We start from the raw sequence: 210,031 nt of genomic DNA, 5'->3' as shown, positions 1-210,031 counted from the left end.
CTTAAGTTTGTTTGAAATTGTAACACTTTTTCTTCTTCAAGATGACTAATTTGCAAGACTTTCCAAATGAATTTCTCCTGTTTGTGAAGCTGAAATGCCAACAGATCCACACAAATTACCAGAATGTTTCACAATTCCTCTTGAAATACCTGTCAGAAAAGTTCTTTTGAAGGAGCACATGGTGGCATTTTTTCCTTGCCATAAACAAAATACATCCATATGAAGAGTCTGAGGTGTTAAAGATGAAAACTTGCAGGAAAGCGGTAACATTTGGGAGAAAAGGAAGACCATCCGAAGATTCAGAACAAGCAGATTACTATCTTGACGTTCCCTGAAATCGAGTACCATTTTCTTCATCATTTGCAAAGTTTGGCCATTGGAAAAGGCAGACTGGGAAGCAGATGTGGGGTCCTGTACTTGTCTGGTTGTTTGACCTGCGTAAAGCAGCAATCTCTTTGTGTACTTTTTTTGTTCCATATGTGGATCAAATAATATAAAAATTCTGTGTAAATGAAAGCACCAAATATATGAGCTATTTTTATATCAAAAGTAATCTAAGAAAAAAATCACTCTGTCTGTGAAATGGTCACTGTGACCTCTGATTGCCAGTCCCCTTTTCTTTCAAGTCCTTTATCAAAGCCAACAGATAGTAAAAAAAAAAAAAAGCTGAGCTGGATTCTTAAGCTTTTTGTATTGTCTCTACTGGTGGTGGGTAGGAAATGGACTGGCACTAGACAAATAAGTGTATCAACTGGAACTGTTTCAAACACCAGCAATTTTAGGTTTTAGGAGAAAAGACAGGTCTCATTCAATGACCTGGATCAGGCAGCACGGTGCGGATTCGGTTGCCAAGGCCTGATCTGGTCTTCACATGGGAGAAGGGTTACTTTTCAGAAGGATGGGGAGTATATTAGATAAATACTATTCATAATAGAGTATTAAAATTTTTTTTAATGAATTCTATGTGCCAAACTTTTAAAATTCCTTCAATCTTGACAATCACTCTCATGAGGAAGGTATAAAAAATTTTTATTGACGTATAGTTGATATACAGTATTATATTGGTTTCAAGTGTGTAACAGTGATTTGACAGTTATCTACACTAAATGCTCACCTTAGGGTAGTTACTGCCAACACAGAAAGGTATTACAGTGTTTTTGACTATGTTCTCTATGTGTACTTCATCCCCATGACTAATTTATATTATGATTGAGATTTTGCACCTCTTTTTCCTCTCACCTATTTCATCTGCCTGCCCAAACCCCTCTTGGATGGTAACTGAAAAGTGGCTAGTGGTTACCATGGAAGGGAGGTGTATTTTTAATTCTTCAGGGGTGAAAATGAGACCAAGAGAAAAACAAGTAATTGGCCAAAGATCCCATGCTTTCTAAGTGGCAGACCTGTGATTCGAACCCAATTATACTTCCTATAGGCAGAACTGTGCACTACAGCAAGAAACAAATAATAGGAGAAAGGCAAACTGATATACAATGGAGTGATCTGTATGTACAATAAGAAAAGCTCTTCTACTATACTGCAGGTATAAAAGGCAACTTTAGTATTAGAGTGTGACTTGGTTACAAACAACAGTAGCAACCACCAAAAACAGAAAGACCCACAGAATCACGAGAGAAAGCCCCAAATAGGTGTGCATTGGAATATAAACACATCTATAAAGGGATTCATATCAAAGCATTAACAGCAATTATTTCTGAAGAGGGGAGACAGATGCTGGAGACAGAAAAGCAGGTTATGTCATTTCATCCCTTAAAATTTACACAGGAACTGGGTAATTTTAACATATGTAGTATAAAGAAATAACCTGATGGGGGGAGAAAGGAAAAGCAAAATGTCTAGATGCCAAAAATTAAATACAAAAAGTGATTCTTGGTTCTAGATCATTGCTGTATCTTCATTTTGTTATTTGAAAATAGAATTGCTTCAAATTTCTTCCCAACTGAGAGTGTAGCCCATGTTTTTCTCCTGAGTGTGGATAAGTCCATTTTTTTTAGAATGTATGTATATTGATACATGTGCATGCCCCCATAAGTCCTATGTGATCTTTAAAAATTATTTTAATTACAAACTATGGCAAGTATGCAAAAATCTGGAGAAAGTCAAGTACTTGTTTTTAAGCTATTGACTAAATAACTCCAAACACAAATTGATGCCTTTTGCCAACCTCTCCAATCTAAGCTTCATTTCTTGGTTCCCACCAGCAAACCTGTATATTTTTTCTATATAGGCAGCCATAATATACGGTATTATTTTGCATTTTATATTTCATATAACTGTTACATAAAATAACACACAGAAACACACACACTGGTCCCTAACTTGTTTTTCTTGCTCATTGTGAGATGCAAGACTCTTAATTTGTTCCTTTTGACTATTGTCCAGAACTCTCTCATATGAACATACTCCCAGTGTTGAGTGTTGGTTAGGACTTCTTTCTGCTGCTATACATGAGACTGCCATGGACATTTTTTGATCATGTCTTCTTATGTACCTGCAAAAGTACTGCTTTTAGGTAACGTAGTAAGAGATCTTTAATTTTGCTAGATATTGCAAATTTGATAGTTGTTTCAGCATATTTTCCCACCAACAATAAGAGTTCCTATGACTTCGTCATTTTTGACAACACTTGCTATTGTGAAACTCACTTGTTTGCTAATTTGATGGGTGTTATGTGGTACTCTGTTGTGTTTTAAACCTGTATTTCCTTGATTTTGGTGAAAGGTATTTCTTCCCTATGTCTGTTGGCCTTTCAGAAATATCTTTTTAATTCTTTCAGTATGGACCTATTTCTATGGGGCAGTGAACTTTTATACTTTGTTTTTATAGATTAACCTTTATATATATTAAAAACATCTTCTTGTGGCTGATTTTTTTCATTTTTAACTGTACTTAATATATATGAAAGTTTTAAGTTTTAATATATTCAAACTTGTGACTTTTGTGACTGTGCTGCTGTCTTTTTAAAATAATTTTTCTCATGCTGAGGTTTGAAAATGTTGAATATATTCATCTAAGTTTTAAAATATTACTTTAAAAATTATCTTGATTCAACTCATATATATTTATGATTTGAGGCAGGGACTCAAATTTTTTCCAAATGGATAATCAAACACAATTTTTCAAAGTTACTCCTTTCCTTACTGATTTATAACATAGCACAAGTTACCATATATGAGGGTCTCTTCAAGTGTGAAACAGCCACACATTTTTTCCATTGTTTTATTTACATCTTTGAAAATTATTTTTTCAAAGTATCATTGATATACAATCTTATGAAGGTTTCACATAAACAACATTGTGGTTTCAACATCCACCCATATTATCAAGTCCTTACCCCCCCTACTGTGGTCACTATCAGTCTAGTAAGATGCTATAGAGTTATTACTTGTTTTCCCCATGAGGTACTGCTGTCCCCATGACCTACCTATATTTTGATTGCTAATTATAATGTCCCTTAATCCCCTTCTCACTCCCTCCCCTCCCTTCCTCCCCCACCCCCTTTCCTTTGGTAACCGCTAGTCCCTTCTTAGTGTGAGTCTGTTTTGTTCCTTCAGTTTTGCTTTGTTGTTATACTCCACAAATGAGGGAAATCATTTGGTACTTGGCTTTCTCCACCTGCCTTATCTCACTGAGCAAAGTACCCTCTAGCTCCATCCATGTTGTTGCAAATGGTAGGATTTGTTTTCTTCTTATGGCTGAACAATATTCCATTGTGTATATGTACCACCTCTTCTTTATCCAATCATCTACTGATGGACACTTAGGTTGCTTCCATATCTAGTCTATTGTAAATTGTGCTGTGATAAACATAGGGGAGCATATGTGTTTTTGAATCAGGGTTCTCGTTTTCTTTGGGTAAATTCCTAGGAGTGGAATTCTTGAGTCAAATGGTATTTCTATTTTTAGTTTTTTGAGGAACCCCCATATTGCTTTCCACAATGGTTGAACTAGTTTACATTCCCACCAGCAGTGTAGGAGGGCTCCCTTTTCTCTGCATCCTCACCAGCATTTGTCTCTTGCCTGTTGGATGTTGGCCATCCAACTGGTGTGAGGTGATCTCTCATTGTGGTTTTAATTTGCATTTCCCTCCTGATGATTAGTGATGTGGAGCATCTTTTCATGTGCCTGTTGGCCATTTGAATTTCTTCTTTGGAGAAGTGTCTGTTCAGATCCTCTGCCCATTTTTTAATCAGGTTATTTGTTTTTTGGGTGTTGAGGCAGCAACACTTAACATTTAATGTGCATTTTCCACATGTAAGAACTATGCTAAGCATTTTACATGCTTAGATCATGCACTCTGGAGTTAGAATGCCTGGGCTTACATGTACACTAGGGATCCCTGATAAATGTAGGGGATTTACTAGTGTGAAGTACACAATTATGCTGGTTAATACAAACTGCATTAAAATAAAAAGCATCCCAAATATGTAACTTGTTTTTATTAAACAGAAAAAAAATCAACACATTTTTCCAAAGAGGCAGATTTCTCAGTAGCTTTTGGTGAAAACCAACTTAACATCAGCTTGTTTGACAAAGCTTTTAGCATTAAGTAAACAATTAAATTCTTAAAGCAGGAATAGCACATCAACAAACTCTAGACCCCAGAAGAATTATAAGCCAACAAAATAGGCATTGTTTTGCTTAACACTTTTAGCTTTAATGCAAACATATATTACTTTTTAGAATATTAGCATCTGAACTACATAATGACATTATTTTCTCATTTTACTTCACTTAAAACCAGGATTTCTAGAACCTCTAAGTAGTCTTTAAAGTTTTCTAATATGGACATAAACTAACCTCTTTTCCTCTTTACATATTGAATATGAAATGACTGTAACAATAAATCAACTTTTTCACAGGAAGATTTTTAAGGCTTCTGGCATATAAAATATATAACACCTATATGACAATGTCATAATTATATACAGAAAATATTAAGATTCTCTGTGATCAATTTAAGTTCTAAAGATTAAAAAACTTAAGTGTTTAATTTTAACAAAATATTACAATCCTATGAGCTTTTCATAAATTTGACACTGATTTTGTAATTACATAAAGAATGTGCAAGGTAAGACTTCTATACTAAGTGATTCACCATTGAAATTAACTGTTGGACTGCATATACTCACCTGATATTAGTTTTCTAGATCATACTTCCAGCACAAAACAGGCTTTAATATAACTGATAAACATTTCTAATTAAACTGTAACATTGAGGCAACACATGTCAGATCTGTGTTTGCCTAGCTATGTATGTGTCACACTAATTAGGTCTATGCATCTTAATTTATCCTCTTATCTCTCATCATTGTAGAGAATGTGTCAATAATAAATGAAATCAACAAGACATGACTATTTCTTATTTGAAAAAAAAAAGAAAATCATTAACACCTTGTCTTCAAGTTCTAAAGCAGCATATTCAGCTCTTAAGGCAAAAAGGGCCAAAAAATATTATTATAAATTATAAACTCTGTAATTCTTCTTTTGGCATTAGAAGCCAAAGCACAAATTCTTACACTTCAATAGATAATATATTAGTGTACATCTGAATATACATTTGCCCGCATTCTGCATCGGTATGAAGCTGTTCTGTGAAGTGGAGGTGAAGTAACAGTAATGCAGAGTGACATTTAGTGGCCTTGGGTATCAGGGGACATGGAATGGCTGGGTCTTGACCTTCCGTTCACAGATATTGTATTTGATGGAACAGTAACCTAAGAGAAAGAAACACACTTTGCACCCATCAGCTTAAAATGGGACAGCTGTCTAATTTTCAATTTTCAATAATTACCACATTTTAACTTCTGCTTAATTGTAAATGCTAACATTAAGCATTTATTACTCAATAAATTACAAATAATCAAGAATAAATGTTCACTCTACCATGAAATTAAAAATGAGAGAGTTGTTATTTCCACAACAAACAAGCTAAATAATCCATTAACACATCTTAGTCTTTGCAAAATTACCAAATCAACTCAAAGGACAAAAGCACAAACAGACTGCAGGCCAAGCTGTTAAAGAGCATTTTTAGCTAGATTAATTCTGGATCCCCCAAAGTGCCTTGGACAATATTGAAAAATAAAGTGAATTCCACAATGCAATGGATTTTACAGTTTTTGTACTGATGGTATATAGTAACATCCTTCCAGGTACCCCATATTTATTTAAAAAAACAACACACACACACACACACACACACACACACACACACACACACACATTAAAAAAAACAACTTTGGTTTTTAAAATACTTTGATGTGAAGGGCTAAAAAAGTCAAACCTGTGACTGATATGTCAAAAGAATTGCGTAATAAAAAGGGGTTTTGTTTGTTTTTCAATAAATAAACTCTTAAATTCCAAAATCCTATGTCAAGGTCTCCTATTTACAAACTAAGTGAATGGAAACACTAAAAAAAAATTTTCCCAAACAGCTTGAAATTCCAACATTATAAAAAAAAAAATCTTCTGGATGCTGAATAAGAAATATGTATATTTTGAAATATTACACATAAAATATGACATTTTAAGAAAAATGGTCTCCAGATTATAATTTGACAAGTTTGGATTCATAACCAAACATCATTTTCTCACAAGAAGAGAAGTGATGTACAAGAGGCCATAGATTCTGCCTAGCAACACAGTTAGTGAAGAAAATAAAATTGGCAAGTTTAGTTAGATTTGGTTTGCTGGTGTTTCATTTCTTGCTCTTTACTCTAAGATTGGTCAACTAACCGAATCAATTTTCCTTGATTGTCTTAGGATGGAATAGAGTAGTTGACACTATCCACCTGAAATAAGATAGCCATGAATATTTGCCAGCAGGGAAAGGAAAATTCACCTGCACCCTGTTGAGTATTCATATGAGGTTTCTTTCCAAGTAGAGCCAACTACAGACAGGTAACGACTTTTTGTTATGTCACCTTGGTCCAAAAAGTCTCTGTGTAGAGGGGTTATTTTTGCAATCTTGCCAAAATTGCACTTCCTCTAATTCTTTGTAAAACAAAAGAGAAAATTTGTTTTGAGCATTTATAAAACATACCGATAGCTCTCAATGTCTATAAGTCAATGATGTTCATTGTAACACCATTTTTAGAATGAAAAACTAGAATCTAGTTAAATGTCCCCCAATAAGGAACCAATAAGCTATGTGTGGTTCAGTCATATAGTCATACAATGTAGCCTTAAAAGAATAACATAGATATATATGAACCATGATGGAAAGCTCCACAGGGATATGTTTATGGATGTTTTACAGGGGGTTCTTTTTCTGTGAAAAAATTAAATATGTTTACATACTACAAATGTGGTCTGGAAAGTTACACTGCAATCTGCCAACGGCACTTACTTAGAAGGAAAATGGTAATTTGTTTCATTTTTTTAAATATGTGTACTAAAATTTAAATATGAGAAGACATCATTAGAATACTGTTCTATAAATTCTGTGAGGTCAGAGTCCTTGTCTATTTTGATGCCACTTTATATCCACTCTACACTCCTGTTTATTTTTGTGCCTAGCACAGTGTAGATCAATTAATGTTTTTCGAGTGGAATATGGCACCTTTTCACAAACATTTATGAAGTTAAAAAGTATTGCCCGAATTTTTTGAACAATTAACATATGACATTTATAATAAAGGTAGTTTAAAAAGTAATGTTTAAGAATTTACTGATTCTGAGCATCTAGTGGTTGACCGTCTGCCCTTGAAATTTAAAGGATTTTCAGGACTATTTATATAGCTTTCTTATTCCTTTAAAGAGCAATAACTATGAAACTTGTTTATTTTAACTTCAGAAATATGTGGTAAGACCTGCTGTCTTGAAACCCTTGGATTCTTCCAATTCAAACCAAGGAAACAGGAATAAAAAAGCAGACCAATTAAACAAACAAAACAATCCAGTTAGATGTGGGCTGACTCATCCAGTTTTCTTCTTTCCAGATTTCTATCTAGCCAAAGCTAAGTTTTATATTCTGAGGGAACACTTATTATTAAGTACTAAATATCATTTGTCAGTGTATCTTCAGACTGTACAAATCTATATTCTGCTTGTAATAGGAATTCAAGCACCATTAAAAACCAAAAGCAGCCAAGGTTCTTGGGTCAACACAAGTCAACAGTTAGAGATTAATCTACCTCATTCTCCAAAAACAATTTGCTTATTGACATATATGTTAACATCAAATACATTTTATACTTAAGTAGATTTATTAATGCTTTATATGAGGACATGACACATGTCTGTGACTACATGAGCGTTGAGGGGGACAAGATACGGGAAAAAAACCCTAAGAACTATGAAAAACATGGCAAGTTCATGACTACATTTACATGACAGCAATCAACTACTTAGTTGCTCTAATGTGAACCAACTATTCTATAGAGGTCAACTGCTTGGGTCTGAACCAGAGCCAAAGGCAGGGGATACCTGGAGTGAAATTGAACATTTGGGCACCAAAGTACAGGCAAACACAGAGCCATCTCTCTGATGAACAATCTAAACCTACCGTCAAATCACTGGAGATTTTATCTGGCACTATCACTGTTGTTCTAAAAAAGAAATGTTAGAATTTAAAACAAACCAGGAGAAATATTCAGTATGGGACAGAAATATGGGATTTAAGCAAAAATCACAAGAAATTAGAGCCTCTTGTGTCCATTTTTACCACCTTTTGCAATTTTTTGAAATATGATCCATGTGCAGAAGAGTACACTGAACTTACAGCCACATGCAAACAGACAATAAACATATATGACCAGCCACCCAGACCACGAGAAAGGACACCTCTAGCTCCCTAATGAACTTGTCTTTATTTAAAAGTTTGACATTTTCTTTATCACAGACTTTTGCACTAATTTGGACATTTAACAAACATTGTGTTAAGATAAGATTTATCCTGATTACTTAGTTTTTTGGTTCCCTCTTAGCTTGTGTGCCTGTCCTGCCCCAGTAAGCACCTAACAGCGCCTCTCCTTCCCCTCTGGAAGTAACCCTATCAGGATTTTTATAATGTCTCCATTGCTTTTAAAAGTAATCGCCACCTATGCATGTCACTAACTAATATAGTTCAGTTTTGTATGTTGTCAAACTTTATATTTTTGTCTATCTGCACTATTGTGTTTAGTTGTATTTTGTCCTATTTCCTGCTATTTGATAGTCCTTTCTTTGAATATACTATTATTTATTTGATTAGTTTTGGATACTAAGGTTCTATCTATTTGGATATACTACAAACAAAAGTCTGTAAGTATTCTTACATGTGAGTCCTAGTGCACAAAAACACATTTTCAGGGTATATAACTAGAAGTGAAAGTGCTGATCACAGGGTGTGGATACTGTGAACTTCCCTACATCCTGTGTCCATTTTTAGTGGAATAAGATGGATTATGTTGGGAATTTTCATTAAACAAAATTTAGGAGCTGGCACTGTATAGAGTTAGATCTACCAATATCCTCCTACCGAAAGAGAGAAAATTTAGACTCAACAGACCCTAAAATAATGAGTTATAAACAGGACAAAACTACAGGATCATCATTTATGGCTTGCTTTGTGTCGACTCACATCCTGCTCATTCTGGAAGCAACGAGCGTCGTGTATGTGAAGAGACCGACACGTGAGAGCCCATGGCACCCCGAGCACACAGCGGCTTGCCTGTGCGGTTGTTGGCCTGAGAGCCATTTCCAACTTAATGCACTGTTTTCTGCAATGAGTTCATGGAAACTGACTAATATATCCACTGACTTAGTACAAAGGCAGTGCACTTATTTTTCTGTGCAATTACTTGGTTCACCCACGGGCCTCAGTCCCAGGCTATGAACATCCAGAAGGCAGAGGCTTCCTTTCCTTCATGTTTGTGTCCCCAGTACCTAGTGCAATAAGTGGCTTGAAAAATGCTTTTCAAATGTATGGAATAAAGAAAGCTCTAGACCAGTAGTAACTGATTTGAAACTGACCCTTAATTTACCAGATTAGAAATAGAAATATTTTCATAAATGAGAGTGTACAATGTACTTACATGGGCAAATTTCCCCACAAAAATATACATGTCATGACCTGTGAAGTACCAGTGTTAGTACTCAGGGCTATACCGAATTTTGTTGCTGCCTGGTACCTAAATTCAGACTCCACAAATGATCTATGAGATGCCAAACCAGTCGACCGAATTCCTGCTTTGCGTTTCCTCCACTCCCGACCGACGGCACCGTTTTGCCTTGTCTCTGTGCTTGCCTAGATGGCTGCGCTGAGCCCTCTGTGAGAGCAGCCGTCCCTCCCAGGCCCCCTGAAACACACCGGGGACGCTGGCAGCGTGGGTGCGACCGGCCACGTAGGTGCCGCCAGGAAGCCTTCCCCTTTCTGTCTCCGCAGCATTCCTGTTCCTTCAAAGACTGCACTTCTGTTGAGCTCAGTGTTTTGGTCAACAAGTCTCGTCCTCTTCTCTAAATAGCTTCTAAAAGGGTTCAAGGAGGAGTTCACTGGCCAGAATGCCTGGAGAGTCAGTGGAATAACGAGCACTTCTCTGGTCTCGGTGTTTAGGAACTCGCAACCAAGGCGACTTAGAGGAGAACAGCAAAGACCTTCGGGGAGACTGTGGCCTCTGCAAAGCCCGAGGGGTGCTGCCGGCCTCAAAGCTTCCCCACGCCTCCTTTCTTTCAGTGGACGGAGGCCACAGAGGGAGGAAACTCACCTGTGAGTAATTCTCTGTGACGCGTGTCTGGTGTTTGCCCCCGAAAGAGCAGCTTACCTCCTCTGCTGCAGCTCCCCTGCACCTCAGGGCTTTATTGAGACTTAACTCTCTGCATTAGCTCTCCTCTAATTCTCTAGATGTTCCCTACACTTTTTTGTTTGACCTATAAAACCCACTCCCTTCCAAATCCCACATATGGTATAACTTCGATCACAGTAGGGGCTACAACTGAAAACTTGCAGGTCCCTATCACTAGGACAGATTTTCTGGAATAAGGAGGGACTTTTCTTTCCAAAGAATCTTTCTTGCTGTGCTCATGTAATTTCTTAAAATAAGAATCCAGGACATTGTCTAGATATAGTTATTTAATAATGAACAAAACCTATGTTCCATACCTGGCCCGGGTAGTGGAAAATAAACCTGACATATTTTTAAGTATGTGTGAGAATCTGGATTCTCTCAACTTACACTTCAAAACTGGCCCCCTGACATGAAAGAGTAACTCCAAGCATCTTTCCTATTCAGACTTAGAGGCTAGAAAACAAGTTCCGCTAAGTATTGGTTTGAGAATGCTGAACATCAGACCACTGTCACCCATCTGATAAGGAGGACTTACCCTTTTCAATTTGGCAGCAGCCTCCCCAGAACGGATTGTAGTCAGCAAACTCTGTCGGATCTGTTCTGGGTCAGAGCTTTGGAATGTCAAAGAACTTTGTCTCTTAAGGATGAATGATGGGCAGTGAGACGGATGTGGTATTTGGGAATTCTGGTCATTATGTGCAGAGTTATTTTCCTATAAAAATAAATGCAGAATATTTCAATGAATGCCTAGTGAAGAATGGGCTATTTTTTCAAAAAATTGTCGTCATCAATAGTTCTTTAAGAATCACCATCTGCCACAGAGGTGCTGAAGACACAGCTCTATTTCCTCACCCACTGAACCATGGCGTGTGCTATCAGAGCTCAGCTGGGAGGTGAGGGCGTTACACCCCCTTCTCTTGAACACGGGAGGCTAAGGGGGAAAAGCGGTGCCTCTCTTTGTACCATGAGTACAGTGGTAAATCTCCCGTCCTGGAATCAAATAATGCTATACCTCCAATGCAGGTGGCGAGAGGAGCCAAATTAACAGTAAAAACATCCCAGACTAAACAATAACCCATTCTCATTGTTCCAACATATTAAGCTGGGAAGTTTATTCTTTTTTTACAGGAGAAATGGACAAACACTGGCACTTTCATATTGATTGACTCTCACATATCTTCTAATAAAAGTCTGTTAATGGATTAAAGAAGTTAATCTAATAAAGAGCTACGTGTTACAGGTTACTTTGTGTTTCTGGAAGTCACAGGGACTCATTGATATGGCCATCATTTTTTTATTTTTTCCATGAGATTGAAAATAAAGATTAGGAATTTCCAAATTTAAGAACCAAAATTCAATTAAACTTTTTAGGAAGGAATATTTAGTAACGGATTTAACTGGCAACTGTTGTCAAGTCATCTTAAAAATGTCTTTCTCAAACTGCCAATAAGTATCCTTACAAAAGATGAGCTAAACAGAGCTCAGGCAACAGCTCAAAAACTGTATTAGCTAAACCAGGCTTCTGTTGTTCAGGAATGGTATTCCACTGTCTGAAGAAACACAGGCTCTGTCCACAAGTAACTAATCAATCTCTAGATCATATATCTCTTGCTGACATTAGGTCAAAGCAACAAACATAAATGTGAAATATATGAAGAAATATTTTTCAAGACAAATACTGCCTTAACTTTATGGAAAAATCTTTATGGCTAATGTTCTGTTATGTGGTTGTAAGGCAATATGGTTAATGTCCTGTTATCCCAGGAATGTTTGAAAAAGTAGTATGAAATACTTCTGGAGCTATCACACAAATATGAAAGTATTCTTTAAACACGATCAGAGTAAAAGTACACAAAATATTTTTTTTAATTGCATGGGGATTATAATTCATACTGTGATTTTTATCCTCTCCTTTGAATATATTATTTGAATCTAGCAAATTATAACACTCAGTTGATCCAACAGTAAGTCAACATATATACCTTTTTATTATATAGTGGTTAAATGATATTTTAGTCGCCACACATGTAAGTGGAAAAGTTGACATTGGATTAACATAATGGGAAGTTAAGAAAATTACATACTTAAACTCTGGTTTCAGTTTAAATTATTCATATGTATAAATGTTTGGTAAGCTGAGGTTCAGTGTATATAACAGAAAATGCACAGCTGAGAGACACTGGGTTATTTTACCTAGTCTTTGATACTGCTTATGTTTCTATATAATTAAAAGTTTATTTTGCTTTTGCATAGAATTGGAGAAGAAAATAAAGTAAACCAGAACATTCGTAAGAATTATAAGCAAATTGAGACAAGGAAAATACAGCCAGAGCTATAAACTAGTACACTATGCAAAAGTGTGAACAAAGAAACTTTAATATATTTTGCTAATCATACAATTATATAATGACCTTATACTAACACTCAATCAAGTTATATAAATTATAATAATTCTGAGAGTAAATAATCAGATTCAATGTATCACCACTCTTTTATTCCTATAGTAGCTTGATATTAGATTGATGTGAATTCAGAGGAGAGAAACACGCAAACTTACCAACATGCTTGTTAGCCCCCATTTAAACCACGGTGTGTAAGAATGCCTTATTCTTTAAAAGGTAACATTTACCTTATCCCTTGCACCTGGCTGTGGGATGTCCACACGTCTATTTACAGGAGTCTCCCCTCCGTCTGTGTCCACGGGAGGTTGGGCAGAGGCGCCCTCACTGCATGGCTGGGCACGCACTTTGCTGAAAGACTGTGACCGCTTGACGACAGCCAGGGCAAATGGCGAAGGGGCCGAGCTCGAGTACGGTCTTGGGGCACCAAAAGTTTTCAGAGTCTTCAGATTGAGTGCTGCTAACTGATTGGCAGGAGGAGCAGCCGGTTTCGGAGCTACAGGAGGAGGAGAGGTTTCAGGAGGCTTCTGACCGCTGTCAGCATCAGCGTTTTTAACGTGGGGCTGGGGAGCAGGGTGAGTTGTTCTACTTTGGGGAGAAGGAGTTTGCTCTGGAGGAGGCACCATATCCTTTTCCGCCTCTTTCTTTACTGGTTCCTTTGGGGGAGGATTAAAGGCAGTGTGGACGCTCTTGGCGGCTGCAGATGTCACATACTGACCTGAAGCCCTCTTTTGCATCTGCAAGAAAAAAGAACTAGGTTTGTTCTGGGGATTAGAAACCCAAGATTTAAGTTTTGACTCCAAAATATTGTTTATATCTTCCAGATTCGGCACAAAAGGGGCTGTGCCAGTGTCTCTTGTCAATCTGGGAGATTTCAGAGGATTCCCGGTGACAGTGTGAGGTGAGCCGTCCACACTGGGCTCCTGGTGCTCTATTTTGGGGGTGATCTTCACTTTAAGGTCTGCCTGTGGCTCCTTTGGGCTCTCAGAAATAACAAGATCCTCTGTTTGTATTGCAGTTTCTTTCACATTCTCGTGAGTGTGCTTTTTTCCTAAAGTATGTATCGCCTGATCATCTTCATACCCTATGGCTTCTGATTCCCAATTTTTCAATATTTCCAGGGATTTCGGAGGCACTATTTTATAAGTAGTCATCCCAATTTTAGGTATGTACTCTCTCATAATTTCATTGGAAGGTTTGGGCTTGGGATTGTAATCTTGTCTGTAAAGAGGGTAATTCTTCATATAAGAAGCAGTTGAGTTTTTATCAGTCTCACTTACAGGAGGCAAAGGGTCATCATTACCATGAACACAAACTGTATCTTTTATGGTAAAGAGATCTTCTGAGTGAACAGTTAGGGGGCCCTGGCTCCTGAATTCTCTTGAGGTACCCACAGAATCCTGTGGACTTAAAGATGAGTGCTGATTTGATTTGTTGTGAGTTAAAGTTTGCACACTTTCATCAATTTTGGCATCAGACAAATTATGACCTTGGAGTTTCCCATCAAAACTGTTACAGAAAGGGGTTGTCTGAATTGCTGCATCTAGCATTTTTGCCTTTTCTGCACTGGGCTGATTCAGTTTTTGATCTTGCACTGATGAAGCAGCTAGATGATTTTCCTTGTAACTTTTAGCAGTATCAGTTTTATGCGCTTGATAGTTTGAGAGTCTGTCAACTTCTGTGTCCACATTCTTATTTCTGGCAACACCTCCTACATTGACTTCTGTTTTCCTCACTCCATTTTTCATTTTATCTTCTGTATTCACTGGAGTGACAATTATTTCATTTTGATCTACTGAGAAAAAAAATATTGTCAAGTGAAGTGTACAAAAAAAGGCAGAAAAACCTCAAGTGTTCGATGCCTGCCTCCCCCAAACTGAAGTAGGTTTGTTGAATTCCACAGGTAATTTTCAGCTCAGTAATTATACAAAAGCAGATAGCAGCGGTAGGAAAAACAGTATGAAGGGTTCTGGTGATGACTGAGGCCCGTGTCTGCAACCTGACCGGACGAGTTACAATCTGTGTGGCCACAACATGTTACTTGACCCTCAGGTTTGCTCAGAAGTAAAACGGTGAAAACAGGCACTTACTTTATACATCATTTATATAACATGCTTATTAGGATAGGATATTGCCCAGAACACCACCCCATAGAAGATAGCTATTTCTTCTTACAGGCAAAGACTTCATGAAGAATGACAAAGGAAGCTGACAGGTTCCCAAAGTACATTTTTTTCTCCCTCTTCCTCTTTTATATAATTCTTTCTCTTTTCTATAGCCTCTAATATTTATATTTCTTACTTAATATTGAAAGGGAAACAATCCTAGAAAACGTTACCGACTTTAATTAGGGCGGACAACAGAAACATTGCCTTCAAACGTTGAAGTAAAAACCGAATCAAAGTTGCTGGTCTTGTTAACTAGGTGTCCTTGCTATGAACTTTTAGACACCTTTGTTTTTGGTCAAAATATGGGTGATTTCAGTGACGCGGAAACAGGGATGTGGGTTTTGATTTTTCTCTGTGGGAAAAGATACCCTATTGTCATGTCAGAGTCAAATTAGAGAAAACAACCTCCCTCTTTCCTGCACTACTTTTCCTCTTAATTCTAATTCAGACCTAAAAACGAAATCATGTGCCAGTGTCTAGGTGACAAAGCAACAGTTGCCAGCCAACAACATGATCGTGAAGAACTGGAAGCAAACACAGGTTTATGAGTGGGCACCACGTGTCTGATGCTGAGCGAAGGGATTTTACCCTGTTAAATGCCCTGAAGAATCATTCCTTCCAAGTGACCAACTTAGTGGCCTTCGCCTTCACATAGCATAGTTCGCACAGCACGATTAAAACGTGGGCCTTGGGAGTCAAATCGTGAAAGGATGTTAAGTATTTCTCTATACTTTTATCATCATTCAGTTTCACTTATAAGATAAAGTTCACTGCATAAAATGTCATGAGCTATTTAAAATAGTGTCTCCATTAAAACAGAAAAGAGGAAAAGAAAAAAGCTAAGCATGCAAAATAAAAAATCATGTTGCTGGGTAAATTTGTATACAATTTAAGAAAATCTTCATATTTTAAAATTCTGCCTAACTGCACAATTATTTGGTCATGAGAGTTATATTTTCTATTATGTTGCAAGGCTCCTATATTAAATATGTAATTTTAAAGTGGAGTTCATTTTTTTTCTTCCCAACTAAAATGCAACTGATGACTCGAATATGTATTGTCTATATATTTCTTTTCTCAATGAGTAATAATTTTTGTGATTTATTAAATTACGGACAAATGATTAGGAACCATGAAGGAGGCACAATTCTGCCTATGCTCTTATTTACTTGGTTCATAAGTAATTGTCACAGCTACAGGAAAAGTGCTATTCTCAAAACTGCTATGAACACACAAAAAATACGTAAGAATCAGTCCCCGGCACCAAGAAATGAGCCGAAATGTATTTCTTTCTCTCTTCTCATTTTCCACCTAATACAGGTATGGCCTCATTACACAGCAGAAATAGCTTCCAGAAGAAAGTAAATTAACATAAAAACATATTTTAAATTAAATCCCCTATAACAAAGCCTAACTTACTAGTTTTAGAACTCAAATAAATTTCTGTTTCACATTTCTGGTGGGTTACACCTATTTGACCATTGCCCAACTCTGAATTTCTCATCAAAATTTCACTGTTATTCCTAACGATGGGCCTGGAAACCTAGAAGCACTACTGAATTTATCACTCAATCCATCCTCAGACACACCTGGATAATGATGCTACCCAGGTGTTGTTGCCCTAAAAAGTGACGCCAACATCTACAATCTGACGAAAGGATGATTTAAGTAAGTATACAGGGAAGGTTAAAAAAAAAAAAAAGAAAAGAGGAAAACAGAATCAAAACTACTTTAAGGGTAAGAGAAATTATATATTTAAAAAAATCACCTGGAGTTGACAAAGGTCATTGCCAAGTCAAGGGCAAATAAATAAATAAAATGAAGGTCAAAATATATTTGTGACCCTAGCACTGACTTGAAGCCAGAATCTTAGCAAAAATGATTTAATTTGACTATGACTTTAAAAAGAAGGAAGAAGCTTTTAAATCGTGATTTCTCAATAGAAATGCTACTGCCATCATAGTACAGGCTGCAGAAAAAAAGAATCAAAAGGAAAAGAATGGAGAAATGATATACTACTTAGACCATCTCTGTATTACATCTCAGTGAAGTACAGACATTGGGGAAAGTGAATCAGAGACATACTCAAATTAACCAACATATAGCACATATATAAAAGAATGTATGTTTATATCTGTCCATCTGGGACATTGGGATAACCCATGTTTCGTCCAAATATGAGCATATCCCTATGTTTTCCAAGAATTTAACATAGTTTTGTATATTAACATAATAGATTGGACTATGAGAATTAATAAGCCACTTTCTTCATGACCCCTTAAAATACCATTGTGCATTCCGTGCATCTTCTATTTGGGGTACCAGTTTTCTGCAATCCAACCTTAAGTACAGATCTTCCTTGTTTATGATGGGGCTATCTCCTGGTAAAGCCATCATCAGTTGAAAATACTGTAAATAGAAAATGCACTTAACACACCTAACCTACCGAAAATCAGAGCTGAGCATCGCCTGCCTTAAACGTGTTCAGAACATTTACATTAGCCTACAGTTGGGCAAAATCATAGAACACAAAGCATATTTTATACCTCATGTTGATTACCTCATGTAATTTACTGAATACTGTACTAAAAGTGAAGAACAGAATGTGTATGGGTGAAGAACTGACGTTCATGTATCAGTCGTTCACCCTTAGCTACTATGTGGCTGAGTGGAAGCCAAAGCTCTCTGCTGCTGTCCAGCATCGTGAGAGAATATTTCACTACATATTGTTAGGCCAAGAAATCAAAATTCAGAATCTGAAGAGGCTCCTACTGATTATGTATCACTTTCACACCACCATAAATTTGAAAAATTGTAAGTCGAACCATCTTAAGTCAGAGACCATCTATATATATTTTAACAGTATCTCAGTATTCTGTGAAATGCCATGAAGAATGCAAAGTATCAGACATAATTTATCTGACCCAAGACTTTCCAATTTAATTGAGGAGTCAAGGCCAGAGAACAACATAGCTTCTCGTAATCAAGTAAAAAAATAGGTGAAATGTAAGGGTTTTGATAGCAGCTGAATGGGTGATAACAGGTGCAAAATTGTTTCCCATGCAAAGACCGTGTCTAAAAATAGAACTGAGTGAAATATATCATAAGAAAAAGAAGAAACTGTCTTGATTTGGGAGTGACTACCGGGCAATAATGGTAAATAACCTCACATTAGATGTTTTGGGCCTTAAAAATCAGACAAGTTTCACTCAAGGTATAGCAACTTGAGTATTAAGTAAAATTCTCTTAGAATGGGGAAATCAACAGAAGGAAAAAAGAGAAATAGATCAAAAGCAGATGGACAGAATATATATCTTTAAGATCCAAGGCCTAACCTCTTAGATAACCTCTAAGATTTAACAACAATGAAAGTAGTACACATGGTAGTTAAGGGCACATTTTGGAATAATATTATCTGAGTTTAAATCCAAGGTTCACCACTTGTTAATCATGGAAACTCAGGTGAATTACATAATATCTATATGGCTCAATCATCTGTAAAATGGGACTGAAAATAATAATACCCACAAATGAGTTAATATACAAGATTAAATGAGTTATATGTATAAGGTGTTAAGAATGGTCCTTGTCACATAGTAAGCACTGTGACAGTGCTTGTTATTAGAGTTTACGGAACTCACCACTCTCTTGGTTTGGGCCAAATGACTTCAAGTTTCTTACACTGTCAGTTACCCTTTCTCCATTGCTCACATTATATACTGCAATGTGTGGTTCTCTGCAAAATATATTTATGTTATATACCAATACCATTCAAATACACATACACATGATAAGAAAACAGGCAATTTCCAAAGACAGATGGACTGAAATAATCATGTTTTTCTGCCAAATACTGGAAATCTAGTAGCAGAGAAAAAATTCAACTAAGAGGAAATGCTGCTGTGAAACATTAACTTTCATATAGTGGTCCTATTACAAAGAAAGATGTAAGAAGCTTAGTGAAATGGACACTTTTCCAAAAATATTGTCTGTTATTGTCCACTTTTTTAAAGAAAAAGGAAACCGAACATTTTCTTCTTACATCTGGCAAGGTCAACCTATAGGCCAATCAGGATGTGACACTGACCTCACTGGGGTTTTTTTGGTGATAGAAGAGTTTAATTTGGAGACAATCCCATGCAAATTATACTAAAACTTTGATGAAGGGTTTTTTTTTTTTTGCCTAGCTGATTTCATCTTTATTCGTGTGGCATTTCCAACATGAATGCACTGTACTAGAGCTTTCAATTCCTAGGATCAAGTGGAAAATGCTTTCTCTGCATCAGAAAGTTGCCTGTAAAAATAAGATTAGTGATTTAATGACATACTCTAATACTTTTTTTATACATCAGTCAATGAAAATTCTTGAGGGGCACTTGGTGAAAACCAAAAATTAAATGTTTCATTTAGATCAAATGGGTACTAGGCAAAACACATACAATACAAAGAAAACTTTTATATTTGAGTCATGCAAATTAACTACACATTACCAGTTCTGGGATATAGGAACTATGGAATTTTATGTTATTGAAAACCAATTACATGCAAATAGATTATTAACAAACATTTTTATGATGATAAAAGGGAGAGAGTCTAAACTACAGGGATAAATATATTTGTGTTTAAAATATCATATCTACATTTCAGAAGACTAGGACTAATTAAACAAACTGCCACCAACATTTCTGGCACATAGACGACTTACTTTCCATCTGTGTTTTTAGTTTCTTGTTTTTCTTCTCTGGAGTTTCGTAAGGACTCTCCAGCCTCATTGCCCACGGCTGCCTCAGGATCATTTTCCAGTGTATTTATTACATCAATAGGTGCAAAAGGAGTATCTTGTGATTTCAGAGCAGTATTTTCAGCCTCATTTTTAGACACTTCACTTAGTTCTTCTTTTTCATCTATCTCTTCAAGGCTGTAATCAGAGCTGATGCCAGCTACAAAGGAATGAAGATAAATCCTAAATATTAATTTGCTTCATTCATGCTATGCAACTCCGGCAAGGAAGGAATTTTTAAAAAAATAATTAGCTGGACTCTGATAAATTCTGGTCCAAAACTACTAGTGAAATACTCTTCTAATGTTGAATAATTATGTTAACTTAAAATCAGATGATCTCAGACACATACAATTCTAAAAATAATACACTATCACTGAAGGTTTTATTCATGGTAGAAAAAAAGAGGTTGACCTCAAACCTCAAGTTACATATTTTATTTAAGACCATTATCTTTCAATTGAAATGTTTTTCACATTCATGCAATAGCTCTAAATGTAAATGAAAATATGAGATTTTTATATTGTCTACAAGTACACTTACAAAATTTGACTCAGTAGTTATCAGCACTAGGTACAACTGAGAATTACCTGTGCCCCTTTAAAAATACAGATGCTCGCACCCCATATTTCACACCTGTTAAATCAGAATTTCTGAAAAGGTGGGACCGAGAACTTTTAAGGCTCCTCAGATCATTCCAATATGCAACCACAGTTAAAAGCCACTGATTAGATACTTAGTTTTTAAAAATACAAATAGAATAAGTATTATACAATGAAAGTTAACTTTTATTCCCAGTTTGATTCGCAGAGGCAATTTCACAGTTTTCCCCCATGTATTATAAGAAAGTATGACAAGCATACAGAAGCAGATATGCATATGCAACATACTGCCTTCTCTCTTTTTATGTGGTTGATGTAATATGAATGGAAACATACCATACTTAAAATCACCGAAGTTTTTTCCCTTTACTCATCTTAAAGATCATCCTTTATCAGAGTGTGTGTGTCTGTGTGCGTGAGATTCTTCTCAATAGGTGTGGTTAATATTTCATTGTATAAAAAGGTGTTTTCGCATTATTCCTTACCAACAACAAATGACCAGCAGGGTAAAAGAGGAGATGTCCTAAGTAGTTAGTGCCCACATTAGGTGTCAAAGTTAATTCAAACCACATAATGAGATTCTGAATCTTTGCTTATTTAAATAAAATTCAACGCTTTCCTTTGCACAGTAGCAGCTGAACGAAGTTTAATTTTACCACAAATAGACAAAGGGGGAAAAGGTAGTATAGAGTCGTAGTGGCCAGTGCGTCCACAAAATTTAATAAAAACTTTAACATACTTGAAGAACATTACTTAAATATTAAATACTTAAAATGTATTTTCTTATCTTTAGGCATACAGATACAAAAGTATGAACTCTTTAATAAACAAATATAGAGAACTTTAATGGCATTTTTGTTGTAAATAAAAAAACATTGCTCAACAGAAAATATATGAAAGAGTGTGAATTTAGGTGAATTTTTAAATATATATATTTTGACATTTTTTGTCAAACAATTTTGGCAACTGTTTTTTTATGATGTGTGAGTCATTCTGATGCTAATGTACATTATCAGTCTGCAATAGCATATCACATCATGTAGTAAGTGTATATTTATATAATTTGAAAACTGTATATTGAGAAAATGATGGTTTAGATGCATTGTTTTATAAATGGCTCCTTGGTATATCTTACACTCTTTAGGAAATAGATTAACTGAGGTAACATTTAGTGAATTATTGTTATTCCTATTTCTGTTTCCCATCATAAGTGTGTCAAAAACACAAACTTTTCTAAAATATGGGGCCTTCACTGAGAAACTGGCCTCAATTAAAGTATGAAGAATAAGTTACATGCATCAAAACTCTTCAAATTATTTTTCTGGGATTTTATAACTTGGTAGTTATAAGCATCATATAGTATATATATATATATATATATGGTTTGTTATTTACTATCTTGAAAAGTATTCCTATTATAAAAAGTCAAGAAAAAGCTGTGATTTTTTGAGAAATTGTGATCACCCAGGAGAACTTTCACAGTTGTTGACTAGTACAAATTTTCCCAAGTTTTGAAAAGTATTAAATCAAGTTTGTTTTTTGTGTGTTAACAGACATCTGATGGCCAAATTTTAGGACAACAATAAAAAAAATTGGGTGAGGGCTGTCAACAATGAATAAATTTCACAAATGCTGTAGTACAACTTTTGCATTTCTGCTTCATAATTTCTAAAGGGAGAATATTCACTTTCAAAGTGTTCTTTGTTTTCAAACTCTTCATGAAGTTTTAAGGTTTAACAACTTCAGAATTACAAATGTTAAAATATTATAAAAGACATCATTTGAAAGTGTAATTATTGAAATTTGTCTTAAATTTACTTAGCTTTATGTAATTTGAATATTTTTATCTTAGGTTTTTCAGTCCTAAAGATGACAAAATGAAACAAAAAATACAATTAAAAAATTCTTTAAAATCACAAAATGTAATACATTTAAAAGAAATTCTTTTAAATTTTAAAAAAATTTTATAGAAGTATTGTTGATATACAATTTAATATGGTTTCAAATATACAACACAGTGGTTCAACAGTTACCCGTATTATTAAACCCTCACCCTCTCTACTGAGGTTACTATCGGTCACATAGATGTTACAGAATCACTGACTATATTCTCCATACTGTACTACCATCCCTGTGACCAACTAATATTATGACTGAGAATTTTTGTGCCTCTTTATCCCCCTCACCTTCCCCACACACCAACCCCAATCCCTCTCCCATGGTAACCACTAGTCACTTCTCAGTGTCTATGAGTCTATTGTTATTTTGCTCATTCTGTTTTGCTTTGCTTTTATATTCTACAAATAAGTGAGTTAATATGGCATTTGTCTTTCTCTGCCTGGCTTATTTCACTGAGCATAATACCCTCCAGATCCATCCATGTTGTTGCAAATGGCAGGATTTCTTTTTTTATGGCTGAATAATATTCCATTGCATATATGTACTACCTCTTATTTACCCATTTATCTATTGATGGACATTTAGGTTGCTTTCATGTCTTGGCTATTATAAATAATGCAGTGAAAATATAGGGGTGCATATATCTTTTCAGATCAGGGCTTTGTTTTCTTCAGGGAAATTCCTAAGAGTGGAATTATTGGGTCAAATGGTATTTCTATTTTTAGTTTTCTGAGGAACCTCCATACTGCTTTCCACAGTGATTGTACCAATTTACATTTCCACCAACACTGTAGGAGGGTTCCCATTTCTCCACATCCTCGCCAACACTGGTTATTTCTTGTCTTTTGGATAGTGACCATATTTCTTGTCTTTTGGATAGTGGCTATTCTAACTGGTGTGAAGTAATATCTCATAGTGGTTTTGATTTGCATTTCCCCTGATTATTGAGGTGGAGCATCTTTTCATGTGCCTGTTGGCCATCTGTATTTCTTCTTTGGAGAAGTGTCTGCTCAGGTCCTCTCCCTACTTTTTAACCAGGTTTTTATGAGGGGGTGTTGAGGTGTTTAAGTTCCTTATATATTTTGGATGTTAACCCCTTATCAGATGAGTATTTACAAATATATTCTCCCATATTGTAGATGCCTTTTTCTTTTGCTGACGGTGTCCTTTGTACAGAAGGTTTTTAGTTTGATGTAGTCCCACTTGTTCATTTTTTATTTTGTCTCCCTTGCCTGAGGAGATGTGTCCAGGAAAAAATTGCTCATACTTACATTCCAGATACTTTGCCTATGTTTTCTTCTTAGAGTTTTATGGTTTCGTATGTTACATTCATGTCTTTGATTCATTTCAAGTTTACTTTTGTATACAGAGGTAGAGAGTAATCCAGTTTCATTCTCTTGCTTGTGGCTGCTTAGTTTTCCCAATACCAGTCACTGAAGAGGCAATCTTTCCTCATTGAATATAGCTCCTTTATTATATATTAATTGACCAGATATGTACATATATGTGTAGGTTTGTATCTGGGCTCTCTATCCCGATCCATTGATTGATGGGTCTGTTTTTGTGCTAGTATCACACTGTTTTGATTACTGTAGCTTTGTAGTAGAGCTTGAAGTCAGGGATAATCCCCCCAGTTTTGTTTTTTCTCAGGATTGCTTTGGCTGTTTTGGGTCTTTTGTGGTTTCATATGAATTTAACAACTCTTTATTCTAGTTCACTGAATAATGCTGATGGTATTTTGGTAAGGACTGCATTGAATCTGTAAATTGCTTTGGGAAGGATAGCCATTTTGATATTCTTTTGATCTATGAGCATGGGGTAGATTTCCATTTATTTGTCTCTTCTTTAATTTCTCTCATGAATGTCTTATAGTTTTCAGAGTACAGATATTTCACCTCCTTGGTTAGGTTTATTCCTAGTTATTTTATTCTTTTTGATGCAATTGTAAATGGAATTATTTTCCTGATTTCTCTTTATGCTAGTTCATTGTTAGTATATAGGAACACAACAGATTTGTGTGTATTAATTTTGTACCCTGCAACTTTGTTGAATCCAGTTTTTAGTTTTAATAGTTTTTTGGTGGAGTCTTTAGAGTTTTCTATGTATAATATCATGTCACCTGAAAATAGTGACATTTTTACTTCTTTCTTAACAATCTGGACACCTTTTATCTCTTTGCCTTGTATGATTGCTGTGGCTAGGACACCCAGTACCATGTTGAATAAGAGCAGTGAGAGCAGACATCCTTGTCTTGTTCCTTATCTTAGAGGAAAAACTTTAAGCTTTTTAACTAGAAGGATGATGTTGGCTGTGGGTTTGTCATACATGGTCTGTATGATGTTGAGGTACATTCCCTCTACCCAGTTTGTTGAGAGTTTTTATCAGGAATGGATGTCGAATTTTGTCTAATGCTTTCTCAGCATCTATTGTGGTGAATGTGGCTTTTATCCTCCTTGTTGTTAATGGGCTGTATGATACTGATTTATAAATATTATATCATCCTTGCATCCCTGGAATAAATCCCACTTGGTTGTGATGGATGATCTTTTTGATGTATTTTTGAATTTGGTTTGCTAGCATTTTGTTGATTTTGCATCTGTGTTCATCAGGGATATTGGTCTACAATTTTCTTGTTTTGTAGCAACTTTGCCTGCTTTTGGTATTAGAGTGATGATGGACTCACAGAATCAGTTTGGAAGTAATCCCTCCTCTTCTGCTTTTTGGAATACTTTAAGAAGGATGGGTATTAGGTCTTCTTTACATATTTGGTAGAATTCACCTGTGAAGCCATCTGGTTCTGGAATTCTGTTTGTCAGGAGTTTTTTGATTACCAATTAATTTCATTGCTGGTGATAGGTCTGTTTAGATTTTCTGTTTCTTCCTGTATCAATAATAGGGTTGTATTTTTCTAGGAATTTTTCCATTTCTCCTAGGTTGTCCAGTTTACTGGAATATCATTTTTCATAATATTCTCTAATAATTCTTTATTTCTATGCTACCTATGGTGACTATTCCTTGTCTCTGATTTTATTTATTTTTGTATTCCTTTTTCTTGATAGGTCTGGCTAGGCATTTATCTGTTTTGTTTATTTCTTCAAAGAACAAGCTATTGGTTTCATTGGTTTTTTTTTATTGTCTTATTCTTCTCCATAATATTTATTTTTCCACTGATATTTGTTATGTCCCTTCTTCTACTACCTTTGGGTTTCATTCTTTTTCTAGTATTTTTAAATGTGAGTTTAGACTGTTTATTTGGGATTGTTCTTGTTTCTTGAGGTAGGCCTGTATTGCTATGTACTTCCTTTTCAGTACCACTTTTGCAGCACCCCATAAATTTTGTACTGTTGAATTTTTGTTCTCATTTGTCTTCATGTATTGCTTATTGTAATTTGTTCATTGATGCATTGATCATTCAGAACCATGCTGTCTAGCCTCCATGTGTTTGTAGGCTTTTTTTCCCTTGTGTAATTTATTTCTAGTTTCATACCATTGTGATCTGAGAAGCTGCTTGATACAATTTCAATTTTTTGAATTTATTGAGGCTTTTCTGTAGTCTAGTGTGTGATCTATTCTGGAGAACATTCCATCACTAAGAAAAATGTGTATCCTGTTGCTTTTGGGTGGAATGTTCTGTAGATCTCTGTCAAGCCCATCTGATCTAATATATTGTTCATTGCCTCTGTTTCCTTACTTATTTTCTGTCTGGTTAATTTATTGATGTGAATGGTGTGTTAAAGTCTCCTAGAGTGAATGTGTTGTAATTTATTTCTCCTTTTAGTTCTGTTAGTATTTGTTTTACATATTTAGGTGCTCCTATGTTGGGTGCATAGATATGTATAATGGTTATATCCTCTTGTTGGACTGACCCCTTTATCATTATGTGATATCCTTTGTCTCTTGTTACTTTCTTTGAAGTCTATTTTGTCTGACTTAAGTATTGCTACTTTTACATCTGTGTTCATCAGGGATATTGGTCTTTGCAAAGTATTGCTACTTTTTCAGCCTATTATTTGCATGAAATATCTTTTTCCATTGCATCACTTTGAGTCTGTGTAAGTCTTTGGGTCTGAAACAACTCTTTTGTAGGCAGCATATAGATGGGTCTTGTTTCTTTATACATTCTGTTACTCTATGTCTTTTGATTGGTGCATTCAGTCCATTTACATTTAAGGTATGTACTTATTGCCATTTTATTAATTGTTTTCTGGTTGTTTTATAGTTCATCTCTGTTGCTTTCTTCCTCTCTTATACTCTTCTCTTGTTATTTGATGGTTTTCTTTACTGTTGTGATTAATTCTTTTTTTAATTTCTTATCTATCTATTACAGGATTTAATTTGTGGTTACTATAAGGTTCAAAGATAGCTTACTTACTATGTAACAGTCAATATTAAGTCTATGATTGTTCTATTTCAAACAATCTAAAACTACTTTTTTTTTCTTCTTCCTTCTCCACACTTTATGTATGTCATAATCTGCACTTTTTGTATATTCCTTGATGGATTTTGTGTATAATTGGTTCTACAAGTTTTGTTCTAATTTCATACTTGCTTGGCAAATAATTGGTCTACTACCTTTATTGTGGTTTTATTTTCACTGGTAAAACCTATTTAGCCTTAGGAACATTGCCATCTACAGCAGTTCCTTTAACATATCCTGTAAGGCTGGCTTAGTGGTAGTGAATTTCTTCAACTTTGGTTTATATGGAAATTGTTTAATCCTTGCTTCAAATTTAAATGATAATCTTGCCAGGTAAGGGATTCTTGGTTGAAGGTCCTTTTGTTTCAGTACATTAAATATTCATGCCACTCCCTTCTGGCCTGTAAAATTTTTACTGAGAAGTCTGCTAACAGCTTGATGGTGTTTCCTTCATAAGTGATCTTTTTCTCCCTCTGGCTGCTTTCAATATTCTCTCCTTGTCCTTGATATTTGCCATTTTAATTATTATATGTTTTGGTGTTATCTTCCTGGGGTTCTTTTGTTAGGGGCTCTCTGTGCTTCCATGACCTGAATATTTATTTCTTTCCCCAGATTAGGGAAATTTTCAACAATTACTTCCTCAAAGAGGCTTTCTATCCCTTTGTCTCTCTCTTCTCCTTCTGGTACCCCTATTATGCAAATATTGTTTCATTTGGTTTGGTCACACAGCTCTTACTATTCTTTCATCCTAAAGATCCTTTTTTCTCTCTGTTCCTCAGCTTCATTGTGTTCCTCTTCTCTAATTTCAATCTCATTGAGTGTCTCTTCTACTTGGAGTAATCTACTCTTAAATCCCTCCATTGTATGTTTCATTTCAGTTACTGTATTCTTCAACTCTGAGTGGCTCTTTTTCAGCTCTTCTATCTCTCTGTAGAAGTCTTCCCTGAGATCTTCAATAATTTTCTGCAGATCAGTGAGCATATTTGTGATTGTTACTTTAAATCTTTATCAAAAAGATTGGTAATCTTCATTTTATTTAGCCCTCTTTCTGGTATCTTATCCTGTAGTTTTGTTTGGGAGAAATTCCTCTGTCTCTTCATTTTGTCAGGGTTTCCATATTTCTTCCATTGTATTAGATGGATCTGCTATGCTTCTTGGTCTAGGGAGTAATGACTTTATGAAGAATGTACCCAGAAGTTCAAGACTCTTTGCTGTCCAGTGTTTGGTTCTCCTTTGCAGTGGAGCCCCACATGCTGTTGGTGGGCCACGGGCAGGGCTGTATTTCTGTCTGCCTACGGTGGTCTAAGTCCACTGCAGCTGGCAGTTTGTCTCAGCTGGCCCTTTGTGAGGAAAGCAGTGGGATTGTTGTGGGCAGGGAAACCCTTTTCCTGTCCTGCAGCCATGGCAGGGAAGTCCTGCTGCAAGGGCCAGGCAGTTGCGTAGCTCTGGGGCAGGTCTGGGCATACAGTACTGGGCTTGACCACCCACTGGGAGGAAGGAGCTCTCTGAGCTGGCTCCTAAAGGTGCCTCCCCACTTGGGCTGAGACTGGGCTGAGAAGAGAGCCTCCCTCTTCGTGCCAGGCAGAACAAAGTTTGTTGCTGCTGGGCTGAGTGAGCTTGTACACCAGTGATGTGCAGAGATGTGCCTGGGGCTGAGCCACCAGCTGGGGGGAATGGAGCTCCTAAGAGGGGCTGAACTGCTTGGCTAAGGGAGGACTGAGGAAGTATGTCCATCTGCACTTTCTCCTTTGGGGAGAGATCTCCTTCCAACCCTTACCCCTCTAGTACCCCTCCCATTGCTGACAAGTCTTTTCCCATTGCTGCCTCTGCTTTAGGTCTCAGCAGGACCAGCAGAGCATGCCTGTCCTCCACAAGTGGCTGGAGTCTCAGCCTCCCTGAGTGTTCCAAGTGTCCCTGTTGTCCAGCCCCTCTAATCACCAGGACCCGATGTGGACTCATGCTCCCAGAGGAGAGCTCCAGGGCCAAGTGTGCAGAGTTCCTGGGCACCTGTCCCCTGCCTCTTCCATTCCTCTTGCTCCTGACTGTTGGCTGGATGAGGGAAGGGCTTGGGTCCTGCTCAGTCATGGCTCTACCACTTGACCCTTCTCTGGGTGGTCCTCTCTTCTTCCTCAGGGGTAGGTGGTCTGTTCTGCAGTCTTCAGGTTGTTTTCAGGTTTAGTTGTATTTGCTGCAGTTGCTTCCTTGGTGTGTTTGTGGAAGGAGGTTTCCACCTTGCCTTCCTACTCCACCACCTTTTTTCAGTCCCCAAGAAATTTAAATATTAAACTTTCAGAAGAGGTTTTTGTAAGTTTGTTGCATTTTACTTGTAAGTTATTAAAGCTTAACTTCTCACTAAGACTTTTTAGAAACTATTCCTGGAGATTATCAAAATGTAAAATTTTTTGACAAAAACGTCTCTATTAAAATGAAGTATATTAAATTTATTCTGGTGAACTACTTTTTATTCATTTGTTCAAAATATGCTGTGTCAGACACTATTGTTATGGCTGCCAGAAGGTGTTTTCTCTTTCATTTTTTAAAACCGAGGTACAATTTACATTCAGTAAAACACTAAACATATTTTGTTATGTCCATATTTGACAGATTATATACACAAATATATATATGTACAAGACAACCACCACAATTAAGATTTAGAACAATTCCGTTAACCTCCGAAGTCCTCAAACATGCCCTTTGGTGATCATCTCCTTCCCCTAACCTCAGGCCCTGGCAATCATTACACTTACGGTTTTGCAAGAATGTCATATGAATGAGATCATATAGCATCTAGCCATTTTATGTCTGGCTTCCTTCATTTAACATAATGCATTCAAACTTCAGGCACGTTATTGTGTGTAGTAGTTACTTGTTCCTTTTTATGGGTAGGTGGTAGTATTCCGATGCATGAACTGACCACAGTTCATCCATTTCTCAGTTTGGGGACATGGTTATTTCCCACGTTGGGCAATTATGAATATAAATTATCTAACAGTTCACACGGAAGTTTTTGTGTGCACATAGGTTTTCATTTTCCTTCAGAAAGTATCTAGGAGTGGGACTCCTAGGTGGTATGAAAAATAAATGCTTACATTTTTCTAATGTAAAAAAAAAAAACTCCCGCCAAAGTATTTCCCCAAAGGACCTCCCAGTTCTGCTGCCCTGTAAGGTGCGCGGCAGCGTGCGGATGGGAGGTGACGAGGACTCTTTCTGGATCAGTGAAAAATTGGCTAAAATTATGTATAATGAAATTCAAGTATGACCGAACTATAACATTTTGCCATCTGGTAACAAAATAGAATAATTTTAAGATAAAATTCCTAATCAAAAGCAATAGTATAGAAAATAAGCCATGCCTAGATAACAAAAGAGTAGTTTAAGAAAAAAAAACATATGTCATATATATACATATATACTCTTTTATATTTCATGTAGGTGCACATTGGATATAATAAAGTACAAAGACAAAAAAGCAGAAATCCAAACAGATGAGAAGCTGAAATCCCTCGGCCACTGATTTTGTTCATCTTGTACCTTACCACACTCGTCCATAGGGTTAAGGAAAACACCACACACTAAACCTGTAATAAAACTTCAAGTGAAAAGGGGGAAACTACTATTACTTTATGAGAAGTTTTTACTCAAGGGATGAAAAAGTAACCTAATGAAAAAGTAACTGATGTGATGATGTATTAATCTGCATTAAACAAAGCACCAGCAGGAAAGGCATCACCTACATGTCAGAGATGCTACAGCTGCCTCGGGCGTTCCAGGGCACTCTGAGAGGGAGGCTTCGTCGGGCAGTTTGGACACAGTGCACTGCTCATGACTGGAGGGCCCAGGGCCAAGGGAGGCTCCTGCCAAAGAAGTAAAATCTGTGTAAATGGCACCCAAACAACAGAGTTGAGGCAAGCAGAGACCACGAAGTACTTCTAAGAAATCAGATCTGTTAGCTCACAATTATCCATGCACTAAACAAGAAAACTGGGAAAAAGGAATAGAAAGGGAAACAGGTAATAAGCAAGGGTTGAAGAGTAGAATCTTTTCTCTAATCTTTCAGAATATTTTCATGTCCTTTATATAGTTTGATATTATTTAATCAATTTCCTTTGTGGAACAAAATGGTATCATTGATATTCTTCTGGGTAGGACTTAAAAAATTCATTGTATGCATACTTCAAAGATATTGCAGGTTCAGTTCCAGACCACTGAAATAAAGCAATTATCACAGTAAAGTGAGTCCAGTGACTTTTTGGTTTCCCAATGTATATAAAAGTTATGTTTATACTATACTGGAGTCTATTAAGTGTGCAACAGCAGTATGTCTTAAAAACAACATATATCCCTTAATTTAAAAATACTTTATTGCCAAAAATGCTAACCATCATCTGAGCTTTCATCAAGTGATCATCTTTCTTGCCTTGATGTTGATGGCTTCTGACTGATCAGGGCGGAGGTTGCCGAAGGCTGGGGTGGCTGGTGGCAATTTCTTGAAATAAGACAACAATGAAGTTTGACTCTCCTTTCACAACCAATTTTTGCTGTAGCATATGATGCTGTTTGATAGCATTTTAAGCCACTGTGGGACTTCTTTCCAAATTGGAGCTAATCCTCTCAAATTCTACTGCTGCTTTATCAACTAAGTTTATGTAATGTTTTAAGTTCTTTATTGTCATTTCAACAATCTTCATAGCAACTTCCTTCATCAGGAGTAGATTCCATCTCAAGAAACCCCTTTCTTTGCTCATCCATAAGAAGCAACTCCTCATCCATTCAAGTTTTATCATGAGATTGAAGCGATTCAGTCACCTCTTCAGGTTCCACTTCTAATTCTGGTCCTGTTGCTATTTCCACCACATCTATAGTTCCTTCTTCCACTGAAGTATTTAACCCCTATAGTCACTCATGAAAGTTGGAATCAATTTTTTCCAAATGCCTATTAGTGCCGATAATTTAACTTCTTCCCATGTATCATGAATGTTCTCAATGGTATCTAGAATGATGAACCCTTTCCAGAAGGTTTTCATTTACTTTGCCTACATCCATCAGAGGAATCACTATGTATGGCAGCTATAACTTTATGAAATGTATTTCCTCAATAATAATATTTGAAGGATGAAATTCCTCCTTGATTCATGAGCTTGCAGAATGGATGTTGTGTTAGCAGCCATGAAAATTACATTAATCTTATTTTACATGTCCAGAGCTCTTGGTGACCAGTTGCACTGTCAATCAGTAAGTCATTATTTTGACAAGAATCTTTTTTGCTGACAAGTAGGTCTCAATAGTGGGCTTAAAATGGTAAAGCATCTTCTAAATAGATGTGCTGTCTTCCTGGCTTTGTCATTTCATTGACAGTGCAAAGGCAGAGTAAATTTAGCATAATTCTTAAGGGCCCTAGGATTTTCAGAATAACCAATGAGCACTGGCTCAGAAAAATCAACTCAAAGCTGCACTGGTGAGTCCAGTGACTTTTTGGTTTCCCAATGTATATAAAAGTTATGTTTATACTATACTGGAGTCTATTAAGTGTGCAATAGCAGTATGTCTTAAAAACAACATATATCCCTTAATTTAAAAATACTTTATTGCCAAAAATGCTAACCATCATCTGAGCTTTCATCAAGTGATCATCTTTCTTGCCTTGATGTTGATGGCTTCTGACTGATCAGGGTGGAGGTTGCCGAAGGCTGGGGTGGCTGGTGGCAATTCACCAGCTGCATTAGCCCCTAACAAGTCATTCAGCCTGTCCTTTGAAGCTTTAAAGCCAGGCATTGACTTCTCCTCGCCAGCTATGAAAATCCTAGATGGCATCTTCTTCCAATAGAAGGCTTTTTCAGCTACACTGAAAAATCTGTTGTTTAGTGTAGGCACCTTCATTAACGATCTGAGCTGATCTTCTGGATAACTTGCTGCAGCTTCTACATCAGCACTTGCTGCTTCACCTTGTGCTTTTACATTATGGAGACGGCTTCTTTCCTTAAACCTCATGACCCAATCTCTGCTAACTTCCAACTTTTTTCTAAGGTTTCTTCACCTCTCTCAGGCTTCAAAGAATTGAAGAGTGTGAGGGCTTTGCTCTGGATTAGGCTTGGCTTAAGGGGATGTTATAGCTGGTTTGATTTTCTATCCGGACTTCTAAAACTTCTCCTTATCAGCAATAAGTCTATGTCACTTTTTGCAAAACAAGAGTAGCACTTTAAATTTTGTTTATGAACTTTTCCTTCACATTTACAACTTGGCTAACTGGCACAAGAGGCCTGGCTTCCAGCCTATCTTGGCTTTCAATATGCCTTCTTTATTAAGTTTAATTATTTCTAGCTTTTGACTTAAAGTGGGAGACTTGTTACTCTTCCCTTCACTGAACACTTAGAGGTCATTGTGGGGTTTTAACTGGCCTAATTTCAATATTATTGTGTCAAGGAAATAGGGAGGCCCTAGGAGAGGGAGAGGGATGGGGGAAGACTGTTGGTGGAGTAGTCAGAACACACACAACATTTATCAATTAAGTTTGCTGTCTTATATGGGTGCAGTTCATGGTACCTGAAAATAATTAACAAGAGTAGATCAAAGATCACTGATCACAGATCATCATAACAAGTATAATCATAATGAAAAAGATTTTAATACTTCAAAAATTATCAAAATATGACACAGACACAAAGAGAGCAAATGCTATTGGAAAAACAGTGCTGTCTTGCTAAGACTTGCTCAATGTATCACTGTCACACACCTTCAATTTGCAAAGTACCTTATCTGCAAAGTACAATGAAGTGAAATGCAATAAAATTAGATATGCTGTACTAGTTACCTAATAGTAATATTTTCAATCACAGAGGAAAGGAGAATTCTTACATATGTCAAAATCCAAATTCCTAAAGATAAACTAAGGATTAAAGATTCTGGAATTTTGGGTGCTTCTAGGTTTTTCCTGTATTTGTGAATCTGAATGATAAAAACTAGGTAGTTATATTAAGCAATTTTCATACCTAGCAAATTATGCCAAAGTACTGACCTAGTATTGTTATAGTTTTGATTACACATCATTAGTCTGTCATATTCATTTGTATCTAACTTTAAGTCCAAGGATTAAGAATCTTTATCATTCCTGTAACAGCTACTAAATAGCTATTATTAAAAATACTAGGAAACAGCATTAGATTGAATTATTTTATTTTTACTGGAATTTAATTCATTTGGAGAGAATCTAAAATGAGACTATACAAAACAAAATATTTTGTGATAACAAACTAGATTAGGACATTGTATATGTTGAATTCTTTCCTAGAATCATCTGTATAAGGAATGGTGCTTAAACCTTCATGAACTTTTTCTTCTGAGCACTCCAAGGTACCTTCCTAACTAAAATGTATCATCCCTTTGTGCAGATTACTAAATGGTGACTTGATATTGCATAACAAAAAACAGACCTACTAGGGAAAGTACTCATCAGAGAACCAAAATTTTAAGTTCTCCCAGTTTCATGCCCTAAACTTGGGGTGGAGAATTTTTCATTTAATAATAAAATTTGGGAAATGGAGTCAAATCATATCTTTCTTATACAGAGCATTATCTCTCTCATACAAAGTGTTACAACAAGATTCATTTCTCAATTGTTATGAAAGGTCTTTTCAGTAATTTCATGTTACGGAGTAAAAATGTCAGACCTGGGCTGGATGGGACCTCTGGAGAGTTCGCTTCTGAAACACTGTCTGAAGGAACTGCATGTACGGACTGCAGGGCTAGAACACAGAAGCAACACATTAATAAACGAACCACATTCACAAGTGAAATGATTCCTTAGTAGCTTACCTTCATTATTTTTATGTAATTCAGGAAGAACTAGCCCTAAGCCATTTGCAGTCTATAAATGTAATACGACTAAAATCTACTTAGATAACCATTCGTACATGCAGTCAGTCCTGGAATCGCAATGTCTTGCTGAACATATTATTAAATTTCCACAGGCTCATTTTAAGACAATGGAGCTGTATGATTTTTTCATTTTCTTTCTTTATGCAAATTTCACAAAGGTACTTAAGTGAGAATAATCAGGGGTTATCTAAGTAGTACTGCTGAAATTAACTAAAAGCCTAAATTTTATTATTATTATATTATTATTTAACAAAATACATGATTTATAACCCAGATCACTTCTGCTGTCTCTATTAGATAAAACACAATACAACTGTGATGCTGATGGGAAAAGTAGCATTACCGGTCACATGGCTATTTTCATCACTCTGATGCAGGGGTTTTTTGGAGGGTGGGGAAGGTGCTTTTCGCTTTGTCCTTTTCAAAGATGAATTCCCCACTGATGAGGTCCTGAGCTGCAGGGAGCCGGTCCTCACAATGCCGGTTCCACAGGGACTCTATGAAAAACAAAAGGACCAAGCACAGTCTCTATTTAGAAATTAACAGCAAATTCTAGGAAGACACTGATCTTTACATCGAACACCTCATATGCCAAAACAGAACATAGAAGTCATTCATTCAAAAAACATTTATGGATTGTCTGCCTGTTATAGGAGCTGGGCTATGTATGAGATAGATATGTAAAGAAAAATATTAATATGGTCCTTCTCAAGAAACTTAGGCTAGGATGGGAGACTGACATGCAAACAACTAGTTATAATGTACAGTTAAAAACTAACTTCTAAGGAAAAATATGGAGAAAACATTAGATGAAAATGAAGAGTAAGAAAGGGAATAAAATGTGTAAACATATAATGGAAATAAGGTAGCTGGCTTGAATCTTTTTTCAGCACTAAATACCAATGACAAACATCTCAAAAATCTGAATGTACCCCAAAGTCAAGGTCATTTGCAGTCACCAACTCTCCACGCAGCTAATGCTCACGCTCGCAGCATGTGCGTGTCAGCGGACCCTAAGGCGGTGCTGCCCCAGCAGACCGCGCGTGCCTCCTGGCCCACTGCCGTGCCATCTTGTGCCTTTCCTTTACAAACCTGCTGGAAGAGTTATTCATAGCTTTTGTTTCCAATTTCTCATCTTCTACTTCAACCCTTCCGATCAGACATTCCCTAACCTCTGGATCCCTTAAGACTATTCCTATCAAGGTTGTCAGTGACCTCCACCATGACTAAATCAGCAGTTACTTCTTAAAACTTATATTTAACCTATTAGAAACCACATTCCTAACTCTGCACAGATCTGAACTCTCTTTTCTTTGTTGGTTCCTTTCATCTCAGTCCTTGGACATATTCTCTTTAGAATTTATGCTCACTTTCTTGGTACTCTCTTCTATTCCTCTGGTTTTATGTATGATTTATATGCTGATGAATTCCAAACATATGTCTCCATCCTGGACCTCTTGCTGATCTCCACTGAACGTCTAAGACCACTTCAAACTTGGCATGACTAAAACTGAGATCCTAATTACCCATCCTTTTTCCTCGTCCATCAGAAATAATCCTGTTTCACAGTCTTCCCTGTTTCTAGAAATCCCTTCTTCTTTTTGTTCAGGCCAGTAACTCTGGGATCACCCTCATCTCCTCCCTCTCAGTCCACATCAAGTCCGTTCTGCCGGCTCATCCAGTTCAGCTGCGACCCCATAGTCTGAATTTACCATCAAGAACCTTCTAACTGGACTCGCTTTTACATGGCTTCCCTACAGTCCTTTCCCAACACAGCAGCAAAAAGAGCCTGTTAAAACCTAAGTCAGATTAGGTCACTTTGTTCAAAACCCACTAATGTTTTCCTAATTGGCACAGAAAAGCCAAGTTCTTACAATGCCTTCTACGGTAATTCAGGAGCTCCGAGCTCCCTGACCACCTTCTTCTCCACGTGTGGAGCGGCTCAGTCCCGGCCCTCACGCTGCTCCTCCAGGGGCCAGGAGTGGTCCCGCCGTGGGCCGGCTGCTGTTCCTGGGCCTGCGATGCCCTTCTGATAACTTCCTGCCTTACTCCCTCATTTCACTCAGGTCATTTCTCAAATCTCACCCCTTCAATGCGCTCCTCCTTGATCGCCAGTGCTTCCTGCCCCTCCTCCCAGCTCGGTCTTTATGATCAGCTTTCAATAGCTCTCTAACATATCATACAGTTGACTCATTTTCCTGGTTTATTGTCTGTTTCCACCAGGGTTGATGATAAGGGCAGGAATTGCTTTTCCTCCTATTTTTCTTATTGCTGCATCTCTAGAACAACATCTGGCTCATAGATGTCTCTCAGTAAGTATTTGGACTAGGAGAATCCTAAAGCTCCAGTCATTCCAACCCCACGAGACCATGAAAGTGCACCTAAGAGAAGTGAGCTAGTTCACAAGATGTCTTCACTCTTTATGCCTTTCAACACACCAAGAAAAACGTAGCAAATTTTATTATTTTGTAATATTTCTGAAAGAGAAGAAAGCAAGCATATACCCCCAAAGAGAAAAGGCTGAGCTGTCATCAAAGTTAACTGTGTTAGGGACTGAAGAGGAGGTCAGGCTGTCTCACAGGGACAGAGCAGAGTTAGATCCACAGAGGCAGGCACCTGAGGGAACGCACCCCCCGCTAAGGTTAGCGCCTCTTAACAAGAGGGTGGGTCATGACAGTGCTGGGCTAACCTCATTGATAGTCAAACCATCAATCTTCTTCCATCCCAGTTAGTAAATAACCGCAGCCACTGACCTCCCCAGCCCCGCATCCCTCTGCGCCCACCTCCAGACCTCTTCAGACCTCTCCACCACCCAGCAAGAAAAGAGTTAAAGTCTGATGTCCAAACACAGATTGACTCTAAGTCACTAAAGCAATTCTGATTAAATCTGGGGCAATGGATGTGGAAACATATCAATTGCAGTTTGGACTTTTGAAATAATTAAAAGGATCCTCAGTGACAAAGAGCTGAGAAAGAAATGCAGTATAAAAGAGCTGGATTAATAGTATTTAAATATCATTTTAAGTAGCATATAAAGCTTAAATAAAATCCTTACTGATATGTCTCTGTGTTTGGAAACTGTCACTTACTATCTTACAAAATTAACAAATTTGGGATCATTAGTAGAACAGCCAAAAGTTCTCTTAGAACAATGTGACACTTTGCTTTTTAAAATAATGATCTAAAAATCCGAAGCAGAATACGTCATTTTACTTCTTGATGAATTTACTTCAGTAAAGCCCTATTAAGGTATGTCTCCTTCCCGTCATGGTCTGAATGCAGCAGGTGATCAATAAGTAATTGCTGATGCAGGAAGTAGTGGCAGCATTTGATTTTCCTCCTAGTTCCATGTTGCAAACTTGTTTCCCGTGTTTTGACTGATTTTCATGAGGTCTATGATAAAAAGCCATTTTCCCCTTTAGGTCAGATCCCCAATCAGTGTCATTTATTGGTCTTTTCTATTACCTGATATATGCAGTCATGGAATGAATTTCTCAGGCAATAGTATCTGCTTAGAAGGTAGAGTGCTTAAATTGAGGTCATAACAACAAAGCAGGAAGTATAGAAATAAAAAAGGGAAGAATTTATATACACGGACTCACAAATTATACTTAACAATCCATAACTCAAAAACAGAACAAAAATACTCATATTTCTTTTTTTCAAGTATCACTGACATGCAATCTTGTGATGGTTTCATAAACAACACAATGATTTCAACATTCACCCATATTATCAAGTCTTCATCCCCTCTACTGCTGTTACTGTCCATCAGCATAGCAAACTGTTATAGAGAAAATATTCATATTTCAATTATGACCCTAGAGGTCTTAAAATAAGCTAACTTTTTTATTAAGGATATTTAGATTTCTGTGGACGAAGAATTTAAAACTTGCCAGAATATACATACTTCAGTTTTAAATAAACCAAAAAATGCTTACTAGCATTTATGAAGATGTTTGAGCAAAGCCACGAACATTTCAGAGAAACAGAGGTTTTCAAACTTTATTCTGTAGAACTTACCCTTTTCCTCCTGTTGTGTAGGTGTATCATGAAAATAAATGTACACATATTTTTAGAGCTATAATTGGATCAAAGAGACTAAAAACAAGGACATTAGTGGAATAGAGGGTGACTGTCACTGATACCAGCAGGCGTATATGACCTGTCATAACTAGATTCCAAGCTCTAGTTAGTGGCTAAAAGTTTAAATAAATACCTTACTGATGACATGTCTCTGTGTTCAGAAATGCAAAAATGCAAACTTCACTGCTGATATAAGATGGGCCAAAGGCAGTTTTTAAGGATTAACAATTATGGTGAATTCGGATAATCAGCAACAGATCATTGACGTATTGTCTTGGATACAAGTTATGTCAGTGTTAGTTTTCAAGAAAACAGCTTAATATTTACTTCTTGTTGTCTTTTAAGGCAGAGAGGCAAGAACTGTTTTTGTTTTTGTATTTTTTAAAGATTGTTAGAAAAGAATTTCTGTCAGCTAAGCAGCAGCCAAGCAGCAGCCAAGCAAAGTTAAGGTAATAACAATCACACTTGGAGTTATTTTGTGTTAACTAAAACATCAGTATTAAGACCAAAATGGAGGAACCCCTGGGCCTGAGGAAGGGATGTTCCCTGTCTACTGAAAACATTTTATGGCTGTGAAAAGATCTACAGCAGGAAAAGAAGGGGCATTTGAGTTAGAAGACCTAAGTGTTCCTAAGTAGATCACAGCCTAGAAAATGGGTGTGTACTGAGGGACATGGGTAGGATGTACATATCGAGCACAAAACATTAGAAAGGCTCCTAGTCCAGGAATGACTGCTGCTAGGAAGTTATTCATCACAGTTATTTAAGTAATCACCACATGCGTTCCTGTATTAATGAAATGACGTGTGTAAACTCCTCGCACAGTGCCAAGCATACAGTCCAGGTTCTATAAACACTAAGTTGGTATTACATGAAATGCGTCTATTTAAAATTATGTGAAAGTGATCTGTAAATAAAATAAGCAAATGGCAGTTATAATGTAGAGTTAGAGTAAAAAGCACGGATAAAAGAAGGTGTTCATTCTAAGATTGTACGTTCTCATTAGCGACGGTGGTGGTGGGAACGCTATTAGAGTCAGTCTCAGGTCTGATCAACCTTAACCCACAGTGCCCGACATTCAGGAATTTGTGCTTTTAGTCCAGGGACTGAACGAGCCAAGGTCACTGTGTGTAGAAATTCCAACTCTAAGTCGCCTCAGGCGGCTCTATCATACCTTAATGCAATTTAATAAAAGCTGTATAATACCTGTAAGTTAAATCTTGGGATGGGACATGGATGTGTATTATATTTTTAAATTTGAAATATTTCATAAATTTAATGTAAAGAATTAAAACGAAAGAACTGTTTAAAACTGCCTTTCGCTTTTAGGACCAGATACCTTTCCTGTGGTTTTACTATGACTGAAACTTTTTAAAAATGGTTGTTGATTAAATTATATTTAAGTCCAAAGCGTTTACAAAAAAAGAGAACAGAAAGGTTCATACTTACTAGGGGAAAAACGCTTTGGTTAATGATTAGAGATATTCAATTATTTACTTTAGTTAGAGTCACTAAGTCCGTTTGCCATTAGAGAAAACTGTGCCTCTAACAGGAACGTGCATCACTGAATTTTACGGCCTGTGAAAAGGAAAATAACACACAGAGAAACAATACACTAGCAAGAGTAACAAGGTCAAGTTGAGAACCATGCCAGATGCTTAATCCCTCAGAATTCACACCCAGATCAGAATTCACTGGTTTAAAATGGAACTAAATTTAGCTGAAGAAAATAGAATTGAATGGGATTCAAAAGATTTACTGAGTACCAGGTCTGTACTAGTTATTAAATCACTTATTAATCCTAGTTGAATTGTAAGGTGTGGGTCATTGAAATCAATATATTCTGGATAAGAGTTAAATAGAAAAATAAAAGTTTGAATTAAAGGATGGACAATAGAGTGACCCATCTTCAGTAATGTTGTTAAAGATTTCTATTAGAAGTTTGGGTTTTTACTTCTGTTTATGATTTCCACATGTTGGGAGGGTTGTGGAGGGAGACCTAAGCAACCCCTTAAAACTGTCTTAAAACTCATACATTTTCTTCTTCTTAAGGGACAGACTCACATTACTCCTCTCCAGTCTGGACATTGTTTATAAATACTGTGACATACTATTTAATTTGCTATGAATTATATCCCAGTGACTGAATTTTCATAACTAACTGAAGGTTGAGCTTATATTGTTTTATCTCTTAATGAAGAAGTCTTTCTAAACTAATTATACAACTTAGACAAGTCAATTTTCTTAAGCTTCAAAACATAAAATCATTATAATATAATAAATGTAATAGAGAAATATGAGGCATTGTATTGAGCTTGCAAATAGCCAAAGCTCTAAAGGCAATTATTTAAACTGAGATGAAATCAATTTTACTATTGATTTGATCATAAAATTAGCACATTGTCATTTAAGATGCAAACAAAGCATATACTGATGAGGAAAAAAAAAAGAATTCACTGTAAATCCCAACAAACACACGTCACTTCATAGAAGTTGTGCTGTCCAACCTTTCACGCTTATCTTTTATAGCTGTATAGACACACACAAAAATTATGGCTTGTACTGAATGAAAGCACACATGCTAATTTCTTCATTTCTTTCTGCATAATGTTTTTAGAAATGAAAGGCTATCATTGCCAGAGCATGTTTATTTTGCTGTCCCAAATCTTGTTCTACAGCCTTTTTCTTCTTGGGTGGCACTTCCTCCTGACTCCTAAAAATCTAAGACATATATTCTATTTTCTTCTTTTCTGTACAAACCTGCCTTAAGACCCTCCATGGATACCACTGGAAAGTCTCAACCAGTCTAGGCCAACTTAGATTAAGAAAATCACACTGATGAAGGGGTATAAGAAACAGAGGTGACATTTAAGTATAGGACAACTATAAATAGGAAAAAGAAATAGGGCAGTAGCATTAGAGCCTGGAGTTCTTAAACCCACACTGCATAAGTGGTCATCTATTCTGCCAGTTTGAGGGGTGTTCCTATCAATCTGCTGAAATAAATTCTATGAGAAGAAGCAATGAAATCAGAGCTGGGTTCACTTCCAAGCGTCTAAGTACCACCACTATTCTTTAACTTGTGATTATTTTGGGTTACTAACTAAAATTATCACCTCTTTAGAGATTTATGAGTGGCCAGGCTTGCCACTAGATTTCTCTCTAAATCATCTAGTCATGTCTGTGTTATAGTCAGGTGTTCAAGGAAAAAGATGTCAATTAACCAATGTTTTATTTTGCTATCATACTTTAGGTTTTAAAAATCCTCAGAGTAATTCCAGGACTAGGCATCGCTATGTGATTTCCACTAATCAAACCAAAGGTCCACACAACAAAGCACTTTCCTCTGTTACAGACCAACTTTAGAAGAACAAAATTATAATAATAGAGTTGGAAGGTACTTTTAGAAATCAGTTACAAAATCTTATTCTATAAAGGAAAAATCCAAGCCATACAGAAGTTAAATGGCTTGTTCTTAAAGGTAGAAGACAGAAGACAATGAGAAAAATGAGAGCAACAAAGAAGAGTATAATAGACTTATTAGTAGATCCGAGACTATTGTTCAAGCCGGGCTGGGCCTTCTTCTGCACACAGTACTTCCATCCCCGCCCTTTATGCGGACCAGAAACACACACAGTCACCACACCCCGTCAATTTGCCACCTGTGTTATACCCTGGCAAGATTTTTAAATGTCTTTTCCTGAGGCCAGATTCTATGCTTCTGTTTCATCAACCCTACAGTAGAGAGATAGTATATATACAGTGGTAATACCCTACTAATGACATTTTTTTAAACGTCCAGAGACGTAGGCCTAAGTCAGTAGTACATCCTGCATTAAAAGAGACTTGATGAACCAGGAGGAAGCAGAGCTCAGGAGCAAGTTAACAAGACAGAAGATGGTGGCAACCTTGGTTCTCTGCAGTCACAGTGATCAGAACCAAGAGGTGTCTAGAGGCAGGGCAGGAGAATACTAAACATCTACAGGTTAACTGAGTTTGGGGCTTCTAGCAGAGTCAAGTGACCATCAAGGGAACAAACTGGGATCAACTCAGCTCCCCACAGGAAGGGAGTTAAGGCTATATGGTCAGGCATTATCCAAGTGACCTCAAAGTTCTATCACCATGGCTCCAAGAAAGAAAGAGTCCTGCTTCTCTGCCTTTGCCTCTGTTAGTAAGTGCTGGCTTCCAGAGAAAGGCATGTCTTCCCACGGGGTCCCAAATGTCACAGTGGTACAAAGACTAGTGAACCTCATACTGAGGACTTGTGAAGGAAGACTCCTAACACTGATAATTTCGAATGATGTTTTATTAACTCGGTGTATACTTCAGAGAGGCACAACTTTTGTATACTTGAATATAAGGAAGAAAAATACACACTAATTCCTTAAATGACCTATTGTTCTTTGAATAATGTTGTTCTTTAAATTTAACAATGTATAATGAGCATAGTTCTTTACACTTAGGTCAGAGGTAAAACTGGCAGAAACCCAAAAATGCAATGGCTCGGGATTTTTGAGGGTATTAAAGGAGTTATATAGGCTTACAGCCTTGTTGGGACACTATTAGTAAATGCTATATAAGCATCAGTCATTACTTTTGCTACTGAGATTAGGACCCTTTGAAAATCTGATGAAAACCACATTGATGAAGCATATTTACATATGGGGAAGCCTTAAACGGAGAAGCAGGTTATATGATATTATACTGTGCTACCGCATTTCTCTACTGAATGAAACAAATCATATTTTTGGAAGTACAGACAGCTGTATCCTGTATATCAAACAGAAAATGCCATGGCAACCACTGTTCCTAAGCAAGTGTAGAATTATATGTGTGGTCCACTTTCTATACAGTAAACATAAGTGGAGAGAAGAGGGGAAATCAAATGTTATATGACTACCCAGAGAAAAGCCAAAGAAAGAGATACATTTCTTAAAGATTACAAATACATGCTCTATTACATCACCTCAATGAGTATGTATAAAATAACTAGAATTGAGAATCATGAAGTGAAATTAAGACCAAATATATATTTGTGTATTTCCTACATATGACAGTCTATCATTTTATCTGCTTATAAACCATGACAAATATTAAAGGATAAAATTGGGTAAAGATGAATAACATCAAAAGATATTTTAAAAAACAAGTCAATTAGAAAAACTAACACTCTAAGTATCAGATTTCATTTGCACAATTCTGGATGGCAAAGTATCTCAATTTCTCAATATTTGACTCTTTGTTTGCAGCAGAATGCAAAATGAGACCAAATAAAAAGCCCAATCAAGATAATTCCTTTTTGTATTTCCAGCCAAAAGCCAATATACTAAGCAAATGAGGAATCATGTTAGTAGTCTGGGAAAAGCTGCTTTGCTATTATATGCACATATTAACTCCAAGCAGCAAATCCATACCAAATGTGCAAAAATGAAGAATATTCTTCAAAAGGCTCTGTGCATTCTATGGGTCAAGATTACCCACAACTTCTGTCCAAATCTTTTTCCTCTTTTTCAAATGTAAAATAGGCTTAAAAGGCTAATTTGTCAATGATACTAGGACATCCTTGGGTACTGATTTTATCAAACGTCCTCTTCACAGACACTTGATCAGCAGACGCAGTCCAGAAATTCCATTTCTGAATTTAGTTTCAATCTTAGAATTCTATGTTACTTTCAGTTTGAGTCAATGTCATTGCATTTCTGACTGTCATGTACAAAACAAATGACTATCTTACATAAATAACTATACATATAATCTTATTGAATATAACTATACACATGTTACAGAGTAACCCATGCAATATGGTTCATGTAAATAACAGCATGCGCCAACTATTACCTATGTTGTTGTACAAATGGCATTTCCAATCTTTAGGCTGTCAATTTCTTAAAATGCTCAGGAAGTATCAAGAAAAACTGCCAGAAAATTTCTAATAGTTTCTAATTTCTTTTCCAAATGAATGTTTCCATAGAAAACAGTATATCAAGGTTCATAAGGAAAATGACACAGGCTTAAAATCATGTGAGAGTACAGGGAAATTTAGGGACATGAAAAGAACACTATAGCAATGACTGCAAACTATATATTCCTTATAATATACTCTTTAGATAGAAAAATAATTTTAAGTGCAGAAATGTTCTAAAACTAGGTTAGGATAAATTATTTTACTAACTTGGATCTTCACTGAAACCTCTTGGAAAATACACAATCAGTTGCAAAAATTAGCTCAGAATATCAACAGCCATTTATGTGAATATTATCAATTTAAGCACCAAAATCACTATGCAACACCTTTCTTTGCCAGTGCTGAAAAATGCCTTAGAGGAACACGGCAAATGGTTAAAGACAGATAGCCAAGAAGTCTAAAATACGTTTTTATAATTTTGTGGTTGACAAAAATTTCTTCCAAGCTACAGATAACTGACTTATCCATAAGTCCATCTCTGGTAAACATATCAATGACTCCTTAAAAGGAGACTAAAATGACATAAAAGCTCAAAGCGAATAAAATTACTAATTATATATCCTTTTGTCATGCATTCTTGTTTTTTCTATTTAAATCTCTCTAGCTCTGCTTTCTGTCACTTCAGCTACAAGAGATAAGCATTTGCTGTTTCTAATATATTGTACTTATTTCCAGTATTTTCTTTCTGCCTTATTAAAGGCTGTGTTGGTGGAGAAAAAGAAAAACCTGGAGAAACGGAAAGCTGTAGTTTTGTTAAACAGCGCCCCCTTGTGTTTTGCCTCCAAAACAATGGAAATTACAGGATAAGAACGTATCCAAAATCCTTCAAGGACTTGGAAATGATTGTTGTTTTTTTTCCAGTTATTTTTTTTCCACCCTGCTATTGCTCTCAATCATTAAAAATAGTGCCTTTTAAAATTTTCAAATTCAAATTAAATTCTTAAAACATATATGTCTATAGTGATAATGACTGACTTTAAATTTAAGATAGTCAAGTGTAAAATAAGCAAAATTCACACATAAACTTCTATATTTTGCTGAATTTCCTGAATATTTGCATCTGGCAAACAATGTAAACGATTTCAATTCAGGAGTCAATTTCATGTTATATGCACTATGTAATATATACGACATTTTAGTTATTGATCCTTAAGCTTTTAATACAAATTTGCCAAAATTCTGGCTTTCCTATAAAATTCAAGAAAAATATTGCCAACAATTACTAGGGCCAATTTTTAAGTTATATAAGCACTTCTAAAAACTTATCAGATATACACATGAAATAACTAAAATTTTGTGATATTCTTCATGCTAGACATTCTCCTTGTAATTCTATACCTGACTGTATAAAAGCTGTGGTTAAAGTTTACTTATGAATTCTCTTGAGCATTTACTGTGTTACAGATTTTGCTGGGGAGCACAATTACCACCCTCTGGATAGAGAGGAAAAGGAAAAAAATTAGCAATGTTTGAGCTTTAAATAATATAACTGTAACATTTATCTTTAGAAGATGGGGTACTTACCCAATATTGAGTTATGTCACCCATCAACAGAATATTATGCAGCCTTAAAAGGGGAAGCCTTTATGTACTAATAAGGATATTCAACATATATCATTCAATACCAAAGAATGAGATATAACATAGTACACGTAGCATATGACCACCTGAGAAAAAAATCACATGCAGCATGAATACTGGCTTAAATATGCATGGCTTATGTCTGGTAGGATACACAAAAACCTGTTAATAGTGGTTGCTACTAGAATAACTTGGCTATGGGCAGGATAAGTAAGGAAAATTTCCACTATACTCTCATTTTTATCTTTAGATATAATCATCTGAATATATTACCTAAAAATATACAGGCATACCTTGGAGATACTGAGAGATCAGTTCCAGACCACTGTAATAAAGCAAGTATCACAATAAAGGGGGCAAATGAATTTTTGGTTTCTCAATGCATATAAAAATTATGTTCATACTATACCATAGTCCGTTCAGTGTGCAATAGCACTGTGCCTAAAAAAAAAGACATACCTTAATTTAAAAAATACCTTATTGCTGAAAAATGCAAACAAATGTCTTAGCTTTCAGCAAGTCATAATCACCAATCACAGATCACCATACAAATATAATAGTAAAAAAGCTTGAAATATTGCAAGAATTAGCAAAATGTGACCCAGAGACACAATGTGAGAAATATTGTGCTGATAGACTTGCTCAAGGCAGTGTTGCCACAAACCTTCAATCTGTAAAAAATCTAGTATTTGTGAAGTGCAAAAAGCAACTACATAAAATGAGGAATGCCTGCATGTAAATTAAAACTAAAGAAAAAAGGCACAAAACAGACAAATTGAGAAAGATTAAGATAACTCTGCTGGAATCTTTAGAGATTTCTCCATGATGCAGGTAAAAGAACAGGTGTAATTTGAATGGGTGAGTAGGAATGAAAAGATGGAGGTGGAGGTCACTCTTTTCTGAAAGGCTAGGAAACAGGATTTTGCATGAGCGACAAGTCAAATATTCTGGTTAGAGTTAGAGGCATACTGCAAATGACAAGGAATTAAAGTTAAAAATAAAATTGTACTTCTGCAAAGCATAGAAACTATCAACAAAATGAAAGGCAACCTACAGAAAGGGAGAAAGCATTTGCAAATCATGTATCTGATAAAGGTTTAATATCCAAAATATATAAAGAACTCATAAAATTCAATAGCAAATAAAACAAACAATGCCAATTAAAATATCATTGCAGAAACTGAACAGACATCTTCCCAAAGACATACAAATGGTCAAAAGGTACATGAAAAGATGCTCGACATCATTAATCATCAGGGAAGTGCAAATCAAAGCCATGAGATATCCCTACACCCTGTTAGAAGGGCTAACATCAAGAAAATAAGAGAGAAGTGCTGGGAAGGATTTGGAGAAAAGAGAACCCTTGTGCGCAGCTGGCAGGAATGTAAATTGGTATAGCCACTGTGGAAAACCATATGGAGATTCCTCAAATAATTAAAAATAGAATTACCATTCGACCCACAAATCCGACTTCTGTGTATATATCCAGGTGAGGAGACACCTGCACACCCCTGTTTATTGCTACATTATTCAAAATAGCCAAGATGTGGAAGCAACCTAAGTGTCCATGTATGGATAAAGAAGATATGGCATATATATATATACAATGGGATTTCAAACAACCATGAGGAAAAAAAGTAAATCATGCCATTAGCAACAACATGGGCGGGACTTGAGGGCATTACTAAGTGAAATAAACCAGACATAAAAAGACAAATACTGCATAATATCACTTAGATGTGGAACTAAAAAAGGTCAAAACTCAAGACACTCATGAGAGAAATTAAAGAAGACACAAATAGATGGAAATCTATCCCATGCTCATGGATAGGAAGAATTAATATTATCAAAATGGACATACTGCCCAAAGCAATTTACAGATTCAATGCAATCCCTACCAAAATACCAACAGCATTTTTCACTGAACTAGAGAAAATAATTCTAAAATTCATATGGAACCACAAAAGACCCCAAAGCCAAAGCACAAAGAAAGAACAAAGGCATGACTTCAGCAAAAGGAATGGAAGAAAGGGACAAAGAGGCATTTTGAAGGGATACTGAATGAAGGACTGGTCACTAACTGGATATGAAAAGAAAAAAAAGAAATCAAAATGATCTTGAGCTTTTCAATCTAGGATAACAAAGGTTGGGTTTTAAATATGCTGATCTTCAGGTATTGAGGAGTCAGTAAGCAACTGTGAGTTCACAGTGCAACCAGAATAAAACACTGGGACTGGAATTGAAAAACTGACGCATTAGCTTCTTAGGGCTGCTGCAACAAATCACCATGACTGAGTAGCTTAGAACAACAAAAGTCCATTCTGTCACATTTCTGGGAGCCAGGTAACTGAAATCAAGGTGTTAGCAGGGCCATATCACTGCAAGGGCACTAGGGGAGAATCATCCCTTGTCTCCTCCAGCTTCTGGTGGCTTGCGGCCGTGTAACTGCACTCCTCTCTCTGCCTCCGTTCTCAATGGCCGCCTTCTTTGTGCCTCTGTGCCTGTGCATCTCCCTCTTGGAAGCACACCAGTCATTAGGTTTGGGCCCAACCTAAGCCCAGGATGATCTCATCTACACATCCTGGACTTGGGTATATCGTTTGGAGGGATGCTATTTAAACCACTACAGTTGGGAACTCAATAGAGAATAGATGTTTTCTCTAAAATAAGACAGTCTAAGACCATGGCTTCAGATATCTCCAAATTTAGAAAATGCATAAAGCAAGTGGCAGCAAGAAAAAAAAAAAACAAGATCAGAGAAATAAGAAGAGAGTAAGAACCAAGTAACAGGGAAAAATCAAGACCAAGGGGTCACCTGTCACATCAAACATGGCAAAGAGAGTAAGTGATAATATGCCTAGAAGGCACGAATTCACGAGTATGTGTGTGCGCACACACACACACAACCACAACTTAATCATTAAGAATTTTTGCAATGAATTAAAGAAAAAATGGTTCTTTAGCTCATCTAGGGAAAAACAAATAATTCTGGTTCCTACTGAACAGCACATCAAAGAAATATCCAGATGTCCAAATCAAAAGAATAAATAATTAGAAAAATGTCTAGCTTGCCAAAGGCAACATACTAGAAACAGACTACTTAACATGGGGGCATCAACTGGTCACAGAGCAGAGAAATCAAAATAAATGGCCTTTGGTGAGGTTGCTGGTAGCATGGCCTAGAATTTTAAGAAGCAGATTAGACCACATAGACCCCTTCAGGATCCAAACACAAAGGAAGTTTATAGAAATAGACTGGATGACATCATCTGGAATAAAATTTGAGAACAGGGGCTAAGATTTATTTCTATATAAAGAAGAGACAGACTGGTATCTACTGAAGAGTACAGTAATAACTTACACTCTAATAATGTTCTGTGGTAATTAGAAGTATAAAACAATCTTGAAAGTGTGACCTTTTAAATGATTTACTATGAAGAAATGTAAGGAGTCACAGAGACAAAACGAAGTCCTTGGGGTCCCTGACTTGGCTCTGCTTACCTCACACAGTTTCAGTCTCTGTTTCTTGCTCATACCCAGGCAGGCCATAGTCCTCACATTCCTGCATCTTTGAACTGGGTTCCTCTTGTCTCACTAATGTACTTCCACACATATTTTGAGACTCAATCCAAGAATAACTCTTCCATGAAATTTCACCCAACTAACAAGCAGTTACCCCAGAAAACTGTAGTAAATGATTCTATCATTTAAAAAACAACTATGCTCCTGACTTGTGAGATAAGATTTTATACTACAACCTTTCAACAAGAAAGTCTTAATACCAATAAGACAGGTTAATAGATGATTTTCTAAGTAACTACTGAGTTTAAGAACTTTTTTGTTCATTTCTATCTATTTCAGTTGCTATTTACTTTCTAAAGTCATATAAGTTTGTCCATTACAATTAAAAACTATAGTTAAATCCAAAAGACAAGAAATAAGTGTTGGTGAGGATGTGGAGAAAAGGGAACCCTCCTACACTATTGATGGGAGTGTAAATTGGTGCAGCCACTATGGAAACAGCATGGATGTTCTTCAAAAAACTAAAAACAGAAATACCGTACAACTCTGTAATTCCACTCCTAGGAATTTATCCAAAGGGAAAGAAAAATCTCTGATTCAAAAAGATATATGCACCCCTATGTTTATGCCACATTATTTATAATAGCCAAGATATGGAAGCAACCAAAATATCCATCAACAGATAAATGAATAAAAAAAGATGTGGTACATATATATATAATGGAATATTATTTCGCCATAAAAAAAGAAAGAAATCCTGCCATTTGCAGCAACATGGATGGACTTAGCAAGTATTATGCTAAGTGAAGTAAGCCAGGTGGTGAAAGACAAATACCATATGACTTCCCTTGTAAGTGGAATCTAAAAACAAACAAAAGAAACAAAAAGCAATAGATTCATAAACCATGAGAAGTGGATGGTGGTTACCAGTGGGGAGGAGTTGGTGTGGGTGAGTAAAATAGGTCAAGGAGAAAAAGAAGCACAAAATATCAGTCATAATATAAATTAGTCACAGGGATGAATGAGAGTACAGCATAGAGAACACATAGTCAGTAGTTCTGTAGTATCTTTCCATGTTAACAGACAGTAACTACACTAGTTAGGGTAAGGATTTAATAATGCATATAACTGTTAAATCACTATGTGGTATATTAAAATTAATATAATCTTGTATATCAACTGTATTTCAAAAAACAAAATTAAAAAAAGGAAAACTATAGCTTTATTTTTTTTAAGTTAGGAAAGCACAGAAATGTTTATTAGTTGGTTGAAAAGAGTTCATTTACTTCAGTGTTAAATTCCCAGGGGCAAATAAAACCTTCAACTGGATACAAGGAAATTTTTCTGTGTCTCAACTATTTCAAAATAAAATTTACTCTCAAAGTTACTTATATCATTTGCCTAATTACAAAATATATGGTCTCATGTTCAATCACACTGACTTAAAACTTCATTTATGGTCTACATGAATAAGGCAAGGAATGTACAAGTTTTATAGGTATTGTAAGTAGTTTGCAAATGCACTTCCACAAAACAACATACTCCAGAAAAATTTGGGATTAAAGAGAAGCAACAGTAAGAAAGTTTGGGGAAAAGGTATACCCAGAACAGGGCTTTGAACATAAGAGTTTATAAAAATAATTGCAACATATTCTATATATATAGAATACACATTTTTAAACTATAGAGTATCTGTGTTCTAGGCAAACACCAGGATCAACCCTCCAGAGAATGTGAGTCAGATCAAGAAGATACATCTAGTTAGAAACCCATGAATGCAACATGAAGATTGTATTGCTGTTAATATTTTTTAAAGTGGTGCTCAAAAATAAATCATTTCCATTCCCAATACATGCATCAAGCAGGCATTCTCTTTGGGCCTTAGTATACCAGGACTTTAAAGGTTTGTGGATGATTTATTTGCTTGAATATGAAAGTTACTTGAAATTGACATATTTATTCTTTACGGCAAGGCAGAACTATACATATAGAATCTCTTCCCAGTACCAGTACAAATAACTAGTTATCTTATTACACATTAGTAACTGTTAACCACCTTATTAGCAGTGTATGTGGAAAGGACAAGTTAGGTATAAGGAGAAACAGATGGTCCCCTGCCAGCCCCTAAAAGCAGAAAACAAGATTACACACCTTATCTGCTTCATCCATGCTTGTGGATTTTACCACACAGGAAGCTGGCCTCTCCTGGATGTGAGCAAGGTCCTGGGGGACACTCTGAGACCCTGGCATTGGAGGCAATGGAGCCCTCCTCTTCTTGGGTGCATCTGATGGCAGGGTGTTTGAAATATACGGTTTGGAAATGGTATTGGACCTCGTAAAAGTTGGGCGATGCTTACTTACGAGTGGGGTTGCAGGGGCACTTGCAGTCTAGTAAAGAATGAAAAGACAAAATCTATGGGTAATTTCAAGATAAAAAGCACAGGTAATTACAAACTGCTTAGAAGGATCTTATAAAATGCTACCTAAGAAAACACTTACTTGCTCCCGCTTTTTCTTGCTGCGTTGAAAAAAGCTGAAAAACCCTTTGTTTTCTTTCTCCTTCATAATGTCTAGGTTTTGTGATATTTGGCAGGACTCTAAAATAGAAGAAAAACTTCTTATTTCCATACATGGGACTGTATGTTCAAGTCCAAGTTCTCCCTCACTTTATTTGAAAAATTTATCTAATGATAAAGCCTCCTAATTGTGGTCTACTAAGAACCATGTACTCTGCTGGGCACCTTCTATCTTAGGTAATTCTCAAAGTAACAAGTAAATTTAGTACTTTGTTCCTATTTCACTTTGTTCCTGACCCCAATCAGGAAATGACAGGTAAGACATAAAACTCAATTCTCTGTGACTCAGACAGAGTCTGTGTTGTATACAAAACTACCAACACTTCAGAAGTGAAAAGGACACTTCAAATTAAATGAGATATTAACTTGCTATCATACAGTTTGTCCCTTTGTTTGAACTATAATTTTGTCTCAGAGCTAAACTATTATGAAATAGTTTCTTCCCCAAAGCACGATTCATTATAATTAATTACTTAGTACTATATTAAGTATTTCAAAAACATTATTCCTTTAATCTATTGGTTCTCAACTGGGGGCAATTTTGTGTCACAACCAGGGGTAGGATGGAAGGAATGTGCCCCTGGCATCTATTGGGTAGAGGCCAGTGATGCTGCTCAGTGTACAATGTGCAAGGCAGCTCTCCAACAACAGGAATCACCAGCCCCAAATGTCAAGAGTGCCAAAATTAAATCACATTTTAATCAGAATGGCCAGTGTCAAACCTCAGGGTTGCATATGTAACGTTTCATTTTCCAAAATGTACTTCCTACTGTCAACTGACAGGCCCTACGAACAATGACAGACCCGGCAGTGCTGAGTAACCCCTGGCCCAAATGGTCTCTAAATGCTATTTCCCACTGAAAGGAACCATGATTGCCTGAGAGTCATTGATTCTTTGTTGATAATCAAGAAATATGTAAGATAAGCCTGGTATATATAAGCATATCAGAAAGAAAGTAATCAGTTTCCTGAGATCATTTTAAAAGGACTCAGGACATTCAGGGCATCTGAAGCATAACTTAATAAATTGAACCATATTGTATATGTTTAATGCCATGAATTCATAGTGATACTAAAAAAATAACTGATTCTCATTGTTCACTTTGTGGAATGCTAAGGAACCAGCCCATTATTTTAAAAACCAATGAAGTGGAAAGAACAGCATTTTATCCTGCCTTTTCTGAATGAATTCTACCTAGGTAGGCAAATAGCTAACATGGAGAAACTGACTTTTTAAGAAATATCTCAACTAATAATTAAAGGAATATTTGCAATAGATTATGATTACTTTCCAATTCCTAATTAACTACAGTACAGTCAATGATTACTGATGACTAACCTCAAAAGAAGATAACTTGTCATTACATGTCTAATGGAATTACACAGTACCACTTATTGTGGTATTGAAGTACTCTTGCCAAAAATATTTCATCCAAATCTGATCAAGGTCTAGATTCAACAATTTATAGGAAATAAAGAAGATAAACATGTTAAGTGGCACCACAGAATACAATCAGCACAATTCTGAACGTGGGAAATTTGTTAAGAAAAATGACCTGGTTTCTTCAACAAATAAAGGACAAATTAACGAGAGACTGGAAGGCAGAGAGTGCGAGAGACAAGGTGGGTATCTGTAAATCTTACAAACACTCCTACTAACAAACACATAGGGGTTTTATGGTAAATCACAATATAACTTCAGTGACTCTGGAAACAAAGTAATGTATATTGAGATTTGTGGGATATACGTAAAGCAGAATTTAAAGATTAATGTATAGTCCTGAATACATTTAACTTTTAAATACATACTTTTTCTTTGGAGTCAATGCATAGCCTTTTTATTTGAGAAATGTTTTAAAAATAAACGAATTATGACATAGTAAGGAAGTAAATAGATAACATCAATAAATATATTAATGCAATATGTCTCAGTAACACATAATGGAGGACTAAATTTCATGAATTAAAATTTGATAAATCTGATGCTTCCAACATTAAATAAGTAGTATGCATCCTATACAAGGAGTTTGTTGACAATGCCAACAGTAATAATGAACATGTGGACAGAATTTTATGGTTAAAGATATTTCCACATGTCTAATATATTTCTTAGAACAGTGCTGTGATGTAGATTTTAGGTTATCATTCTGGGCCCTTTTTCTAAGCAAGGCACGTAGAGAAATGGAAGCAGGTGGTCCCTCCCTCTTACATATCTGACACCCTGGTGACCAGAGAGTTTGAATAACTTGCACCAAGACACATAGCAGTAAATGGTGTAACTGAATCTAGTATTCATTTAAAGATGATGTATCATACCTCTGACTTTTTCTTTCTTTTTAGCAGTGCTACTATTTCATTTGAAGAAAGAGCCCTCCACTAGTTGAATATAGATATACAATTAAATTTAGTCGGGACAGTAGATAGAAAATTCACGTGGTGATGCAGTGAAATCAATATAACCAGAATATTTCATACAGTTATTCTTGGTAGAGCAACTTCCAGGCCCCCATTCATTCTCCACACTAGTCAGCCCCTAAGTCTTCACGTACAGCTCTATGTTAGGAATCACGACAAGTCAGAGTTAAACACAAGACAAGCAAGGGCTTGAGCTTATTAGAAAACAACTCAAATACTGTAGTTTGCTATTTCCAGAAGAGAGGCTGGAAGTAATTGCATACAAAGTTCTAAGCCTTCTGGTAATATTACACAAAACAAGGAGACAGGGACATTTACAGCATTTGGACTGACCCCATAGATTCTGACATTGTAAAAGGAGCTCTTTCTGAATTTTCCCACTCTAATCTCTTAAGGTTATGTTCACAACAGTTAATATTGTGAATCACCACATACTTTTTTGGCAGGAAGGGATATTAGAAACCAATGAATTCAATACCGTCAAAATGAGGCCAGCAAGATTATGGAATTTGCTTTGGGTTACATATGTAGAGTGACAAAGAGGGGAACAGAAGCTTACTACAGGTGACAGAATGCTGTCACTGGGAAGAACCATAGAGACCAAAATCATTACTATTACGGAAGCAGAATAAGAGATCCAGACGGATGAAGTTTTTGCCCTCTCAGCTTGTCAGGTGAGCTTGACAGCTGATGCAGTGTCAGAACCAAATGCCTAGTCTTCTGATTATTAGCCAATATATATTTTAAGATCATGAGAATTTTATGACTTTAGCTGATTTCTATCAACTCCCTTGATTAGGCGAGGCTTCATGATAGCCACTAATAAATAATCACACCCTTACTTACATGGGCTTAATTCTTGGAATTGAGAAGCTCACTTTGTTATGGGCAAATTGGAAATGACAAAGAAAGAAGATTCCAATAACACATAATGTGTACAGCTTATTAAGATTTTTTTTAGGAGGGTGGTAATTATTACAGTAATCAATTATCTGAGTCTATCCTTTTTTTAAAGGGGAAAAAAGGACTCCTAGACTTTATTATTATTGGCTAATTTTTAATAAAGTTTTCCTCTATGAAAGTCATACATTCCCATTTTATAATTCTGTAATATAAAGAAGGATAAAAAATTTCACCTATAGACCTACCACCCAGAGGTAACCACTATTAGCCTTTTTTATGTATTTCCTTTCAGAAATTTCATGTAAAAGTTTTTTACATACTATATAAACACATTTAAATGCTTTAAAAGCTAATTTTAGTATAAGCACTTTCCATGTTATTAAAAAAATTCACAAACAATTTAATGGCTACAAAAATTCTCTATAATGAATATATTCTGATTACGCTGAATAATTATGCAATGCAAATAATCTGAGATCCTTCCACTGTGCCACCAAACTATCAGCATGTTTCTCACATTCTTAGGATATTCATTTTTAAACAGTTATTGAAATGCAATTATTAAATTCAGAAATCAAGGAGGGGGGCTTTATAAATCATTTTTCAGAAAATAAAAACCAAGGATTTTTCTAAGTTAAATTTCTTACAGAACATACACATTAGTAATGTTAAGAAAATAGGTAAAATTAGGAGCTTATTTTCAATTTTCCCAATAGAAATAGAGATTTCATGTTATGATTTGTTTGTACTAATTCATATATCTTACCTTGCAAAGATGACTTACTGAAGGCAGTAACAGAGGTGGCTACAGAAGGAGGGGGTAAAAGAGGGTAAATTGACTATAAAGATGATGTTTGTTCAAGTATAAAACATCACTGAGTTGAAATAGTCTTCTATGGATTATATGAATCCACTATCTTGGGATAAAGCTTGAAGTTCTCTAAGCACAAAGGATGTAGGTAATCATCCTTCGCTAAACTTTTACACTCCTAATAAAATAGATTAATGTTGAATAAAAAAAACTTGTACTTATCTATTAGATATCATAGAAACCAACATTACCTAAGATCTCCAAATTTTAATACATTAACCTATTTTTATAAATTAATACTGCAAGCTATTTCTATTCAGAAAAACTTTGGAATCAGATTCATTTTATAAGCCAGTTGATTTCAAGTGAACTTAGAAAAAAATCTGTCAAGACACTTAAAAATTTGAATGATAACTAAGACTTGGATAAAACCATGGCAAATCAAGAGTAATTCACACTTGACTAGAACAATGAGTTTACATGTATATTTTAATTTTCTGTTTAAATCTCAAAACCACAAAGAATTAAGCGGAATTCCACCAAAAAATTTCATATGTAGATGAATATTGTAAAATGTGATGTAAACAAAGAAAGACAAGTTTTTATTCCAATTCCTGTGACTGAAAACAAGTTAAATTTTATTATTTCGTTTTCTATTCTTATTCCCAATGTAAGTATTGACTTCTCTCTATAGGATCCACTCACTTGCCATTATCAACTTGAGAAAACCTATACATAAACACAATACATGCACATTTACATATATGCACATCCTGTCAAATGAATGAAACAGTCTTACCTCTGCTGACATCCACGGCATATAATTCTCTTAGTCCCAAGTCATTAAGAGATTTCGTCATATCAAGGGGCTCCTGAGATTGATAATCCTTCAACAACAGTGTATGTGATGGATCAAACTCACATTTGCTGCATATAATGGGGGCAAGTTCTCGGAGCGATGCCTGAGGGCTGACTCTCACTATTGTCTTCTGCGTTTTCTTAAAATTGATCACTACTCTGACAGTTTTCTGAAACAAAAATAAAAAGCCAAATTACACCATAATTTACTGGAACTTTAAACAGTGGTGTCTAGAATAATGAGATAATCTACAACTATATATTCATACAATAAAAATTTTGGTGTAAAATTTTCATTTTGATTAATGTTTCTTTCTAAATCCAAAGCAGATTAGAAAGTTTACTTACTAAATAATCTAGATTAAATTCATAACCCTTGTACAATGACGCATTAAGTAGATTTAAATCCAAAAGGGAACATATCTAGTACATATTAGTCTCATATCTAGTACTACTACTGTTTTTTTTCCTAAAATACTTATTTTTAAATTTGCCAGCATACATAATAATACAAAGTATACATGTTTTATTCTGTTTTATTTGAGGGTTATTTATCCAATGGTTTGTCACTTGTCACAATGAAAAAAAGATATTTTGTTTTGGTTAAAACATAAAATTTTTATGCTTCTATCTTTTAGAAATAAGATAAATGAGACAATCCATATAAAGAGCTTAGCATAATGCCTGGTATATAGTAAATTATCAATAAATAAACATTAGCTTTGTGATTATAAATTCTTATCACTATTATTACTACTCTGGCTAATTTTAATAGTAATGAATCTTAAAATATTCCTTATTTAGATAACCAATACTACAAATTCAAAATTATTGAAGTTTAAACATCTCATCATTTTAATGCAATTTAATTAAATCTGTACATAAATGGAACTTACACATGTGACCATACTAAATGAAATCTCCAGTTTATAGATCCTCAAAGCTTAATATATATTTACTAAAGCATTTTATGTGATCCCATGTGATGGCATAAATACTATTTCCATCTAATACATCTAGATACATAAAAATAGACCAAGATCCTAATTAATAGTAATACTCACATTTTATAGAAAGCAAACATATTTTAATATTGTAAAAAAATTAACTGTTATAAAAAGCTTCATAAAATAGGGAGAAAATGTGAGAATACATGTACTCAAGTCCTATGTAGATAAGCTATTAATTTAACATAGACATTTATACATTTCCTGAAGTTTAAAAAAGAAGTCGATCTTCCTAATGAAAGAGTATTTCTAGAAACCCACAAACTTCTACACCTACTGCTTATGAAACAGAACAATTTTATAAATAAAGAATTGCTATTAGAATCACTGTGGTTAAAAACTTTAGTTTAAAATCACATTACAGAAAACTAAGTTATTGTGTAACTCAAGTTAACAATAACTTAGAAGTTAATAAGTTATAACAGCTGCTTAGCAAGGAAAGAAGCAAATATTTCAATAAATTCTTTTTAAAATTTTTATTCTTTCATTGCAATAAAGTTGATATACAATATTATGTTGGTTTCAGATGTATGACATAATTGTATAACTTGATAATTGTATACATTATAGATGCTTGCCACAATAGGTGTAGTTACTCCATTATCATACAAAGATATTACAATATTATTGGTTGAATTCTCTATGTGGTACTTCCGTTCCTATGCCTAACTTATTTTGCAACATAATGAATTTTCATTAAAACATTCTAAAGCCTTCCTTTAAATGTAAAATTCTTCTTAAAAAAGTAGCTTAAAATACAGACCATTCATAACTGTCAGATTCTGATACAGTAGTATGGATCACTATAGAGCAACTAAAGTATTCTCCAAGTTCTAGTTAATCCAACGTTAATCAATAACCAAATGAATCTAAAACAAAGTGGCCTAGAAAAACATGATAGCCACGTTCACATTAAATTTAACAGGAAAGTCATTTTTATTTCATTTATAAGGAGCTGCAGATAATGACTAAAAAATCAGTTTAGTATTTTAGCCATAAAACATAAAAATCTACAGTGAAATTCTTACCTCCGGTATTACAGGAGTGGGTTTTTTCTTATCCAAAGTTTTTGGCTTTAAAATTACTTTATCCACCTCCAACATTCCTATTGGTGTGTTTGGCTTAAATTTAATGGGGTTCTTTTCAGCTGACAGAAGATCAATTGTGTAACTTGATGGGTTTAAGTGATACTGGGCACAGAGGAATATCAACAAGTCCATCATAGGTTTACTGTAAGACAAAAGTCAGGCTGATCATAAAGGTCCATAAAGCAACCGCATTAACTGTGTGAGCTATTGTTCTGAGCATTCTTCTTAGGACTCTCTTGTCTTCAGTAAATAAACAAGGCTGCAAGATAATACTTTTGAAGCAGGTTAAAATTTAACTACAAGATATTTAAGCAGACAAAATTATAATATAGTCCTGAGTGTATTCAAGACAGCTTGGATCCTAGTGTTGGCTTAACAATTACCTATATTTTATCTGCTAAATTGTCCTCATATTATATATTTTAGGAGAAGGCAAAGTCCCTTCCTTACCCAGGAGTGATTGCTTAGTTCAGCATATGCTCCTCACAATATCATTTTGAATCCTAGCAGTCTTCAGCTTATGAATTGGCTGTACTGCAAAGTTCTCATAAGAATAAAGCGTTAAGAACGATGCGCCATCCTTTGGGCTCTAGAAAGCACAGTATCTATGTGAGGAAGCCCACGAAAGCCTAAAGAAGAGTGTAGCACACATCTCTTCATTCATTCAAACGATACTTAGTATTTTCTAGGCACTGGATACACAGGACAAGTGATGTGGTGTACCTGCTTTCACAGATCTCACTCTCTGCTAGATGGACTTCACTAGAAAGCTATCATCTGCAGGTCAAAGCAGGCCTACAGCGTGCTTTTGTAAATAAAGTTTTATTGGAACACAATCATGCTCATTTGTTAACATTATATCTAGGGCTGCTTTTTGTGTTACAATGGCAGATTTGAGTAAATGTGGCTGAAACTGTATGGTCCTCAAAGCCCAACATATTTACTATGTGGTCAGAAAAATTTTACGTGTTCTTGGGCTGAGCAACAAAAAAGGTAACCAGGTAAATACATAGTATAATTTCAAATAGTGATTAGATGTTAAATACTAATTGTAATACAGAACCTATTTCTATAGGAAATTGCATACCCAATTTGAGATTCAGAAAATTCCCGATGTTTTGCTTTGCTTTCCACAGACTCCAGTTGTTGACAAAGACTTGTGTTTTCATTGACACCAACAGAACAATGTGGTCTCTGAGTCTTTCTTAATGGTCAGCCGGTAAGGAAAGCACACTTTTGTGTTATGTGTTTTCCTCAAAGGTCTGGCAATCTTAAGCTATTAGCTAGCATTTAAGACTGAGGCACGAGAACTGTGTAAAAGTCCTATTTTCATGCCTTGGGTCTAGACTGGCTTCACTTGAGGGTAATCAGGTGGCCAGCATTTTTCTTCCAATGGGAAATATAAATGTCAGTAAAAAACAATTATCCAGTTTCCTGACAAGAGATATGAACTTGGCTACTGGCTTTCAGACACCTGACAGGGAAATGAGGCTAGCACTCTCACCACTCGGTATGCCATTTTTAATTTAGTACATCTGTTTGCATGTGCACCTCACCCCACTCTTCTAAGTGGAGTTCCCAAATCAATAGCCTCTCTGGTTCAGTTTTTCCAGAGAGGCAGTCTCCTGCCGTGGAAAGGTTAGTTGTTTGATACTGTGTGGTCTTGAGGTCAAATGATACCGTATATAGTTTCAAATCATCCCCTGTGTTCAGCCTCTTACCTCACCTACACTTTCTGTGGTTGCCTCTTCTTAGGCCATTCCAGTCTCTCTGGGATAAAGAGGTATGTTTCATAATGGTACCCTCACGTCCCTTCTCCTCCCCCACAGACAACTAGCAGCCCGTTTTACATCTACCAAGAAAAATAAATAAAAGACTCTAAGTCCCTCAGTTAAAATATGATCTCTGGAATATTTTTCAGTCCTTAAAATGTGTTCCCTATGTCTTTATTAGATGCTTACACAGTAATATTTAGAGTTTTATGTGCTTCTCTTGAGCTACCTAGTATGCTTATACATAAATGTGTCTATAATTGCCCAAATTTTGGCTTTGGGTAGTACATACTAAACTTTATACAGACAGAGACTAACATAATGGTATTAAATTTATTCTTTGGTAACATAGTATTCTATGAGAGCAATCTGATACGACTTATACATACCAATTCTAGACTTGGAAACAGTACCTTCATTGTCTGATAGTAAATAAAGTTAAGAAAGATTAGGTAATGTTTAGGTAAATACAATATAATTAATAATATAGTTAAGCTGGAAGAGGAGAAAATTTTCACTACCAATCAAATGGAGATCTGTCCACTGTTGTCTATGAGTAAATGGTGATATGCTCAGATTATATTTCTCTTTCACTCTACATATAAGTGTGCCAAGTAATAAATGTAAAAACACTGAATTTTACACTTCAAACATCTTTTACTTCTTAAGTGTAGTTCTTTAAAATCTCTGCCAGAAGAGGTTATGAAGAGACAGTTCTCCAAAGAAGAAATTCAGATGGCCAACAGACACATGAGAAGATGCTCCACATCACTAATCATCAGGAAAATACAAAATAAAACCACAGTGAGATATCACCTCACACCAGTAAGGATGGCCAGGATCAAAAAAGACTAAGAACAACAAATGCTGGTGAGGATGCAGAGAAAGGGGAACCCTCCTACACTGCTGGTGGGAATGTAAACTAGTTCAACCATTGTGGAAAGCAGTATGGAGATTCTTCAAAAAACTAAAAGATAGAAATACCGTTTGACCCAGGAATTCCACTCCTAGGAATTTACCCAAAGAAAACAAGTTCTCAGATTCAAAAAGACATATGCACTCCTATGTTTATCACAGCACTTTTTACAATAGCCAAGATATGGAAACAACCTAAGTGTCCATCTGTAGATGAATGGATAAAGAAGATGTGGTACATATACACAATGGAATACTATTCAGCCATAAGAAAGCCATACTATTCATCCATGTTGTTGCAAATCCTACCATTTGCAACAACATGGATGGAGCTGGAGGACATTATGCCCAGTGAAATAAGCCAGGCGGAGAAAGACAAATGCCGAATGATTTCCCTCATTTGTGGAGTATAACAATGAAGCAAAACTGAAGGAACAAAATGGCAGCAGATTCACAGACTCCAAGAATGAACTAGTGGTTACCAAAGGGGAGGGGTGTGGGGGGTCGGGTGGGGAGGGAGGTAGAAGGGGACTGAGGGATATTATGTTTAGTACACATGGTGTGGGCAGGTCACGGGGAGAACAGTGTATCACAGAGAAGGGACATAGTGGATCTGTGGCAACTTGCTGCACTGATGGACAGTGACTGCATTGGGGTATGGGTGGGGACTTGATAATATGGGTAAATGTAGCGACCACATTGTTTTTTCATGGGAAACCTTCATAAGAGTGTATACCAATCATACCTTAATAAAAAATTATAAATAAATAAATAAATAAAATCTCTGCCAGAAAGACTAAAGTCAAGACAAATAGTTATTTATGTAAAGTTTTGTTTTTGTTTTGTTAATTCCTACTTCTGTAGTGCCATTTTTCATCCCCTTATTTAGTATATAAACATTAAAAGATATTTTTAAAAGGTAAGAACAACTCAACACTCTTTATATATACTTCTTTAACCCTTTTATGACTTGATGAATTACTGTATTTCTATTTGTGATACATAAATTTTCTAATTTAATAAGTGGAGTGTAAAATGGAACAAGGATATAATAAACATACTCCTTCATCACTTTGGTATCCTACAAACTTTGCACCTTATACTGCATTTCATGGCAAAAAGGTCACATGTTGACTAGAGCTATTATCATGAACTTTGAACTCAACACTGCCTAAATGTTTTCTAATAAAAACACCTCTACAAAAGATAACTGAAAATCACAGAACATCTTCCTGACTTTATTTGCTATTATAATTCCAGGTTCAATCAATAATAGGTTCAATTCAGTAATTTCAGAAGCCTTTTCTCTTGAAAACATTCCTATTCCCATAAATGCAAAGTCCAGAAATTTCTGTAACAGACACAAATACAGATGGGAATTTAATACTGCATGATAATGGTATTTCAAACTTTGGTGGAAAAAGCTGACTTTTCAACAACCAGTACTGGGAAAGCTAACTAGCCATCTGGTGAAAAAATAAAAGTTATATATCTACCTTATTCCTAACACTAAAGTAAGACCCAAGTGAACCAGATACATAAACATGAGGATTAACTCTGGGAGGAAAAAAATGGAATAGAAATCCATCTTTATGTAATTTATGTACTACAGCAGTGCTATCCAATAGAACTTTCCACAAGGACAGAAATTACCTATATCTTTGTTACCCAATACAGTGGCCACTCACCACACGTGGCTATTGAGCACTTGAAATACACCGACTTAGTGGACTATCAAACTGAACTTTTCATTTCCTTCAAACTCAATTTAAATAGCCACAAATAGATTAGTTCTATTATCTTGGTTTTCAAAATGTGATCCATGGACCAGCACCGGTATCACTAAGAACTTGTCAAAAATGTGAATTCTCAAGCCCCAACCCAGCTCATGGAATCGGAAACTCTGGGGGTAAGCCGTAGCAATGTGTACTTTGACATGCACACCAGCTGATTCTAATCAGTGATTGAGAACGAAGAGGATAAAGAAACAAGTAAAATATATAGTATATCAGATGACAAATGCTATAATGAAAAGTAAGATGAGGAACGAGGCTATAAAATGTCCTAACTGAAAAAAATGGCACTAGATTCTCGGACACCTGAATGAAATGGGGTATGGGGAGGGAGCATTCCAGGCAGAGTTGCCAAGCACAGAGTCCCTGGGCAGGAGGGTGCGCTCTGTGTTTAATGAAAATCAGAAGCCAGTGCACTAAAGTAAAGACAGTTAGATGTGAAACCAGAGTGATTACCCTATAATCACTGGTGAAGATGGGATTTTACCAAATGAGATGGAAAACCACTAAAGAACTCTGAGGAGTGATGTGATCTATTTTACATTTTTAAAGGATTATATTCTGACTGTTGCACTTAACAGCCTAGGAGAGCAGTTACAACACTATTGCAACATTTGGGTTGGAGATGGTGGTAGGCTGGCTCACTAGACACGTGCGGGCAGTATGTTGCTACTGACTCTACATAAAGAGCTCTGCCCAGTGCTCTGGGCTGCACGGCTGCAGGAGGGCAGAGGCTGGAGTGGTGGAGGCCGAGGACAGAGGCTGAGACAGACGGCTGCAGGGCCCAGAGGCACAGACCGTTTGCTGCCTGCAGACTCTCTCTGAGTGGACGGAATTCTAGTGACTGAAATGACACCGTAGGAACAAAGTTGGGCATAAACCCTTTCACCCCAAGAATGTTCCATTTTCACTTTTTGGTCTCATTGAATCCATAGTGAACTTGTCCAGGGCTGAAACCCATTGGCAAGACAAGCAGGGTTGCTCAAAGGACCCAAAAGAAGTCCAAATTGCTAATTTCAATTATTTGCCATGTGATATGCTTATTGACCTCTTTCTGGTGACCTACAATCCATCACTAAGGTCCTGATAGCTTTGGAGTTAAATTAAGGATGAAAGGAACTTTCAAAAGATTTAGAATGAAAAAATAAGAATCCAAAAATAAGATATAAAGTTGGAGCCAGAGATGACACCAGGAACATAAACCCTTCAGAATTTATAATATTATAAAGGGGCTTGAACTTCCCACAAGATGTGGGACAGGAGCTCTGGCCACTCTTATCTAGATCTGAAGGAAGCAGAATGACTCCAAGACGTTATGTGGGTTCAATTTATAACTCAATGTGAACTCCTTTCTAGGAGGACCACCTCTTAGCAATCTTTATTCCCAGGATTAATATATTGTCAGGTACATAGTGAGGTCAGTGTCATTGACTAAGGAATTTATAGGAACCAGTAATTATTTACCTCTCAGGTAATTCTGCTTAAACATCCACAAGCTCAAACACATAGCAGTTAATACACAACGGAGATCTCCGCAAAGTATCTGACACATTAAAAGGCAAAATTGTTGAAAGGAGATTCTTATGCTCTAAGAGAACCCACTTATGTGTGAAAAGCTAGTTTTGTTATTGTTTTAGTTAACAAACTTGACTAGTAGCCTTGTTGTGTCTGAAGCCATAATGTGTTTACACAGAGGTGCTATATCAGCATTAAGTCAGACTAAGACCTTTCCAAAAACAGCCTCAATGGAGTTCGAATACTTGCTGCAGTTCTTAATTGTAGTGTTGGCATTCGGCACTAAAAACAAGGAAGAAATAACCCTAACCTTGCCAGTTTTGAAAGTGGGAATTACTGACTGTCTGGCTCTACCATAAAGGAGCTGTAACACTATAAAAGTAGGACATGGACTTCTTTTTTTTTTTACTATTATTAAGGTATTATTGATATACTTTTATAAAGGTTTCACATGAAAAAACAATGTGGTTACTACATTTACCGATCTTATCAAGTCCCCACACATACCCTATTACAGTCACTGTCCATCAGTGCAGTAAGAGATGCCACAGATTCACTATTTGTTCTCTCTGTGCTACACTGTTTTCCCTGTGACCCCTCACACTATGTGTACTAAACACAATACCCCTCAATCCCCTTCTCCCTCCCTCTCCCCTCCCACACCCCTCCCCGTTGGTAACTGCTAGTCCCTTCTTGGAGTCTGTGAGTCTGCTGCTATTTTTGTTCCTTCAGTTTTGCTTTGTTGTTAATACTCCACAAATGTTATACTCATTTGGCCCTTGTCTTTCTCCTCCTGGCTTATTTCACTGAGCATAATATCCTCTAGCTCCATACATGTTGTTGCAAATGTTAGGATTTGTTTGTTTCTTATGGCTGAACAGTATTCCATTGCGTATATGTACCACATCTTCTTTATCCATTCATCTACTGATGGACAGTTAGGTTGCTTCCATTTCTTGGCTATTGTAAACAGTGCTGTGATAAACATAGGGGTGCATATGTCTTTTTCAAACTGGGCTCCTGCATTCTTAGGGTAAATTCCTAGGAGTGGAATTCCTGGGTCAAATGGTATTTCTATTTTTAGTTTTTTGAGGAACCTCCGTCTTGCTTTCCACAATGGCTGAACTAGCTTACATTCCCACCAGCAGTGTAGGAGGGCTCCCCTTTCTCCGCATCCTTGCCAGCATTTGTTGTTCTTAGTCTTTTTGATGCTGGCCATAGGACATGAACTTTTAAGCAGGCACTTCATGCAATGGAGCTGCTTTCAGGATTAACTAGTCACAAACTGCACCCACAGAAAACACAATCATCTCTTGAGTATAGTTTAGAATTATCTACCTAGAAGCCAAATTACTCCTACCAAAAACAATAATTTCCATTTGAGGATAATTATCCTGAGCTGGTGCTCCTAATAACAGTTGGAGGATAACAGGCTCAATCCGGTATCACCACAGGAATGACACTTACTTTCCTGATTGCTAAGCCAGGAGCACATACCAGGGGTCCACCTGAAACTTAGGCTAAATAATCAGAAATTGAAAAGGATTGGCTGAACTTCATCATCACTTCCTCATTCAAATAGTAACAGTCTGTTCCACCTCTATGGCATCACACCGCTTTGAATTTTGGTTGTTATATAATTTAACAGAGTCTGCTTTGCATTAATATTACTTACAGATTTTTTCTCTTATAAATAATGATTTCCTGTGGGGCAGATATTTTTTAGAGACTCTAAAAAGTCTTCTTTGAAATGGAGAAATCCCTATGAGATTCCCCAGATCTTTTTAGAAGTAAGTAGCAATCGCTTACATTAATGTCACGTGTTATCTCAGTTGCGCTCACCCCCGTCACAGAAGCTACTCCCACTTTGTGAATGAAAAATTGATGTTAGAGAAGTTACATCACTGGAATGTGAAGAGCATATACAGAACTAGGGTGCAGCTGGGATTAGATCTCCTCACCCCTCCTCCTGCTACATTTCAGCCTCATGACACCGGGAGTCAGGATTCGGGATGGACACCACTTCCATTTGCATGTTTTAAAGATCCAAGTGGGTATCAAAAGTGGGAGCGATGGTTCACCTCAGAGACTTCATACCAGCAAGATGTCCAACAACTGCTCCGTGAATTTCTAAACCCTGGAGGTGCTTTAACAAAGTCACTTACCAACAGGGTGGCTATGTTCCTTATCATCCAATCTGGGACACCTGAGAGTGAAAGGGAGGCACTACTAGTAATTACTCTAGGAGAACAGGTACAAACAGGGGTTATCATAGGGAAATGAGGATGCTGATGGTAAGTACTTATTATGAATACATGGATCTCAAGCATCTGATAATAGGTTGAACTCTATGAATAGGATTTTTCCTTATCATGAGTTTTTAAATCTGCCCCAGCATCTAATAAAAACATGTTACCCATTTTCAGTACATCCTCAAAACTGAGTTGAGTTTAATTGGTTCTAGCTGTCCCTTACAAATGCATACCAACAATCCATTTAGACTTAGAATGCTAGTATGGAAATCTTTAGAACATTCCCTATTGTTGCTGAAGTTTATTTATCTTATGCTAACCAACCTAGTTTGGTAATGAGTTCAGGAATGAATCAATGCTCTCTAACTATGCCTGTGTGCATGAAATGAAGTGGATTGGGCACATAAAACAAATAAACCTAATTTCAAAGTTGAGAATACTTACTGAATTATACTATAGGAAACATTTTGAAGAGAGTTAACAGAATTAAGATTTGAAGACAATAACATATCAGATCAGTACTAAACTGGCAAAAGTTCTTCTATCAAATATTAAAAACAAATATTGCTTAAAGTAAACAATTTTTTTTTGAAATTCACCACATTAGACTAAACCCTACCTGGTCATTTATCTTGGATGTTATATTCAGAGCTAATTATAAATAATTTCCTTCATAAAACTGTGATTTGAGAACATAACTATTATGTACACATACATACCCCTTACAAAAAGAGAAATACTACAAATATGTCTCACTACAATTGGGGCAATTCAAATATAGATAAAGGAAAAGATAAAATTTTATTGACACAGAAGTTAGAAATCCTTAACTGAAGAAAAGGCAGGTTACAAGAAAGCATGTGCAATATAATGCAATATTGGTAAAAAAAGAAAAAAGTGCCTATGTAGGTGTATGTATTTAAACACACACTTGTGTGTCTGTGCATGTGTATGCATGAATAAAAGGTTTTATATACCACAATGTTAATAATCTGCCTAATAAAACATGGTGTTTTACATTTTTTTTTGGCTTATCCATATCTTCCTACTTTCTGTAATGTCCAACTATTTCATTTGTGGTCATAAAAAATTAAAATATATCATTGTTATAAGGTATAGATGCCAGGAAAGGGAAGAAGGTGGCCCTCCTAGGAACAACACTCAGGGCATCTGTGAGTATTCTGTCACCCTTTCCCTACGGGGAGAGCAATCAGCCAAGAGAAGTCTTGCATGCTACCTGGCTCAGGGCTGTGGAGGGCAGTACCAGGGCCTACAGTACAGAATTCTTCATTCCCACCTAGTAAAACTCAAACAGCATTGTTACACATGAATAATTTAATGATTAAAATTACAATTTTTATTTTAAGCAGCTACAGTTGATTTAGCATCTAAACCAAAATTTAAGCATTCTTATGGAGTTTAATGTAATTTGTGCCATGCAATAGATTTTCAGTAGTGCGTTTTTGAAATCTACTAACCTATTATGTAATGAATTTACCACACATTTATCATCATTTGACACTTCCCAGCAAATACGATATGAGATTCTGAAACTCTTCTGAGGTCCATACTGCTGTGGTACTATTTTTTGTCTTCTTTTTAACAAAATTGACCCACACAGACCCAGTATTGTCATTGTTCATTGTCTACTTTTTTCCAAAAGGTGGCACTATAGTCCATGTAAACGGCTCCCGAGCTAATTACCTGACCCACCCAGGACCAGTCAAAACTGGAGCTTACTCTCACAAGCTGGTGCTACTGGACAGGCAAATCAGGCCACAGATCACATCATATCTCTGGGTCACTTCATAGGCAAAGGCCAAAGAGTTGAGGTGACTTGCTGAGATGACACAGCAAGTTATAGAATCCATTATAGGGCCTCTGGGATTTCTAACTTCAAGTTCTGAGCTAGCTTTATATGCGTTTTCAATAATGGCATGCTTAAGGTTTGCTCAAATCAAAACAAACTCCTGGTAGAGGCATAAAAAAGAGAAATATCTCCCTCCATTTTAAATAGTGTTAATTCCATTCCTCCCTCTTGTAGGAGAGAGCATATTTAGTATAACCATAGAGGGTTCTCCCTATAGGCTAACAAAGAGGACTACTGTTAAATCTTAAATCAAATTCCTCAAATTGAAACTGCTTTTAAACTGTCTCAAAGAAAAGAGGGAAAAGGAAGGAACACATTCAATGAGGAACAATTATGTACTGGGCAGACATCTGACCAATAATGTAAGAACCTAGAATGATGCACAAACATATCCCCATCTTTCCTCAATCTTTGTAGTGTCTAACTACCTAGCCTGTAAGCTCACATTCATTAAAATTTAACTTTTCCCAAGTACCGGTAGATACCACCATTATGCTACTGCTTAGTGTGGCATTTTCTGAGGACAGCCCCTAGGCAGCTGGTCCCTAACACCATTATCCTGTAATGTTTCCTTGTAGTTAAGACACCATGAGTAAAAAATACTTTTAGTGAGTCCTCTGTCTGGTGAAAAAGGTCATTTCCTCTACAAGCACACACATGCACAAAGAGAGAGATACACGTATATGTGTACACATATGCTTACACACATACACACCTATACTACAGTATACCGTATGTCACACATACAAATAAAATAGTTTAATTCCTCCTTCCTTTATCCAGTCATCCATGACCTCAGGATATACAGAAATACCTAAGAGTTTTCAGGCCGGCAATGCCGCCAACTGCAGTACGAACCCCAGTGAAAGCAAAGGATCTCAAGGCAAGGTGGCTCACAAAGGGTGACTCTGGCCGTTCAGGAGGCAGTGTCACTAAGCTCTAGTACCACAAGATCGTTAAGCCAGCAGAGACTACCCACCTAACTCAGGATAACAAGTTTCTGGTTCCCCCCTGAGCATACAGTCTATTACCACCTCCAACCTTACTGTGTTCCCTAATCTGAATAAGCTCTTTGGTGAAAAATCAATGTACAAACAAGGGCATTCTTCTGAAGATAATGCTTGCGGTCACATTCTCACAATCGGAACATTCTGAGCATACCTCTGTACGAGTTGTAGAAGACAGAGAGAAGCTTTCTAAAATTCTTCCCCAAGGATACATTTTAAGAAAAAGTATATCCAAATGGTAAAATGAGAGACATAATAAGCTTTCTAAATATTTATTGCAGTCTAATATTGATACTATTCTTCAAAGGAAATGCATGTAAATAATACTATCAAAATAAATATAATATACAAAGAATACTTAGACAACCTTAGGAAGGATGGTCTCAAAAAACTAGAGACTCTTTATAGTGACATATGAAACTCTGATTTATCTAAGAAAATTATTTGAAATTACTCTTCCCTAGTCTGTTACCAAAATTCTGTATCATTCTGTTGAAACCTCTCCTAGTCCATTTACAGCAATAAAGCCATGAAGAATTTAAGTTACCTATGTCACAGATATTCACATCAGGTAGCTAACACTTTTCGAAGACCAAATATATTTTTCTATTTAAACATTTTGTGTTATTACATGTTTTTTTTTAACAATGGGCTAACTATAGCTATAACATTCAAGATACCCCAATTCATAATCTTAAGATATTGCAAATCACTCTAAAATATCTCAAATAATTAAGATAATCAGAATCACACAACCACTTTTAATCAAACTTAACATAAAACTACTAGTCATAGTGTCTACAACTTGAGTCATTTCTGAATGATAAAACTATTAGGAACAAAGTCCCTAAAATCAAGCCCCCTAATAAAAACACTGATATGAAACAAAGTCTCCTCTCAGAAAATTTTTCAGCCCTAAATAAAATTTACAAAAAAGTCAGAATTTGGGGCATTTCCATTCTGGCATTCTTACCTTGCTCTCTATCCTGGAGAAAACAATGTTTATTTAAAAGATCCTTGGAAAGCTACTAGGGCCTATCCAGATGCCGCTTCAAAGCACACCATTGAAGTTGCTAAATACCCATCAATAGTATAAAGTGTCAGAAGAGTTTGGAAGTCAGAAGAGTTCATTCTGAGGAGATCAGGGAGACATTATATTTTTTAAAAAATGTCATTTGAGCTACTTAAACTAACTGGAGAAAATGTGGGTGGTTCAGGTATTCCAGATGGAAAAACTTTCATAAAGATGTGGAGGTGGAAAAGTAGAGCATCTATAGAACAGAGTCATGTGGCTGAGCTTAGGATGGTCCAAGGGGAGCAGGGAAGGGAAAACCTACTTAGTTTGGGGGAAGAAGAAAATAAGGCATCCCAGTCTCCAGACCTGGTAGTTTGAATTTCCTTGATTCGGTATTGCAGTGTTGTCCTTCTAGTCTTTCATCAAAGGTAGTGCCACAGAGGAGTGTTTTAGTCAGATTAGTCGGGGGTGGATTGGGGCGGGGACAAGTGGAGAGAATCCAGGGTTAAGGAAAGCACTTTTCTAAGGAAAACAGAGGAAGCCAATAGGTGCCAGGCACTGATAGTATTTCACTTAATCCCAACAATTCAGTTATAAAACATTTTTATAGATAAGAAAACTGAGGCAACTCAACAACAGTTGGCAGCTCAGAAACAAAAAGCTGACTGATGGAAAATAACTCAGGTTTAGGGACCTGGTAGGCAAACACACTGAGAGGTCAAAAGGGCAAGGAAAATCTAGGATCCTTTTACATACACATGTAGCAGAAATGACTGATGTAAAATCTGAGTTACGTATGAAGGAAAATGCAGCAATCTGAAGAGCAGGCCTAAATTAGACTTGAGGAGGATAAAGAACGTATCTAATTAGAAAGAGAAAATGGAAAAGCTAGATGTCAAAAAGGTTGTGTCAAAGAGGACACCCTAAGGTCTCAGTAATGGACGAGCTTCAGAATGATGAGACAGCACCGTCCTGGTAGACTAGGGAAGTAGACTGTGGATGCAGTTTTCCACAGTTAAGGAAACAGAAGAAAAGCGAGGTCAGGGTAGCATGTGGAAATGTCTAAAAGAATTATGAAGATTGACAGGATAGAGAGGAAAACCTTGATTCTAACCCTCAAGTTCTTCAGGTTAAAACAAAATCTGAAGAACCCAGAAGGCTGACAGAGAAGACAGCAATATAAACGGATGACTGGTACATCCAAGAAGAAATTTTGAGATGTACTAATGATGAAACCATTGTTACTTGCCAGCATCAATGCAGAACTAGGAAATCATACTGACTTTTTGAAAAATTGCTTTGAATGCAGGGAAAATACAAGGCATTGCCTATATTACCTTAGCCACATCCATTATCATAATTTTTAAAACAAGAGTAATAGTATTATCTCAAGGACTGAAGAGTATGATGGCCACTGTCTCTAACTTACAAGAGGCCCTCCTTGCCCAGAGGAGGCACAGCTCAGGTGATCATCTGTCTGGGTTAGAAGCCCACCGCAGACAGTCACGGGTTTCTCAACCCCCTAAATATGGCTTATGGTGTGATCTCCAAAACTACTTTCCATATAAAATAAATGGCAAAATGCCACGTACTTAATTTTAATGAGAATTTAATATACAACACTATGCATTTTTTGCTAATGCTGAACTTTTCTGTTTTCCTGTACTCTCGATAATTTGTAAAGTTACATATAATCTTTATGATAAATCTCAAGATTATCTTGAACAAGTTTCTTCCAGATAAAACCACATTGTAAGAATGTAATACATTTTTGCAATGTATATAATAAATGTAATGTGCTGCTTACTTATTCTTTTGTTAAACACACACACACACACACACATACAAAGGTCAAAACAGCTTAAATTTCTGAAACAGGATACCTGATAACAAATGGTAGGTGAAGGTGAAAGGTGGGACAAGACTACATAAGTATACAACTTCTGTAACTTTCCACTCCAAAATGAAATGGAAAATTACACTTGGCTTTATTCCATTTTTCCAATTTTTATGCAGGTATTAGAAGTATCAGTCTCCTAAATCACATCTTCCCTTCTGCTGGGTTAAAGCTTAACTTTATATTCCTATTAAACTTTAATTTTTAGTAAATTAAAAACTTCAATGAGGTAAAAAAAAAAACCCTGTTAGTTTTACAAAGAGATTTATCTGTTTTGATAAATAAGACAGTATTATATTTTAAGAGTAGTTAGTAACTTCTGCCAAATCAAATTCAGAGAAACAGCTTAAAAGGGAAACAATTTAGGGAGAAGGGGAAAGGGTTTTCTTGGGGACACTTACTTGCTTTGTAAGTCTGACTTACAAATCAATGTAACTGATGACCATTCCGTAACACCATAGTTCTAAATTTCAAGAATCACTTGACTGGGGTTGTGGGATTCATGGCATTGATATTAAAACATTGTTAGAAAAATTTTAATGCCTTTTACCATTTTTTAAATAGATAGCTAAACTGAGGGGTAAGTGAAGTGTTTTGTCAAAGAAAGAAAAAAAAAAGAGGTATACAACTGAAGGTTTCTATGGCAGAAGAAGAAATGGCATTTCATTCACTCCGACGTACCTGCCATGAATAGTAGTAGATTTGATAACGTCCCCCGGAAGAACCACTGAGAGTTCAATGTCTCTGTCTATCATGCTTTCTTTCTGTTCCATGATGAAAGCAGAGGATTCTACAGAATCATCAACTGGAGAAGCATCAAGGTTTTTGGTCTCAGCTGGAGGAAGTGGTGCCTTGGCTTTTGGTTTTCTCCTAAAATAAAAATAAAGCACAGAAAATAAAATATATGTATTTTTAAATTTACTTTCAAATATGATCTAATTTAATAAAAACAAAACATACATATATATATATATATACATTTTTTACATCTAGGGAAAAATAATGTACCAAAATGCTAACCATTAGTTTACTAGGGATGCTAGAATTAAGGAGGGTTTTTTACTTGCCTTTCTTAATCAGCATTTTGTTGTTTTCAATACTACGCCTACATTACTTGGATATAAAAAGAAACATGATAACAAAGATATTTGATAATTACCTGCATCAAGTTCAGTTAATGTGTGTTCACTATAGCAAAGTAAAGTGTAAGATTTTCTTTGATGGGCTAAAAATTCTTCCTGTCTCAGGATGAAGATCAGTATCTCATTTCCTCACCTCATAATACCTCTTATCTTTCTGTCATTCTTTTTGTTTCTAATCTACTGTGTTCTGCTTCTCTATCCAGACTAACTTTACCTAACCTTAAAAGTCTAGCTGAAACCACCCTCTCCTACCCTTCCACTCTCCCAACCCCCTCCACCTACACAGTCTCTCCCTATAGAGCATACACAACAGATTCCATAAATGTGACTTTTTTCCTGCTTACCATTTTCATCTCTCTGCCTATATTTGTAACTCCCTGCAAGAAAGCAGCATGTTGTATTTCCCACTGCACTTAGCGATCAACAATGAATTGTGATTAATTTGATATTTTATATTTCTGCTTGAAAAATGCTACAAATAACTCAGACACCAAAAAGGGACTAGTGGTTACCATACAAGAGATGTTGGGGAGGATGGGGCGGGAGGGAGATGATTAAAGGGCACAGTAATTTGCAAGCACAATATAGGTTGGTCACGGGGATGGAAGGACAGCACGGAGAATACAGTTAATGGTTCTGTAACACCTTATTACACTGATGGACAGTGACCGCACCGAGGGGGTGAGGACTTGATAACATGGGTGAATGTTGAACCACTGTGTCATGTATTTGAAACCAACATTAGATTGTATACAGTGATACTTTAATTTAAAAAATGCTACAAATATTTATTCTAACAAATATGTTTATAGACACCAGGACAACCTCGTAAATGATTTGTAACAGAAATAAGTAGTTATCATCCTGAAAAAAATCACGAGCCAGTTCAAAGATTTGATGGATTCAAAAAATGAAATGTGAAAATAAAGTAACTACAAATAATGAAATACCATTTTTTTGGTATAGTACTTCAAATTAGAGCTTTTGAAAATATTACCTACCTTTATGAAAAGCTAATTGTTTTTGGAACAATGAATACTACTGCTTTCAATTCAGAAAAATATAAATTTTAATTCCTCCCTTTCCCCATTTCCTAGGCACAAAAAAAAAAAAAAAAAAGATGGAAGGAATTCTTTATAGGTAAATATATAAAATGCAGCCATTCAGCATTTTCAAAATTTAAAGTCTTCCAAAGCCAAGCACCTTTAAGCACTCATGAAAAGACAGAAGCAAGGTCCCCAGATTGGGCATTAATTTTCTAAAATAGGCCTTACGTTTTAAAAGTATAACTACAGAGATATATTATACTTTAGATAATACTTATTTTGCAGTAATGACAAAGTGAATTTTTAAAGTGTTACAAAAAATATAACACACTTATAAAATGTATATGAAGAAAAACTTTATCCAATTTCAAAACACTTCTCACCTACAGAAATTGAAAGTTATGTATTTAACCCACATGTATCCTGTAACAGGCAATTATGTAGCAGGTTCAGCAAAACACTGGGGATGTAAAGATGAGAGAGGAGACACAGTCCCCACTCCAAAAGGGTTCCTACCCCAAAAGAAATGACTGACAGATATATACAAAGTCACAAAGAAGTTTTATGATTGTTTTCAATTCAGAAAAATTGTGTAGACGGTACAGCTGAAGCTCACAGGAAGAGAAACCTTCCTAGGAATCCATAAATAGTGTACAGATGGGAAATTTGGATTTGGGGAAATGAATAAAAACTCACAGGAAAAGACAAGAAATAATTGGTATTCCAGGCAGAGAAAAGGAAATGGAGCCACGAAAGTAACTGATACTTCTTAGAATTGACCAGTTTGGTAAAAATACACAGAGAGGTCAAAGAAGATGAGACATCAGTGAATCAATTTTAAGAAACTTTGATGAATAAGAGAATTCAGTAATGCATCTTGGTATAAATTTAACATGCTAAAGTCAGTCACCTATATGAGTGTAAGCAAAATAATCAGAATGTACAATGAAAGAAAAAAGGTTTTTACAGTAGCAACAAAAACAAATCTTAAAATTTGTTATATAATAAATATAACAAGAACTTTGCAAAATCTATATGAAAAAAATCTTAAATGCCAACTTGGCTGTCTCTTGGACTCCAGATTTATAAACCCAATGCCTGCTTGGCATCTGGACTTAGATGACTAACTGGGATCTCCAACTTCTGATTCCTCTCCCCATCTACTCCAATCCAAATTATTTCCTTTCCAACTTTTCCCATCCCAGTAAATCACAGTTCTTTCAGTTGCTTGGGCCAAAAATCCCTTCTCACATAGCATATATTCACAATCCAGTCCATGGTAAATTTTGCCAGCTCATGTAGTTGACCCCAAACTGACCCACAACCCTGTCCACCAAACATGTCAGTTCAAGCTGCTGAATGGTCACCCTGCTCCTGTTTTCAGGTTACATTCTATTGTCAACACAACAGCTGGAGTAATCTTTGTAAAATGTAAACAGGATTGCCACACTTTGTCTCATACCCTCCAATGACTTCTCACAACACCCAGAATCAGATCTAGAGTCCTTCCCTCCCTCCCACCTTCTCCCTAGGCTCACTGCACTCCAAGCCTACGAGTCATGCCTTCTCCTTGAACACACCTAGAACAACCTTGACTCAGGACCCTATTCAGGGTCTGCTCCTGATTTAGGAAAGCCTATTTCTTTGCTTTACTTCTTGCTTTAAGGTTTATCAGCAACTAACGTTCTTGTTTATCATTTCTCCTTCCTTCAAAGAGTGATTAATCCCATGAGAATAGGGACTTGTTTCCACTGCCACGTATCACACATGTATGGATATGCATAGAATCTCTGGAATAATGACTGCCACACAGTAGAATCAATGAATATGATGAATACTTCTCACAAAAGATGAGGAACCTATATGTATAGAGTAGGGAGGGGAAAAAAATTCCTACCACCGAGCAAGAAAATTGATGTCTATATGAGGATTAGCTGCATTGGATTTTTAGAAATTAACTGGTATTTCATTTTTAAGAGGATAAGGATTGAAAACTACACACTGGATTTATTAGCAAGGGATCATTGGGACCCTTACGGCTTTAAAAGGGTTTCACCTAGAAGGCCAGAAGAGAAGCCCACCCACCACACGCAGGGAGGAAAAGCAGCAGAAGCAGCCATGTCCCCGACAGACTTGGCTTTCAAGAGGAGGGTCTTGACAGAGACCGCCATCATCTTCGCATCCCACGCCTTCATCACGCCAGGTCTCTGCTCTCCACCTGAATGCCCTCCCCACCCCCTCTGCCTTCACACACGTTATCTATCCTTCAAGGTCCGGATGGAATCCCACTTCCCTGGGGTGTCTTCTCTCTGTACTGCGCACTGCAATGATCTGTAACAGCTTACACGCTCTGTGCGTGTGACTGTCTTATTTCCTAAGGTAGGGTGAGCCTGTGATCAAAACCTATCTTAAATTACTAAACATAAACCTACTTAGAAAAAAAAAGGAAAGCAGAACAAAGCATGAGTTGAAATATTTATACAGAACTTGTATTAAGTACATCTATTAAGAATATCCCGATTATTACTTCAAATCATGGATTTGTCACCTTTGCTCCTGAAAACTGGACAGCATACTGGCAGTTGGACCAAGATCCTTCCACAATGAACTCAAAATCCAATAAGGAAGATAGAATGTATGGGTAATTAAATAACAAGTACAAAGCAAAAAAGAAGTGTCATAAAATATATGAGTAACCTTGAAAATTCAGAGCCCGGAGAGCAGGCTGGAACCAGCTCTGTGGGGGCGGGAAGGCAGGTTCCGAGGTGCACTTCAAAGAGAAGATATGCATGACTCAGTTCTTGAAAGAAAAGTAGAATTTAGGCAGGCAGAGACCGCAGGATCATTTATAATGTTAGTGTCCAATTGTGATCCACTTCACATTAAATTTGGGATGTGTCTGTATAATTAAAGTTTGCCGACTACATAGTATGATCCAGCAAAAAGAATACCAGGTAGAAAGAAGCTTTGATTTGGCCTGGATCATAAGCAGCTTGAGGACTTTAATATATTTAAACTTTTACTCACTAGCAAAATTTTTACCAACTCTCATCTCTCCCAATGTTCTTAATTTTCTGATTGAGATGTGTTTGTGGAAGCAAAACAAAATTAAATTACATGTCACCCAAGCTAAAGGTATAGTGAAAATAACCAAGTTTATAACCTAATTTAAGCCTAGGAAATTCTGGTAATGCAAAAAAGTAAACAAAAAAGTAACATATCATTATGTAGTAACAATTATAATTTACTGCTGAGAATAACAGTTTCATTAGTATTTCAAAATCACAGTAAGTGCCACTTAAGTTCCCCATCCTTTTTAAATAGGATGTTTGAATCAGTTTTTCCTACCCAGGGCAATGTTAGCTCTCCTTCTACAGTGGCCTAGTTTGGCTCAGTGTCTACTTCTTAGAGGCTGCTACCCTGAACAGTAAACAATAGCAAATTTCACACAAGGTTGGTGGAGAAAGAGGTTATACTGAAAAGGTATTTGAGACAGAAAACTTCTCTAGAGCAGGGCAAAAAGTCATTGATCAATCCTTAAAAATAATAATCTGTAATTTCACAAATAACATGGTGAATTGAGTAGTTATATTTATATATCTCACACTGCAATGAATTTACAGATGAACATTTATTTCTGTTTGAAGCACAGTTTTTTTCCCCCAGTTGAGATATAATTGGTATACATAAAACTAGATGTAATTAATGCATACAATTTGGTAAATTTGGACATATGTATACACTCATGTTACCATCACCATCATTAAGGTATAAACATATTCAATCAGTTCCAAAAAAAATAAGTCATAGTAAATTACTGCTTTATTAAAAGTATCTCAATATTATACTCAATTTTCATAATGAAAAATAAAGTACAATTTCATATTACGCAAAAATGTATTTTTAAAATACCAAAACTCAATTTTAACACAGAATTCAGTTAGCATCATGCTTTTATTATACTGATTGGTTTTTTTATCACTTGATTTACAAAGGTCTTCAAAATTGTGTGTCCATTGTAATCAATACTTCACCTCAGTCAATACTAATATCCTTAAATAAATGAAAAGGAATAAAAGTGAACGTCAGCAAAACAACAGAAATCTACTCAAATACTGTTCTTGGTTTGAAAGAAAAATAGGTTTAAATCACATTTGAAATATATTTACATCCTTAATAAACTACTCAAACCCAATGAGATCCCATCAGCTTGCTGTACCTACATAGTATTCTTAAAGATTTACTTAGAGAAGTACTATATAAAAATACAGATTCAATATTAAAGACAAAAATATAAGAATGGAATTATAAGTTGTAAGACAATAGGTGTTTAAATATGACATTGTAATAACCAAAAAGAAATTTAACAGTCACCCTCTCTCAGTATAGAAGGCTATGAAACATAAGATGCATTGTGCAAAGTGTTGATGAGACAGTCCTTCAAAACAACTGACAATGATTCAATGGCCCCTAAACTATGCATTTCAACTATGAAGTGGAGATCAGTTCCTCAGTGTCTCTCTGTTGGTTTGATGAAACAAGGGAAGATTTTATTAACCAAAACTTCATTCCAGTGGTAGGTAAACATCATGTTTGTGCTTGAGGGAATACAACTAAGAACAACAAAAGAACTCTTTCCTTAAAGAGCGGTTAAGAAAGTCAAACAGCAAGAGGAAGATGAGGACAGCCTCCAGCAGCAATGAGCACATCAAAGGAGGAGATAAAGAATTCCATCAAAACAAATGAGCCACATTGAAGAAACAGAACTGGAAGCAATATAAACAATGGGTCGTGAGATAGACAACATTTACTGGGCACCCACTGTGCGCTCAGCACTATAGAAAAGGAACTGGGTAAGTTAAAGAACCACCATGCACAGTCCTCAGGTACCAGCTACTGGAAAATGAAATGAGTAATAATTGCAAAGATACCCTAAGTAGACCCTACAAAAAAATCTCAATTAATTAGATGCTTATATGTTCCATAACAGTGCAAATGTTTTACATAGGTAATCCCTTAACAAATACTATTCTTTTAAAATACATATATATTTTAGTACCTTAGAAAACTCACAAACACTTATAAAGATTAGCAAATAATTTCTCATTGAAACTCAAAACCACAACCCAGTGCTAACTGGCGCTATGCACAGGCTTCTGCCCAGGGACAAACATCAGCACCAGCCAGGCTCAGCATCACTACTAAGAGCTTCCTTCGAACTTTGTATGTGTCGCCTTACAGCCAACGTATATGGGAGTGTCAGGGCAGCTTGTGAAAATTAGTGTGAAAAGATAGTAAAAAATGTGACTGACACAACAACTTAAAAATTCAAAAACGATTAATAAAAACATAGGGAAAGCGAGCTGTGCAACACTCCTCGGGCCTCTCTTTTCTTTGTCACATAAATATTATTATAAAAAGCCTTATAAAGAAATATGTCTACTTTTTCAAAAAAGGTTAAATACTATTAAAAATTCAAAGAAAAAGTTACTGATAAAATTTAAGACAAAACAATTATCCACGGATTGTTGCACCTTATTATGTTCTCCAAAACAGTATATTAATAAATGTAAAGAAAGAAATGTTCTCCCCTAAAAGGAAGTTAAAAAGTTTGTCATCACAACCACAATGCCCTTCCATAAATGAAGGGACACATAAGCTGTGGTTCATCCTGACAATGAGACATTATTATTACTAAAAAGAAATGAGCTATCAAGAAACAAGGGGGAATCTTAAATGCATATTGCTAAGTAAAGAAGCCAGTCTTTAAAGGCTACATATTGTATGAGCCCAACTATATGACATCCTGGAAGGGGCAAAACTGTGGAGACAATAAAAAGATCAGTGGTTGCCAGGATTGAAGGGTGGGGAGGACGGATGAATAGGTGGAGCACAGGGGATTTTCAGAGCAGTAAAACATTGTATATGCTACTATAATGATGATTATATGTCATCAGTCCAATCCCACAGAATGTACATCAAGAGTAATCCTTAATGTACTCTGTGGATGATTATTTTATATATATATATTCATGAGTTGTGAAAAATGTACCAGTTTGGTGAGATGTACTGATAATAGGGGAGGCCATGCATGTGTAGGAACAGCAGGGAAAGAGAAATAAAACCCTGTACTTCCCACTCAATTTTGCTATTGAACCTAAAGTGCTCTAAAAAAAATCAAGTATATATTTGTTAAAAGTTCTTAGTTGGAATGCTTTTCCAATTTTCAAAAGCATGCTAGGTAAGGAACTAAAAACCATTAAATGTGGATATTATAATTATTAAAATATATGCACATAGGCATTTTAAATAAAAGGAATGTATATGTCAGACTAGAAAGCACACTGGTAGATTAACCAACCATAAAATGAAAGCAGAAGTTGCTTTCAAGTCACAGTCTTAAAAAACTACTCTCAAAAATGTACTTCGACAAATATTAAATAGCATTTAGTTATCATTCTGTTAAAGTTTTAAATCTATGTTGGGGAGTTGGAGTGTGTTACAGTAAACCATATTCAAAAACACTGAATACTGATAAAAAAAAGTCTCTGGAATGAATTTTCCAACCTAAATTTCCTAGCTAAAGGTCTTGTCAAACACTGGCTAGGAGAACTACTTGGAAATAGTGTCTTAAAGTTCAGAAATATTAAAATCTAAAGCAGGATCTTACACAAAAACTAACCTAAAGTTAATCTAAATGTAAAACACAAACTTATAAAATGTTTAGATCAAAACAGAAGAGAAAAATCTTTGGGATCATAGCTTAGGTGAGAAGTTCTTAGACATGACACCAAAAACACAATACATAAAAGATTTTTTTAAAATATTGATAAACTGGACTTCATCAAAAATTAAAAACTTTTGCTCTGTGAAAGACCCCATTAAGAGGATGAAAGGATAAGCCACACACTGGAAGATAATATATGCAAGTCATATACCCAACAGAAAAACATATCCAGAGAACAGAGAGCCCTCTAAATCCAACAGTGAGAAAACAAAGACTGCAATTATAAAATAGGCAAGAGGTTTGAACACTTTACCAAAGAGGATATAAGAATGACAGATAGACACATGAAAAGATGTTCAACATCATTATCCATTGGGAAATGCAAATTAAAGCTATGATGAGATACCACTACATACCTAAATCAAAACTACTGATATTATCAAGTGCAGATGAGAATGTGCAGAATAAACTGGATTTCTCAGGGGAACCCTCCTACACTGTTGGTGGGAATGTAAATTGGGCCAACCGTTGTAGAAAGCAATATGGAGGGTTCCTCAAAAAACTAAAAATAGAAATACCATTTGTCCTAGTAATTCCACTAATAGGAATTTACCCAAAGAAAACAAGATCCCTGATTCAAAAAGACATATGCACCCCTATGTTTACTGCAGCACTATTTACAATAGCCAAGATCTGGAAGCAACCCAAGTGTCCATCAGTAGATGAATGGATAAAGAAGATGGGGTATATATACACAATGGAATATTACTCAGCCATAAAAAGAAAACAAATCCTACCATTTGCAACAACATGGATGGAACTTGAGGGTATTATGCGCAGTGAAATAAGCCAAGCAGAGAAAGACAAGTACCAAATGATTTAACTCATTTGTATAGTAAAAAAACAAAGCAAAACTGAAGGAACAAAACAGCAGCAGACTCTCAGACTCCAAGGGACTAAAGGTTACCAAAGGGGAGGAGTTGTGGAGGATGGGTAGGGAGGGAGGGAGAAGGGGATTAAGGGGCATCATAATTAGCAATCACACATAGGTAGGTCACAGGGAAGGCAGTACTACACCGAGAAGACAAGTAATGAATATAGAATCTTACTATGCTGATGGGCAGTGACTGCAATGGGGTGGTGGTGGGAGGGACTTGATACTATGGGTGAATGTTGAAAACACAACGTTGTTGTTGGTTTGAAATCTTCATAAGATTGTATATCATGATACCCTAATAAAAAGGAAAGAAACTGGATTTCTTGTATTTGGCTTGTACAATGAATGCAAAATGGTAGAGCCACTTTTGGAAACAGTTTGGCAATGTACTATGAAGCTAAACATACACGTACCATGTGACCCAAGCAATCTACTCCTGGGTATTTTCACAAGAGAAATGAAAACTTACATTCATACAAAACCTGTGCATGGATGTTTATGGTAGCTCTCTTCATAGCAACCCCAAACTGGAAACAAACCCACCAAATGTGCTCTAATGTTAGAATGAATAAATTGCGCTGCACCACTACAATGGACTTACTAATAAAACCAACAAAGTCTTGATACATTCAACATCTTGGATGATCACAGGACCTTATGCTGAGTGAAAAAGGCCAATATCCAAGAGTTACGTATTCTATGCTTCTATATATAGTAGAGTCCCAAAGTGATAAACTTAAGATCAAAGAAAACAGATACCAGAGTTGAAAGCAGGGTGTGACTGTTAAAGGGTAACACAAGGGAGTTTCTTTGTGGGGATGCAATAGTTTTGTATTCTGATTGTGGGACATCAAATGAATCTACACATGCAGTAAAATGTCAAAGAAGTATAAATCAAAACCTAAAAATAGAAATACCATTTGACCCAGAAATTCTACTCCTAGGAATTTACCCAAAGAAAACAACTTCTCAGATTCAAAAAGACATATGCACCTCTATGTTTATCACAGCACTATTTACAAAAGCCAAGATAGGGAAGCAACCTAAGTGTCCATCAATAGATGAATGGATAAAGAAGATGTGGTACATATACACTAATGGAATACTATTCAGCCATAAGAAAGAAACAAATCCTACCATTTGCAACAACATGGATGGAGCTAGAAGGAATTAGGCTCAGTGAACTAAGCCAGGTGGAGAAAGGGAAGTGCCAAATGATTTCCTTCATTTGTGGAGTATAACAACAAAGCAAAACTGAAGGAACAAAACAGTAACAGACTCACAGATTCCAAGAAGGGACTAACGGTTACCAAAGGGGAGAGGTTGAGGAGGGTGGGTGGAGAGGGAGGGAGAAGGGATTGTGGGGTATTATGATTAGTACACATGGTGTGTGGGGGTCATGGGAAGACAGTGCAGCACAGAGAAGACAAGTAGTGACTCTGTGGCATCTTAATACACTGATGGACAGTGACCTCAATGGGGTGTGGGGTGGACTTAATATGGGTGAATGTAGTGACCACATTGTTTTTCATGTGAAACTTTCATAAGAGTGTATATCAATGATACCTTAATAAAATTTTTTTTTAAATATGTATAAATCAAAACATTTAAAATTATAAGAATAAAGAATGCATGTAAAGACTGATAAAATCTGAGTAAGGTCTGTACCTGAGTTACTAGTATTACACCAATGTCACTTCCCTGGTTTTAAAAATGTATTATGGTTATATAAGATATTATTTGGGGGAAGGCACAGGGAAACTGCACTATTTTTGCAACTTCCTCCAAATCAAACTATTGAAAAATTAAAAATTAAAATTAAAATACATTTAAGATGGTCATTCTCAAAATTCAATGCATATTAGAATCATCTATGGAACAGTATGTCCCACACTCGACCTATTTAAATAGAATCTGCAAATGGAGTCCAGGTGATACATATACACACATATCCCAAGAAGTAGCCCAGACTTTGCCAAGTATTCCCTCCTAAGAGGGAGCCCACTTTACAAGCCAGACTCGGAGTTTTCCTATTTACACTGGGTGTCTGTATGCCAAGCAACTGGTAGGCTGCTTTCACATTTTCTCGGGAGCAATTAAAACCATTCCCTGTTTCCTATCCATTTTACTACTAGAGGAAATGTAGCATTATAATAGAGAACAAATCAAGCTTTAGAACACCATTTCTGAAAAGCTTCTCATCTCTATCTCAAACAGTTCTTACAAGTTCCTAAACATCAACTCATTTGCTCTCAAGTCTATGGAAAAATTCTTTTGGATGAAAAATTAGTCATTTTCTGATTACATCCAAAGAGTTCAGCTGTTTAATAACAAATACAATAACTACCAAAACCTAGTATGTACATAGTCTATAACCCAATTTCTCTAACAAATGGACAATGTAGGGAAAAAGTGGGTGGGGGGCGGTGAGAGTGGGGCAAGAACTGACATAGAATGAGGGATTTAAGTGACATAAGCCCTAAAGTAATGTGTGAAACTAAATCCAGTTTGGACAAACTGTTAAGAGAATTTAAATAAAAGCTGGGTATTAGATGACATACAGAAGGAACTGTTAATTTTGTTAGATACAATAACACCATAGAAGGTGTGCTGAAAAATAAAAGTCCTTATCACTTACATAGTAAATATTTATGACTAAACAGCTATGGGTGGGATTTTCTTTAAACTGAAGTATCATTGATATACAATGTGATACAACACAGTGGTTCAACAGTTCCCCATATTACTAAAGACTCACCCCTACTAGTGCAGTTACTATCTGTCAGCATAGGAAGATGTCACAGAATCCCTTGCTATATTCTCCATGCTGTACTACTATCCCTGTGACTGACATATTATGATTGAGAATTTTTGTGCCCCTTTATCCCCCTCACCCACTCCACCCACCCCCCTGGTAACCACCAGTCACTTTTCAGTGTCTCTGACTCTACTGCTGTTCTGTTCATTTTGTTTTGTTTTGCTTTTAGATTCCACAAATAAGTGAAATCATATTGCATTTATCTGCCTCTGCCTGGTTTATTTTACTTAGCATAATATCCTCTAGGTCCATACATGCTGTTGCAAATGGCAGGATTTTTTTCTGTATTTATGGCTGAATAATATTTCATTGTGTATATGTACCACATCTTCTTTATCCATTCATCTACTAATGGATACTTAGGTTGCTTGCATAACTTGGCTATTGTAAACAATGTGGCAATAAACATAGGGGTGCATGTATCATTTTGAATCAGGGATTTTGTTTTCTTTGGGTAAATTCCTATTACTGGAATTACTGGATCATACGGCATTTCTATTTTTAGTTTTTTGAGGAACCTCTGTACTGCTTTCCACAGTGGCTGCACCAATTTACATTCCCACCAACAGTGTAGGACGGTTCCCTTTTCTCCGCATCCTCGCCAACACTTGTTATTTCTTGTCTTTTGGATGACAACCATTCTAACTGGTGTGATGTGATATCTCACTGTGGTTTTGATGTGCATTTCTCTGATGATTACTGACGTGGAGCATCTTTTCATGTGCCTGTCAGCCATCTGAATTTCTTCTTCAGAGAAATGTCTGTTCAGGTCCTGAGTAGGATTTTCTTAAAAATAAAAAATGAGAAGACAGTGGAGGGAGGGAAGGAGACAGCTAAAGTAAGATTGGCAAAAATTTAGTGATTTTTGTGGCTGGGTGAGAAGTAATGCAATCTCTCTCCTTTTGTATTTGAGAATTACTGATATAAAACAAAAAATCTTATGTTCTATGGCACAGATGAAAACAATAATTGAAAATAATAACTGAAAGAAAAAATTATTCAGGCTAATCAAAATGTACATTTTTTTAATATATTTAGACCAAATATATATTGATCTGAGGGTCACTTCTACCTTTTCATATGTAAAATAAGCTGTACAGAAAAATTTGTGGAGTTTCTTCCACTCTAATATTCCTAACAAGTGCTTTAAATATGGAAAGATCATTTTTCTTTCTAATATTTCTGCTTTACCCCCAACGCACCTCAAGCCCTAGGCAACTACTAATCTACTTTCTATCTCTATGTACCTGCCTTTTTGGATATTTGATATAAATGGAATTACACAGTATGAGTCCTTTTATGTCTAGCTTCTTTTAACTGACCATAGTGCTTCGAAGTCTGACCGTGTTTTAGCATGTATTTGTACTTTGTTACTTTTTCTTACCCAATAGTATCCCACTGTATAACTATAACATATTTTATTTATCCACTTACCAACTGATGGACATTTGGGTTGTTTCCACTTCGGGGCTATTGTGAATAATGCTGCCGTGAACATTCACATGCCAGTCTTTGTACACACCCCTTTTTCACTTGGCAGTCTTGCTATGGCTTCACAGCATAATTACCTACTACAGAGCAGGTTCCTAGTACTCGGTGTCATTCACTCTGCTGCCGACCAGGCACACGGAAATAATGTAAAGCTTTGATTTCCCCAAATTATTTGAAGTCACTAGTATTTATGCAGGAAAGACCAATAGGTTTTCAAGAATTATAAGCCACATGGACACTATATGAAAAGCCTCAGACACAAACTGATTATTCAAGAAACATCTTGATTATGACTAAAACAACTCAAAACCATAAAATTCTGCTTCTCCATTAAAGTCATTCTTCTTTTAATTACAGGTCAATGTGTTAGTAATATTAAATACACAACAAATATGAGTAATATAATTAAACGTATTTATTTTATGATACAGTAGCAGTTATTGAATAGACTCGTATATCAAACAAAGAGGTAGTTGGTATAATGAAAATACAACATAACTGTACTATGCACTGGTTTCACTACCTAAACCCAGTTAAGATAGGATTCCCCCATAAGGGTTGCTTAGGTAACCATGTAGAGTTGAAAATTATACCTTTAAACTCACACACTGAACTGCTTTAGTATTTTTCTCACTTAGCAAAAAATTCATTTTGGGGAAAAAAAATTTCTAGAGTTTTTAAATGTACCAACAGAATAGATATTTGCATTATCTCAGAAAACAGTTTGAGAATAATGATTTAGGAAAATGATCAAAAAGAAGTGCAAATGTAACAAAAACCACGTAATATCTTTTCAGATACATACAAACACAGAATCAGGTACTCAACTGTTTTCCCAATTTAAAAAAATACTAATTTCTTAAAAGCACAGTGGATTAGGACATATGATGTATTTAGTGTGAAATGACTCTTTTTTCCACCATTTCACACTGGTTCTCAGAAAACAGAGAATTTGCACAAGAAATAAAGTATTCTCAGTTGTACAAAACTCTGGTTGTCTTTAAGCAATGTCCAAAAATAAAAAACCATCAGGATCCCTAACAACCATAGTCCATTAAGAGTTTTACCTTCTTCCCATCTATCATGAAGTCATTTACCTGTTACTAGTATTTTCTCACACTGTTAGTTTGACAACTCTCCCAATAAATTATTTTATATATATTGTCCCTCAATCATTAGCAAACAGGAATGTATTTTATATTCCTGTTTATGAAAAAGGTCAAATTACAGATTAGTTAAAATGAGCTCACTTAAAGTCATCATACAGTTAAAGGCAGTGATGTGTGGGAAAGAAATCTGAACCAGGAGATCAAGAAACATGAGTTTTTCTACACTGCAATCATTTAGTGAGTACCTATAATGGCTTTGGGAGGAGAAATAAGCACAACAGTTACTGCACTCAAAAGATTAATGGTTTATTACTGAATAATCTTATTCTATCCCTCATAAAAAGTCGCAGTTCCCTTGCTCTTCCTTTCTCTTTAGGGGTCTTCAGTTTAATCAGTCAACAAGTGCTGGTGAAGCACTCCTAATAACATCAACAGTGCACTGTATTAAGATACAATGGGTGGGAAACTAATGCATTATAGTTAATTCTTAGAATAATCTTGTGAGTTGTTGTTATCTATACTGCACAGCATAAGGAACAAATTCCAGAGAGTAGAATTAACTTGTCCTCAGTGACAGCTGGTAGACTGCAGATCTAGGTTTTAAACCCAGGATATTTATTTCCAAGACCATTTCCTCTCCTCCATCCCATTCTGTTACTGAATCTCTTACTGTGTGTCCAGCACAGTGAAACAACAATCCAAGATCTTAAAATTCTACTTGGAGTGGTAAATGGAAAAAAAAAAAATCTGAACATTGTGTGAACCTACCCAATAAACACAATTTATTATTATTTTCTCCGGACTAACATCTAAAAGAACTAACTCACCAGAAGAAAAATGTGAGATGTTTGTATGCTAAAGACTAATTCATCAGAACCATGCTTTCATATCCATAAAACTGTAGTTAATATTTTTGAACAAAGGAAATCACCCACATTCTAAAAGGTAAATTATGTCATCTATCCAGTTTAAGCAACCTAAAATACTATTCCTGGCCCTCCTAACTACCATATATTTTGGTTCCAGGGAAAGGTAGCTAATTTAGTGTAGAAATACTGTAAAATCTATCCCAGTTTTTCCTCTGAAGAAACAACAGAAGGAAATGACAAAGAAACATACAGTAGTCTCATTTATGCAAACTTTCCCTGAGGAAATAGGTGGATCAAAAACAAAGGCATATATACATGCCAAGTACCAGTGCTCAATACAGCACAGTCTTAGCAAAGATTTTGTTCAAAAATAGCTCTTAGAATATCAAAGCCATTAAAAGAACTTTTTTGGCACAAGAATTCTGGTATAATAGGTGTGGTCCTGTTATGAATAAACCAAGATGAAGGAGCTAAAATAATAACTGATACATTGACTTTTTTAATCCTAAAATTAAAACCAATCAAATATATTTATTGCAATGACTTCACAGACCATTATTACATCCTTTTTGTCCCCAAAATGTCACATGCACCATCCATGTTATTCTTAATCAATGTTCTTAATTTTTCTACTTTTCTTAATGAAAACTAAAAAAGTAAAAGATAAAAACTAGAAAAGATATTTGTATTTTATCTCAGAAGCAAAACTAATTCTTTAATCTGACAATTTCTCTTAGATGGACTACTACTTACTTTCATGAATTTAATGGGTCATCTTATAAATACATCTGCACTTTAAGAAATGCAAGCTAATTTTGACGAGTCACCTTTATTTTAACTCACTATAAAAACTGGAAGTTATCTTTATGTGCTTCCACAACAGTAAGTCTTAAAGTCAGTAAATAAATAACAACCAAATGTTAACTGCCCATCAATCCATCCAATTATTTTGCTGTTGTTAAATAATAGTTTTACATTGTTTTCTGGCGTTTCTCTTTGGGAAAAAAATAAAATTAGCCAGATATTTTTACAAAAAGTTAAAAACCTTTAACAACAGTCACTCCAACAAATAGAATCATCAGTGGACTACCCACATGACTCAAGAGTCCTATGACATAATTGACCAGTGGCTAAAGTTAAAAAAAAAAAAAGGTGGGGGTGTCAGTAATAGGCGCAGTATTGCAGGAAAGTTGAAACAGTAGGGTTTCAAAAGAATATGTTTCTAATTGTATCTCCATAAATGTTGTTTATGGACTAACCACGTCATTTTGTCTTTGTACAAATAACGATTCCCTTTCCTTTGACAAGGTTAAACAGTAATAGGAAAGCATCTAGACACCCCATTTAAAGCCATAACCGTATAATTCCACGATTCTGTAAAAACGAAACAAATCTCTCACCCAAATTTAATTCTAAAGATTCATGTATAATCATTTCAAACATGAAAATAGAATATAGTTATACTCTTAACGTTGAATGTATAATGAGTTTGTGTTAAATAATTCTATTACTCCCTTAAGTTTTTCCCTTATTCCATTTGGTTCAGTAATTTGCCTTCTAAAGAACATATGCTTAGTGGGAGTAAACAAGACACCCCAGAGGTACATTCTCCTCTTCCTTATTAATGACATCATTAAATCTGCCTATTTATAGTTCAACTATCTGACCTCACGGCCTACATGGATACATGGATTTGTTTAGTTTTTAATCTTCAGTGTGTCCTTAGCAGCAATTAACCAGAGGCAGACAATAACTTGATATATCTTTTTGATCTTTAAAATTAAATAGGGTGAGACTGCACTTTGTTTTGATTTATGTGAACCTTAAATGTGATAAGGTTTCTTTGTGAGTGATATATGAAAAGCATAAATCTCATGTATTTCTATGGGAAACTAAATTTGAATTATGCAAGTCAGATTTGTACAAGATATTTAGAAACACAGCCCTTGTTAAAGAAAAATGTACCCATTCTGATTTCTGATTCTACTGAACTAATTATTTTCCAGGTCTTAAATACATTTTACGATGGAAAGTTGATTTATAATTTGAACACTTAGAATATTTCCTAGGTACAAACAATTGTTACTGCTCTGTTTTCTGAGATTTTTATAATCTTATCACTTCTAAGAAGATTTCCTTAAATACTCAACAGCTATGTTATAAGAAATACTTTTGTGCACTACTGGAGGAAAGGCAACCTGGCCACAGCCACTATGGAAAACAGTATGGAGGTTCCTCAAAAAACTAAAAATAGAAATACTGTATGATCCAGCAATCCCACTTCTGAATATATATCCAAAAGATATGAAAAAGGGATATCAAAGAGAAATATGCCCTCTCATATTTATTGCATAATTATTCACAATAGCCAAGATATGAAACAACCTAAGTGTCCATCAAGGGATGAATAAAAAAGATATGGAACACACACAACACACACACACACACACACACACACACACACACACACAGAGGAATACTATGGGAAAAAGGGAAAGCCTGCCACTTGTGGTAACATGGATGGACCTTGGGGACATTTTGCTAAGTGAAATAAGTCAGACAGAGAGAGATACATACTGTATGATTTCACCTTTATGTAGAATCTAAAACTGCTGAACTCAGAGAAACAGAACAGCTGTTATCAGGGGCTGGGGGTGAGAGAAATGGGAGATACTGGTCAAAGGGTACTAACTTCCAAAGATGAATTAAGTCCTAGGGATCTAAATACACAGCATGGTGATAATAGTTGATAATACTGTATTATATTTGAAAGGTTCTAAGAGAATAGATCTTAAATGTTCTCACCATAAAAAAAGAAATGATAATTATGTGATGTGGTGGAAGTGTTAACTAAAGCTATGATGGTAATCATTTTGCAATATATAAGTGTATCAAATCAACACATTCTACACCTTAAACTTACACAATGTTATATGTTAATTATATCTCAGCAAAGCTGGAAAAAATACTTTCTACCACAGGACATTGTCAGCTCATATCTTTCTTCACCTTATTTCTTGTAAGTTATTATACTTCCTCAGGGAACTATTTGGAATTTCAATTAATGGGAGCATTCTGATTATCCACAGACATCATACACCATAATTTTAGCCTAGATAGAAAGACTCATTTTCACATTTCATCTAAGATTACATAAGGCCAGGCATCTACTTAAGGGATGAGGTAGTGTGACCTTTAAAAAGAGAATGAGGGTTTAACACAATCTTTCTACAAATAAAAGTGCACTAGTGTATGCAAAATGATGAGTCAGGTTCTGTTCAGGGGTTAGCGAAGCAAGCAGTCATATGTAATACAGTACCAGCCAAGTCAGAATTTGCACAAGCAACTTTCTTATTCACATTCATGCTGACAGAGTTAATATTATACTAGGTCTGCTCTAAGAGTAATATGTTAAGGGTTAGTTGTTTTTTTTTTAATTCAGGTAAATTTGACTAAAGGCTATTTTTACTCACTACTTAAAGATGTATTAATACAGAAAGGCCCCATGCCAGGTTGGTACAGGGAAAGAACACCAATCTAGGGACCAAAATACTTGAATTGTTCTGTTAAGGAATTGACCAACTCTGAATCCCAGTTTACTTATTTACTGATGCTGAATGAAGAAAACACCCATTCTGCTTTATAGAGTTCTTGTGAGTATTAAAAAGACAAAGATTAGTACCTGGTACAAGTGAAAGTCTTAGATAAGTATAGCTATCATATTATTTTTTGAAATGTTCATGATAATTTAAATGAAACTTTCCCCTCTTAAAGCTTGAAAATATATCAAATAAAACATAATGAACAGCAATAATTTTATATATATGGAACCTAATGGATTAAGTATATTTCAGCTTGTTTCCTTTTCCAAAAAGCATAAATTATATCATTGCATAAAGATTTAATGTGTCAAGGAAAATAAATTATGTAATAAATATTTACTCTCTAAAACATCAATTCACATAAGCATAATTTATTCAGCTTTTTCTATTAAAATTCTGACTGAAAGAGCCCTCAAATGTATTCAAATACTTGAGTAATAATAGTTCAAAGGAAAATACTAGACCATTTTTAAAAGCAGATGAAATGTTAAATTATTTTAGGTTAACAAATCACACATACTTACAATTCTTTGAGAAAGTCTCTATGAAATGTTAGCACTCCTTCAGCTATTTGCTCTTAGGACTAATGCTAAACCCACCATCCTGGTCTGTTACTATCTCTGCTGTTTATCATGTGTTAAGTGCCAGGCACTTCTTACCTCTGACAAGTATGTAAAAGAAGGAATTCACTGGTCTTACAAAATCATTCCGGGAATGATCATGTAACATTTTCACAGGTCCTTTTTCTGAACAGTAGTTTTACAAAGTAGCTCCTTATCAAGCAATTTAAAAACTACAGAACCCAATGTTTTTGTCTCCTTTATAAAGTTTGTAGATTTTCAACAGACACAAAACATTTAATTTTTAAGCAACATTTCACAGATTACCTGTTAGATGTTAGGGTATAGAAACATATCTGCATAATATAGAAAAATTTCTTAAGTCTTTAGGACAATAGTCTGAAGAAAGCTGGGTATATGAAAATAAAATACAGAGAAAAGATCAGGCATTTACCTTTGTAAAGAGGAAAAGGAAACAGGTAAATTTCTTGTATACGTCCTAAGGCTTCTCCCAGCTGGTTCAAGGCAAACACCATTTTCCACCATGGAAACCCCAGTAAAGCCAATGGAAGCAGATATTTAAGTTATACAGCTTCACCCCTGCTAACGCAGCAGGGTAAGGCCCTGAAGTGAATGGAGTGGAATCTGAAAGACTACATTTTACACTCAGTCCTTCTACAAATAAAAGCTCATCTTTGTAACAATTCAGGTTTTGGGTTTTTTTTAGGACTTTCCAAATCAAATACAGATTATTCAAATAACAGCAATAGAAACTTCGATCCAAAATTATGTGTCCCATTATTTTCACTAATAGAAGCATTATTTCTTTTTCCACATGTGCAATATTGACTCTGATGCAGCTATAGCCTGAAATCAAACAAGAACTTCTACTGGGGCTTCCTTCCCGGTCCTGGTCTCTTACGGAGGGCTCTCTCACACAGCTCCAGCAATATTTCACCTACGTCCTTCTCTACAACAAAACCTCTTTAAAGGGTGACTATAGTTTCCATCTCTACTTCCTTACCTCAGATCCACTCATGAGCTCCCTCTCATCTGGCTGCTAACCAGTAACCCCACTAAGCCTTGTCCTCTAATTAGCACCAGTGACCTTCAGGTTGCTCTGGACATGGAGAACAGACCCCTTCTCTGTTCTCGTATCACTCGACTTCCTAGCATTACTCTAAATATCTGATATCGCCAATTCTGAAATCTCTGCCCAGGACCAGACTCCTTCACGGCAGGCATTCCCGTTTGCCCGGAGGGCCAGTTTGTCTCTGTTACCCCTGCTTTGATGGTGCAGTTGGGTTTTAGTAAAACCCACATCCCACCGCACCCTCTTTCACTTTCAAAAGTGTCCCAGGTGGCTGAATCAATTACACGGTCCCCCTGTTTGGGGTGTTAATGCCCATTACTTTCTATACCTCCTCTTGGCCATCTACTTAGGTACCTCAGACTTAACAATGCCCAGGGTGGAACTCTGCCCCTCCTCCCTTAGTCCTCCCCATGTCTGTAAACAGCCCTGAGAACCCCAAAGAATGAACCTCGAGTCATCTTTTCCTCACTGCACACATTCAGTCCAAATATAGGCTGAATCCACTCTTACTCTCCACTGCAACCGTCGTCCCAGGCCAGCCCGCCACCCGCACCCACCTCTGTCTACCACCATCACGGTCTCCCTGTCCGTGCGCTCATGCTGCGATCCAATCTCTTCCCAAAACTGCAGGGACGACCAGTTTAAAATACTAATCTATCAATTCGTTTCCTGTTTTAAGTCCTCCAAAGGCCTCTCACAGCTCTAAGAATGAATCCCCAAAGTCTCATCCTGGTGAACAAAACCTGACCAGATTGGCCCTAAGAGGTTCCCACACCCTTCCCGTTAGCTCACCGTTCCCCAGTGACACCGACTTCCTTGTACGTCTGTTGTCCACACACACACCCAGCCTCAGTGGCTTTGCCTTTGCTCTTCCCTAACCTGAAATTCTTCTCCCCTTGAGCGATCTTCATTACTCAGACCTCAGTTTCACTGTTACCTTCTCATAAAGACTCAGGAATCGCCTCAAAGAGCAAACTGGTTGCTATCACACCCCCTATTTTAATTCCCTTCAGAGCATTTATCACTGTTACTTTTATTTATTTTACCCGGCTGTCCTCCCCAAACCCTGCCCACCTCAGAATCCAAATTCTGAGAAGAGATACCTAGACAGTCTTTTCACTGCAGGATGTCTCCCAGCCTCCCACAGACGCTCAGGCCCAGGCAGGACTGTCTCCTTAGAGCAGGATGGTCCCCTGTGAGCCCCTTGACCACAAGGCCCTTCAGCTCCTGGAGCTGAGACCACACACACTAGGGATCCATCCCAAGTCACTGTCCCAGTAAGTTAGTCTAGGAGGAAAGAAGAGCTAAGATGCAGAGCTCCACCAGTTTAGATGCAAAATTAAAGAGAGTAAGAGATATGGGTTAGGCCTCCGTTGGTGGGAATGTTCTACACAGCACTTAGGTCTGAGACGAGGCCTTCTGAGAACAAAGTTTGACTCATGCACTTTCAATATTTTTAAATAGTAAAAAATATGATATGATTACTTGTATTACCTTTGTAATTCAGATAAATAGTTTCAGCATCACTCCCCTATCTTACAATTCAAGCAAAGTGCTGCTTTTGCTAAATGTGGGGCAGTCTGGTAAGATAGAGTCAACTACCTCATTGATGTCCAGCTTAGCCATTATCTGCTGTGTAATCTAGCATAAGTCACCTATCCTCTGCCTTAGATCCTCATCTATAAAGTGGGGGAGTGATAATGTGTACTCAGGGGCTTAGAAAATCTAATATATTAATATAGAGAAAATCCTCAGCATAGTATCTGCAACATAGAAATAGCTAACACTTATTGAGCATTCTAATGCCCAAAAGCAGGCCTTTGCAGTAAACATTTTTGGGAGTGAAATTAATTCTGTGCAATCCCCCCTGAAAAGAAGGGTAAATCAGTTTAAAAATGGATAACTTATTAGTCAATATAAACTTAAAGATACATACATATGTGATCCTTGCACAACCCAGAGGCTGGAAGAGCCAGTCCCCCCCACAGTCAAAAATCCACACATAGCTTTTGACTCCCCAAAATCTTAGCTATTAATAACCTTCCGTTGATCAGAAGCCTTGCTGATAAGAGAAATACTTGATTAACACACATTTTGCATATGTATTATGTAAATATCCTGACAATAAAATAAGCTACAGAAAATGCTTTTTCAAACTGTCACGCATGTTCAAAAGTTTTTCCAATATATTTATTGAAAAGAATCCAAGCATAAGTGGATCTGCATATTTCAGACTTATGTTGTTCAAGGGTGAATTTTTTTTAAGGCTTCTGAGTGAGTCACACGGAAAAGTTTTGGGATTTTCATGAGGGCTTTTTCTAGGTCAACTTTTTAAAAATGTGGCTTCCTTCTGGAAAGTAATTAATAATTAAACATTAATTTTAGAGCTAAATATTATTTTCCTTGGCTCCTAGGATATTGGGTTATGAGCTCTACAAAGGCATAGAAATTATTATTGCCACAAAGTGTGGACAGGAGCTGCAGAACTTCTATTTATTGAGCAACCACTCCACTTTTGTGTATTTTCAGCTTTGTGCCTTATTTAGAAACCAAATGATGTTTGCCGTGGGAGGTGCTGCAAGCTTCTCTAGTGGATTAAGTGGAAATCCAAGAGGCAGAGTAAGCAACAGACACAGTAAAGATGCTGTGTTTTCAGGAAGACATGCTGTCACCTTGTGAGGTCTCTGGGCGAGGAGTAAATATAATTCTTAGTCAAAAATTTGCTCTTCCACTTGGTCAAACCCTGTAACAGACCTCCTTTAAGAATACCTTGCCTGTGAGGTGAATATTTTCACCTGGGCATTTCCCTCATTTGGGGGAGAATTTTAAATACACACACACAGAGTTCCACCAGCACTGAATAATCCCTGTGTAATAATTTCACAATGTTGCAGTGTTAACTGTAAAATAAATTTTCACTACTTTGAAATCAAAAGCACAAAAATAAGATTCAGCACCTGAAATATAGATCACAATACCATTTTGATCTGCCACCCTGATTTTGTGTCAGAGGCCTTAGCTGTGAAATGGCTTATCTGTAGGGATTTCACATTCAAAACATTATAAAAAAAAAAAAAAAAACCATAAGGGAACTGCAGGCACAGGAAACAAAAACAGTAAAATAGATATATTTTCAACATATATCAAGAGCATAACAAGGTGTTCAAATCTCACTACGGCTTTTCAGAGAAAATGTGAAAAACACTTTACTAGATAACTGTTAATATAATTAATTGTCCAGTGATTATAATTTTTAAACTGTTCTCAACAAAGTTATGAATTGTTTTTTTTATTAACTAAAATGTTAATAAGATTATTAACATTGATTTATTAGACCTTTTTTTAATCAAAAAGGGGTTGTTGTTGAAGTGCCTCATATCCATATAACAAAACAACACAATAATGGCCCATGTCCAACAGAAAAAGTATAGGAATACTTAGAGAGAGAGGCTGCAACAGTTCTGTGAAAGGTCACTACAAATAAAACTGCTACTAACGACTTACAGAAGGGTCAGGCTAACATTTTAATTTGTAGACAGAACAATGTTTTGACATCATTCTGGCCCTAAAGCAGAGGCTAATGTTCACTGTGCTCTTACTGTAGACAAGGCTTTTTATGCAGTGTTTCTCACATCCCCTTTCATTCTTTCTCACACCAACCAAACAGGCCTTCTGCTCGTTTGTGAGATGCTTACATGAGAATATTTAAAGGGTCCCTCAGTAAGGCACCCAGGAGGCAGGACTGGAAGGCAGTCTGACTCCAGAACCTATACTCTTCCCCATGAAACTTAAAGTCAAATTCAACTTCATATGTGCTGCAAATTAAACCTGCCACCTTGATTTTGTGTCAGAGGCCTTATCTGTGAAATGGCTTATCTGTAAGGGATTTCATACTCAAAACATCATTTAAAAAAAAAAACCATAAGGGAACTGCAGGCACAGGAAAAAAAAAAAAATAGATATATTTTCAACATGTATCAAGATCATAACAAGGTGTTCAAATCTCACTACTGCTCTTCAGAGAAAATGTAAAAAACACTTTACTAGATAACTTAATATAATTAACTGTCCAGGGATTATAATTTTTAAACTGTTCTCAACAAAGCTATGAATTGTTTTTTTATTAACTAAAATGTTAATATTTTATTAATATTTTTAAAAATTATACTATAGTTGATATACAGTATTCCATTAGTTTCAGGTGTACAACATAGTGATTTAACAATTATATACATTATAAAATGCTCACCACAATAAGTATAATTACCACCTGTCAACATATAAAATATTATGACAATATTACTGGCTACATTCCTTATGCTGTACTTTTCATCCCTGTGCCTTATGTATTTTATTTATTTATTTTAATTAAGGTATCATTGATATACAATCTTATGAAGGTTTCACATGAGCAACACTGTGGTTTCAACATTCACCCGCATTATCAAGTTTCCCCGACCCCATTGTAATTCAGTCACTGTCCACCAGTGTAGTAAGATGCCTTAGAGCCACTACTTGCCTTCTCCAGGCTATATGGCCTCCCCCACGACCTACCTATATTGTGAGTGCTGATTATAACATGCATTGTTTTTTTAATGGTGTTTTTCTTTAGCCTCAGAGAAGACTGTCTGGTAGAGAAAAGGAGTTTAATTTTCCTTGTAATTTAGGCCACTTTCCATTCAGACAATACTTTGAACTTCCCCTTTACTCTGCATTGCCTTTTACTTTGATGTTTTACAACTGTAGTTTTCCAAAGACTACGGAAGTGTGAATAAACCTGATGCTAGCATGATGATAGTGGTTAATTCTCAGGACTGTTGTGGTCATATTTAAAGTATTACCAATAGTTCAGTAGATTGTCTAGCTTCCCAACATTTTGTTCTTATATTATCTAAAGGGAAGATTAAGCCCTTGGTATGCAATTATGAAGACTATGTGTTTTTTGATTTCTACGTCAATAACCCAACAATAAGTGCCAAAATCCCACAGGTCTTTCAGAAGGGCAAAGGAAGCTGCAGGTCCCAGTGGACCACTGCAACTTTCTCAGGCCTCCTTTCTCTTCTCCACTCCTGGTGATTTCTCTCCTTTTACAGCATTCACCGCACTTATCTCTCCTTTTGTTCATATTGATTTCATGGACTAACTAAGAGGACGACTTTCCATTTACGCATGTTTTATATTCTCACACAGACTTTAAAATCCTTGAAGAAGGGAGTGTTATCACCGTAGGCACAGAACATAAAAGACACTCAGTAAACACTTGCTACATATATAATCCTCGATTGTCTTATTGTTCTATTGTTGTGCTGGCATTCTGTATCTCTAACTAGTTTAAAGTTCCTTTCTTAAAAAAAATAATTCACAGATATTTCTTTAGGCCCCCAAGTTCCTTGCACGCTGCTAAAGCATATACAAGGTTCTCAATGCATATACATAATATTTTGTATGGCCACCTCTGTGAATTTCCTGGTGATGTGCGCATATCCATTGTCCAAAGCACTGGTTCTCTCAAAAAGGCCGGTCCTAATGTTAAATCCTCTGAGACACCCCTAGATTCTCCCCCTTCCTTCCACTGGAATACTCTAGCCTCTGCCCATTGTTCACTATGCAGTTAAAAGGAGGACATTCATGCGTACTCAGAGCACAACAGTGCTGTGATACCTGTGCATTATCTATTCCCCTCCGTACATGATGGATTCATTTAGGACAAAACATTCGTCATTTTCATTTTTTCACTCCATTGGTATGAGAAGAGTCGATTAATGATTTTTAAAATAATAAATATGAAGTCTAAATGGATACTTAACGAAAGGTAGTCAGACATTCACAAGAATACTTCTAGGGACCCCCATGAATGAACTGAGGTTTTAGCAAAACTGAACCAAACCAAACAAAAAAAAAACCCAACAACCATAGGCATAGCTCTTCATGACTAACCAGGGACAGAACCACAACTTACAGCAAGGGCTAACACTGCAAGTTACACATTTTCATGTAAGCTAGGAGCTACAAAAGTGAGAGAGAATGTAACTGCTGGTAGTTGCTATGGTAGCAAAAATAAACCCCGTTCAGATTTTCCAGTTAGCCTTTAACTACACTTTCTACTTGCTAGAGATTTTCAATGGTGTTTAAGCCCAAGAAAGAAAGAAAAAAAAAAAAAGGACACATCTGAGGCTTATTCTCCAGAAAGAAATAGGAAGCTGATACATGGGCTACAGCTGAGGTCTTATTTGATTAAAAATAATCACGGGAAATCCCCAACCCCTCCCAAAAAGGGGGATTTTTTTTTTTTTTTTACATCAGACAGGTATACAGCAGGCAGCTAAAGTTGATAAAGAAACTGAAATGAAGTAGTGACATTAAAAAAAGGTAATCTAGATTTTTAGGTGAATATATGCCTTAAGTTCAATTTATAGTTTTTCTAAGTATAAAAAGAATTCTAGTTAACAAAGTATATCCTGCTGCATAGAGAAATCAACCAGGAATAGTTCAGCAAATGGATCAAAGCTCCACAAATCTGGAGTACTCTTTCTACACTGCATTTGGAGTCCCTTTGGGCTGCCATAGTCAACAAGGTATTTTACAAACACAAAGGGAAAGGCCCTGCCATATGCCGTCCTGCCATAAATACACACAAAATAACATGGGTACAAAACATCCTGAAAGTCATATCACATAAAACAGAGAATATATATCTGGGCAGAAGTTATGGAGAAAATACCCTGGGGGAGGTGAGCGTTGGCATGGTCTAACAGGAGGTAGATTACAGGTGTTAGATGGACGGGAAGAGACATTTCTGGGAACCAGGATGTATGCAGAGGCAGGCACAAGCGGGGATTGGAGACCAGCAAGCAGCTCAGTTTATGGGGTGGTCTAGGAGTAGTTCAAGCAGCAGCCAGTGATGACTCTAAAAAATAAAAAATCTTGAACCACACCACAGAGAACCTGAATGAAGAGTATTTTGCAACTCCATCCCTCTCAGGTCCATAATCCCTGCCCAGAGTGGCTTCAGTGTCCCTTTCCCAGGTTCTTTCTCACCAACCCTGTCCATACTGCTTTCTGTGGTACGTCTGGAACTGCCGTCCAGTTCCAAGAAGTTTACGTGTATTGCCTTTCCCTCCACTATGCTGTCTCCATCACCAGCTTCTTAGATGGGGTGTGCTTGTTCTCCCCTTGACTCTGCAGAGCAGGGAAAGGAAGCAGAGTCAGCATTTTCCTGAATCCCTTCTGCACCTTCCACACTAATATTTCAGTTCATTACAACCACTTCTCTCTCCAAGGGTCTCACCATCTAGGAGTATTTGCCACTTTATCCCTGTTAATCACTTAACTCCATCCTGCCCTCTATGAACATGGAGGAATTCGACATCTGGCTCACAGAAAATTTACCCTTCCTTTTGCTGTAAATTTACACCACTCTGTAAATGTCAGTGCCCTATTCAACATCCTGTGGAGCTCACTGGCTTCTTCCCACGTGTACTCCATCACCACAGGGCTCTGTCATTGCCCAAAAGATTGTCACATCAGAAAGATCAAATTTTAATAACCCCACCTCTGATTATAATGTCTTAGACCTTTTCCATTCCTGCATCCTCTGCTCTGTAAACGTGACCCCAAATACCCTAGCATCATTTAGCTGCCATCCATCACCCCCTACTTGAAAAATCACCTGAGCCACTTTGTCACCTACAATCTCAATTACTTTGCATCCTTGAACCTCCAGCTTACATGGCTCAGAAAAGCCGAACTTGGAAATACTATAATAATACCTTCCCTACTCCCAGGTGAGGCTTCTGAGAAACTAAACCCTGCAGAATTATTCTATTGTTAATTTCAGGCTGTCTTCTCTTATGATTTAGTTTTCTAAATTTCTGTAGCCCAACCTGAAAGAAGCTATTAGAATTTGAAAATATGAGAAGTCCTTTTTGACACAATAAAAACATCAGCCACCATAACAGGCTGGTCAATTGTTTCCTTACCATCTAGTTCAGCAGTGCTGGTGACTAGTTGGGATTGATTCTCATAAGTTAGCCACATTAAGTGGGCCCTAAAACAAGTTAAAAAGAAGCTCACCACCTTAACTACTGCGACTGGCAATAACTCAAGACTAAAACAATTCGAGAATAGCACCCCTCTGGCTATGGGAACTGCTATGAAGATTGGCTTAAAGCTGGTCCAAAGTGAAGGCCATGCAGAGAGAGAGGTGTTCTCCAAGCAAGACTAATGTGCAGGTGTGACATCTGGAACTACTGCATCCATTGTGCTATCACTCATCAGAACGCACCTTTTTATTTTTAATCTAGAAATAGGTGACAACAGCTTCCATGAAGGTGATGGAAATTATATGAGATACATGCCAAGAATCCACACTAGGTCATCCAGCCACACTTTCTCCCTCGAGGAGCCCCATAAGCCAGAGAATTGAAATGGAAGATACTATACACTTAGGCTGTATTCGGCTTTATGCTTGGTGGCATGCTGAGCAGAAGTTTGCTTAGGAAGAAGAGAAAACTTTAAATTGAGCCAGCTATTGAAGGCAGTTCAAGTGACTGATTCTGGAGTTCAGACAGAACAGAGAAATAAATGCATGACAAAAATGTTGGAGATGTAGAGAAGTAGGTTTAGTAGGAGAAAGAGGAAGATAAAAATTTGAAAAGTGAATGGAATTTCTAAATTTATCATTTCAGAGATGTGCTGACTCTACTTAATAACAAGGGATAGTTGGAAGGAGCACATTAGAAGTCTTTTGTTTTTTTTAATTTAAAGGAGAACATAAAGATAAGGGACTGGATGAGTCAAATACTCCATCTTAATAGAAAATATGAGGACAGGTTAGAGGGGTCTGAAAAAATTATAGGAGATGGACAGCTGTGAATGTGGTCAAGAGTATGTCCCATCTTCAAAGTAGTAAGAATTTTTGTTTCAAGATGATAAAATAATATGAAGCAAAAATGGGGCACAAGGAGAAACCCATATTACTACCACCCCTGAGCTCAGGAGAAGGAGTATCTTCAATGCATTGTTCTTGAAGAAGAAGAAGAGCGTGGGGAGGCAGAGAGAGGCATGAACTTGAACTTGTGTTTCTCACAGAGTAGAGGTCCAGAGGGATCAGTTAAATATGCATCTAACCCATTAATTCTCAGAAATCTGTATTTCTGCCACTGCTTTATTTCTATTCAGATTTCAGAAGAGGTGAAAATAGAAGATTAATTTAATTACTACTTAAATATCTACCTGAAAACCTCTAATCAGTGAGCCTATTTCTCATATCAAACTCTGGATTATAATTACAGATATTCTTTCTCCAATTACCCTTTACGGGGCATTTTTAAAAATAAGTAATAATTGAATACAACTGGATAATTCTCAGCTAAGATCACTACTTACTTTCATGTTCTGCAGTTGATGGATGTTTTACACATAGTGGGCCAATTACATAACTGCAAATAATTCCAGAACAGCCAGCTGGCTTTTTCTTTTTTTTTAGCTTACCAGTTGTTTCTTCCTCATTATACTCAAATGCATTGAGAGGAAGCAGATGAAGGAGATAAAAATATAAACATCAAGATAAAAATATGAAATATAAATACTCTTTGTAATTCAACATGAAGACTCCTTATTCAGTTTTTCCCCCTAACTTATAAACTGTTATCTTATATATATATTTTGCTCACTAAATATAAAAGCTTTTAAGAAGATACGTAAAGAAAGAAAACGGAAAGACTACACAAGGAACTCCAGAAAAGAAAACACGGTTTCCCTAAGCAGTCATCATGGGAAAGTGTGCTGAAGACACTGGACTTCTCTCTAGGAACCAATTAAACTTCAGACTGTGTTAGGAACCTGACCTAAAAACAGTGCCTAAAGACACAACTCTAGCTTAGAAATAACTTTCTTCCCTTCCACATTCCTGGATAACTTAAATGACTGCCTTATAATGTGCTTTCCAAAGAGTAACTCCCAGCAGAAATCTCCAGGAAAATCCATTTCTAAATGACTTTTCATTCAGAAAAAAAGTTGTATATAACTATCTATGTATAAGTTTGTATTGTATACACACACACACTTGATTCTCTGTGGCTTATCTATGAAAAAGTGCTGTGGAAAATACTCCCCCAGAGATATAACAGATTTAGAACACTGTAAGATTATATCCACTACCTACTTTTTTCTTCTATTTTGAAATTAAGAGCTAGAACTTAATAAACCAAACATAAGTGCCTATTTTATATCACTCTGCTTATCTGGAATACTAATAAGACCCTACATATATCCAAGTTTCCAAAATTTAAAGCAAGTACACAGACATACCTCATTTTTACTAAACTTCACTCTGTTGTGCTTCACTGTCTCACTTTTTACAGATTGAAGGTTTGAGGCAACCTTGCATTGAGTGAGTCTATTAGCATCATTTTTCCAACAGCATGTGCTCACTTCATGTCTCTGTGTCACATTTTGGTAATTCTTGCAATATGTCAACTTTTTCATTATTCCTCTATTTGTTATGGTCATCTGTGATCAGTGATTACAACTCATTGAAAGTTTGAATGATAGTTAGCATTTTCAGCAATAAAGTATTTTTTAAAGTATGCATGTTCCTTTTTTTCATAATGCTGTTATGCACTTAATAGACTACAGTATAAATAAAACTTTTATATGCACTGGGAAACCCAAAATCGTCATCACTTCATTGTGATACTCAGTTTACCATGGTGGTCTAGAACAAAGCTGAGGTATGCCCACAACTGAATATATTAAAAATCAGATATTTATTTGAAAAGCATTTATTCACTGAGAAAGTCTCTTGGCATGGGAAAAAATTCTTGTCACTTATATATCTACCTACTCAAAACACTAGAAGAGTCGAAAAATCTTCCACAGGACACAAGACTAGAAAGGCCAAAGGTGACATTTTAATAAGGGCTAGGGTGATGAGGAAGGTCAGGAAATGTGGCCATGGAAAACAAAGCAATCTCATCCGTTGCCATGATTCTTTTTTAATGGTATAGTGGATGCAGTGGATTGGTGCTCAGTCTCCATACCAACTTCCTTCCTGTATGACAGAGGCCAAAACCCTAAACATTTCTTTTTCCAGACTCCCTTGCCATGAGAGGTCTGTAATTAGAAATGCAGGCATGAGCTTAGGAAGGAGAAAGCGGGTGGAGCTCCAAAAGATACTGGATTTGTTGCAGCAGCATTCCTTGTCCAGTCACTAATTTCATGGGTGTAAAAAAGTGAAGAATGGGACATTCATTATTTTGCTGGGATAAATCTAACACACACCAGGTGGCTTCAGAGTCACAATTTTCAGCATCATCTTCATGATCCCTGGATCACAGCTAAGCTCTAAGGGCAGCTTCTCTTTGTTTGGAAGTTTTTGATTATTGATTCTCTCATTAGCACTTTATTCAGGGTTTCTGTTTCTTCGGTCATGGAAGATTCAGTCAACGAAGATTTTATGTTTCTGAGAATTTTTTCATTTCTTCTAGGTTGTCCAATTTGTTAGTGTATAATTGTCCACAATAGTTTATATAATCCTATATATTTCTATGGTATCAGGTGTAACTTCTATTTCTGATTTTATTTGGGTCCTCTCTTTTTTTCTTGATGAGTCTGGCTAAAGGTTTGTCAGTTTTGTAAATCTTTTCAAAACACCAGTCCATTGATCTTTTCTATAGATATTTTAGTCTCTATTTCATTTATTCCACCTTGACCTTTATTGTTTTCTTCCTTTTACTAACTTTGAGCTGTATTTGTCCTACTTCTTCTTCTACTTCCTTTCAGCATAAAGTTAGATTTTTGAGATTTTTCTTGCTTCTTGAGGTGGGCCTGTATCACTGAACTTTCTTCTTAGAACTGCCTTTGCTGCAACTCACAGATTTTTAGATGGTTCTTCCATTTCCATTTGTCTCAGAAGGAATTTTTTTATTTCTCCTTTGATTTATTCCTTGGCCCAGTGGATGTTCAGTAACATATTTAGTCTCCACATGTTCGTCATTTTTCCAATTATCTTACAATTATTTTCTAGTTTTATACCATTGCAGGCACAAAAGGTACCTGATATGATTTCAATCATCTTGGATTTATTGAGTCTTGCTTTGTTACCTAACATGTGATCTATTCTGGAGAATGTTGCATGTGCATTTGAAAAGAATACATATTAGGCAGTTTGGGGATGGAATATTCTATAACACTCTATGAGGCCCATCTAATTTTGTTTTGTTAATGTATTTTTTTTAGATTCCACACACAAGTGAAATCATATGGCATTTCTCTTTCTCTGATTTGTTTCATTTAACATAAAACCCTTAAGGTCCATCCATGGTACCACAACGGTCAGATTCCATTCTTTTTAATGGCTGAGTAATATTCCATTATTTCTTCAAATAAGTTTTCTGCCCCTTTCTCTCTTTTGTCCTTCTGGGACCCCTACAATGCAAAGGTACACTCAGTGTTGCCCCACATATCCTTTAAAGTATTCCCATTTTTTAAAATTATTTTTCTTTTTGCTGTGTGATTTGGGTTATTTCACTACTATGTCTTTCCATGTCAGTGATCCTTTCTTCCATAACATGAAGTCTGCTATTGATTCTATCTAATGTATTTTTCAGTTCAGTTATTGTACTCTTCAGTTCTCTGAACCCTGTTTGGTATTTTCTTATATTCTCTTTGTTAAAGTTCTTGGTGTGTCCATCCATTCTTTTCCTGAGTTCAGTGAGCATCTTTCCGACCATTATTTTGAACTCTTTAAGTAAATTACTTATCTCAATTTCATTAAGGACTTTTCCTGGGGTTTTATCTTATTCCTTCATTTGGAACATTTTCCTGTGTTTCCTCATTTTGCCTAACTCTGTTCCTATATATTATGCAAAACAGCTCTCTCTCCCTGTCTTGAAGGAGTGGCTGTGTGCAGGAGATGAACCTTGTTATTTAACCTCACCCTAGTTCTTGGTTAGCTCTCAAGCTGTCTCTCCAATTGTTTCAGACCCATGGGATCTAGAAATACAACCCCCTAATGACCTGAGCCCGGCACTCAAGAGGCATCATATGGGCTGTGAATTCCCATTGGCTCTGGTGGGTCACATAAGCAGAGCATGATGCCAGGGATGCTCACCTGCAGTGTCTGTTAGGGCTGCACAAGCTGTGTGGTGGTGGGAGTAGGGCTGTTCAGCTGCTGTATCTGACAATTTCATGCCAAGTGGCAAGGGAAGATAATCTCCTCACTTGCCATGTCTAACAGTATCATGCAAGTAGCATGGGGGGGCTGCAGGGTGCAGGGGGGAGAGTTATGCACCTGTTGTTTCTGGCGTGCAAACAGCTGGACGGGACAGTATCTGGTGCCACTAAAGCAACTTGGGGAAGTGGAGCTGTTCACCCACTGCTGCTAGGTGGTCACTGTGGGCACAGAAATGGCACCTACCAGTGCTGATGCCAGCAAGGTAGAGGAAACCTGTAAAGATGACTGACCACTAGTGTTACATCCCTAGAAAAAGTCTCAACAGACTTCTGCCCCTCTGGAAGATGTTTTAAGTTTAGTAAGTCAATCAGTCACTCCTTCACTGCTGATCTAGGCTCTTCCCAAATCCGCTTTTTGCACTGAGTGCCAGAGCAAGTGGGTCTGCATGTAAATCCTTTAAGAGTGGAATCTTCATTCCCTGCAGCCCTATGTTTATCCTGATCATTATCTTAGTTGGTTTTCAAAGCCAGGCACTTTAAGGGCTCATCTCTTGGGGTCCAGGATCCAAAAGCTGGGGTACCTGGCTTGGGGTAAAAACCCCTTGCTTCCTGGAGAGAAGTTTCATTTGTATTTTTTGCTTGTTCGTTTGTTTTTATTTTTTGAGATCCCTTCCAATTGTGGGTCCCCACAACTGGGATGGAATTTTTAGCAAGAGCATGCCTGCTATTCCTACTTGTTTTGGTGTGGTCCTTTTAGCCTTTGTTTTAAAGCAGGTGTTCAGCTAGTTCCCAGGTTCTTTTCTGAGGGTATTCTTCCATATGTAGCGGTATATTTGTTATGTCCACAGTTGGAGGCGAGTTCAGGCGTAGAAGCTCTGTGCATATGCATCTCTTCCATCTGGCTTTTCCTGAGTTGTAAAAGTTAAATCTAAAAGCCATATCCTAGAAGATGTCAGCGAATGTATCACAGCCTTGAAAGGCCAGGATGCTGATAATTTAGATCATGCTTCAGGTGCCATCAGAGGACCGGCGGCAAGAGTTGCTCACATTGTCACAGGTGAAACAGACAGTTACAAGCCAGGGGCTTATAATGAAGGTGTGATGAGAAATGTTAGCTTCCTTATGAGTACTGCAGCTCCTGAGCTTGTAACATAAGTGAATGTCTCCTTGGAAGTCTTTGGATATGTTTGATGATAAGCAGTTTGTGGACACCTCAAAGCAGATCTATGATACAATTCATGATATCAGATGTTCAGTCATGATGATTCAGACACCAAAGGAAATGGAGAATGTGCCTGACCTAGAAGAGCACCAGGAAGTCCAGAGTCACACAAGCATTCAGACCGAAGGGAAAACTGACCCAGCTAAGGTGACTCAATTGCCTGGGGAAAAGGAAAAGATTGCTGAGCTTTGCCTGTTTCAAGAAAAGTAAAGAACGAGCTGGATGCCAAGACTGAGATATGGGATGATGCAAGCAGTGATATTGCTCTGGCCAAGATGTGTATGATCATGACAGAGACGACAGACTTCACAGAGCAAGGCCCATGATGTGATCCGTGCAGCTTCAGTGATGACCAGAATCAGGATCAAGGATGGACGGCCTTGCTCAGCAAACTGCCAACCATGTCTAGACCCAACGTGCAAACAGGATGTGTTGGCATACCCGGAACAGATTAAACTGTACTTTCACCAACTAAAAATGTGCAGTCAAGTTAAAGCTGGAGGGAGAGCTTTTCATGTCAGCTTTAGACAGTGTCACCTCCTCAGTCCAAGCAGCCAAAAATTTAATGAATGCTGCAGTACAGTGAAAATGTCTTACATTACCTCAACCAAGATCATCCTAATTCAAAGTCCTGCTGGGTCCTGGCACCCTGTTGTGATGTGGCAAATAAGGCTCCTTTGTGCAGCTGTTAGATGAGACTAAGCAAAGAAAGTCCACCCAGTGAATTTAGATAAAGACACATCTACCGAAACCAATATTCTACTCTAGTGCCTATATTACAAAGTCCTGGCTAAACACTTGCTTTAATTTTATACTTGATTGGTTCTGTAAGTTGATCAGAGTTTAAGCCACAAACAATGTAAAACATTGGAAGCTGAACCAACACAAACAACATACATTTGGGATCAGGTCATTGTCATCTGTATGGCCAGGACCTAATAAGTAATCAATACATGCTTCTTCAATGAATGAAACTTTCAGGTGTCATTCAGCCTTTCTCATCAGAAAATATCTTAAATTCATTACCAAGTGAACATAGGAGACTCCAGGGAGTCCTGTCCCTCTGCAGTAGCTTAAGTGCACTCACCCTTTTCATTTTGAATTAAAACTGACATGAGCTCTTGACTTGGTTTTCAGTAGAAACAAAAGACCTCATTAAATATTTTTCCATTTAATCTCCATACACTTTCTTTACCTGACCTAACCCTGAGACAGGGACCATGGGCTTAGACAGAGTAGGGTGAGGGCCTCCGGAAAAAGCAAGGCAAGATATTTACAGTCAAAGCAATGTAACAATGTAAAGTCCCTATCCAAACTCTGTGTTCAGCATTATGCAAAGTCAAGGTCACACTAATTCTCTAGGGTAAAGATACTAGACTAGGAATATAGACATCTTCAGTGAGATTAGTTAAAGCTCAAAAGGCCAGGAGCAACTTGGCCTGGAATGTTTGAGTGTTGCGCAAGGGTATCTCAGCAGAACCCGTGACCTCACAGTAAACAGCCCTGGCAAACAGACAACAACCCAGCCCACCTTGAGGGCAGGGCAGGTGGTACAAGCCCACACCCTAAGCCCTCAGTTCCCAAAAATCCTCAACCGCCTATAAATCCCCTAGACAACGCACCACCCTGAGCTCTCTTGTCCCCTCCTGGCGTGAGCCAGCAGCTCTTTCCTCTCACTTAATTTCTAAATAAAAGCCTCTACCCTGGCTCTCCTACCTTGGGTGTTTGCTAAATTCATTCTTCAACTCCACAAACAAGAACCCCGGCATCAACCCCACAAATGTATGATTCCTGCTATTAAAGAATTAAGATTAAGATTTCAGTTTCTAGGTATCTGTGTCTACTGCCAACCGGTTAGGCTAACATCCATCGGAAACTAACCAAGTTTGAGCCGTCAAGCTACTTCCTCGATTTTCGGGGCAGCCTTGGTTACTAATGAAGCATTTAGCGTAACATTTTACACTCATGTAAGGTTACTAATACAACATTATAAAGGTTGCAGCAAGTTTTGATGCCACACATGTGCTTTCTCAGGTTCCATTGTGTTCAGCAGGTCTGCATGTAGAGTGTCGGCTTTGAATGAGTCCACCAGAATGTGGAGGAAGAATTATCAGCCACTGGGGCAATAGGACAGCAACTTTATCAAGTTGAGTTATAAGACCTGCATGGTGAGGAGTTCTGCAGGACTCTAAAATTTCATTTGTATCTGCTTGCAGTGGCAATTAAGAGGAAAAGGCTAGTTTGAAAAACCTTTTACATGGAGTAAAATACGACTGTGTGAACTGTACCACCAAACTATGAAATAGAGCTAATGGCAATGAGGCTGAAGTGATTCTAATAACATTCTTTGAAATAAAAATAATTGAGGTAAAAAAAAAAAAAAAAAGAAGAAGAAGAAAAGAAAAAAGAAACATATAACCCAAATTCAAAAGACTTAGGACCAAACTCAGACCCTATTATTCACTATGTCACCTTGTGCAAAATTATTTAATCTCTGTAAGGTCAATTTCCTAACATTCACAGTGAGCAGTACTGTAACTCTGGGGGGAAAGTCCCGGGGCAAAATAACTTTGAAACAGAAATCAGTCAAAGGGAGAAATAAAGTGAGAGAAACCCGTTTATTGTTTATAGCCAGTTAGTCATCAACTTCTGTTCACCCGTATCTGTGACCCAGCTGCAAAAAGGGGCCCCACCCAACCTCTCTGGTCCAGATATACCCTTGCTTTCCCTTGTAATTATTTATTGATATGGAGATGAGCTATTTCTCTCCACCCCTTGGGAGCACCTATTGATATGGAGAAGAACTAAGGCCAGGAAGAGATTCAGGAAATACTGTAATTTTACCCATAAGTACCAATCACATAGTGTTTGTATTAAAATCATATATGTAAAATGCCTTAATAAGCATTAGATGTCCTGAGGAAAATAGCTCTTTTCAAGTCACTTAAACAGGTTTTTTGGCTTAACAAGCCATCTAGGAATACTTAAATTTTTGAAACATTAATTTCTTACTAATGTTTTGAATATAGAGAGAACACTTATGAGCATGTATACTCTTTCTCAATGGAAATCCTTCCCTTCAAGAACTCCTGCCCTAAAATAAGTATTTAGGAAGATTCAGTGACCTGCTGCTCTACCCCAGGGTAATCCCCTTCCACCTTCTGTTATATCCTGGAGTCTCTCCTTGGAGTGGACATTCCAGTGGAAGACACACCTTACACTTCCCACCCGTAAGCATTCTTACCACAAAACTCCACCAAATTTCCAAATTGGTACCACTACTCAGCTTAGTGGAAAAGAAGAATCACCAAGTTTATCTTCTGCTTCTTACTTTTAAAAAGCAGCCCTGAAATAAGCCCCCAACCAAGGGGCTGAAACTCTTAAATTTACCATTCTGGGCCCAACCCACTCCCAGTAGATTATGACTCAAACCTCTGTAGTACCAAATTTATTCCTTCTGGAGTGACTGCTATACTTATTAAATTAGAAACCAACAGAATACTTTTTACAGCTGGAACAAACCTCTGCTACATGACAATGGTTTAGGAGCCCTTTTAAAGAAAGGTTTCAGTCTTTTCTTGAAAAATAAAGAGAGGACTTCATAACACCTTAAATTTCCAGCACTACCAAAACAACACTTTACAAATGTTGACATACTTTAGTTAAAAAAACTTAATCTCTAGTATTTTCACATGTAATATTGACATCACATCTGTTTTGCTGAAAAATACTAGAGGAAAACAAATGAAAGACTATTATGATAATGTTTTGCCCTAAGGTCCTGCACAGATCTTTTTAACTGAAATCACTAGTGACCCAGAAAAATGTTTTACATTGAGAGACCTTTTTTTTTATAGTTTCCATGTTAAAGTTCTATGTCAAATTCCCTTCCAATTTTAATGGTTCTACATGTGACAGAAATAAAATGAAAAAAAAAATCCTAGTATGTCATAGAATTGGACATTTGTATAAGGAATCATTCGATAATTCAAAACCAAACATAAGTGCCTATTTTATATCATTCTGCTTATCTGGAATACTAATAAGACCATAAGTATTTTCCTTTCTAAATTGTTATGAAGTCTGAAAATTATTAGAGTTATTAGAAAAGCACTGTTCAATTAGAGATTAAAGATGTGTGTGAGTGTGTGTGTCTTAAAATTTGTATCATGACAAGTTTGCCAGATGGTTATTTTTAATCATAACTAGGGTTCCCCCCAAATCATACGATTTTCCATTTATAAGCACCAGGTCCTACATACTTAAGAAGAAGAAGAATGAATTTGAGGGAAATAATAGCAGAGTTCTCTTTGTTAAGCATGATTGTCTGCCTTTTTAATTTGCCAATCTCTTTGCAAGGAAAAATCTAAACCTCAAAACTAAAGGAAGCTAAGCCATAGCCTTCTCATATGTATCCTGGCAATAGCAGTACCTATTCTTACAGTGTTATTGCACCATAAATCATCCCTTAGATGTATGATAAAAGAAAACTGCACTTGTCTAAATGCTATGTCTGAAGGGTAAAAAGACTGTCCTTGAGTTTGGGAGATATACCTTGGGGCAGTCCTGGTAACAATTTTTTAAATATATAAATAAAAGTTCATTCCAGTTGATTTGGGGATTGGGATAGGGTTAAGCAGGTACAAAAAAACAAAATCAAGTGAAGGAAAATGCAGACACATCCTAAAGAATTATACAATGCCATATTTAGAATTGTGACACATCGGTGACCCTTTACTAGGAACAGAAATGGCCCAGCAAATTCCACACCATTTGGCAAATTCCATTGTTCTGTCAGGTGCATGTTCCTGAATGAAGCGGTGAGAGCAGAACGGAGGAGAAAGAACAGGACTAACAGGCTCAATATGTATCCGGCACAGGCACGTGAACACCCCAGAATCACAAGGAAATTCCATCCCCCTGCACAAACGCTAATGGTTCAAAGACACAGACACCCTCCCACCCCAATCCATCCCCTCCCCACCCTTCCTGCCTTGGGCTGCTCTAGTGTTTTGTTATTAAGTCAACACAATTTATATATAACAGCAAAAGACATTGTAAAACTCACGAATCCGTTCCCCACCCAACAAGTACTACTGCTTAAGACCTAGTATTGTTAAGAAAAGCAAAGAATATTAATTTTTAAGCCTTCTAAGTCAATGCCAACAGCAAGAGCCAATACAAACAAAAGTGAATTGTGAGAAATATTTATCACAGTTACGAGTCTTCACTAAGCCTACTTCCTTCTAGGGCTCTTCTCCTCCTCAACTCTAGGGAGAAGTTGCCTCCATGTACCAAGTAATCACATATGTTTATTTTGAAAGGGAAACTACCCAAGATGTTTCTTTTTAAGTTACTCCTTTATAACTACATTCTAAAAGGAGATCCTTTACTTTTTAAAAAAAAAGACACCAATATTTTGAAGTACTAACAAGGCTAAAAGAATGTAAACTGAAAATTCTTCCACAAAAGAATATTTTATATATATACACGTGTTTGGACAGACAGCAACAGAGATAGAAAGAGGGGAAAAGTGCAATGGAAAAATGCAATTTCCCATTAACTTTTTGATAAAAACATGCAATTCCTCCAGGTTTAGAAAATTAAAATGAATTAAATGTCACTTAAATTTTTTTCATGGTATTACTACTAATCATTTCCATTTATTCACTATATTTTATTAAACTTACCATTGCAAATATCTCCAAAATATTCCTATGTCCCGCAAGTATAAAGACTGACCAATGACGATCTCCCCATTGAATCTCTCCAGGATTGTATACAACATCTCATTAGAGCCCATTACAGATTTTAAGCAGCCATACTATGCCTTTTTGAAAAATCATACAGAACATGCATCTAAATTATCTAGATTGCTACTATTTTATTGAGACCAAAGAACACACATTAAGAAGTCTAAAATAATACATGCTTAATCTTAGAGAAAGCTCTGATAAGCAGTGTTATATTAACAACCTTAAGACATTTTCTTTAAATTTTAAAAATTTTACTGAAGACACTAAAAAAAACTTTTAAAGGAAATATATACAGTTTATAACAAGCTGAAAAATTATCTTCCATATGTAACAATGCCATGTACAATAAATAGAAGCTGAACACACTTAGCAAGCAGCACCGACATTGTGGTCTAAGGAGTATGCTACATGAATGGTGGTACCTCTGGATAATGTGCCTCCTGATGGGACATGCTATGAAACAGACGACACCACCTACAATATATTCTAGTCAAACACCATTTAACTTGAATTCATGTTGCCTAGATATACTTTCCAGATATACAGATTTAAAAACAAGCTAACATCACCAAAAGGAAAGAACAGAAAAATCCAGAAAGTGCAATATTTTGTAGGGCAAACAGCCTGGTCTCTTCAAAAAGTCAGTGCCATTACTTAAAAGTTTAAAGGACATAACCAGGTGCAAAGCAAAGTCCCAGATTAGATCCTAATGAGAACAAAGCATCTATAATGTTTTAGAGGCAATTGTGCCAGTGTGAGAAAGGAATGGGAATTACACAAAATGAAAATGTATTGACATGGAAGGGTGAAGAGCATAAACAGGAAAAAGCAGTTGGTAAACCAGCATGACCAAAATAACATTTGATTTGGGTAAAAACAAATGTATGTGGAAATAAGCAAATCTTGGATTTTACACACTGAAGTGTAAATAGGGATAATCTCTAGAAAAGAGAATGTTCCTTCATCTTACTTTGCTTATTAACATCTTGTAATGTTCTACAACAGATACTTATAATTAAGTAACATTAATATAAATTTATTATAACTAATAAAAACTTTAAAAAGAAGTTAGGTTTCTGTCCAGGCAACCAATCTCTTATAAAATTTTATGGTGCATGATGACAGATGGAGTTTCTGGCCTTCCAAAGAGAAGGGAAAGAGGTTTAAGTTAATAAAACTGTCTGATGGAAAAAAATTAATTGAAACCTTTCCACATCTCGTATTGCCTCTAAAGGTTCTAAAAGTGCTACACTGGCAAGGCTAGAAGGAAATGAGGCTGTACTTCTAGGAATCTTGTTGATGTCATCAGTTCAGGGTAAAATGTCAGTATGACTAAAGATCCTTTCATGGGCAGACATTACCAGGCTAGGCAAGGTTAGATCCTGCTGGCTGAAATCGGCTGGGGAAGGTGGAAGAGAATGTGAAAAGGGGTAACACACAAGATGTGGGCCTGCAGCTTCTCCCTTTAACTACAACCCAAAACACCCCTTACCAACCAACATGACCAACAATAACTGAGACCAGCCGCTGCAAAACTAACAGCTTCGAGCAGATTTAAGTGATGTTATGATCAAAGTACATCTTTCATGTACCATTGGTATGGTTTCAGTTCTCACTAGTTTTATAAATCACTCCTTCAGCAGAAAGGAAGTTGTATGCAAGGCAAAATGAGTATCAGGTTCACATTTTGCCTAGTTTGCAGATTTGATTAAGTTAGTTTAAGTTAGTTTGCTTAATTTATAGATTTGATTGATGTAGCATAATCCCTCACTTTTCCAAAACAAAAGATCTGTATGAGTTATTGATTTACTGCCTCTCAGTTTCAAATGTACTCTTCAATACAGGCCCTGTGATAAAAAAACAATTCTTTTAAGCATCTCTCCTTTAAAGTAGGCACAATCTTAAGCTTTCAAATAGAGGGCATGGGGGACACTGCACAGGAAGGGGCTTTCTGGAATTTCCAGCCTGGACTGGAGGTCAGGGGTGTGGACATGGAGACTTCTGGTAGGGCCGGCCCCAGCCACAGGCATAGAGCACTGTTCCCCTGTGATTTTGCAGGCCCTCCTCCTGGAAATAAACTTTCAGGGGCCCACTTAACATAGAAACCAGTGCCCCCACACAGATCAAAGGCTCTGAACGCCTCCTGCCTGTGCTGGTATCTGCCTTCTCCTGGCAGGGCCCCTGATGGTTTCCACAGTCATTTGTGCTCAGGTGGCCCTGTGATCAGTGGCTCCTTCTACAACACCCTAAACCCTTCACCATCCCCACCATCCCCACCCTCCCCATCCCCATGATCTCATGCACTGGGAAGGACTTCCGCCCACCTCCAGCACTCAGGCTCCCACTTGCATATCCATGCCTGCTTCCCACCTGCACTGCAAAGTGTAGCCCCAGCCTGGCTACACCAGCAAGCTTCTCTGCTCTCCAGGGGCCGAGCCACACCTTCTCCAAGCAGGTCTGAACCCTTGGTGAGTTCGTTCTTCCTGGGTTACTCTCCCTTGGAGTACTACATAGTGTACCTTGCACAGAACAGTTACTCTTTTGTCATCGTTTAATAATTCTTTATTTTAAACTTCTCATTTACTCCACTGTGTTTTTACTTTCTTATTGGAGCCATATGGTATGGATGCCAAATAATAATATGGTCGGTTTTCTCAGGCACAGGCAGTGAAAAACTCATATAATCTCCATTTAGCCTATTACTTTTTATTTCATCAATTCTTCTCTTATCAGTCTAATACCCTCACGAGCTCACCTTAAAGACTAAAATGTCCAAGTAAGTTCTTTGTAGTCTCTAATTGACACTATCATGTGATACAGATGAGATGGGAGTCTAAAACACTTGTGTCTGTGAGATGGCATTTGCGGGTAAAACTGGAATATTTCCAGACTCTCTCGCCTGCCTTTAGTCCATCTCCACATCAATAGGTAGTTCCAAGGGCGAGCGAGGGCCTATCTGGACGGGAGAGGTTGGGTGGGGTCCCTTCTTCTGGAGCCGGTCGTGAGGGACTCGGCAGAGCAAAAGTGGACGACTGCTTGCGAGAAATAAACGGGTTTTTCTCCCACTTAATTTCTCCCTTTGACTGATTTCGGTATCAAAGGTATTTTGCCCCGGGATTTTCTGCCTGGAGTTACAGCATTCACGTGCTCAAAAGAGAAAAATTAAAGGTAAACGAAAAAAAAAGGGCCTGCTCACCCCCAGATGCAAGGCTACCATCCTGCCCAGACCTTGCGCTCAGCCCACTACCATCCTGTCTCTGCCGTAAGGAATGCAAGCGGACCTGGACCCTCTGACCAAGAACTAGGCACCCTACGAAATAAACTAATCATTTTCTTGGATATTCATTAAGGATAAACATTAGCAAGTGATCTTTCAGAAAGCTCTGAACTCTTCAACTACTTGCTTTTTTGTTCTATCTACTCAACAATAAAGGCACTGTTTCTTAATGGGTATACCACTACATGCCAGGCAGTTTTGGTTCCTTTTAAAAATGCTCTTGTGGAATTCATGGAACAAGTCTATGAATCAGTAGGTTGCAATCAACAGTACCTAAGAAGAAATTCAGTTATTAAGGAATACACCCACCACTTCAGGGACAGAGATTAAAATGCAAGCTCAGGTCTTTCTGACCCCAAAGTCCATGCTTCATCATTTCATCATGACTATGCACCCATTCCTCCCTTCAGACTCCTGTCCTTCATAAAAATGAGACACAACTGAAATATTTTGCCAGCTAGTCTTTTCAAGAATTTCCGATTATATTTTTTTGAATTGTAGTACATTTTTCTTCCGAGAAGAGCGACTATAGAGAACTCTGCACACTTTCAAAAAGCACTCTGCTCCCCTACCACAGAATTGATCTTTGCTTTCTTTTTCTGCCTACAAGATCATGCTCTAACAAATACAAATGTTATGAAATATTTTTAGTTTCAGATGAAACCAGGTTGAAATGGAAACTATAAAACTCTACCCCTAAATGATTATTTTAGGCTATAGAATTATTAAAACTTACATTGAAAGGATGAGTTATGACTATAGAGAGGAGGTCGTGGCTATATTGGATTGTGCTTAGCACACCTTAAACAAACTTTAAACATAAAAGTGGTCAACAAATTAAAGAGAAAATGTATTTGCCCTAAATTCAATACAAAAAATTGTTAATGCTCCCACTGCAGAATTTCTGGCTAGATATATCAGTATTTTTAAGGCAGTGGAATAAAAAAATAGTCTGAGACTTAGGGAAATTAAGATGGTTTATTCATTCTTTAAAATATCTGCCTCTACATCACATTTACGTAAAATTTTTAAAATGCGTAACATCAAATTTCACATAATTTGTTTCACACACAAATTTATTGTTAAAAATCCATCTGCCAAGCCTCTAAAGGCTGCCAGTAGAATCAGTCTTATAACTCAAACATAATTTTTCAGAAATAACAATGATTTCTCTTAAGGAAAACTGTCACAAAGATGTTACTCTGACATTACAAACTCAGTTACAATTACTCAAACTAAAATGTTTGTACTTCCCCCTAACAAATATTTTCAGACTACAAATAAAAGCTGGGTATCAGGAGTTGGGAAAAGAGCTGTACTGTAATTTTCCTGAGAGGGAGTAGACAAGGGAGAAATGGTACAAGTTCTCAACACACAGGTGGATTGCCTATTAACAGGAAACACAATTTGAGATGTAATTAAAAAGATGTAATTTCAGTCACTGTGAAAGAGTGATGCTGGCCTAAATTCACAGAAGATGAGGTAAGCCCATCTCTTCAACAGAATACAGCTACAAAACACAAAGAGAATGCATGAAGCAACAATTTGAGGACTCTGAAATTAAATTGGAGGTGGCTCTGAAAAGACCAGAATTCAGAGGACTAATGAATTGGCAATGGGTTAACTACTTTCTCCCTCTACTATATTCTAAGCCAGGACTCAAGAGAGCCCAAACCTCAGAAGCAGACAAGGGATGATGCAGAGAGAGAATGCAAACAGCCCTGCAGTTCAGGGTCAAAGAGCAGCATAGGGGTCTCTTAATAAAAAAGCAAGAAGAAAAATGCCTTTAATACTTCCTTTTCCAGAAACCCCAAGTATTTCTATAGAATAACAATGAATTTTAAATAACTCCATCAAAATGCATACAGGATCTGTACTCTGAAACCTACATGGCACTGATAAAAGAAATCAAAGACCTAACTAAATGGAGAAGCACATAATGTTCACAGGTTAGAGGACTAAACACAAGAAAGACATCATTTCTTCCCAAATTGATGTATACATTTAACACAATTTCAATCAAAACCACAACAGGACTTTTGTAGATAGACAAGCTGATTCTAAAATATACGGCAAGGCAAAGGAATGAGAATAGAAAACCATTTTGAAAAAGAAAAGCAATCTAGAAGAGAACCCACACTACTCAGTTTCAAGACTTACTATAAAGCTACAGTAATCAAGAAATTGTGGTATTGACAGATGGATAAAGACAAAGATGAACGGAACACAATAGAGTCCAGAAAAAGAGCCACACAGATATGAACTTATGTTTGACAAAGGCTCAGATTCAATAGAGAAAGGACAGTCTTTTCAACAAATGATGTTGAAATAATTGGATACCTGTATGCTAAAAATAAAAACAAAACAAAAGGAATCCAGACTTACATTTTATACCTTTAACAAAAATTAATCAAAATGAATAATATATCTAAGTACAAATAAAAACTGTAAAACTTAAAAAAAAAGGACAATATTTTTATGATCTGGTATTAGGCAACAAGTTCTTAGGTGAGACGTAAAGACCAAGCCATTAAAGAAAAATTTAATAAATTGGACCTTATTGAAATAAAAAACTTTTGTTCCATAAAATACACTGGTAAGAAAATGAAAGGATAAGTAAGCCACAATCTTGGAGGAAATATCTGCAAGTCACATAAGACAAAGGACTTACATCTACAGAATATAAAAATAACTCTAAATATTCAAAAAGAAAACAACCAAACTTAAAAATCAGCAAAGGACTTAGTTCACTAAAGAGGATTCAAAGAGGGCAAATAAGCACATGAAAAGCTTTTTAACATCTAGCACCATTAGAGAAATGTAAATTAAAAACAAAATGAGATATTACTCCACACCTATCAGAATAGCTAAAATGAATATGGACAATACCAAGTGCTGATGAGAATGTAGAGCAAGTAAAACTCTCGTGCATTGTTGGTGGGATACGAAATGGTACAGCCATTCTGGAAAATCACTTGGAAGTTTCTTACAAAGTTAAATATACTTTTACCACGTGACTCAGCAATCACTTTTGTTACAAAGAAATGAAACTTAGTGTTCACACAAAAACCTGCATATGAATGTTCTATTTATGACTCAAAACTGAAAATCCAAATGAATTCTATGGGTGAATGAATGTACAAACTGTAGTGTATCTATACTAGGAAATCCTGCACTAATAAAAAAAAAACCCCACTGACACACATAAAAGTTGGATGAATCTCAAAGGCATTATGATGAGTAATAGAAAACTGTCTCAAAGGTTATGATTCCATTTTTATGGCATTCTTGAAAAACCAAATTATAGTGACCAAGGATATAAATCAATGGTCACCAGGTGTTGTGCGTGGGGGGAGGATCTAATCACAAAGAATCTTCTGGAGGGATGGAACTGTTCTGTGCCTTGATTGGGGTAGAGTTCTTATGAATCTTGCATGGGTCAAATATTCCTAGAACTGTACATCCAATAAAATCAATTTTATGTTAATCAATAATTTTTAATCGAATGACCTTTATTGATATCCAGACTGCCACACAATTTTCTTCTCATTCTGGTCTCTGCTCCATTTTAAAGTAAAAATATCCATGACAGGAGAAGGCAATTGCACAAGTAAACAACACATTTATTTCCAGTATCTGTGAATAAGCTGTATGTTTCTAGAATGATGGACTCCAGAGGCTGAAGGGAGACTGGGCTATAACACAGACTCCTACAAACACTGCTAGTCATTTCAATCACGTATTTCTTGAACATTTGAAAAGGAATAATAAAAAGTATATAATCATAATATTTTTTCCTGATGCTTTGTAGTTAAATTTGAAGTAACTATGAAAAGTTCATTTTAGCTTAGAACCAAGAAATACCAAGTTCAGCAACTAAATCAAAATTTATGCCAAAAAAGACATAAAATATTTAACATCTTTTTGTATTTGTTACTTACAGCCAACTCTCAATTATCTACACAGCAGATTAACATTCACAAATGAATGCCAGTAACAAGAAGAAAAGTATACTTGGGGGGGAAGTTAAAGTTAAGAATCTGCAAAAAAGAAAACAGAAAAATGTAAGAGACTTGTATTTTTGTAAACCTCACATGCAGCATAGTATCTGGCACCTGAGGAAGCATTCTTCATAATTCTATAGGGTATCATCTAATAGCACTAAACAGGAATATCCAACATAAGGTCCACAGATCCAATATGTACTATATTGAAGGCTAAGCTCTGACAATTCACACAGACAAATGTGTGCAAGCAACTGCCAGTAATGAATTTGGGGGTGGGGAATGAGGCAAGTGTGGAAAAACTGAGTTCACTTGGCCCAGTGCAGCAGGAAAAAGCAAGGATTACTGAAGTCCGGAGATGCTGTGGGCTCCACTTCCACGCGACGCTCATCAGACAGCATCCGGTTACTTCCCAAGCAAGGTCCACTGGACGGCATGACAGAGGAAGTCAGAGCATAAATGTGTTCAGTGACATAGGTGATAGGAAATTTCCAACAAATTCAAATAGAATTCTGAGATAGTTCTATACTAAGAGGTGTTATTCTTTGAAATAGCAGTATTTGATATACAATTATTTTTTACAGCCTATACAATTCTCTGAGAAACATCCAAGTATAGTTACCAGCAACAAGTTGGGAATAACATTTAAAAATCTAACTCAAAATAAGGGGGGGAAGGAAGGAAAGGAAGGGAAAGAGGGAGGGAGGCAAACAGAAAATAAATAATTAAGAGAAGACATGAATAAAATTCCAAAATCAAATAATAATCGGATTAACATAATAGTGCTAAATGGTCCTTCACTTTCTGAAGAGCAGAAATTGCCTCTTCAGTCAAAGATTAAAGGTAAAATACACAGTTTCAATTCACTTTTTATGCCGTATTTCCTTAAATACAAGAAAAAAATTATCCAACTACTGAAAGCCTTAATAATCTTACCATGGATTGTAAACCTGATCACAGAATAGGACCAAACTTTCGGAGGAAGTTAGAAAGTTAACTTACTAGAATTTTTATTTTACATTAATTATTACATATTTTCCTGTCTTTCAATAAATTGCATATTAGTAATAATATGTAATGTCCTTAAAAAGTGATGAACGTCCTATGAGAGTTAAGAAACAAAATTTGGCAAAAACTAGCATTATTTACTATCCTTCATTAATATATTTTAGGACAAATGAGCTTATAATGTTACATCTTTTATCAATTAGTAACAGTGTACAGGGTCCTTTTCCAGTATCACTTTCCTCCCAAAGCACAGTTTTAATCAATTTACATAATTATAAATGTGTATGACACACACTATGACAGTCGTGGGGGGCTAAGTCCTACTTGAACTTCGTCACAGGGAGACAAGCAAACAGCAATAGTCTAGGCCAGCCCAACAGGGCAACAGGCCGCATAAGGGCGAACGTACCTCATCGGGGTTACAGGCAGAAAAGGTCTTTAGAAGATGTGACAGCTCAACATGTCCAAATAGTGAGAAAGATGCAGCCTAGTGAAGGTAGAGATGACAGCCCTCCAGGCACGGGATTAGAGAGAGGACAGGGAGGGAGTAAGGCTGGAGAGGGCACAGGACCCCTACCAATGTACATCACAGAACTCAAGCTGGCCCTCAACATAAAATACGAAGGTAGTGCTTTAAGCAAGAAAGTGATGGGATCAGAGCTGCATTTTGGAGCACCTTCCCTGGCTGACAGGGAGAATGGACTGGAGGACGGCTAGAAAAAGGGCAGGAAAACCAGGTGGAGTACTCCAGACCAGCAATCTCCAAACTCACTTTAAGTATAGGCGCACAACCCTATCAGTGGAGGAAAAAGGCTGACTCAGCAACTCATAACTCTAAGCAACATGCTGCTGCATTCACGAGTACTTTTTTAAAAGCCAAATTAAAAAGTATGATAAAATGAAATGCACATTTTTTTAATTTATGATATATTATTAGTAAAAGTGGATATAAATCGTTACTTCAAGTAGTCTGGTATCTGCTTTTTAGACTCCAATTCTTATCAGATCTGATTTTTTTTTTACATGGCTCAACATAAACTTGTATTATGACCATAGCTGTCAACTTTGCTATTTCCTCATAGTTCATTTTGCTTATATTTATCATGTTCAATGTGCAATTTCCTTACAGACATGCATACCTGTCCATTATGAAGATTAGTTCATAGACAATATGATGCATACAACCCTTATCAGGCACATGTGACTACAATATGCTGAAAGGTAATAACCACATGAGGCTAGCAAGTGGCCCCGGCCCAGCACTCTCCTCCTCTCTCCCCCACACAACTGGGTGATGTCTTCAATGCCTATTCATGTTTAAGTATAGATAAAGCTTAACTTCTTTTTACAATTACATGTCAATAGCAGCTCTAGTGTTTTCTTTCTCACACCAGTGAGTCATTTCATATCCCCCTTATCCCCTGCCCATAGAGTCTGCTGATTTGGAAGTAAGTGAGATGGCCTGCAGTGGCTAAGAGGCAAAAATGCAAATTTTTCCATATTGATATTTTCAAGGAGCAATTTTAGGTTTACAGAAAAACAGATCAGAAAGTACAAAGAGTTCTCATATACCCTGTGCCCTCCCCAACAATTGCCCTCATTACATACATCTTGAATTAGTATGACTCATTTTTTATATTTGTTGAGCCAGTATGGATACATCATTATTAAAAATCCTTACGTTGTATAGTTCTATTGGTTCCAAAAAGCATAATGGCAGGAGTCCATCATTACTGTATCACACAGAATAGTTTCTCTGCCCTAAAAATCTCCACTTATTTATTCCTCTCTCCCCCATCCTCAACTTCTAGCAACTGATTCTTTCATTTTCGCAACAGTTCTGCCATAGAATGTCATGGAGTTGGAACCATACAGTATGTAGCTTTTTCAGACTGGCTTCTTTCACTTAGCAATAGACATTTAGGCTTCCTCCATATCTGTTCATATCTTGAAAACTCACTTATTTTTATCATTGAATAATATTTCCCTGTATAAGTATGCCACAGCTTATTTAATCACTCACCTATTAAGGACATCTTGGTTGCTTCTAAGTTTTGGCAATTATTGAATAAAGCTGACATAAATAATTCTATGCAAGATTTTGTATGGATACAAGGTTTCAATTCACCTAGGTATATACCAAGGTATATGATGGCTGGATAGCATGGTTAAGAGTATCTTGCTTAGTTTTGTAAGAAACTGCCCAACTGCTCAACTGTATTTCAAAGTTTTGCACTCCAACTAGCAATGCGTGAGAGTTCCTGTTGGCCTGTGTCCTTGTCAGCATTTGGTGGTGTCAGTTGTTTCAATATTAGCCATTCTAATACTTGAGTGCATATTAACTTTTATATCCAGACAACTTTCTAAACCATGTCATTGGTTTTAAATGTTTTCCTTTGATTCTCTTAGTGGTAGGCAGGTTATTTACCAAAAGGAAAAAGAAAAAAATAGAAAAAAGGGAAGGGGAGGGAAGGGAAAAAGGATATGCCTTTGAAATTTGTATACCTCTCATTGCCATTTCTAATCTAATGGCACTATATAAAACTTTCAAAAAAAAAGTTACATAGTAATGATGAAAGGCAGGCATCTTTGACTCATTCCTGATTTCAAAGCTAATATTTATGCTAACGTTTCATCATAACTATAATGTTTTCTATTGACATCATGTACTATTTAATCAATCTCTCTCCATTTCTAGGTTTCTAAGCTTTTAATACTCCATAATCTTGAGAAGAGCTATCTATTGTTTGATAAGAGCTATTCAGTGGCAGAAGGACCACTTAATGTTCTGTCTCTCTAGAGGACAGGATTATATATGACTGTATGTATATATAACTATAGAGCAGAAGTTAAAAAGGACACACACTTCAGTTCCATAAAAAATACTGTTCTCACTGTCCAAGTTGTCCTATTATACCATATGATAGTTCCCAACCTTTGTTTCCTTTCAAAATTTTCACTACATTAGTGTGCTATTAATGTTTCACATGTATGTTTTAATAAACTTAACTTTTCATTTTAAGCAATCTGTTAGTTTTTGAGAAAAATGTTTCGACTTCGTGACATCTGCTTTAGCCATTCTGACCTCATATGAAGTACTGATTTCCTTGTCTCATTCACTTTTCCAAGGTACAAGGTATGTGAGTACTTCGTTTTAAAAGATTAAGTACTAATGTACATTGAAAAAAATAATTTACTATTGTTTTTTAAAAGTTTAAATATTTTGTGTTAAGTATAGAGCACAAAAGACCACAGTATTTTAAAGTTTAGTGTTTCCTATATCACTGCATTTGAAAGAGACCAACACTAAGTGACATTGTTTCAACCAGAAATAGCCGGTTTGTTGCCCTACTCACAAAACTCTTAAAATGTAGGAACAATGTTTCTTTTGACAGCTAGACAATGTGGTACTTTCTACAATATTCACTAAACAGTCTCAATGTACATTAAAAAAGCAGCACTACACCACACTTGTCATTTTAAAGCATCAGACTATGTCATCCTCAAAAAATAACAATACATTAAGTAGCTCAAATACTCCTATTTTTGTCTAAAACAGTCCTCTGTTGGCTCAGAAGATAAATTCTAGCATTTCAATTGGATATAAATGAAATTTATACCTGATGAATTTTAAGGAAAAAATTAACCATCAGCAATTCTTTCCCACATGTATATAAACCACAAAGTTGAAAGATATATACAGTTCATTTATTTTAGTATTCTGGTAAGTATGTTTAAAATACTGATATAAACCATTTTGGTATAAATACCCAACTATGAAAGAACAAATATGTTCTATTAAATAACAAATATGATGAATTATTTCTGTTATATAATAAAATTTCCCTAGATAGCAAAATACTTGTTCCTGAGAAGGTCATGCTGGGGTCCCTATTTTCAACTGTAAAATCAGAAGACTAATATAAAAATCATTTTGTGGTCTAAAATTCTACAGGATTAGAATAGAGTAAATGTAAAATAGCTCAAAATTACAGACTTGGTCTTTCAAAAACTAATGGTCAACTGATAGACAGTGACTGCAATGGGGTATGTCGGGGGGACTCAATTATAAGGGTGAATGTAGTAATCACATTGTTTTTCTTGTAAAACCTTCATAAGATTGTATATCAATGATACCTTAATAATAAAAAAATGTTAAAAAAAAAACTGATGGTCAAGTCTCAGAGTATTAAGAAATCCAAAGATAACAATATGATGACATTTAACCTCCAAGTAACTGACTTTATCATTGAGTAAATTTCAGATTTTGGCTCAAAAGAACTCAAACAGTGACAAAACAAACTTGCAATTCCTTCATTCAGAGATCTGTCACTTACTATCAATTTAAGCAGGCATGTGTTGATGTACCTACAAGAGGACACAGTATACTCTTGGACTGTCACATAACAGAACTTCAATGGTATAAACAAAGATCATTTTTAAAACTACCTGAATAAATTCTCTAATTTCAGACTATTATACTCAGTCATTTTCATTAAATATATACAAAATTATTACTTTTGAAACACCAGAGCATCTGTGGGAAAAATGGAACTTCTGACCAGGATTCCTGACTGGCATTAATAGTGCCAATTGTGTATATAATAAGAGCATGTTTGCCTACATTTACGAGATGTTTACCAGTGACAGAGCTGCTGGTCAGGCATGAGAGTCTCTGTGCTGGGGAAGGGTAGAGAGGAAACACCCATTCTCTCCTTTGTGTTCCTGGTACATAATTGGTCAGGTATCTGCTAGTCACCAGGGACCCGCCCACAGAGTTGTTCCCAGAGCCTGGGAGCAGGCAGCTGGCCACCGCTGAGAGAGTGGAGAGAGCTGTGGTGCCCTGGTGCTCCTGGGGAATTAAGCCCAAGCATGGGAGCAGGGAGCTCGGAGGGCTGGGCGAGGACAGACGGAGGCCTAGTGCCTACGGATAAAGCTTGTGCTGGGAGCAGAACCTGTCGCTGGCCTGAGAAACACACTCAAGCCAGCCACGTATACCAAGCTGCTTGTGATCACAGTGAAAATGAACATGGTAACCTCCTCTTGCCCCAGCTTTTTGCCCTTGCCTTTCTTCAGCCTCAAAGAACTTGCCCAAGGCAGGGAACCTCCTCCTGCACGATCTACAGCATCTCTCTAGTTTTGTGAGGTACTTTGACCACATCTATAATCTTTCGAACATCAATACCTCAATCACTTCATCTCAAAAACGTCATGCAATAAATATATTCACCTGACATATAACTAGAATTCTCTATTTAAAGAATCACACAATTCTAGTAATATTCACTTAAATGCTCTATTAAGCAACTTTAACAAAAAGCTGAGTCTTTAAAATAAATACCAAATAGTTCATTAAAAACTATCCATCTCATTTTGAGTTGTTCAGAAAATTTTAATTATCTCAGAAAGAAGTAAAGCATCAATTCATATCAGATGTATTTTCATATGTGTGAAAGAGAAAAACATAATTGGACAAGAAAAAAATAATTATTCACTTCTACAGATCTCAAACTGAATCTGTATCATATTATAATCACAAGATTTTCATTAGCTATACTTCTAATGAAAAAAACATCTTTGAATGCTTGTCTATGGAATATTTTCCTTTTCTTATATTTGAGATATATTCAATTCAAGATCTTTTCTTAGACATTTGAAAATCATATGGGGGTGTTTATGTTCTAAAATTATATCTTATATATCATATTTACAGAAAAAAATATTTGTCAGGAAACTTTATTAAAAAAAACTTGATTTGTAAAAATTCAAATTATTAGAAAATAATCTAAAAGTAATTATATAATGAAGCATATGTCATATAGGAGTGACACATCAATGCAATTGAATATGATGCAGATATTAAAATTTTGATGACTATAGAAATACAGATTTATGATTGTCAAACAAAAATATAGGATCTAAAATTTTTACAGTTAAAGGAAACACCCTAAAATCAAAATAGTTTACTTTTTGTGCAATAATACTGAAATCATTTATTGTTATTTATGCCTGAGTAGATTTTTAAAATTTATAATTCTCCAAAACAACAAAGCTCAAAATTCTTCCTTTTGAATTTTATTTAGTTCTCTACAGAGAAGTTACATGTCAGAAATCTGATTCACAGTGTGGATTAAAAATAAAATCTTACAAAAGTTATTGAAAAAAAAAAACAAGTTATTGAAAAGAAATATAAAGGAAAAGAAACCTGAAAAATATGTACCAATTAAGCAAATTATAAAAGCATTCAATATCATATACTGTTTACACTTACATAAAAATTAGATCAGAAAGATGCACACCATTAAATAGTATTAGTCACTTCTAGAAAGTGAATAGAAAAGGAATAGTGGTTAAGGGGACTTAATCTTCACCTGCAATATGTTATTTCTTAAGAGAAGATGATACAGGGTTAACATCCGAAATATATAAAGAACTCATATGTCTCAACACCAAAATAAATAAATAACCCAATTGAAAATTGCACAGAGGACCTGAACAGACATTTTTCCAAAGAAATGCAGATGGCCAACAGGCACATGAAAAGATACTCATCACTAATCATCAGGAAATGCATTTCAAAACCACAATGAGATATCACCTCATACCAGTCAGAATGGCCGCTATCCAAAAAACAAGAAATAACAAGTGTTGACAAGGACGTGGAGAAATGGGAAGCCTTCTACACTATTGGCTGGAATGTAAATTGGCACAGCCACTGTGGAAAGCAGTATGGAGATTCCTCAAAAAACTAAAAATAGAAATAACCATATGACCCAGTAATTTCACTTCTAAGCATTTACCCAAAGAAAACAGAATCCCTGATTCAAAAAGCTATATTCACACCTATGTTTATGCCACATTATTTACATTAGTCAAGATTGGGAAGCAACCTTAGTGTTCATCAATACATGAATGGATAAAGAAGATGTGGTACAAATACACAATGGAATATTATTCACCTATAAAAACAGAAAAATCCTGCCATTTGCGACAACCTAGAAGGACCTAGAGGGTGTTACGTTAAATGAAATACACAAGGTGAAGAAAGACAAATACCGTATGATTTCAATTATTTGTGGAATACAAAAACAAAATAAAATGAACAAAATAGCAGTAGACTCATAGACACAGAGAAGTGACTGGTAGTTACCATGGGGGAAGGGTTGGGGTCAGTCAGTGGAGAGTGTGAGGGGGATAAAGGGGCACAAAAATTCTCAATCATAATATAAGCTGGTCACAGGGATAGTAGTACAGCATGGAGTATATAGTCAATGATTTTTAACATCTTCCTGTTGACAGATAGTAACTGCACTAATGGGCTGAGGATTTAATAATATGGGTAACTGCTGAACATATACTGTGTTTTATCCTTGAAACCAATATAAGATTGTATATCAACAATACTTCAGTTAAAAAAATTAATTAAAAAAAAAAGAAACAACTTGTCAGAAAGTTTCTATCTATTGACATGGAACAGAAGCTACTTAACTTTGAGTGACAATTCCACTGGTACTTTCCTCAATTACTAAATTGAGGAAAAAACACAAACAAAACTCGGGAGTTAGTCATATAAGAAAAGGGTAGCTGAAATCTGCGTAATGGCCATAATCAATGTGAAGGAAAATTCCAGAAGCGGTGTCAGAACATATTTCCAGAAGTGCTGTATCACCTTCCACACTCTTGACTGCCCAGGATAAGATTGAGTGAAACAACATAATAACTGAGTACAAAAGAAGAGGCAGACTGTGACTATAAAGAAGTTTAAGAAAAAATTTTAAATTATATTATGTTCCTTTTTATGACTCCACAAGAATGATACGATGAAACTGTCAAATTAATTTAAAATCCTTTCAATTTCATTAAATGTAATATAAAACCTAAGTGGTAATACACTGTGTATAGAATTATTCTATACCTCAGTTTTGATGGGTTGTGATGGCATGTAATGCCTTCATGTGTTTATCAAAACTTGCAGAATTAAATATTAAGTAAATTTTAACATATATAAATTATTCCTTAGTACATTTTAAGAACACTATACCAGTTTAATTGGCAATTTTTTCTTTCAGTGGTACATAAAATAATAGTGAACCTAAAATTTCGTGGCATCTTAGATTTAATGAAATACAGTATGTCTAAAAACGGATCCTAGTAGAGGGCTGAATCCACATGTGACCAATGCTCAATATCCAGTTAGACTTTCTACACCCAAATGCAAATATGTGCACCAGTTCCTCTCTCAATTTTCTTGCTTGGTAACTAGTGATTTTTAAAAGGTATTCTGACTTAAAAAAAATAATCAAAGCTACATTTTTAAAAAATTCTTATCTATAAGACATTAAGGATGGAATCAAGAGAGAAGTTTAAATAATGGCACACACACCCAAAAGGTATATTCAGGCTTCCGTCATCAAAATAAGACTATGAAAAAAAAAAGTCAATAATAGTAGTCAAAAATAACAATATTCAATAATAACTTTGTATGGTGACAGATGGCAACCACTGTGGTAGTGAGCATTGTAACACATATAAATGTTGTGTATAAATGTTGAATCACTGTTATACACCTAAACCTAATATGACAATTAAAAATCAAATTTCAATTAAAAATCAAATATAAATAAATAAATAAAACTTCCATTGCCTCAAGTGGGGAGGGGAAGAACCTAAACAAAGGTCTGTAAAAGTTCAGGAAAAAAATTACATTCTTCAAGCCAAACCCTAGGTTTACCTACTCAGAACTGCTCATCTACATTCATATTAGTCTGTGGTAGCATTTTGTCAGATACCACAACTAGGGGTACTTGGAGACTTATTTTCACCACAAATTTTCAGAACAAATCCATTTTAATTTCTAACACTCATATTGTATAAAAAACCAGAAAAATCAGTCAAGAACACTTGAATTCCTTTCAATCACTAATGTGTTTTATAGACAAAATTTATTTTATATATACATACACATATATGTATATGATTCTTTCATATCACTCTTCTACAAAAACATAATTGATTCAATTTTTTTTTATTAAGGTGACATTGATATACACTTTTACGAAGGTTTCACAAGAAAAACGATGTGGTTACTACATTCACCCTTATTATCGAGACCCCTCCACATACTCCATTGTAGTCACTGTCCATCAGTGTAGTAAGATGCCACGGAGTCCCTACTTGTCTTCTCTGTGCTACACTGTCTTCCCCGTGACCCCACACATACCATGTGCACTAATTATGATACCCCACAATCCCCTTCTCCTACCCTTCCCACCGGCCCCACCCCACCCCTCCCCTTTGGTAACTGCTAGTCCCTTCTTGGAGTCTGTCAGTCTGCTGCTATTTTGTTCCTTCAGTTATGCTTCATTGTTATACTCCACAATTGAGGAAATCATTTGGTATTGTCTTTCTCTGCCTGACTTATTCCACTGCACATAATACCTTCTAGCTCCATCCATGTTGTTGCAAATGGTAGGATTTGTTTCTTTCTTATGGCTGAAGAGTATTGCATTGTGTATATGTACCACATTTTCTTTATCCATTCATCTACTGATGGACACTTAGGTTGCTTCCATATCTTGGTTACTGTAAATAGTGCTGCAATAAACATAAGGGTGCATAACTGGCCTATTGTGTGTTAGACATTTGTGATCTATGCAAGGAAGTAGGTGAGGTATATATTGTCCTTTCCTCCTAAAGGTTTATAATCTACTTAGTTCACATCTATAATTTATTTATATCCTAGAATAAAATATTAAAGATAAACCACTTATATAGAAAATAATCCTCAGAGAAAGGTGAACATTGTTATAATACTATAGCAGCAATGGTGGACACAGGTTAAGTGAATGTGACAAGTCCACACTGCTGCTCCCACCCACCCTCCAGACCTCACCTTTTCTCTGCCTGAATTTCTCCAGCTGTGAAACAGGCATCTTAGTACACATTTTTGAGCTGTTACAAAAATAAAACACGTGTTAAGTTTCTGATACAATGCCTGGCTTATGGTAAGCACTTGAACATTGTAAACCGATTTTCATGCTAAAAAGTAGGTCCTCGTTTATTTTAATATACAATGGAGTCATTGTTTATATGTTATTACACAGGTGCAGACCATTGTATACCAAGATAGTCTTTTAAGTATTTTCCTCATAAATATGGCACAACCAAATAAAGTTCACTTAGGCAAACTCAAATATAGTAAGGGCTTGATTATTTACCTTCCCAAAGATTTCACCACTGATTCTGTTAAATAACTTCGTTTAGCACATGTAACACCAAAAGTAAAACTCACAAATTTATAAAACTGATTTTTAAACTTTTCCAGAATTATAGAAAGTGACGTGACATATATACTTCTAATTACGATTCATTTAGGTATACCATCAAATGGATTTATATACATGGAAATTAAATGAATATGGTATTACATCTTCACTGTAGTCAGTTGCTACTTTGTCTTATTTTTCTAGCACAGATAAACAGAACAATACCGTGAAGAAAAATCCACACTGTCATATGGTATCTTTGTTTAATCAACAACAAAGATTTCATAGTCATGCTTTTACTTTAACCACTGGATAAACAACCGTGGACCTTCAAAAGATCTCATGGGGGTAACCAAATGTTACGAAATTCTAAAGTCAAACTGGGCACTCAAGAAGCTTACTGGTGAGGAAAGATTTTATCTAGATTCATCATTGTTTAGTTTAGCTACAAAGATAGAAACAGCGTTATTCCTCTTCCATAACCAACTCTCATCATCCACAGGAACTTCCAGAGTGTTGTCGGGTTCTCTGTGCCTAACAGCAGGGGTGGTAGCCCTTCTAAGCATCAGCAACTAGTGAAACATCAGGAGCTAATTATTAAATGAAAGCATTTCCATCCCTTTTAATATAAAACACAGACAAAAAAGCAGGAAACTAAACACAGGGCTTTCAATTTCAAGTCCAGAGTTTACTCGCCAATGTCACCACTGACTTTATGGGGCTGCTGGAATGCCTCAAGTTATTTATAAGAAAATTCTCATGGGCAAGCTGAGAAATCCAGTACTGTCTTTTTTATATGATCACATGACTCTTTTGAGCCAATTTTTGGAAAATTAAAAGAGGAAAATATTTGATGCATGAGTGGGAAGTCAGATTTTAAGGCCCTACTACCATGTGCTTTATATACACATGCAAAATCTATTTCAATTCCCATTTCATGGGGAAGAGAACAGGGGCTCTGAGAAGGTAACATGCCAAGGGTTACCCAAAAAGAAAGTGGCACTTCACTGATTCTGACTCAAATCTATGTGACAAAGTAGGAATAGGCAGATAGAATGCTGTTTTTTAAGAAGTTTTAGAAAACTAATCTCTAAATAGTCTTTCATATGGTTCATTGTAAAATCATACATAGTTGAATGGCCGGGTCACAGTAGTGAGGTACAAAGTACAATCTTGGAGAAGTTGCTTGATCTCATTGGCTCAGGTTTTGTTTTTTCTGAAAAGGACAAAGACTGTACTATTTCTCACATAAAGTTATTAAGACAAATTAATATTTTTAACATACTTAGCATCAGATGCAGCATCTAATAAGGTCTTAGTAAATGTTGGTCAGTTTTTGGATTATTACTCTTGTTATACATAAAATTAAAGTCCTTATTCTTCAGAGTCATCAATTGAGAGGTGTCTGAGGAAGTTAGTGGGTCTGTCTTACCCCTGTCCTAAGACAGAGGCTAGAATATAGTAAGTGTTCAACAAATACTCACCGAATAAATAAATCATCTAATAATTTTCCATTCACTTTTATCTCAAAGTATAAATGATGATGGACAAAGAATAAGGCATCCCTTTTGCTGCTCTTTCTCTTTCCCACAATGATGCCTTTATTCAAAAGTTCTCTGAGGACAAAAGACTGTTCATAGGAAGTCCTATTTGGTCAAAGAGAAAGAGGAGGAGGGAGGAAAAAAGAAAAGCCCAGAACTTCATTGCATCATACAAAGAAAAATTACACATGTATATAAAATATAAACCTAAATTCACAGCTTTTTCTCCATTTGAAGGTAAATTATTCCCAACTCTAGAAAAAAATGTATAAATTCTCATTGTCCTCTGAAATCTAGCACCCTCCACAAGGTTTTCTTAATTACCAGTCCTCTAATTATACAACAAAGAAGAGCCAAAAATCAATTAATTCTTTGTATTTGCCCATGGACTGACTCATCACGATATAAATATCTTTGAACCAATATTTACATTTTTTACTTCTTTCTCTTATTTATAATTTAATTTGATAGGTTAATTTACCCTGTTGACATTTTAAGTATCTATAAGCTGATAAGCACTAGTTTGGAGAAAGGCACACACTAAAATCACTTTTTCTACTATGAGCCGATCTTGAAGCTGGACTTGATTTGATCTCTGAAGCGGGAAGGCGGAGTCAGAAATGCACACTTTCCAAATGTTCAAGTAAAGCAGGAAAGCACGGCGATGAATAGTGTTGGCTTTGGAATTAGAGATGTGACATGAAAAAGTGGCTCTACCCCTTACTTAATCTCAGTTAAGAAAACTGTATGATACAAACTTCAAATTATAAAATAAATTAGTCACAGAAATGGAAGTATAGCATAGAGACTCTAACACTTTAATATTCTGGTATGGTTACAGGGCCTACACTTGCTCTGGTGAGCATTTAGGAATGGATATAATTATCAAATCACTATGTTGTACATCTGAAGCTAATATAATATTGCCTATCAGCTATATTCCAATTAATTCTTTTTTTTTTTTTTAAAGAAAACTGTATGAGCCTCAGTGTTCCCTGCTGTAAGACCTGAACCTTCTGGGGCTGTTGGAAGGATTAGGTGAGCAGGTGTATATGAAAGTGCTGCCTCAGTATTTGGTATTAAGAATATAAATAAACTACAAGAATTATGATCTATTTTCAAGGAATTTTCAAATTAAACATTACAACTGGCTAGCCTAGTTTTAAAAGCCCATGGGAACTACCCCTTCCCAAACCCATTCTTTTCACATAGCCTCAAACATTCATCCAGATTCCTCTATCCAACAAGTGTAAGAGGAAGAAAAAGCTAGAAGAAATAGGCAACTATTTAAAAAATCAAATTCTTCCTTTGTATCCCTCTTTGCAAAAAGTGAAGTTTCTTAAACCACCAAAATCCTAATATGGGCAAAGCAATTATTGAACACCCATTATGAACGAATGTGAGAAGCGCTATGTGAGTTAAAAAATGCAGTAAATAAAGTAAGAGTGTGAATCAAAAGATGAATAAATTTTGCTGTTAAGAAGCTTACAAGTTAATGAGAAAACAAGCTCAAAAACAAAACAAAAATAGAAGACAGAAGGGAATACGGGCTGGGACAGAGTCAGAGGCAAAAGACCATGAAAGCAAAAGGGAAGAGTAAGTATATCTGGCTTGAGAATCTGCAAAAGCTTCAAGAAGGTGGAATTTAGAACTGGGCCTTGAAAAATGTGTGGATTCCTCTGGACAGCGAGTTGGGCCAGTAGAATTCCACACTGCAGAAACAACAGGCCAAGCAAAGAGGCTGAAACTCCCCCAGTACTCAGGAGGTGCCACCGTCTGTCTCCCAGGTATGAAAAGAATCAGGAGGAGACAGTGAGTGACAAAGCCAGAAAATTAAGTTAGGACCAGTCATCCATGCATCCCCAAGGCCTACTACACAAAGTGTGGCCTTTATTGCACAGGCAGCAAAGACCTTTTTGGGGAAAGTAGGGGAATGTGCTATGAGTTGATTCATGGTTTTGAAATATACCTGTAGAATGTTCAATCTTAAAAAAATTAAATAAAATCTAGGGGCAAGAAGGGGCTATCAAAACAGCCTAGGCCTAAACCAGACGTTAAGAAATGGAAATTTAAAAGGACATGATATTGTCAGGGTCCACAAGATTTAACAATTTATAATCCTTATAATATACAAATACATGTCTTCCACTCAGGGTAAAGAGTTAATAGCAGGCTAAGTGGGGCAGGGATTTAGAGGAGCTGACTAGCATGTGTCCAAAAGTCAAAGTAACTACAAATAAATAACTCCAATAAGTTGCTAAGTATATGTTTGACATTGGTTATAAACAGTATCTGTAATAAACAGGCATCATCTGGTGAGTGAAACACAACAGCCAAGGTTCCAAGGCAGTTGCAGTATTACGTGTGGAAGTTAGACTGGGGTATACTGAAGTCAGGTTGGGTCTTTCTGATTCATAGCAGGCTCACACAGCTGGTTACTGAGGCCATAGAAACCCAGGCCCCAGGAGGAAAAGACTAGCTTAGCTAGGGAGTCAGGGGCCAGCCAAGTGGCCTGAAGTTCAAGGCTGGACTCCCGGGAGGCAGGAGAAACATCCGTGAGCTCAGTGGGGAAGACCTGGGAACACAGATGTGAAGAGCACATTAACGGTGCGGCTTCAGGCGGCTAAACCTCCCAGGCCACACCCACTGGTGGAGGAGGCTTTGCCGGGATTAACTAAACAACTTTTGAACCCACAGGTTGAAAGTCTTAACTGAGAAAGGCTGAATAGGACCCAAACTAAAATCATATTATATGAACATGGACCTGTAACACAAATGTTTTTCTGAACTCCTAACCTAAATTCCTTATATATAATGACATAGGTTACAAAAAAACAAAAACAAAAAACCCAGTACCAACTAGATAAAATACTTTTATCTGAAAACAAGACAGAATATTACACAAAGAGTCTTCCAGTCCACCATAATCTTCGGAGAACTTGCACAGTTGGGCCCAGCTTCACCAGTAGCCTAAAGGCCCCTGTCTGGCCCATATGCTCCAATACTCAGGGCACTCCAGCGTGTTCACGCCTCCATCTACGGTACCCCTATTCCTTTGTTGCCTTGACAACTCCATGCATCCTTCGTGTCACCCCCAGTGTAAGGCCCCTGACGGCTTCAAAAAGAACGAATCACTTAGTGAGTTCTTACAGATTTTCTATACACCTCACTTGGCATAGCATCTACTAGTCCTTGAAGACCGGCTCAAGAGTCCCCTCTTGCAGGAAGCCCGGGGGCTCTCACAGCCATCCATGTCTGCCTTCACTCCTAGGCTCCGGGGAGCTACCAACTGTACTGTATCACTTAGCTATTTCAATCACCCAGTTAGGAAATGCCCATAAGTCATATCTAACTCTGATTCACCATTTGGGCATTCATCATAGCCCAATACTTAGCTCAGTTTCTGGCATACAGTAATTTATCAATATGCAGAGCAAATTAACATTTTTTTTTCCATTTTCCCAGTAACTGATGAGGTTTTATGTATTTATATACTTTTGTACCATATTAATCTTAACCATTTAAATGAAGATATTAATCCTTATTGCACTTGCATATTCTGCTTATCCTTCCCTCGATTTCTTATTAATTTGCTATGATTTTTAAAACTCTCATAGAAACATGACAGAGTTTTTATTTCACTCAATGTAACGTGGAACTGTTACCGGCTATTGTTTCTTCCGACTTACAAGGCACCAACTATGAACAACACTGAAAGTGTATATCCTCACTATCCTCTACCGGGAATTTTTGTGCCCTTCCTGGCATCACCCTTTATGAAGAACTCATCTAAACCAGCAACACCCCTTACTTTCTAGACTTCTCCCTCCAATCCCCTAGATACCACCACTATGTCTAATATTATTGTACACTGCGTCAGCCTTTGCTTATTAGAAAGCAATCTGACAATAATTACTCCTCAGCATCTACACCCTTTGCTTATGATATACATAATTCTCACAACCCATATTACAGATGATAATATCTAGACTTAAATATGTAAATAATTTCCCCAAAATTACACCAAGGTAAAGGGCTAACATGGAATTTTATACTGTATTACTCCAATGCTATGCTCTATCCCACACACCAGTGATTCTCAACCTTTCCCATGCATCACAATCACCTGAAGAGCTTATTAAAACCAACTTCTGGGCTCTACCCCCTGATTTTCTGGTTAAGTAGGTCTGGAGTGGGTGTGAGAATCTGCATTTCTATTAAGTTCCCAGTTGATACTGATGCTGCTGATCAGGGACCACACTTTGAAAACCCCTGCACTACACCACAGTAAAGTTACTTAATTGAAGACATTAGGTTAAATCAGTAGCCCAAGATGATTTCCTCTTGAAAAAGGGCACCTATGAAGGCATACCTTCCTAAATGGCAAAATCTGGTGTTCTGTGATATACAGGTAAGCCATCACGGGAAGAAAACAGTGTTGGGGACATGTTGCGGAGAGGAGGGGAACAAATGCCTAGGAGAGGCCAAGGGAATTTCTAAAAGTAACACTGCCCATTTTGAGTTACCCTACCAGATCATTAAAACAAGCTCTGGAGATCCTAAAACAAGCAAATAAAACATTTTGGATAGGCAAGCAAAAAAGTCAATGGAGCTGAATAGAAAGCCCATTAACACATTAATAAAAATAATTTAATATATAATAAAGGTGCCATTCCAAATCAGTGGGAAAAGATCAATTGTTCAATAGATAATGTTGAGGCAATTCCTTTTTTTAAAAAATTAGACTCCATCTCATACCACAAAAGAATAAACTTCTGTTTGTTTCTGTCAAATTTTTAATAGTAAATTTTAAATAAGGGAATATTTTAAAGACTTATAATGCACATGCATTAAATAAGACAAGGAAAAACACATGAAATTGTCTCTAAAATAATAGGAAACAAGAATGCTAAAAATGTTTCTAAAACACTGCATGATAAATGATAAAACTGGGAAATATTTGGAACATAAGACAAAAAGCCAATAGGTTTTACAGACTAAGTTCAAAATACATACTAAGCTTTTACAAAATCATTAAGAAAAGGATGAATGTAGAAACATAAGAGATAAAGGGAATGAAGTGAATTTTTAAGAGAAAAGTGAGTGAAAAACAGTTTCTCGAACATCATGAATGATCTAAAAATACAAATTTAAAATAATCATAAATATTTTCCTCTATCAGACTGGAAACTATCAAGATTTGACAACGCAGAACGTGATTTTTAAATCATACTGAAATCTGGAAAAATGCAATGAATGCTAGGCAATGTCAGGAAATGCACCAAATTGTCAACACAAGGTGATTATTAAGTAGAGAAGGAAACATATGTTCAGAAACTTGATACGCTTCTACTGCGTATAATCCTGAGGCCAGGTTTTCACTGACTCTCATTTTAAAGTGTGTCCTTGACTTTCAAAGATGGGAGATTTTAAATGTTGGGGAGCAGAGAGAGCAAGCCAGTTTTGCCCCAAGCTTTTTATTTTTTAACTTCATGAGCTCTTCCTCTGTTGGGAACAGTTTATTGCAAAGAGCAAGTGGATGTTATTTTTAAAAATATACAAGTACTGTCAAAAAATTCAATGATGCTTGCTAAATCTTTAAAATAGCCACCTTTTTAAACCTAACCAAGGAAGTGAAAGACCTATATCCTGAAAACTACAAGACACTCTTAAGAGAAATTAATGAAGATACTAATAAATGGAAATACATCCCATGCTCATGGACAGGAAGAATTAATATTGTCAAAATGGCCATCCTGCCTAAAGCAATCTATAGATTCAATACAATCCCTATCAAATTACCAACAGCATTCTTCAATGAACTGGAACAAATAGTTCAAAAATTCATATGGAACCACCAAAGACCCCGAATAGCCAAAGCAATCCTGATAAGGAAGAATAAAGTTGGGGGGGAGGGAATCTCGCTCCCCAACTTCAAGCTCTACTACAAAGCCACAGTAATCAAGACAATTTGGTACTGGCACAAGAACAGAGCCACAGACCAGTGGAACAGAACAGAGACTCCAGACATTAACCCAAACATATATGGTCAATTAATATACAATAAAGGAGCCATGGACATACAATGGGGAAACGACAGTCTCTTCAACAGATGGTGCTGGCAAAACTGGACAGCTACATGTAGGAGAATGAAACTGGATCACTGTCTAACCCCATACACAGAAGTAAGTTCAAAATGGATCAAAGACCTGAATGTAAGTCATGAAACCATAAAACTCTTAGAAAAAAACATAGGCAAAAATCTCATGGACATAAACATGAGTGACTTCTTCATGAACTTATCTCCCCGGGCAAGGGAAACAACAGCAAAAATGAACAAGTGGGACTATATCAAGCTAAAAAGCTTCTGTACAGCAAAGGACACCATCAATAGAACAAAAAGGTATCCTACAGTATGGGAGAATATATTCATAAATGACAGATCTGATAAAGGGTTGACATCCAAAATATATAGAGTTCACACACCCCAACATACAACAAGCAAATAATCCAATTAAAAAATGGGGAGAGGAGCTGAATAGACAGTCCTCTAAAGAAGAAATTCAGATGGCCAACAGACCCATGAAAAGATTCTCCACATCACTTGTCATCAGAGAAATGCAAATTAAAACCACAATGAGATATCACCTCACACCAGTAAGGATTGCCATCATTGAAAAGACAAACAACAACAAATGTTGGTGAGGCTGTGGAGAAAGGGGAACCCTCCTACACTGCTGGTGGGAATATAAATTAGTTCAACCACTGTGGAAAGCAGTATGGAGGTACCTAAAAAAACTCAAAATAGAAATACCATTTGACCCAGGAATTCCACTCCTAGGAATTTACCCTAAGAACGCAGCACTCAGTTTGAAAAAGACAGATGCACCCCTGTTTATCACTGCACTATTTACAATAGCCAAGATATGGAAGCAACCTAAATGTCCATCAGTAGATGAATGGATAAAGAAGAGGTGGTACATATACACAATGGAATATTACTCAGCCATAAGAAAAAAACAGATTCTACCATTTGCAACAACATGGATGGAGCTAGAGGGTATTATGCTCAGTGAAATAAGCCAGGTAGAGAAAGACAAGTACCAAATGATTTCACTCATATGTCAAGTATAAGAACAAAGGAAAACTGAAGGAACAAAACAGAAGCAGAATCACAGAACCCAAGAAGGGACTAACAGTTACCAAAGGGAAAGGGACTGGGGAGGATGGGTGGGAAGGGAGGGACAAGGGCGGGGAAAAAGAAAGGGGGCATTACGATTAGCATGTATAGTGTGTGGGGGGCACGGGGAGGGCTGTGCAACACAGAGAAGACAAGTAGTGATCTTACAGCATCTTACTATGCTGATGGACAGTGACTGTGAAGGGGTATGTGGGGGGGACTTGGTGAAGGGGGGAGCATAGTAATCATAATGTTCTTCATGTAACTGTAGATTAATGATACCAAAATAAAAAAAAAAATAGCCTCCTTTTCTGAAATCACAAAACAGTATACATGTGACAAGCATTCATACCATTCAAACAGCACTCAATTTCATTAAGAATGCCTGTACTTATTAAAACACACAGCAGTTCAAAATGTGAACCCACGATAGTGGTCTGCCCTTACCCTCCCCCGTCATCATACCACCTTCTTTCTCTACGACCTGGAGAGTTTTCACCAATTTCCCATAACTTACGACCAGTGGTAACTTTGGTGGCATACCTTAAAGAAAAAGGGAAGCTGTTTGCTTTGTGACCAAATAATCTGCCTTCCTTCAGAAACATCATTGACAATTTTTAATTAAATGAGTATCCATGTGGAAATGAATCTGGCATAACATGAAGACGGTACCAAGAGCTCAGCGAGGAAGAACACCTCACACGGATGTCACCTCATGCTCCATACCCAGAGAATGCGTGCTGTCAAAAGAACCTCGCCAACAATTTAGAAAGGAAATGCACACCCTATGCAAGCTGAATCACTTCAAGACATGCATTACCAACAAACAATTCATAAGCAGGTCTCATCTTAAGTATCATTTTTAATGTAAAGGGCTGTTTACAGTGTACAGATGGGAAAGTACGGGACCACTAATGAGAGGTTCCCAGCCTGTATTCTGCTGCTGCAGTCCTAAAAAAAGAATGGAATCCGAGCCATAGACAGGGAAGGTAAAAAATAAGAACCTCATTTTCTCAAAGGGACTGACTTGTAGTATCAAAGATAAAGTCTTTTCATTAGGAGCCATTGCCAACAATGAAGTTCAATGAGAGAGCCTGTTGGGTTAGTTGGTTATTTTCTTTCCTGGAGGAAAAGGGAATAAAGCTTTACAATGAACACATTGTGTGCTCACTATCCCCACATCTTACCAGGTAGAGATGTTTCTAACGATTGTAATGGGCCAGAAACTCTGCTTCAAGGAATCACATTCTGTGAACTGAGTTACAAAACAGCATTATTTATATTTGGGAATCAGTGATCCTTAGACAAATATTAACTACTAACTTACTGAATAGAAACTAAGAGTGGACAGCTTAAACCATTCTTATGAACTTTACATATGGCTGACATTCAAGAACTTTAACAATTTAGCTCTATTTATAGCTATAGGCATTTCATTGGGTAATTAAAATCATAGTATTTAGTTCTTTGTCAGTATTTCATGGTTGTACACACAAGTATGTCCTACTAATACCAGGCATGGGCCTATGAGATAGGTATTGTTATTTTCAGATGAGAGAAAAGAAAGACCAAAAATAAATGCAAAATTGTAGATAATTTTTTCCAGAATTTCCTAACTTTTCAATCGCTGTGCCAAGACTGAACAACCAATCTCCTTGAAATGCCAACCTTGTGTCTTTTCGACTATTCTTAATGCTTCTTTATCACTTCACATAAATCAGTCACAAGTTTAAGGCCACAAAGGGGACGGGCATCTGGCCAGATGAAGACTAACCTCCACTGCTGACTGATGTCAGATGGGCAGCTCTGCCGTTTGCCTGCTGCACTGGGGCCCTGGGAGCCCCAGGCCCCAAAGGCACAGTCCAGAGCCAAACACCTCTTGCTGCCATAGCAATGGTCCTCAGGCCTCCTGGATGTTGGACATTCCCTTTAGGAATTTTCCCTTTGGCGCCTCACCAGACCTTGAAATCCACTGCCCCACTGAGGGCCGCATTCTCCAGTCTTGCCATGAATAATTCTAGTCTAAGAAGCATAGTTTTGATACTCTACTCTGGCTAAGAAAAGTCAGTGCTAGCAACTTCCCAGAGCCTAATAAGAAGAACTAAACTCCAGGGAAATGTTCTGAAGAGGTTCACCAAGACATCTGAGGATCAGACATAATGTTTACCAAGGCAATTTAAAAAAAAAGAGTATTTGAACTACATGGTAATTGACATTTCAGAGATTTGGACTTCTCCTTATTTTAAAAGAGAGAGAATATTGTCTACACTGCCTTGGAGGTTGTTCAAAGATGTGTATTTTTAGTAAGACTGAGTCAAGTTTTTATTCTAGCCAAAGTGATTTTATTCCATGAACATAATTTCCACGTACTATATAGTAATATTTTCAGTACAATTAGCTGTCAAGTCCAGCTCGGTACTTGACACCTAGTTAGCTTTCAATAAGCATCTGTTGCATGAAAAAAAAAAGTCAATGAAATGTTGATTCTCTTTCAGGCAGATGTCTTCTTACCATGGGTTGTCTATTAGGGAGTTTCAAACCCAGTCCTCCCCAAGCAAAGTTTAAAATTCCTCCTCTCAAAATCCATACCTGCCCACAAGCCCAGCTTCACCACGCGGTGAAGCCCGAGATTCCCAGCCCTCTTTACTCCTCTTGACCACAGCAAAGATTAACAACCAGACCTCCCCATGCAGCCCGGCTTCCCCAGTGCTACTGGAGGAGAACAAGCCTGTCCCAGGAGCCACAACAGGCTGCACTGGGAGAAAGGTACGCTTCGAAACCAAGCAGGTAATTACACACACAGACATCCCCCTTCCCAGCTCATTCTAATAACTGACCACAGACAGTCCCCAGATGATACTTTTCCGATTTTATACTTGCACAAAAGCAATATGCATTCTGTAGAAATCATACTTTGAATTTTGCATTTGGGTCTTTTTCCCAGCTAGTGATACGCTGTTCAATCCTCCCACGATGCTGGGCAGCGGGCAGCGAGCTGCAGATCCCACTGAGCCGCACGGTCATGAGGGGAAATGACCAAAACCTTTACGCCCATGCTGTACCCACACAGCCACTCGTTGTTCACTTTTGGTAGAGTATTCAATAACTTATATGAGATAGTCAACACTCAAAGACAGGCTTTGTGTTAGATGACTTTGCCCAACCATATAGGCTAATGTTAAGTGTTCTGAGCACATTAAAGGTTAGGCTGGGCTAAGCTTCGATGTTAGGTAGATTAGGTGTATGAAATAAATTTTCAACTTAACCATATTTTCAACTTCGATGGGTTTATTGGAACATAACACTAGTGACCCCATCATAAGTCAAGGAGGATCTAAACTTCTGTTTCCCCCCAAGGATGCCCTTCCTCTGGCACATCTCTGCTTGAGAACAAGTCCCCAGGCCATCCCACACAGATTTCTTTGACTTGGAATGACGTTCAGTTTCCAACTGAAACAAACCCTGGGGCTGGTTTCCTCACTGGGCACACTCTACGGGCTTCCAGTTCTGGAAGCACAATTCAGTCAAATCTAAAACTTACACCCTATCATGGTTAATGATTCCACAGGAGACAGCCCACATGTTTCACAACAGGTAAGAGTTATAAAACAAACAAAAACAATGCAAACATGCACACAGACACACATACCGTTTGCTGTACATCTACTTCAAAAAGCATTATTAATGAGTTTTAAAACCTGAAATAACCTATATTATAATCTTGGAGAAAAGGAACATAAAAACATGTTTTTAAATAACTGAAATAACCTATGATACAATCCTGGAGAAAAGGAAATAAAAATAGTATATGTAGTTAAAAATCTAAATGCTTCTTTATGGGTTCTATCCATAGCAATTCCTAAACTGTATCTGAAAGAACACAGGTCTTAAGCTATAAGTCAGTGTTCTTCTGATAAATTTGGAAAATGTTACTTTCCATGTTTCCATTTTATAAGTTCACTTTACATATTAGCATATTAAAATCCTGAGAAAACTTTAAGAAAACAGTTTAGTTTTGTTTAACCCAGACTCTCCCAAAATTGACCACAGAAGTTGTTTTTATAGAAAACATGTTAACTTGTAACTAATTCAGAATGCACCTTGGGAATGCTAAAATGCAAAACATTTTAACAGTTATCTCCAGGTAGCCTAGATAATAATTATTTTTCCTTACATAGTCCCATTGCTTTCAAGTATTCTGTAATAAGAATGTCAATTTTGTAATATGAAAAAAAAATAGCAAAAAAAAATGTTTAGTTCCATTTCATGTCCTGGATTATTCATTATATTGGTTTTGCCAACCTGGCTGTTTTGGGACAAGGGTGCAGGGGAGAGAGGAAGAGAAATGCAGTGGCCAAAGCAAAGGGATTTTGAATGATAACTGGATTCTACTCCTATCTTCTACTGCCTGGCCACGTGAGCCTGAACAAGTTGCACTCCAAGCCTCAGTTTCCTGGTCTGCACAATCTGGGTAACAACTAATGTCTACTTTATACAGTGGTGGTTGACTATCAAATGCAGTAGAATATGTCATTCCCGTAACACCGTACCCGATGAATAGTCAATGTTCAATAAATGCTCACTGCTTGTGTACATCTGGTCTACTACTGCCCATTGTTCTTAAAGTACTGGGACCCTGATCCTCTTAATTAGTGGAAATGTGAATGATTTTACAAATATTAATTCAACCTCTGAAGCAATTAAGGTCCATATTTTATTTTGCATACTGTCTTGTGAAATGCAATTATTAAAAAGTACATTTACCAAGAACAACTTAATGCTCAAGAAACTTTCCCAGTACAAGATCTGTACACAGGTATAATTCATTCTACCTGCAAATTTTCATTATGCTTACTAGGAAAAAGATTATAATTATTTTAGGAAATTTTGAATTATTAGTCTTTCCTCACTGACATCACAACTTACCTGCAAAAATATGGAAAATATTCCTATATTACAAAAAAAAGCAAATCCAGAAAAACATAAGACAATTAAATGCATTTTGTCTAACAAAGGCTTTTAGTCAAGGGTTTGCAGCATTAATTTTCAGGCTATGCCATCACGCTGCCATCAGAGCCTAATGAGTTACAGCTGTATGCAACCTGGGCTAAACGCTGCCACACACACCTCCACTGTACAAAATGATAGCCAGTGTCATCCTGCAGGATGGAGGAGTCAGGAATTATACAGTCGTCTTCCTCTTGTCAGTCACTAAAGTTAGCTTCTAGATTGCCACTTAATGTTACAGCATGCGAGGTTAAAGCCTCAATTTCTTGTTTACAGCCAGTAAAAGACCTTAATTTAACCTGTGTAAAAAAAAGTTCTCTTCGATACATGAGAGCCTGTGATTAGAAGTGTCTCACATCCCCACTCCCTCTTTCAAATAATAATGTTCTTGTGCATGACATTACAGTTGAAAATTTTCAGTCACTGCATATCAAAATCAAACAAATCAAACTCAACAAAATCAAAGAAAGGTATTAGAGTTACTCTCATTTCACACAGAAGAAAAGTGAAATATTCAAGTCCAAGGCAATTCCCACAAAGGGGAAATGAGGAAACAATCAGAACTGCAGTCACCTTGGTGGTGTATTCCTCATCTCAGAGGGGGCATTTTTCTCCTCTATAAGGGAATGCGATTTTCATTAAGACGTACCCATTCGGTATTCAGTTTTCCAAGAACAACTGCCTTGCAGCTGGCACGGGAACTGTCACAGTGGACTTGCGAAGAGAAGCAGCCCCATCTTCCATTTCTTGGGAGAGGAAATCGAGAACAGGGTGTGTTCCCGTACTCATTCAAAGCAGTGTAATAATGATGCCAGCTTTACAAAAGGCTGTATTCTAACAAAGTAGAGAGCAAATTTAAAAGGCAACAAACATAAATGGAACTCCTAATATTTGCTGGTGTTACTTCCATACTTTCATTCTGTATAATTACCTTCCTTCACCAGGGAGGTGAAAGAGAGTGCCTAAGGCAACGAGTGGCAGGCAGCATTCAGGGCTATGGCTATTCTGGCTTCTGGCGGTACCCAACCAACACTGCCCAATGCCCGGGGGCCAAGCATACTGCTCAGACTTAAATGGAGAGTATTAGGCTCACTTAAGGTGCTTTATAGAATGCTCTGTCACTTACCTGAACACTAAATGATCACTTTTTTTAAGGTTTATTTTATTCTAATGAATTCTGCCTTTGAATTTCATCTTATTTTGGAACAATGTAAAATTACTCTTAGAAAAACATTCAAAAAATAATGGACAAACTTATGTTCTACCTTATTTGCAGTTTTGTACACATTTTTTATTGGAACTCCCAAAAACACTGGGGAGAAAGATGCATAATGATTTTTCTTTCCTGGTGCCTGTTCAACAATTTAATTTCTTCCATTCATGATACCACTAAATCCTCAATCTCTTCTTTCATGAGCTGGAAGAAAATGCCCTTTATGACTGGGTCTTATTCTTTAGCCATTATTGTTCATATTAAAAAGGCTAACTTCTTCTACCAATAGAACTGAATCAAAATAGTAAGGTTGTTTAGACAATTGAGATTTCAGGGTGTTGGCAAAAATGAGAATTCTTATGCACTAATGAATCATACAGTTAATGTCTAATTGTTTCATTCTCAAAACCTATAACTTACTCTGTAATTCAGAGGTTACTCCATTATTATTGAAGTAAGATTAGGCTATAAATAATCATACAGCATGTGTGTCCTATTAAACAACCCTGCCCATGATAGGCAAACTTGGTTTTCTCGAAGTTCGAGATGAAAACATTACTCAGAATTTTCACTTACATTACTAATGAAATGCATAATTATTTTATAAACCCTGCTGCAAGGAATAATGCTAAGAGTCTCAAACTAGGAGTGGAATTTTACAAGAGTGCTGAAAGATTTACAACAGCCCTTTTAGGGGTGTAGCATTTGAAGGTGGCTTAACACAATCCATTAATTAACGGCTGCAAAAATGAATGTTAGATACTTTGTGTAACTGAGTTTATACCACTGCAGCAGACAAGTAATTTGCTGGTCTCCATTCCCAACACTGACCTGTTGCTCAAGTTCACAAAAAATCAAATATTATCTATTATATTTCTGGGTATATGCAGGAAATTAAATTAAGCCCAGCATTATACACAAAAGAAGCAGTCAAGAGTATGGCCTCTGAAATCTTCTGCATACGTGGATGTTTTATTGCCCTTGCCTAGCTTGGATTAACACATAGTCTACAGGCACACACTTGATAATCCACATTTGCTCTCTTACAACACTAAACTATGTTTTCTACCTTTATCTTGTATCTACCTACCACTTCAGCATTTTATTAAAAATAATAATAATAAAGAGAGAAATGTGGTATCCACATATAAATCAAGTATAAAAATCAAATGAGTATTCATATTTGAACTGAGTGTTTATAGTTCATAATGCATGAGCAAAACTGAAGGTTTCTGTGATGGCTGCCCGTGTACTGTTCACCATGTAAGAACTTATTCACTATGTAAGAATTTGTTCTCCATGTAAGAACTTGTTTGTTATGCCTCAGAAGATTGGAGACTGACGAAAATTAGGCTTGGGGTGGATTAATGATTGTGCATTGAGCATTGACTCCCCTATACAGAATTTCATTGTTGTTAACAACCATTTGATCAATAAATATGAGAGATGCCCTCACAAAAAAAAAAAAAAAAGTATACACTTCCAATGGTAAAATAATAAGTAACCAGGATGTAATGAATATAGTCAAGATATTGTTAACAGCTTGGTATGGTGATAGCTGGTACCTGGAATTGTCATGTATATAAATGTTGAATCACTATGTTGTACACCTGAAACTAATGTAATATAATACTGTGTGTCAACTACCCTTCAATAAAAAAATAATTATCTACAAAAAAAAAAAAAAAAAAAAAAAAGAGTATGGCCTCTGGTTTTTAAAAGTTCATAATCTAGAGGTTAAATTAATCTAATTTCATCAAATATAGCAGGATAAAATATGAGCACAATAGATTGTTAACTGCATAAAGAATGCTAAAATAACCACTTAATATCAGTAAAGAGGGGAGGGTGATTAGGAGGAGAAATAGTCTAAGTATCCCTTAATAGGGGCCTGGTTATATGATCATGCTTCACCCCTACAAGGACGTAATACACAGCTTGGGAAATACAAAAATGGAGCCCTTTACATAATGAAATGTAATAATTTCCAAGTTATACAGTAAGGAAAAAAGCAAGGTCAAAGCAGAACTGCAAATAAAACTGGGAGAAACTATATATAAATACTCCTTCACTCCTGAGTGTAAGAAGCACTAGCCAGTATGGTGGCCAACAGCCACCGAACGCTCTTCAGCACTGGAGATACGGCTGGCGTGATACAGAATTTAAATTTAAGTTTTATATAATTTAAATTTCAAATCTGACTCAGTGTAAAATACTCTGTTAAGGACAACATCCCCTTGTTTTGTAGAACTAGAATCATGTTAACCATTGCATCATGTAATACATCATTTAAATTGAATTTTTTTAATGTAGCACCTAGAAAATTTTAAGTTACATTTTTGAGTAGCATTACATTTCCATTGGACAGCACGGGCATAGAGTGTCCTATCACCTACTGCCAAGAACTGTAATGCTGATTGCCTCTGGGAATAAAACCTGGGTGACAGGAACCAAGAGATTTCTCACTGTTTCATCATTTCTCTTTTGAATTGTGTGCTGTTTGAATATATTGCCAATCAAAAAATAATGAATAAATGATGTGACCTATAAACTGTAGAGAATTCTCCTACTACCAGAGACCGTTCTGGTTTTCATTTTTTCATTCATTGAATATATTTTGGCTATTTTCTTGTTCCTTTCATCTATATCCCCAAACAAAAATTTAATTATCTCTACATTTCCATTTAGCACAGCATGCATCTACTTGGCTAACTGAAAAAGGAATAAGGCCAGGAAAATTCTCCCTTCACAACTCATGCAATTTAATTCTTCCATGAAGCAGTAGTGTAAAAACATAAGCAGACACAAAGGGCTTAAGGAAAGGAAGTAAATGAATAATATTCTATGCACAACTGAGGTACACTTAATGTATTTAAAAAGGAAAAGAAAAAGTGAATTGCTTATGTACCGAGTATTACCATTTCTCCCAAATTGTTTTATTTTATTTCAAAAATAAACTTTTCAAAATTTTTTTGCTCTCACATAGCCAATTTTCAAGCTTAAAATGCATATATCGATGAAAATGAAACAGTTAAATTTCAAGTGGTTGGTTCCTCAGGATTAAGAAAGAAAAAAGCCTCCTTTCTCAAATCCTAAGTACACTCCTTTTCTCATTCTCTTTCCACTTCCACAAGAATGTCTGACTTAGGGCTGTGCTGTATTAGTCTGAGGAAATGCTCCAAAGGCCACAGAGAAAATGTGTGCAAAACCATGCATGACAGCTGAGCCCCTTAGTGAGACAGGCTCCTCACCAGTCATGCAAATCACATGCCAGAAGGAACAGTCACCACAATAAACAGAAGCTTTGACTAGGTTTGATTCACAGAGGAAGGCATTCTAGATAGCCTCTAACTATTGAAACAAAATGACCAAGAGCAGGATTTTTAAAAAAGTTTCTTGATAGGAAATCTTATGGAATGCCCTGTGAAGACCAACAGGTGGCAAGAGATGAAATTAAATAGTCATCACTGTACTCCTCCCTGACTCCTGAACTGTGGACACCTTCAGCAAGGCACATTTCTTGGTGCCCCAAGGCTGTTCTTTAGTACCAAGGAGTATTAAGGACTTAATATTAAGGAAGGAATATTGAGGAATACTAGTATTAAGGAAGTATTAAGCTCAGGGTGCCTTTGTGTCAAACCATTCCAATTACCTGTGGGGTTCCAGAAATTTGGTCTCTACCTTGCCTAGGTTTCAGAGTGATGTAAGGAAACTGAATGCCCCAAATCCATAATATTCAAATATTCATTACTGCCAACTTGATGTGCTTAATATCTGTAAGAATACAAAAAAGGAATGGATTTGAGTTACCAAAAATTATAGCAAATATTCAACACCTTCAGATAATTTTACAAGTACCACTAATTAAATATTGCATGATCTGCCCCGTGTTCTAAATAACTATGACTCACAAAAAAACAGAAAATCCCAAAGTGTTGCACCCTAAATCTATGTGAAATCTTGAGTGAGAAGAAAACTCTGAAATGCCCCTAAGTAAGTGCAATGATGTTCTACATATACCACGAATTTAGTTGGAAACTTGTTCCTAGGCTTCACAAGGATACCAGCACAAACTTTGAGACTGAATTTTCTTAGCATCATTTAAGACTGAATTTCCTATGTATTTCTACAAATATTCAGGATCATAAACAGACAATATGAACTATTCTTGGACATTGCTGCTTTCAAACCAGACTGTACTTCAAAGTATTATACAGGAAACTAAAGTAAAATACAAACTAGAAAAGGTTCCAGATACAAAATTTGTCCCAATTAAAATGTGAGGGGGAAAAATCAGTATAGTTCTGCTTTCAGATTACTAGGTTAAATTTTTGTTTTCATTCAAATGAACTCACACCTAACTTTTCCAGAGGGGAAAGAAAAGTTTGTATGTAATAAATATCACAGTAAAACTTACCCTCTTTTAGAGAGGAGGAAAACTGAAAATAGAAAACTGGTAGCACAGGCTCAGAGCAGAGAATTTGAAAATTAGTTTCTTTTCACGAGCTAACATTCTCCTCTTCCACTTTCAGCTTTGCTCCCCTGAAGTACTCCTTTAACTTTTTGCTTTAAGTTAAAGCATCTGTATGCTCTCTGGAATGGGCATCTTATGTAGGAGCAAAAGGAAAGAAACTGCTCCTATAACCTGGTAGGTCACTTCGCTCAGGGATCTTCTTACCAATACCCAAATCATGAATACCTGAGAATGCTTCAGACCAGGAAATACAGATGTTCTCCTTTAAAACAGTGACCCTGTCTCTCTCCTAATTCTATTAAAGCAGTGATACCTATCAGGTATTTAAAAAACAAGAGAAAAACAGAGGATTGTCCCTCTCCCGGACACTTCCAACCTGTGTATAACTTGCATCCTCTTCAGCACAAAGTAGAAAATTATTTCATTGGCTCTTACAATCATCTTGACTACTCTGAGAAATGACAGCATACCTATCAGCCCTGGGAATGGCAGGGTCGTAGCCATGTTCAGATGTAACCACAATTTTCTGTTTTCCCAACACATCTGAAATGATACATACTGTAGCAGCCGTTAAAACTAGCTCCTGTCACCTCCACTCCCCTTGGGCTCATCTACTACTTCCCCACTTTCATTTCTCCAGGAATAATAGCATGTGTGCAGGTTGGCAATGAAAATCCTCAAGGACTGGTGATAAAGGTCCCACCTAGGTTTGAGCATCTTAATTCCACTTCTTTACAAATATATCTCGGCATAAGTACAGAAATTATAAAGTTGGCTACAAGGTGATATAGTATCTTTTATTTTAACAAATACGCTAGAATGAATACCTATTACTTGGTGGCCATCCTGTGACTTAATCATATTGAGAAACAATGCACTTTTTCCAATGATCCTACCATTTAAAAACTATATTCCGATGCTTTTGGCATTCAACCTTATTTAAAGTCAACCTACACACAAGAAAATCAGAATCATTATTTTATAGGCACATCCATGTTTTGGACCCCAACTATTGTAACTCAGATTCTTTTCAACCCCACTTCAGAGGCTTGCCTCTGAACCACTTGGGTTATTTTCAAAAATCAAATCCCTCAAAATATGGCATTTTCACTCTTTAATTCTGTCCAAAGTAATCTTCCACAAGTCTGGAGCAATTTCAAAGGAAAACCTCTGTCCTATTAACCCATGTATTTTTTTAAATAATTGTTTATATTATTTCTAAATCTCAGATTTCAATGGAGGGTTTCAATGGGGCTTCAAAAGTAACTAGAGGAAATTAAACTGAGGGACTCAGAGGAATTCCTCTCTCTGCACCCTAGCACCTCCATTTTTCACTGCCTCACACCCACAAACCTGAATTCTGAATGGAGCTGTGTCTTTCCCAAGAAGAGTAGGCAGTTAAGAAACTGACCCTATTCTGTACTATCTTGTTGCTTACTTCCTCCAAATTCCTGAAGGCCTGCCTCTGAGTAATAACCTAAAGCTATAAGGCATAGAAAGGCCCAGACATAATCAGGGTACTGCTCAACGCAGGGTACGACACAGACTCACAACACAAACACCAAATTAACTGCCTATGAAACCTGGAAATTCTGACCTTCATAAACATTTATAACTATTTAAAATGTATTAAAAGTTACAAATAGTACTAAGCTTTCAGCTTTCCATGACTTGAGCCTAACTTTTTCTCCTGCTTTTGCATTCCTTGCTGTCTTAATACTGAGATGACCATCCAATTAAAGTACTTTGTCAAATTACTCCCCAATTCCAACGCTTAATTTTTTTAATGTCTAAAGTCAATAAGTAGTTTTAACTTAAATTTCTAAACAGCATTAAGAATTTAAAGTACATTTTTTAAAAAAAGCTCACTGTAGCATTTTTCTAAAGACTAATCAGTCTTCAAAAGCCTTTTCCAAGGGATTCATTCCTCAGATATGAAGCTTTTAAGCAAAACTGAAGACATTTGGCCTTTTATAAATAGTCATGGGAAACTTCTTTCTCCCATACTTTTAGTTTGTTTTTACTATTACAGATGGGGGAAAAATTTAGCAGTCATGAAAAAAAAGTCTTATAACAACTATCATACTAATGTTAGAACACTGAAAGCTTAAGAATACGAAATATGTTTTACACAACAGAAACACTTGCTGGAAATTATAAGGACAGTTTGACTTCACTAATAAAGCAGGTATAGACTCAAAAAACTAGACAGGAACTCCTTCCAACTTCGGTCCAGCTCCTCCTATGCACATTTCTTTTTCTTGACCATATATCAGTGAAATAAATGTGAAAGGGTCTTCAGCACAGACATTTAGAACTTCTCTTTAAAATATATTCTAATAAATAAGTGCTAAAATTCTACAATGCTTGCCAAGGGACCAAGTCTTCACTGGAAAACTTGTTGAAAACAAAGAAAAATTACTAATCAACATTCTGCAAAATCTCTTACTACATGTGCTGCTTTATGCAAACAAAATTGACTCCTTTTCTTTCCAACTTACATTTAAGTTCAATACTTAGAAGTCCCCCCAGTAAATAAATATGAATTAAATAATTACAACTGCATTTATCAATTTTGTTAAGTTAGGCAGGATGGGGGTGGGAGGGGAGGGTGGTGGTGTTCAGCAAACTTTTTCTCTATATGGGCACAGGGCAAATATTTGTAGCTTTGCAGGCTGTATGATCTCTTTCTGGACTATTCAACTAAAATGTGAAAGTAGCTATAGACAGTATGCAAGTGGGTGGGCATGCCTGTATGCCAGTAAAACTCTTCATGAAAACAGTCATAGGACAGAGATTAATATCCAGAATACATCCAGAACTCCTTAAACTCAACCAAAAAAGTAAAGCCAAATAGGCAAAGAACTTTAATAGACATTTCTCAAAAGAAGATATACAAATGGCCACTAAGCACATGAAATGATGCTCAATTATCACTAATCAAGGAATATACAAATCAAAACTACAATGAGATACTGCCTCAGACTCTTTAACATGGCTACTACACACACACACACACACAAAAAAAAGAAACAAAATAACAGGTTGGCAAGGATGTGGAGAAATCAGAACCTTGTGCACTGTTGTAAAAATGGTACAGCCACTATGGAGAAGAGTATGGAGGTCCTCAAAAAGCTAAAAATAGGTTTACCATATGATTTAGCAATTACACTTCAAAACAACTGAAAGCAAGGTCTCACAAAGGTATTTGTACATTTTTGTTCCCAGCAGCATTATTCACAATAGCTAAAATATGGAGCAACTGAAGCATCCATCAACAGATAGATAAGCAAAATGTGAAATATTATTTCGGCCTTAACAAGGAACGAACTTCTGATACACAGTACAACATGGATGAGCCTTGAGGACATGCTAAGTGAATAAACCTGCCACAAAAAAGACAAAGACTGTTCAATTCCACTTACATAAGGGGCCTAAAGTGGTCAAAATCAGAGACAAAGCAGAACGGTGGTTGCCAGGCACTAGGGGGGAGGAGAATGGGGAGCTATGTCTAATGCGTACAAGTTTCAGTTCTGCAAGCTGAAGAGTTCTGGAGGTGGACGGTGATGATGGCGGCACAGTATGAATGTACTTAATACCACTAAACAGCACACTTTACAATATTTTAGATAAATTTTGTTATGTGCGTTTTACCACACATACACATACAAATTGAAGAAAAGTTAAAAAAAAAAAAAAAACAGGTGAAGGGCCCATTTTTTGACCTTCTGGATTAGGTTCCTGGGCCACAGTCTCCTGATCAGTGAGTTATTACATATTAAGTTCTAAACATAAACATGATGTTTAAAATCTAGCATCAAAGTATCATTCTACACTAATATCATGTTCCTTTATTTTTTCCTGCCATAGTTACAGATAATTTCTTTAATAAATTTCTTAAGATCAAGAGCCAATCTCCCAGTACCCAGAAAAATGTTTTATATAAGGTAAGGGCCCCCAAGTTTTGACTAATTAAATCAAAGCAATTGTCTCAGTAATGTGAAGCTGGCATTTATTATTGCATAAATACAACTGGCATTTCAATAATAAAGTAAGGTCGTAATGTTATTCAGTATCTTCTAACACATTCGGAGGAAATTAGATTTTGAGCACAAAATATAGCATTATCTTAATAAACAATTTCATTTTTCTTATTTGGTAATCAAAAATCCTACTTTTGAAATTACACTGTAAATTTAATAGATGTCTAATAGCAAAAGTAAGTACAGGTTGTCATATGACAAAAGAAGGCTGTCAATTTACTATGAGTTAAATGATCCCAAACATAAGAAAATCTTAAATATGGTTTTGAAGACATAAACCAAGTGCTTAAGTTCCTTTTAAATGCTAAGCATGAGGGTTTTTTCATATACATTAGAATTTGCATTTCTTTAAATATAATACAAACATGATTTTAAAGAGAATCAAGACAGTGCATTTTACTGCCACTTTAAATAAAAATATACTTTAGTCATTCAGTGTAATACATGGTAGGAAACATACCAGATGAGAACAGGCCTAGTGATAAAGAGCATTGATCCAGGGTTCAGATCTTGTTTCTATCACTCTTGCATCCCTTAGAGTTGTGTGGCTTTGAGTATGTTAAGCTCTCTGAGTCTTAGTTTTCAGAACTGTAAAATGGATAAAGTTACACTTCCTCAAGAAGGAGTAGCAAAAAAATTTTTAATAATAATACTTAAAAAGCTCCTAAATGGAATCTTTAGCAAGGCAAGATAAAGCTGAAAGTTAGGACCTTGAGTTTCCTAAAAATGAACCGCAGTCTCCATTCCGTTTATGGAGTTCATCTCCATCTCAGCTGCTGGTATCTACTTAATCAATGGTCCTCAGATCTGGTTGCATATTAGAATCACCTAAGCAGGAATTTAAAACTCCCCACGTCCTTGTCCCAGGCCTACTAAAACCCACGTTAGGGGTGTGAGAGCGTGGGCCTTAGTTTTAAAGATCTCCAGGTAATTCTCATGTTGATACCTCAGCGAAGGCATTTAACTTCTAAGGAGTCAATAAATGTTGGCTAACAAGAATTCAATTAATACAATCAGTAAAACTAGAACCAATAATGCATCCAAATAAAAGCTTAATAAAAAGCTTCTAAATCCTTCCCTTTCACTACTCCTTCAATTAACTCTGTAGCACCAGAACTGCAACATTACGAAGCAGGCTTTTCTCCTTGTCCATTCCTGAAAACTTCTTTCACAATCAAAACAGCAAGGTCTCCCAAAGCAAGGTCAACTACACTTTGACATTCAAATTTCAGAGAGTTAGAAGAAGAAGAAAAAAGCTTATCTCTCTGGCAAGTAAAAAACACAAGCACTAGTAGTTCTAAAGATAAGGACCGAGCTCTTTGACATTCAAATGTCTCATATCTGGTCAGAAAAAGATTAAAAGCAATTAATGCAATAAACTAGGCAACTGAAGTCCTAGGTTTTCCTCCAGGTTTTGTCACTAATTTGCTCTAGGACTTCAGTGAAGTCACTCTGTGTCTTTCCGTTTTACATTCCTATTTGTAATACGTGGAGTGGCACTAGATTTCTTTAAAATGACCTGTTGAAAAGTTACGGAGGGGTTCTTTAGAGCAGTAATATCCAAGGATAAGGACTAAAGCGGCCTCAGAAGCTACTAATGAGTCATAATTTAGTTTTTTAGTAAGAAATTTACATCCCAAACCTAACAATCCATTGTAACATTGATAGAGTTTGCTCCCTGCCATCTCCCAAATACCTTCATGTAGGGTTTTTTCTCCCACAGTTGAAACCTTTTTAATGTTCTGAAGTTTTGAGAAAAAGAACAAAAGCAATATTGACTATTCAACAAATATGAAATAGGGATTTGGAATATGCCAAGGAACAATATAGACAAATGAAAGTATATTTATGTTTATACTTTTAAATATTGGTTACTTCCCTGAATATGACAATGCAAGATAAAGTGATACAGTGAGCATGTTATATTAGATACAATACTGAAGCATTTTTCCACATGTCCCTCCTTAAATTTGGAGACAGGAGGGCAAAAATCCTTAAAAGTATTTTCCTTCGCATTTGAGAAATTAGATAAAGCAGTTTTCTATACCCTTTTGAAGCAAAGAGCTTAGTTTAACCTTTACTCAGAACTAAAGTCTTACTATAGTCATGCTTATCACTAGAGAGCTATTTCCATTCCTTCATCCCAGAGCCATCTGATCTCACCTATTTTACTCAAAAGCATTATTTGATTTCTTAGCCTCTATAAGTGTATTTTGTGTATGTGCATATCCTAGTTGTTCTTTTTTTTTAATAGTACCTTAACCTAATCCATTTTCAAATTCACCAATTTAATACTATCTTATTCTTTTATACTATACCTGAATGAACCTTCAGTATTCCAGAAAGCTGTGTCCTCTTCAATTTACATAACACTGCAGCTCTATTTAGAGGTCCATGGTTTTATGACTCTTTCTATCAATGTGTTTCTTTACCCATACATTCTACTGTGAGAATATATGGAAGAATATATGATAGTCTCTGAACAATGAAAACACTGAGGAAAGAATGGGAACGGCAGTCAACAGTAATACTGCTATTTGCAGAGGGCAGAAGATAACTAATTGGACCCAAATGAAAGAATTCACACACTACATGTTTCCTCCACGTAAGCATTATACTAAATAATTTTTACATTACTCACGCTGCTTTGAGTTTTCCATGTTTCCTCTGACAACTGCCAATGTTCGCGTGGTCTCTGATGAATAAACATGTTGTGACTCGCTTCTAAGGAAACGCCTGTCATGTTCCAGGGGAAAATGACTTCCCTACATCAGGAAAACTATACAACTCTCATTCATTAGTTCAAAGTCGAGTCTTTCTTAACTTTTCTAGAACTTTCGTATTCTCTTAGTGGCCCTGCTGCGTCCGGATTTACTATCCGAAAAGAAACTGAGCCGGGGGAACACTTGTGAGAAAAAGTTGTGCTACATGAAAGCGGTTTCCCACTTGGCAAGTTCGGCGAGCACCCACGTGAAGCCTTCACCGTTTACCAAGACGAAGGTTATTTTCCGGTTCTCCCAACTCTCGCTGAACTACCTGTTCTCATTACTGTTTACCCAAAGGCTTAGCAAGGTGCTTATTAGCATATCTGGCAGGAAGACCGGCTTCGCTGAATATTAACTTGCCACGCACGTGACACCCCGTTCCCCTCCGATCGCTCCCCAGACACGTGAGGCTAGGAAGCATATCGCCGTTTGCAGTCCGACTTTGCGCCGGGCTTCGGCCGCGGCAATTGGCCGCAAGCACACACACCCCCTCGGCGGCGCGCCCCGCCCGGTCCCGGCCCCGGCCCGCGGCTGACAGCCGGCTCGCCCCGCAGCTGCCCCCCGCCCCGCGGTCACCTTGCCGCCGCTCACCTGCCCGGCCCGCGGCCCGGGGGCCTTGCCCCGACTCCCCTTTCCCCAGGAGCTCGCTCCCAGGTGCCGCCCCCCGCCCTCCCAGAGCCTCCACAAGGGGCCCTTTGTTACGGCCTCGGCTCCCGGACTCCTCACCCACTTCCCGGAGTCCAGCGGCCCTTCGGCAACTCGGAGCAGCCCCAGGAGGACAGCAAATAATTGTTAAAAAGCCTACCCGAGCCCCCCACCCCGGGGCCTCCGCCGAGGCCGCGAGGAAGCCGCCGCCTCGGCCGCGGGTCGGGCCGCCGGCGGGGCGGCGAGGGGCCAGCCCGGGGACGGCGCGCGGCTTACCCTCCGGCGGCGGCGTCCATCGCCCTGCGGGGCGCGGCGCGGCTGCGGCGGGAGAGGCCGGCGCTCCGGGCGCGACGCCCCCCGCGTGCGAGTCCACCTGCGGGCCCGCCCAGCCCGCGGCCGCCGCTGCAGCGCTGCCGGGAGCGGCGGCGGGAGGAGGCGGCGCCGCAGCCCCCGCCCCGTGGGCCTTCCCGGGAGCCGGGTGGCGCCCGGCGGGGGGCGGGGAGCGGGGCCGGCCGAGTGCGCACCAACCCCACGCCCCGGGAGAACTTCTCGTGGAGCAAGTCGGGAGGGCTGACTCCCCTTCCCACCGGGGGCTCCTACGTCCTCTCCGGGGACCGCAGCCTGTCCCAGGCTCAGCCCGCCGCCCGGCCCCTCACCCTGCCCCATTCCCGGCCCCGAGCCTGGAGCTCGCCGCCACCTCCGCCAGGCAGCCGCCCAGAAGTGGTGACGAGGCCCCGCGGCAGCGGAGCGGGAAAGGCAGCGAGCCGGAGAGAGAAACGGGGCGGGGGTGGGAGCGCCCCGACCTGGAATTCCCTTCCCACGGGGCTTCGGGGCTTTGGGGTCCGCTGGGGGAGGCCCAGCAGAGAGAGAGCTTCCCTGCGGGGTGTCCCCATTGCCCCCGCTACGGCATCGCTTCGGGAAGCCCGGCGGGTCCCGGCTGCGCAGGTGGGGAAGAAGTGGGGGGTACCTGCCCTGCGAAGAGAAATTCGCCCAACGGGCCTCCCTGGGGTCTGGCCTTCCACACTCAAGGTGGCTTTTTTTTCTCAACTTGACCTCTAAGATTGCTGTTCTGTTAAAAGCCAACCTGTGACACCGTGATCTCTCCAATGGGTGGCAGGTTTAAGCTTGCCCTGGCTTCAGAGGTATAGTTCTTTTTTAAGCCTGTAACATCTGTGACATGAGGACTGGACGATGTTATGTCTGAGGACAGTCTGTAATTAAGAATCGAATGATAGATCTTACTCATTTCTTGGAAGTTGAGCAGGAATAAAGGAATCACACAGGCACAGCTGAGTGCTTGTTTGTACATTTTAGTTCCCGCGCGGGTCCTCTACAGATTATTCTTTACACCTGACAAACAGGTATACTCGCATATCTTGTGTATTATCATAAGTGCCAATTGTTGTAAGGTGCAGGCCATTTTTGATTATCCCGAAAGCTTGCTTTCAGAAAAATAGCGTGAAATTAATTAAGAAAATTAAGTTAAACTACAATTTTAAGATAAAAATATCTCAGTACATTGTTGTAGAGTGGTTAGGTGAAAGCACCCTAAAAGTAGGCCTCTGCTGTGGTATTAGAGTATCAAGCAACAAATCTGTGTTAGCCACTTAACCCTTCTGGTAGGATAACATTTCATAGGTGGTAAAAACTAAATTGTTACTTAGAACCAAAGCTTGACTAAATGCTCTTTTACTTATTCACTGTAACCAAAAAAGATTGCTGAAACTAAGCACCATACGAAATACTTAGTTCTATGACCTTTGTCTATTATTGGCAGTCAGTATTTATTACTGTGTATAAAATAATTCTTCCAGTGTATCTTTACATACAAAAAAGGAAAAAAGTGGCTTATTATATCAGAATATTGGAACCATGTCAGAAAAAGTTGTATTTTAATATTTTACCTGATCAATTCATTTAAATGTATCTGGATGTTAGTTTTTAGCAATTTAGGTTAAACAATTTCATGAATCAACTATGTCTCTAAATGAGTAGCTTTTACAGTTGCTTGCATAGACGATAATGCAAACTTTGACTAAGAGAAACCACTTAAAGTCTGTAACTTTAGATCACCAAGATTAAGATTAAACTTTATTTAGTTTCAACCTTAATTTATGCCATGCTAGTAATATTATTGGCCCTATTAGTCTACTCTGAAACAGCATTCTCATAACACTTCATAAGTGCTGAGAGCATTTTTGGTGCTTACCAATTATTCCTGTCCTTCCAGTCATAGGCATAGGGGAGGATTACATTCTCCACCCCACTGAAATTTGGTATGGCGATGTAGCTTATTTTAGTAAGTAAATGTGAGCAGACCTGAAATGTTTCATTTATTGATGGAAACACTTAAGGGCCAATGCTCGAGTCTATGCTGTCGTCCCTTGCTACTACCATCAAGGAAGTGCGTATTAAGATGGAGGTGGCACTGGACTGAAGGATCCTGGAATGCAAACTCTTACCTTGAGCACAAGCTGCCCTGAAAAGCCCCAGGACCTACAACAGAATCTGCATAATCAAGATATAAACTTGTGTTTGGTTAAGCCACTGAAATATTGGAGTAGTTTGTTGCCCAGCACTACTTTGCCTATCTTAAGTATGATCATGTTTGACAAGTTTCAGAATCACTATAGGCTAGACTTAACGTTCTTTACCTATGGTACTGAACTATCCCTCCTAGAGTCAGATAGTTACATAGTTCCTTAGCAAAACTGTATTCATAGTTGCCATAAATCTTTTACATAATGGTGGAAAACTACCCCTCCCCAATCCTTCCCTCTGATTGTGCCAAGTTATTGGAAAATTGCCCAAGTTTCCAAGATTTTGCTCAGTTTCTCCCTGGAAATCTCATGTGCTCAGGTATTCTCACCTCTGGAAGACTTTCCTGACTGCACAGCTAGAATTAGTCCTTCCCTTTCTTAGCCACCAGTAAATTCTGTTCGGTGAGGCCAGGCCCCATGCTACTTGTTCCACGGGGGTTGAACTGAAGGGACCACATCTTATACTTGGCGTCCTGAGATTGCCCAGAACACAGCAGGCTCTCTGCAAATATTTGTGGAATGAATGAAGTAAAGGAATCCCGAAGGACTGTAATCCTCAGGAGAACTGTTAAGCAGTGGGTTGGACCTTAAGTCAGTTAAGTCCTTTTCCATTTAAAGAAGTTGGTAAACCATTTTAAATGGAACAGAGCAAGGTGAGTTGGTCCTACTAAGGAGAGAAGACTTATTCACATGGTTACCTGATGGGTTAGTTTCAAAATCACTTATGTGGCCAGGAATCCTGGGCCAGGTTTTTTTTACTTAGGCAACACTGTCTCTGTCTTTATCATTAATATATCTGCTTTTCTCCCCCTCTTATTCTAATTTATAATCTTATTTTAATGCCTTTTACTTTCTTTCAAACTGTTCAGTAATTGTTTCATAGGTGAAAATAAATAAATTCAGCAGACACATACTTGTTGAAATATTGTAGTTTCTTTAATACAGAAATAGCCACTTTATGAAAATTATCTTGATCTTTTTTATTTGAAAACTTTTTTCCTCTTTACATTGAACACAAAAACATATGACGGAAAACATAAAAAATGTTTACATTTTTAAATGATTGCATGTTTAGTATGATGTCGAATGTATGTAATTATAATAACACAGAATTCCTTTTTTCTATTGAACTTATTTCAAGAACAACTGTTAATTACATTTATTTAAAGGCAAATACAATAACTAAAGGCCATATTGTTTAGGTAGTTTTGAATAACCATAATAATAATAGCCATTTTTATATATTCAGAATGCTCACAAAATTTAAGATACATTAAATTAATGACATTCAAATGAAGTGATAGTGTAACTATTTATATTACCAAGTGTTTACTATAATGCATGCCTCCTCTTTAAGTATTGTGAATCATAGGAATTTTCTTGGAGGATGTTTTTGAGTGTAAAGGATGTTATATTTTTTATACAGTTATTTTTATATGTCAGAAGAGAAACCATATTTGGTATTACATTACTAAAATATTAGTAAACCCCAATTTTTCCTCTGGAATGTTTAATATCAGAGTTTGAAGAAAATAAGAACAATACTATTTATAAAGTAAAAGAGCAAATTATACCTTTCATAGTCTGATGTTTGGCATTTTAATTGTATTATCATGTTATATACCTTTTCTTTTTGGGGGGTCATTTGTAACCAGGCATATGAGTTTAAAAGTACAAAAATGCATGTTTTTTTCCTCAATTTTTATGAACTTTTAATTCATCAGATTTTATATTTTGAAAATTGGATAATCAGTGTACATTTTCTTAGCACAACATTTCCAAGCAGATTATATATATTCATGAATTAAGCTTTATTGCAATAAAGGGAGTATTTATTAAACATCTGCAGCACCGAGCACTGGGCTCAGGAAACAAGGATGGCAAAGACACTGCAGGGGCCCTGGAGGGTCTCACAGACCGCTTATCAGGAATATTTTGTGAAAATCGAAAGAGCATTGATCAACAATCAGTGTTGGATCCTCTCACTTTCTTCCAATAGGTAAAATTAAACTTTTTTTTTTTAATCCTAGTTATGAAAAGAAGGAATGCCTGAGTTTAATGTGCTAGTGTCTCTTTCTTACACATGGCACTCGATTTCCATATTATCACATACATTTCCAGGCAAAGACTCTCATTAACATGCACACATTCCAGGAGAGAGGTGAGGCCTGGGAGAACATGCACCAGCATGCAGACGTGTAAGATATTTCATGCTATAGGCACACAGGAGGGCAATGTTCAGTACCCATCCAAAATCCAAGCTATGGATCCTAATATATCAACACCAAGTTGTCTAAAATCCACTTTCTTATTCTCTCTTTAAGATTATTCTGTTGTCAAAATGAATTTCTGTTTGTGGATTCTTTAATTCTGTTACTGGTGGTATTGATTTTCCTACTCCTTGGAAAAGAACACACTTTTTATGTCATTGCAGTATCAGCTCTGTTAAAAATACCCTTGTGATTTAAAATTTAAACACCATATATGACTGTTTCATCTCTTTAAAAAAAGGCTTAAGACGAAAAATTCAAATTACATCTGTTTGATATGGTATGATTAACTGAATCTTGGTGTTTAGCATTTTAATATTGCTTATTAAATTGTAACTATAACTGGGGGCTACATTTTTCCCTTTGAAAGTCTTAAAGTTTGGTAAACTTTTAACTGCCTGTCAGTTTGCATGTATCTCAAAATGCATAACTCTGACCCAGCGGCCATTGACTCCAGCTTTCCAGGTATAAAACCTAACAAGTCTCAGCATATTTCATTCTGGCACCACTTCTCTGCCTTTTCTCCTGAGAGGCTGAGCATGTGTGTGGTTAACTAGGCACTACAGTGGTTAAGAGCTCAGGCTCCGAAGCCAGACAGATTGGGTTCACATCCCCGGTTTGGCCACTTACTATCTGGGTGACATTAGAACAGTTACGGTTTCTGGCAAAGAATAAGCAGCCAGTGAGGGTAATGAAGACTTTTTTTCTTAAAGAATGTTACAAACGGGAACCCCCATGTCTTGGTCAAGTCACAGTCTGAACACAGTCCTCCTGCTCCAGCTGGGCGCTCTGGCTTTTTGTGCCTATGATGACCTTAAGTCACTCAACTGTTGAATCTTTAAATTTCTTATCTCTATAATGAGTCTATAAATGTTCTGTGACCCTGACTTCTTTTTCTCTCCATCTGTGTTCAACAACTGAAGCTCATTGTGTTAAAAACTATCAAATATATATATATATGGACTATTAATAAAAAAAACTTCACATTATAGGACCTTGCAAAGTACTTTCATTCACTGAGTCTTGTTCAAATCCTTTAAGAACTTGCAGAGATAGACACTCACATTCCTACTTTACAGTTCTGGACATTGAAGTAAATAACTTGTCTGAAGCTTCAATACTAGTGAAGTGGCAAAACTATGATCAAGAGTTATTCCTTCTGTTTTACATTGTTTTATTTTTTAGTAACATTACACCTACCTTGCTTCAAGGATAGCACATTTAAAAAAAGGCATTCCACAGCAATATTATTGTATCAATATCATGCTGAACATCTTTTCCCATCTCCAAATTCTAAATCATCCTCAAAGGTACTGGGTATCTAAAACTGCCTTGTCCCAAAGGGTCTGTTAATCTGGGGAAAACCTGAGATTGCTTCCAGTTTCATCCAAGGAAGATGAAGGTCAAGGAGACAAAGCATACCAAATGCAAGAATGATCAGAAATTGAGAATCATTCTGATGTGAGCTGCCCTTGGCCAAACCCAAAACAAACATGCTATAAAATGTGAAATCTTATTACTAATAATCCACATTCTACTGTGGGATTATGGAACCCCCCAAGACACTCTGAAAACTATACAGAACAGGGTTAAATTGAATTAGATCCCTCTATAAGCCTATCAAGGTCTGTCCTGTGAGGGATTTGCAACTGAATTAATTGCATTGCATATTTCCCCCTATTATTACTGTGGAAAAAATATCTATCTGGGCCTATCAAGCCAGTAAAGGAAAAGAACTCACAAAATGTATATTTGGAATATGGATAGTATGATGGAAAGAGTACACTACCAAAAATCCATCTAGTGTGTAGAAATTACTGTGTCTAGAACATATCAAGTAGGGATTTTTTTGAACATTAATTTTTAGTGGTTTTAGCTATTTTGCCTTAGAAATGTTGGTAACAGTGGGAAGATGGGATAAGAAAGCAGAACAGGATGGAGTTATAAACTAATTGTATGTATGTGTGTCAATTTGGGGTCTTTTTTTTAACGCTCAGTCAATGAGAAAAATAACATTTCTTTAACAGACTGAACAGCAGGTCTAGCACCTACACAGCACTCAGAGGCAGCTCTGGCCTACAAGCCTGAGTCTGCAATCAAAAAGGTACTAGAAGGAGCCACGCAGACCACTGATGACTGGAGAATTTCCTTCTGGGTTTATAAGTGTTCATCAGACTTCACAAGACAAGTAGGTTGAAGATAAAAATTACTTGTGTAAACTGATTTTCCTATTTGATATGTTTTTATATGATTAATATTTACAGGAGCTACTGTATCAATTTTAGGGATATTCATATATATGTATTTTAGATTTTTACTATTTCCTGTTGTAAGAAATAAAGTAGCTGACTTGGTCAGCAAGGAACAAATATTCTCATACAGAGGTCTGGGAAGGCACTAAGTAAATATATGGTTATTTTTGGAATAAAAACATGAGGGATTAAGATGTTCTTTTTGAGAACGCTGAAGGACATGATATACAACCATAGCAATTTTAACCTCTGAATTCCCTGACTGCATAGAAACTATTTATGACAATCAGTGACCTTTTATTTGGAATTTTACTAAAACATAGTTTTACATCTGGCAAATTTAAGATTACTTTCCTCTCTCCACATTTTGATTTGGATTAAGTATTGCCTCATAGCTCCAGGCATGATTCTCATGCAGGTTATAAATTTTGCAATCTGTCAATGCCATAGAGTAAGCTGAGCTATTGCTAACACTATTTCAACACACCAGAGCTTCCTTCCAATTCTTTCTGAAATCTTTTTTTATTTTCCAATATTAGAGGAAGTTGAGGAATTTAAAAAGTAAGTTGGTAGAATATGCTAATGGTAGTTTTGAAATACAATCCTTCCATTTATGAGTCCTGTCCTTCAATTGACATTGACTACAGATGTCTAGGAAAAAAAACATTAAAATACCTAGTTATTCAGCATTAGCATGTCTTTAGTCTAAGTCAGGTCAACTCAGTGAAACTAGTCATTTAAAAATTATTGTAGTTTAATTGGTGGGAATTCATAATCCCATATCTGAAGGAACATTTGGAAAATAATTTTGTAATTTTTAGTTTCTTCATCAATAAGATGGTGATAAATTAGTGTGATATTTTGTGCTGCAAGGTTTGAATTAGGAGTAAATATAACAAATGATTATACACTACTCTAAAATATGTCCAACTATAACAGATAAGAATCACATAACACTAAATCCAAGAAAGATTTTAGGAGGTCATCTGCTCAAACAATCTGTTACATTTATGGGGAAACTTGAGACATATAAATAGGTTTGTCAGATTTAGAAAATAAAAGTACAAGATGCCCAGTTAAATTTGAATTTCAGATAAACAATGAATAAGTTTTGGTGTAAATATGTCCCATGCAATATTTAGTTATACTAAATAATTACTTGTTGTCTACCTGAAATTCAACTTTAACTGGATTAAACTATCCTGTATTTTTACTGGCAAACCTACCCATAGAGGTATCATAATTATTTTCAAAGGGCACACAGATAACTACACACTGATGCAGAAATAGAATCTGAACAATTAAGAGGTTTACAGATCACTCCTTTGGAAGACTGACTTACATAGTAGCATGTTTTAGAAAAGAAAAGTAGCCATACTTCAGAACCATATTTTCATAAGAAACTGAGAACAGTCTAATCATTTCAAATGGAAACCTTTAAATTCATTGACTCTAGTTACCAAGCTCTGAATTACTTTATTCTCTCATCATCTGAAAGGTGTTCACATTTACAAATCAGTTTCTTTTTTTATATTTGCTAAAACATGAATAGTTCAATTGGTCATTCATGTTAACCAGAGCAAAATAGTAGCTATTCCTCAAGGGAAGTCTTCTGAATACTTTTGTCAATAATTAAAGTCATTTTTAAGTATACTAAAAATCTTAGCTAAGAAAAAATAATAATTAGAATCATCTTATAGCTCTATCCGGATCTAAACTGGATATTTTAGATTATCATTTACATTTTTATCACTACAAACTACCTTTATTCCTTTTGTGTGTGTGTGTGTGTGCAACTTATACAAATCAAAGACTTCAGCACTAACGTGCAGGTATATTGCCCAGCAACAGTCACAGAGGGAGAGACAGGATGTCACTTTGGGGGCTTCCTGGAAACTGAGGCAGGGCTTTTGACTTGACTTTTCCTAGTTAAATCACTGGGGCTCAACTATCTTAGGCTTCTCCATATTTCTCCTTGAGTAAGTTTCTCCTTTCCATATAAACTTCTAATTTAATCTTTTCATATAAGTTTTCAAAATTATCAACATGAAGTTTATAATAATATCCTATTTGTTTAGTCCCTTAAAAAGCTTTGATTACATGACATTTTTTCATTGCAAACACATTTATTTATGCCTCCAATCTTTTACACTTGTTAATCTTGCCAGAGATATGTAATTTTATAAGACTTTTAAAATAATACAGCTTCTGGCTTTATTGATCTCTACTGCCATGTTTATATCCAAATTTCTAAACTGTGGTGCATTGCTTCGTGAAGTGGTCCCTGGGAATAGGTCAACTTGGGGATATAACTCAATTTATCAATTATAGAGATGATACCTTCCCTGAGCAGAAATGAGCTAGACAATATTCTCGATATCCTCCAAATATAATAAGCTTTGCTTTTGAAAGCTGCATTATTTAGCAAGAAAGAGTAATAGTTGTAGCCAGCTCTAAATTATAACTTTCTGTTACAAAGGTACTCCTTAGGAACCTGAAATAAGAAAACATGATAAAAAACAAAAGATCTTAAAATCATATGAAAAGAGATTTTATTAAGAATGCATACTACAACACATGGTACCTTGCAGCAAGCCATAAAAAGAAAACTCTTACTAATGTTATAGTAATAATATGCTTGATATTTGTTATATTTACTTGGAGGTGTTTAGGAGCTCTATATACTTTAAAGATGTAATTAATTCTTGCGACATACTTATAAGGCAAAGAGAAGGCATAATTATTCTTACTTTAAAGATTAATAAAATGCAGCTCAAATTTATTATAGGCTTATCCCCAGGACACACAAATTAGTGGAAGTGGAGTGCTTAAATCTCCATATTTTTTAAAAAGAACACAGAACATGAATTTACCTTAAAACCAGGAATTATTTTTAAGTTACTTAAGAAATACAACATTACTTTCAGTTATTTGAATTTTAGTTTAAGGTTATTCTAGTTAATAATAATTAATTGTATTAGAATCACTAAAAATAATAGAGTAAAATCTATTGCAGTGTTCTGCAAATTTTTCTTATAAAAATAATCAATCATCCCAGGGTGGCATTATCCAAAAATACTGTTTTAAAAGAAAAGTATAATACACAGATAAAGTCTTTCAAACCTTAAAATAGATCTCAAAAATCAACTATATATTTTGAAATCCTTTAAGAAAGGATGAATGGATGAATCATTTTTCAAAAGAATATATCAGAATGCTGTTCATTTTGTCATATTATTTGTCTTCATAAGTAGATGGCACATTTAGATGAACAATAATGTTCTATAATTAACTCAAATTTACTAAAGTTATCTTTATTGTGCAAAAGCTCATAGGAAATGGTATTAAATATCTAGAACTTTATGGGAGTTTGGTTACTAAATGTAGATCAGTTGAAGAGCTGTTAAAACAACAGCTAGGTGGTAAGTGGGAATATTTGCAGGGTCTGATAACTAATTTGATGGTATTAGTAATATACATTTACTATTTAGTATTAAACATTTATTTTATTTATCCATTTATTTATACATTTTTGTATTATAATAATATACATTTGCTATTTAATATTATACATTCACTGTTTATTTACTTACATTTATTTACACTTACTACATATTTACATTTACTATTTATGTATTTAATAGAAATATATTAACAAAAGTTAATATCCACACATAAGCAAAATATACTATATGTTATTTGATAAATGCCTGTTATAATGATTTGCACTAATAAATAACATCAACATTCAAATGTAATCTTGAAAAAAATCCTTGAAGGATTTCTATTCTAATCCCCATTTTGACTCTCATAGAGGCAGGATTGCATGCCCAAACCGTCAGATTAAGGGGCAGACCCAATGTTTAGCTATAAATTGAAAATGTTTCTTTATCATTGGCCACTGATCATGTTATAAAATCTTGCTTACATCAGAGGTTAAAGGAAGTATATAGATAAGGCCACAATTACGGACTTAAAATTCTGTAACATTTCTAGGGTTTGACCTTCATCCATGGCAAACGATTTCATACCTGGATGCACAGAGAATGGATGCATGTGTCTCATCTGAGGGTTTCAACCCCAGGCAAGTTCACTATCAATTCAGTGAGACTGAATAAGGACAATGGAATGCGGAATGTTGCAGGTAGGAAGGGTCTCCAACGAGCTTTACTCTCACAGCGGTAGGTGGGGCACTAGAATCCCATCCCCCTCCGCCTCTGCCGCTGGCTCAGTCCCCTCTCCCAGGCTCTGCTCTCCTGTCTCCTGTCTCTTGCTCTTCTTTTCTCCAGGCTCTGCTCTCTTGCTGCCCTCTGCTAGGCTCCAGGCTCTCTGCTTCTGCTTCCAGCTCTACTCTAGCACTGGGAAGAGCTCTTTATATAGCAACACAGGCAACAGAGGCTTATCACCAACTGGTATACAATTATGTGCCTGTGCAGTGGGCTAGTCATTACATCATGACACATGTACCATGGGTATCAGGTGAGGATCCTGGCTGTGGAACTTCCATTTTCTCTACCGCATGTTAAAAATATTGGTTCCCAGTCTTACCATCTTCTCCCACTTGCCCTTCCAGCCCAGGTGTAAAGTACACCTCAAAATGTGAGAACCTCTGAGTTAGGCCAAAGTAAAAAAAAATCTGTTATTGCCCTCATTTGTCTAACTGAGAAATTGGGGGTATACCTAATATCTGTGAGATTCCTGACCTTAGATAGAACTTCTTAAGTCTGTCAGTATACTCAGTGCTTAGCACAAAGTTTTGTGTACATAAGGTCCATCACATACTTAATACTTATTGAGTTGACAAAGTAAAAACAAAGAATCAAACCAGGTTCCTGCCTGTCAGCATCCTGCTCTCTTTCCTGGTCATGGTGAGACATACACGTGATAGAAGGTAGGTGGAAATCTGGACTGATAAAATGCAGATACAAAAGCATCCCTGACTATGGAAACAGCTTGACCTAATGTGGGGGTGACTGAAATGAGCCTTAAGTTTGAGAGGCACCATGGACTTAGTCTAAAGGGGTATTTGTTGTTAGAAAACTGAAGAATGAAATGTTGTCAAGAATCAGGGAGAGTTTTGAATTTGGGGATGGGATGCATATTTCCTGTAAAGGGCCAAGTTCATTTTCTAAGGGATAATTTTTTTAAATGTGTAACACAGTGATTATTCAGGAAGCAGCCTTGAGAGTTTCACATATATTCAAGAGAGAGCAAAAGGAAATTGCCAGCCTCCCAAAGCAGTCTTTTGGGAAAAGAGTGTGTGAGTAAAATTGCAGTATTTCCAGAATCTTTCACCCAGCTTTAGTGCATCTCCATATCCTTGGTGTTTCCAAGGGGTGGAGAGAAATAGTCCATCTCCACATCAATCAGTGATTACAAGGGTGGGGGAAGCGAGGGTGACTGCTTGTAGCAATAAATAGGTTTCTCCCACTTTATTTCTCCCTTTGACTGATTTCGGCTTCAAAGGTAATTTGCCCCGGGCTGGGAATGTATTTTCCCCCCAGAGTTACAGAGTGAAATGGTACTGTCCTTTTTCACCTGTGTACACTACTGTTTACAAGAGGTGAGAAGTAGTTCAGGGTTATGTCATTTCTGATGAATTTTTATTGTTATGTATTTCTTGATTGAAATGAAAGGAAAGTTCTCTTTCAATTGTCTTAAAATAGAAATTGATCTGCTTAGTAATGTTTTGAATCTCACTCTTTGGGTCTTTAATGTCTCTTCCAGTTTAACATTTACCATTTTTCCTCTGTTATAAAGAAACGCACAGGCCCAACATGGTGCCACACTGCTAGGTGGAGTCACCAAACTAAGGCTTAATATCTAAACTTGATTAGTCTTTCAACCTCCCCCAGAAATGTAGTCAGTCAGGAATTTTCTGGTCAGCATCATTGATAAAATAATCTGTCACCTGAGCATCTCCATATTCCTAAAAGAAGATGAGGTGGTCTGCACTATAAGCCCCCTGCTCTTCCCCCTAAGAGAAAGTGTCCTGGTCTGAAATCCCTTCTTTTCTTTTGCTGATTTTCCCCCATCCTCCTGTCTATAAAAATCTTCCATTTGTACAACTGCCTAGAACACCTCTCTATTTGCTGGGAGGGGAGGCTGCATGATTCTTGAGTGACTTAATAAAGCAAATTAGATCTTCACATTTACTTAGACGAGTTTTGTTTTTAAACACTTCTCACCTCCAGATCGCACACTGCTACCTAAGTAAATGAATCTGTAAGTTGACCCTCAGAAGGCACAGACACACAATGCTTTAACATAGGATATTAAAAATGAGCCATGTAGACTTGCAAAGAGTTTCTCTCTTAAAACGAAATCACCTTGAGGCTGACAGGCAGTAGCCTGCAAATACTAGTTTCTAATTCAAATTATATATTTGTGATTCTAGGGGGAAAAGTATTAGGGTCTGCCAACCCATTTTCACAAAAGTCTTATTTCTTGGCTATCACTGCTATATCATATTTGAAAACCTTTTGGAAAAATAATGAAGAATGTCCATTGAAGTTCAACTAATTTTGCAGGCTGTGACTCTTCAAAATAACTCAGATTTGTCTTCTTGGCCACCCCTGTGTGCAAAGACTGTGGCTGCCCTCAAGGAACTCTGCTCAGAGAGAATCTCTGGTTCAGCACTTGAAAGAGTGAGTCAAGTGTAGGAACGGAGGGCTCTGATGCAACCATGCACAACACGAATGCGCAATGACTGCAGTGGTGCCAGCCCGTGCCTGGGAGGACAAAACTCTACAAGGAGTATTTAAATCTTCTGAGTTGGCTTCTTTGCAGTCACTTTTTAAGCAATCTTTTGAATTTCTTCAAACAGTCTTAAGTCATCTGTCTTCTATAAAGAAGAAAATGATAGCAACTAACTACCGTATATTTAAGATTTACTAGGTTCCAGGCACTTTGTAGACATTACTTAATAGTTCAAACAAAACAGTGTAGTTAATGTTGTTACCTTCACTTTGCTGATGAGGAAACCCATCATCACTATTGCAAAAAGCACTTCAGAATATCCTGGTATAGTAAGGATGAGCAGCTGGTGTCTTTTTCACAAACGGAAGGTGGAGTAGCCGAGTACCATAACAGGGTAGGGACCAAGGGCAGGCCACCCCAAGATGTGCCATTGTGACATGCAGGTTATTTCAGAACTGAAAACAATCAAGGCCCAAAAGACTCAGAAGGAAACTTTGACCTCCCACCCTGCAACTGCAGAAAAAGAATTTGGACAGAGGACTTGCTCCAGGAGGTGATCAATGACCTTAGAGAGCGATATTATAATGTAAACTGGGTGGGTTAGACAGGAAAAGATGTGGTTAAGTCTGTTAAAATTACTCTTTGTGCGCCCTGATTGTCAAGTATTTTGTTTATCAAACATTTACTCTTTTCATATTCCTGTGAATTACTTCTCTTTTCCTATGAAGTCTCACATCCCTATCCCCTTCTCCTTGGTTCAGGATGGTGTATAAACCTCTGCCCCTAACTGTCTTTGGAACCCATGTTTATGGCTTACCCCTATTTTGTATTTATTTTTTATTAAGGTATTATTGATATACACTCTTACAAAGGTTTCACATGAAACACAATGTGGTTACTACTTTGTCCCATATTATCGTGTCCCCACCCCATACCCCATTGCAGTCACTGTCCATCAGTCCTACGTTTGTATTTGAACTTGGGTTTTTTCTCCATTAATCTGTCTCATGTCAATTTGATTCTTAGATCATCTAGAACCTGTAGGTAAATTTCTTCCTCCCCAACAATAGGCTCTTACTAGAATATGCTGATTTTCTGTATAAATAGCAATACTAACACAGAGCATTTCAAATCCAAGAAGGCAATGAAAGCCCAACATAGAGAATGTAGTCAATAGTTCTGTGCATCTATGTTGACAGACAGTAACTACACTAGCTGGGGTGAGGATTTAAAAATATATGTACCTGTTGAGTCACTATGTTAATACTTGAAACCAATATAATATTGTATATCAACTACACTTCAATCAAAAAAATTTATCAACAAACAAAAAAAGTAAATTTAGTTTTTATTAAAAAAAAAAGAAAAAGGCCATGGCCCATGACAAATAAAGGATAAATACTTCACTAGTATTTCATTTCTGTCTTAACACTCATTGAAATGTATTTTATCAAATATTTATAATACATAAAATACTTAGATAAAGGAAGCTAAGACATAATGAGACGAGTGACATTTATTCTTTCCCAACTTTTTATTAAATTGAATATGTAACTGAACTTTTATTTTGTAATTCTGAGCTCAGTACCCTCTGATGAGTTCTATAGCTGTCCATCTTTTAAGGAACATACCCCACAGTTTTATAGTGGGGTAAAAATAAAGGTTATCTAGAGAAAAATTTCAGAGAGATCTCTATTCGCATTGATTTATTACCCAAATTATTGATTGTTTTTGGAGAAAGACCTAGTCATTTTCAGCTATTCCTGGACTTCTTTTACCTTATAGATAGTTTTATTGAGCTTCTTTTACCAAGATTTGTCTCAAATTCTACACCATGCAATTATAGGAAATAGTGTTGTTTTATTTTGTAGCTATATTTTAAAAATTCTTCCTAATATACACAAAAAACTATGGGAAGACACCTTCTTTCTCTTTTAATTTTAATGTTGTTACTTTCATTAAGGAGATGTGTAATACTAATCATACTTCTCATTTAAAAATGAACATTTCTTCAAGGAAAAATGCATGAATGAATATACTTGTACAATCATTTTATATACATATGACATAGTTTTCTGGCTTTGAGAAGGATTATGCTAACTTTTCTTCTTCATGTTGTTCTGCAGCTCAAGAAATACTTATTAATGTGAGAGAGCAAAGTTGTGCTAATAAAAAGTTTTTAAATATTGTTTTATATTTATACTGTATGGTTCATAAGCAAAACTGTCTAACTCCTCAGATTCATTATAAGATTGAAAATAAAGTCAAGTTAGTGATAAATTAATGTAAATGCTTCTGACTCTAAAGTTTAATATCTTGTTCCTGCCAATTTAAACATTTCCCCCCACTGAAAGATTTTTGCTGTATTCCAGGTACATGTGAAAATGAATCAGTCATGCCACTACTGATTTATAACTGCCAATTTATGATTACTGGTATTTAATGTAATTATGAATAATTGTGATTCAGAATGTGAAAAGTCACCCAAGGAAAACAGGCCAATTCTGATATGTATCCTGTGTGACCAAGACAACCAGTCTTTTGTTTGCTTATTGGTTATGAAAATATTTACTCTATACATGACTCTAATACAGCCCAAAGCTAACCCTTGTATAACTTTAGCCATAGTTTGGGATAATAATCTCCCCCACAACAGTTGTCCACAATATTTAGTTATTACTTTTTGCAGAAATAAAATTGGAGATTATATTCAGGCAAAACCAGGTGTCTAGCTAATACCATATATATTTATATGTAGAATATATATGGCACATAAGCATACCTGCAACTTTTAGATCCTTTACCCTGGTTTATGTTCAATTTTTTATTCTGTCATATAATAACAAGAACAACAAAGAGCATGAGGTGATGACTTACAGTTGAGAAAACATCTGTCTCTTAGAACTGGTTGACTAAATAATTGTATTGTTGTTTATAAAAATGAAATTAAAGTGTGTGGTCTGCAGCCTGAAGCCTCTAGTAGGAACCACCCTGGTGACATACCCATGTGGTACAATGGTGCAGAGAACTGGTGAGGTAAGTGAGCTCAACAGAATGCCCCTGCCTTCATGCATATTCCTTGGCCAGAAGCTTCTGGATGTTGTTCAGAGAGCTGGAGTAGTGGAGGCTGGCCTGGGGTCAGGACAAAGAGAACAGGTGTATGAGGATGCCTCAGATGCAATAAGCATCCGCCTTCCATCACGGCGCCAGCAAGTGCAGGAATCATCTTGACCCAGCAGGATACAGAAGACAGCACATGTGGATCTCTGCATCGTTCTCCCTTCCCTTCATGAGTTCATATAAGCCTCTATATGCCCAAAGGCCACATTGTACAAATAGGAGTCTGAAAAACTAAACATTTACTTGAAAGAAACAGAATTGTTAAAAAAGATACATGTAGCAACAAGATTGTTTTATCACCCTCTGCCATGTCACCTGCAGGTGGGGGCTCATGAGAGTTAGAATGATTTAGCCACCTTTCCATTAAACACAGGCATCAAACAGAATGTGCTTATTCTTGACAGGGCAGAGGAAGGGACAGTCAACCACTGCTTGCTCCAGTCTGGAAAGAGACAAAAGAGTAAGGAAGTTGGTACCCGGCCCTCTGATTCCGTGCAGCTGTTTCCATCCTCACCCTCCTCTTTAAACTTGACATGGTCTGGCTGGCTATAAGCTGGGAGAGGTTTGGCTGAGAACACAGGGCTGGCTCCCTTTGATGTCTTTGGTTTCTGACATTCTTTTTGTTAAGAAACACTCTAGCAGCTGCCTGCTTCTTACCAAAACCCAAACCATAAAACCAAATGCCATTTTTTCAACAAGTGTATGAATCATTCCTTTTTCTTTTCATTCGAAACTCCTTTTAAAGGTAGTTATTACTCTCTTGTGTTGCTTTTCTTCTTCCTTTTTTTTTTTTTAACGTGGCACTGGAAAGAATTTGATTGAGGCAAAAGAAGGGAGCTGTATTCACTTAGTTCTAATTAACTAGGCAAAAAAAAGGAAAATCAATAAAGAAATAGATGATCTCTACAACACAATAAACCATTAAAACCTTGTTGATGTATAGAACTCACTATTACCCCCAAACTGCAGAATACACATTTTCAAGTGTATTATGGTGTGTTCACCAATATAGACCATATAGTGAGTGATGAAATAAACCTCAGTATATTGACAAGAACTGAAATCACCCAGAGTATACTCTGTAATGGCAATGGAACAAAATTAGAAATTAGAAACAAGAAGATATGCAGAGCAAATCTTAAATATTTTGAAATTAACATCCTAAATAGGTCATAGGTGAAAAGAGAAATCACAAGGGAAATTAGAAAGTATTTCAAACTTTATGTTAATGAAAATGTATCCTTTGAGAAATTTTTGAATGCAGCTAAGGAAGTGCTTATGGGAAATTAACATTGTTACCAACTGTTGCATAACTTACAGTAGCGGATTTTTATCAGATGTTTCAAAAATTAGCTACCTTCTCTAATTTAGAGAAAAATGTCTGTGTAAATGTAGGCAAATTCGAGAATGTGTACAATATGTGTGTGTAAAGAAGGATTTTTTAAAAGTAAATGCTAGGATTATATGTGTTGTAACAATATTTCAGGATAAATTTTCTTTAGTATTTAAGAATATTTGAAATGTTGCTATAAGTCAGTAGAAAATAAATGTGATATCATACCCAGAAGTATACAACATACAAATGAAAAATCTTATCTATTTACACAGCACCTTGTTTATTGTCTGTGCTTGGTACAAATTTCCCCATAGATGTAGTATTATTTACATATTAAATCACACCACCAATCAAAATATTGTGAAAGTATTAAGCAGAAAGACATAAAATGGAATTTATTGCTTTAGACACTGGATTGAATTGAATAGAAAGGTAGATGAGTTTTTCTGGGTGTAATAGTAAATACTGGTAATTTTCTGTGTATACAGAGCTTTTTGGGGTGCCTAAAGTATTTCTCTTTGTGCTTCTTAATAGTTGAGTGTACAGATTATTAGTAGTGTCACTTGTTAAGAAAAGAAGGGATTTGGACACATGCACAGAGCTTTTTACACATCTTCATTAGGTAAATTACAACTAGAATGTCCTTTTTCAATATTTAATATTGATATCATACCCCTCCTACAAGCCCAGGCCAAATCATACCTCTGTCAGGCAGTCTTGCTTAAAATCTACTCCCTGTCCCCAAGCAGATGAGCTCTTGCCTTCCTGTCAGCTGCATAATCTCTTAGTTTTTTTATGTTTTGCACTGTCTTTATTTATTTCCCTTATGATATATATACATACCTTTGATGTCAGGCACTCAAAGTACCTATCATAGTGATTTGTATATAGTGAGTGCTAACAACATTTGGGAACAAGTGACAAACAAATATCGTAATAGAAATTATTAACATTTACTGACTTTTCCCTATAATAAAAGGACTCAAGAAATGCAGTGATAGACTTTCTACAGCTTATTCCTATCAGCCCTAAAGCCAGGCTGAGTTTTATGGCCACAGGGTTCCGTGAGAACCTCCCTGTCCCTCTGACTCCTGGATGCTAGTTTGAGAAACACCTTACGGGTTTTTGCTAATGTGTGGTGTAGTGGAGGACTCAACAACCACAAGCTAAGAATGGTTTTACATTTTTTTTAATGGTTCAAAAGTAGAAGAAGAAAAATTATATTGTGTGATGTGAAAATTATGAGATTAAAATTGTAGTGTCCATAAATAATGATTTTTTGGAACATAGCTACACTCCTTTGCATATTTTCTTTAGCTGTGTTCATAGGACAGCAGAATCAAGCAGTTGTTGTGACAGAAACTGCATGACTTGAAAGCCTAAAATATTCACAATCTGACCCTTTACAGAAAAAATTGCCAATCTCTGGCATAGTGACTTATCATGTCAATATGCCATATCAAATTTCCTCTTTCAATGTTTATATTGTGTAATTCTGATAAAAATCTTATACGTGCAGTGGTTTAGAATATGCTTTTCTAGGGAAAGACAATGAGGAAGTCCAGTGCCATATGTACTTTTACTAGGCTACAGATTCTGCCTCTCATGGGTCACTTTGTTTCATGATCTCTAACTTCATTATTATAAAAATAATAAAACTTACTGTTTTTAAATTGTTGTTTATCACCGATGGCAGTCACAAAAATATAAGTTGTAAAGCTGTAGGTGTATTTGTGTATTTTCATCAGTAGTATTTGAGTAATAATTTACTGTTGAGTGTCCTTCTGAGAGTAATTAATACTGAAAACAAAGATGACACCTTTTCTGTAGTACTTTTTGCCTTGTGGGATCTCAATAAATGTGAGGATTTCAGACATTGTCAAAGGCCTTAGAAAATAATAAAAGTGTTTGTTCTCTTTGAATGTAGGGCATTTTGTGCTGCTCTGAGGATGATGTGGAGGGATAATACAATTGTGAGTTAAAAATGAGAGACATGGACAAGAAAAGAAGTGAACAAAGGACTACAAAATAAGAGTTTTGGGGGACAACATTTCTTCCTTTTAACAAAGAAGCTATTCTAGAACAGAAATTATTACCTGGTCGGTTTTTCAGATGAAAATAATGATGTGGTGTGACTATAATAGCAAGAACTCAAAGAAAAAGAAAATGGAGTATAGATAAACCTTTAACTGCTTTTTCTCTTTAAAATACTTTGTAGGGGTCGCAGAAAAGTGGCTGGAGAAGGGATGCTATGAATTGGAAAGAGGTTGGTGTTCAAACCCAACATCTTCTGTGTGGTTCAGAGAAGTTTAAGAACAATATGAAACCTGTACAAATTTCCCACATTAATATATATATTTTTTATTTTGGTATCATTAATCTACAATTACATGAGGAACATTATGTTTACTAGACTCCCCCCTTCACCAAGTCCCCCCGACATACCCCATTAGTCACTGTCCATCAGAGTAGTAAGATGCTGTAGAGTCACTACTTGTCTTCTCTGTGTTGCGCATCCCTCCCCGTGCCCCCCACACATTATACATGCTAATAGTAATGCCCCCTTTCTTCCCTCCACCCCCCTCATCCCTCCCTTCCCACCCATCCTCCCCAGTCCCTTTCCCTTTGGTAACTGTTAGTCCATTCTTGGGTTCTGTGATTCTGCTGCTGTTTTGTTCCCACATTAATATTTTTTAATGACTCCAACTGCTCTGAAAATGTCATTTATGGATAAGGATTATTGAGTTTGAAATTATAAAGTAGTTATTTAATTGTAACACTTGGAATACTTCTCTGCAGAATTGTCAATTCCCACATTGCCCATAATATGTTCTTTTCCATATGATGAACTGATCAGATACATACAAAACAGTCATAAGTGACACCCCAATGGAAGATTTTACTCTTTTCCTTTCTCATATTGTTAGTTATTATAATAGCTTAACATCAAACATTCAGTCACATCAGCTTCTCCTTTCCTCTCTTTCCTCTCAGAAGGCTCTGCTCTGAACAATAGCCTAAAAGGAAAGAAAGTCTTAGAGCCTTGTGAAAAGAATTATGCGGTAGTCAGAATCCTAAAATGCTACTTCCAACACCCAAGATTTCCCTCTTAATCCTCAAGACCGTGATTGTCATGAGCTATGAGGTCTGTGATTATGTGTTATGTGACACACATGTTTTTACATATATGTGTTATGTGATATGGGATAAATCCCATGACCAATGGGATTTAAGAGGTATTTAAGGTTACCAATCAGTTGACCTAAAATAGAATATCTACTTGGGCCTAATAGAATCACAAATGCTCTTTAAAAGCTGAGACTTTTTCTAGCAGGTAGCAGAATGGAAACAAGGGTAGTTGTGGTATGAGAAGGATTCAACTCACTGTTGCTGCTTTGAAGATGGAAGGGTAGGTGAGGAGGAGTCCTGGTAGCCTCTAGGAGCAGAGATTGGGCCCTGATGGACAGCCAATAAGAAGATTTCCTCCTGACAGTCGCAAGGAATTGCATTCTGCCAACAACTTAACTAAGGTTGGAAGTGGAATTCTTCCCCAGAGCCTCTAGTTAAGAGCCCATCCCAGCCAAAACCTTGATATCCCCAAGCTTTGAATGCAATTGAGCCCACTAAGACTTTGGACCTACAGAACTGCAAGATAAAATGTGAAAATTAAGCTGCTGTATTTGTGGTAATTTATTATATAGCAATAGAAAATGAATACAGAGTGTACCATGTACTCTTAACTATTGCTATTTCAAGATATAGACTTATGGGTGTAGGACATGGATCTTAAATTGTTACCACTTAGACCATTATCAGGTGGTACAAAGACCAATATCCTTTTAGCCTGAGAAGGACAGCTGAATGGAAACCACACTGTTGACCTGAAACTAGCATTCAACTAGGAGGGAAAGCTAATTACTTATAGTATTTTTAGTGTTCTTTTTTTCTGATTGAGAAAACCTTTTTCTTTTTGATCTCTTCCCAGCCCTCAACTGAGTAGACTATGCTTTTGTAATTTGCATTGAAACATTCTTTAAATGGTAATTCATTCTCCTTGAGGTTTCAGAATTCAGGAACAAATACTTTTCATGAGCCTTTTAGGTCTTTTTATAGCAAGGATACTTAATTGTACCAGTTCAATGAGAATCTGTCCTCCTTTTTACCAGGATATAATTGAATAAATTGTGCAACCAAGGCCATACTTGTAAGTATCACTATATGAGAACAAATCTCATTTCATTGCTTCTGACAAGCCCATCATAAAGGAACAAAGGTTGTACTTCATAGGTGAGACCAATGCCCTATAAAACAGTCCCAGAAAATTGGGCTGATATGCACTCTGGAGCTAACAGGATGTAAATAACATCACTCGTTGGTGGGCCAGAAATATCACTGTATTTTAGAAACCTCAAGGAGATGAGAATTTATCCAAATTTATAGATCCTGCAGGTGAACTTTGCTGAGATGAATTTCTTGGGTTTGATTTCTTAATCTCAGGAAAAAAACAGCCAATTAAAAAAAAAGCCAATTTAAAAACTGCATTGGAATAACAGAAGTTATTAAAAATACAGTCTGAGCATATATATCCTATCTTTATAATTCTATCTATACAAAATTATTCTTTGCATATTGAATATATTAACTGAAAATTAATGTATCTTTGTACAAGTCTCTTTTTTCACTAAACTTTATTGTTGTTAGATTTATCCATGTTGACAATATAGGTCAGGTGCATTAATGTATTCTATTTGATTTTATGTGTATACTGAACTTTATGTGTTACCCTATGGATGGATACCATTGTGCAAACAGTGACTGTCCATTGTGTATATCCCAAATTTTAAGAACAAATAAATACTGTATAATGTTGAATTAAAAAAAAACACAGTCTGAGATTCTTTATGAAATTTTCACAGAAGTTAACTTTCTGGCCTGGGTAGTTCAACAGTATATGACTTTAGATGAGCTGATATCAGCAAGGAGGCTGATTTGGTTAATTAATACCTCATGCTGCACCCACATGTCAAGATAAAATGAGACCAGCCTTCTTTTGTTTCCAAGGATAATCTTTGGGGATTATCCAGATATTCCAAGGATAATGTTTGGGGTTGGCTGGTTTATTTATTTATGAGTCCAAGTGAATTGGAAAATATGCCTATTGAAAGAACAAGTATTTTGTATCTTGACTAGTAATTTTTGGAATTTTTGCAGCTGGAACCAGATTTAACATACTGTTTCCCTATTAATGAGCTAAATAAATATTTGAGACATATTTATTCTATATTTGTATTAGAGTCATGTTTTCAACTTTTTGAACATGATACATTACCAAAAACATAATTAAATCTGCTTAAGTTTTTACACCTAACTTTTTATAATTTTACTGTGATTGGTAATTTTTAACTTTGGGGTTTTACTCCAAAATAAAGATCAACTTCTCTTTTTTTTTAAACTATTGACTTTTAAAATCTGAAAGGAAACACCACTGTTTAGACCTAAAAAACCACCAGATCTATTTCCTGGTAATTTATGATTTCCTTACTTGTCTTAAATTTGTCACAGTATCTTCTAAACAATAAATTCATACCTAACTTTGATATCTTTATATTTGCTTCTAGTTGTTTTTGCATTAAATAAACCTATAAGAGCAGGCTTTTGAAATACAGAAGCACCTGTAATTGGGTGAGAGTGGATACTAGAGAAAGAGGAGTAACTATCAATGGCTGTATGTAGAATTTGTTTAGTAGGAGCACTAGATAGAAGGTGGTATTAACAGTGAAAAGAAGTTTTTTAAAAACTTATTTTTCATGGGGCAAATGAGCTCTTTTTAGTAAATTGCACATGGGAAAAATAATAAAATATGCATATATTTCACTTCACCTTTGGATTTCTTATAGCATGTCTTTCATTTTGATGTACACCTTAAAACCAATTACAGATTTTATTTTTTTCTCTCTCCACAATTGCCTTCTATTTATTTTTGGTTTTTTGTGTTTTCATTGAAGTATAGTAGACATAAAATATTGTACTTGTTTTAGGTGTACAACATAGTCACTCAACAATTATATACATTACTAGATGTTCACCATAAGTGTAGTTAACATCTATCACCATAAAAAGTTATTATAATATTATTGCCTCTACTCCCTATGTCAGTTATAGTATTTTAAATGACTTGAATATGTAGACCAAATTATACTTTGTCAAATGATATTTCAATTATACTTGCCTGTCTTATTCTGGAGAGAGATTTTATAAGATGGATAGAATAGTTGAACTTAGTCAGTCAATAAGTCTTCATGACCATCAATTTTCCCCAGTAAGTCTTAAACACCAATCTATAATTTAAGTAATTACTATGACATTAGCTTAATTCCTAGCCAAGAAACACTTCACAATCAGTTAATGACAAACAAAATAACAACAGGATGTAACTACTTGTTTTTATTTCAAAAATAGTAATTAGATCCAGCAAATAACATGTAATAAAGTTAAATTCCTTTATTACATGATCAATGCAAAAGCTGAGGTCCTATTAAGGATGACATTGAACTAGTCATTCCCAGACAGACATAAAGGAAGAAAATTCCATTAATAAAAACAAGGTATTTCACATTGCTTTCAGAGAAAATAGTTTCATTCAGAAGTATTATGTTTATTAAAGGATATCCTCATTGGTACTTTTTACTTTAAATCTTTTTTTTTTTTTAACTTTTTACACAGTCATATTTTTGGTCAGTGTTCCAATTTGGAAATACTTCATGGTGTCAGTTCCCACTTTGGATATTGCTTGACTGCATGGTGACTATAGAGGAAAGTATGTCTGAATTCTTTGGGACCATGGGAGAAAAATAAAGGAGAATAAACTGTGTATATATCTTTTTTTCTACATACATATTATTGTGTTGAATACACGGCTAGTTATGCTGACAGCTAACATTTCCATCATTACAAAAGCTTATTTTGCCTGTTTACATAACTTTTCTCAGAAGTTTAGACTCTAAGACCACGGGTAGGGTTGAAACTCTATCCTATCCCTATAATGATCAATGTGAAGGAACACATGAAGATTGACTAATTAGGTTGATTTCAGATTGGCTGTAGGTTTTAATTCAGAACTAGTTAGGAGGTAAGGGATGATTTATCTGATATGGTTGTAAGGCAGAAAATGATCATTATACAGATGTGCAAAAATGTGTGGTTTTTATTTATCTCTAACTGACAAGATTTTCCTGAGCCCTCAATTCACCCGGTGAAGGTAATTGGGGTGCGGAACAAAGCTTCAATTTTACAATTCAAGGTATATCATGATATTTCCTTTTAGACAGTTTTTTTCTAGTGAAAACAATTTTATTAGGTAAGCATTTAGTCAAATCAAAAATTAACTCTTTATCAAGACAGTTTGTCCTGTGCCTGCCTCCTTTGTAAGAGATCATCTAGATGAGGGGAAAGTTTAGTCAGTGGTGCATTTGGAAATACTCCATGGTGTCAGTTCCCACTTTGGATATTGGTTGACTGCATGATGACTATAGAGGAAAGTATGTCTGAATTTCTTGGGACCATGGGAGAAGAAGAAATGAGAATAAACTGTCTATGTATCTTTTTTTCTGCATATATATTTTTGTATTGAATGCACGCCTTTATCAAAACCATTTGTCCTGTGCCTGCCTCCTTTGTAAGAGATCATCTAGATTGGGGGAAAATTTGGGATCCTCACTGGAGGGGTGGAGTGCCTCATGCCTCATGACAGTCTCTGTGCTGGTCTGGTTCTTGGCTTTGCAGTGGTTGATGGTTGATATTTATTTGTGGTCAGTCTGGTCCTGACCATGAGTGTCTTGCTAGTGTTCATTAAGGAACTCTACAGCTAGGAAATTACGGTCTGTTTATCTTGACTAAGTCAGAACCCAGTTGTTCTCCTTTTAATTATATACTATCTTGATTCTACATAGGGCCACAGATTCCCCCAGTTTGTTCTGGGTGTTCCTCCACTTGCCTCTGGGTCTGGGTGCCTGCCTTGAAGTTCTTTGTCACAGGAGCGCTTTGATGTCCACATCGTAAAGGCCCTTTAACTCCTTCCCTCCACCGCCTCCACACTGTGACAACTCTCTTCTCCCTGTGCCGGGATCAGAGAGAGGATGGTTTCACGGTGTGTCCTCCACTGTAACAAGTGGGAGATGAGGACAGATCTGCTGCTAGCTCTCCTTTCACCCTAAGTGGTGTCTCCCCTTCCATGATTTTAGTCCCGAGAGATGTAGGCAGATCATGATATACATTTAAAGAGATGTTTTCTTTGTCTGTCTTCGCCTTCCCAAATCACCTCTTGTGGAAGAGAAAAGCTTTCTGTTCCTTCCTCCTTTCTGAAACACTTGGTGATACCAGATCATGGATTTCCTCTTCTCTATGGTCTATAAGGAAACCCTGCCATCCAATTTGCTCAACCGTGTTCTTAATACATTAAGGAGAGCTAAAGATTTGGAAAATATTTTATTTTCCAACAAATTTGGGTATTCAAGCCTTTAACTAGCTGAGAAATTACACCTTGCTTGTCAAAAGCTGAATATTTTCTTTTTCTTTGGCTTTCTATTGTAATCATCATAACTATCTTGGAGGCAAATGGATGCCTCTAAAATACAGTATTCTTTCATGCAGTAAAAGTTTATTGAACTTATGTTATCTGCTTGGCACAGTTTCAGATACTTAGATGTTAACATACTTGAGTTGTTAGTGTCAGAGGCAGACAATAAATGAGAGTGATAAGGAGGGAGTTAGAAAGTGAGAAATGATGAGGAGAAGAAAGCAGAAGAGAAAAGCAACTAGAATTGCTGGATGGTGAAGTTGGGCTGCTTTCCATGGGGGGAAATCCCTCACTGAGATGGTGGCTTTTGAAAAAAAATCTAAAGGAATTGAAGGAATTAGTTATCTGGGGGATGACCATTTTAGGCAGAGAAAAACAAGTTCAAAAGCTTATGTGTGTTTGCCTGTAACAAGAAAGGAGTAGGAGGTGAGGGCAGGAGGTGAGGAACATCAGAACATGGAGGGCCTTGCGGCACAGAGCTGGGCTTTGGTTTTTACTCTGGGTGGGTCAGGAAGCCATTGGCAGCTTTTTAGTGAGAAATGACATGATCTGAAGCAAGTTTTAACAGTCTGCAGGAGAATAAAGGGTGAAGCAAGGAGACATTTGGAAGTTACTGCAGTAATACAGGTGAGGGATGTGAGGCAATGGCTAAATTCTGGATATACTTTAAAGTCAGAAATGTCAAGATGGGATAACAACCCAGATGTGGAGAATAAGAGACAGAAAAGAATCAAGGATGGCACCAAGATTTTGGCACTGAAATCTTGAAAAACACACTTGAACTGAACTGAAAAATAAAATGAGCACATCTGGGCTGAGCAGGATATTAGGAGCTTAATTTTGGACATGATAAATTTGGGATGTCTATGAAACATCCAAGTGGAGGTGTTGAGTCAATAATTAGAGCTCTAGGTCTGGAGTCCAAGGGAGAGGTCTGGGTTGGAAACATACATTCTTTACATTATTACTTTATTAGTCTTAATCTCTTACCTAAGACTAATGAAAGCTTGCCTTATTTGACAGGAAAGAAAAAAAAAGAGTAACCTGAAAGTTAGTGGAATGCCTAAAAACCAACCCAAAATCTCAAGTTAATAGTAGATTTTAATAACTTAAAATCCCTCCCCAACTAGATATGTTGAAGTAAAAAGAGTACAGATGGATATTATTCCACAGTTCATAGTAACTGATAGTATTCAGAACCCTTTTTAAGTTTCAGTTGCCTGTTCCTTTACCTCCTTTAAGTCATTGCTCGGTTGTTTCCCTGTAATGAGGGCTAACCTGCCCAACATATTTAAGTTTCAGCCTAATTCTTTCACCCTCTCCCTTCCAAATCTCCTTAAACTGTTTTATTTGATTTTTTTTTTGCCACTTTCTCCAGTACTTTTTCCAAGACTAGGGATTTGGAACTACATGAAATGTACTAATATATTTGAAAATATACAACATGCATGTTTGCTATCATTATTATTGATATTCACCAAACATATTATGGAGATCCAGCATCTAATTAACTAAGTGGACATTGCCAGATTTTAAAGAAATCTCACTGAAGTCTTCCCACTATTGCCTTATATTTTATTTGTTTTTAGTTCCATTAATATTTACACTAATAAACATTTAAATAACACAGAAACATATAAATTTCCACAATATGTTCCATTGCCACAGCCCAGCTGAAGTTTCATTTAATTCAAGTCTATTTGTTCAGGCTAATATTATCAGCACAATTTATTAATGAATTAACCAGTTCATGATGAATGTTCAAATTTTACCATATAGCTTATTCTTTGTCCCCAGTGCAAGGTGCAGACAGCATCAACTTATTTTACAATAATGAAGCTTATAGACAAAATATCAAACTAAGAGGTAGAACCTGAAATTTCATCAGCTGTGAAGTGGAGATTGCCATGCCTACTCCACCTTATTTGAGAGAGAATTAAATGTCATAACGTTTGTGAAGAGGCCTGGCACAGGCTCTGGGATGTAGTTGAATATCTATATTAAAATCGAAATCAGTGCTAATTGGAATCTCATCCATATCCCACACTTCTCTGAGCCTGGTACTGTGATTTTCTTATGAAGAATTCAAACACAAAGTTTAAGCCCTACAAGTGTCCATCAGTACTTGGCAAATGCAACTCACTTTCGTGAAAATAAGTGTTCCAGAGATGGGTGTTAAGATTGAAACCTTTTCATTAGCTGTAACAGCACCAGTTACAGAGTTATTTCAGCTGCATTTCAACTTGTAATTTAATTTAAATGTAATGTAGTTCAGTAGGTTATAATGGAAATTACTAAAAGCATCCTAATCGGAATTCTCTGAATTCTTTTAACTTGGCATTATGTAATGAGTAAATGGGTTTATTAAGCAAGCTGTTCTAAGGCATGATATCTTGATTCAGATACTAACCAGTGTTTTACAAACTGTAAACTTATAATACATGCTGAGTGTGATTTTTAAGGTAATAAAGATAAGGTAATGAAAGGAAGACTAGACTTAGTGTTAAAAAACAATAATCTCTAACTGGATGACCTTGACTTAACCATTACTTTTTAAGTCTATAAATATGTGGTTATGGGGATGTAGAAGGAGATTTTAACAGATATCTTTATTTCTTTCATTGATATTTATGCCAAAAAAACTCTATAAGGAAGGCATTCTTACTTTAGCAGTTGGGAACCTCAGAGAGAGAATCAAAGACTAACAGAGCACTTCCAGGAACATGACGGGGAAAGAGGACTGCTTTTACTTCGGTCAGCTGCCACTTGAGTGAGGATATGTCACCAGTCGTTCTCTATTATAAGGTGATTTATGAATATTATTATTGCCCAGCTTATTACTGTCACTGCGTTTAGGTTAAGTGCCATAAGCTCATGGGATCTGTAACCTTACATGTAATAAAATCTGAAAAGATAAAAAAAAATGTGATTTCCCATCAACCAGCCCTCTAATACTTTTTATTTGAATTTATTTACAAACACATTGACTCCAGGAATTTATTGAATTTATTTACAAACACTTTGACCCCAGGAATTTATTGAATTTATTTACAAACACTTTGACCCCGGGAACTGTTTAGTTCTAATCACACATGCCAAGTAAGATAATTTAGCATAATAAAATTGCACCTTTTTTACGTCAGCGCTAATTACATGCCTGAGGCAGAGCAGGTACCAAACTAAATGCTTTTGTAAATTTCTGTGACTTCATTTAGGGAGAAATGGTTATCTCTGAAGTAACGCAAAATACCGAAAACACATGACATTTTTAAAAGGGGTTTCTGAAGCTTACAATGAACTAGTATTGCACTTGAAATAATACTGAATAGTTAAGTAAAAGAATTGTGCCTGTGCAAAAAGATGTCACTAAAATCATTTTGAGAATAAGTCTTCAAAAATATGATTCTGGAATCTAATTATCCCTTTCCGCAGACTTAAGCGTGTATTTAGGTGATTTAAAGCTATAGACAATGTTCAGATCTAAGTGAGCAAAAACCCCAGACACGGAGATGAAAACATCTGTTAATTCTAAACTGTCTGGGGTTATCATTTTTCAAAGATGTTCCCTGCCCAGTGTTAAATGTCGGGTGCTAAAAGTGATAAGCAAACAATTCTGTCAACAGACCACTCAAGTTCCTTACCCTGTTCTGCTCAAAATGACAACACACCTTGACTCATGCAGCAATTCCCCAGTCCGCTTTCTCCTTGGGTTTCCACTGTGCCCGTTAACCGCTGAAACTGGGTCCAGCGCCCATGATCACATGATCTGGACATTGCAAGCCACACCGGAGAGCTACATTAACTCATCCCTCTGTCTCTAGGAAAGGCAAAAAGTGCCCAAATATTTCCGGAGGACTAATTTTGCAACTTAATAAGAGTGAAACACTTAGGGTGTGGGAATTTCCTTCAGGAACTCTTTTGCATGCTTTTGGGCTATTTCTATGGTAATGCAGCTGCAACAGCAAATAAATGTTCCAAAGTGTACTCAGCGTGCCTGGTCACACAGCCAGATTAGCGCAGGACTAGCATTAGGCGTCTAGCTGTTACAGAGTCATTACTTTGCCTGAGATAATTCCTTCCACAGATTAAACATCCCCATAGAATATAACCACTGTATGCATCTTATTTTACATGAAGAAGCACTTCTACTCTCAGTATTTTTCCATCTCTCCCCACCCTTTTTCCATCTCTCCCCACCCTTCAACTTCCCTCTCCATTCTTTCCTTTCCCTTTTTAAGTGCTGTTCCCTTTTCCCATGGCCTGCTCTCTGCCCTCCACCCTGGGTGACGACATGGCTAACCTTCTAGCTGGCTACCTTAGCACCCTCTTTTCCCTGACCCTTTGCATTCTATTGATGTGAAATTTTTTACTTATTGCTGTAAAAACGACTCCTGAATTAGTCTCTCTTTTCCATCCTGTTTGCTGCTATCATACTTCAGGCTTTTATTATGATTTGCTTGGATAAAAAGTCATTCTCCTATTCCCCTCCTTGATTTGGTTTCTCTCCAGCTCCCAGGTGTATCTCTGCTGTCAGAGCAGTCAGCGTGAAGCCCAGCTTGGCTCGGATCCTGCACCTAAACTGCAGCAGTTCCACGCCAGCTGCCGAGGCATGCAGGCTTCCTCACCTGGCTCTATACCTTTCTCTCCCCCACTGCCAACACCCGTCTCATGACATCTCACTTCCAACCTCCCTTCCTAGCTTGGCCATCCGCTTTTTTTCTTTCACATGGATGAGTCTTTCTAAACTATACAAAATTTTCTGAACACACGCTGCATTTTCTTACATATTTTTTTCTCATTCCACATTTTTGCAATCTTGTTTTCTTCATCTAAAGTTTTATTCTTCCAGTATTTACCTACTGAAACCTGACTTCTAATTAAACAACCAACTAATGAATCAACCCAGCAATCAATAATAATAGCAGCTGCTCCTAACACATCAGGACCATTGTGAGCCTCCTAAATACATGGTCTCGAATCCCTCCCTAGTAGGAAGATATTATTACATCTATTTCACAGATGAAGAAACTGATAATCAGTAATGTTGGTGATTTTTACTCTGGGCTGCACAGCTAATAAGTGGTATGTGGTACATTCTGGTAGCTACCAACTTAATGCTCTTCCTTCCTTTTTGTCTTTACACAGAACCCATTTTTTTTTCCACTGGTAGTGGGGGAATGGGGTAAACAGCGTGACCAGCTAAAACAAAACAAAACAAAACAAAAAACTGCATATCCCAACCTCTCCTATAGCAATTTGGGGGCATAGTTCTAACCAAGGAACTTGAGTGGCAGTCTGCTGAGGATTTGGGCAACATTTTCCTGTTTCTTCCATGGCTCTGTCTTCTTTCTAACTTTAGAGGAACGGGGGCTGCAATGCCTGGTGACACAGGAACCAGCTTGAGAGATATGGGACTGAGAGTTGAACACTAAGGAAGGTGGAACAAAAAGATGAAAAGAGCCTGGAAAGGCGGCTGGGACTGGGAGCTGCTTCCCTGTCACCTGTCTGGCAGTTCTTTTTGGGTAAAAGGATGAAAACTTAATTTGCTTAACTTTAAGAAAACATTGGGTTTTCTGTTGCCTGTATCTGCACGTGACTCCTGACTGGTACATGATTGAGATGGGTTCCGTACCTAGATCTGTGTCATCCGGACCCTTCTTTAGATCCCATTATTACTGTGTCCCTCATGGAGCAAATTAAACCTTACCTGATTCCTCATCTCAGAAATACATATTTATTTCTGCTGTACTCAGTAAAATGCTTACTTATTTTTAAGGCCCTTATAATTTCCTCTTTTATTTGGAGTTTTTTACTATAGATTGTAAATTCCTCAAGAACACAATCTATAACTTCCTTCTCTATGCATAAAAAAACACTGAATGAATGTTTACTATGTTGGATTAAAATCCATAAAACTCACTGTAGAGTTTCCTATTATCTGAGTATTCTGTGAATTAGTTTAATCTTCTTTAAATTTGATATGGACATAAATGTAACCCAAACCACACTGAGTTCCCACTTACTTAGTCTGCCAGAAACCAGGTCCGTTGGCTTTTCCTGAGAGTTTCTCAGTTTTTTGCTCCGGGGTGCTTAGAACTGAGACGCCCTCTGGCTGGTTCTTCTGCTTGGCCTCCTCGTAGTCCCCTGACCTGCTGCCTCTGGTGCCTCTGAGCCTGCCATTCTGCCCATTCCAGACTCCAGACAGGAGACTGCTTTCACTACCCCTTTGCTCAGTCCTAAAGCACAGATCTCTTTCTAATTACTCATTGTGCAACTGAGACCAGGATATGCCTTTAAAGAAAACAACAAAGGAGTAGGGAATGAGGCAATGGAAGGAAAACACATAGAATATTTACAGCCTCTCTAGACCCAGACCCACTGGCTTCCAGCTTTTTCTTTCTTGGCCACCACACCAGAATTCCCATGGCTCTAAGGCTAAGATCCAGATAGACCACTGGCCCCAGACCAAGTCCAATCATTTTCTTCCTTATCTCATCTTAAGGCCTCCTTCCCCTAGGCTTCCAGTTCCTCATTGCCTATGATCGATAGTGGAAATAATTTTCTTTTAAGGGATGCCCAAGCCTCACCCACAGTGGGCCTGAGGTGCTGACTAGTACCTCACATGCAAATTTGGGTTGATTTGAGTTATTCTGATAACTGCAGAAACTTTGTTATATGATTACAAACTAATTATAATCTGAGGATAGTGGACAGATTATATTTTGGCTATTGTACATCATAACTGGTTTTCAATAGCTGATGGAGTTTCTTTGTAATATTCCAACATTGTCATTGTCAATTTTGTTAATCACTATGACACTGGGATATTGTCACTAATTTTCACAAGTAACAATTGAAATTTTAAAATGAGGTTCTCAATTTCAAGCGGTTTAAAGAGCTAAGATATATGTACAGATAGATTTTTAAGGCACTTTGTGGAGAAGGAAAGGAATGGGTATCAAGTCTGGGGTTGGAACCTGAGGGAGGGTTAGGGATGAGGTTCATGCTAAACACAAAAACATGAAGCAGAAGAGGAGGAGGATGGGCAGGAAGAGAAGTAGAATGACAGGGAGAAAGGAGAAAAGGAGAAAGAGAAGGGAGGAAGAAGAGAGAGATAAAAAGAGAGAAAGACCTTTAATTAAAGTCATGTGAATAATATCCTTGTATTCTCATACGCGTTGTACAAACGGTGTTCTGTGCTCAGGGACAGGAACAGAAGTTCAAGAGAGATGTCTCTAACGAGCAATTACTTAGAAATTGAGGTAGAAAGCAAGTATTTTTTCAGGCACAAAAGCAATATAATTAATAATTAAACTGGAAAAAATGGATTTCTTTTATACATGGCCAATTGTCTGCAGCATATATATTTTCTCAACATTCTATTGGTCAGTCTATAATTTTGTAATCCTTCTTGATACCTTGTTATCAACTTCAAACTGAGATAGGTTTTGATCACATATTCTGATTTTAAACAGCTATAGCAGAGAGTTGTCAAATGCATTATTATTTTAAATCTCTTTTAAAAATGGGACACTCCAAGCGTGCTCCATGAGACTGAGGCTTATGCAACAAGCTGTAGAGTTATTTGGCCTTGGATTCGGTCATTCAGAGAGGGCTGCCAAGTCTGTCTTAGCAGCTGGGGAGTGAGTTTGCTCCACTCTTCTTTGGCCTCCAGAAGGAGGGCTGTCTGCAGTGTTTGCAAAACTTAAGATACCTTCCTTTTAAGAAGGAGACCCTCATTTGCTCTATGACCCCTTCCTGGAATCTTAAAGTGATAGACTAGATACTAACTAACTGGAAAGCAAATAATGCAGAGAATTTGAGGAATGTATTTTAATGATGATTTTTATGAATGAATTCATAATGATTGTTGGCTAGCATATAGGCATTCTTGGTTGGCTATGTGACAGATGGGATACACTCTCCATTTTTTCCAAATCTAGAATATTTTATATCTTTGGAGATAAGTTCTTTCAAATTGAGTGATTATTAAATATTTAATTTATGTATCTTCGAGGTTGGAATGTATCAATTACTATGAAGAATATAATAGATTTATAAGACTTAATTAAAGTCTTGTGAGCAATACCCTGGCATCCTTATATGCAGTGTAAAACAGTGCTCTGTGCTCATGGATAAAGAGACAGCTCAAGAGATATGTCTGTGAAGAGAAATTAAGTAGGAATTAAGGTGGAATATGAAGGCGGATGCCTCAGTTTATTTCAAAGGAATTATCCAGGCCAACCTGGAAGAAATGACCTTCTCTCCCTCTGTGTCTTCTTGTTCCGTGCTAGCAGAAAGCCCTCAGAACACAGAGCCTGCTTGTTTCTCCTTAGCAACTGTCAGTGCCTCCTGCCGGTCTTTTATTCAGCAGGAGAGGGAGTTAAGTCTCGACTGTTAAGATCCTCATTCTTCTCTTTCTCACCTCTCTCCAGCTCTGCTATCATAGAATTAATGCTAAATTGGTATTTATGCTGTCATTTATAACTGCAACCTAACAAGCTGAAATTTAGTTGGTTAAGTGTAAAAACCGCCCTCCCAAACAGTACTGTCAAGTATATAAGTACGATATAGAAGTATATTAATAGTAAGTACTAGAAACATCTTTTTGACATTTACTTTTTTTCTTTCTAAAATAAGCAGCTATTATCTTTCTAACTCAAGTATTATTTTAAATTATTTTGAAAGCTCATTGTAGATAAAGTACCCCTGAAAAATTTCCTGCTTCCCAGTGTTTCTGTACTTCTGTAAATAGCTGGCTCCGGTCTCTGCCAGTGTGTTCCACTTTATCAACTTCATGAATATCCTGTCCTTCAGCACCTAGCATGGAAAACAGAAACCTCTCTCAGTTTTTCAAATAGAAGAAAAGTAATGCAGGGAACTGATCACCCAGGTGATGGAAAACAGAGAAGCTAAACAAGGGTTGGTGAAGACAACGGTAAGAAGCTCTAACCACCCTCAGACTGAAAGGACAACGGATCAATGTGTGGTTGCCAGAAACTAGAAGCCAGGTGCAGGCTGGGGCCAGCATCGTGCAGACCAGCGATTGCTGAGGGCTGGGGCGGGGGCTGCTCACTAGCAAAACCTGGAGCCCTGGGGGAGCCAGGGGCTCTGGCAGAGATTCCTTAGGGCCCAAGAAGAGAGGGGAAGAAACTCCCTAACTTCTCCTTGTAAGGAAAACTCTGTTAGGATAACAAAATCTTGCTAGTGGCTTTCAAAGACTCCTTCTGTGTTTTGACTCTGAGGGCAGGAATCAGCTGGGGGCTAAACCGAATTTTGTTTAACAGAGACATTCATGGTGCTACAAGATCAGAGTCGGTACGTAGAAGGACCGGCTCATCATGGATCGGATACTATTTACCGGTGGAGTAAAGCAAGGTTGTCTTTTTATCCTTCTTTCTTACATTAGAATGTAAAATAAAATAATTTAACATACATTCTGAAAAGCTTTGATGTATACCCTCCCATGTGTCTGTACCAGAGAATAGAAAGCTAATAATAATAGCTGTATTTATTTATACATTCTATGTGCAAAACCCTGTCCTAAGGGCTTTACATGTATTAATGCTTTTAATTATCAGAACGATCTCACGAGGTGAGTACCGCTGTCAGCCCACTGAACGGGAGAGGAAGCTGAAGCCCTGAGGGGCTGGCTCACAGTCCCACTGTCACAGGCAGACGGTACAGCTGTGCGGTGGGGTCCCAGGACTGGCCTTTGCAGTCAGCTCTGCCGAGTGACTATCGCTGCTAAGTTCTTAGATAAGCTCTTCTAAAAGGGAAAACTGTTTTCTTGCAGACATGGCCCTCATGCCAGCACCTTCAGCCAAGCTGCCGTCTTCTTACCTTACCACTGCAGTGGCCTCTGGCCTCATCTCCCTACTCCTACTGACCTCTTCAGCCTGTATTCTGCAGAGCAGCCAGAACAGCCTTTACAAAACACAGCTCCTCTTCTCAAAGCCCTCAGAGGTTTCTCGTTGTTAGTAAAGACCTACATTACTTAAAATATTCTACCATGGGTTTGTAGTGGACAGGCATAAACCAGGGTGTTTGGGGTGCTGTGGGTTTCCAGGTGTGTCTTGGAAGTCAATTACTTACCTTTCCATCTCTTCTTGAAGGGACACTGCCTTTACCTCTCGTAACTCAGAGGCCATGGGCAAGCTCTGTGAGTCAGGCAAGTCACCCTGAAATCATCCTTACTTCCGGCTTAGGAGAAGAGCATTGATCCTTGGGCAGTGGAGAGCTCCAGGAAGTCTGGAGACTTGTGTGTCAGACTCAACTCATCCCCAGAGACCCCCTGAGGGCTGTGAGTCGGCCGGCACTCCTGGCAAAGAGACAGCTATTTTGTAACGTCTGTCAGCTGTGCTGTTTGCTTTGGCTTTTCCTGGGTAAATCTGGTGGGCAGCCAGGGCAACAAAGGGCACTCTTCAGACTAGAGTTGGGAGAGGCCGCTGGGGTGAATCTCTAAGTAGCTGGAAGGAGCCTACTGCAAAGAAAACTTATAATGACATATAAGAGCTAAAATTCACAGTCTACTTCGAGTTGAACTAATAGCAAAAGTTCAACGAATGCCACAACGGGCCTTAACATGCAGAGAAAAATGTGGAGCGGCCAGGGGACCAAGCATTTCATCCCTGTGGCAATGAACCATGCCAGGATTTCAATCTGAATGCTACTCTTAATTAGCAAAATAGCTCAGCTGCTTTATAGGTGTGATTAATAAATGGAGGACAGTGTGAGAAGCTTGGCACTGTCTTTGGCTCGTCTAGCTGCATTTATATTTCTGAGAAATAAGGAAGAAGATTCATTGGTGCGTAAATATTTACTGGTTACTAAATAAAGGGCATGACAAGATATCTTAGGAAAAATATTTCTGTTCTCATAGACTACTTATAGTCAATCAAAATTACTAGAATAACTCAAGAAAAAGCTTTGTTTTTAATTGCATTATGAAGTTGGTAAAGGTGGGTTGTGCATGATGACTACAGCTAGAATAATTGTTATTATTAATTGTTAGTATTTCACCCTAAATGACTAATTTTACTCTCATATGACTAATTGCCATATTTTACTCTAAATTAGTTGCCATAATTCATCCCAAGACTTCACTGCTTACGAATTAAGTCCTATCGGTTTCTGTAGAACTTTGAAGCTCTTTTCACTGCTTCAGACTTTATGCAGCCAAAATAATTACTGAAGACATTTCAGCCTGCCTTGTTTGCATTCAAAGGTCAAGACATCATTAATTACATGCACTATTGAAATGTTAACTCTTCAAATACCTCATTAATGAACATGTGTATTTAACTACTTACATATTTTTTTATCTGAATCAATGAAAAATACATCTCCAGTGAAGAAAAAACTCATTTGTTTTATTGCACCTTGCATTGCAAATCATCACGAATCAGTACCTCATAAATATTTTTCCTTCTTAAATCATTGCCTGGAAAATGTTAGTTTTACTCTTTCCCTAGAGCCATGTTGTAGAGGTCAAATTTTGTAGATGATACGAAACAGTTTCCCCCCCATGAATAATCACAAGCTCATGCAATTGGAAAGGTCTTCAAGAAATGACACAGTTCAGCCTGAAGCCAGATGGGTCCACTCCACACAGTGACAGTTATTCTGTTGTTCAGACCCCCTGAGACTCTCTGGTAGCCTGTCTCATGTTAAATTTTCTTCTGTTTTGTTGTTTATCCTATGAAGCTTACTAATTTCTGTTGCTAAGAATTATGCCCATCTTGCTATGGGTTTTCTCTTGGGAGACAGAAGAGACAGACAAAAGAAATGCTGTTTTGACAGTGACTCCTGAGTGAAAACTGAGTGGGAACTCAGGTTTGGTGATGTTTTGCTATTTTAGATGTTTTTGTGCTTCTTGAGTGTTGATATAGAGCTGTCACATATATAATTTATTTGAAAAAATTAAGGGAAGAATAATTGTGGAGCGTTGCCTACAAATGACTGAAATTCTCACACCAACACTAAGTCATTTTTTATCTAGTGTTGATATGAGAACACAACTCTTGTCTTGGGAGATGTACTCTATTTCTTTAATTAGCTCCGTAAGTCTCCACATCCTTTCCAGTGGATTAAGATAAGTTTGCATTGGAAGTCTGAGGAGTCTGAAATTAAAATGTACTCAAAAGTATATAAATCACTTTCTAAACTAAAGGCTTCCCTTAGAACTGCAATAGTAAAAACTGTGACTGAATGTAAAGTGATAGCCAGATTTTGACATTAAGTGTAAATCCCAAACACAAATCATTATTTACTGATTTAGCGAAGACAAATATTAAATTCTTGGATCCAATTTCTGTTCAGTGTTCAATCTGCTTTGTAAGTAGATATTCCTTGTTTGATTAGTTTTTACATATGAATATGAATTTTGAATTTCTATGTGTAATATGAACACCAAAAAACCTGCCTCATATCCTACCAGTGCACATTAGAAATATCTTGCTTAAATCAGTTAATGAACACAAAGATAAATAAAAGCGTTCTTTCTTTTTTTATTTTTTACCATAAACTATCATTTAGTCAACAAGTATGAATTGTGTTCTGGTATTAAGCAGTCTGCTTGGTGGAGGAAGCATAGCTTATGATTGAAAATAATCTAGAAACATGTTGGAGTTTGACTTATAAACCAAAGCCGTTATTGAAATGGCTTCTGGAGCTGACCGTAGTTTTGAACCATGTGGTAAAAGGAAAATAATTCAGAATATTTGGGAGCAAAGATGCAGGTAAAAGATTGTATTCAGGCTATTACATGGATAACTTAAATCCTTTTTTTTCCCTTGACAATTTATACAAAACAAAACAAAACCAAAGAAAAACAACCCACACAAGTTTGGATTCTTAAAAATATGAACACTGGACATGTTTTAAACAAAAGCTATCACCCAAGAAAAATATACAAGATAAAAAAATTAGTGGGGGATAATTTTATCTCTAGATTTTTTTGGCTAGAATGGAGGTACAACTTTTCCCCTCCCAAATTTTGGTAAATCTGTACTGATCAGTTTTGCAGAATCTAGAAGATTGACTGTAATTAAATATTGGCATTTTTATGTCATGGACTCATAGGTTGAAGAGGGACGCTGACCCTGAGAGAAGGATTTATGTATAAACATTTGAGATTTATTAGGGAGGTGATCCTGGGAGAAGCAGTTAGGGAGTAGAGGAAGTAGGACTGAGGAGGGGGAAGAAGACAAGCAATGGAGAAATTTCAGGTGCTTTCCTAGCTTCACTGATTGCACAGGGTACTCTGGAACATAAATTACATCTCAGATTTGTTCCACTTTGAGGTAAGGGTGGGCTGTCAAACTCCCACCCAAGGCAGCACTCTGCTGTGCATTTTCCCAGGAATGTCGTGCCTCTCTGCCACCTCTGGTTCTCTGCATGGAAAACAAGGGCAGGATGGGCTCCAGCAGCTAAAGGTCAGTCCTCCCAAGAGTGGCTGCAAGAGGTTCTGGGTAATCCCCAGGGATGTTTGCTTCACACTGCTGTCGTAAATCTGCCCTAAATCTGCATTTAAATTGGGAAATGTGATTCTTCACGTTTAGCTGGGCCAAAGCATCTGTGATGAGGGTTCAACTATGAGACAGAGTTCACCAGTCCAAGAATGCATTTAGAGCTTGGGTATTTGCATAGAAACTGTGGTTGAAAGTTGGAGCGGACAGTATTGGTGGAGAATACTTGGGTATGTGTGATCAGGACTGGAAAGAAGAGGATCATAGAAGATTTTTTAAAAATTGAAGGCTATGAAGGACATAGGAAAAAAGCAAAATAATTCAGGTAAACCCAGAACATACTCATTATTGAGGGCGGATGCTTAGCTCAGGTAAACAGTGTCATTGCCCAGACGGAGAGAGGTTGCTTAGGAAACTCTCAGCTCACATTTGGAGCTACTAGAAGTTTCTGTGTGAGTCCAGAGAGCTTAACTTGGTCCCCAGGCTGGCAAGGAGCCTGGATCTCTAGAGGCTTAGGAAATCTGTAGAAGTAAAACTCAGAAGAGGCCTGGGATGACTGAAGGCCTAGCAATAAAGGACAGTGACCCAGAGTCAAGGCCAAAGGAGGGGCCAGCTGCCTCCAGGGAAAATAAAAGTGAAGCCATCCAAGAACAGACTGTTTAAGGCTTTAAACCTGTGCCAAGTTTATTGAGGAATGTGAAACTGTGTACTTACAAATTACCTCAACATTATATAATTTGTATTCTGAAATTTTCTCACACTATAATAGAGATTCGGAGCCTTTTTGAAGGTTCCAGTCTATGATTCTATACCTAAATGGGTCTTGCATGTTAATGCAACCTTGAGGGTGCTGTGTTCCTGCGAACAGCATAAAGGTTAGTAATGTCGGGAAGAGACGTGAAGAAAGAACAAGACGGTGATCTTTTTTGTGTGTTTTTTGGGGAAGATTTCCTGCCTTGTGATTATCCAGAAACTTATCCAAAGTAAGTGTTGAGGGAACCCATTGGGAAGAGACTTTTATTCATGCCTGAAATTTGAGTTCTCCACTTGGAAACTGCATGTCTGCTAGTTGCATTTGCATACTGGCAATCTACATTTACAAAGAAAAACAATTCATAGTAGATAATAATTATAAGTCTTCAACACAGAGGGTAAGCTTGCTCTGTCTATATTCCAGCAAACTATATATATATATATATACACATATATATATATATACATGTATATATATGTGTGTGTGTGTGTGTGTGTTTAATCATTGAAGTATCATTGATATACAACCTTATGTTGGTTTCAAATATACAACACAGTGGTTCAACAGCTGCCCATATTATCAAACCCTCACCCTCTCTAGTGTGGTTACTATCTCTTAATGTAGTAAGATGGAAAACTATGTTTTTAACAACAAAAAATAATATTAGAAAGCTAAGAAAGGGGACTACTTGACGTTGGTATTTTCACTTCCATTTCATTTTTGCTTCCAAGAAAATAAGTGTAATAAGTGTAATTTAAGTTCTAGGAGCTATCCCTTCTTTTACCATTCTTTTGAGTTGGGCACAAATGTTGGTTCAAGAGTAGCATTTCTTTCACAAGGACCAGGAGATTATGAGCTCACACATTGTCTTAATACTCAAAAAAATAGTTCCCCAAAAGGTCAAGCTATGCAGTTTCTTCCCTGTGGTATTTGTGTAGACTCCTTCTGCCCTCACAGGAGGTACTCCAAAAGTGTTTTGTTCTTTTAAAAATATTTTTGTTTTGGAAAATTTCAAACACATAAAAAAGGAGAGAATAATAAATAAATACCCATGTCCCTGTAACCCAATTATAGAAAAATTATCACCTCGTGGATTATCTTGTTTCATTTATACTGTTACATACTTCCATTTTTACTTGATGAATTATTTTGAAGCAAATCTCAGGTATCATTTGACCCATATATGGCTCAGGTATTTATAAAAGGTGAGGTACATCCCATGTCTCCTAAATTTCTTTTAATTGATAGGTTCCCCTCTTTTCTCTTCTCATTCTCCTTTCTTTTCTTTCCATTCCTCTTCCTTTCCCTGACCTTTTATATTTTTTTAACAATTTGTGAAGAAACTCAAGTCATTTGCTCTGTAGAATTTTCCATATTCTGAATTTTGCCAGTTGCATTCCAGTGGTGTTATTTAATAGATTCCTCTGTCCTCTTTCTTTTCTAAAAATTAGAAGTTAGATTAAGAAGCTTGATAATCTATGTTTGATTTTGTTTTCTAGATTACTAGATAGGTGGGGTTGCCGTTTATGAATTTTTATGATGTTAGCAGCTATGTGACCAGTGCTTATTTCATTCATTCATTAGGAATCTTTTTTTTCCATTTATTATTTGGAATAGTTTAATGAAAAGCAATTTCTCCCACTAATTCTTTGGCTACTCAGCAGTATAGCCTATAAACAGAAGACTATAAAAATGCTTGATTTTCTCCGAGCTCATTCATTTTCAAATAATACACTGGTTTCTTCAAATCTTCCAAAGATCATAAATGAGTTGTTTTTTTTAACACCTACAGGATTTATTTTAAACCACTGCTGATTTATTATCCTGACTGATACTTATATTGTCTCATCTTTGACCAATGGAAGAAAACCTCTTCAAGTTGACTTCCAAGTTCTTTTGATGGTTCTGCTTCTTTGTTTTTTGTTATCAAATGATGTTCCATTCTTATCCTGCCATTTTCTGTTCCACTTTTGCATTGAGCCATTTATTTCTCCAAAGTGCCCTGATGTCTTTCAGCAGGGAAGGTATTTAGACACCACTGTTTTGGCATTGCTGTTCTCGGTACCGTATGCATTAGTCATACGGTATGACCTAAATCAGGTCTTTGCAGAGGATAGAGCTAGGAAACAAGTTTTTAATTCTTTTACGATGAAACACTTTAAATTCATCCATGTATTTTCAATTCAATTTTAGGAGTACAGGGATTTTATGAAATTTTATTCATATTATATCTGCAGCCCATATCTAAAACACTGACTTTTAAGGACATTATTATAATTATTCATTTGCATTGAGCTACAATATCCACATAATAGCCTGGAAATAGCAATGCCTATACCATCACAAATATCAGCAATAAGATTGTGTCAAAATGTGAGGGTTTTTAAAATGTTATTTTTCTCCTTTAAATTCATCTTTCTAGGGAAGTACAGTCAAAATATTGTGTTTTAAAGTCATTTAGAATAGCTCCTCTCTTATGGTTAATATGTTTAAATGACAACATATAGAGTTAATGTGTGACAAAATGGACCTTCATGTATACTTGTGAAATTTTAAATTAGTGTAGCTTAGCTAGATTTAGATTTTGTAGTAACAAAAAAACTGGTGCCTTGAAATTTTTTATTCTTTATTTCAATAATTCTATCCCTAGGAATTTATCTTAAGGTTATAATGAAATGTGTTACAAAGTTTCACAGTAAACTATGTTCATTAATGTTATTTATAACAAAAATGAGAAATATCCAAAATACAGAACAACAGGAAAAGGATTATGGAATGTATGAAAAGTAGAATAATATGTAGCTGTTAAAAACATGTCTACCATAAAGACCTTTAATAGCATGAAAAAAATCCTCATATATTATATATTAAAAAATTGGATACCAGACTTTGTATACAGCTAAAAGAAAACCTGTTTCTCTGACATCAGAACACTTACTTAGTCACCAACTGTGTAGGATTTTTTTCCCTCACGCTGCTCAGTTAATTCTCTGCTGCCAGCTGGGTATCCTACAATTCAGTTCAACTCTGCCATACTTTCTACAGATCCCACAAATTAAGGGCTCTGTCCCACAAGACTGCCCCTACTTTAGATGCCAGTTGCAAGCTAGGTGTCCTGTATATCTGACTGACCAGCTATATACCAGGGGTTTCCACAGTCCCTTCCTCAGGTTAGATAATTTGCTAGAATGGCTCACAGAACTCAGGAAAACTGTCTACTCACGATTACTGATTTATTAGGAAGGATACAACTCAGGAATAGCCACATGGAATTGATGCATAGGCAAAGCATTAGGGGTGGTAGGCAGCATGGACTTCCACACCCTCCCCAGGCATGCCGTCCTCCCCGCACCTCCATAGGTTTACCAACCAGGAAGACCTCTGAACCTATTTAGAGCTTTTGTGGAGGTTCCATTACTTAGGAATGACTGATGACATCACAGGCCATTAGTGATTAACTAGATTTCCAGCCACTTCACCCTCTCCATAGGCTGAAGGTGGAGATAAAAATGTACCCTTCTAATCAAGCCTTGGTCTTTCTGGTGACCAGCCCCCAACTTGAAGCTATCTAGGGTCTCCCGACCACCGATCATCTCATTAGAAACATAAAGACACTCATCACTTCAAATATTCCAAGGGTCTTGGAAGCTCTTGTGTCAGGAATTTGGGTCAAAGACCACATACCAGAACAAAAGATGTTCCTAGCACCCTTATCACTTAGGACATTCCAAGGGTTTTAGGAACTCTGTATCAGGAACTGGAGGCAGAGACCAAATACGTATTTCGTATTATGTCACAAAAGCATTATCCCAGTTTTAGAGAAAATATACATAAAAAAATGACTGGAAGGTAATAAACCTAAATGTTAGTAGTATGGTGACTTTAATTTTCCTGCTATACTATGTTATTTCATTTTTACTTATAATGTGCACTTTATAATTTTATAATAAAATTACTTTAAAAGACATAAGTGAATTGTAATTAATTCAAAACTGGGAGATAATTTGTGTAAAGTGTTGTCTACTGGAGTCGAAGAACAACTTTTATAAAAACTATCAAAACTCAAAGATAATTTATTTTATATAAAATGAGAAAATTTATTTGGTAAAACAATCATTAACAAAATTATAAGGTAAATACCAAATTCATTTCTTTAAGTTATTTCATGCACTATTCATAAAGGCATGATATCACTAATTCATCAAGAAAAAAACAAAAACCACAATGGGAGAAAATAAGCTGTGTAACACAGTACATTGTAATTCAATTATTGATAAACATAGGAAAATTTCTCACAGAAACCTAGTATATAATGATTTCCTCATTTTACAGAAGAGGAAAGCAAGGATCAAAAAGGTTAAGTCACTTCTTACATTAATAAGGACAAAATTGAGATTCATTCTTCTGATTTTGGACTCAGACCTCATGCTCCATCAACAGCAATGACGGAGGAAACATGGGTGGCCCTCACCTAAATATGACATTTTGTGGCTCACCCTTATAGCCAAGCATCCCTATAGTTAGAATGAAGAATATTCCCCCTTCTCTGAATACCAGACTCTCACTAAATTTAAATTAAATTGTGTGACTCAGTTATTGCTTGGCTCTAAATAGAGCAAACTCCTGGCCATTAAGCTTTCAATGTTAACAAAGTAATTACATGTTCATCTTTATGAAACAAAAATGTAGTTTAAGCTATTCTTCAGTTTAATTTGGAGAGTACATCTTATGATTGTGTATATTTTGTTTAATTAACCACTTAATCTAGAAGCGACATAAAGAGTAATTTTGTGACTTTCACACATTTATTTGTTAAGTTGTTCTCTACATGCATTCAAATATGAATACAAAGTTCAGGCTTTAAACACTTATGGAGTGATACTTTGCTTCACCCTCCACTGATAGCCAATTTGTTTGATGACATGTGATCATAAATTCAAAGCACATTTCCATGCTAAAAAATTCTGATTTATTCACTAGGGTGAATACAAACTACAAATCAGCAGGTATCTTAAAGTTGTCTTTATTTTGTAGCATTGTTTCTACCAGAGTTAAAAAGAAAGTGCCATTATGATCTAAAGAAAAGTTAAGGCTTTTTTCTAATTTTATGTAATGTTGGGGGGAAAAAAAACCCTCATTTTTTGAATGTGTATGAAGAGAAAGTACCTATGGCCAGGATTCTCACCTGGCCCTGGTTGGCTTGCTCACTACACACGTGGGCACATACACTGTTACTGACTCTATATAAAGAGCTCACCCAGTGCTCTGGGCTGCAAGCCTGCAGCAGAGCAGAGGCGGGAGTGGTGGCAGCACTGAGGACAGAGGCTGAGACGACTGCAGGGCAGAGGGGCCCAGAGGCAGAGACCAGCTTGCCGCATACAGACTCGCTCTGAGTGGACAGAATGGCAGTGACTGACCTGCCACCATGCGAATGAAGTTGGCTATAAACGCTTTCACCCCAAGAGCACTCCACTATCATTTTTTTCTTTTTAGGTCTTACTGAATCCCCAGTGAACTTGCTTGGGGCTGGAACCCACTGGCAAAACAGTAATTATTCTAGACTTACATTTTACAGACAGAAATCAATGATTTACAATAGTTTTTTCCTCCCCAAATCCTCAGAAATGTGTTATCACACATTCTCATTAGTAACAGAAGCCCTAGTGTGGGTATAATGGACTCTCCAGGAGGTGGTTTCTTATTTAACTAAGTTTCCTTGCTGATTCTGATAAGCCACTTTCCAAAGGACAAGGCCCCTGAATAATAGTGGGTCTTGCCAATGGGTTTCAGCCCTGGGCAAGTTCACTATGGATTCAATGAGAACAAATGACAGTAGAATGTTCTTGGGGTGAAAGGGTTATACCCAACTTTATTCCCACGGTGGCAGGTCAATCACTAGAATCCCATTCACTCAGAGCGAGTCTGCAGGTAGCAGGCCGGTCTCTGCCTCCGGGCCTCTCCATCCCGCAGCCGTCTCAGTCTCTGTCCTCGGCGCTGCCACCGCTCCAGCCTCGTCTCTGCTCTCCTGCAGCCCTGCAGCTGTGCCAGTGTGTCGCCCAGAGCACTGGGCGGAGCTCTTTATAGAGTCAATAACAACATATTGCCCACACGTGTGTAGTGAGCCAGCCCCAGGGCCAGGTGAGAATCCTGGCCACGGGAACCTTCACTTTATCCACATAGTGCTTCTCAAACTTGAACGTGAATGACCTGGGCTCTTGTTATGATGCAGATTCCGTTCAGTAGGTCTGAGGGGGGGCCTGGAGATTCTGAGTGTCTACAGAGATCCCAGGCAAAGCCAGCGCTGCTCGGCCCACAAATCGTATTTCTCAGGTCAAGGCAGTATGACAGTATGACCACCTCTCAGCTCTTAATCTCCAATAGCTGCTGCACATCTCTGAACCCAATTATGGGTTTGATGCATTTGTCTTTACCTTGTCTGTCATTGGGTTCTGTTCTGCTTTTAAGGAATTACCTCCAAGCACAGGGGGTGATTTAAGAATGTATGGATTTATTTGCCACAAGTTTAAAAGTGTGTTTAGTGTTTCCTACCAATATCTTTCCATTACGTACAAAATCAGGAATAATGACAAGAAAAAAAAGAATGAGGACAGGTTTTGCATTAGGTTAGCAGTAGCAGCAACAATTCTTGCATGAGCCCACGAGTGGAATAAGTGAAGTTGCTGAAGGGTCCCTCTAACTCTCTGTGCTTAGGTCCTTAAGTGGGACCTGATCCCTAGGACTCCGGTGCTTCGTGCTGCTGCTCCCTATCTGCTGTTTGGCTCCAGGAGGTCCCACTTTCCTTTTCTTAACTTCCCTTCAAAACCACCTGTCATGGTTTAATCCATAAATTTTTTGAATACTTACATTGTGCAAAGTGGTGTGAGCACTGAAAAGGAATCAAAGGCCACTGCTCTTAAGCTGTTTAATATTTGTTTTTAAAAAAGACATACAAAAATAAATAATGAAGGAGTTCCAGAGCAGCTCTGTGCTTAATTTTTATCCAGCGCATGAACTGCCCCTACCACATTGTGGGTAACTATTTATCCAGCCTCTGAGTTGTTCCAGGTACAGAAGGCTCGCTAAGTACCAGGGTAGCGCATGCCAACATCGGTCAGCTCTTATTGTTAGGAAGTTCTTATTTACATTGCATTACTCTTTCTGTTAATTATCAGATATGTAGTCTTGTAGAAGAAGAAAAGTTATGTTCTGCTGGAGAAGGCTGGTGAGAACTTTCAGAGGAGGAGGCATTGGGCAAAATATTACATTTTGCTAGAATTTAGTGAAGTGGTGAAAGAGTTGAGTTGAAAAATCAAAACGGCTGAAAAGAGACAGCAGAAACCTGTGGGAGCAGAGCTTTAAGCCATGTGCATTTGCTGCAGGAGCTAGTCAGCTAGAGTGGGAGCTGGCCAGCTCTCTGTTCCCCATTTGGGTGGAACAGCTCCTGTTTAAAGCCATGAACCTAGGTATTAACTTTATGCAAGGCAGATGTCTTTGGGGTTTCTCTTTTATGGAGACCAAACACACAAGAAATGTAGTTCAGAATATAAATAATGGTACACATATGTAAGAAAATGGAAAAATATGGGTGTGTTGACAGTTTCCATCTGAATTCTTCTCAGGAAGAATATGGCATTTGTGTTGGAAAAATACAATGCCAATGTGTGGGGTAAAGTGAGAGAGAGGGGTCTTCTAGTGGCCTGGTAGTTCTGGGACCTCACTGAGGAAATTAGAGGGAAATATTTGCTAGTTAATCTGGAGGAGATGGAAAAAGAGAGGACTAAAGGAGGAGCTTAAATAGCAAAGCCTGAAGATTGGTTGAAGGCCATGCTCCAGACCTTGTAGCCACAGTAAATCTTCAAAAGATACAATAAAAAAATCTACACAATGCATGAAATGAGTGGATTTTTGGAAACTGGTGAAGGAGTTGTGTTTTGCATCTGAAGTATCATGGAATTTTACAGTTACAGAGCAAAAGAACACTGGCTTATGACAGCATAGAGAGGCGTGAGAAGGTAAGCCAGGAGAATTTGCCAAAATGATGGAGTAGGCTCCTGACTGAGAATGGGGTTTGAGATCAAGTTTAACCAGATCACTTGGAGGCAAGAGGTCCTCAGCTGACAATTAGATTACACATAAAAAAAACTTGACCCGAAGTACGTATCCACCTAAAGCTAATATTTTAACATTTCTTATTCTCTTGTTAAAAATGTCTACTTTGACAGGTAGATTCTCCTCTAGAATAGGAAGTATCCCCAACTGTGTTTATGCCAT

The 210,031-nt window shown here is 36.8% G+C and overlaps 1 protein-coding gene and 1 long non-coding RNA gene across 12 annotated transcripts; both read right to left on the bottom strand.

The window, feature by feature from the left end:
• Positions 1-4,440: 4,440 nt before the first annotated feature.
• COBLL1 (cordon-bleu WH2 repeat protein like 1) lies at positions 4,441-161,245 on the bottom strand. 10 transcript variants are annotated; one of them, XM_057505478.1, is made up of 16 exons: positions 161,022-161,245; positions 143,046-143,141; positions 74,457-74,645; positions 59,680-59,881; positions 57,586-57,814; positions 56,742-56,780; positions 52,581-52,678; positions 52,233-52,469; positions 35,271-35,424; positions 34,720-34,794; positions 30,790-30,909; positions 20,060-20,294; positions 18,996-19,090; positions 13,417-14,981; positions 11,323-11,499; positions 4,441-5,735 (listed from the first exon to the last, which is right to left on the bottom strand). In XM_057505478.1, exons 1-16 carry the CDS (start codon positions 161,039-161,041, stop codon positions 5,652-5,654), a joined length of 3,615 nt encoding a protein of 1,204 aa, XP_057361461.1. In that variant the 5' UTR covers positions 161,042-161,245; the 3' UTR covers positions 4,441-5,651. The 10 variants fall into 10 exon arrangements, with proteins under 10 accessions (XP_057361461.1, XP_057361462.1, XP_036739909.2 ...); XM_057505479.1 differs by having other exon boundaries at positions 13,417-14,978; XM_036884014.2 differs by having other exon boundaries at positions 143,064-143,141.
• A 25,520-nt stretch (positions 161,246-186,765) lies between these two features.
• On the bottom strand, positions 186,766-197,859 carry LOC118911833 (uncharacterized). 2 transcript variants are annotated; one of them, XR_008998763.1, is made up of 3 exons: positions 197,735-197,859; positions 186,952-187,075; positions 186,766-186,896 (listed from the first exon to the last, which is right to left on the bottom strand). It is a non-coding gene; the product is annotated as an uncharacterized LOC118911833 (long non-coding RNA). The 2 variants fall into 2 exon arrangements; XR_005024615.2 differs by lacking the exon at positions 197,735-197,859 and adding an exon at positions 191,179-191,411.
• Positions 197,860-210,031: the final 12,172 nt, after the last annotated feature.

Source organism: Manis pentadactyla, chromosome 8 (genome assembly GCF_030020395.1).
Source record: "Manis pentadactyla isolate mManPen7 chromosome 8, mManPen7.hap1, whole genome shotgun sequence".
Classification (NCBI taxonomy): domain Eukaryota; kingdom Metazoa; phylum Chordata; class Mammalia; order Pholidota; family Manidae; genus Manis; species Manis pentadactyla.
This window is presented reverse-complemented; position numbering and strand designations above follow the sequence as displayed.

Excerpts from the sequence above, each read along its gene's own strand:
- COBLL1 (XM_057505478.1), bottom strand. The coding sequence starts at position 161,041 with ATGGACGCCGCCGCCGGAGG. Across the intron at positions 52,470-52,580 it reads GCAAGAAAAAGCGGGAGCAA|ACTGCAAGTGCCCCTGCAAC; the intron begins GTAAGTGTTTTC and ends ATTCTTTACTAG. Across the intron at positions 5,736-11,322 it reads CTGCTGCCAAATTGAAAAGG|GTTACTGTTCCATCAAATAC; the intron begins GTAAGTCCTCCT and ends TCTTTCTCTTAG.